Source organism: Ranitomeya imitator, chromosome 2 (assembly GCF_032444005.1).
Source record: "Ranitomeya imitator isolate aRanImi1 chromosome 2, aRanImi1.pri, whole genome shotgun sequence".
Classification (NCBI taxonomy): domain Eukaryota; kingdom Metazoa; phylum Chordata; class Amphibia; order Anura; family Dendrobatidae; genus Ranitomeya; species Ranitomeya imitator.
In genome coordinates this window covers 133,474,383-133,724,783 of record NC_091283.1, presented here as the reverse complement: position 1 = coordinate 133,724,783, position 250,401 = coordinate 133,474,383, and the positions used below count along the sequence as shown (strand labels likewise).

The 250,401-nt window shown below is 45.7% G+C and overlaps 3 protein-coding genes across 4 annotated transcripts; 2 read left to right on the top strand and 1 right to left on the bottom strand.

Annotated features, from left to right (window-relative positions):
* The first annotated feature begins 25,603 nt into the window (after nt 1-25,603).
* On the top strand, nt 25,604-27,015 carry LOC138667240 (gap junction alpha-3 protein-like). Its single transcript, XM_069755504.1, has 2 exons — nt 25,604-25,665; nt 25,760-27,015. The coding sequence occupies exon 2, from the start codon at nt 25,783-25,785 to the stop codon at nt 26,854-26,856; it is 1,074 nt and encodes a 357-aa protein (XP_069611605.1). The 5' UTR covers nt 25,604-25,665; nt 25,760-25,782; the 3' UTR covers nt 26,857-27,015.
* A 4,364-nt stretch (nt 27,016-31,379) lies between these two features.
* On the bottom strand, nt 31,380-133,864 carry ZMYM3 (zinc finger MYM-type containing 3). 2 transcript variants are annotated; one of them, XM_069747277.1, is made up of 25 exons: nt 133,815-133,864; nt 121,610-122,307; nt 103,476-103,519; nt 77,862-77,919; nt 77,108-77,450; nt 76,796-76,967; nt 75,756-75,968; nt 72,113-72,263; nt 71,909-72,024; nt 70,219-70,305; nt 69,087-69,237; nt 68,351-68,523; nt 68,036-68,210; nt 66,796-66,854; nt 64,003-64,162; nt 62,094-62,209; nt 61,815-61,986; nt 45,683-45,829; nt 45,487-45,587; nt 45,220-45,394; nt 44,531-44,682; nt 37,341-37,455; nt 36,945-37,199; nt 34,618-34,735; nt 31,380-32,634 (listed from the first exon to the last, which is right to left on the bottom strand). In XM_069747277.1, the coding sequence occupies exons 2-25, from the start codon at nt 122,184-122,186 to the stop codon at nt 32,436-32,438; spliced, it is 4,029 nt and encodes a 1,342-aa protein (XP_069603378.1). In that variant the 5' UTR covers nt 122,187-122,307; nt 133,815-133,864; the 3' UTR covers nt 31,380-32,435. The 2 variants fall into 2 exon arrangements, with proteins under 2 accessions (XP_069603378.1, XP_069603376.1); XM_069747275.1 differs by having other exon boundaries at nt 133,644-133,860.
* A 56,723-nt stretch (nt 133,865-190,587) lies between these two features.
* NONO (non-POU domain containing octamer binding) lies at nt 190,588-207,281 on the top strand. Its single transcript, XM_069747274.1, has 11 exons — nt 190,588-190,722; nt 192,971-193,130; nt 193,216-193,409; nt 194,918-195,219; nt 196,107-196,202; nt 198,018-198,214; nt 198,453-198,537; nt 198,619-198,721; nt 206,123-206,162; nt 206,267-206,379; nt 206,469-207,281. Exons 2-11 carry the CDS (start codon nt 192,992-192,994, stop codon nt 206,595-206,597), a joined length of 1,398 nt encoding a protein of 465 aa, XP_069603375.1. The 5' UTR covers nt 190,588-190,722; nt 192,971-192,991; the 3' UTR covers nt 206,598-207,281.
* Nucleotides 207,282-250,401: the final 43,120 nt, after the last annotated feature.

The following is a 250,401-nucleotide window of genomic DNA, read 5'->3' as shown; positions in this document are numbered from 1 at the left end:
CATTGCTTTAGTATTAGAATGTTACAAATAGGTTTGTGAAAAGTTCTATAGTTCACATATACTACGAGTGGCTTGTGTGCTGTCCTAGGAATACATGGCCACTATTCATACACCCGGCCACCACGTAGCGCATTTCCCGGCCCGCCCAGCCATAGGTGCAGGCGAAATATCCCTGCCTGCGGTGCGTACATTCAGAAGGGAGTTGTCGCTGATAACCCTACATTTTATATCTAATATATAATTGCCTAGAATACTACTTCCTGCAATTTGTGCCAACTTCCGTGGCTTTGTCCGGAGCTAATGTCCGGAGCTAATGTCCGGAGCTAATGTCCGGAGATAATGTCCGGAGCTAATGTCCGGAGCTAATGTCCGGAGATAAGTGACGTCAACAGTGTCCAGTGTCTGATTGGTTGCCGCCTGCTGTGAGCGACCAATCAGAAACGTGCCGTACTGTGACACACTCCGCCTGCCATTTTGGTGTGATTTTTGAATTTTTACCTCACAGCAAGTTTCTACTGCGTGGAGGCGGGCCCAGTGACGTTGCTCTTCAAGCTCCTGCCGAATTTCGTCAAAAAAATGATAATACCATTTACCAAAACTATATATATTTAGTTGTGAAGTGGTTCAGTGACATTTTCACACCAATTTTGAACTTTTGTTTGGTGTTTTCTCCATATACTGCCTATTATTTTTGTTCTTTCTTACTATTATTTATTAATTGTATTATTCTTACATTTGAATAAATAAAGTATATATGGATTCTAGACTCCCGATTCTTTAGAATCGGGCTGCCATCTAGTGATTTCATAAACAACCATGAAGGGAACAGATTGGAGAAGAAAGTGGATGTCGCCTTATTTTTTCCTTCTAGCTCAGCTTCTGCAGTAAAATCTCTCCAGTAGACGACCTCCATGAGCAGACCACCCCGATATCCTGTGACAGTCTCAGGTCCTCATATATTATGCACACTGGCCATTTTATTTGTGAAGTTCACCCCACAGAAGATTGCAGTAAAAAACGCAATTCCATAATTGTTTTTTTTATTTTTTTATTTACAGTGTTCACTGTACAGTAACATTTATAGAAATATGATTTTCGAATTCAGTATGATTACAGAGATACCAAGCATGCAAAGTTTTTTTTTGTAAAAAGAAAAAAAAAATGTGGAAACATATCTAAAGAATTCACTTGTGTTGCTATTTTCCGAGACCCATAATGTTTTACATTTTTTGGTCGATGGGGATGTGTTAGAGATTATTTTTAACACCCCGGGTAAATCTTAATATTGATACAAATTTGGGGTAGATACAATTTTTTCATCACCTCTTAGGCTAGTTTCACATTTGCGTTTAAAACGCATTCGCAGGTGGTAAAAAAAACGCATGTAAACGCGTACAAACGCTGCGTTTTTTAGACACATGCGTTTTCGTATGCGGTAAAAAAACGCAGCGTTTTTACGCGTTTACATGCGTTTTTACCGCGTTTGCGTTTTTGATACGCATGATGAGAAATTTCACAAGAGAAAAATCAAGATCCAGATACCGCCAATGGGACTACAGAGGGCGTGTGACATGACTCTGTGGACCAAAATATGGAAAAATTGTAGCTCTCAAAATGTGGTAACGCAAAAAATATTTTTTGGAATAAAAAGCGTCTTTAGTGTGTGACAGCTGCCAATCATAAAAATCAACTAGAAAACCCACTATAAATAGAAATGGCTAGGGTTAGGGTTAGGGTTTGGATCCCTAGGGTTAGGGTTAGGGTCTGGATCCCTAGGGTTAGGGTTAGGGTTTGGATCCCTGGGGTTAGGATTAGGGTTTGGATCCCTTTATCACCTTGATGGTTTAGGGTTAGGGTTTGGATCCCTTTATCACCTTGATGGGTTAGGGTTAGGGCTAGGGTTAGGGTTTGGATCCCTTTATCACCTTGATGGGTTAGGGTTAGGGCTAGGGCTAGGGTTAGGGTTTGGATCCCTTTATCACCTTGATGGTGGGGAGTGGCTTATCAGTGTGTAGACTTATTTTTCTCTATTGAAACGCATGCGTTTAAAAACGCAACCAAACGCATGTGCTTAAAAACGCATGCGTTTACATAGACAGCAATACATTTTTTTGCCGCAAAAAAAGCCTCTAGAAATTACATGTTGCATTTCCGCAACAAAACACAAGCATAGAAACGACGCATGCATTGTCAAACGCGGCAAAACGCATACAAAAAAAACGCATGCGTTTTTAATGTTAAATATAGGGAAAAAACGCATGCGTTTATATGCGTTAAAACGCAGCGGCAAAAAACGCAAATGTGAAACCAGCCTTACTGACTTTTTTGTGTTTTGGGGCAGCAGAAAAACTAATTCTGGCATTTAGTTTCTTTCTTTCATTACCGATCAGATTACTTATTTTTTTATTTTGTTTATTTTTAGTGTGGGGGAGGGTGATTGGAATGTTTACATAGTTGTTATTTGTTTTTTTACATTGTTAAAAACATTTTTTCCACTTCTCACTGTATTTCTTAGTCCCCTTAGGGGACTTGCGATCATCTGATATCTTGTGCTATGTACAGCAATATCACTGGGGCATTACTGTATATAGTAACAATAGTGGTCTCCTATGAACTCCAGCCAGAAGATGGAGTTCAAAGGATTACCTTCATGACAGTCAGAGGGCCTCAGCAGATCACCTGCTATCATGTCACCACTTGAGCACCCTATGATTGCGTTTTGTCCATGGGCACGTAGAGTGACTTGGCCTCCTGCCGTCATGTGGTAGATACTGAGCTCAGGGGTGCGGTCGGCAGATGGCATGACACACAACGGGCTGGTAAAGGAGTGAGGAAAGCCCTACCAATAGGAAAATGAGGAATGGTCACCTCCTGCTCAAACCTGAGCCTGACCCTGCACTCCACTAATGCCCTAAGTGGGTCCTTCCCCCACTGCCATAAGGAACCTCGTCCCTCGCTGTCACCTCACACTGCCTTGGCTAGTGCACTGGCTGGGAAGGGCGCTAGCCTCACCACTGCAGATCAGATAGTACAACACAGGGGACAGTGACAAACATGAGACAAACGGGGAAATAACACAACTTCCTCTGCTGCAAAGCACTGCCCAGCAGAATAAAGGCACCAGGATCACAAACTCACAAAACCAGCTGATAAACTAGAACAGCCAGCAAGCTCCTTACTCTAGGCTTGGTCACTGTAAATTGCTTTATCACCGACAGTCAGCTGATGCATCAAGTGACTATTTAAAGGATGGCGGGAGTGGTCTCCACCCATATCAGCTGACCTAACAACTCTGCAGTTACAACAGATTGCCAGCAAGGAAAACTGATATTAACCCCTGCTGGTCCTGAAAGGAAAAACGCTTATTTTAAATCATAGTGGAACCAGAGCTGCCACAAATTCAAAAATGGATCATAACAGGTATAGCTATAATCCATGTGTGGCTGTTAGAGGCAAATGATGGCTGAATATCACAGCCATCATCTTCTGTGAATGCAGTGGTCTCAGTAACTGAGCCTGCATCAAAGGCAGGGAGCTGGCATATGACGTAACAGTATGTAATATGTTGGTAAGGAGTCAAAGGGCTGTTCTCATCTTTTTGGCATCAGAAGCATACTTCTCCTTACTCTCCCGATGATTGACAGTCCGGACCAGCAGCATAACTGCACCACTGATCTAAACTGCCATCTTTCCAGTTCTACAAACAGAGGCATCATTGTCTCTGCTGCAGAACAATAGCACAGTGGCACCCAGCGATTGGTCAGATTCAAAGTAGCATTTGCAAATGCTGCGTTCTCAGCCTAGGGGACCGACACCACTGATAGGTTAAGGCCACCTCTGCAGTCTAACGAGCAGTACACAACAAAATGTTAAAACCCTCAGTGCATGAGAATGGAGAGCATTTTTAATAAGGGGTAAAATTGCAAAGTGTCTTGTTTTTCCAAGAAATTTGCAATTTTACCGATTTTAAGAGGATGACAAACCCCTTAAATGAAAATATACTAATGATACAAATAATATTTGATTGTGGGAAATTTTCTATGTAGACATTTATTACAAGGTCTATATCTCTAACTACAAAACAAAAAATAAAACTGAATTCATCAATTCAGCCAAGGTAAAGCTAAAAGAAGAGGAAGTAACAGAGTTTTGCTTCTCTTCTTGTCACATGGGCATCAGTAACAATGAAATTATATAGTTTCACATAGCGGTAGTACTAGACGCTTGCAGCATCTTGCGTGGTGTGCTCTTATGGAAATCTCTGTCTTGGGCACCATGAGAACCTGCTGAGATTCTGTTTCTCAGGCTTGAGCGGGAAAGAATTGCCGGCATAGTTTGAGAATTCATGGAATTGTGGACACTCTCATGAAGAATGACTTTTGCAGCCCTTGAGGTCTAATAAAAAACCTGCACATGAAGGTTCAGCATATGACCTAAGCATAGAGGATATGTCAGCTTCCCCAAACATGTCGCAGATGGGGAGCTTAGCAGGGGACCCAATGACAGAGCTCTCCCAAGCTATTTGTGGTGGAGTCAGGGGACATGGTGAGATGTGGCTCCAAAAAGGAAGAGGAGAATGAGGTGGAAGGTTGGACACTTGCATTGCTGCCACCAGAGGGCATTACTTACAGTAGAACAACAAAAATGTACATGAACTGCCATGGTCTAGTTTATGCTCAATATTTTCATTGAAAACCTTGAGACTATATGGGCAGGTTTACACGTGTGTATGAAAAATAATTCAGTTTCATCCAGAAAAGTGGGACAATTTTTTTCTCACTTGTCAGCCATATAATTTTTTTTTTTTACAGCAGAAGGTATTAACCCCTTCACGCTGAAGCCTGGTTTCAACTTCCTGACCAGGCCATTTTTTTCAATTCTGACCACTGTCACTTTATGAGGTCATAACTCTGAAACGCTTCAATGGATCCTGGTGATTCTGAGATTGTTTTCTCGTGACACATTCTACTTTATGATAGTGGTAAAATTTCTTCGATTTGGCTTGCGTTTATTTGTGAAAAAAATGGAAATTTGGCGAAAATTTTGAACATTTTACAATTTTTAAACGTTTAGTTTTTATGCCCTTAACCCCTTAGTGACAGAGCCAATTTGGTACTTAATGACCGGGCCAATTTTTGCAATTCTGACCACTGTCACTTTATGAGGTTATAACTCTGGAACGCTTCAATGGATCCCGCTGATTCTGAGATTGTTTTTTCGTGATATATTGTACTTCATGTTAGTGGTAACATTTCTTCGATATTACTTGCGATTATTTATGAAAAAAACGGAAATATGGCGAAAATTTTTAAAATTTTGCAATTTTCAAACTTTGTATTTTTATGCCCTTAAATCAGAGAGATATGTCACGAAAAATAGTTAATAAATAACATTTCCCACATGTCTACTTTACATCAGCACAATTTTGGAAACAATTTTTTTTTTGTTAGGGAGTTATAAGGGTTAAAAGTTGACTAGCAATTTCTCATTTTTACAACACCATTTATTTTTAGGGACCACATCACATTTGAAGTCATTTTGAGGGGTCTATATGATAGAAAATACCCAAGTGTGACACCATTCTAAAAACTACACCCCTCAAGGTTCTCAAAACCACATTCAAGAAGTTTATTAACCCTTTACGTGCTTCACAGGAACTGAAACAATGTGGAAGGAAAAAATGAACATTTAACTTTTTTTTACAAACATCTTAATTCAGAACCATTTTTTTTATTTTCACAAGTGTAAAAACAGAAATGTAACCATAAATTTTGTTATGCAATTTCTCCTGAATACGCCAATACCCCATATGTGGGGGTAAACCACTTTTTGGGCGCACCGCAGAACTTAGAAGTGAAGGAGCGCCGTTTGACTTTTTCAATGTAGAATTGGCTGGAATTGAGATCGGACACCATGTCGCGTTTAGAGAGCCCCTGATGTGCCTAAACAGTGGAAACCCCCCACAAGTGACACTGTTTTGGAAACTAGACCCCTTAAGGAACTTACCTAGATGTGTGGTGAGCACTTTGAACCCCCAAGTGCTTCACAGAAGTTTATAACGTAGAGCCGTGAAAATAAAAAATCGCTTTTGTTTACACAAAAATGATCTTTTCGCCCACAAATTCTTATTTTCACAAGGGTAACAGGAGAAATTAGACCACAAAAGTTGTTGTGCAATTTCTCCAGAATACGTCGATACCCCATATGTGAGGGTAAACCACTGTTTGGGCGCACCGCAGAGCTTGGAAGTGAAGGAGCGCCGTTTTACTTTTTCAATGTAGAATTGGCTGGAATTGAGATTGGACGCCATGTCGCGTTTGGAGAGCCCCTGATGTGCCTAAACAGTAGAAACCCCCCACAAGTGACCCCATTTTGGAAACTAGACCCCTTAAGGAACTTATCTAGATGTGTGGTGAGCACTTTGAACCCCCATGTGCTTCACAGAAGTTTATGATGTAGAGCCGTGAAAAAAAAAATCGCATTTTTTCTACAAAAATGATCTTTTAGCCCACAAATTTTTATTTTCACAAGGGTAACAGGAGAAATTAGACCACAAAAATTGTTGTGCAATTTCTCCTGAGTACGCTGATACCCAATATGTGGGGGTAAACCACTGTTTGGGCGCACCGCAGAGCTTGGAAGAGAAGGAGTGCCGTTTTACTTTTTCAATGTAGAATTGGCTGGAATTGAGATTGGACGCCATGTCGCGTTTGGAGAGCCCCTGATGTGCCTAAACAGTAGAAATCCCCCACAAGTGACCCCATTTTGGAAACTAGACCCCCCATGGAACTTATCTAGATGTGTGGTGAGAACTTTGAATGCCCAAGTGCTTCACAGAAGTTTATAATGCAGAGTCGTGAAAATAAAAAATATTTTTTTTTTCACAAAAAAAATATTGTAGCCCCCAAGTTTTTATTTTCACAAGGGTAACAGGAGAAATTGGACTGCAATAGTTGTTGCACAATTTATCCCGAGTACGCTGATGCACCATATGTGGGGGTAAACCACTGTTTGGGCGCACGGCAGAGTTTGGAAGGGAAGGAGCGCCTTTTTGGAATGCAGACTTTGATACTATGGTCTGTGGGCATTATGTTGCGATTGCAGAGCCCCTGATGTACCTAAACTGTAGTAACCCCCCACAAGTGACCCCATTTTGGAAACTAGACCCCCCAAGGAACTTATCTAGATGTGTGGTGATAACTTTGAATGCCCAAGTGCTTCACAGAAGTTTAGAATGCAGAGTCGTGAAAATAAAAAATATTTTTTTTTTCACAAAAAAGATATTGTAGCCCCCAAGTTTTTATTTTCACAAGGGTAACAGGAGAAACTGGACCACTAAAGTTGTTGTCCAATTTATCCTGAGTATGCTGATGCCCTATATGTGGGGGTAAACCACTGTTTGGGCGCACGGCAGAGCTCGGAAGGGAAGGAGCGCCGTTTTGGAATGCAGACTTAGATAGAATGGTCTGTGGGCGTTATGTTGCGTTTGCAGAGCCCCTGATGTACCTAAACAGTAGTAACCCCCCACAAGTGACCCCGTTTTGGAAACTAGACCCCCCAAGGAACTTATATAGATGTGTGGTGAGAACTTTGAATGCCCAAGTGCTTCACAGAAGTTTATAATGCAGAGTCATAAAGAAAAAATATATATATATTTTTCCACAAAAAGGATTTTGTAGCCCCCAAGTTTTTAATTTCACAAGGGTAACAAGAGAAATTGGACCCCAGAAGTTGTTGTCCAATTTATCCTGAGTATGCTAATGCCAAATATGTGGGGGTAACCCACTGTTTGGGCGCACGGCAGAGCTCAGAAGGGAGGGAGCACCATTTGACTTTTTGAGCGCAAAATTGGCTGTCGTGTTTGGAGACCCCCTGATGTACCTAAACAGTGGAAATCCCCCAATTCTAGCTCCAACCCAACTCCAACACACCCCTAACCTTAATCCCAACCCGATCCATAATCCTAATCACTAACCCTAACGATAATCCCAACCCTTACCCCAAAACAACCCTAATGTCAACCCTAACCATAACCCTAATCAAAACCCTAAATCCAACACACCCCTAATCCTAATCTCAACACTAACCTCAAACCTAACCCTAATCCCAATACACCCCTAATCACAACCCTAACCTTAACCCTAATCCCAAACCTAACCCTAATCCCAAGCGTAACCCTAATGCCAACCCTAACCCTAATACCAACCCTAATCCAAGCCCTAACCCTAAACCCAACTCTAACCCAAACTTTAGCCCCAACCATAACCCTAGCCCTAAGGCTACTTTCACACTTGCGTCATTTGGCATCCGTCGCAATCCGTCATTTTGGACAAGAAACGGATCCTGCAAATGTGCCCGCAGGATGCGTTTTTTGCCCATAGACTTGTATTGCCGACGGATCGTGACGGATGGCCACACGTAGCGTCCGTAGTGCACTGGATCAGTGTTTTGGCGGACCGTCAGCACAAAAAAACGTTCAATGTAACTTTTTTTGTACGTCGCATCCGCCATTTCTGACCGCGCATGCGTGGCCGTAACTCCGCCCCCTCCTCCCCAGGACATAGATTGGGCAGCGGATGCGTTGAAAAACTACATCCGCTGCCCACGTTGTGCACAATTTTCACAACGTGCGTCGGTATGTCGGGCCGATGCATTGCGACGTCCCCGTACCGACGTAAGTGTGAAAGAAGCCTAACCCTAAATTTAGCGCCAGCCCTAACTCTAAATTTAGCCCCAACCCTAACCCTAGCCCTACCCCTAACCCTACCCCTAGCCCTAACCCTAGCCCTAGCCCTAACCCTACCCCTAGCCCTAACCCTAGCCCTAACCCTACCCCTAACCCTAGCCCTAACACTACCCCTAACCCTAGCCCTAACCCTACCCCTAACCCTACCCCTAACCCTAACCCTAGCCCTAACCCTACCCCTAACACTACCCCTAACCCTACCCTTAACCCTACCCCTAACCCTACCCTTAACCCTACCCCTAACCCTAACCCTAACCCTACCCCTAACCCTAATTTTAGCCCCAACTGCTCTTCTCCTGCCGGCCGGCAGATGGAGACAGATGGCGGGCGCACTGCACATGCGCCCGCCATTTTCTTTTGCCCAGAAGATGCCAGCGGCCAGGAGGAGCAGCAGGAGGATCCAGGGACACAGGTGAGTATGATAGGGTCCCCGAATCCCCCTATTTCTCTGTCCTCTGATGTGCGATCACATCAGAGGACAGAGAATTACACTTAGCTTTTTTTTTTTTTGCGGTCGCCGGTAAACAGTTAATTACCGGCGATCACAAAACAGGGGTCGCTAAAACCGACCCCCGATCATGCTCTTTGGGGTCTCGGCTACCCCCGGCAGCCGAGACCCCAAAAATTCTCGCGGGGCCGGCCGGCGGGCGCACTGCGCAAGCGCCCGCCATTTTCAAGATGGCGGCGCCCACCGGGAGCCACGAGGAGCATCGGGGGAGATAGGTGAGTATTGGGGGGCTACCTGGGACCCCTTTTCTCTATCCTCCGATGTGCGATCACATCGGAGGATAGAGAAATTAAAAAGAGATCGCGTTTTTTTTTTTTTGCGATCGCCGGAAAACGGTTAATTACCGGTGATCGCAAATGCGGGGTGGGTTAAAAAACCCCCGAATCATGTTCTCTGGGGTCTCGGCTACCCCCGGCAGCCGAGACCCCGGAGAAAATCCGACTCTGGGGGGCGCTATTTACTTTTTCCACAGCGCCGTTAATTAACGGCGCTGTGATTTAAGTACCCTTAGCGCCCGCCGTTAAAAGGCGTATCGGCGGTCGCTAAGGGGTTAAATTAGAGTCATATCATACAAAATAGTTAATAAATAACATTACCCACATGTCTGCTTTACATTACCACAATTTTGGAAACATAATTTTTTTGTTAGGAAGTTATAACGGTTACAAATTGACCAACGATTTCTCATTTTTACAACAAAATTTGCAAAACCATTTTTTTTAGGGACCACCTCAAACTTGAAGTGACTTTGAGGGGTCTATATGACAGAAAATGCCCAAACGTGACACCATTCTAAAAACTGCACCCCTCAAGGTACTCAAAACCACATTCAAAAAGTTTAATAACCCTTCAGGTGCTTCACAGGAATTTTTGGAATGTTTAAAAAAAATTGAACATTTAACTTTTTTTCACAAAATTTTAACTTCAGATCAAATTTGTTTTATTTTACCAAGGGTAACAGGAGAAATTGGACGACAAAAGTCTTTGTACAATTTGTCCTGAGTACGCCGATACCCCCATATGTTGGGGTAAACCATTGTTTGGGTGCATGGCAGAGCTCGGAAGGGAAGGAGCACCGTTTGACTTTTCAATGCAAAATTGGCTGGAATTGAGATCGGACACCATGTCGCATTTGGAGAGCCCCTGATGTACCTAAACAGTGGAAACCCCCCACAAGTGACACCATTTTGGAAAGTAGACCCCCTAGGGAACTAATCTAGATGTTTGGTGAGCACTTTGAACCCCCAAGTACTTCACAGAAATTTATAATGTAGAGCCGTAAAAAAAACACACCTTTTTTTCAGAAAAAATGATCTTTTCGCCCCAAATTTTTTATTTTCCCAAGGGTAACAGGACAAATTGGACCCCAAACATTGTTGTTCAATTTGTCCTGAGTATGCCGATACCCCATATATCGGGGTAAACCACTGTTTGAGCGCATGGCAGAGCTCGGAAGGGAAGTAGTGCCGTTTGACTTTTCAATGCAAAATTGGCTGGAATTGAGATCAGAACCCATGACGCGTTTGGAGAGCCCCTGATATGCCTAAACAGTGGAAACCCCCACAAGTGACCCCATTTTGGAAAGAAGACCCCATAAGGAAGTTATCTAGATGTGTGGTGAGCACTTTTAACCCCGAATTGTTTCACTAAAGTTTAGAATGTAGAGCCGTGAAAATTAAAAAAATCATTTTTTCTTTCCACAAAATGATCTTTTAGCCCGCAATTTTTTTCCCCAAGAGTAACAGGAGAAATTGGACCGCAAAAGTTGTTGTCCAATTTGTTCTGAACACGCTGATACCCCATATGTGGAGGGGAACCACTGTTTAGGCACACGGCAGAGCTCGGAAGGGAAGGAGCGCCGTTTGGAATGCAGACTTAGATGGATTGGTCTGCAGGCGTCACGTTGCATTTGCAGAGCCCCTGATGTACCTAAACAGTAGAAACCCCCCACGAGTGACCCCATATTGGAAACTAGACCCCCCAAGGAACTTATCTAGATGTGTTGTGAGAACTTTGAACCCTCAAGTGTTTCACTACAGTTTATAACGCAGAGCCGTGAAAATAAAAAATCCTTTTTTTTTCCACAAAAATTATTTTTTAGCCCCCGATTTTGTATTTTCCCAAGGGTAACAGGAGAAATTGGACCCCAAAATTTGTTGTCCAATTTGTCCTGAGTACGCTGATACTCCATATGTGGGAGTACACCCCTGTTTGGGCACACGGGAGAGCTCGGAAGGGAAGGAGCACTGTTTTAGTTTTTCAATGCAGAATTGGCTGGAATTGAGATCGGACGGCATGTCGCGTTTGGAGAGCCCTTGATGTGCCTAAACAGTGGAAACCCCCCAATTCTAACTGAAACCCTAACCCAAACACACCCCTAACCCTAATCCCAACCATAACCCTAACCACACCCCTAACAACCGTTCCCAACCCTAATCCCAACCGTAAATGTAATCCAAACCCTAACTTTAGCCCCAACCCTAACCCCAACCCTAACTTTAGCCCCAACCCTAACCCTAACCCCAACCCCAACCCTAACCCTAGCCCTAACTCTAGCCCTAACCCTAACCCCAAACCTAACTTTAGCCGCAACCATAACCCTAACCCTAATGGGAAAATGGAAATAAATACATTTTTTTTAATTTTATTATTTTTCCCTAAGTAAGGGGATGATGAAGGGGGATTTGATTTACTTTTATAGCATTTTTTTAGCGGATTTTTATGATTGGCAGCCGTCACACACTAAAAGACGCTTTTTATTGCAAAAAATAGTTTTTGCATCACCACATTTTGAGAGCTATAATTTATCCATATTTTGGCCCACAGAGTCATGTGAGGTCTTGTTTTTTGCGGGACGAGTTGATGTTTTTATTGGTACCATTTTCGGGCACATGAAATTTTTTATCGCTTTTTATTCCGATTTTTGGGAGGCAGAATGAAAAAAACAAAGCAATTCCTGAATTTCATTTAGGGGGTGTTTATACCGTTCCACGTGTGGTAAAATTGACAAAGCAGCTTTATTCTTCAGGTCAGTACAATTACAGCGATACCTCATTTATATCATTTTTGTTATGTTTTGGCGCTTTTACACCATAAAGACTATTTTATATAAAAAAATAATTGTTTTTGCATCGTTTTATTCTGAGAGCTATAACTATTATATTTTTGCTGATGTTGCTGTATGGCAGCTTTTTTTTTGCGGGACAAGATGATATTTTCAGCGGTACCATGTTTATTTATATCCGTCTTTTTGATTGTGTGTTATTCCACTTTTTGTTCGCCGGTATGAAAATAAAGTGTTGTTTTTTGCCTCGTTTTTTTATTTTTTATTTTTGCGGTGTTCACTGAAGGGGTTAACTAGTGGGATAGTTTTATAGAGCGGGTCGTTACGGATGCAGCAATACCAAATGTGTGTACTTTTATTGTTTTTTATTATTATTTACATAAATAAATGGATTTATAGGGAAATATTTAGTTTTTCCTTATTTGGGGATTTTTTTTAATTTTTTTTTTTATACATTCTATTTTTTTACTTTCTAACATTGTCTCAGGGTGGGACATCACTATATTAGATCAGATCGCTGATCTGACACTTTGCATAGCACTGTGTCAGATCAGCGATCTGACAGGCAGTGCAGTAGGCTTCCGGCGCCTGCTCTGAGCAGGCACCAGCTAGCCACCTCACTTCAGGACCCGGAAGGAGCCCCGTGGCCATCTTGGATCCGGGGACTCCTTACAGAACACCAGAACTATGTGACCGCATCGCATTGTTCCGGTGGGAGAGCGCAGGGAGCCCCGGTCCCTGTGCGATGCCCCTCTATGTCGCTGTCACTAGTGACAGCGGCATCAGAGGGGTTAAATTCCTATGATTGGCGCTAGCGCCGATTGTGGGCATTGCTGCGGGTGTCAGCTGTCATATACAGCTGACACCCGCACGCAATTGCTGTGGCGCTCAGCGTGAGGCCGCGCGATCGTGCGGCCGTACTAGTACTGCGGTTTGCGGGAACTCAGTTCCTGCAGAGCAGTACTAGTACGGCGCATGTCGGGAAGGGGTTAATCATTTACACGATCATTTACTGTTTCCTATTCTACAGAATTGCAACGTATCTGTAAATATCAGATGTTTTACTGTGGCTTCACATGGCATCAAGTTTCTTTTTAGCACGCATAGACTTGAATGGGCAAGTCTCACTTGATTTACAGAAGAAGCTAGAGCACGTTGCCATTTAAAAAAATTGCTCATCTACACTGCCCCATTGAGTAACATTGGTCTGAATACTGTCCTTTTTTTCAAGGTAAGCACTTGGACCACAAATGCAATTATGTGAACAAACTCTATTGATGAGACAAGAATAGTACTAGGAAAGGGAAAGATATTAAATAGATAGATAGATAGATAGATAGATAGATAGATAGATAGATAGATAGATAGATAGATAGATAGATAGATAGATAGAAGGGTAGATAGTTAGATAGATAGATAGATAGTTGCTTTTTATTTTTATTTTATTACAGGAGACAAGAGATTCAGTGGAATTTGGCGTTAGGTGAGCATAACTGTGTTTGTTATTTTTAAATTAAAATTGAAACCTCAGTGTTTTATTTTATTTCTAATAAAGGACTTTATTCTGGCTGCGTCTTTATTTACCATGCAATTATAGGATTAGTAATAGATAGGTGTCTTACAGACACCGCTCCATTACTAAGCCGTGGGTTTGATGTCACCAGACAATACAAAGGTGACATCAACCGCACAAATATGAACCCCATTTGTCACTGCTACAGAGCAAGTGGGAAGAACTGGGCAAAGCGCCAGAATTGGTGCATCTAATAGATATGCCTTTTCTGGGAGGCTGTGGGCTGCTATTTTTAGGCTGGGGGGTAATATCCATGGCCCCTTACCAGCCTAGAATACTAGCCCCAGCTGTCTGATTTAGCAAGGCTGGTTGTCTAAAATGGGGGATCCCTCTGTTCTTGATAAACAGCTTTGGTAATGCTGACAGCTGAGGGTTGCAGCCCCCAGCTGTCAGTTTTGCCTGGCTGGTTATCAAAAATACAGGAGAATCCATGCCGGATTATTTATTTATTAATTTATAGGCTGCCGGGCCTCTCTGACCGCCTGCGCTGGAGCTGCAGCGTGAAGACCAGAAGAGGACGTCATCTGATGAAGATCGGAGGCGCCCAGGACCCAGACCAACAGCGGGACCGCCCCTGGGTGAGTATAATCTAACGTCTTGTTCTCATCTTTTAGGATACACCGGGGGCTTATCTACAGCATTCCAGAATGCTGTAGATAAGCTCCTGATGCCGGTGGGCTTACCTCACCTGCGATTTTGGGGGTGACAGGTTCCCTTTAAGTAGTTTTCCTTTAATTAGAATCACCTGGAAAACTAATTTTCACGTGTGTTTAAGATTGATTTCAGTGATCCATTGAGCCCTGAGACACAATACCATCCACGAGTTTATTTGAAAAACAAAACAATTAAATCTTTATGACACTTGAATCCAATTTGCATAATAATTTGGAACACAGTGTAATGCCCTTAAATACCATCGCTTGTGCTGGCTCCAACAGTGTTTAATGTGGAAAACAAATAAGGAGGCGAACCAACCTGCTGTCGTGCGTGGAAAGAGGGGTCCCGACGCGCGTTTCGCATCTGTTGCTTCCTCGGGGGGCGCCTCCTTATTTGTTTTCCCTATATCTCCTACCCATCTGTATTACCATACATGTGCAGCCCTGAGTGTATGTACATATTAGTATATGGGACTTCCCAGGATCTTTGTGGCTATGCACAATTACTATTCAGTCATATTGGGTATTTTGTGATATTTGGACTGCATTTAAGCAATGACTGCATTTAGCACTTTATTCCTTTATTCCTGAACCCTCCTTCATTTGATATTATCTTGGAGTTTTTCTATTAGTGTGGTTACCATGTATAGGTACGTTAGTATGGAACAGCCTTTCACTTTTTGAGTATTAAACCACCCCATATATATATGTACTTAGATACGTTACCTATGCGTTAGATTTATGATTCACACCTATAGATAGTTTGGTATTGACTTTTATATATCTATATTTTTGTAATATCCAGCTACAGTATCCATGCGTGGCACTAGTGTCGCCTCTTTTTTCATTGTGTCTTTTTACTCTTATTCTTATTGTTGTATTTTTATTCCCTAGTTTTTTCAATAAAGTGTTATCTTTTAGCTCTAGTGTCCATCTTTTTTTGGTATTCTATTGTTATATTATGGCGGAGCATTTACTCTGGCTGCCCTCTCTGTTGGTTTACTGTATATAAAACCCGTTAACTCTTGCTCGTCACTGCATCCCGTGCGTTCCTGCTAGCATCTTACACCTTATTCACAAGAAATCCGGCAGAAACACTTGTGAATATCTGCATATTATGTCAGAGGTAAATATGTCCTGTAGTAGACTTCCAATTTAAAGGGGTAATCTACAGAAGATACACCTTTGTATTTGCTCTATTATTTGACCTGCTGTTTCTGGAGCCCCCATACACATTAGACTCACAACAATCAGCCAGCTTCAATGAACAAAAAAAAAGGTTTTCTTCATTAAGCGACCCCTTTACGTGTCACAGCTCAGTTGTGTCGTTTAATTTAACATCTGAACTGTACTGTTCCATCAAATCAAGTCAACAGTCTACATAAAAACAGTGTGGAGTTAACAAAATATATATTGGCACTAATTATATTGCCCACATATAGGCATGTACAGGGAGCTTATACCCCCCTCCCCCCAGGGGCATACATAGAAATTATTGGGCCCCATAGCAGAAGTTCTAACTGACCCTCCTCCCCAAACAAAAAACAAATTAATGTGTGTCAGGGTCACAGAAGAGCATATCTCACAACGTTGCCTTTACAATGTAATTGTGTTCCTACTGAAGTCCTAAGTTCCCCTTTCATTGCACCCATAAAGTATGATGCCAACAAAAGTGGCCCACAAACGCAGTATGATACCACCATAGTGAATTCCTCCACACGCACAGTATGATGACCCTACTGCACCCCAACTCAACTCTGCTGGCAAAGTATGGTGCCCTAACAAAGTATGATCACCCAATTGTGACCTCTACATAGCCCTCCATGCAGTATATGGGTTTACATACAGTATTATGGCCCCACACCTCACCACACAGTATAATGACCTTCACTAGCCCTCCAAACAGTATAATAGACCCCACACAAACCTGGCTCCCTAAAAGGCCGTTAAGCGGTTTCTTGTACCTCCTGAGGAACCAGGGGGTAGCCCGCTGTGCACAGCTAACGAGGAGAGGGAAATTGTGCAGAGGGATACGAGGACCCAGAGTGAGGAAACTTAAAGCATGTGCAAGAAGGGGTAGTAAGAAGCATAAATGAAATAAGAATAATGTCCCACCAACCAAACTGAGGACAAACAAGCACACAGCAGAAATACAAATGGTGTTTGCCTAGCAGGGAAAATCCCTTTGCTGAAGAGCTGGAACTCCTTAGCGCTAATCCACTTAGAAGTATAACCAGCAAGGAAGTGTAGTGAAGGGGAATATATATAGTCCTAACCAGAATGTGATAGGACAACTAAAAATGGACAATGGAAAACAACTGAATAGGAGAAAACCCATAAAGGAAAAATAAAGGCAATAGGAACCATCTGCCTAAGGATATGGAAGAAAAGGCCAATAGTTCATTAGACTAGAGGACTGACCATGGAGCAAGGGGTCACAGGATCGAATCCCCAAAGCAAGTCATGACAGTTCTTTATGAAATAGCTACTGCCAGACTTCTGCACTAGTGGTAACATAAACATATCTTTTACAGAAATCAGACATCGGATCCTTATCTCCCCTCAACGTCATCTGGAATGTTGGGGCCTCTATACACATTGAACTTGTCAATTAGAGTGTTCGACCGTTGTTGGTCTAATGTGTATGGAGGCCCAAAGTAATAGCTGAACTTTGTGTTTTTTTTAAATCCAGGAATTAGTGGTTGTTTTCAATGCAAATAGACCCATGGCCTATCAGTTTTTTGTGAAGACATGTCAGGACAGTTATAAATAAATTTCCGTTTTCACCGGAGCCTTTAAAGTGTGACCTAATATATTTTTGCCTTGCAACATTACGCAAGTGACCAAATCTTAGTGACAAACAATGGCAACTGGCTGGTTTAGTCTTTCTGAAGGAGACTGAAGTGAATTCCGTGCAGGATTAAATTTCGTCTATGAGTAATATGAGTAATATTCTATGAGTAATATTACTGGTATTAGAATCAGCATAAAGAAGTACTCAACAAGATGGGATCCAAAAAAAAAAAAAAGAGATCCCATAAATTATCTCAAAAATTCTTTGAAAACTCTTTCTGTCCATTTCTATGGTACATTTCCACTTAGCAGTTCATATAAGTTTTTTTAACTTTATTTTTTCCTGAAGATTTAAAAAAAAAAAAAAATAATAGCATTATACACCTACGCCCAATCATGCACTAAGAATTGGTCAAACAGTAAGCAGCTGATGGAAAGTATATCCCTGTCAATAGTGTAATGGAAATACTATAAAACACAAACACTATACCACCGCACTACAGAAGACCACATATATACTGCTCACGTGGAACCCAAAAATTGTGGGCAAAAATAAATCCAAGTGTCAAAATACTTGTTACCGCACTCCAGGGTCACTGCAATAAAACATTAGCCAATAGTTATACATGTACCACAATCTATCACAATGACCGTAAAAAACAGTGATACATAAAATAAAACAAGGCAAAGAGCAAGAACCAACCAGGCTGAAAAATAATATAATATTGACCATAGAGTGAAAGGTAAAAATATATATCATGAATATATATTTATATACCAGCCTGTTAAGTGAACATGGTTGCTGCCTGCCAATCCAGGGAGTCGCAACTGGAGAGATCCCTGGAGACTGAAGCAAAGCACGGGCACGAGCAGCGTATGACGTCATAGTCTCTGAAGCACGGAAGCCAAGAGGGACTGCTCTTCTCCTTACGCGTGTAAGGGGGTAACTGCGACAGTGTGGAGCCAGAAGACAGCAGTGTCCAATTGCTCCTACTCCGGCGCTGAGAAGAAGCACTTCTTCATTTTAAATGGGTTTATTTCTTCTGGCAGAACAGGGCTTAATCAGCCATATTGGAAATCCCTGTGCTTGGTTAGCCACTCCTTTTCCTTTTATAATCTGGGCTCTGTTACTAATCCTTGTCAGAGATAGCATTTGCTGCATGGCTAACGGTGGGAGAGATGCACATATGAGAAGGAAGAGAGTTGAAGGAGTTATTAGTGAATGTTTTTTGGTTTGTATGCATGGTGATATCAAGTGTTGAGCGATACCTTCCAATATCCAGAAGTATCGGAATCGGATTGGATCGGCCAATACTGATACCCGATACCAATGCAAGTCAATGGGACACAAATATCGGAATGTAAATAAGCCCTTTCTGTCCTTCTACATCCTGTTCCGGAGGGGGGAAGAGTGTGGGCGGGGTCTGAGCAGGCCTGCCAGGGCTCTGTGCAGGCTGCCGGTGGTCTGTACGGGCCAGTTGTGAAAAAACGGATCAGTTTTTTCTGCTGGATCCGTTCTTTTCCGCCGGATCCATTTTTTTTCAAAACTCGCTGGATTGTGCCTGATGGCATAAACCTGATGTGTGAAAGCAGCCAGATATATGGATAGATACATCTATGTATCTATAGATATATCTATCTATAAATATATCTATAGATAGATATATCCATAGATACATAATAGAAAGGCCGATGTTTCTAAGGCTACTTTCACACTTAAGTTTTTAGCAATCTGTCGCAATCCATCGTTTTTGGAAAAAACGGATCCTGCAATTGTGCTCGCAGGATGCGTTTTTTACCCATAGACTTGTATTAGCGACGGATCGCGACGATGTTCACACGTTGCGTCTATCGTGCTACGGATCCGTCGTGTTTTGGCGTACCGTCGGTACGATAAAACGTATTTTTGTCCGTCCCATCCGCCATTTTCTACCGCGCATGCATGGCTAAAACTCCGCCCATCCTCCCCGGACTTCAGAATGGGCAGCGAATGCATTGAAAAACTGCATCCGCTGCCCACGGTCAGGGCACAAATTTCACAATGTGCGTCGGTATGTCGGCCCAACGCATAGTGACGGACCCGTACCGATGCAAGTGTGAAAGAGGCCTTAATGAGCGTTTAATTAAAAAAAAAAAAAAACGGAAAAAAATGAAAAAAAAAAAAAACGGCATGGGCTCCCACGCAATTTTCTGCACCAGAGGTGGAAATCCGACGGCCGGGGGCAAATATTTGTAGCCTGCTATGAATATCAGCCCGCAGCTGTCTGCGTAGCCTTTACTGGCTATTAAAATAGGGGGACCCCAAAAAAATGACGTGGGGTCCCCCTATATTTTATAGCCAGAAAGGCTATGCAGACAGCTGCGGGCTGATATTCATAGCCTAGAGAGGGGCCATGGATATTGGGCTCCCCCCCCCCCCGACTACAAATACCAGTCCGCAGCCGCCCCAGAAATGGCGCATCTGTAGGATGTGCCAATTCCGACACTTAGCCCCTCTCTTCCCACTCCCGTGTAGCGGTGGGATATGGGGTAATAAGGGGTTAATGTCACCTTGCAATTGTAAGGTGACATTAAGCCAGGTTAATAATGGAGAGACGTCAATATCCATTATTAATCCAATAGTAATAAAGGGTTAATAAAACACTCACATTAGGAAAAAAGTATTTTAATATTCATCATTTAACCATACTTACCATACTTCAGCTCCTGCAAAAAAAAACGTAAAATAATAAACCGTATACTACCTGTCGGCTGTAGTCCAATTAATAACGAGTGTCCCATGACGATCTCCCCTATAGAATAGTGACATCGGGTGATGTCACTGCTCTTATAGGACCCTCAGTGACACACTGACAGGAGACAATGGCTCCGGCAGTGCATCACTGAGGTTACTATAGTTCAAAGTCTCACTTTATGGCAATTGCTGCGTGGGAAAATTTCTCACACAGCAATGCCAAAAGTGAGACTAGGGACTATTTTTTACAGCGGCGGAGGAATACAGTGTGGAAGAATACCTCCATCCCGTCATTGTGTTCCTGGAGCCCCTGGAGAGCGGTCGCATCAGCTGATGCTGCCGTTCTCCACGGGAGATCGTCGTGGGACACGCGTTTTAATTGGATTTCTGCGGACAGGGAGTATATTGGTTGTTTGATATTTTAATCTTTTTTTACAGGTGACACTGGCTTCGGGGATCAAAATGACAAGTAATGGTGAGCATGTACTCTATGTTTAATGTACTGTATGTCTGTATGTATAGCCCGCACAGAGCCCCGGCAGTCACGCACAGACCCCCGGCAGTACACACAGAGCCCCCGGCAGCCCGCACAGAGCCCCCGGCAGCCCGCACAGAGCCCCCGGCAGGCACGCACAGAGCCCCCGGCAGGCACGCACAGAGCCCTGGCAGGCACGCAAAGATCCCAGGCAGTCCACACAGAGCCCCGGCAGCACACACAGAACTGCAGCAGCCCGCACAGAGCCTCGGCAGGCACGCACAGACCCCCGGCAGCCCGCACAGAGCCCCTGGCAGGCACGCACAGAACCCCGGCAGGCACGCACAGAAACCCGGCAGCCCGCACAGAGCCCCAGGCAGCCCGCACAGAGCCCCCGGCAGTCATGCAGACCCATGGCAGCCCGCACAGACCCCGGGCAGCTCACACAGAGCTCCCGGCAGGCACGCACAGAGCCCCGAAGTCCCGCACAGAGCCCCTGGCCGGCACGCAAAGATTCCAGGCAGCCCGCACAGAGCCCTGGCAGCTCGTACAGAGCCCTGGCAGCTCGTACAGAGCCGCAGCAGCCCGCACAGAGCCCCGGCAGGCATACACAGAACCCCAGCAGTCCGCACAGAGCCCCCGGCAGCCCGCACAGAGCCCCCGGCAGTCACGCAGACCCATGGCAGCCCGCACAGACCCCCGGCAGCTCGCACAGAGCTCCTGGCAGGCACGCACAGAGCCCCAGCAGCCCGCACAGAGCCCTCGGCAGCCCACACAGAGCCCCTGGCAGGTCGCACAGAGCCCCCGGCAGTCACGCAGACCCATGGCAGCTCGCACAAACCCCCGGAAGCCCGCACAGAGCCCCGGCAGGCCCGCAGACCCCTGGCAGGCACGCACAGACACCCACGGTCACGCACAGACCCCGCCCACACACACACGCAGTCTCAGCCCACGCACCACCCACACTACATTATAGTGCATCATTGCACTATGGGAACTTCCGATTCCGGTATCCAATATTGCAAAAGTATCGGAACTCGGTATCGGAATTCCGATACAGCGAATATCGGCCGATACCCGATATTTGCAGTATCAGAATGCTCAACACTAGTGATATCTTATCCTTCTCTGTTTTTGTTTATTCCCCTACCTTATCCCTCCCCCCCAATGCATTCCTCTGTTACATATGAGTGAATATTTTGTATGCCTGAAGTTTTCAGTTAACCCTTGTTTTTATTGCCTTGTTTGTCAGGTTGGTGTAGTATGGCGCACAGTAGCGCCCCTCTTCCCTGGGTGGGGGAGGAGAACAGATGGTGGACCAACTTAGGAGATAAGGCAAGGGCGGAGGCCCAGCCATCTTCGCCATCGGAAGTATCCCCAGATCAGGGCGAGCTCCCCTAGTGTTAGGGACAGGGAAGGAGCCCCTGGTCTCGGGTCACCCGACAGCTGTGTCGTTACAACGTGTTTTGGAAAGACTCTGTATCCTTCTTCAGAGGTGACCTGTTTCCTTCATCATCAATGAACTCCTGCACCTTGGACCACTTATGTCTAGGATCAGTCTTCCTAAGCAGTCTATATTGGCATGCAGGTCATAGAAAGCGTAATAAAGCAATAGCTTCTCAGGGAGATCTGTGTCCGGCCCATAGATCTTACCAGCTCATTTACATATTTAAAAAAATGTCTATTTCTCTGGAACGTGATATCAGATCGCAAATATCAAGATATCATATTATTCAGGTTCCTATGACCTACATGCAAATATAGACGGCTTAGGAGGGATGATCATACTGATATATTCCCGTTAACCTGTGTATTGCAGACACATGTATCCACCATGTTATGGATGCAAATCTTGTCCCCATCACAAACCTAAAGGCTTGAACAAACAGTATGAAAGATCCCTATGATGCTGTTTAGGTCATAAGACCAGTTGCTGATCTGGGATCTGCTGCCGTAATATAAGACTATATTGCACTCGTGTGAACCAGGGCTTAGCATATCTTTAAGTCGAAGTTTTATGTTTTGTGGTGGTTTACTTGCTGTAAGAAGAAAAGCAATTACTAAAACCCGCATGAGGCTGGGATCCCATTAGCGAATCACATTGGATGCAATATGCTAATGACCTCATCTGCCGCGAGCGAGAGCCGAGTGTCAGTGCTTCGATCCACACTATGAACCATACCATAAGTTTCCTTTCGAGAAAAAATAAGGGAGAGTAAGCTTACTCTGGATGCGTGAAGGTGTTTCCCTTCCAAAATCCAGCTGGACGGACCATGGATTAAAATGTACATTATTCCATCATATAAAATTCATGGTGCAGTAGATCTCCAATGTTCCCATTAATATGGTCCATGAACCATATTACTAATGTTCGCACGTCTTAATATTGGACAACCTTCAATATTGTTCAAAAGGCCCATTATGACCGGGTGACTACGGCGTGCAACAAAAAGGTAATCCCTGCATAAGTGTGCTGCATTGTTGAACAGCCGTGAGACATGCAGTCGTGGGGACTCGAACATATTTTTTGAGCACGCCAAATATACTCAGTTAGCACCTGAGCATGCTCAGATAACACCGTATCCCAGCACGTTCCCTCATCACTGGCAGACACCCATCCATTTAAATGTGCACTACAACTAGGAAGAATCCACAGATGGATTCTCATGATGTGAACTTCAAAATTCTAATAAATACTTGGGGAGCCAATTACAAATAATGATTCATTCATTTCCTACCAGATGCAATACGGGGTTTATGTACCTTTGGTGTTACTGATGTTCTCTCTTGCCAAGTTTCACAAAATAATCCAACAGCCCTTCTGCATAAGAGTGCATGTCAATAAACCTACAGGTAAATAGGGGTGTGTAGTAGTGGATATTTAGGGTAAAAACAATGATAGCATACCGTACATTAGTAATGCAGCATTTGATGCACCGATTCTTTACTACTGTACATATCTAATAAGTCAATCTGCAAGATACAGTATTTAAAAATATAGTAGAACCATTTTACATGTTTTTTCCCTGCTCCATTACTTGTAAAACAGAAACAGCACAAAAAAAAACACCAAAAAACTATCACATTTCATCTTGTACAGGAAACCGCAGTAAAAAGTATGAATAACTATGAAATAATTTCAGTTTTTGCTATTCTTGACTCAAAATTTATTTTAAAAAAATTATTAAAATCTTATATGTATTCCAAAATACCAGTTACACAAAAAACAAGCTCTCGTAAAGTTCTATAAATAAAAAAAAAGAAAGAAAAAAATCTTGTATATGTTTATGCTTGGACTGACAAAGGCCGTACCCCCAAAAATGGTAACGCTAAAAAGTACAGTTGTTCCAGCAAAAAAACTTGCCCTGTAAAGAATAAGTCCTCGTATGGCTCTGCTGATGGAAAATTGCTAAACCTATGGCTCTCAGAATAAGGCAACCTCCAAAAACAAATGTTTTTTTTTTTTCTTCAGAAACTGTACAAAAATAATAAAACAATATGAATTGTTTTGTTTATACTCCTTCCCATAAAGAGGTAATCAATGTTTATTAATAAGACTTATGCACTCCAAATAAGATGCCACTGACAAACACAACTTGTCCCCTTAAAAACAAGGCATAACTATGCAGCCAAAAACATAATTATGGCTCCTGAAAGTGTCAATGGACAGTTAAAAAAATGGTCCAAACTTTATGACAAAAAGGGAATCAAATATCCACAACAAAGAGTTGCAGAAATGTTTTTGGATGCAAAATGTTTAAGAGAATTGAAGTCATACTGTCAGATTGTGCCTGGCCTAAAGCACATTTACATGGGATGATGATATATGAATATTTGTTCCTCATCATTGCCCAGTGTAACCACGTTATTGGGAAAGAAGCCCTCTACAACATGACCCTTTGCAGGGTGGCTACTAGTGTTGAGTGAACGTGCTGGGATAAGGTGTTATCTGAGCATGCTCATGTGCTGACCAAGTGACTTCAGCGTGCTCGAATACTATGTCTGAGTCCCCGCGGCCCCATGTCTCCTGACTGTTTGACAGCTGCAACACATGCAGACAGGAGAAAACCCCATTTAATAATATAACTCGCCTACTCTGTTCTCACCCATCCCTTGTAGATTGTGAGCCCTCGCGGGCAGGGTCCTCTCTCCTCCTGTACCAGCTGTGACTTGTATTGTTCAAGATTATTGTACCTGTTTTTATTATGTATACCCCTCCTCACATGTAAAGCGCCATGGAATAAATGGCGCTATAATAATAAATATTAATAATAATAACTAATGCATAAGTGGACCCAGTGACAAATGGAACTACCGGTACATATTAGATTTGCAAAGGTGAATCCAACACACGTGAATAAAGGCCTCGATATCTCAGACACTTAGATTCATATATACAGATAAATTAATGAATACTGTAACAATCTTTGATTTAATAATATTTAGGGTATGTTCACATGTTGCGTTTTTACCAAGTTTTTTTTCTCCAAGCAACGTTTTACCGTCTCGGCAAAGCAAATAAGAATTGTGAAATCTCATGCACTCGTCTTTTTTTCTTTTAGATTTGAAATCTTCAGCATGTCAATTCATTTTTCACCCAAATGGAAAAAAAAACCATAAAAAAACAAATGGAAAAATGCAGCGTATTTTAGAGCATTTTTTCTGCCAACACTCCAGTATTTGCAGCAGATTTTTGTTCTGCAAATAATGAAGGTGGGCACTTAGCTTTCTAACCATCTTTGAAGATTCGTCCTTTCGGAATATAACAAACATTTGCGGCAAGCAATGGACACAATACAGGAAATCCAGCTGGTAGAGCTAATGAGTGACTGACCACCAACACATGGATCTCAGGCTTCCTTACTTGACAGACACTGTAAGCAAAATAAAGCTGACACTTGTGAGGTGCTCTGGAAGGAGAGGCTTAGAAATTCCACAGCTCGGAGCAAGTATATATAGAAAAAAAAACCTACTCTAAAAATAACAAGTAATACAGGAGGGGTGGGGGTTGTTCAGAGGGTAGCGATGAGACCGGAGGCCAATCTTCTGAAGGTAGACAGACAGGAAGACCCCTAAAACAGGACACACCGGCTGCAGTGCTTCGGTTCTGCTCTAGGTAAGTAACACTGAAGATTCCTTTTTTGTTTTATTTTGGCAGAGGGAACAAAAAAGTAACACGTCACTGATCACTTTTTCCTTTTTTTTACTAGGGTGAGATGTGACCAATGCTCAAATGGGAGACTGGAACTTGTTAGGGAAACTTCTTGAGAAAGCACAAGAACATTCCACCGTCGTGGGCAAAGTCTGGTTGACGGTCCTCTTCATTTTCCGAATCCTCGTCTTAGGATCGGCGGCAGAAAAAGTTTGGGGAGACGAGCAGTCTGGATTCACCTGCGACACCAAACAGCCTGGTTGTCAGAACGTGTGCTATGACAAAACATTCCCCATCTCACACATTCGCTTTTGGGTGCTTCAGATTATTTTTGTATCCACTCCGACTCTCATCTACCTAGGACACATCCTACACCTCGTACGCTTGGAGGAAAAGCAGAAGCAAAAGGAGAAGTTACGTCAAAGCAAGGAAACCGCCGAGAGCGACAAACAGCTCCTCCTCGAACCAACTAAACCTCCAAAACAGCCGCTGAAAGATGAAATGGGCAAAGTGCGTCTGCGAGGGGCGCTGCTGCGCACGTACGTCTTTAATGTGCTCTTCAAAACTTTGTTTGAGGTAGGATTCATTGTGGCACAATATTTTCTGTACGGGTTTCAGCTGCAGCCGCTCTACACGTGTAGCCGGTGGCCATGTCCTAACACCGTGAACTGCTACATTTCACGTCCTACAGAGAAGACCATATTCATTCTCTTCATGTTGGCCGTAGCGTGCTTGTCTCTGCTGCTCAACCTGATTGAGATTTACTATCTGGGGTTCACCAAGTGCAGACAGGGCCTATCGGGCTCAAAGTACGAGGCAGTGCCCAAAGTTCCAACTAAGACTGGAAGCATTGCCCATACACACATTATTCCACATTACCCCCACTACTCTCCGTCAGAGAAAGGCTCCACTTTTAGTCCATCTCTGCCATTTCCCCTCTCCTCCGCTAAGAATACTCCATCCGCCATTGATAGCAGCCATGCTGCAAGGAAACAGAACCGAGAGAACCAGGCTGTTGAACGGAACGGTATCCCGGAGATGAATGTGGCATTAGAGAGCGGGAGCGACCTGGATCAGAATGAGCAGCAGAGACTACAGAGCAGAACCAGCAGGCAGAGTAGCACCAGGTCAAGGCCCGGTGTGCTGGCCGTGTGAAGGGGTCCATATAAGGGGGATGTCAATGAAAATGGCATTGCTCATGTGTCCAGCCTGCGACAGTACTGATGACATGGAGCAGTGAGTAAGTGCGTCTGTGTACCAGTATCTTGAGATTTAAATATTTATAACATTCAATAAATATTTTAGCTGAAGCGACTTCCACTCCGAGGTATCAATCTGGTATAAAGAATAACAGGCTGTGGCATTATATACACACCAAGTCTTGTCTGTGTGAACGAAGCAACTGATGAATGTGTGCAGAATCCCGAAAATCAGAATACTAATAAATGGGGAAAAAATGCAAAAATTCAACAGAACAAAACTAGAGGATCTGCAGAAAGTGAATGCATCCTGCGGCAACCCAACGTTCTGTGCAGCCCACAACTATCTGGTGACACACATGCTTGTCTCTGCTCACATGGATATTCCATGTCAGGGAGGAGCGGTGAGAAGGCAGCAGGCACAGCATAGAATTAATGGCGCACTGTGCAACCAAGTCTGCGATCCCTACAGATCGACAAAATGGGGTCACTTCTATGGCCCTCCTGTAATGATGGTATGAGAGCGGAGAGATGGCAGCGGATGTGCGTGTGTGTGTGGCAGCCTTAATTGTAAATTTGTGCTCATTTCAGCAATTCACAAACTACAATGTGGAGAGCTGCATGCAAGCATTATAGTGATGAGCGAATGTGCTGGGATAAGGGTATGTGTCCACGTTCAGGATTGCATCAGGATTTGGTCAGGATTTTATGTCAGTATTTGTAAGCCAAAACCAGTAGTGGAACAATTAGAGGAAAAGTATAATAGAAACATATGCACCACTTCTGTATTTATCACCCACTCCTGGTTTTGGCTTACAAATACGGACATAAAATCCTGACCAAATCCTGAACGTGGACACATACCCAAGGTGTTATCGGAACTTCCTCAGGTACTTTACCAAGTGTCTTCTGCGTGCTCGAATATGTACGAGTCCCTGCGGCTGCATGTCTCACAGCTGTTTGTTAGACAATTCCTCCATGTGTTGCATTGTCAAACAGGGGATCCCTTGTGTTGCAGCTGTCAAACATACACAACACATGCAAGTGCAGGGATTCGAATATATTATTCCAGCATGCCCAAGACACTCGGTTGGTACCTGAGCAAGTTCCGATAACACCTTATGCCAGCACATTCGCGCATCACTAATAACAATCTATTCTAGACTGTAAACAGGTGGGCATAGGGACTTCCATCATTCCTATGGGTGCTGGTTCCATTTCTAAGACTCCCAACATATTAAATCTTTTGGAATGTACATTTGATATCATAAAATCTCAGAAGGTAAGACCTCTTTAAAGTGGTTGTCAGGTTTTCTGCTTAAAGTCTGCAATAAGTCTACGTATGCAGTTTGCATACATACAGTCACGTGCCGAGTAGACAAGCTTGTCATCACATAATAGGAGTGAACTGCATGAGGTTGAGCAAGTCTAGTCAGAATGTGAGGAAGTATGCAAATCGCCTAATTGCAGTCACGTGACCACCCGCTCGCAGAAGCATCACCAGGCAATCTTGACACCGTGAACCAGAAACACATGGGCTACTTGGTGTGTGGACATGTTCCTACAGACTTGTTCAATTTGCAAGTAGCCCATGTGTTTCTGGTTCTATAATTGTTCTCTTGTTTCTACAAGACTGGGGAGTCCACCACTCCTTATGGGTCATTTGCACTAAAGCTGTTCCATCCAGCATGTCCACATGGATATTCCCTCTCTGAACCCTGCTTATACAGGTACTATACAGATGATCAGGTTTTTAAATACATCAGATAGGGATTACATACATTAGATAGGACTGCTCTATATGGGTATACCTTGACGATTGGTGGAGCAGCTTAGTATACATTTTTTTGCAAAAAAACGTATCAACTAAATACCCTTTTTTCCCATCTTTTGACTAGCACTTGCTTATTACTGTGATTTTTTTTTACAACAGAGTATTTTTGGCCTCACTGTGCTCTCTTGTGTCTGCAATCTTGACACCGTGTGGTGCTTGCAATGTGAGGATTCAAGGTATGTGCACACGTTGTGGATTTTGCTGCGGATTCGCAGCAGTTTTCCATGAGTTTACAGTACCATGTAAACCTATGTAAAGCAAAATCCACAGTGCACATGCTGCGGAAATAAAACACGTGGAAACGTAGCGTTGTTTATTCAGCAGCATGTCAATTCTTTGTGTGGATTCCGCAGCGGTTTACACCTGCTCCATAACAGGAATCCGCAGGTGTAAAACCGCAGGTGGAATCCCCACAAAATCAGCCAAAAAATTGCGGTAATTCCGCAGGTAATCCGCAGTGCGGTTTACCTGCGGATTTACCAAAATCAGTCGGGAAAAATCCACACCACTTTCCGCAACGTGTGTACGTGGCATCAGAAGTTTGCAAACTTTTAGCAGAAGACTGCACAACCTCTCTAAGTTTTATTGCAGCTTCTGGGCTTGGCACAATCTGAATATGTCCCTTGGACCAGAGAAATTTGTGTATTTTAGGATAAAAGTCACAGATTCTGCTTTTAGCATGAAGAAGAAAATAACAAAAAATAAAAAAAAAAACTTCAAAAACCATTAAAAAAACACAGATGCACACATGATATTAATGACATTTGTCTTAATACAATTTATGCGAAAAAGTTCATGACCTTAACTAAAGAAAAAAATGTACATGACCACAGAAAACCAAAGTCATAGGTTTTGTCTTAATTATGCGTATTTAACATTTCCACAGAATAAAATGCTCTGCTGCAGCCCAGCATTATTATTCCGGCATACATATAGCTTCATAGTGGCTGCGCAGAGCTACAATGTGCCAGGCCGTCAGATGCAATAAACGGTGTAGGTAATGGAAGCGCTCCGGGCGTGGATGGGAGAGGCCGTGTGTGTAAAAGGCTGTGTATACGATTATGTTCACAGAAACAAATATCCAGAATAAAGGAGAAGGACGTGGTGAGAACAGATAACAGGATATTCTATTTGGAGAAAGTCAAATTTACATTTTCTATCATAAGTGATTGTATCTCCGCCAAACACCTTCTGTTTTTCCTGCCTTTGCCTCGATCGCACTAATATCACAATAAATGTCTTGCACTAATATATGTCGATAGTTTAGAGAAAATGGATGGTAATGGATGTCCAGGATGGAGATACACATGGAGGGTGCTGCTTCTGCTGAGGAGGCACAGCCATGAACAGGAGGAAGTAATCCGGCACAACCATCCAACGTTAAAATCCAGTTTATTCACAAGCCATTAAAAACAAGGATCCAAGGAAATCGTATAAAAGCTGGTGTGTTTATGGCTTGGTGGGAGTGGTGTTTTATTTTTTCTGATCGTATATAGTGATGAGTGAACGTGCTGGGATAAGGTGTTATCTGAGCATGCTCGTGTGCTAACTGAGCGAGTTCGGCTTGCTTGAAAAATATGTCGAGTCCCCGTGTCTGCATGTCTCGCGGAAATCGAACAGCCGTGAGACACGAAGCCGCAGGGACTCGAACATAGTATTCGAGCACGTCGAAGGCACTTGGTTAGCACCTGAGCATCCTCAGATAACACCTTATCCCAGCACGTTCACTCACCGTAACCCAATTTATTTCTAACAGTGCGTGGTTTGGTCGTTTTGTAGACTGTTTCCTTTTTGCGTGGGTTGGGGAGCAATCATTGGTTCCAGATTTCATCCATTATCTCAATTTCAAGAACTATAACTTGAAATTTACATCCAGTAAACCCAGCAACCAAGTTTCCTTTCTTGATCGTATACTCACTGGTAGTGTAACACTTGGCATTGTTGAAACATCTGTGTACAGAAGAGAGAGTTCTGGCAATACCACCTTATTATCCGGCAGTTGGCGTCCACGGCACACCATCACAGATTTGCAGACAGGGGTTAAAGCAGGCACAACACTAAACGGGCATTCGGTCAGGTCAAAAGCAAATCGAGACTTGATCTGGTGTACAATCGCCACACTGATTCACAATATGGATGCCATCCTGTCACTTTCTTCATACCATACAGCCCCCAGTTCAATCACGGTTTCCTTGGATCTTGGTTTTTAATAAATAAACTGGATTTTGACATAGGATGGTTGTGACGGATTCCTTCCTTCCTCCATGTTGGAGGTTTAATCAGTGCTGGAGGTCTCAGACACATTTAGTAGCCAAAGTAGCGCTGCTGTCGTCCATCAAGTGATATATCAGATTCTCCAGTAATTTAGTTGTACAGCGAAGTGTCCAGGCACAGCTTCTTCTGGACTTTATTTTGGGAGATGCATTTGTGTGATGACAGCAGCTGAATGTACACTGGGGTCTACACAAACCGGTGGGTGGGCAGCAGCAGACATCGGGCAGTTTTAGAACATCTCACCACAAAACTTACGATAGTTGAAAAGATTCCACATTCTGTAGCCAGACATGGATAGGCTTGGTAGAGTAGCTGTGGCCAACACTGGCTAGTTCCGACACTTTTACAGGAAAGGCATATCCACTCACAAAGGAAATTAAAATCTTTATTTTCAATGAAACTTTCCCACAAACAGGGCTGTCCAGGACCTAGCACATGACAATTGAGAACATGGGGCGAGTGCTAAGGGCAAATGCATAAAAACTGTATGTACATATTTGAGAAGCAGCCAAACCATTGAACAAGATAAAAAAAAAAAAAATGTCAGAAGAAAAAAATATTTATCTTTCACACACAAAGAAAAAAAAAGCCCAATTTTCATTTCCAAAAAAAACCCAGTGTCCTTTTAACATAAAATTGCCTTGAAAGGATATTGGTCAACTATGACGACACAAAAGCTTGAAAGAAGGCAATTCAGGCTCTCCCGTTATGAAGACTGCAGACGTTCACACCCTGTCTTTTCTGAAAGTTAATGTGGAGTTACAAGGACACTTGCTGGCCAATGGTAGAATTACAAAGTGAGTGAGAAACCAAGAGACGGCGGAAAGTTTTAAGTGAGGACTATCATTGGGAAGAAGGAGCATCAGCTCCAAAATAGATGCGATGATTTGGAAGAAGTTAGTTAAATATCTTAACCTGAAACAATAATGATCTTATTGTTTCAGTTCTAGGCCTGTCAGTGAGGATGTATGAAGGAACCCCAAATTAGAAAACTCATAGGAAGGAAGAGGATATACGGTGTAAGTAAATGCACCGACAGGTGGGATAATGTGAATCAGCAGCAGGAAACCCTACTATGTATCGGATGGAAAGGAAGTTCTCCATGATGCTGGTCCTATTGGCCCTAATTCAACTGCATCTAAAAAAATCCACAAAAATCAGCAGCTCACTCCCTCCGTCACTGCCTTCCTATGATGTAAAAGATGGGAGGACAGAACACTGACAGATCACTCCAACACAAAGCTTTCGGTAAGGTGAGGTGGGAAAGAGTGTCCAGCACTATTTTGTGCTCGAATATGTGGTAGTAGATGAATTCCAAAACTGAAGTCCATTGTCTTCTCCATTGGTCTTGAAGTTCAGAATGTCATGACTGGTGAGCTCACAATCCATTACAGCTTTGTCATTGTTCTCCCCACCCGTGAGTCCATTTAATCAGTGTCCTCGCCTATACTGCCCCCTCGTAACTGTTCTTCATACACCTCTCTCACTGCTAGAATACGGCTCAGCATACTCTGCAACATGTTTTTGTCCATTGGAATAACAGAGTACCAAAGAGGAGATTCTGCCACACATGATCGCACGGGCTGCAGGTAGAATACGTCCGCATGGTTTCGAAGATTTTCAGGGCTGTACAAATGGGACAAAAAAAAAAAAATAAGAGTGAAAACAAATTCAATTGCCAGTGCAAGAAGCCTTCCTCCTCCTCCCATCAAAATTTGTATCCTCTTAAAGGGAACCTGTCACCCCGAAAATCGCGGGTGAGGTAATCCCACCGGCATCAGGGGCTTATCTGCAGCATTCTGTAATGCTGTAGATAAGACCCCGATGTTACCTGAAAGAGGAGAAAAAGACGTAAGATTATACTTACCCAGGGGCGGTCCCGCTGCTGGTCAGGTCGGATGGGCGTCTCCGGTCCGCTGCGGCGCCTCCCATCTTCTTTCCATGACGTCCTCTTCTGATCTTCAGCCACGGCTCCGGCGCAGGCGTACTTTGCTCTGCCCTGTTGAGGGCAGACAAAGTACTGCAGTGTGCAGGCGCCGGGCCTCTGACCTTTCCAGCGCCTGCGCACTGCAGTACTATCCTCTGCCCTCAAGAGGGCAGAGCAAAGTACGCCTGTGCCGGAGCCGTGGCTGAAGATCAGAAGAGGACGTCATGGAAAGAAGATAGGAGGCGCCGCAGCGGACTGGAGACGCCCATCCGACCGGACCAGCAGCGGGACCGCCCCTGGGTGAGCATAATATAACGTCTTTTTCTCCTTTTTCAGGTAACATCGGGGGCTTATCTACAGCATTACAGAATGCTGCAGATAAGCCCCTGATGCCGGTGGGCTTACCTCACCCACGATTTTCGGGGTGACAGGTGCCCTTTAATATACTGCAGTCAACATATTACACAGCACTGTATATTTACAATTGCTCATTTTGCTTTTGTACCCAGATAATTCCTCTGTATTCCATTAGGTCTATGACATCATGTGATTAAACACTGAACTGAATCCTTCTAAGCTCTATGTAGAAACAGGAGGTCAATTTTCCTTGTGAGTCATAAGTAACTGCAAAAATCCCTGGCTGGGGGGGAGGAGCGGATCAGCTGGGTTAGGAGGTGAAGATGAGGATGATAAATGCAGGGACAAGAGACTTCCTGTTTCTACACAGAGCAGAGAAAAGAGAAGCATTATCTGGGTAGAAAGGCAAAATGAGCTATTTTAAGTACACAGTGCCATATAATATGATGCTGGCAATATATTACAAAGATAAAAACCTTGATGGGAGGAGAAGTGCTTCTTTAAATAAAATGAAGTGCAACAAAAAAAAAACACAACATGAACATACATATACATAATAATAATAATAATAATTTTTATTTATATAGCGCCAACATATTCCGCAGCGCTTTACAAATTATAGAGGGGACTTGTACAGACAATAGACATTACAGCATAACAGAAATACAGTTCAAAACAGATACCAGGAGGAATGAGGGCCCTGCTCGCAAGCTTACAAACTATGAGGAAAAGGGGAGACACGAGAGGTGGATGATAACAAATGCTATAGTTATTCGGACTAGCTATAGTGTAAGGCTCGGGTGTTCATGTAAAGCTGCATGAACCAGTTAACTGCCTAAGTATGTAACAGTACAGACACAGAGGGCTATTAACTGCATAAAGTGAATGAGAACATTTTTTTTTTTTTTAAATAGGCCACACAGGGATCCTACATAGCTTTCCAATATCTCTGAGGCTGGAAATGAGATCTCCCCATCATATCCTAATGATATGCCATAACAATACATGTTGTAACATGAGTGACAGTGGTTTACCGTTTAGGTCCATTACGACTGAGGAAAGTAAGGACCAAGGAAGGGTATAGGACATTTTTTTTGACAACCTGTTCCAGCTGTCTAGGGGGAAAGGCAACAAAATGCAATATATGCAAATGTACGAGCCACAGAACTAGCTAATGCTGGAGAATGGCTTTAAAAGGAGCCAAAGTAGAGTCCGTAGACCGGAGTAGTTGTGGTAGCACAGCCATAAAAGTCCATATAAAAGCTACATTTATCAGGTGCAGATTTGCCAGTGTGCTATAGACCATTTGTGTTCAGAAGTCATACCATTTAGAAAGGTAAAACTCATAAAACTTGACAGGGCACCGGAGAGGGTTCATCTTATTCTCATGCTGCTCCAATAATGGTTGCTGATCATCGTCACGTTTTCGCTTACCTAAACTTTCTTGGGGGCAGAGGAACAAAGAAAAGTCATTCACATGGTGCCACCAGCTCGGAAGAGCAGGGATGAAGGCAAATATAAAGAACATAATTCAATTTGTTCATACAATGCAAATATATAGTCCTGTGCAAAAGTTCTAGGCGGGTGTGAAAAAATGCTGCAGAGTAAGAACGCTTTCAGAAATAGAAGTGCTATTACTTTATTGTTGTCAAGCAAAATTCAAATAGAATGAACAAAACAGAGATGTAGGTGGGATCAATAGTTGGTGTGACCAGCTTTGGTCTTCATAACACCATCAGTTCTTCTAGGTATATTTACACACAGTTTTTGAGGGAACTTAGCAGAAAGGTTGTCCCAAACATCTTGGAGAACTAAACACATATCTTGTATCTCTATCTCTCATGTAATCTCCCAGACAGACTGGACGATAAGATCAGACCTACAGTACAGACCTAAAGTTCGGACACACCTTCTCAGTTATGATTTTTCTGTATTTTCATGACTATGAAAATTGTACATTCACACTGAAGGCATCAAAGCTATGAATTAACACATGTGGAATTATATCGTCGCACGACGTGTGGCAATGCGCCGCAATGTTAGTCTATAAGGAAAAAACGCATCCTGCAGACAACTTTGCAGGATGCGTTTTTTCCCCAAAACGACGCATTGCGTCGTATCCCAAACGACGCTAGTGTGAAAGCAGCCTAAGCTTGCAGGGAACCTCCCCCATGCTTCATGGTTACCAGCAGACACTCATTACTGTGCTAATTCCAGCTCTTCACCAAACAACCTGCCTTCTGGTGCAGCCAAATATTTTACATTTTGACTCCTTAGTTCAGAGCACATGCTGCCAATTTTCTGCTCCCCAGTTCTTACGTTTTAAGTGTATAGCTGAGTTTTTTATGGCCATGTTACCATGTTGAAAGTATGGTCTTGTTTCCGTGAAGACCACTTCTGCCCCAAACTTCTCCAAATAGTAGATGGGTGCAGCTGGGTCCCGGTAGTTACTGAGAGTTCTGAGCTGATGGCACTGATGGACATAGTCTAATTTCAAAAGAGAAGTAACCATGGCTAAGCCTTGCTGTAGAATCTGTGGCATGAAATGGTCTTCCACAACCTCACTTTTGTAGCAGACTTTCTTGGTTCCTCACCCAATTTAAAGCCTCCTACACAGCCATTTCTGTTTCAGTTAGTTAATTCAACCTACATATGAAAATGATCATTATCACTTGCTTGGTATATTTGGTTATAATAATGATAATTTTATTTCTATAGCACAAACATATTCTGCAGCACTTCACAATTAAGCAGGGACATGTACAGACAATAAAGACATTAGAGTAACACAGTTCATCAGTTACAGGAGGAGTGAGGGTCCTGCTCACAAGAAACGGTAATCAATCTTCAAGAAAATGGGGAGGGGGACACACTAGGTATAAAGTGCTCGTCCTTGTACGGTCCAGCCATCATTATAATAAATAGGGGTTATGGTATAACGCTGCGTGATCCGGTCACTAGCCAGGATCTGTCTAGGTACAGTTACCAAGTGCTACTGGGCGCATGGAGGACGTGGAGACCGATGAAGAGGAGGGACCAGATCAGGAGGAACATTTACAAAGAGGGAACAGGGAAGAGTTAGGTTAGTAAGTAGTGATGAGCGAATATACTCGTTACTCGAGATTTCCCCGAGCACGCTCGGGTGTCCTCCGAGTATTTTTTAGTGCTCGGAGATTTAGTTTTCATTGCCGGGAAATCTCGAGTAACGAGTATATTCGCTCATCACTATTAGTAAGGTGATAGGGATAGGTCTGTCTAAAGAGATGTTTTTCAAGCATGACTGACTGTAACCCTACAAACTCTGACTTTGTCCAAACAGTACCAAGAAGTGAGGCAGTGTTGAAGACAAAGGGCAGTCTCATCAAATATTCATTTAATCTAGATTTTTCTTTCATTCCCTCAATTTGCATTTTGTTAATTGCTAAAATAAACTATTAACTCTCCTATTTTTGAAAATATTTTTACTTTGCAGCATTTTTTTCCACACCTGCCTAACACAATTGCACTGTATATGGTATATATAGAAACAAACACACAGACACGCACGCACGACCCCAGACACGCACGCACGACCCCAGACACACAAGCTATTCAAATAAAAAATATATCCACCAGCCTATGTAATTGTGAAGCCCAGGTGAACCCAACATACCTCTGCCCTTCTTCTGTTTTGTAGGAGGATAGTATCGGATGCTCACTACTTTGGCAGGTCCTCTGCTGGTTGTGCACTTGCGGGAATGTCTAACAAGATTGGTAAAGGACAGCTGCATATGCTCCTCTGCGGTACGCAGGCCAAAGAATTTGGTATTAAAAAACATAAGTGTGTTCAGGAGGACGTAGGGGGAGTACACACCCAGTTGTTTACAGTCCCACAGATGTTCTTCTTCCACTCGAGAGAATATCAACCCTGAAATTGGCCACATGTCAGGTATAAGCCTCTGATCTGTATAACCCAGCACAGATTTTATCTGACTCCCCCTCCCCGAAACTACACACAAGCTGTGTGCCAGGTAGAACGATTACTGATGTCTTAAGCCCCATTACTTACTACTGGGTGTCAGCTTGTGATGCCACGAAGTCAAAATCTTATTTAGTTCTTGAACGAAGGTCAGGTAATAAAGGTCAGTGAAAATGTTCACCATCCGGCTATTTTCAAGGAGGTACTGCAGAAAAAAAAAATGTATTTTTTAATATCAAATTATTCCATCACAGTTAGGTTATGCATGTGCCAAAAGATTCATAATTCTTATGGTCTCTTGATGTTCAGTGAGAACAAAAATATACAGAACAGTATACTTCGTTATTGGCCAGATGTCGGTATGTCAGGATTTGTCTGAGTGTGTACACGGCCACCGCATCCTCTGTGTTTAAAATGATGATAATCTCCATCATCGTAAAGAAATATGTGCAATCAGACAGATTATTCTTAACCCCTTAGTGACAGAGCCAATTTGGTACTTAATGACCAGGCCAATTTTTGCAATTCTGACCACTGTCACTTTATGAGGTTATAACTCTGGAACGCTTCAACGGATCCCGCTGATTCAGAGACTGTTTTTTCGTGACATATTGTATTTCATGTTAGTGGTAACATTTCTTCGATATTACTTGCGATTATTTATGAAAAAAACGGAAATATGACGAAAATTTTCAAACTTTGTATTTTTATGCCCTTAAACCAGAGAGATATGTCACGAAAAATAGTTAATAAATAACATTTCCCACATGTCTACTTTACATCAGCACAATTTTGGAAACAAAATTTTTTTTTGTTAGGGAGTTATAAGGGTTAAAAGTTGACCAGCAATTTCTCATTTTTACAACACCATTTTTTTTAGGGACCACATCACATTTGAACTCATTTTGAGGGGTCTATATGATAGAAAATACCCAAGTGTGACACCATTCTAAAAACTACACCCCTCAAGGTTCTCAAAACCACATTCAAGAAGTTTATTAACCCTTTACGTGCTTCACAGGAACTGAAACAATGTGGAAGGAAAAAATGAACATTTAACTTTTTTTTGCAAACATCTTAATTCAGAACCATTTTTTTTATTTTCACAAGTGTAAAAACAGAAATGTAACCATAAATTTTGTTATGCAATTTCTCCTGAATACGCCAATACCCCATATGTGGGGGTAAACCACTGTTTGGGCGCACCGCAGAACTTAGAAGTGAAGGAGCGCCATTTGACTTTTTCAATGCAGAATTGGCTGGAATTGAGATCGGACGCCATGTCACGTTTAGAGAGCCCCTGATGTGCCTAAACAGTGGAAACTCCCCACAAGTGACACCATTTTGGAAACTAGACCCCTTAAGGAACTTATCTAGATGTGTGGTGAGCACTTTGAACCCCCAAGTGCTTCACAGAAGTTTATAACGTAGAGCCGTGAAAATAAAGAATCGCTTTTGTTTACACAAAAATGATCTTTTCGCCCACAAATTTTTATTTTCACAAGGGTAACAGGAGAAATTAGACCACTAAAGTTGTGCAATTTCTCCTGAGTACGTCGATACCCAATATGTGGGGGTAAACCACTGTTTGGGCGCACCGCAGAGCTTGGAAGAGAAAGAGTGCCGTTTTACTTTTTCAATGTAGAATTGGCTGGAATTGAGATCGGACGCCATGTCGCGTTTGGAGAGCCCCTGATGTGCCTAAACAGTAGAAATCCCCCACAAGTGACCCCATTTTGGAAACTAGACCCCCCATGGAACTTATCTAGATGTGTGGTGAGAACCTTGAATGCCCAAGTGCTTCACAGAAGTTTATAATGCAGAGTCGTGAAAATAAAAAATATTTTCTTTTTCCACAAAAAAGATGTTTTAGCCCCCAAGTTTTTATTTTCACAAGGGTAACAAGAAAAATTGGACCCCAAAAGTTGTTGTCCAATTTGTCCTGAGTATGCTGGTACCTCATATGTGGGGGTAAACCACTGTTTGGGCGCACGGCAGAGCTCGGAAGGGAAGGAGCGCCTTTTTGGAATGCAGACTTTGATAGAATGGTCTGTGGGCATTATGTTGCGATTGCAGAGCCCCTGATGTACCTAAACTGTAGTAACCCCCCACAAGTGACCCCATTTTGGAAACTAGACCCCCCAAGGAACTTATCTAGATGTGTGGTGAGAACTTTGAATGCCCAAGTGCTTCACAGAAGTTTAGAATGCAGAGTCGTGAAAATAAAACATAATTTTTTTTTCACAAAAAAGATATTGTAGCCCCCAAGATTTTATTTTCACAAGGGTAACAGGAGAAATTGGACCACTAAAGTTGTTGTCCAATTTATCCTGAGTACGCTGATGCCCCATATGTGGGGGTAAACCACTGTTTGGGCGCACGGCAGAGCTCGGAAGGGAAGGAGCGCCGTTTTGGAATGCAGACTTAGATAGAATGGTCTGTGGGCGTTATGTTGCGTTTGCAGAGCCCCTGATGTACCTAAACAGTAGTAACCCCCCACAAGTGACCCCGTTTTGGAAACTAGACCCCCCAAGGAACTTATATAGATGTGTGGTGAGAACTTTGAATGCCCAAGTGCTTCACAGAAGTTTATAATGCAGAGTCATAAAAAAAAAAATATATATATATATATATATTTTTCCACAAAAAAGATTTTGTAGCCCCCAAGTTTTTATTTTCACAAGGGTAACAAGAGAAATTGGACCCCAGAAGTTGTTGTCCAATTTATCCCGAGTACGCTGATGCCCCATATGTGGGGGTAACCCACTGTTTGGGCGCACGGCAGAGCTCAGAAGGGAGCCTCTTGCTGCTAAGATTCGGCAGTCGGATGGGGTCCCTGGGTTTAGGTATGGCAAAGTAGAGGAAAAAATAGCGTTATATGCGGATGATGTTTTGCTGTTCCTGGAGGATCCAGACAATTCACTAAGAGGGGCCGTTGAAATTGTTGAGAGATTTGGTACTGTGTCGGGACTAACAATTAATTGGGATAAGACGGTTCTTTTTAGAGTGGATGACGTAGGAGAGAATGTGAGTGAGGATGTTGGGGATGAGAGGCTGAAGGTGGTTTCCCAATTTAAATATCTTGGAATATGGATTTCGGTGCCGGTGGCGGAGTTTCTGCAAAGAAATTTGACTCCTGTTATGGGGGTACTCAAGGCAAAGGTAGACGCCTGGAATAAGCTACATCTATCGGTCGTCGGTAGGGTAAACCTTATTAAAATGGTCCTTATGCCCAAAATTCTTTATGTTCTGCATAACGCACCAATTTGGATCCCTCGGGGGAAGTTCAGGCAGATTAATGCCCTCTTTAGAAGTTTGATATGGGGTAGACAATATCCACGTATTAGCTTGGAGACGCTTCAACGACCCAAGGAAGATGGTGGTTTGGCTTTGCCCAACCCGGAAATATACTTCCTTGCGGCCCAGAGCCAGCATTTGAAGGGCTGGGCGCGAGGGGCGTCATCCAGTGCAGTACAACAGCTATTGGAAGAGGTGACGGACCGACGACCGATGGCCAGGTGTTTGGAGGATGGCTCATTGGGCGCGCTGGGGAAAATATACCCAACCCTGTTCCTGATTCGTAAATTATGGAATAGATTAAGGCAGATTCGTGGGGTTACAGGGTTGACTAAATTCACACCGATATGGTCTAACCACAACTTAAAGGATTTTGAGGCCCTGGGAGGATTGATGGAATGGCAGAATAAGGGAATTTGCTTTGTTCACCAGATAATCCAGCAGCAGGAGCTGAAGTCCTTTTCCCAATTGCAGGAAGAATTTGGTTTGCGATCCACAGGGGAATATCAGTATGCGCAGATGAGACATGCCTTTAGAGCTCAGAATAAGAAGGCTGATATCAGGGTTCAAGATGATATAGTGTTGGAGTATGTGTGTGGTGAGGGTACTACAAGGGGAGTTATTTCCACTCTGTATAAGGACCTTATGCACACATTTCTGCTAGATTTCCCTATAAAGGCGAGAGCTAAGTGGGAGAGAGAAGTGGGGCCGATGGAAAATGAAACCTGGGAATCGGTGATGGAGTGGGTTCCGCGACTATCCTTGAGTGAACCATATAGGCTCTCGCAGCTATACATTTTGCATAGGGTATATAAATCTCCGGAAGTGTTATACAAAGCGGGATTGCGTGCCAATTCTGGGTGTCCGAGGTGTGCGAGTGAGAAGGCAGGAATATATCACATGATGTGGACGTGTCCGAGACTGGCTGCCTTTTGGGTGGTGGTTTTGAGCCGAGTTGAAGCAGCGTATAAGTGCAGAGTTGTCAGAGACCCGATAGTATGTGTGCTGGGATATGTGGAAGAAATTGGAGTTGACAATACTTGGAAGATTGCAATTGCTAGGCTACTCTACATGGCCAGGAAAGTAATAGCACGAAATTGGATAAACGCGGAACCACCTGTGAGAAGGGAATTTCTCCAATATGTTCAACATGGTCTAAAATTGGAAAAGGGGGTGTACAGTAAAAGGGGGAAAATAGAACTCTTTAATAAAATATGGTCTCCTTGGCTTGATTTGGATTGAGGAGTATAGGCGTCGTGTTTCCTAAGACCTGGAAGAGGATAAATTACAAGAGGCAGATAATGCCTCGGTGGGGTGGAGATTGAGACTGAGCTGTCTTATGGGGGAGGGGGGTAGTTGGGGTAATGTTGGGGTTTATTAAAGTAAGAAAATGTGTATCTGATATAATGCAATGTAAATGGCATTCTGTTGTTCTCCTTTTTTTTTTTATATATTGTTAATAAAAATCTATTTAAATTAAAAAAAAAAAAGAGCTCAGAAGGGAGGGAGCACCATTTGACTTTTTGAGCGCAAAATTGGCTGTCGTGTTTGGAGACCCCCTGATGTACCTAAACAGTGGAAACCCCCCAATTCTAGCTCCAACCCTAACCCCAACACACCCCTAACCCTAATCCCAACCTGATCCATAATCCTAATCACTAACCCTAACCATAATCACAACCCTTACCCCAAAACAACCCTAATGTCAACCCTAACCATAACCCTAATCAAAACCCGAAATCCAACACACCCCTAATCCTAATCTCAACCCTAACCTCAAACCTAACGCTAATCCCAATACACCCCTAATCACAACCCTAACCTTAACCCTAATCCCAAGCGTAACCCTAATGCCAACCCTAACCCTAATACCAACCCTAATCCAAACCCTAACCCTAATCCCAACTCTAACCCTAACTTTAGCCGCAACCCTAGCCCTAACTTTAGCCCCAACCCTAACCCTAAGGCTACCTTCACACTTGCGTCATTTGGCATTCCGTCGCAATCCGTCGTTTTGGACAAGAAACGGATCCTGCAAATGTGCCCGCAGGATGCGTTTTTTGCCCATAGACTTGTATTGCCGACGGATCGTGACGGATGGCCACACGTCGCGTCAGTCGTGCACTGATTCAGTTGTGTTTTGGCAGACCGTCGGCACAAAAAAAGTTCAATGAAACGTTTTTTTGTACGTCGCATCCGCCATTTCTGACCGCGCATGCGTGGCCGTAACTCCGCCCCCTCCTCCCCAGGACATAGATTGGGCAGCGGATGCGTTGAAAAACTACAGCTGCTGCCCACGTTGTGCACAATTTTCACAACGTGCGTCGGTATGTCGGGCCGACGCATTGCGACGGCCCCGTACCGACGTAAGTGTGAAAGAAGCCTAACCCTAAATTTAGCCCCAACCCTAACCCTAAATTTAGCCCCAACCCTAACCCTAAATTTAGCCCCAACCCTAGCCCTAACCCTACCTCTAACCCTAACCCTACCCCTAATTTTAGCCCCAACTGCTGTTCTCCTGCAGGCCGGCAGATGGAGACAGATGGTGGGCGCACTGCGCATGCGCCCGCCATTTTCTTCTGCTGGCGGCCAGGAGGAGCAGCAGGAGGATCCAGGGACACAGGTGAGTATGATAGGGTCCCCGAATCCCCCTATTTCTCTGTCCTCTGATGTGCGATCACATCAGAGGACAGAGAATTACACTTTACTTTTTTTTTTTGCGGTCGCCGGTAAACAGTTAATTACCGGCGATCGCAAAACAGGGGTCGGTAAAACCGACCCCGATCATGCTCTTTGGGGTCTCGGCTACCCCCGGCAGCCGAGACCCCAAAGATTCTCGCGGGGCCGGCCGGCGGGCGCACTGCGCCCGCCATTTTGAAGATGGCGGCGCCCACCGGGAGCCACGAGGAGCACCGGGGGAGACAGATAAGTATTGGGGGGCTACCTGGGACCTTTTTTTCTCTGTCCTCCGATGTGCGATCACATCGGAGGACAGAGAAATTAAAAAGAGATCGCGGTTTTTTTTGCGATCGCCGGTAAATGGTTAATTACCGGCGATCGCAAATGCGGGGTGGGTAAAAAAAACCCCCGAATCATGTTCTCTGGGGTCTCGGCTACCCCCGGCAGCCGAGACCCCAGAGAAAATCCGACTCTGGGGGGCGCTATTCACTTTTTCCACAGCGCCGTTAATTAACGGCGCTGTGGTTTAAGTACCCTTAGCGGCCGCCGTTAAAAGGCGTATCGGCGGTCGCTAAGGGGTTAAATTTGTCACAATGAAAAATCTCCAGCCGATAAGTTATCAATTGGAAGAGATTGATTCCTATTGTAACACTGCTGTGACTAAACACCCTGGGCCTGATCGCTTTCACACCAGAGTTTGGGCATAAAGACATTTAAAAGTCATAAAATTAAGGCGCAGCTCAAAGTTGTGCCAATATTTTGCGACTTTTTACATTTTCACATCAGTTTTTCCCAGCTTCATCAAAATGGGCAGAACATTTTTATTAGTGATGAGCGAATATACTCGTTACTCGAGATTTCTCGAGCATGCTCGGGGGTCCTACGAGTATTTTTTAGTGCTCGGAGATTTAGTTTTTATTGCCGCAGCTGAAGGTTTTACATCTGTTAGCCAGCATAAGTACATGTGGGGGTTGCCTGGTTGCTACGGAATCCCCACATGTACTTATGCTGGCTAACAGATATAAATCATTCAGTTGCGGCAAGAAAAACTAAATCTCCGAGCACTAAAAAATACTCGGGAGAAATCTTGAATAACGAGTATATTCGCTCATCACTAATTTTTATATGTCCTCTATTAAGTAAGGGTTGTCCAAACTAAGAAACTTTTGACACAAGTGTGGGACCTAATGTACTGTAGACATTTTCAAATATATTTCAATTACTTACTGCAAATGTTGATTGTTGGCCCAGCATAAAAATTATACAATAAAGAATCTAAAAAAAAAAAATAAGCAAAATCTCACCTGTTGGATTCCCAGGCACAAGTAGTAGATGCTGTCTGGCTCATACCGTTCACCATTTGGTCGTGTTATCTCTTTCACAAATTGTGCTAAACCATAGTTAAGTTCTGCTGCTGTACAGGCTAAAATGTCCTCCTTTATGCGCATAGGTTTAGCTACACAAAAGAAATATAAAATACAATACATAAAAACGCCAGGGCTAAGCAAAATCAATCAATACTTGGCTATCACATTTTACTTCCATTCAGCGGTCGCTAATAAATGAATGAAGCTAGTCTGTCGCTCACTGCATTCAGCTAGCCCTTGTGGAACTTGCAGTCACATACCACTCCTGCCATGTAAGAAAAAGCATACAGCAAACGATGGGACGGCAACTGCTGTGTGCATCAATCTCTGATACCATGAAGCTAGGAGCATGTGAATACATCTAGGAAGGTGGGATAGGATGGCGTACACAATACTGCGACTGATTAGGAAGGTGGTGAGTCGAGTGGCTTGGACTTACTGTGATTATAGAAGGAAAAGAAACAGGGAACTTGCTGGTTAAAAGAGGATATGACACTATTGTAACCTTGAGGGATTGGGGATAATGCCTTCTACAGCAATGCAAAAAACAAGGGGAGAATAAACATTTTCTGGGTTTAAGCTAAACAGAATAAATTAATATAATATGAAGATTGTTTTCTACTTACGGCCAAAACGTATTTCCTCTCCTTTGCTGGGCTCACCCCCTTCATACTTTCGTTGCACCCAACTTTTCCAAGCATTTACGCCATAACTAAAACTGAGGTTTGTGCTGCTTCGCTGGCTGAGAATGGAGTCCCGAGAGCTGCTCTCTTTCTCTGATAAGAGCATGCGCTTTGGACCCTAGATAGAGCGATGTGTAAATGAGTAATTATTTTACATATGTAAGTTACCAATTCACAGGACAATCCGTTTTTCTTTGAAATAAAAGGCACCTTTCTTATAACTCGAGAAGCATCTTGTTCTGAAGCGTTGTCAGAGCTCACTAAACCGCAATCCAGCAGGAAATCCACACTCTGATTTATATCTGCAGGATCTGCACAGGAGCCGAACAGAAAGAAAGCAAATAATTTATATAAAAACCTAACAGTGTGCAATAACCTACTAATACCAATAGTAATGAAAAATTACTTTTTGGGAAGTCAGCCTCCAAGTCCTGCCCAGGTTCTTGTAGGACATTCGCCATTTTGACAGCCATTGCCAGTACATCATCTCGTGTGGGCCCAAAGATATCGCAGTCTTCCAAAAGACCCTCAGCGCTCTGGTCACTAGAGAGCTCTGTAGAAGACCATAGCTATGTTAGTAGGTGACAGTTTTCTCTACACGGTACCAATTAAAATTTTGGACACACCTGTTCATGCAATGGTTTACTTTGTTCATATTGGAATGTGCACATGGTAAATTCAGACTGAAAGCAGCAAAACCACAAAAGAGCACATATAGGCAGGAACAAGGTATAAAAAAAACACATGTGAAACAAACCAGAATCAATATTAAGTCTTAGATTCCTCAGAGTTCCCCTATTTTACACTTTATACACCCTTGGCATTCTGTCCAGCAACTTCATCCAGTAGTCACCTGGAATTGCTCTCAAAGAACAGGTATGGACCGGCCTTTGGTAGAGTGTTTGCAACCATCAGATGTGTTCTGCAGAGTCATTGTTGGTACACAGTCAAATACAGTGCTGAGCCCCATTACACAACTGTTTGAAACAAAAATATCGCAAAAAACATTCAACTGAGAAAAGAGAAAACAGGATTTTTGGTTGCTTACCGTAAAATCTGTTTCTTGGAGCCTCCATTGGGGGACACAGGAACCATGGGTGTATGCTGCTGCCACTAGGAGGCTGACACTATGCAAATAAAAAAATTAGCTCCTCCTCTGCAGTGTACACCCCACCGACTGGCATTATACTCTTCAGTTAGTGAGAAAGCAGTAGGAGAAAAGTAACAGGGTTGAAAAACCATAACCACAAACTTGAGAACTGTAAACGTGAGAACAGTCATAGAACATATAACAAAAACATTGGGAGGGAGCTGTGTCCCCCAATGGAGGCTCCAAGAAACAGATTTTACGGTAAGCAACCAAAAATCCTGTTTTCTTTATCGCCTCTCATTGGGGGACACAGGAACCATGGGACGTCCCAAAGCAGTCCCAAGGGCGGGAAAAACAGACTTCCATCAGGTCAGAGGACTCACCACTGCCGGCTGCAAGATCCTTCTGCCTAGGCTGGCGTCCGCCGAAGCGTAGGTATGGACCTTGTAAAATTTGGCGAACATGTGGATGGAAGACCAGGTTGCCGCTTTGCAAAGCTGTAGGGCGGAAGCCCTGTGGTGCACCGCCCAGGAGGCGCCGACTGCCCGGGCGGAGCGAGCCTTGATCCCAGAGGGAGGCACTCTGTTCTTGACCAGGTAAGCCTCCAGAATAGCCGTTCTGATCCAGCGAGCGATAGTCGCCTTAGAAGCCGGCTGGTCTCTGCGCGAGCCATCAGGAATGACGAAAAGAGAATCCGTCTTCCGGAAAGTGGACGTTCTATCCAGATAGATCTTCACTGCCCTGACAAGGTCCAGCTTGTTCAACGATCGCTCCAGAAGATGAGTCGGAGCTGGACAAAAGGAAGGTAGAACGATGTCCTCGTTGAGGTGGAATGTGGAAACCACCTTAGGAAGAAAGGAAGGCGGAGGCCTGAGGACCACCTTGTCCTGGTGGATAATCAAGAAAGGAGGACGGCAAGAGAGAGCCGCCAACACGGAGACGCGGCGGATAGAAGTGATGGCCACAAGAAAGGCCACCTTCCAAGACAGAACTGATAGGGAAACCTCCCTCAGAAGTTCAAAGGGGGGAACCCTCAGAACGTCCAGTACCAGGTTTAAATCCCATGAATCCACAGGGGCCCTGTACGGAGGGACTGCGTGGGCTACTCCTTGAAGGAAGGTCTTAACCTGTGGTCTGGAAGCTAAAGTCTTTTGAAAAAGGATGGAAAGCACAGAAACCTGGCCCTTTAGGGAACTAAGAGCATGGTCCGAATCCAGTCCTGCCTGAAGGAAAACCAAGATGGAAGGCAGGGAAAAGGACATAGGTGAAACGCGGTTGGACTCACACCAACGGAAGTAAGCCTTCCAGGCACAATAGTAGATCCTGGAAGACGAAGGCTTCCGAGCCTGAATCATGGTGAAAATCACCCGGGCCGAAAGGCCGGACGCTCTTAGAACTGCGGTCTCAACAGCCACGCCGATAAACTGAGCGACTGAGAATTCGGGTGGGAGATCGGACCCTGAGACAGCAGATCGGGCCAGACTGGAAGGCGCCAGGGAGCGTCCGCGAGAAGATTGACGAGTTCCGCGAACCAAGCTGTCCAAGGCCAATCCGGGGCGATTAGAATGACCGGCATCCCTTCTGCTTTGATCTTTTTCAGCAGTTTGGGAAGCAAGGGAAGGGGTGGGAACAGGTAGGGCAGCCCGAACTGTGACCAAGGAATGGCCAGAGCGTCGACGTCCACTGCGAGAGGATCGCGAGACCTGGAGACGAACCGCGGAATCTTCCTGTTCGTTCGAGACGCCGTGAGGTCCACGTCCGGAGTCCCCCATCGAAGACAAATCTGATGGAAGACCTCCGGACGTAAGGACCATTCCCCTGCTGCGAGACCCTCGCGGCTGAGGAAGTCGGCGGCCCAATTGTCCACGCCGGGGATATGCACCGCGGATATCACCGGAACCGTTGCCTCTGCCCAAAGGAGAATCCTGGATACCTCGGCCAAGGCGCTCCGAGTTCCCCCCTGATGGTTGACATATGCCACCACCGTGGCATTGTCCATCTGGATTCGGATAGGAAGGCCCCTGCGAATCCTTTCCCAGTGACGAAGGGACAGAAAAATGGCCCGGATCTCGAGGACATTGATCGGTACGGTTGACTCTTGCGCTGACCAGCGGCCCTGTACAGTCAGGTGGCGAAACACTGCACCCCAGCCGAGCAGGCTGGCATCCGTCGTCACCACTTGCCAGTGAACTGGAAGGAAGGACCTGCCCTGGGACATGAGAGACCGTTTGACTCGGGGGGAGAGTCGGATCGGGCGGTCCATGGGGAAGACAGACCTGTTCCACTGAGACAGGATGGCTTGCTGAAGAGGTCGAGAATGAAATTGGGCGAAGGGAATCGCTTCCAATGTTGCTACCATCCTCCCCAAAACCTTCATGGCCGATCGGAGGGAGGGAGGCTGAGGGCCCTGGAGCACGCGTACGTCCTGACGAAGAATGGATCTCTTGACTTCGGGGAGAAAGACCCTGGTCCGACGGGTGTCGAAGAGCATGCCCAGAAAGATGATGCGCTGAGAAGGAATAAGACAGGACTTCTTCCGGTTGACCAACCACCTGAAAACGGGCTAGGGTATCAACGATGGACAGGCTTTCGTGAGCCTGAGAAAAGTACGGAGCCTTGATGAGGATGTCGTCGAGGTATGGAAAAAGACCCAGACCTCTGACCCTCAAGATGGCCATCAGTGCCGCCATGATCTTCGTGAAGACTCTTGGGGCGGTATGCAAGACCGAACGGCAGGGCGACGAACTGAAAGTGTTCCTGGAGCACCGTAAAGCGCAGGAATCGGTGATGTCCTGGAAATATCGGAACATGGAGGTAGACATCCTGAACATCTATGGAACACAGAAATTCGTGAGCCTCCATGGAAGCGATTACCGAACGAAGGGATTCCATCCTGAAGTGCTTTAGACGGACTCTCCTGTTCAGTAATTTGAGATCCAGAATGGGACGCACTCTGCCGTCTTTTTTCGGTACTACAAAAAGGTTTGAGTAGAAATCTGTGAACCGTTCTTTTTCTTGGACGGGAACGATTACCCCGGCTTTGAGGAGAGACGCGATGGCTGCGAAGAAACCCGGAACTAGAGCGGAATCTCTTGGAGGTCGGGATTCGAAGAAACGATCCCGGGGTCGAGAAAGGAACTCTATCTTGTATCCCGAGGATACAACTTCCCTGACCCAAGCGTCCTCTACCGAGGAGATCCAGACGTCCCTGAAGAAGAGACGGCCGCCCAGCCTGGGAGGTGGCCTGGCTACTAGTCGAGTCATGCCGAGGAGGTCCTTCCAGTCCTGGACCTGGAGGATCTACCCTGGGAGTAGCGAGGAAGGAGTGGGCCTCAAGGATACCGTCTTCTCCTCTTGACGGCCTGTGGCCTCTGTTGCTGCTGGGAGAAGGAATTTGATGCCGCGAAGCGCCAAAAGGACCGAAAAGACCAAAATTGACGTCTAGGAGGAGGGCGTCGAGGCTAGGCCTGGGGAAGAAGGGAACTCGTACCCCCTGTAGCGTCCTTAATGAGTTGGTCTAGCTTAGAACCAAAGAGACGAGACCCCTGAAAAGGAAGGCTGGTAAGGGACTTTTTAGAAGACAAATCCGCCTGCCAGGCCTTAAGCCAAACGGTTCGGCGGATGGCAACCGCGTTGCTGGACGCCTGAGCCGCACAAGACGCGGCGTCCAGGGAGGCGGAGACCAGATATTCACCCGCGTGAGAAATCAGGTAGGCAAGTTCCGCCAGCTGTCCGGATTGAACCCCGTCCAGGATGCCCTGACGGAGCTGTTTGGCCCATTTGGAAATGGATTTTGAAACCCAAGTGAAAGCGAAGGCCGGGCAAAGACTAGCTGAGGCCGCCTCAAAGGCTGACTTCGCGAAAGATTCTATGACCCTATCGTTAGAATCTTTCAGCGATGCTCCGCTGGACAGTGGGAGAACCGTGTTGGTGGCCAGTCTGGAAACTGGAGGGTCCACTGAAGGAGAAGCAGTTCAATTAGCGGTGAGCTCCGAAGAGAAGGGATATAACACGCCAAGTCGCTTTCCTCTCTGAAAGCGTCTGGTCGGGTTCTCTCTTTCTCTAGCCGTAATCTCCTCGAATTCTGGGTGAGGAGCGAAAAACTTGGAAGGTGGTTTAGCCCGTCTAAACGAAACCGCCTGATCTGCGGGTTCCGTAGAGGACTCTTTGATGCCACAGGTTTGATTTATCGCTCCAATAAGATTCAGAACCATATCCCTCATGGTAGCGATTTGGTTCGAATCCAGCTCCGAAACATCCTCCGAGGGGACATCAGAGAACGCCTCGCCTGACTTAGGGGAGGAGGATCGGGAGGACGCCGACCGCAGAGGAGGACCGAGTGGCGAGATGGAACAAGAAGAGGACTCAGACCGGCGTTCCTGTCTGGACCTTTTGCGGCTAGCCGTGGATGGCTCGGACGGAATTTCCTGCGTCCCGCTGGCTACTGCGGGGGTCTGCAGGGGTAACCGATCCAGCACGGACACCAGGGTTTGAGACACCCGTGTTAAATCGGCCACCGATTGGGACAGAGAGGAGGCCCAGCCTGGGATGGGGGGGATCACTCTCGGGTGGATCGGCCGGGGGATCCTGGGCAGTGGGAACAAACGGGTTGCTGCAGGACTGACATATGCAAAGTACTTGACTAAGACAGATGAGGAAGAAGCAGGAGGACGAGAGCGGCCCCCTTTAAGAGGTAGACATTTTGAGAAGGTCCCTGAAGAAAATGCCGGCGGGTTAGGGGACAGTGGGGCAGAGGGGATGTCAGTCTGCAGTGCAGCTACTCACGGACCCGGTCCTGGAAGATGTTCCGCTTGCGGTGGGTCTCCGATGAAAGAAGGTGGAACTCCTGCCCTGAGGTGCTGTAGTCCTAGTGCGGTGGCGATGTGAGGGTCGCGCTGCGTGAGCACCTGCTCCTGAGGAGCGGTGAGGGCCCACAGACGTTGTCCCTGGAAGAAGGGGGCGGAGTCACCATAGAAGCGCCGGTGGGCAGGGCACGGAATGTCGGGCGGTCGGAATGTCGGGCGGGAAAAAGCCCGCCCGCAGAAGCGGTAGTAGAGGAGCGCGGGACCGGAAGTAGGCCCCGGCCTAAGCCGGGACCTAAAGTAGAGGCCGGCGCCGCCGGAGAAGGGAACCGCGGCGCCGGAGCAGTGCACCACAGGCACTGAGTAGAGCGGCAGCCTGCCAAGGCCGCCCGGGAAAGCGGAAGTGGCGGGGTCGCGGCGCCAGAAGTAGGCCCCGGCAGAAGCCGGGACCTAAATTAGAGGCTGGCGCCGCCGGAGAATCGTGGCGCCGGATCACCGCCGGAGAATCGCGGCGTCGGAGCGCCGCAGAAAGTAAGTGGCACGGCATCCTGCCAAGGATGCCGTGCAGACACAGGACACATTGTGGCCGCCGAGAAGTGAGACCGCAGGGGGGAGCGGCGCGGCAGCCTGCTAGGCTGAGACTCTATAAGGGAGACATTGTGGCTGTGCGGCCGCCAATGAAGGAGAGCTTAGGAGGAAAATGAGTTACAGCCCTTGTGGCTGTCCCTGGGATCCCTCTAAAATAAACGCCATGAGGGAGGACCGGGGGACATCTGGAGAAAAGATCCCGGGGGAATGGAGGGGAAATACTCACCTAAACATCCCACGCCGTTACTAACCTGAGGGGAATGAGACGTCCACGGAGCTGTGATGGACGTCCTCGTCTCCTCCGACCGACAGGCTCTGGTAGGCGAGTGGGTGGGGGACGGGGCCAGGACCGGACTTCTGAGCACGCTTGTGTGCTAGGATCTTGGTCCTGGAGAGGGATCTATGAGGATACGGGGTGGCAGTACACGCCGTACTCATAGTCCGCTTTGTGGGACTACAGGTGTGACTGCTCACCCTGTATCCCTTCCGAAAAAAACCTGAAAGAAAACGACGCACATTGAGGTAGATAAGGGTCTAATAAAAGACCCGTGTCCACCTCCTACTGACACTAAGCTAAACTGAAGAGTATAATGCCAGTCGGTGGGGTGTACACTGCAGAGGAGGAGCTAACTTTTTTATTTGCATAGTGTCAGCCTCCTAGTGGCAGCAGCATACACCCATGGTTCCTGTGTCCCCCAATGAGAGGCGATAAAGAAATGACAGTCCATCATTAACATATGAAGTTCAGTCAATCCGGAAAATTGCTAACACCAATAAGGCATTCTTAAGTGCAACAATAAAAAACAATCTCCAATGAAACTGGCTCTCATGAGGGCCACCCCAGGAAAGGAAGACCAAGAATGACCTGTGCTGCAGAGGATAAGTTCATCAGGATTACCAACCTCAAAAAAGCAAATGACAGCACTTCAGATAACAGCTGTCATAAAAGATGCACAGGCATTAAGTAGGAGACATCTCAACGTCAACTGTCCAGAGGAGACTACAGCAATTCGACCTTAAGCCCTTCACGACCTTGGGATTTTCCATGTTTGCTTTTTCGTTTTTTTGCTCCCCTTCTTCCCAGAACCATAACTTTTTTTTTCCAACAGTATGGCTATGTGAAGGCTTGTTTTTTTATGGATGAGTTATACTTTTGAACAACACCATTGGTTTTACCATATCGTGTACTGGAAAGCGGGAAAAAAATTCCTTCTCTACTCCCCTCTTATCTCCTCTTCACATAATCGCATACAAGATTTCTCTCGTGCATCCCCCCTACTCTGGAACCTTCTACCACAACATATCAAACTCTCACCTACCATCGAAACATTCAAAAAGAACCTGAAGACCAACCTCTTCCGGCAAGCCTACAAAATCAGTAACCACCGATCTACCAAACCGCTGCATGACCAGCTCTATCCTCACCTACTGTATCCTCACCCATCCCTTGTAGATTGTGAGCCCTTGCGGGCAGGGTCCTCTCTCCTCCTGTACCAGTTGTGACTTGTATTGTTCAAGATTATTGTACCTGTTTTTATTATCAAATATGAAAAACACAGATTTACCGCTCAGTGATATACATATACAATTTAATTCAAATATATATTCATGTATATTCAATACTTGAGGAAATATATCACAGCAGTGCTCTGTGTAAGGACGGTGACTACTACCACCAAGTGAACGAAAGTACCTCCGTCACACCCAATATGGAACACCAGGGATTACCCAAACCAGAGATAATTGCCAATATATATTTTTATTAATTTATAATCAAATGACAGTACATAAAATAATTTATAAAAGATATAAAACCAAATAGATTTGTGCGTACAGCAGAACTACTATATAAAATAGACTTAACACGCTCACCCAATATTGCACGATGTGTCCCAGTTCATAATATGTAAACAATATGTGTATAAAGTGCATAAATATACGTGTGTGAAAACCAAATAACCAACCTCATTTCCTCATACACTAAAATACACTCATAAAATATATAAAGAGGAATCTGCCAATATATAAAGTGTCAAGTGCAAAAAACCCACTGTAATGTGCTAATCTATGCTAATAAACTTCTCCTAATGAGCATTGAACTCAATGATGTGCAAATGAACAAATAGGACTAATTCAAATCATATGCCGGTATATACCTTATTGGGTGGCTGGGTCCTGCTGTAACGCACCCCGACGCGCGTTTCGGACAATTCTCCTTCGTCAGTGCTGTACGCACAAATCTATTTGGTTTTATATCTTTTATAAATTATTTTATGTACTGTCATTTGATTATAAATTAATAAAAATATATATTGGCAATTATCTCTGGTTTGGGTAATCCCTGGTGTTCCATATTGGGTGTGACGGAGGTACTTTCTGTTTTTATTATGTATACCCCTCCTCACATGTAAAGCGCCATGGAATAAATGGCGCTATAACAATAATAATAATAAACTACAGTAAAATTGCAAAAAAAAGTGCAATTCCTAATTTTTTTCCCCTTGTTCATGAAATGCTAAAATTGACCTGCTATTATGATTCTCCGGGTCATTAGGAGTTTGTAGATACAAAACATGTAAAGGTTCTTTGGAATTTTTTTTCCACATAAATAAAAAACGTTGTATATAAAACAAGCGCCATTTTCCAAGACCTGTAGCGTGTCTGTATTTCAGGATCTGGGTGTGGGCTTATTTTACCATTTTGAGGTAGAGACGATCTTTTGATCGACTGTTATTAGATTTTATTGCAATGCTGCAGTGACCTAAAAAAAAAAGTAATGGTGGCGGTTTAATTTTTTTTCTCGTTCGTTACACCATTTACCGATCTAATTATTTTTATAGTTTGATAGGTCGGGCATTTCTGAACTCAGCGATACCAAATGTGTATTTTTATTTTTTTATTGTATTATTTTGAACGAGGCGAAAGGGAGATGACTTTAACAGTTATACAGTATATATATATATATATATATATATATATATATATATATATATATATATATATATATACATATACATACACACACACACATATATACATATATTTTTTAAACTTTTTTTTCTTTACTTTTTACTGGCTTCAGAAGGAGACTAGAAGTCGTGATACTCCAATTGCCTATGCTACACACAGCAGGGCTCCAGAACTGATAATCTGCTAGGAATGCTGGCCACTGAACAGCACTCATAGCAGAACAGCAATGACAACCATAGGGGTCTCCTGCAGACCCCGGGCTGTCACGCCAACTCATCGGCACCCCTTGATCATGTGACATTGGTACCGATGGGCAGGATTAGAGATACACTTCTGGCGCAGCCATGTTGAATGCCACTGTCGGAGATTGGCAGCAGCATTTAACATGTCAACAGATGCCGGTGGATCGTGATTCCACATGCGGCTGTTAGGAGCACACGTCAGCTGATGCAATCTGTAGAAAATAAATAATTTTCCGCAAATATAACACTGGTAGAGAATGATTTTGGTGATGACGATGTAAGTACGGTTTTTTATTAACTTTATGGTGCTGAATAAGAATATGACTTTGGTTTTGTCAGATTGGCTCTAGTTTCTGACATTTAATAGTTAATTACACTGGAATTTTGACTTCTAAGGCTTTGTGCACACGTTCAGGAATTCATGCAGAAAATTCCTGAGAATTCCGGACATTTTCTGCATGAAATCCGCAAGAAAACGGCATGCGTTTTTGCCACGATTTTGACGCGTTTTTTCCGCGGTTTTGACGCGTTTTTTACCGCGGTTTTTTCCGGACACTTCCCAATGCATTTTGGAGTGGGAAATCCGCAGAAAAACCGCAAAAAGATAGAGCATGTCCGGATTTTGTGCGGTATGCGTTTTTTTTGCGGAAAAAAACGCATCATGTGCACAAAACATCCGGAATTCATTCTAAATGATGGGATGCTTATTGTATGCGTTTTTTTTGCGGTTTTACAGCGTTTTTATCGGGAAAAACCGCAAAAAAAAAAAACGCAAAAAAAACGCAACGTGTGAACACAGCCTTATAGTCGCTTTTATAGGATTGTAGGCGCAAACATTGAAATACAAACTAAATATATGGGATATTTCACAGTTAAGACACTGTCAAAGACTCAAAAGACAGACCAAAGGCTATTGCATTTGTTATCACAAACAAGTCGCATTGGGGAATGCATTATGGTTACGGATTAATTATATAAAAAATTTGAACCAATTCAGCAAAAGTAATGGGATTTTTTAATTCAACACACACATACAGTGTCATGTAAAAGTTTGGACACCCCTGGTCAAAATCACTGCAACTATGAACAGTTAAGCAAGTTGAAGATTAAACGTCAAAAGGTCTATAGTTTAAGATTACACATTTCCTTTGTATTTTAATATATATACAATATTACTAATATATATATATATATATATATATATATATATATATATATATATATATATATATAATCTCTATAATTGTCTAAGGGGTACTTCCGTCTGTCTGTCCTTCTGTCACGGTTATTGATGTCATGGCTGACGCGACCAATCAGCGACGGGCACAGTCCGATTAGTCCCTCCCCTACACTCACTGCCCGGCGCCCGCTCCAGAATCCCCTCCACTCACACTGGGGTTAATGGCAGCGGTAACGGCCCGCGGTGTAACGCACTCCGTTACCGCTGCTATTAACCCTGTGTGTCCCCAACTATTTACTATTGATGCTGCCTATGCAGCATCAATAGTAAAAATATGTCATGTTAAAAATAATTTAAAAAAAACAAAAAACCTGCTATACTCACCCTCCACCTCCTTTCTCGCTCCTCGCCACGCTCCCGGGACCGCTCCATTGCAAGCGGCAGCTTCCGGTCCCGTCCCAGGGCTGGTGTGCGACAAGGACCTGCCGTGACGTCACGGTCATGTGACCGCGACGTCATCATAGGTCCTGCTCACACCAGCCCTGGGACGGTACCGGAAGCTGCCGCTTGCAATGGAGCGGTCCTGGGAGCGTGGGGAGGAGCGAGAAAGGCGGCAGGTGGTAAGTATAGCAGGACTTCAACGGGCTATAGGTGAGTATATGTTTATTTATTTTTTTAAGTCTCTATACTAAGTGGCTCTGTGCTGGCCAATATACTACGTGGCTCTGCCATATACTATGTGGCTGGGCAACATACTACGTCGCTGGGCAATATACTACGTGGCTGGGCAATATACTACGTAGACATACAATCGGGCCACCATCTAGTGTGTATATATATATATATATATATATATATATATAATATACATACACACACACACAAACACACACACACACAGTCATCTTTTTACATAAAAAAAAGAAAAATGGGCTGATGGAAAAGTTTGGGCACCCTTGGAGATTTGTGCGCTCAGACCGAGTTTTCAGACCTTAATTAGCTGTCCAAGCTTTATAAAAAAAAAAACAGCCTCCACTAACCTGGTGCCAAAAAACAGTAGCCATGGGTTCATCTAAGCAGCTGCCTAGCACTCTGAAAATGTAAAAGGTGGAGGAGAAGCCTGTATGAAGATGGCAAAGCGTTTTTAAGTTGCCCTTTCCTCAGTTCGAAATGTAATTAAGAAATGTCAGGAACAGTGGAGATCAAGATAAGGTCTAGAAGATTGAGCAAAATCTCAGTGAGAGCTGTCCGTAGGATTACTAGAGGCAAATCAGAATGCCCACTTGACTGCAAGTGACCTTCAGAAAAATTTTGCAGACTCTGGAGTTGTGGAACTTTATTCTACTGTTCAGAGACACCTGCATTAATGAAAGAGTCATCAGAAGAAAACCTCTCCTACATCCTCATCATAAAATTCAGTGTCAGAAGTATGCAAAAGAACATCTAAAGAAGCCTGATACATTTTGGAAACAAGTCCTGTGGACCAATGAGGTTAAAATGGAACTCTTTTGCCACAAGATCAAAATGTATGTGTGGGAAAAAAAGGGCACAGAAATTCAGGAAAAGACCATCTCGCCAACCATTAAACATGGGGGTGGATCAATCATGATTTGGGGTGGTGTTGCAGTCAATTGTACGGGGAACATTTTACGGGTAGAGGGAAGAATCGATTCAATGAAATTTCATCAAATTCTTGATACAACCATAACACCATCTGTAAAAAAAAAAACCTGAAGTGAAAAATAGGATGGCTTCTACAAATGGATAATGATCCTGAACACCCATCAAAATCCACAACAGACGACCTCAAAAAGCGCAAACTGAAGGTTTTACAATGGCCCTCACAGTCTCGTGATCTGAGCATCATTGAAAATCTGTGGCTAGACCTCAAAATAGCAGTGCATGCAAGACGACCAGGAATCTCACAGAACTGGAAAAATGGATTAAAATACTTGTCTGGCAACAACAAAAAATTACAAGCTGTGATACCTGCAAAAGGGGGAGTTGCAAGGTACTAACCATGCAGGGTGCCCAAACGTTTGCATCCACCCATTTTCCTTTTTGTAATTTCTAAAATGTAAAAAACAATATTTTTTTCCCTAAAATATAAAGGAAATATGTCATCTTTAACTTTAGGCCTTTTAGAGATCATTTCATCTTCATCTTAGCTGTTCACAATGACAGTAATTTTGAAGAGCTGTGCCCAAACTTTTCTTGCCACAGTATACATGTATAATTATATATATGATAGGGAAGTGCTGCATTGTATGACATGGCCTCCACAATCGCCCCATCTCAATTCAATAAAGATGCTTTAGGATGAGTTGGACGCAGAGTGAAGGCAAAGCAACCATCAAGTGCTCAGTATCTCTTGGGACTCCTGCGGTTGGAAAGCCTCCAGGTGACACCTGAGGAAGCTGCTTCAGAGAATGCCAAAGAGGTGTAAAGCTGTTAAAGGGACACTGTCACCTGAATTTGGAGGGAACAATCTTCAGCCATGGAGGCGGGGTTTTTGGGTTTATGATTCACCCTTTCCTTACCCGCTGGCTGCATGCTGGCTGCAATATTGGATTGAAGTGAATTCTCTGTCCTCCACAGTACATGCCTGCACAAGGCAAGATTACCTTGCGCAGGCGTGTACTATGGAGGACAGAGAATAAACTTCAATCCAATATTGCAGCCAGCATGCAGCCAGCGGGTAAGGAAAGGGTGAATCAAAAACCCCAAAACCCCGCCTCCATGGCTGAAGATTGTTCCCTCCAAATTCAGGTGACAGTGTCCCTTTAAGAATGAACCGGGAGAATTGTGAGGAATCTATGTGTAAAGCACCGTTCCTTTTTTTTTTTCTTTTTTTTTTACTTCAGCGCTGGAGCCGTGCTACTTACGTAACAACCCTGCATCCAATATTATGTTCACTACCTGCCATCTTCAGCACCGCTCCAATCCTGCGGCGCCATCTAGTGACCGCCGCTTCTAACTGGCCAGAAGCTACATCATGTCACGCACGCACCCAGACTGGTTGGCGCGGGCGCCTGGGGGTGTGGCCCCACTGGACCACAGACCAAACTTCCCTGGAAGGGGCGTAACTAAGTAGCTTCCTAGGTGTTCGCTGGAGCCTCTGATGGTGAGGTCAGACTTGTGCAATAGGAAGCTACCAGGTGCCACTCCAGGGTGATGTCTGGCTGTGGCTGCTGATCCCACTAAGGAACGGAGCGGGCACGGCTGGCACTCTGGCTGACAGGCGGGCACGGCTGGGACACAGGCAGGCAGACGGGTACAACAGAGACACTGGCGGGCAGGCGGACACGGCTGGCTCTCTGGTAGGCAGGCAGGTACGGCTGGAACATAGGAAGAACCGGTAGGGACCGGTCTGCAGGCAGGTATGTGAAACAGGTTGGAACCTGTTCAGACAGGAGGACTAAGTAACAAGTAGAGAAAGACCGCAAGAGCGATTGCAGAGTGAAAGCACAAGAGCTAGAACCCAGAACAGAAACGCAGGAGGCCGAGTACGAGTAGAAGGTGGAACTAAGAGAAGAGAAGGAGAAGGCAGAGCCAAGGGCGGAGCCGCAAGAGGCGGAGCCAAGAGCGGAGACGCTGGAGGCGGAGCCAAGAGCGGAGACGCTGGAGGCGGAGCCAAGAGCGGAGACGCTGGAGGCGGAGCCAAGAGCGGAGACGCTGGAGGCGGAGCCAAGAGCGGAGACGCTGGAGGCGGAGCCAAGAGCGGAGACGCTGGAGGCGGAGCCAAGAGCGGAGACGCTGGAGGCGGAGCCAAGAGCGGAGACGGAGCCAAGTGTAGAAACACAGGAGGCGGAGCCAGATAGAACCGCAAAGAGCAGAGCCAGATAGAACCGCAAAGAGCGGAGCCACAGAGCAAAGCCAGAGAGTGCGAAGCAAGGTCTGAGTGCAGAGCCGCAAGAGTGCGGAGTGTAAGCAGACTGAGAACACAAGGAAAGACAAAGCAGGGAAGGAAGCCACAGACAAGGAGACCGAGAAAAGACAAAGTACAGACAAGGCAATGGAACAAGACACAGGGACAAAGACACAGGGACCAGGATATTCTGCCTCCTGGAGGGCGGACTACAAGATCAAGGCAATAGCACAGAGAAAAGCTCAGAGGGAATAACTCAGAGCAAGGCCAGGCAAACTCAGCAGCTAAACACTAGCTGAGCTAACACACTGCACAGGCCCAGAGCACAGGGTGGAGCTGCACTATATACAGGAGGCCTCTTGGTAATTGGTCAGGAACTGATTAGACAGATGCACCTGATACCTATAAGAACCAGAGAGTTCAGGCGCCGGCCCCCTATACACATAGCCATGAAGCATGCACAGAGCAGAGACACAGAACATGGAGCTGGCATTAAGCAGAAAGCACATCATGGCCTGGAGCAGTGGGTAAGATTGTGTGAGAGATGTGAGGCCATGCTGTGATGCCAGCAGAGTTGTTACACATCACAAGCTCTCAATGAAAGTCTAGAGCAATCTGGCAGTTCACAACCTGCTGGAGACCGACCAAAGCGGGCGGATAACAGCAGGAGACAGCAGCTGGTAAGTATAAGACTAGGAGCAGGGACCTTACACCTTAGCAACACCACTCCAGCACTGAAATAAAACCCTCCACTGGAGTGGTGCTTTAACAGACGCAGGCTTGTTTCCCATGGGTCTCTCTATTAATTTTAATGAGCTGTTCTCTTGCACTTTTGCTGCCTTTAGTCTGAATTTCCACATAACTTGTTCCCAGATAGACTTTAAGGGAATATGTCATCAAGTATTTAGTTTATAATTAATAATAATAATAATAATCTTTATTTTTATATAGCGCTAACATATTCCGCAGCGCTTTACAGTTTGCACACATTATCATCACTGTCCCCGATGGGGCTCACAATCTAGAATCCCTATCAGTATGTCTTTAGGTTTTATCAGCAGGAGATTATCACTAGAGGACTAGTAAACCTGCTACCAGGTAGTCCACCATATTCATGAGCTCTGTATAACCCTGCCCAACCCCAGACTGGCAGTTTTTATTTGTATACTGTACATGGACAAACAGCTACCAATCAGTGGTGTGGGCGGGGTTATACAGAGCTCAGCATTCAGAGAACTGCTAGATCTGCAGCAGATAAAATGATTTTATCAAAACTACAGCAAGTAGCCCAGTATGTGATACATCACTGGATTCGGGGTCTCTACCCCTACATTATTCTGCTCTTAGATGGCATAGCAAAAATCTGGTGACAGATTCCCTATAAAAGGGTTTAACACCAAGTCTGTTAGTCATTCTTTTTTTTTAGGATGGGGATAACTTACTGATTGCTGGGGACACAACGATTGGGCTGCCGCTGATCTAAGAAGTGGGGCTCTGAATGGAGTAGAGGCTGAGTATGCGGAACTTTCTCTATTCAATGAATATGGAACTGGCAGAGGTAGTTTCCTCGGCTCTCTCTGACAGTCACATGCAGAGCCCAAGTCTTTGGATCAGTGAGGGTCCCAGCGGTCAGACTTTCAGCATTCCATACAATAGCCCATAGGGATTGGGAACCCCATACAAACTTGGTATACACCCTTTAAAAGTGCATTTGGATTACTAACTTGAAAGCGTAAGCATTTCTTAATCACATTTCAGAAAAACTTAAGATCCACTTTTCCTCCACATGTGATCTTACCACACAAGTCAGAAGATTTGTCCAGCCCTTCAGCCTCCGCAATCATTTCCGCCATGGCCAGAATATCAGCTTCTAGTGGATTGGAAGGAATTTTCACTTTCAGTTCCTCAATGGTTTCCACAATTTTATCAGTATTTTCCAAAGTGGTAGGTAGCAGCAGGGGTACAGGCACCTAATGTAATAACAGTGGCAGGAAAATTGACAACACTATACAAATGTAAAGGGAGTAATGAGGGAAAGAAAGGAGGGAACAAGGGCAAGCGGAAGAAAACAACTCACCGGAACAGGCATCGAGAACGGAACAGGCACTTTTTGAGAATATAAATTCATAGGTACTGGCACAAATATGGGCACAGGGATAGGTAGAATTATAACCTGTGGCTTCCAATCCTCATCTACAGCAGAAAAAGAATAAACTGATGAACACACATCTAGATTCATGAAGGCGTTACCTTTAATTGAAATAGTGTAGTCTCATGGTAATAGTGAGACTACTGAAAAGTACTCCAGAGGCTCTTAGGTATTGTGGCCGGTAAGGAAATTGAAAGATTTCTCACTATTTAAATTTAATTTCAATATAGATAACAATATAGAACAATTTTAATATAGATAACAATATATAAATAAACGTGATCAACTTATGAAAAAACAAAGAAACAAACAAACAAAAAAAAAAAACACAAACAATTACAAGGGATGTGTGATGGCTAAGAAAACATAAAAATTCAAGAGGTTTCTTAGGTAAAGTATGAAGAATAGGAATAAAATACTTGGGAACACAATAGGTTCTGTAGCTCACTTCATCCAAAGGCGCACTTGGGGCAATACGGATATGAAGCGCTTTTGGTATAAAGTGATGTAAACATTTTACCTTAAAAACCCTTTAAAGAGAATCAGTCAGCAGGATTCAGCCCTATAAATTAAAGGCATGGCCATAATGGCGCTGTGATGCTGATTAATCCGATACCTGGTGTGCAGGGATCAGATCAGTGGCTGCTGGATACTCACCTTGTGAAGTTTTCATAAAGTGACATCTTCTGTGCTTCAGGGCAGGAGGTGGGTGCAGGGCCTTCCCCTGGTTCTCCGCCCCCCCCACCAGACCCCTACCCTTCTTGTACAAATCACCAATTATTCAGTGACCTGCCCTCTTTATAAAACTCCACGCCGCAGCCATTGTGTCGGCGGTAAATGAGCAATGAAAGATTACGTCTCGACCCCAGTACCAGCGGCTAACCCCTGTGCCCGCTGCTAAAGAGAAATGAATATTCACAACTCTCCACACCTATGGGAGTGGAGAGCAGTGAATATTAATTTCTATTTAATAGGGAGCACAGTAAGCACAGCCGCCAGCTTCCTGCAGCAGCCAGGCGATCACTTGTGCCCGCTACTAAAGAGAATATTCACTGCTTTCCACTTGGCCCACCAAATTCCAATTTTTTTATATGCGGCCCTTATACCCAGCCGAGTTTGAGACTCCTGCTCTAAACCATATAAAAGTGTATGACTGAATTTTGGTAAGAATATATTAGAGGTCCACTATAAACATGTATGTGTGCTTTTCCCTCCCTCCATGCACTGGACAGTAATAACCGTCCAGGATAATATGACCAAATGTGTCAGCACTGGAAAGATTTTTCACCCCTAATGTGGAATAGATTATGGAGCCCCTTCTATAAAACTTATTCCATCCATCTGTAGATATGAAGAGTCTGAACATAGCGGACTTTAGCCAAGAATCTGTACTAAATAATGGACACATCTGTGATGTTGTATGGAGCTCAGCTTATGGTAGTGGTCAGTAACTGCTCATCGGTTTATATCTGTATTCTCAGCTATAAACATTAATACTTCTCTTTATTAGTCATATTTCTGGCATTCCAATGCATACAGGACATTTATGCAAATTGCCCAGAATTTATTTAAGATTTGTGGTCAGTTTTCCAGGATGTTTGGAACAACCTCCCTGCTGACTTCATAGACCATGTGCCAGTGTATCTAGAAGAACGGATCCTGTCTTGAAGATTAATGTCGATCACACCTAATATTTATCTGATTTTGCTTTTCCTCACGGACTTACAAACTTATTAACACTTCTATTTTTTAAATTTCTTACTTTGTAGTTTATTTTCCTAAAACCTTTACACAGTGCTGTACATATTGTATACCGTTTATAAAGCGTGACACTTACCTGTCTGACAGTCACAGCTTTTTGTTTCCACTCGACATGAGACCCCACGATTCTGCATTAGTGGTTTACACATAGCAGCCTTGTTTTTACGTGGTACACTGGGACTTGGGGGCGGTGGTGGAGCAGGGGCCGTCTCAGGCGATCTTGGTTTTGGTGATGCCTAAGATGATCAGACAGATTAGACGCTAGATATATTTTCTAGGTGGAGGCTCCTGTTGTACAGGTATAATACTAGAGAAGGGAGAACACATCTACATGAAGTTTTTACTGTCCGGGCAGAAAGACTCGTACAGTTTAACCCCCTTAAAGGGAATCTGTCAGGAGGTTTTTGCTATGTAATCTGAAGACAGCAGGAGATAGAGGCTGAAACACAGAATTCAACATGTATCACTTCTCGGGTTGTGTGCGGTTTACTTACAATGAAGCTTTTATCATGAGGATATTATCACTGCTGGACCAAACATGCCCCTTTCTCTGAAAAGCAGCTCACGGTCAATAGACTATGCACACAGAGAGCATGGTGAAGTCAGGGCTAGCTTTCTGAGCTCTGCTAAATGCTACCTCTAAGAACTCTGTGTCACAGCTGCTGCACTCAGTAATCTAAGTGATACCTTGTTGGATTCAGGGTCTATTTTACTATGTTATGCTGCTCTCAGAGGAGACAGCAAAACATGCTGACGGATTCCCTTTAAAGACCAGGTCTAACTTGGCCTAAATGTGAACAGATCTTTTATATATTTTTTCAAAGTCACATTCCAGGTGGTTTGATTTTTACAGCAAAGTAGCTTGTTTTTGGGGAGATGAGTTCTATCTATCGGTCAGTGGCACCATTTTGGGGTACACAGACCGTAATAACTAACTTTTATTAACTCTGTGCAAAAAAAAAAAAAAAAAACAGAGTAATTCTGTTGATTTTTGACATTTTATACATTATGCTTTACGAAGCATTAAAAGGATATTCCCACCCCCAAGCCCTTATCCCAATATGAAGTAGGTGTAATAGTAATAATATCAGCAAATACCTCCAACTAGAAATGTAGTCTAGTTTTTCTGATTGAATGTCTCTTTCCTCATTGTAGGACCTTAGGTATCAATATACCATATGCTTTATTTCTTGCGCCATATTTGGAGAGCCATAACTTTTTTCATTTTCTAAGTACAGGGCTTTTTTTTTTTGTAGCTGTAGCTTTATTGGATTCAGTATATATTGTGCCTCTGGCATGATCTATTAATGTCTGTGTGACGCCCCAGGGTCCTGGTTGTTACAGTGGCATTGCTTTCCTCACAGGGGGGATTGATGTCACGCTTGGAAGCGATGGAGGATTCCTTTTTGACAGGTAACTAGCACATACAATACCGTTCTGACTCCAGGCCAGAAGGGGGAGCTCTACACCCAACTTCAGCAGAGCTGCTCTCTCTGGTCAGGAGGAGGAGTTAGTTGCTAGGCAGTTCGAAAGATTTAGACAGTTGGTGCCTGACAGGAGACTGGGGGAGTCAGAGGCAGAAGGACGGGTGAGGGGCCGTACAGCCTGAGGTGCTGTAGCTCCTAGATAGCGAGATACAGAAAAAAGAACAGCCTTTAGCTAACGTGTCGGAGAGCGAAGCACAGGAGAGTGACAACAGGGGAGAATAGCAGCGACTTGGCTACCTCCCTGATTGAGTGCAGACACTGGTAGCCGGAAGACCGAGGTTGTGTCATACTCTAGGAGGCACAGCAGAAACCGGTAGGACAACTAGACTACACGTAACCTGTCCGTCCTAATACCCAGTAGACACAGTGACACATAGAGCCCAGGTCATGATAGAGACCCTGTAAAAAGGCTCAAGTCACCTGTCATACTGGTTTGTGTCCCACTTCAATAAGAGACACAGATAACTGAGAGGATCTTGCTAAGAAGCCATAGGCAGTAAAGGACTATAATACCACCGTGCTAAAAGGAAGGCTTTTAACTACACCTGGTAAAGGGGACTCTGAACTCGCTTCCAAGCTGACCGGACCCTGCGTGCACCTGTGATCTGGTACCTTGACTGTGACAACTGTGTCCTTCATTCTTTACTGCACCACTCACCAGCTTCCATCTGTTCACCGGGAGCCCTGGGAACCTGCTTCACCTGTGGGAAGTTATACCATCTAGCTGCCATAACATTACCCCAGAGGACCCCTGTAAGCAGCGTTGGTCATCCCTGACCGAATACCACAGGTGGCGTCACAAACTTTATTTAAAAAAAACCCCTTTAAAGACCGTCCCTTTAACATGGGCGCCCAGGGCCACGGACCGGGTCGTCGCCGCCGTGACACATCCCTTTAAGTACCGGACCCGGTACGGAGTACCCCACGGCCTTGGCGGGCGTTACATTTTATTTATAGCAAACCAGATGGAGCCGCATTTATGGAGCTAACAGACTGCAGCGATCACTTACACTTCTTGGTTCCCCTCGGGTAACGGACACAGCAATGAAGAGTAAGAGGGAAGACAATGGGAGCCCCAAAATCACAATCCCGGGCTAAAAATGGACTGCCCTTTTCAAGCCCAAAAGGGAAAGTGACACAGCCTTAATTACCTGGAAAGGCAGCACTGTGGCACTATAGGGTTAACAAAATTGTGCATTTGTTACTACTGTCAGTTTCCCCCTCATGTGTGGCCTTTTAGAGTCTGCTTCTAGCAGGGCCCAAAAGACTTCTTTAGATGGATGAATACATTTAGGTGGACACTAGTGACTGCCAGCTGTCGCCAGCATGTTCTGCACTATATCTCCATTTCATACAGTTTGGCTTTCTCCCTTTTCACTCACTGTGTTGGTGTCTGTTTTTGGCTGCGCGCTTGCTGGGGGTTTGGATCCTGCATTCTGACCTGGTGAGATAAAAGATCAAGTTCATACAAAATAGACAAAACTTTGCTTTTATGCAGTCAGAGGCATTAGCGGTTGCATTTAAAGAAAAATGATACATCAGATAATATAAAAGTATTGATTGGGAGGGAGATAGAGATACTAATTGCAAAGCAATCAGTTCTCTGGGGAAAAAAGGTGTTTTTTTTCCCTTTAAATTTTTTAAACTTCGGCTATACAGAGCACATAAATGCACCAGCTACACGAAGTAGAAACTACGGGCACGGTAACAACAATGCCACCTGCCAAGTACACAGACATGAATGCAAAGTATCGTCTATTATTTTTTCCTTAGCTGAAATTCTTAGTGTCAGCCTCTTGGGGGCAGCAGCAGCGCACACCCACGGTCTCCTGTGTCCCCCCAATGAAGAGAATTAAAAAGTATGATCCCCTGCTCTGTTCACCACATATAGGTTTTAATGCATTGTTTTTCATTTTTAAAATGGTGATAAAATACTATTCAACGGGTGGTCTAATGGACAAACTGGACACACACATCTATTCTCTATTAATAGGAATGCATGCTACGAAAAGGGATCTCTCTAATAAGTGTCATGTATATCAGCATGATGTAGGGGGCAGAGAACCTGATTCTAGTGATGTGTCCCTTACTGGGCTACTTGCTGTAGTTTTGATCACTATTATCTGCTGCAGATCTGCTTTCTCTGAGCTCTGTATAAGCACGCCCAAACAATTGATTGGTTGTTTTCTGTGTACACTGCGCATAGGCAGAAATCTGCCAATCAGTGGTGGGGGCGTGGTTATACAGAGCTCAAGAATACGGAGGACTACACGGCAGTAGGTTTACTAGCCCTCTCGTGATAATCACCTGCTGATAAAAGTTATTTTATCAAAACTACAGCAAGCTGCCCAGTAAGTGACACATCTCTGGAATCAGAGTCTGTCTCTACATAATGCTGCTCTCAGGTTGGGCGGCAAAAACCTGGTGACTAATTTAAAGGGACTCGATTATTTTTAACACTTTGATTGGCAAGCTGCCATGTTGAAGGCACTTGTTCTTCCCACTTTGTGTGTTGACAAGAGCACACGTTGTCATAGTGGTGAGGAATAAGCCCGCAGTGTGGTTCGGCCCTGACGATGGCCTGGCGGTCACATGCCACGGGGCTCGTCGCTGGTCACACACCTCTCTTGCTGTGCAGCAGGCTTTCCGGCCCTTTCTGGGTGTCCAGGTTAGGCTGGTTTTGTTGGTTATAGAAACGTAACAGACATTGCTGATTGCAGAAATGCTTTATTTCTCCGCGCCAGTGAATAGTTTCCACCAGTTTTCCCTGCCGTTTGCAGGCGTGACAGCGAGCTGCCTGTAGGAAGACAACAAAGCGTCACACGTTGTCATCACTTCTATGCTAAGGCTCAATAATCTCTTACTTCCCAGGATAGAGAGCTCACGGGCCATAAGAAGCCCGGTGGCCACGCCGCATGGAGGACGCAGGCCACGTACCTTGAAGTACCACAGGAGATACTTGCTCTTGCATTCTTCACTGCAAAAATCCCATGTGCTGCCATCCAGCTCCTCAGTGACGGCCCGCTGACAGGTCTGAGAGCAGTAAGTGCACGTTATACAGCACAGGCCTAAGTTCTTGGTGAAGTCCTGCTTGTATAGGAGCACACAGCCTGCAGGGAAGAGAAGTGGGTGAATAACACCAGGAGGCACGCCATCATTCACCCCCACGTCTGCGGCCCACCGTCCACACTGCGGGTACTGAGCCCGGTGGGGTCCTTTGTGCTCAACACCAGGAATCAAGGTTACTTGGAGCTGCTACTATAAATGTTCAGGGCCCCAAAAAAACTGCGACGAGCAAGAAGTCCAACCTTGTTGAAGATTACAACTTGCTTGTTGCAGTCACAGTGCCCTCGGGGTCACTTGCACTGCACGGCAATGTAGCAATGGTACCAAGTGAACCGGTGCTGCACTAGTCTTATAATATTATTAGAGGGAAGCAACAATGTTTTATTTACTTTACACTCAAACTTCCATAAAAGAGGCCATTTACAGCAGAAAAGTGTTTGCCTTGCTTGTTAATAGCCCCAGGATGAGATTCCTCAGCAAACCGTGGACATGATGACAGTAAAACTGGAGCATTCGGTCAAGAAGGAAACTACCTAGGCCCTTCCAGCCATTATACATGAAATGTAGAAATAGAGACAAGCTTCTGGGCATCTATACAGACACTTACCCTCACTACAGAAATTCTTCTCCACACCGGAAAATCTGATCTTTTCATGTAGAATTTTTTCCTGCTTGCAGTATTCGCACTGGGACACCACCCCATGAAGGCGCTTGTAGTCCTCGCAGCAATCTTTACAGCAGAACTGATACACGTGGTCCTGTAAAAAGGACAGGTGTACTTATCAGAACTAGACTGTTGTGCCCGGGCACATGCGGTCACAACCAAGAGCCGCGGGCACATGCAGTCACAACCAAGAGCTGCGCGCACATGCGGTCACAGCCAAGAGCTGCGGGCACATGCGGTCACAACCAAGAGCCGCGCGCACATGCGGTCACAACCAAGAGCCGCGGGCACATGCAGTCACAACCAAGAGCCGCGGGCACATGCGGTCACAACCAAGAGCCACGGGCACATGCGGTCACAACCAAGAGCCGCGGGCACAACCAAGAGCCGTGGGCACATGCGGTCACAACCCAGAGCCGCGGGCACAACCCAGAGCCGCTGGCACAACCTAGAGCCGTAGGCACATGCGGTCACAACCTAGAGCCGGAGGCACATGCGGTCACAACCAAGAGCTGCGCGCACATGCAGTCACAACCAAGAGCTGCGGGCACATGCGGTCACAACCAAGAGCCGCGGGCACATGCAGTCACAACCAAGAGCCGCGAGCACATGCAGTCACAACCAAGAGCCGCGGGCACATGCAGTCACAACCAAGAGCTGCGCGCACATGCAGTCACAACCAAGAGCTGCGGGCACATGCGGTCACAACCAAGAGCCGCGGGCACATGCAGTCACAACCAAGAGCCGCGGGCACATGCAGTCACAACCAAGAGCTGCGGGCACATGCGGTCACAACCAAGAGCTGCGGGCACATGCGGTCACACCCAAGAGCTGCGCGCACATGCGGTCACAACCAAGAGCTGCGCACACATGCGGTCACAACCAAGAGCTGCGCGCACATGCGGTCACACCCAAGAGCTGCGCGCACATGCGGTCACACCCAAGAGCTGCGCGCACATGCGGTCACAACCAAGAGCTGCGCGCACATGCGGTCACACCCAAGAGCTGTGGGCACATGCAGTCACAACCAAGAGCCGCGGGCACATGCAGTCACAACCAAGAGCCACGTTCTTACCTGCCAGTCCAAGATCTCCGGTTTGCCGGTAAACAGGTTGTGACAATAATGACAATTGAGATGGATCCCACCCTCTGGACTGGTGCGCTAAAAGACACGCAATATGATAGTGAGCAACACATCACCATGCTTTTATCCTTTCACAAATGGATTCTATAAAATATATGTAACAAACTACTGACAAAAAGAAGAAATTCTTCCCAAGTCTAGCCATAAAATCTGTCACGCACTCAGTCCTATATGGCAAACAGATAATAATCATAAAAATAATACAATTTTTTCCATTATTGACTCCAGTAGACAGAATGATGCAAATGATATTCAGCTTTTCACTTGCACACTCATTTAAGCTTCTGAATGTTCTGGTTCGGAAAATAATTTCCAAATATTGATATGTGCCTGGAGAAGTATACATGACAGATAAAATATTAAGCAATAGTGATGAGCGAATGTGCTCGCATAAGGTTATCAGAGCATGCTCGTGTGTTAACCCATTGATTTCGGCATGCTCTGATATGAGCTAAGGTCTTATTCTAGCATGCTTGGGTACATGCTGCCGGGGGGACTATATTTTTCGAGCGCGCCGAAGACACTCAGTTAGCCCCAGAGCATGCTCAGATAACGCCTTAGCTCATCACTATTAAACAAAAAAGGTTGCATTACTGCCATCTTGTGGCAAAGTGTTGTCACAGCTGCTGATGTGTTCTGTCTCAATACTTTCTGGTACTGGAGGCCTCCAAATATCCTTATAAATGGGAGGTATTAAAGCTTGTTTTTCTATAATTCATATGCAAGACCAAGACCTCCCACGGTCCTACTGAAAATAAACGGGTTTCTCTAAGCAAATTATTTGGATGACCAATTCCATGGATGTCACATCAATATTAGAACTGGGGCTGGTGGGGAGGGAAGACCCCAGTCAACACCACAGATCAGTCGTTATTAGCTCCGATGTTGGTGAGATTATAATCAAAAAATCATCTTTAACTTAAAAAAATAAATAAAGTCAAGCTTTGAATTTTAGGCAAAATCATAGAGTTCAGGGACTATATATGCCCACTGCAGGTGGTGCCAGGTGTTGTACCCCCCACTAACCCGACATTTATCACCTATTTTAAAGAGGCCCTATAGACATTAAAGAGCTGGTGTCCAGACAATCAGCCATCATTCGGTGGACAGCTTTCTCCCGGCCCCTCCATATACAGAACGCTGAGCGCTCCTGTGTTCTGAGAGGCGCGCTTGCCATATCGTTATGGGGACAGATCATCTTGCCACGTATAAAAGGTTTCAGTCCAAAATTGAACATGCGGGATCCTTAGTTTCCCCGACTAATGAGCTGGAAGGCCAGCATACACATTCGACTGTCGGCTGAGCCCGAGGATATCGACAGGTACAGCCGGGCATTAGTCTACTGTGTACGAGCCATCAATATCATACGCCCTTCAGCTTACAGAACCATAGATTACTTTGGTACAGCATGGTCAGATTAGAACAACACTTGGAAAAAGGGAGAACTTGGGTTACGAGCAGAATGCGGAACGCTAAATTACTGCAATACCTTCCCCTGAATCAGGCCGAAGAAAATTTTCTATGTTACCATTATTAAATATTTTACATTTCCTAAAGAAAATATATCTATTGCATTAAATATCCCCCATCGCATCACATGCCTATGACAAGAATGGAGTACCTGAAAGGTGGTCCAGCAACTGGGGCTGCAGAACTGGTACAGGACACGTTCTGTCTTATTGTAGTAGGCTGGTTCTGACAGACTGCGCCGACACAGGCTGCAAGGTCGAGCAGGGCCTAATCCAACCACGAGAAAAAAAAATACAGAAAAGTAAGACACGGCTCTGATAAGTGTACCTGTGTATGTATTGTACGCCCACCTCACCTGTTATTCCAGCCTGCTTGACTTTATGAGAGGTGATGCAGCAGATGGAACAGAACAGACCCACGCGGCCAGTCTTGTCAACGTTGGAAAGCATCTCAAAGTTTTTACAGAGTGTTTTGCAATACATACATGGATAAACCTTTGTGTTTTTCTGTGAAAAGATAAGAGAAATTAGGGCTTTGTTACACATTCAGAATACAGCAACTAATGGCAAGTGAGCAGAAGGAAATAAGTCTGTGTGTAAGTCTATGAGGCGCTCTGTCATTGCAGTCCTAGGTCACAGGAGCATATTAGTCGGATCAGTCTGCCCTGTGTATCACATAAGTGTATCATAGAAGTGTGATGCTCAGAATTCATTCCAGTGTATCATAGAAGTGTGATGCTCAGAATTCATTCCAGTGTATCATAGAAGTGTGATGCTCAGAATTCATTCCAGTGTATCATAGAAGTGTGATGCTCAGAATTCATTCCAGTGTATCATAGAAGTGTGATGCTCAGAATTCATTCCAGTGTATCATAGAAGTGTGATGCTCAGAATTCATTCCAGTGTATCATAGAAGTGTGATGCTCAGAATTCATTCCAGTGTATCATAGATGTGTGATGCTCAGAATTAATTCCAGAATTGAACCAGAAGGGAACTGATACAGTCACTGTAAACAATGTTTGTTTTCACTCTCACCCCTATAATCCTTCACTTTCTATTAACCCCCAAATCCCTACACCTAGTAAGGAACTGGTCATCTCCTCTTCAATCCTCCCCATTCATCTCACCACCTCCTCCTCTGTCACTAAACACAGACAGTCTCCTCATGCCCTCTCCTGCTCCCACCTGGTAACACTTTCTCTGCTCCTCCTCACTGCCAGTGATATTGCTCCAAATCCTGGCCCTCCTCACCACATCCCCACAGTCAGTTCTACCTCCCATCCACGCTCTATCACAACTTTCCATAACCTCTCTAACCTTATACCCATTCGCCCAGCCCCCGCTTCCCAGTCCCACTAACAGGAGCTCTATGGAACGCTCACTCTGCAACAAACTTTCCTACATCCATGATCTTTTTTATTACTCCCAAACTTTCCTTCCTCGCCATCACCGAAACCTGGCTCACCCCCCTCTGACAAAGCCTCTCCTGCTGCACTCTCGTATGGTGGATTCCATCTTTCCCACAGCCCCCGCCCCAGCAGGAAGCATGGTGGAGGAGTTGGTTTTCTCCTATCAGATAACTGCTCCTTCACTCACATCCCACTGCCACCCTCCCTTCCTTTGAGGTACACTCTGTGCGCATCTATTCCCCCTCCAACTGGCTGTCATTTACCGCCTCCCCGGGCCAGCCACCACCTTCTTTGACCACTTCACCACATGGCTACTTCATTTCCTTTCCTCTCGGCTGCCACTAAACTTTTAGCTCTCACTTCCTTCTTCGGCCTCACTCAATGGTCTTCTGCAGCCACTCACAAAAATGGCCACACATTGGACCCCATCTTCACCCGCCTCTGCTCCCTTTCTAACCTCTCTAACTCACCTCTCCCTCTTTCTGACCACAACCTGCTTACATTCTCTTCCCTCTGCACTCTTTGTCCACAATCCCCACCCCACAAACTCACACACCCTCGCAGAAATCTTAAACACCTCGGTGTACACTCACTGTCTGAATCCCTCCTCCCTCTTACAGACATAAGTTCCCTACACAATGCGGATTACGCTTTATATAACACCACAACAGCTGTAGCTCTGGAATCGGTTGCCCCTCTCACACATACCAAAGCTCGCAAAATCAACAGACAGCCCTGGCACACCAGCCTAACCAAAGAACGGAGACGGGCTCCCAGGGTTGCTGAACAGAGATGGAAAAGATCCCACTCCAACGAGCACTTCATCGCATTCAGTCCCTCTACTTTCAAGGCCACACTCGCAGCAGCAAAGCAAAACTACTTATCTCTCATATCCTCCCTGTCTCAGAACCCTAAACAGTTATTCAACACTTTCAATTCTTTCCTCTGTCCCCCAGCACCTCCTCCCTTTCCACTCATCTCGGCCAAAGGAAAAAAGAAAAAAAAAAATCGTTATATACTCACCGTCCGTCGGCCCCTCGGATCCACAACAGGCCTTTCCCGCTCGTGATGCTCAGGTAACCGGTCCATGCTGCGATCTCGCGAGATGATGACGTAGCAGTCTCGCGAGACCGCTACGTCATCATCTTGCGAGACCGCAATGCACTCTTCAGACCGGAGCGCGCGAGGAGGTAATCACTTCGATCCGGGGCCAACGGAGGGCGAGTATAGAACAATTTTGCGCACTTGGTTATACGAACTTTCAGGTTACCCGGAAGTTGTTTTTTCACTGGGGTCCCGCGGCATGTATAAAAGCATACACGAACGGCCACCCTATACCGCACCACGGACCTTGATCACTCGAACATTTTCCTTCACATAAGGTATGGTACTGGTCACCTGATATTTCTTCTCCTTTCCTGCACGGACTTTGTACTGCGGCTGGGGAACGTGGTGTTCATTGGTCCTGCCTCTATACTTCTTTATATATAGTATGGTTTCCTGCCACTCTGCCATTTGGGATACTGGGCATATGTCTATACTCGCTAAATGCGTTTTTTTCTTAACAGGGTCACCTTGTATGTTTTTTCAATTTTTTCTTGCACAGATTGTACTTTAGTTTCATCCTTCTTGACTATTATTGGAGATCAATATACTACTATTGGAGATTATCATATTATTATGGCACATAATATACCTATTGGCACATAAAGAACACATGAATTTTGACATATATATTTGGTATTCAGGATCAGGATAAGATATATCTCCGCTTTCTAGGATAGAAATGTATATATGCATAAAGATGTGTATATATACGGACCGAATACATTCTGTTGGAAGTTAGAGCTAATGTGTCTACTTAATTTTGTTGTTTTAATTTTGGTTATGATATGTGAATTGAGAACTTATGTCATTGCAGATACAGGTATATCTTGATAAAGGCTCATAGTAAGCCGAAACGTTGAATTTGATACCTGATTCATTCATCCTGTTTTGGTTACCGTATGCAGAATTTATTTTTGAAAAATATGAAATATAGAAAATTTGGACGAATATAATAAACTTTATTATTCATTTGGAACTTTTCAGTGTGCCGGAGTTATTTTTGATATTTATATGGTTTTTCTCCAGGGCACCTTTTTCAAACAGTAAGCACCCCTTCTATAACTTTTGGACTTACGGGTTAACAGCAGTGATAAGAGCTAACACAGCCAACATCTGTCTTATGTGGAGCGACCACCCTACCACGTAATAGCAAGTCCTAGGGAGGGAAGGGGTTAAAAAACACATTACACCTAACATGTCCGTTTTAGTAAATCACTGCATTCCTCATGATCTAACAATTCTAGGATTGTGCCATTCCGGTTATTCTTAAGACACGAATGAATAAACTGCCTGTTCTGTCCTGGCATTCTACCATCATCATTTTTATTTTTAGGTTGCATGATCCCGTAAAGCAACCTCAGCCCAGAAGTGGATGAGGCAACAATTTACTTTTGCAGCCAACTAGGGATGTACCTAGAAGGGGATTTCACGTGCAGGAGAATGGGCGGCAAGTAAAAATAAAAGTTACGTGTCGTCACTCACCTTCTTGAAGTTGTTTAAACAGGCGGCATTACAGAAGCGCTTCTGCTGACCTTCATGGAACAGATACTCCAGTGGTAAACCTTTGTTGTATATGTAGATGCCACAGTTGTCGCAGCAGTTTGTTTTCAGACCTTTGGTGGCTCGAAATTTGGTAAAACAGGAATCACTGCATAGTCTGTGGACGACACTTCCATTACTGACTTCATGCTGAATCTGAAATAAAAATAAAAGTGATAAGATATTATAATATATATGTGCACTCTATAAGACTGTGTGCAGAATCTGTAATGTATTTCATAAGATGCTTCTTCCTGCTGTCTCTGCCTCCTGCTTGTTAAAGCTGACAGGGAATAACCCCTCAATCATACCAGAAGGCAGGGGAGACCGGCTGAAGAGCCATCGCATACGACACACCGAGACTCTGCAGAGGGGACCTCAGCCCTCTGCCAAGGAGCTGGCACTCAATATGATCGAGTCTACACCTATACTAAGGAATCACGAGAAACAAATCGGGCCTGATACATCAAAGCTTTTACTCCAGTACTTTGGCGCAACTGGCGGCTATGCTAATATTATACAACTTTGGCATTCTACAGCTATTTTTGCCTAGCTCTGACAAAGTGAGTGTAGCTGAGACAAAACAGGGACCTAGCGATCGCCGTCTGTCAAATTCATGACCAGTGGTGGCATTCGCCAAGTCACAAATCTTGCTCCAGAAAGGGCTGGAGTCGGGTTTATGGCAATGTGCACACTACTCGTTCGCCAATCCAGATTCATGAAGAGCTGTACGTGCTTGACTTGAGCCTATTTCCTAAACAAGACCAGAATGGACATCGCCATCAAATATCTAATCAACATATGCAAATATATGACCTATTAGAAAATATAAATTTAATTAAACTGACCGAGACCGTACATATTACAGAAAAAAAGTTTATGAATGAAGATATCAAAGTTGCATCCTAAAATATTTTTTTACATCTCTTGTGCAAGACAATGTGTGTTGTGCACTTCTGCAGGTAGCGCTGTGTGATCCTCACCTCGCCACTCTTGTGACAGATGCTGCACTTTATGATATCAGGAACGTCCGACGAGCTCTGGGAGCTGGACCGTGGCTGTGCTTCATACAGGGAAAGACACGCATTGGAGCAAAACTCTTGGAATCCAGAGCCCGTCTGAGCAACCACAGAATCTTTGGAGTTACGAATGTCCCTAAAATGTACACAGCACATGAGCAGGGCTGCATCCAGCACAGTAAGAAAAAACAGTGAAGGGACAAATGAACACAACCACAAGCTAGTTCTCTGCCTCGCCAACACACGAACATCAACCGTATTATCATCACAACTTACTTCTTGCAGAAAGTGCAGATCTTCTTGCACAGTGGTTTCTTAGAGAAGGTGGTAAGACAAGTTGAAGAACAGAAGAGCTGGGGCAGTCCTTTGCGTTGATACGCAGTCTGACCCTTCTGTAAGGGAGTTCGGCATTGAGCACAGGACATTTTTGTCAGTGTTGGCTTGGGAGGACGCGGTGGTGGTGGAGGAGGTGGTGGTGGTGGTGGTGGTGTTGGTTGTGGTGGAGGAGCTTGGTTGCGGATTGACAGGCGAGTAGGAGGGCGTTTAGTTCTAAATGGTACAAAGTCCTCATCATTTGGGTCATCCACCATAGCATCCGAGTCTTCATCAGAAATCTGCACTGAAAAATACACATTCATGTCAACAACCTAAAACAAAGTAAGCAAACCAGTAGTAAACATCTGCAATTTGTTCTTTTGGGATGACACAATCTAGAACCTAGCTGTTAAAACACTGTCGCAACGGAAAAGTGACCGCACTGCCAGTTTAACATAGCTTAATCTCCTGCCAAGTGTTCCCTGCACAGTGAAAGGGGCCATGCTGCCATCCCCTGCACAGCCGGGGGGCCAGGTACCACTCTTCATTCTGTAGATCGGTGGGGCCTGACTTCTCAGACACCTCATCAAAGTGATGGCATATCCTATCATTTTATAAATTGAAATGCCCTATAATCGGTAAAACATAGTTTTCTGTGCTACTTTGCACATTAACATTTACAACTACTTTTGTATACCTTTCGGTGCACACTTACTGCTTTCAGAGGAAGGCATGGTGTCAGTGCGCCGTGCTCGATCACTGCGTTTCTGCTCCTTGGAGAAATGGAAGGTAAACAGGACTTTAATAATTGTTCACTAAACGAAGCACAGCTAACTTTCATGCAAACAAATTAATGACTCACGTCCAAAGTTAGTAACAGTAGGATAAATATTATAATATATATATATATATATATATATATATATATATATATATATATATATATATATATATACATACACACACACACGCCTCTGATGTAATTTTAGATTAGCTGGGTCTGAACATTTTGGTTTATATAGAACTTAAAACCAATATAGACCCGATACTTCTCATAGCTGAGAGTTTGCTACAATAGCCAAGTGTCCAGGGCTGCAGTCCTTACCTCCGTAACACCATGACCAATATATTCAACATGCTGATTGGATAGGTACTGGTACAATCAGCAGCAAGGGCCCGGCTAATATACGTAGCCAAACTTATGGTGGAACTGGTGGGCTCACTGATGGTACCAATCCTAGCAACCCCTAAGATGGCAGTCAATAACCATGACATCAAGTGTAAGGGGGTCTCCCCATGTCAGCCCATCTACATATAGCATTTGTCACCGCAGTCATCAGCCTAATAATGGCCCCAGTAGCCACCATCTTGGTTCTCCTATTAGATCCAGCCAGAGACTTGGTATAATACAATGCCTGTCAACAGGTCTTAATGGTCTTGTTTATTACTTAAGTTCTCCAGTAATTATAAAATACCCACTCTCACCTCCCGGACCGGCGCTGTTCCTCTGATGTCGACGCTGTGTCTTCCGTTTGTAACGTGACTCACCTTAGCGCTGTAGCCACTGATTGCGTTTGTCACGTGACACTGGTTAGGTCACCTTAGCGCTGTAGCCGCTGATTGCGTTTGTCACGTGACACTGGTTAGGTCACCTTAGCGCTGTAGCCGCTGATTGCGTTTGTCACGTGACACTGGTTAGGTCACCTTAGCGCTGTAGCCCTGTTTGCCTGCAGCCATCAGACAGCACTGTTCTAATAAGTGGCTGCCAGGAGATCGTGTCACTATCGCTGGAATGCCGCCGTTCCAGGAGGGGAGTATGTGTGCTTGTTATTTTATATGGTGCCCTTTAGGATTTAAGAAGGGATTGTCCACATGGCACCACATTTTATTATATACCGTACCCTATGGATTTACTGGAAGAAGTCCCTGTGCACGTGCCAAATGTACTATTCAAACATGGCAGCGAACATAACCCTTCAGGCTATCTTTGATGACCCTATACGAAGAAGCGGTTACCAGGCAGACCCCAGTAAGTAAAAGCATCTCTGAGAACAGCCATCACCTTATTTCATAGTCTTTTTTCAGTCATTGCACTGGCTGTTAGAGGAGACCTGGTTTATGAATCCAACCGTGCCCACCTAAACATAATCTTAGCACATCCAAGTCAGAAGGATCCAAGTCAGAAGGTCCTCACTTCATCAGTCACAGTTGATAAATGTGAGGGAGCGAGTGGAGCGCTGCCTGTATGTGGGCAGTATAGCCCTAGATGAAGCGATATACTATAAAATATCAGGACATAAGTGCCGTGCCTGTGTGGGATGCGTAATCCACCGCTAGTCCATGCAAACACATGTGATCAGACCCCGCCCACATTTACTGCAGTGGTAAAGCGAGCTAGCAGTACACAAGATTTGCATGGCATATTTCAGCAGCTGCCTCCCCCTAGTGTTTAAAAGTGGGAAATATCAAAAAGTAATTATCCTTTATATTTTATACCATTAAAAATTGTAAAAATTAAAAGTTTTTTTTCAATTGCTGAAAAAAAAAAAAATAGATGACATAGTCCCTTTAACAGAGCATATATGGTATTTAAACAAGCTTGTTCTTTGTCCTTTTACAATGGGCATAATCACAGAAGGTAATGCATGGCTGGTCACAGGAACAGGACAGCAAACCAAATTTACATAGTTGTCTAAATTATAACATATTACGTTATTTAGTAGCACACATTTTATCTAAAACATGTTGGTAACACTGATACAGGGATTGTCTGAAACCAAATGTGAATTTTATACCAAATGACTAATCTGATCTAGCCACTTTTCTTATGAACTTCAATTAACCCCTTCATGACCCCAGCTTTTTTCGGTTTTGTGTTTTCGCTTTTCGCTCCCCTCCTTCCCAGAGCCATAACTTTTTTATTTTTCCATCAATATGGCCATATGAGGGCTTATTTTTTGCAGGACGAGTTGTACTTTGAACGACACCATTGGTTTTACCATGTCGTGTGCTAGAAAACGGGAAATAAATTCAAGTGCGGTGAAATTGCAAAAAAACTGCAATCCAACACTTTTTTTGCTTGGCTTTTTTGCTAGATTCACTAAATGCTAAAACTGACCTGCCATTGTGATTCCCCAAACCATCACGAGTTCATAGACACCAAACATGTCTAGGTTCTTTTTTATCTAAGTGGTAAAAAAAAAATTCCAAACTTTGCTAAAAAATAAAATAAATTGCGCAATTTTCCGCATACCCGCAGCGTCTCTATTTTTCATGATGTCGGGTTGGGTGAGGGCTTATTTTTGGCGTGCCGAGCTAAAGTTTTTAATGATACCATTTTGGTGCAGATACGTTCTTTTGATTGCCCGTTACTGCATTTTAATGCAATGTTGCGGTGACCAAAAAAAATTAATTTTGGCGTTTTTACTTTTTTCTCACTATGCCGTTTAGCAATCAGGTTAATGCTTTCTTTTATTGGTAGATTGGGCGATTCTGAACATGGCGATACCAAATATGTGTAGGTTTGATTTTAATTTTTATTATTTTATTTTGAATGGGGCAAAAGGGGGGTGATTTAAAGTTTTATATATTTTTTATATTTTTAACCCCTTTACCGCCAAGGATGGTTTGCACGTTAATGACCGGGCCAAATTTTACAATTCTGACCACTGTCCCTTTATGAGATTATAACTCTGGAACGCTGCAACGGATCCCGGTGATTCTGACATTGTTTTCTTGTGACATATTGTACTTCATGATAGTGGTAAAATTTCTTTGATATTACCTGCGTTTATTTGTGAAAAAAACAGAAATTTGGCGAAAATTATGAAAATTTCGCAATTTTCCAACTTTGCATTTTTATGCAATTAAATCACAGAGATATGTCACACAAAATACTTAATAAGTAACATTTCCCACATGTCTACTTTACATCAGCACAATTTTGGAACCAAATTTTTTTTTTGTTAGGGAGTTATAAGGGTTAAAAGTTGATCAGCAATTTCTCATTTTTCCAACACCATTTTTTTTTTTAGGGACCACATCTCATTTGAAGTCATTTTGAGGGTCTATATGATAGAAAATACCCAAGTGTGACACCATTCTAAAAACTGCACCCCTCAAGGTGCTCAAAACCATATTCAAGAAGTTTATTAACCCTTCTGGTGCTTCACAGGAATTTTTGGAATGTTTAAATAAAAATGAACATTTAACTTTTTTTCACAAAAAAATTACTTAAGCTCCAATTTGTTTTATTTTACCAAGGGTAACAGGAGAAAATGGACCCCAAAAGTTGTTGTACAATTTGTCCTGAGTACACCGATACCCCATATGTGGGGGTAAACCACTGTTTGGGCGCATGACAGAGCTCGGAAGCGAAGGAGCGCCATTTGACTTTTCAATGCAAAATTGACTGGAATCGAGATGGGACACCATGTTGCGTTTGGAGAGCCCCTGATGTGCCTAAACATTGAAACCCCCCACAAGTGACACCATTTTGGAAAGTAGACCCCCTAAGGCAGGGGTCCCCAACTCCAGTCCTCAAGGCCCACCAACAGGTCATGTTTTCAGGATTTCCTTTGCATTGCACAGGTGATGCAATTATTACCTGGGCAAGACTAAGGAAATCCTGAAAACAAGACATGTTGGTGGGCCTTGAGGACTGGAGTTGGGGACCCCTGCCCTAAGGAACTTTTCTAGATGTGTTTTGAGCGCTTTGACCAACCAAGGGCTTCACAGAAGTTTATAATGCAGAGCCGTAAAAATAAAACAAAAATTTTTTCCCACAAAAATTATTTTTTTAGCCCCCAGTTTTGTATTTTCCTGAGGGTAACAGGAGAAATTGGACCCCAAAATTTGTTGCCCAATTTGTCCTGAGTGCGATGATACACCATATGTGGGGGGAACCACTGTTTGGGCGCATGGGAGGGCTCGGAAGGGAAGGAGCGCCATTTGGAATGCAGACTTAGATGGAATGGCCTGCAGGTGTCACATTGCGTTTGCAGAACCCCTAATGTACCTAAACAGTAGAAACCCCCACAAGTGTAACATAGTAACATAGTAACATAGTTAGTAAGGCCGAAAAAAGACATTTGTCCATCCAGTTCAGCCTATATTCCATCATAATAAATCCCCAGATCTACGTCCTTCTACAGAACCTAATTGTATGATACAATATTGTTCTGCTCCAGGAAGACATCCAGGCCTCTCTTGAACCCCTCGACTGAGTTCGCCATCACCACCTCCTCAGGCAAGCAATTCCAGATTCTCACTGCCCTAACAGTAAAGAATCCTCTTCTATGTTGGTGGAAAAACCTTCTCTCCTCCAGACGCAAAGAATGCCCCCTTGTGCCCGTCACCTTCCTTGGTATAAACAGATCCTCAGCGAGATATTTGTATTGTCCCCTTATATACTTATACATGGTTATTAGATCGCCCCTCAGTCGTCTTTTTTCTAGACTAAATAATCCTAATTTCGCTAATCTATCTGGGTATTGTAGTTCTCCCATCCCCTTTATTAATTTTGTTGCCCTCCTTTGTACTCTCTCTAGTTCCATTATATCCTTCCTGAGCACCGGTGCCCAAAACTGGACACAGTACTCCATGTGCGGTCTAACTAGGGATTTGTACAGAGGCAGTATAATGCTCTCATCATGTGTATCCAGACCTCTTTTAATGCACCCCATGATCCTGTTTGCCTTGGCAGCTGCTGCCTGGCACTGGCTGCTCCAGGTAAGTTTATCATTAACTAGGATCCCCAAGTCCTTCTCCCTGTCAGATTTACCCAGTGGTTTCCCGTTCAGTGTGTAATGGTGATATTGATTCCCTCTTCCCATGTGTATAACCTTACATTTATCATTGTTAAACCTCATCTGCCACCTTTCAGCCCAAGTTTCCAACTTATCCAGAGCCATCTGTAGCAGAATACTATCTTCTCTTGTATTAACTGCTTTACATAGTTTTGTATCATCTGCAAATATCGATATTTTACTGTGTAAACCTTCTACCAGATCATTAATGAATATGTTGAAGAGAACAGGTCCCAATACTGACCCCTGCGGTACCCCACTGGTCACAGCGACCCAGTTAGAGACTATACCATTTATAACCACCCTCTGCTTTCTATCACTAAGCCAGTTACTAACCCATTTACACACATTTTCCCCCAGACCAAGCATTCTCATTTTGTGTACCAACCTCTTGTGCGGCACGGTATCAAACGCTTTGGAAAAATCGAGATATACCACGTCCAATGACTCACCGTGGTCCAGTCTATAGCTTACCTCTTCATAAAAACTGATTAGATTGGTTTGACAGGAGCGATTTCTCATAAACCCATGCTGATATGGAGTTAAACAGTTATTCTCATTGAGATAATCCAGAATAACATCCCTCAGAAACCCTTCAAATATTTTACCAACAATAGAGGTTAGACTTACTGGCCTATAATTTCCAGGTTCACTTTTAGAGCCCTTTTTGAATATTGGCACCACATTTGCTATGCGCCAGTCCTGCGGAACAGACCCTGTCGCTATAGAGTCACTAAAAATAAGAAATAATGGTTTATCTATTACATTACTTAGTTCTCTTAGTACTCGTGGGTGTATGCCATCCGGACCCGGAGATTTATCTATTTTAATCTTATTTAGCCGGTTTCGCACCTCTTCTTGGGTTAGATTGGTGACCCTTAATATAGGGTTTTCATTGTTTCTTGGGATTTCACCTAGCATTTCATTTTCCACCGTGAATACCGTGGAGAAGAAGGTGTTTAATATGTTAGCTTTTTCCTCGTCATCTACAACCATTCTTTCCTCACTATTTTTTAAGGGGCCTACATTTTCAGTTTTTATTCTTTTACTATTGATATACGGTAGTTGAAGAACAGTTTGGGATTAGTTTTACTCTCCTTAGCAATGTGCTTCTCTGTTTCCTTTTTGGCAGCTTTAATTAGTTTTTTAGATAAAGTATTTTTCTCCCTATAGTTTTTTAGAGCTTCAATGGTGCCATCCTGCTTTAGTAGTGCAAATGCTTTCTTTTTACTGTTAATTGCCTGTCTTACTTCTTTGTTTAGCCACATTGGGTTTTTCCTATTTCTAGTCCTTTTATTCCCACAAGGTATAAACCGCTTACACTGCCTATTTAGGATGTTCTTAAACATTTCCCATTTATTATCTGTATTCTCATTTCTGAGGATATTGTCCCAGTCTACCAGATTAAGGGCATCTCTAAGCTGGTCAAACTTTGCCTTCCTAAAGTTCAATGTTTTTGTGACTCCCTGACAAGTCCCCCTAGTGAAAGACAGGTGAAACTGTACAATATTGTGGTCGCTATTTCCTAGATGCCCAACCACCTGCAGATTTGTTATTCTGTCAGGTCTATTAGATAGTATTAGGTCTAAAAGTGCTGCTCCTCTGGTTGGATTCTGCACCAATTGTGAAAGATAATTTTTCTTGGTTATTAGCAGAAACCTGTTGCCTTTATGGGTTTCACAGGTTTCTGTTTCCCAGTTAATATCCGGGTAGTTAAAGTCCCCCATAACCAGGACCTCATTATGGGTTGCAGCTTCATCTATCTGCTTTAGAAGTAGACTTTCCATGCTTTCTGTTATATTTGGGGGTTTGTAACAGACCCCAATGACACCATTTTGGAAAGTAGACCCCCTAAGGAACTTATCTAGATGTGTGGTGAACGCTTTGACCCACCAAGAGCTTCACAGAAGTTTATAATGTAGAACCGTAAAAATAAAAAATCATATTTTTTCACAAAAATTATCTTTTCGCCCCCAATTTTTTTAGTGTTTCACTACAGTTTGTAACGCAGAGCCGTAAAAATTAAAAAAATAAACTTTCCCCCAAAAATTATTTTTTAGCCCCCAGTTTTGTATTTTCCCGAGGGTAAGAGGAGAAATTCGACACCAAAATTTGTTGTCCTATTTGTCCTGAGTACGCCGATACCCCATATGTTGGGGTAAACCCCTGTTTGGGCACACGGGAGAGCTCGGAAGGGAAGAAGCACTGTTTTACTTTTTCAACGTACAATTGGCTGGAATTGAGATCGGACGCCATGTCGCATTTGGAGAGCCCCTGATGTGCCTAAACAATGGAAACCCCCCAATTATAACTGAAACCCTAATCCCAACAGTAACCCTAACCACACCTCTAACCCTGACGCACCCCTAACCCTAATCCCAACCCTATTCCCAACTGTAAATGTAATCTAAACCCTAACCGTAACTTTAGCCCCAACCCTAACTTTAGCCTTAACCCTAGCCCCAACCCTAACCCTAATGGGAAAATGGAAATAAATACATTTTAATTTTTCCCTAACTAAGGCGGTGATAAAGGGGGAATTGATTTACTTTTATAGCGGGGTTTTTAGGGGATTTTTATGATTGGCAGCCGTCACACACTGAAAAACGCTTTTTATTGCAAAAAATATTTTTTGCGTTACCACATTTTGAGAGCTATAATTTTTCCATATTTTGGTCCACAGAGTCATGTGAGGTCTTGTTTTTTGCGGGACGAGTTGACGTTTTTATTGGTAACATTTTCAGGCACGTGACATTTTTTGATCGCTTTTTATTCCGATTTTTGTGAGGCAGAATGACCAAAGACCAGCTATTCATGAATTTCTTTTAGGGGGGGCGTTTATACCGTTCCGCGTTTGGTAAAATGGATAAAGCAGTTTTATTCTTCGGGTCAGTACGATTACAGCGACACCTCATTTATATCATTTTTTTATGTTTTGGCGCTTTTATACGATAAAAACTATTTTATAGAAAAAATAATTATTTTTGCATCGCTTTATTCTCAGGACTATAACTTTTTTATTTTTTTGCTGATGATGCTGTATTGCGGCTCGTTTTTTGCGGGACAAGATGACGTTTTCAGCGGTACCATGGTTATTTATATCTGTCTTTTTGATCGCGTGTTATTCCACTTTTTTTCAGCGGTATGATAATAAAGCGTTGTTTTTTGCTTCTTTTTTTTTTCTCTTACGGCGTTTACTGAAGGGGTTAACTAATGGGCCAGTTTTATAGGTGGGGTCGTTACGGACGCGGCGATACTAAATATGTGTACTTTTATTGTTTTTTTTTTAATATAATATATATTTTTTTTCATTATTTAGTTTTTTTTTTTTTACACATTTGGAAAATTTTTTTTTTTACTTTGTCCCAGGGGGGGACATCACAGATTGGTGATCTGACAGTTTGCACATCACTCTGTCAGATCACCGATCTGTCTCAGAGCACTGCAGGCTTCACAGTGCCTGCTCTGAGCAGGCTCTGTGAAGCCACCTCCCTCCCTGCAGGACCCGGATGCCGCGGCCATCTTGGATCCGGGCCTGGAGCAGGGAGGGAGGTAGGGAGACCCTCGCAGAAATGCGTTGCTGCGGGGGGCTCAGGGAAGCCCGCAGGGAGCCTCATCCCTGCGCGATGCTTCCCTGTACCGCCGGCACACCGCGATCATGTTTGATCGCGGTGTGCCGGGGGTTAATGTGCACATAGTGCCGGATGTCAGCTGCGATAGGCAACTGACACCTGGCCGCGATCGGCCGCGCTCCCCCCGTGAGCGCAGCCGATCGTGTATGACATACTATCCCGTCGGTGGTCATAGGGGCCCACCCCACCTCAACGGGATAGTACGTCTAATGTCAGAAAGGGGTTAAAAACATTTTTTTGGGCATGCTTCAATAGCCTACATGGGAGGCTGGTAGCTGCCATAACTCGATCTCGTCTGCTACATAGAAGTGATGCTCAGATCGCCTCTATGTAGTGGAATTACAGCCTTTCTATGAATGCCGACCACAGGGTGGCGCTCACAGCAATCTGGCACTGACAACCATAGAGGTCTCAAAGAGACCTCTGGTTGTCATTCAGACGAACCAATGACCCCCGATCACATGATGGGGTCAGTGGTGCGCGTATTTCCGGCCCGATGGCCGGAAGCACAATTTAGATGCCGCTTTCAGAATTTGACAACGGCATTTAACTAGTTAATAGGCGTGGGTGGATCGCGATTCCACCCGCGCCTATTGCGGGCACATGTCAGCTGTTCAAAACAGCGGGGGATACTGCCATTGGCGTAATAGTACATCCGATGGCAGTAAGGGGTTAAAGTTCCCTCTTTACTGCAACTTCCTTTCTTTTTTATACTTCTGAAAACAGACATCACTGATTACATCCATTTTAGGCTGGTCTCCCTTTTCAATGGGCACTGACCCTGAACTCTTTTGCCGACTATGTCATTGTGTATTCAAAGAAATGTAGCGCAGTGAGCTTGTACTGAGCATGTGCTGGGATTGACAGCCGGCACATGCTCAGTACAGCCAGGGTCTAGCTCTTCCCTCAAAACTGATGTCACTGATAACCGCTGCCAGACCACTGATGATGTTCCCACTTCACAATTCCCAGTGCATGGTGCAAAAAATCAAACTAAACATCACAAGAAAAAAAAAAAAAAAACAAAAAAAAAAAAAACAGGAAGCGAGGGGAATTTAGGGAATTTTTAAATGAAGTTCATTAGAAAGTGGTTGGAGTATTGCACTAACTAGACATTTAGGCCATGTTCACACAGTGCGTTTTTTACCGCGGAACCGCGGCGGTTTTGCCGCTGCGGTTCCGTAGCTGTTTTCCATGCAGGGTACAGTACACTGTACCCTATGGAAAACAGGACACACTGTGCACATGGTCCGGAAATTGTAAAAAAAAAGACGCGCTGAATAGCTCCCGGAAAAAAGAAGGAGCATGTCAATTCTTTTTCCGGAGCCGCAGCGGTTCTGCACCCATAGACCTCCATTGTGAGGTCCAAACCGCAGTAAAACCCGCAGATCAAAAATATATCTGCGGGTTTTACTGCGGTTTGATGTGCAGAACCGCTGCAGCAGGAAGTGCGGGGAGCGGGCGGAAGTGCGTGGGCGGAGTGTGGCTGCCCCCCCCGTGTTCCGATCCCGCCCCCCCGTGCTCCGATGCCCCCCCCCAGTGCTCCGATGCCCCCCCCCAGTGCTCTGATGCCCCCCCCGTGCCCTAATCTCCCCCCCTTATACTCACCCGGCGTCCCGGTGTCCGTCCGGCCGTCTTCTCCCTGGGCGCCGCCATCTTGCAAAATGGCGGGCGCATGCGCAGTGCGCCCGCCGAATCTGCCGGCCGGCAGATTCGTTCCAAAGTGCATTTTGATCACTGAGATATAACCTATCTCAGTGATCAAAATAAAAAAATAGTAAATGACACCCCCCCCCCTTTGTCACCCCCATAGGTAGGGACAATAAAAAAAATAAAGAATTTTTTTTTTTTTTTTTTCACTAAGGTTAGAATAGGGGTAGGGGTAGGGTTAGGGTTAGGGGTAGGGTTAGGGTTAGGGTTAGGGGTAGGGTTAGGGGTAGGGTTAGGGTTAGGGGTAGGGTTAGGGTATTTTCAGCCATTTTAACCCTAAAAAAATTCCTAGAAAACACACAGACTCTGGCTAGAAAACTGCATCAAAAAAACGCATCAAAAAACGCATCAAAAACGGACCAAAAAAGGACCAAAAAAAGGACCTGCGTTTTCTGCCAAGAGCTGCAGTTTTTTAAAAAACAGTCAGGAAAAAAAAAGGATGGAAATCCTGAACGTGTGAACATACCCTTAGTATTAAATTCACCTTTGTTTTCAGACAAAACACTACATTGGTGACAAAGTTTGTGAACCCTTCAGAATTTGCCACAATTCTGCATACAAATGACCTAAAACTACATCAGATTTTCACACAAGTCTAAAAAGTAGATAAAGAGAACCAAGTAAGTAAAAAAAAAATATTACTGTAATTTTTTTTCTTTTTGTGGAAAAGTATCCAACTGTGAGTGGCAAAAGTATTTGAACCCAGTAAAACCTACGCTAGCAGATAATTTGATGGTGAAATTAGAATCTGGTGCTTTCAATCAATCAGGTGACAAGCATACGGTTGTTGGAACAATATTTGGTGGACAGATGGAACCAAAATAATTTATTTTTTTTTAGAATGAAAACCACTGCATTACAGCATAAGGACCTCATACCAGCTGTGAAATACTGTGGAGGTATCAAAGTTTGGGCCAGTTTTCCTGCATGGAACAATTAATTCTGGGTTAACGTCACTCTCCGCAAGGAGACTCGTGATTCTAAAAAAGAATGGTTAAAGAAGAATAAAGTTACAGTTCTGGAATGTCCAAGTCAATGACCTGACCTGAATCCTATAGAAATATAGTTGTGGAAGGACCTGAAGTGAGCAGTTCATAGGAGAATACCAGCAACATAACAGAAGTGAAACTGCCTTTTAGGGAATAATGAGCTAAAATACTGTATCATCAAGCCGATGTACAGGACTAGTCAACAGTTACTGGAAACATTTAGATGCCACCAATGCAGGACAAGGACACACCAGACACTGAGAGCAAAGGTTCACACACTTACAGACAAGGGTTATTAAAAAAAAAAAAAAAAAAAATCAATAAAAATGACAAAGACTAACATTTTCTGACTGGTTTGATTTAGTTCTCAGTCTACCTTTAGGACTTTTGTGAAAATATGATGTACAGTGCACAGCATACACATCAAAAACTACATCTACCATTTTGTATATCTTTCATAATCTTTAAGGACAGCACCAAGTCTTCTAAGCCTGGAATGAACACATTGGCGACATATTGTTGTAACAACTATCTTTATCCACTCTTCAAGAGCGACCCGTTAGAGCCTGGATGCTGGATGGATAGCGACGACAACTTATCTCTTAAGAATTAATCACTTCGGCTGCATTCTGATCAGGAGACACTTGGCCAGTGAATCACTTTCACCCTGTTCTTCTTGTGAGGCAGAGTCCCCTGTTACAACTAGGGGGCGCGGTTTGTGCTCTCCAGAATATGTACAAAGGCATAGTGAGGCCATGAGGCCGTACTGCAGACACAAGTGTAGCTGTAATTAGAATGGTGAAGCAGTGACTGATTAACCCCTTCCCGACCTGTGACACAGCGTATGCGTCATGAAAGTCGGTGCCAATCCGACCTGTGACGCATATGCTGTGTCACAGAATGATCGCGTCCCTGCAGATCCGGTGAAAGGGCTAACTCCCATTTCACCCGATCTGCAGGGACAGGGGGAGTGGTAGTTTAGCCCAGGGGGGGGTGGCTTCACCCCCCCGTGGCTACGATCGCTCTGATTGGCTGTTGAAAGTGAAACTGCCAATCAGCGATTTGTAATATTTCACCTATTATAACTGGTGAAATATTACAATCCAGCCATGGCCGATGCTGCAATATCATCGGCCATGGCTGGAAACATTGATGTGCCCCCACCCCACCCATCGCCCCCCCACTCCTCCGATCTGTCCGGTACACTGCTCCGCTCCCCTCCGTCCTCCTGTCCGCTCCTCCCCGTGCTCCAATCACCCCCCCGTGCTCCAACCACCCCCCCTGCACTCCGATCCACCCCCCCTGCAGTCCGATCCACCCCCCCTGCAGTCCGAACCCCCCCCCCCGATGCTCCAATGCACCCCCCCGTGCTCCGATTTACCCCCCCATGCTCCGATCCACCCCCCCGTGCTCACCCCCCACCCCATCATACTTACCGAGCCTCCCGTGGTCCGTCCGTCTTCTTTCCTGGGCGCCGCCATCTTCCAAAATGGCGGGCGCATGCGCAGTGCGCCCGCCGAATCTGCCGACTGGCAGATTCGTTTCAAGTGCATTTTGATCACTGCGATAAAACCTATCGCAGTGATCAAAATAAAAAAAATACTGAATGACCCCCCCTTGTCACCCCCATAGGTAGGAACAATAATAAAATAAAGATTTTTTTTTTCTTCCACTAAGGTTGGGGTAAGAACTAGGGGTAGGGTTAGGGTCAGGGGTAGGGTTAGGGTTAGGGGTAGGGTTTCGGTATGTGCACACGTATTCTGTTCCTCTGTGGATTTTTCCGCTGCGGATTTGATAAATCCTCAGTGCTAAACCACTGCGGATTTATGGCAGATTTACCGCGTTTTTTCTGCGCATTTCACTGTAGTTTTACAACTGCGATTTTCTATTGGAGCAGTTGTAAAACCGCTGTGGAATCCGCAGAAAGAAGCGACATGCTGCGGAATGTAAACCGCTGCGTTTCCGTGCAGTTTTTCTGCAGCATGTGTACAGCGATTTTTGTTTTCCATAGGTTTACATTGAACTGTAAACTCATGGGAAACTGCTGCGGATCCGCAGCGTTTTCCGCAGCGTGTGCACATACCTTTAGAATTAGGCTATGTGCACACGGTGCGGATTTGGCTGCGGATCCGCAGCAGTGTTCCATCTGGTTTACAGTACCAAGTATACCTATGGAAAACCAAATCCGCTGTGCCCATGGTGCGGAAAATACCACGCGGAAACGCTGCGTTGTATTTTCCGCAGCATGTCAATTCTTTGTGCGGATTCCGCGGCGTTTTACACCTGTTCCTCAATAGGAATCCGCAGGTGAAATCCGCACAAAAAACACTGGAAATCCGCGGAAAATCCACAGGTAAAACGCAGTGCCTTTTACCTGCGGATTTTTCAAAAATGATGCTGAAAAATCTCACACGAATCCGCAACGTGGGCACATAGCCTTAGGGTTAGTGTTGGAATTAGGGTTGTGGTTAGGGTTAGGGGTGTGTTGGGGTTAGGGTTGTGGTTAGGGGTGTGTTGCGGTTAGGGTTGTGATTAGGGTTATGGCTACAGTTGGGATTAGGGTTAGGGGTGTGGGAGGGTTAGTGTTGGAGTTAGAATTGAGGGGTTTCCACTGTTTAGGCACATCAGGGGTCTCCAAACGCAACATGGCGCCACCATTGATTCCAGCCAATCTTGTATTCAAAAAGTCAAATGGTGCTCCCTCACTTCCGAGCCCCGACGTGTGCCCAAACAGTGGTTTACCCCCACATATGGGGTACCAGCATACTCAGGACAAACTGCGCAACAATTACTGGGGTCCAATTTCTCCTGTTACCCTTGTGAAAATAAAAAAATGCTTGCTAAAACATCATTTTTGAGGAAAGAAAAATGATTTGCGTTGTAAACGTCTGTGAAGCACTTGGGGGTTCAAAGTGCTCACCACACATCTAGATAAGTTCCTTTCGGGGTCTAGTTTCCAAAATGGGGTCACTTGTGGGGGGTTTCTACTGTTCAGCCACATCAGGGGCTCTGCAAACGCAACGTGACGCCCGCAGAGCATTCCATCAAAGTCTGCATTTCAAAACGTCACTACTTCACTTCCGAGCCCCGGCATGTGCCCAAACAGTAGTTTACCCCCACATATGGGGTATCACCGTACTCAGGAGAAACTGGACAACAACTTTTGGGGTCAAATTTCTCCTGTTACCCTTGGGAAAATAAAAAATTGCAGGCTAAAAGATCATTTTTGAGAAAAAATTTTAATTTATTTTCATGGCTCTGCGTTATAAACTTCTGTGAAGCACTTGGGGGTTCAAAGTCCTCACCACACATCTAGATTAGTTCCTTTGGGGGTCTAGTTTCCAAAATGGGGTCATTTGTGGGGGATCTCCAATGTTTAGGCACACAAGGGCTCTCCAAACGTGACATGGTGTCCACTAATGATTGGAGCTAATTTTCCATTTAAAAAGCCAAATGGCGTGCCTTCCCTTCCGAGCCCTGCCGCGTGCCCAAACAGTGGTTTACCCCCACATATGGGGTATCAGCGTACTCAGGACAAACTGGACAACAACATTTGGGGTCCAATTTCTCCTAATACCCTTGGCAAAATAGGAAATTCCAGGCTAAAAAATCATTTTTGAGGAAAGAAAAGTTATTTTTTATTTTCATGGCTCTGCGTTATAAACTTCTGTGAACCAGCTGGGGGTTTAAAGTGCTCAATATGCATCTAGATAAGTTCCTTGGGGGGGGTCTAGTTTCCAAAATGGGGTCACTTGTGGGGGAGCTCCAATGTTTAGGCACACAGGGGCTCTCCAAACGCGACATGGTGTCCGCTAACGATGGAGATAATTTTTCATTCAAAAAGTCAAATGGCGCTCCTTCCCTTCCGAGCCTTACCATGTGCCCAAACAGTGGTTTACCCCCACATGTGAGGTATCGGTGTACTCAGGAGAATTTGCCCAACAAATTTTAGGATCCATTTTATCCTGTTGCCGATGTGAAAATAAAAAAAATTAGGCTAAAAGAATTTTTTGTGAAAAAAAAGTACTTTTTCATTTTTACGGATCAATTTGTGAAGCACCTGGGGGTTCAAAGTGGTCACTATGCATCTAGATAAGTTCCTTGGGGCGTCTAGTTTCCAAAATGGGGTCACTTGTGGGGGAGCTCCAAGTTTTAGGCACACGGGGGCTCTCCAAACGTGACATGGTGTCCGCTAAAGAGTGGAGCCAATTTTTCATTCAAAAAGTCAAATGGCGCACCTTCCCTTCCAAGCCCTGCCGTGCGCCCAAACAGTGGTTTACCCCTACATATGAGGTATCAGCGTACTCAGGACAAATTGGACAACAACTTTCCTGGTTCAGTTTCTCCTTTTACCATTGTGAAATCAAAAAAATTGTTGCTAAAATATAATTTTTGTGACTAAAAAGTTAAATGTTCATTTTTTCCTTCCATGTTGCTTCTGCTGCTGTGAAGCACCTGAAGGGTTAATAAACTTCTTGAATGTGGTTTTGTGCACCTTGAGGGGTGCAGTTTTTAGAATGGTGTCACTTTTGGGTATTTTCAGCCATATAGACCCCGTAAACTGACTTCAAATGTGAGGTGGTCCCTAAAAAAAATGGTTTTCTAAATTTCGTTGTAAAAATGAGAAATCGCTGGTCAAATTTTAACCCTTATAACTTCCTAGCAAAAAAAAATTTTGTTTCCAAAATTGTGCTGATGTAAAGTATACATGTGGGAAATGTTATTTATTAACTATTTTGTGTCACATAACTCTCTGGTTTAACAGAATAAAAATTCAAATTGTGAAAATTGCGAAATTTTCAAAATTTTCGCCAAATTTCCATTTTTATCACAAATAAACGCATAATTTATTGACCTAAATTTACCGCTAACATGAAGCCCAATATGTCACGAAAAAACAATCTCAGAACCGCTAGGATCCGTTGAAGCGTTCCTGAGTTATTACCTCATAAAGGGACACTGGTCAGAATTGCAAAAAACGGCATGGTCTTTAAGGTCAAAATAGGCTGGGTCATGAAGGGGTTAAAAGCCCTGTAGTAGTGGGGGAGGGGTGTCAGTGTTGTTCTTGGAAGCAGACAGAGCAGTTGTCTGCAGAGCACTTCCTGTGTGAAGCAACACAGGGGCAAGAGGAACCAAACATACACACCCATAGGGGTGGAGCCGCATATTCATCACTGTAATAAGCGGCACCACGTGACCGCTCATACAGGAAGAGCTGCGACGCTGAGAGGATGGAAGCATCGAGGGAGCTGGGTAAGTATTTTAATGCCGGCGGGCGGGCGCACAGGGGTGGGAGGGGGGAGACTACCGGGAACTTTATTTTAACAACAAAATTTTTTTTAAAAAAATGATTTTTCATTCCTGCTCTCCAGCGAACGCTGCTGGAGAGAAGAAATTAATTCTGGATTCAGCACCCAAAGCAGGGGACAGCGCTTAACTCTAGCGCTGTCTCCTGCACGGTGCGTGTGGTACCCAGTAAGCACACGGACGGCACACGGCTTCCACACGTGCGCCACGTGAGCACACAGACATGGATAACTCCGGTACCGATTTTTCCGGTACCGGAATTATCTGGATGTGTGGGACAGGCCTTAGTAGAATTATGGAGTTACCAAATTTATAAAGTTCTATTTATGTCTTGTTACTTTTGTACAATAAACACGGTCTGAAAAATAAACTTTTGCTTTTAAGCTGCTGTATTCTGTGCATTCTGCTCAGATTCAACCAGTTTTTCAAATGTTGCAAAGTTTTTGTGCAGTTTTTTTTTTTAAAAAAAGAGCGCAGCACTTAGTAGGGAGAGGGTATGGGAATCCAGATAGAAGAAACTGCCGGTCTGGCACATGAGATCAATGAATAACAATACCTTCTTGCGAAGTTCTTAGGCCTCTTTCACACTTCTGTTTTTTACAATCAGTCACAATCTGTCAAAATGTTGAAAAGATGGATCCTGTGCTGATTGTAAAAAAACGGGTGCACTGGAGCAGTTTTTTTGATAGTTCCAGTGCATCCTAGAAGGCTACATGCACACGTTGTGTATGCGTCTTCGCCGTGGTTTTTCGCTGCGAAAACGCATACACAACCCATGATAAAAATAATAATAAAAAAAAAAATTGTGATATTCTTACCTTTCGGCGTCCCGCGCAGCCCCTGCAGCCTTCCCGATGCTCCGTTCCCAGTGATGCATAGCGAGACAATGACCTGTGACTGCTACGTCATCGGGTCATTTCGCTATGCATCACTGGGAACCGGAGCTCCCGGCAGCATCGCGAGCATCGGGGGGGAGGGGGGGGGGAGGCTGCGGGGGCCGCCGGAAGGTAAGAATATCACAAATTTTTTTTTTAATCATTTGTAACATTATATCTTTTTACTATTGATGCTGCATAGGCAGCATAATAGTAAAAAGAGAGCGAGAGAAAATTTCTCTGGCGGGAAATTCTTTCATGCATGCTCAGTTTGAAAAGACGGCATCCGTCACTGGATTCCTGCTTTTCACAGTCAGCGACGGATCCTGCGCCCATAGGCTTCCATTATAGCCAACGACGGACAGCGCGGGACCCGTCGCTGAGCGATTTTCCGACGTACAGAAAAAACGTTCCTCTGTGCATTGTCTCCGCCTGACAGACAGCAATTTTCTGATGGATCTAGTGCACGACGGATGAAACGTGTGACCATCCGTCACAATCCGTCGCTAATACAAGTCTATGAGAAAAAAACGGGTCCAGCAGCACCATTTGCTGGATCCGTTTTTTTTTCACAAAACGACGCATTGTGACGGAAAAAGAAAGACGGAAGTGTGAAAGAGGCCTTAAGGGTATGTGCACACGATGCAGATTTAGTGCAGAACTGCAGCAGATTTTTCTGCAGCAGAAACGCTGAAGAACTGCACTGTGATTTACAGTACAATGTAAATCAATGTGAAAAAAAAAAGCTGTGCACATGGTGCAGAAAAATCTGCGCAGAAACGCTGCAGATTTCAAAGAAGTGCATGTCACTTCTTTTGTGCAGTTCTGGAGAGTTTCTGCACCCCTCCATTATAGAAATCCACAGTGGTAAAATAGGGATTTTTGTGTACTCACCGTAAAATCCTTTTCTCTGAGCCATTCATTGGGGGACACAGACCGTGGGTGTATGCTGCTGCCAATAGGAGGCTGACACTAAGTGATATAAAAAAAGTTAGCTCCTCCCCTGCAGTATACACCCTCCTGCTGGCTCTCAGCTAACCAGTTTGGTGCAAAAGCAGGAGATCAATAACAATATATGAGCGTATAGCATGTCATATTCTAAAAAACAAGCATAAGCTAATAACAGGGTGGGAGCTGTGTCCCCCAATGAATGGCTCGGAGAAAAGTATTTTACGGTGAGTACACAAAAATCCCTATTTCTCCTTCGCCTCATTGGGGGACACAGACCGTGGGACGTCCCAAAGCAGTCCCTGGGTGGGGACAACAATAGATCAGGCCCTGTGTAACCGCTACTTACAAGTGCGCCACCGCGGCCTGCAGAGTCCGCCTGCCCAGACTCACATCTGTGGAAGTGTGGGAATTATAGTGCTTCAAGAATGCATGTGGACTGGACGAATCCGCAAGCTTGCAGGCGTGCCTTGCTGACGCCTGGTGCCTAGAACCCTTGATAGACAGGGAGATAGGCTGACATCTAGCACGGAAGGACTCCTGGATGGTGAAAAGAATTCACCATGTTATCATGGTCGATGAAACGGCTAAACCCTTCCTGAAAATGTCAGGAAGCCTTCCTCTACCGTCAGGAAGCCCAAATAAAACGTCCAACCTTCAGAAGGACGCTGTCCTCAAGACGTACCTACTCAGAGCACTCACTTCGTCCAGAATATGGGGGATCTTATTCCATTTTGTGGACTGGAGCCAAAAGAGATGAGGGAAGAACTATGCCCTCATAACAGTGGTAATACAGTACCACCTTGGTAACAAGGGATGGAGATGGCCTGAGGACAACCTTGCCTCGAAGGTAATAAGGGAAAAAAGTCTGAAAGAGCAGAGAAGCTACTGTAGCTCCGAAGACTCGTCAGAGTGAGAATATCGCAGAGGAGAACGGGACGACTTTCCCTGATAGTAAAGTCTGCCCGGATGAAAAAGGAGCCTACTGTAAGGCTCCTAGGAATAATAAGGTCCCAATGATCTAACGGTATGCGATAGGGAAGAACTACGTGTGAAAACTCCATGTGAGAAAGTCCCTACTTGCAGTTGTGCTGCGATAAGGCGAGAAGATACTAGCTCCGCAAACAAAAAACGGACGTGGTCAGTGTGGATCTCGGAGGATCACTGGGGCCCCTTTCTGCTTCCGAAAGGCTTTCGGAAGCAGTGGAAGGGGAGTTATGGAAACTGGTACCACGGCAGAACCAGAGCATGGAGAGCGATGGCTCTTGGATCTCGAAGCCGAACCACGAACTCGAGTACATTGGCCTTCAGTCTGGATGTCATCCCACCAACAACTGGAGAGCTCCAGTAAGGACAGATCTGATGGAAGACTTCGGGGTGAAGTTCCCACTGACTTGAGGCGGAACCCTGACGGCTGAATTTGTTTGCCGTTCAGAGTTGCGGAGGGCTCCTCGGACTGATCAAGCGCCTTTAAGACCAGGGAATACTGGTCATACGCCTTTAAGAACAGAGAATACTGGTCATGCGCCTTTAAGACCAGGAAATACTGGCCATGCGCCTTTAAGATCGGGGAATACTGGCCATGCGCCTTTAAGACCGGGGAATACTGGTCATGCGCCTTTAAGACCAGAGAATACTGGTCATGCGCCTTTAAGACCAGAGAATACTGGTCATGCACCTTTAAGACCAGAGAATACTGGTCATGCACCTTTAAGACCAGAGAATACTGGTCATGCACCTTTAAGACCAGAGAATACTGGTCATGCACCTTTAAGACCAGAGAATACTGGTCATGATGCACCTTTAAGACCAGAGAATACTGGTCATGCACCTTTAAGACCAGAGAATACTGGTCATGCACCTTTAAGACCAGAGAATACTGGTCGTGCACCTTTAAGACCAGAGAATACTGGTCGTGCACCTTTAAGACCAGAGAATACTGGTCGTGCACCTTTAAGACCAGAGAATACTGGTCATGCGCCTTTAACACCAGGGAATACTGGTCATGCGCCTTTAAGACCAGGGAATACTGGTCATGCACCTTTAAGACCAGGGAATACTGGTCATGCACCTTTAAGACCAGGGAATACTGGTCATGCGCCTTTAAGACTGGGAATACTGGCCATATGCCTTTAAGACCAGGGAATACTGGTCATGCGCCTTTAAGACTGGGAATACTGGCCATATGCCTTTAAGACCAGGGAATACTGGTCATGAGCCTTTAAGACCAGGTACTTCCATACCCGGGTACTGATGTAGAGTCGATGTGCCCCTTTAATGCAAAAATACTGTCACCCCAGTGTGAGCTGGCCGGGTGGACCAAGATGGCCACCGGGAGCTGCAGAGTTGATAAAATCTCGCAGAGAGCGAGAAGCGCCAATTTGGGGGGCGGAGCCACAGACACGATGTTGAATAGGCCCAAGCCGGGGCCTAAATTTCTGTAGCCAGCGGGCGACACCAGCGGGGCGTTCCAGGCAAGACTTCCAGGATGCGGCCTACAAATCGGCCGAAGCCGGGGACTAAATTTTTGCAGCCATCCAGAGCGTTACCTCAGAGAGGTGGGCCACAGGGAAGTGGCTGAGGCTGCCTGTCAGCATGTGGATATCCCACTGAAGATGGATCCACTCACCATTGGTGCGCGTCCCGGGATGGAGCCGCCGCGGATGTGGGTTTCAGCGCTGTTCTGTGCAGCGTGGACGGTGCAGGGATAAGCCTCAATCCATCATCCCTTTGTTAGGGAGGTGGAGAGGAACCGTCCGCCTCCTTGTGCCATCCGCTTTCACAGTGGTGGGACAGTGGGGGCTGCTCGGACGCCATAGAGAGGGGCCTCTGTACAGCCACGGAGTTCAGTCCGGGTGGACAGGGCCAGTTGTCCGGCATTAGGCCCGGCTCCAGGAGAGGATACATGGAGGCGACACTCCATGTGGTTGTCTGCTGCTGGTGTGGGGAGATCGGGACCATGAAAGGAACCATCACCCCTGAAGTGAGCTCAGGCATGGCTTCCCATGTCGCAGGAAAGGGTACGGGGAGGTATACTCGCCGTGCTCGCCTGTTGATGGTTCGGGGGAGATCGGAACCTTGAAAGGAACCGTCGACCCCTTCACTCCGTCAATTAAAAAATAAAAATTTACAGAAAAGTAAACAATAAAATAAAAACGTTGGGGTCTGAAACAGATCCATGTGCCTCCTACAGACACTAAGCAAGAACTGGTTAGCTGAGAGCCAGCAGGAGGGTGTATACTGCAGGGGAGGAGCCGAGAGCCAGCAGGAGGGTGTATACTGCAGGGGAGGAGATGAGAGCCAGCAGGAGGGTGTATACTGCAGGGGAGGAGATGAGAGCCAGCAGGAGGGTGTATACTGCAGGGAAGGAGCTGAGAGCCAGCAGGAGGGTGTATACTGCAGGGGAGGAGCCGAGAGCCAGCAGGAGGGTGTATACTGCAGGGGAGGAGCTGAGAGCCAGCAGGAGGGTGTATACTGCAGGGGAGGAGCTGAGAGCCAGCAGGGGGGTGTATACTGCAGGGGAGGAGCTGAGAGCCAGCAGGAGGATATATACTGCAGGGGAGGAGCTGAGAGCCAGCAGGAGGGTGTATACGGCAGGGGAGGAGCCGAGAGCCAGCAGGAGGGTGTATACTGCAGGGTAGGAGCTGAGAGCCAGCAGGAGGATATATACTGCAGGGGAGGAGATGAGAGCCAGCAGGAGGGTGTATACTGCAGGGGAGGAGATGAGAGCCAGCAGGAGGGTGTATACTGCAGGGGAGGAGCTGAGAGCCAGCAGGAGGGTGTATACTGCAGGGGAGGGGCTGAGAGCCAGCAGGAGGATATATACTGCAGGGGAGGAGATGAGAGCCAGCAGGAGGGTGTATACTGCAGGGGAGGAGATGAGAGCCAGCAGGAGGGTGTATACTGCAGGGGAGGAGCGAACTTTCTTTGTATCACTTAGTGTCGCCTCCTATTGGCAGCAGCATACACCACGGTCTGTGTCCCCCAATGAAGCGAAGGAGAAATCTGCACAAAAAACGCACCTGCGGATTCTGCCAGGAGATGCAGATTTAGTGCAGAAAATTCTGCACCACATTTCCTATGTGTGCACATAGCCTAAGAGTCGGTACTAGCCAGAGAACTCCAACTACACTGGACTCAGGATCAGGAGATCCGAACTTACCAAAGACCGCCAACCAGGCAATTGCCAAGCAAGCCACACTGACTGTAGCACACGGCAGAATCTACTACATCACTGTCACAGAAATGGGCAGCACGGTGGCTCAGTGGTTAGCACTGCACCCTTGCAGCGCTGGGGTCCTGGGTTCAAATCCCATCAAGGACAATATCTGCAAGGAGTTTGTATGTTCTCCCCGTGTTTGCGTGGGTTTCCTCCGGGTACTCCGATTTCCTCCCACATTCCAAAGACATACTGATAGGGAATTTTGATTGTGAGCCCCATCGGGGACAGTGATGATAATGTGTGCAAACTGTAAAGCGCTGCGGAATATGTTAAAAATAAAGAAAAGAAATGGGGTGCAGTAGCAATAGAGGGGTAATAGTGGCAGTTACTGTATTTTCAGTGGATTGGTATACATACTACAGCTTTACAGTGACTGTACAGACTATGATCAGTATACATGAGCACATAAGGACCCCTCACATAACAATAAGAGAGATCACATGAATGTATAGTTCGAAAAACATGAAAATTTTATTGAAACACATACAATATAAAAATCCTCAACCAAATAAATAGGTCATAAAGTTAAAAATACCTCCGATCTATAGAAACAGCAAGTCTCATGAAATGATATAGACAAATACCTAAAACATTGCTTATAAATGGCCCACCTAAATGGTAATTGGCCTAAGTAATAGCATGATGATTGTGGTAAGTACAAAACCTACGTTTGGGAAGAATTGCTAAAAATATGTATATGTGAAAAAGCACACTGCTGCTACCAAAGTTACACAAAAAAGGAGTGTATGAACACTAATATATAATATCTATAAAAGTACTAAGATAGTATAATAACTGTGCAAGATGGCGCTGCAAATGTGCCAATAAGTCGCCATTGGAGCTGCATATTTGTACAAAACATACTAACTATATGCATAGGGGAGGAGAAAAGTAACTATATAATAATCGAGCAATATCGCTGGATGGTGACAATAGCATAGGCAAACCCTATAAATGTGCTGCGATGCAAAAAATGCTACCGCCGCTGCAAAAGAGCGGAGTATATATATCAGGTAAAACCTATGCTGAATAACCCCGATATCTACTAATACAAATTGTGTAGTGTCAAACCCATATTATGACTACAAACACTCCCCTTAAGTGCCCCAACGGCCACCAAAAATAAATCCCGAGCAGGAGATGGAATTATAATTACCACATGAATCAGAGCACAGGACAAGCTGACTGCCCGACGCGCGTTTCGATAGAATATCTTCTTCCGGGGGCGTGTGATCAGTATACAATCTACAGCTTTACAGTGACTGTACAGACTATGATCAGTATACAATCTACAGCTTTACAGTGACTGTACAGACTGATCAGTATACAATCTACAGCTTTACAGTGACTGTACAGACTATGATCAGTATACAATCTACAGCTTTACAGTGACTGTACAGACTATGATCAGTATACGATCTACAGCTTTACAGTGACTGTACACACTATGATCAGTATACAATCTACAGCTTTACAGTGACTGTACAGACTATGATCAGTATACAATCTACAGCTTTACAGTGACTGTACAGACTGATCAGTATACAATCTACAGCTTTACAGTGACTGTACAGACTATGATCAGTATACAATCTACAGCTTTACAGTGACTGTACAGACTATGATCAGTATACGATCTACAGCTTTACAGTGACTGTACACACTATGATCAGTATACAATCTACAGCTTTACAGTGACTGTACAGACTATGATCAGTATACAATTTACAGTGACTGCACAGACTGGTCAGTATACAATCTACAGCTTTACAATGACTGTACAGACTGGTCAGTATACAATCTACAACTTTACAGTGACTGTACACACTATGATCAGTATACAATCTACAGCTTTACAGTGACTGTACAGACTGATCAGTATACAATCTACAGCTTTACAGTGACTGTACAGACTACGATCAGTATACAATCTACAGCTTTACAGTGACTGTACAGACTATGATCAGTATACAATCTACAGCTTTACAGTGACTGTACAGACTATGATCAGTATACAATCTACAGCTTTACAGTGACTGTACAGACTATGATCAGTATACAATCTACAGCTTTACAGTGACTGTACAGACTATGATCAGTGTACAATCTACAGCTTTACAGTGACTGTACAGACTATGATCAGTATACAATCTACAGCTTTACAGTGACTGTACAGACTATGATCAGTATACAATCTACAGCTTTACAGTGACTGTACAGACTATGATCAGTATACAATCTACAGCTTTACAGTGACTGTACAGACTATGATCAGTATACGATCTACAGCTTTACAGTGAATGTACACACTATGATCAGTATACAATCTACAGCTTTACAGTGACTGTACAGACTATGATCAGTGTGCAATCTACAGCTTTACAGTGACTGTACAGGCTATGATCAGTGTACAATCTACAGCTTTACAGTGACTGTACAGACTATGATCAGTGTACAATCTACAGCTTTACAGTGACTGTACAGACTATGATCAGTATACAATCTACAGCTTTACAGTGACTGTACAGACTATGATCAGTATACGATCTACAGCTTTACAGTGAATGTACACACTATGATCAGTATACAATCTACAGCTTTACAGTGACTGTACAGACTATGATCAGTGTACAATCTACAGCTTTACAGTGACTGTACAGACTATGATCAGTGTACAATCTACAGCTTTACAGTGACTGTACAGACTATGATCAGTATACAATCTACAGCTTTACAGAGACTGTACAGACTATTATTATTACACAAGCTACAGCTTTACAATGACCGTACAGATTATTAATCTGGACTTGTAACAATACAAGGAATGGAGTGTCCTTACCACTACTGGGGTGGCCTCCTTCCCCTTCTCTTCTTTACCATCACCTGAAAAGCAGGTCAAATATGAAAAATATAACTCATTATAATACAACAGTAAGATTTTAATAAGTAGTGCTGCCATATTGAAAAACAAACTATATGGAGGTGAACAGACTTTCCACTTGGAAGTAAAAATTTATTTCTCCTACGCCTCATTGGGGGACATAGGACCATGGGTTGTATGCTGCCTGCCACTAGGAGGACACTAAGTTAACACAGAAAGATTAACTCCTCCTCTGCAGTATACACCCCTTCACCACTTGGAAGTAAAAATTTATTTCAGCACAATCCGCTAAACAGAGAAGAAAGGCAGAAGCATGTCAGTGAGGAGGGTGAAGAACTACAAGGATCACATTGTAGACAAGTGAGAAATATCTGATTGATGGGGTCCCAGTGGTGAAGCCCCAAACATCACTACAACAGGGGCCTAAAGCTGCATTTACACTGAAAGATGATTAATAAAAACACTTTGTTTCACAATTATTTTGTTGTGTTTATAGGCTGCCAATCACCAGATGAATGAGCAAAAAGGAGATTATTGTGTACTCACAGTAAAATCTTTTTCTCCGAGCCAATCATTGGGGAATACAGGACCATGGGGTGTTATGCTGCTGCCACTAGGAGGACACTAAGTTAAAGGGAACCGGTCACCTGAATTTGGCGGGACCGGTTTTCGGTCATATGGGCAGAGTCTTCAGGTGTTTGATTCACCCTTTCCTTACCCGCTTGGCTGCATGCTGGCCGCAATATTGGATTGAAGTTCATTCTCTGTCCTCCGTAGTACACGCCTGCGCAATTATTATTGAATATGGTAATGTTTTGTAAAGGTGCAGGCTGCACCAAGTCGCAGCTCTGCAGACTTGTGCTGCCGATGCCTGGTGCCGAATGGCCCAAGACGCACCTACCGACCGAGTGGAGTGAGCCTTAATCCCTGTTGGGACGGGGTGACCTCTGACTCGGTACGACTCCTGGATAGCAGAACGAATCCATCTTGCTATCGTAGCCTTGGAAGTGGCCAGACCCTTCCTTGGCCCTTCCGGGAACACAAACAGAGCCTCGGACCTGCGGAAAGATGCCGTCCTCGAGACTTATCTCCGAAGAGCTCTCACCAAATCCAGTGTGTGAAGGGCCTTCTCGGTGCGGTGGACAGGTGCTGGGCAAAGAGAAGGCAAGACAATTTCCCCGTTAAGGTGAACGGATGAGACAACCTTCGGTAGAAAAGCCGGGGAAGTTCTCAGAACCACCTTATCTTGATGAAAAATGAAGAAGGGAACCTGACAGGACAGAGCTGCAAGTTCAGAAACTCGTCGGATGGACGTGACCGCAACCAGGAAGGCGACCTTCCAGGACAGAAGAGACAGGGGAACGTCCTGCAGGGGTTCAAAAGGAGCCTCCTGCAAGACACCAAGGACCAAATTAAGGTCCCATGGTTCCAACGGCATCTTATAAGGCGGGACCACATGGGAAACCCCCTGAATGAACGTCTTCACCTGTAATCTGTTGGCAATCTTTCGTTGGAACAGGACTGACAGGGCCGAAATCTGCCCTTTGAGGGAACTAAGGGCGAGCCCTAAATCCAAACCCAACTGAAGGAATTCGAGGACGGAAGGGATCGAGAAAACGAGAGGAGAGCGTCCCCGATCTTTGCACCATGAGAAAAAGGTCTTCCAAATGCAATGATAAATACGCATAGATGTAGGCTTCCTAGCGCTGATCATGGTAGAGATGACCCTTTGAGAGAAACCTGCCTGAGTTAGTACCCAGGACTCAACGGCCATGCCGTCAAACACAGGGCCTCGGAGTTCTGGTGGTAAATGGGGCCCTGGGACAACAGGTCCACGCGATTTGGTAGACGTCAGGGGACATCAGCGACTAGTTGAACTAGTTCGGCGTACCAGGCCCTGTGTGGCCAATTTGGCGCAATCAGGATTACTGGTACCCCCTCTGCTCTGATCTTTTTGATGACTCTCGGTAGCAAGGGAAGCGGAGGAAAAATGTACGGAAGCCGGAATTGGTGCCACAGAAGTACTAGTGCATCTGCCCCGATGGCTGGTGGATCGTGGGAACGAGCTATGAAGTTGGGGACCTTGGAATTTAGCCGTGAGGCCATCGGATCCACGTCCGGGACTCCCCAGCGACAGCAGATCTGGTGGAAGATCTCTGGATGGAGAGACCACTCCCCAGAGTCGAGACCTTGACGGCTTAGGAAGTCTGCTTCCCAATTTTCCACTCCGGGGATATGAACTGCTGAGATCAATGATCGGTTTTCCTCGGCCCAGCGGAGAATGTGGCCTAACTCGTTCATGGCTGCTTTGCTGCATGTTCCCCCCTGCCGGTTGATGTATGCCACTGCTGTGGCATTGTCTGACTGAATCCTGATGGGATGGCCCGACAGGAAGGGGTGAAATTGAAGAAGGGCCATCCTTTTCAGTGATCAGTGGGGCCGCAGCAATCAGACATTTATCATCTATTGTGTGAATAGGTGATAAATGTCAATTATGAGGAAACCTGTTTAAGGCTATGTGCACACGTTGCGGAATAGGCTTAGGAATTTCTGGTGCGGATTCTGCCTCTCCTGCCAGAAAACGCACCTGCGGACTTGTTGCATTTTTTGTGCGGTTCTGCAGCACTTTTTGTGCGTTTTGCTGCAGTTTTCATGCGGATTTGCTGCGTTTTTACCCCTGCGGTTTTCTATAATGGAATGGGTACAAAAAACGCTGCAGATTCACAAAAAAGAAGCGACATGCTACTTCTTTTAAACCACAGCGTTTCCGCAGCAGATTTTCCGCAACGTCTACACAGCATTTTTTTCTTCATTGATTTACATTGTACTGTAAATCAATTGCAGATCTGCAGCGTTTCTGCACTGCAAAAAACGCTGCGGATTCGCAGAGAATCCGCAACGTGTGCACATACCCACAGCGTTTTTTGTAGTGCATATTTTTTTTATATTTTTAAACACTTTTTTTTGGCATGTTTCAATAGCCTCCATAGGAAGCACAGATCACCTCTATGTAGCAGAAATGCAGCATTGCTATGAGCGCCAGGAGACCTCAGGGTGTTATGGCAATGCACCGATGACCCCCGATCATGTGACGGAGTTAGCGGTGCGAGCGCTTCTGGCCACGCGGCCAGTGGCGCTTGTTAAATGCCGCTGTCAGAGTTTGACAGTTCCATTTAACTAGTTAATGGGAGTGGGCGGATCGCGATTCCGCTCGCGCCCATTGGAGCCACATGTCACGGCTTTGAGGTGGGCTCACCGCCAGAGCCCACCCCAAAGCGGGGGATACTGCCAGCTGACACACTATCCCGTCAGCTGGCAGAAAGGGGTTAAGTATAAACGAACACTTCTTTTTCTCAATTGTATGCACTCTGATAAATTCACATAAAAAGCCCCATCAAAAAACCACACTGAAAATGGCATGTGATAATGCAGACCAAAATACTCTAAACTTAAGGTTTCTCTCCTTCCTGTGCATAATAAATGAATAAAATCCATTGTGAGAGGACATTACAGGCCACGGCCAGGCTGACTGCAAGGTGCTTCCAAGAATGACCGGAAGCCCATGAAGTTGATTATCCACAATAATCACTACTCCCACATTTCTACACTTTTTTTTTTTATACTCCTACCATCTGACATGATACATGTAGTTGCTCGGATGAAAATCCAAATGAAGATGATGCAAATGTGCCAAAAGAAATAAATACAATTCCAATATTATGGCATTGCCCAATCTAAACTCACTTGTAAGGGGAGAGAAATAGCAAGAAGAAAGGTCAAAGTATATATAATGTATATCCTGATACTAGGGAGTATAATCTAACGTCTTTTTCTCATCTTTCAGGATACATCGGGGGCTTATCTATAGCATTACAGAATGCTGTAGATAAGCCCCTGATGCCGGTGGATGCAGCTCATCTTCGATTTTGGGGGCGACAGGTTCCCTTTAAATGGTTTTCTCAGTCAATGGTTTTGCGGAAACCATTGATGGATGAGGAGACTTTCAGGAGTATTGGATGAAGGACTATGTTATATGAGCATGCTTGTGTGTTAACACTGTCTTCAGCGTGCTCTGATAATATTGTTCAAGTCTGTAAAGGAAATATATAATCAATAAGTAGAGTAGAGTTACATTTAGTTGACAAAAAAGTAAAACTGGATATACCGGTATTGTAAGCACAAAGGGGCTTTTGCTGCAGGTAGGGGTCAATCCTGGCCCCTTACCTCCTGGATTCTGAGCTTAGAGGGGGGTTAGCAAATGGCCTGTAATAGAAGGAATATTTCCCATTATCTGTATAAGAAGACACAGGTATTGGAAAGCCCACAACATGGGCTCACATCCATTCACAGACAGAATCATTTCAATAGACCGGTCCAGATCATTTTGGAAATACAAGTCTATGGTCCGGACTATAAAAAGCTGGGTTACACAAAGAGATGGGTTCACATGTGCGGGCAGCCTTAGGGTTGATGCGATCCATAATTCATTTCTCCTCCTCTCAGGAAAATAGACGATAACTGTAGACGGAAATGTTAGGGATATACAACAGAAACACCTTTTTAATGTTATAACTGTTTTGCATATTTGCTTAAAATATTACTTCTATTACAGCATTAGTAATTGGTAAGCAATTATTGCTTGTACTAAAGAAATGGAACCTTGTGAGGAGTGCATCAGTTCTACAAGGTTCAACTCATGGCTTGCATAGACATTCTTGCAAACAGTTTCCTCTTCCAGTTTTTCTTTTCATTTATTTGGCAAAAGACTGTTTACCGATATGGCAGCATTACGCAATAAACAGAGTAAGGAGGCTCTGATTAACCTCTGTGAGCAGAGAGGCATACAGACCGCAGACAAATCCAAAGATCTGCTCATTGGTGCCCTGATGGAGCAGGACTCGGAGCAGAGTACTGTGGCACCTGGAAAAAGTGAAAGCCCAATTCAAGAGAAGCCAAGTAATGGACATTGTCCCAGAAACAGCTTCTGGGGGTACTAACAATGCCAGTTCTGAGGCAAGCATGGATGTTTCTGTGCAAAAGGCCTTACAACAGTTGGGAGAATGATGCCAGTATGTGCCTGCAGCTTATTCTACAATACTAACAGGCTGCTGCTGCAGAACGACAGGCTGAGCCGAGAGAGAGGCTGCTGCTGCAGAACGACAGGCCGAACCGAGAGATGTTGATACTGCAGAACGACAGGCCGAGCTAAGATAGAGGCTACTCCTGCAGAACGACAGGCCGAGCTGAGAGAGAGGCTGCTGCTGCAGAACGTCAGGCCGAGTAGAGAGAAAGGCTGCTGCTGCATTACATCAGGCCGAGCCGAGAGAGAGGCTGCTGCTGCAGAACGACAGGCCGAGCCAAGAGCGAGGCTGCTGCTGTAGAACGACAGTCCGAGTCGAGAGAGAGGTTGCTGCTGCAGAACGTCAGGCCGAGCCGAGAGAGAGGCTGTGGCTGCAGAACGTCAGGCTGAACAGAGAGAGGCTGTGGCTGCAGAATTTCAGGCCGAGCCGAGAGAGAGGCTGTGGCTGCAGAACGTCAGGCCGAGCCGAGAGAGAGGCTGCTGCTGCAGAATGACAGGCCGAGCCGAGAAAGAGGCTGCTGCTGAACGACAGGCGGAGCCGAGAGAGAGGTTGCTGCTTCAAAACGATAGGCCGAGCTGAGAGAGAGGCTGCTGCAGAATGACATGCCGAGCCGAGAGAGAGCCTTGCTGCTGAACGACAGGGGCCCGAGCCGAGAGGCGCTGCTGCTGCTGCAGAACAGGCCGAGCCGAGAGAGAGGCTGCTCCTGCAGAACGACAGGCCCGAGCCGAGAGAGGCTGCTGCTACAGAATGACAGGCCGAGCCAAGAGAGGCTGCTGCTACAGAACGACAGGCCGAGCCAAGAGAGAGGCTGTGGCTGCAGAACGTCAGGCTGAACAGAGAGAGGCTGTGGCTGCAGAATTTCAGGCCGAGCCGAGAGAGAGGCTGTGGCTGCAGAACGTCAGGCCGAGCCGAGAGAGAGGCTGCTGCTGCAGAATGACAGGCCGAGCCGAGAAAGAGGCTGCTGCTGAACGACCGGCCCGAGCCGAGAGAAAGGCTGCTGCTGCAGAATGACATGCCCGAGCCGAGAGAGAGGCTGCTGCTGCAGAACGACAGGCTCGAGCCAAGAGAGAGGCTGCTGCTGCAGAACGACAGGCCGAGCCAAGAGAGAGGCTGCTGCTGCAGAACGACAGTCCGAGTCGAGAGAGAGGTTGCTGCTACAGAATGACAGGCCGAGCTGAGGGAGAGGTTGCTACTGCAAAACGACAGGCCGAGCCGAGAGAGAGGCTGTTGCTTCAAAACGATAGGCCGAGCTGAGAGAGAGGCTGCTGCTGCTGCAGAATGACATGCCGAGCCGAGAGAGAGCCTTGCTGCTGAACGACAGGGGCCCGAGCCGAGAGGCGCTGCTGCTGCTGCTGCAGGACAACAGGCCGAGCCGAGAGAGAGGCTGCTCCTGCAGAACGACAGGCCCGAGCCGAGAGAGGCTGCTGCTACAGAACGACAGGCCGAGCCGAGAAAGAGGCTGCTGCTGCAGAATGACAGGCCGAGCCGAGAAAGAGGCTGCTGCTGAACGACCGAGCCGAGAGAAAGGCTGCTGCTGCAGAATGACATGCCCGAGCCGAGAGAGAGGCTGCTGCTGCAGAACGACAGGCTCGAGCCAAGAGAGAGGCTGCTGCTGCAGAAAGACAGGCCGAGCTGTGAGAGAGGCTGCTGTTACTGCAGAATGACAGGCCGAACCTAGAGAGAGAGGCAGCTGCTGCAGAACAACAGGCCGAGCCGAGAAAGAGGCTGCTGCAGAACGACAGGCCGAGCTGAAGAGAGGTTGCTACTGCAAAACGACAGGCCGAGCCGAGAGAGAGGCTGCTGCTGCAGAACGACAGGCCGAGCCGAGAGAGAGGTTGCTGCTACAGAACGACAGGCCAAGCTGAGAGAGGCTGCTGCTGCAGAATGACAGGCCGAGCCGAGAGAGAGGCTGCTATTGCTGCAGAATGATATGCCGAGCAGAGAGAGAGGCGCTGCTGCTGCAGAACGACAGGCGGAGCCGAGAGGTTGCTGCTTCAAAACGACAGGCCGAGCTGAGAGAGGCTGCTGCTGCAGAACGACAGGCCGAGCCGAGAGAGAGGTTGCTGCTACAGAACGACAGGCCGAGCTGAGAGAGGCTGCTGCTGCAGAATGACAGGCCGAGCCGAGAGAGAGGCTGCTATTGCTGCAGAATGATATGCCGAGCAGAGAGAGAGGCGCTGCTGCCGCAGAACGACAGGCCGAGCCGAGAGAGAGGCTGCTGCTGAACGACAGTGGCCCGAGCCGAGAGAGAGGCTGCTCCTGCAGAACGACAGGCCCGAGCCGAGAGAGGCTGCTGCTACAGAACGACAGGCTGAGCTGAAAGAGGCTGCTGCTGCAGAAAGTCAGGCCGAGCCGAGAGAGAAGCTGCTACTGCAGAACATCAGGCCGAGCCGAGAGAGAGGCTGTGGCTGCAGAACGTCAGGCTGAACAGAGAGAGGCTGTGGCTGCAGAACGTCAGGCCGAGCCGAGAGAGAGGCTGTGGCTGCAGAATTTCTAGCGAGAGAGAGGCTGCTGCTGCAGAACAACAGGCTCGAGCCGAGAGAAAGGCTGCTGTTGCTGCAGAATGACAGGCCGAGCTGAGAAAGAGGCTGCTGCAGAATGACAGGCCGAGCCGAGAGAGAGTCTGCTGCAGCACGTCAAGCCCAGAGAGATCTCCAGCTTATGATGTCCCAAATACCAAGGGGTATCAGTTCTCAGCTACCTCATTCCCAGGATATAAATCCAAGAAGATTTGTACTTGGAAAACTTCCCCTTGATGGAGAAAGATGGAGACTTAGATACTTTTCTGCCCTGTGATCAGTGGGCATAGTATGTAACTCCAGGGCTGAAAGGCAAAGCCTTGGAAGTTTTTGCTGACCTTTCACTGGCTCTAGATGGGGACTACGACTCTATAAAAGAGGCCTTGGCCAGGACATACAACCTCATCCCCGAAGTGTATCAGAGAACTTTCCGGAATCTACAGCGGGGATCAATAATAATAATTTTATTTTTATAGCACCAACATATTCTGCAGCACTTTACATTAGAATGTAAGCCCGCAAGGGCAGGGTCCTCACCCCTCTGTATCAGTCCGTCATTGTTAGTTTGTTTACTGTATGTGATATTTGTAACTTGTATGTAACCCCTTCTCATGTACAGCACCATGGAATCAATGGTGCTATATAAATAAATAATAATAATATCTGCAATTTGTATGTGACCCCTTCTCATGTACAGCACCATGGAATCAATGGTGCTATATAAATAATTTTAGAGGGGACTTGTACATACAATAGACATTACAGCATAACAATAAACACATAGATCAAAACAGATAAGGAATGAGGGCCCTGCTCGCAAGCTTACAATCTATGAGGAAAAGGGGAGACACGAGGGGTGGGTGGTAATTGCTTTCGTTGTTCGGACCAGCCAAAGTGTAAGAATCGGGTGTTCATGTAAAGCTGCATGAACTGGTTATCAGCATAAGTATGTAACAGTACAGACACAGAGGGCTATTAAATGCATAAAGCATGTGAGAACATGATGCAAGGAACTTGGTTACGGTACAAATTTTTGAATGGGCAACACAGGGATAGTTAGGTTAATGCATTGAGACGGTAGGCCAGTCTGAACAAATGCGTTATTAGGGCACGCTTAAAACTGTGGGAATTGGGAATTAATCATATTAACCTGGGTAGTGCATTCCAAAGAATTGGCGCAGCACGTGAAAAGTCTTGGAGACGGGAGTGGGAGGTTGTGATTATTGAGGATTCGAACCTCAGGTCATTAGCAGAACGGAGGGCACGGGTGTTGAGGAGAGCCATAAGATCAAATACTTAATTAACCCCAAGCATAAGAGGTTGAGAGGGGCGACCCATAACGTGTATTGTTTGATCTTACATAAGTTTTTTTAGATGAAAGTTAGACACTAAAGATGGCTGCCATTTCCTGTATCAGAGAGCCATGTGGCTGCCTGGCTGGTATCAAAGATGACGCCCACCCTGATGACCTCATGGATCCATCCACAGTGACGCCCACCTTGATGACCTCATGGACCAACCCACCCTGATGACCTCATGGATCCTCCCATGGACTTGCTCATTGCCCAACCTACTAACCAATGGAATGCATCCGATCACTCCCATTTTAGAGCTAACCGAGCCCCCCTTACAGGGGATATGTAACCATGTGTTCTGACTGAATAAAGTCCCTTTTCCCTTGCAGTTGGGCTATAGATTGATCATGGAGAGTTTACATATGACTGTGTGTTGTTATATGTTTATTTTTTTGGTGCGCACCTGATCAATATCCATTAGGCCAGGAGTAGGCAACTTAAGTGAAGTGAACATTTTATTATTAAATTGTTCAACCTAACACGGGTAGGGTGGTAGGCTGAGACCAGGGAGGAGAAGTAGGGTGGTGCTGAGCCATGGAGTGCTTTGTGGATGACGGTAATAAGTTTGTGCTGAGTTCTGGAGTGGATGGGTAACCAGTGTAATGACTGGCACAGGGTAGATGCATCGGTGTAACGGTTGGCGAGGAATATGATCCTGGCTACAGCATTCAAGACAGATTAGAGAGGGGATAGTTTGGTAAGAGAGAGACCGATTAGTAGAGAATTACAATAGTCCAGACGAGAATGAATAAGAGAAACAGTACGTTTTTGCAGAGTCGAAAGTAAGAAAAGGTTGAATTCTAGAAATGTTTTTGAGGTGCAGATAACAAGAGAGAGCCAGTAATTGGATGTGGGGGGTGAATGAAAGCTCGGAATCAAGTATGACCCAAAGACAGCGGGCATGTTGCTGGGGAGTAATGGTGGAACCACACACGGAAATGGCAATGTTGGGCATAGATACATTAGTAGAGGGAGGAAACACATGGAGTTCAGTTTTTGACAGGTTCAGTTTCAGATAGAGGGAGGACATGATGTTGCAGAGAGCGGTAAGACTCACTGGTGTTATCTAAAAAGGCAGGCGTGATATCAGGAGTAAAGGTGTATAATTGAGATGGTACTGGAAACCAAATCTACTAATTGTTTGACCAATAGGGGCAGTATACAAAGAGAACATGAGGGGGCCTAGAAATGATCCTTGAGGAACCCCAATAGTAAGGGGAAGGTGAGAGGAGGAGGAACCAGCAAAACATACAGTGAAGGAGCGATCAGAGAGAGGAGAATCAGTAGAGAACTATGCCCTTGAGGCCAATGGAGTGGAGCATAGTGAGAAGGAGCTGATGATCCACAGTGTTGAATACTGTAGAGAGATCCAGGAGAATTAGCATGGAGTAGTGACCATTAGATTTAGCCATGAGGAGATCATTAGAGACTTTAGTGAGGGCAGTTTCAGTAGAATGTAAAGAGCGGAAACCGGACTGTAGAGGGTCGAGAAGAGAGTTATCTGAGAGATAGCGGGTAAGACGGGAGTGGACCAGGCATTCCAGTTTAGAGATGAAGGGAAGATTAGAGACAGGTCTATAGTTAGTGGCACAGTTTTGGTTGAGGGATGGTTTTTTAAGTAATGGATGTATGATGGCATGCTTAAATGAGGAGGGAAAGATATCGGGAGAGATAAGAGTGCGGTTGAATATTTGACAATGAGGTTGAATATTTGAGCGGTGACAGCAGGGGAGAGGGGCTAGAGGAGATGTGACAGAATGGGGTCACTGGTGCAAGTGGTTGGGCGAGAAGATGCAAGGAGCCTGATTACTTCTTCTTCTGTGACTGGTTCAAAGTCAGCAAAGTGAGCAAGATGTAGTAGGGCAGGGAGGACAGTGCATGGTATGAGGAGTTTGGGAGAAAATTTCCTGTCGGATATGGTCAATTTTTTCTTTGAAGTAATTGGCCAGATCGTCAGCGCAGAGGTCCGTGGTTGGGGCCTGCACTCTTGGGTTGCGTAGGGAATGAAAAGTTTCAAAGAGACGTTTAGGGTTATTGGATAGAGGTGATAAGGGTGTTGAAATAGGATTGTTTGGAGAAGTGAAGGGCAGTGTTGTATGTTTTAAGCATAAACTTATAATGGATGAAACTAACAGCTATGCGGACATAGTGGCCACCTTGAGGACCACGTTCCGTCAATGGATCCGAGGACTTTCTGTTACCAGCTTTGAGGAACTAGAGGATCTAATGATCAAGGATTAGCGATGAGCGAATATACTCGTTACTCGAGATTTCTCGAGCATGCTCTGGGGTCCTCCGAGTATTTTTTAGTGCTCGGAGATTTAGTTTTTCTTGCCGCAGCTGAATGATTTACATCGGTTAGCCAGCATAAGTACATGTGAGGATTGCCTGGTTGCTAGGGAATCCCCACATGTACTTATGCTGGCTAACAGATGTAAATCACTCAGCTGCGGCAATAAAAACTAAATCTCCGAGCACTAAAAAATACTCGGAGGACCCCAGAGCATGCTCGAAAATCTCGAGTAATGACTATATTTGCTCATCACTATCAAGAATCAATTCCACATATGTCCCATGGATGTACAACAATTTGTGTGTCATCGAGAGCCAAAGACTGCTGATCAGGCTGCAAAGATTGCTAACTCTTATGCTCCTAACAGGATGCCACAAGCCTGGAAGCCATCGGGATTCAGCTGGAAGGGAGGTAAGCCAGTTGGGGGGGGACCCCTCTCCACCTGCCAACTGGTCCCCAGGGTATTCTAAATCCACTACCTCCGGGGCCCCTGGAATCAGACATTCTTTTATTGATACACTTCGCTGCTGTACGTGTAACAAAGTGGGACATGCTAGTGTTACTTTGCTCTGATCAGAAGATAAGCTCCAGTATGACCAAGCCACCGAGGCCCCCACCTTCCATCTTATTTGTGACTGGCTCTGATATGAGGAATAATGAGATCTGTCACTGTGAGCAATAAAGTTACCGTTGGCCTCAGACACACTGCAACAGAAGTAACCCTAGTGTGTTCAGAACTGGTGACCCCGCTGACATAATTCCAGGAAAGACTGTCTGTAACCGGAGTTGGTGGTGGTGGTGGTGGTGGGGGGGGATTGGGGAGTCAGCCCTACCAAGCTCAAGGCCTGTGTGCATCTGGACTGAGGAGCAGAGAAAGGACTGAGGAAAGTGGGCATATCAGACACCATCCCAACCAATGTGCTGCTAGGCATGGACCTGGGCAGGATGGTATGCCACTATGTCCCTGCCTTGAAAATGAATATTATGGAGAAGGTGGAAGCAACTGAACCACATGAGAGCCTGTGAGATCCAGGAAAATGTACCGATGTGCATGACTGTACTTATGTGGCGGCTGTGATCCGCAGTGAGGCTGCTGCTAAAACTCAACCCCAAGGATTAAAGGATGAGTCTCAGAAAAAACAGCCAGAACAGAAGGACCCTCATATAGCCCAGGAACCTTGCTACATGGCAGACCTAATGAGGTCCCCAATAGCAGACTCCCCATCTCACAGGGTCTAGCATCCCCACTAGGCCGGAGCCTACAGACTGATAGAGCTTTCAAAAGGCCCTGATAACAGATGCCAGTCTGGAGAAACTGAGATGTCTTCCAGAGCAACCTCCTCATGGGTCTGACAAGGAGGTTTTACTGGAACTAGGGGAAGCCCGTAAAGAGACATTCCTCCATGGCACAACAGAGCAGGGGGACTGTGAGGAGCATCTGTTTGTCAGCTATCCATTCAGGGGACAGTTATGGAGGATTGCTGACAAGATTCCACTTGCTAGACCCTTTAGAGTACAAAAGACTACACCACTACCGATGATTGATGAGCCTTTCCAACGAATGGCTGTGGACATCCTAGGGCCACTTGCAATACCTCGCAGCCCTAGCATATGCTCTATTGTTCCAGTTGTTAACTATGATACGCTCTATGCAGAAGCTGTGGCGTGGTCCTCCATACAATCAGATAAAAAGGCCAACCCACTAGGGACTGTTTTGTCATGTGGAGTTCCCCAGGGAAATGTTAACTCATCAGGGGACCCAAGTCATGTCTAATTTGATGCAAAATCTCCGCAAGAAAATGAAATGAGCCCTATTGTAGCCAGTCCCTACCATCTGACCAATGGACTAGGTGAGCGCTTAGTTGAAACTATAAAACAAATGCTCAAGATGCTGGAAGAGACTGAAGGGACAGACTGGGAATGTTACCTCCATCTCTTGTCTGTATACAGAGAGGTACCCCAGGCCTCAACAGGATTCTTCTCCTTTGAAATAGTTAATGAGAGAAAGGTCAGGAGGCCTCGTCACTTAATTATAGGAGTTTGTGCTAAACTACAATGCTCTGGCTAAGCCGTTAACTGACCTGAAGCTCCCCCAAATTATTTCCTGAACTTCGAATCCTTTGGTGCCCTAAAATCAGCATTGGCTAGTTCACCCGTTCTTCGGGCCCCAGATTTCACTTGCTGGTTTGTGGTGCAGACTGATGCCAGCACTTATTGGCTAGGTGCGGTGCTCGGCCAGGTGAACCAGCGAGGTGAATAACACCCAATTCTCTACATTAGCAGGAATCTCCTGCCCAGAGAGGTTGCTTATGCCACAATTGAAAAGAGTGTTTAGCAATAGTGTGGGTTCCTGCAGAAACTGCAGCCCTATGTCTATGGGTGCAACTTCACAGATCGTAACACACCAAGATGGCTCAACATAGTGGGGGATAATGGGAAATTGCTCAGATGGAGCCTGATTTTGCAGTAGTATGATTTTACAAGTCAACATAAGAAAGGAATGGATCATGGCAATGCTGATGGTTTATCCGCCACAGGGGTCAGAGACTGGATATGTGCTAGGGAGCGGACAAGTAAATCAAACTCCCATGCACGTTCAAAAGGGGGGGAGGTGTGAAGGAAATATATAATCAATAAGGGAAATTATTATTATTTATTTATATAGCACCATTGATTCCATGGTGCTGTACATGAGAAGGGGTTACATACAAGTTACAGATATCACTTACAGTAAACAATCTAACAATGACAGACTAATACAGAGGGGCGAGGACCCTGCCCTTGCGGGCTTACATTCTACAGGTCAGGATAGCAGTAGAGTTACACTAAGGGTACCGTCACACGGTGGCATTTTGATTGCTACGACGGCATGATCCGTGACGCTCCAGCATCGTAACAATATCGCTCCAGCGTCGTAGACTGCTGTCACACTTTGCAATGTACGACGCTGGAGCAATAATTTCATGACATATGTGCAATGTAGAAGCCGTTGGTTACTATGCGCACATCGTATACAATATCGTGCACACCTTTGTTACACCATGCGATCATGCCGCCACAGCGGGACACTAGACGACGAAAGAAAGTTTCAAACGATCTGCTACGACGTACGATTCTCAGCGGGGTCCCTGATCGCAGGAGCGTGTCAGACACTGCGAGATCATAACTATATCGCTGGAACGTCACGAATCGTGCCGTCGTAGCGATCAAAATGCCACTGTGTGACGGTAACCTTAGTTGACAAAAGGGTAAAACTGGATATACCGGTATTGTAAGCACAAAGGGGCTTTTGCTGCAGGTAGGGGTCAATCCTGGCCCCTTACCTCCTGGATTCTGAGCTTAGAGGGGGGTTAGCAAATGGCCTGTGTTAGAAGGAATATTTCCCATTATCTGTATAAGAAGACACAGGTATTGGAAAGCCCACAACATGGGCTCACGTCCATTCACAGACAGAATCATTTCAATAGACCGGTCCAGATCATCCTGGAAATACGAGTCTATGGTCCGGACTATAAAAAGCTGGGTTACACAAAGAGAAGGGTTCACATGTGAGGAAAGCCTAAGGGCTGATGTGATCCATAATTCATTTCTCCTCCCTCAGGAAAACAGACGATAACTGTAGACGGAAACGTTAAGGCATTTCTGTTGCTTAGCAGTTTTTATTTTATAACCGTTTCGCATAATTTGTGTGTGGTTTTATTTGTACCTTTTTTATATATATTTATTGTAAGCAATGTATATTTTTATATTAAAGCTTAAAATCTTTAACAAGTTTGATCTTGTATGCTCCAAAAGTATCCAATATGCCTGTGTGACCTTCTCATTGTCTGACAGTAACAAATTTTGGGGTCTCGTCACCCCGTGTGTTTGAGGAGTGGTGGCAGTGTAAGAAACCGGGGTGTGCTGAGTGTGTCGTGGTATGATTTATGCTCACTTTATAGACTAGAACAGAGGTTGAGTGCTGAATCGAGTGAGAGGAGAAAAATTAACCCGTGGCGCACTTTACTTGCATGCGTTGTGGCTGTCATGCAGCCGCGTGGACTCGGAACATATTTTTTGAGCACGTCAAAGACACTCGGTTGACACACCAGCATGCTCGGATAATACCTTATCGCGCATCACTAATTATGGTGACACTGCTCTCTATACGCCATATCATGACACAGGTAGATCACAGTATGTAGATCACAGGGTCCCTGCTCTATGAGATGGAGCAGGTGGTCAGGCTGGAAGCACTGCTCCTGGAGTGGTGGCTCAAGCATTAGACAGCCATTCTGATACAGGGGGAGAAGAGTGACCACTGAAAAGGAGAACCATCACCAGGTGTGAACTACGATCAACTGCCAAGAGTGAGCGTTAAAGGGATTTTTCATTCCTATATAAATGACTCGCTTCTTTAGGGTCTGATCAGCAGTACGTTGGAAAGGTCACTAAACATTGTAACAGAGAAGTTGGGGTCCGCTCTGTACACCATTTTCAGCCTGCAGAGGATGAAGCTGGCGACAGCAGATCAGTGGGGGTGGCCATCAATCTGATAATTATTGGCTACCCTTAACGATATGTCACCAATATCATAGTTGTAGAAGACCTCTTTAATGATTCTGATCATTGCCAGCTGCCACGTTCCTTTACACTGGAACTGGACCCTGGCGATTTATACTTTTCCTGGCTCTCATTCACTTATATCTTCACTTGTGCAATTACTGATTTATTTTTTGTTACTTTGAGCTATAGTGTGCATTTTTTGTCTCTAGACTCTTCTATGACTTATTTAATTTATGTCACTCTATATTTTTATACATACCCGTATATACTCGAGTATAAGCCGACCCAAGTATAAGCCGACCCCCCTAATTTTGCCACAAAAAACTGGGAAAACTTATTGACTCGAGTATAAGCCTAGGGTGGAAATGCAGCATTTACCGGTGAATTTCAAAAATAAAAATAGATCATTATTTCCCCATAGCTGTGCCATATAGTGCTCTGCACCGTTCATTATTGCCCCATAGCCGTGCCATATAGTTCTCTGCACCGTTCATTATTTCCCCATAGCTGTGCCATATAGTGCTCTGCACCGTTCATTATTTCCCCATAGCTGTGCCATATAGTGCTCTGCACCGTTCATTATTGCCCCATAGCTGCCATATAGTGCTCTGCACTGTTCATATTTCCCCATAGCTGTGCCATATAGTGCTCTGCACCGTTCATTATTGCCCCATAGCTGTGCCATATAGTGCTCTGCACCGTTCATATTTCCCCATAGCTGCCATATAGTGCTCTGCACCGTTCATATTTCCCCATAGCTCTGCCATATAGTGCTCTGCACCGTTCATTATTGCCCTATAGCTGTGCCCCATATAGTGCTCTGCACCGTTCATATTTCCCTATAGCTGTGCCCCATATAGTGCTCTGCACCGTTCATATTTCCCCATAGCTGCCATATAGTGCTCTGCACAGTTCATATTGCCCCATAGCTCTGCCATATAGTGCTCTGCACCGTTCATAGTTCCCCATAGCTCTGCCATATAGTGCTCTGCACCGTTCATTATTGCCCTATAGCTGTGCCTCATATAGTGCTCTGCACCGTTCATATTTCCCCACAGAAAGCTCTGCCATTGCCGCTGCTGCTGCAGTAAAAAAAAAAAAAGCCATACTCACCTTTCTTGCTTGCAGCTCCCGGCGTCCAGTCCCGGCATCTCTCCGCTTTGACTGATCAGGCAGAGGGCGCCGCGCACACTATATGCGTCATCGCGCCCTCTGACCTGAACAGTCAGAGCGCAGAGACGCCGGGAAGATGGAGCGGCGCCGGGAAGATGGAGCGGCGCCCGGCGGCTGGAACGGGGACAGGTAAATATGCGATACTTACCTGGTCCCGGCGTCCGGCTCCTTCCCCCGGACAGCTGTCTTCGGTGCCGCAGCTTCTTCATCTATCAGCGGTCACCGGCACCGCTGATTAGAGAAATGAATAGGCGGCTCCACCCCTATGGGAGGTGGAGCCGCCTATTCATTTCTCTAATGAGCGGTCCCACGTGACCGCTGACAGGAAGAGCTGCAGCACCCGAAGACAGTGTGACAGGCAGGGGGAGCGCCAGGATCGCTGGAAGCAGGTAAGTATGCCTCAGCGCCCTCACCCGCCGACCCTGCCACCCACCTTGACTCGAGTATAAGCCGAGAGGGGCACTTTCAGCCCAAAAATTTGGGCTGAAAATCTCGACTTATACTCGAGTATATACGGTATATTGTAAATCTCATGAGGAGTTACTAGAAACAAACCCCAGCATTGTCCAGTCTATTCATTTATATCCATCTTTGTACCCTAATTGTTAGCACCTTGTACTTCATTCATTTGACTATTATTGCTCACTGTTTCATGCCTTTGCCTATTCGAACACAAATCTATTTTATAGAGGTGTCATAATCATTGTATTATTTTTTTTTTATTTGGGATATAATCTAACTACGTAGCCAGTGTTTGCTTGATTCCATTTCCTGTATGGTCTGCTTACATCTCAAACTTTCTTTTTTTAAAACATTTAATCATGTGATCTAATAAAAATTATCTATTCAATATTTAATCTACACTTGGAGGATTCTTTTCTTTTCTACATAGGATTTTTAATAACAAACAAGGGCTAATCATTCATATGAATGTATCAGACATATATCTTCCTAGTACAGATGGTTTCTGGTAAGTGGTAATATAAATGTCCTCATCAGTATTGTAGAAGGGGCTCTTGGCTATGCCATATGGCAGATGTACCAAGTCCCAGTGCCTGATCTCTAAGAACCAGAACACAAATGTAAAGACAATCTAACCGACACATGATAAGCGTGGTCTACCCACCAGATGAGGGTCTGGAATTGGCCTCTCCATCAGCGCTCTTCTCAGACGACTGGTTGGGTTGAGCCGCCTCTTTCTCCTGGGGACTGGATTCTTTATCAGTGCTTACATTATGGTCTACATTCTGGGGTACAGAGGTGCGAGGTTTTAATGTAGGTCGCAGTCTCATCCTTCTTGGAAGTGTTTGGCTGGGCTGTGGTGGGTCTGCCTGTGTTTCAGGAGCTTCTCCTGCTGCTTTCGCTTCGGGGGCACAATTTGTGTTCTCCTCAGTTTCGGTGATCGTTTGGCTTGGATCTCCATTTTCTTCAATGCGCTTTGTCTTGTGAGCTTTAGAATGTTCCACATCAGGTTTTTTGGTCATCCTTGCTGCAACAAACACTACATCATCCTTACTTTCGTTATCTGGATCTGAAGGCGATGTTTTAGGTTCAGGGTCTACCTCAGCGTTGTCCCCTTTTACAATCTCCTTAGCGCCTGCCTTGGCCTTTTTGCTGGTCTTGCTGGCCGGTTCTTCATTGGCATTCTCTGCAGCATCTTCCTCTTTTTGGCTGTCGGGTCCTTTATTGTCATCACTCTCCATATTTGTAGACTAAAGATTCCTGGCAATGAGATCTAATATCAGCTGGTCCAAGTGCAGCTTCGGCCTAAAGGTCTCCACTTGCAGTTGTCAGTGTCAGGGAACCTGCTAGAGAGGCCCCGGTCTGGGGAGAGAGAAAACAAGTATACGGTCAGAGAGCTACCCCACCAAACATACACTGAGCAGTACCACGATGACAAACGTGTAAGATCCTTAAATAAACTATTAAACAATCCCAAAAGTCACGTAGACTATGGTGATAAAGATATGATATGGAGCAACTCTAAAACGATTAGGCATTGTACCTGAGCAATGTCCCTTTCATTATCATTAACCTGTCTTTTAGAAGCACGAGTGTTCCACATACAATGGGGCTGCCTGGCACTGCCACATTACGTATTATGTGCCAGTCCTATTCATTAGAATAGCACACGAGCAGGCAGTGTAAACGCTACATCATTAGCACACGAGCTTCCCAATGTGGAGGATCACACCACCGGACTATCCCTCTCCTACACACTTTGCAAGGTGTTAGGGTGCGGCATGCCGAGCATGGATTCACACGCTGCAGACTTTACACGGGACAGTTCTGTTCATCTTCTATGGCAATCACAGGCTGTATGCAAGTGTCATTCAGAGACTTTATAGTCACAGCAACAACATCTGCAATCCTCTCTCCATCTAATACTGGGCTAGTTCTTCTAAAAAAGGAACTTCTCAGGCCTTTGTTTGTGCACCAAACCAGGGCTGTGGAGTCAGAGTCGTGGAGTCGGAGGTAGTTTTGGTTGGAGTCTGAGTCGGTAGAAATGTACTTACTCAGACTCCAGCTTTAAAAAAAAAATGTATTAATATTTCATAATTGAACTTTCATATGAATTTTATAAATGCTACCCAAATACATGTTCTATCAAACTATGAACAACAGTGATAAGCAGTTCTGCTGGAGATAGAAACATTTCTTACTTCTTGTGTGTCAATGTTCTCCACTGCCCTTATCTAATCTTATACTTAGTTAAGGTACCGTCACACTAGACGATATCGCTAGCGATCCGTGACGTTGCAGCGTCCTCGCTAGCGATATCGTCCAGTGTGACAGGCAGCAACGATCAGGCCCCTGCTGTGCTGTCGCTGGTCGGGGAAGAAAGTCCAGAACTTTATTTCGTCGCTGGACTCCCCGCAGACATCGCTGAATCGGCGTGTGTGACACCGATTCAGCGATGTCTTCGCTGGTAACCAGGGTAAACATCGGGTAACTAAGCGCAGGGCCGCGCTTAGTAACCCGATGTTTACCCTGGTTACCATCCTAAAAGTAAAAAAAACAAACACTACATACTTACCTACAGCTGTCTGTCCTCCAGCGCTGTGCTCTGCTCTCCTCCTGTACTGGCTGTGAGCGTCGGTCAGCCGGAAAGCAGAGCGGTGACGTCACCGCTCTGCTTTCCGGCTCACAGACAGTACAGGAGGAGAGCAGAGCACAGCGCTGGAGGACAGACGGCTGTAGGTAAGTATGTAGTGTTTGTTTTTTTTACTTTTAGGATGGTAACCAGGGTAAACATCGGGTTACTAAGCGCGGCCCTGCGCTTAGTTACCCGATGTTTACCCTGGTTACCGGCATCGTTGGTCGCTGGAGAGCGGTCTGTGTGACAGCTCTCCAGCGACCAAACAGCGACGCTGCAGCGATCCGGATCGTTGTCGGTATCGCTGCAGCGTCGCTAAGTGTGACGGTACCTTTAACCTCATGCTGCCCCAACCCCCCTACTTACAATGTATGAAACTGAAAGTGAAAATGTGTTGCAAATTCTTAGTAGTAAAGCTCCTCCTCTAGACTAGATGTTTGGTGTGCGTCTTCCAAGCATCTCACAGCTGCTACTCAGAAGAGGAAGACTGTAAGAAGTACGGTATTATCCTTTCAACAACATTGTTTATTGCATATTTACTTACAAGCGTTTAGAAAAGTTTATAAAAGTTATTTGCTATATTCTAATTGTATTCTAATAAATATAGTTTTTGCTCTAAGTGGTCTGATTACTTATATGATGGTGAGAAACTGAATAAGCACGATGTTAAAGGGAACCTGTCACCCCGTTTTTTCAGTAGGAGATAAAAATACCGTTAAATAGGGCCTGAGCTGTGCATTACAATAGGGTATTTTTTGTCCCCCGATTCCCCACCTATGCTGCCGAAATACCTTACAAAAGTGGCCTTTTTCGCCTGTCAATCAGGCTGGTCAGGTCGGATGGGCGTGGTCACAGCGCTGTTTCTTCCCCCACATCTTGCTTATGTTCCCGTTGGTGGCGTAGTGCTTCTCGCATGCGCAAGTGCCGAATGAACTGCGCAGCTGTACAAAAAGAGCGCGCTCGCCACTATTCAGCGGTTTCTCGGTGGGCGCGGCCATCTTCCTGAGGCCACGCGTGCGCAGATGGAGTCTCCTGCTTCCTGGGGCTTCAGGAAAATGGCCGCGGGGTGCCGCGCATGCGCAGATGGACATCGCGGCGGCCATTTTCCTGAAGCAGAGATTCGAACTCGGCTTCAGGAAAATGGCCGCCGCGATGTCCATCTGCGCACGCGCGGCACCCCACGGCCATTTTCCTGAAGCCCCGGGAAGCAGGAGACTCCATCTGCGCACGCGCGGCCTCAGGAAGATGGCCGCGCCCACCGAGAAACCGCTGAATAGCGGCAAGCGCGCTCTTTTTGTACAGCTGCGCAGTTCATTCGGCACTTGCGCATGCGAGAAGCACTACGCCACCAACGGGAACATAAGCAAGATGTGGGGGAGAAACAGCGCTGTGACCACGCCCATCCGACCTGACCAGCCTGATTGACAGGCGAAAAAGGCCACTTTTGTAAGGTATTTTGGCAGCATAGGTAGGGAATCGGGGTCAAAAAAATACCCTATTGTAATGCACAGCTCAGGCCCTATTTAACGGTATTTTTATCTCCTACTGAAAAAACGGGGTGACAGATTCCCTTTAATATTTCACACCAGTAAATTTATTGTTACGAATTGGCCATTTATGAAGGAGTCGGAACCTGATAAAATCCAGGAGTCGGAGTCGCAACTGTGGCTTACCGACTCCACAGCCCTGCACCAAACCCTACCATTGCGGAGACTTCTGACATCTCCAAACATGTTCTTAGGCTAAGTTCACATTAGCGTTGCGTCGGGAGCAGCCACGGCGACGCATGCGTCATGCGCCCCTATATTTAACATGGGGGGCTCATGGACATGCGTTGCTCTTGCGTTTTGTGACCCATGCGTCCCTATGGCGCAACTGTCAGGGCGCAGAGGATGCTGCATGATGCAGTTTCTTCTGCGCCAAAAACCATGAAAAAATGAACGGATGCGTCACAAAATGCTGCGTTGTGCATGCGTTCACATTTGCGTTGTGCGTTGCATCGCCGACGCTGCACCGCACAACGCTAATGTGAACGTAGCCTTAGCAGCACAATCAGAAGTCATTTTGCATAAAATGGATCTTAAGAGGGTTGTCCGGTAAAAACAAGTTATTACCTAACCATTGGCTGGGCGATAACTTGTAGTTGCGTGTGAATCCTCACACTGGGACCAGCACCGATCGGCAGAATTGGGAACTTTTATCCCTGTTAAAATGGAGTGGCAGTGCGCATCTTATACCGCTGCGCGAATCATTCCTTATGGGGTGCCGAACGCTGCACTCCGCTCATCGGTGCATGAAAGGAGGGTAGCCGGGCATCTGACCTGCAGCACCATCTTGTAACAGGGATATAAATTCTTTGATCTGCAGATCGGTCCATATGCCACTAGTGGGACCTCCACCGCTCAGCAAGTTGTCACCTATCCAGTCGTTATGTAATGAATATTCAGACAAATTGTAGTTAGTATACATTAACCCCTGTTGTGGTATTGGCTGGCACGGTGCATAGTGGGTATGCCATTTAGCTCTGTAAAGGCTCGGAAACTTGAAGGACCATTTAGCTAGTTGCCAGATATTAAAGCAGATCCGGAATAGCAGCGTTTTTGACACAGCTCACCTGCACTGCGTCCAAAACGCTACCATACAAGCACAGTGGATGGGATGTATAGAAATCTGGACGTGGTCAGCTTTGTACATAAGGTTTAAGCCACATTTATGAATTGAGACTTTTTAAAAAGCTTCACTCTCACTTCCCCTGGAAAAAAAGTCACAAACTCACTCCATTAGGGGACATCTTAAAAGCTGAACCTTTATAGATCTACTGATGTGATATAGCTAACGCAGCTACCAATGGAAGAAATACAGGGAGACATTTTCAGAAATGTGACGCTTCATGGCTGCACTGCACATGCCCAGGGAGGCAGCGGTGGCGTAGGACACCCTGAGATTTGCCGAATCGGCGGGTAACAGCTGGCTGAGTCCTACATCACCCCTGGGGAAAACAACGCTCCCCCCCCCCCCCGTAACTAGTCACCCACTAATTAGTATATAGTAACCACAGTTATAAAATAGTTTTTTGCCAAATGCAGTAATCTAATCAAGACAATGAAACAAGCCTGTTAGGAAGGTATAAAAATACTAATACATATGTGGTGGAGGTTTGGGGGCTGAAGTAGCGGTCAGGTTCCCTAGAAGTGCTCTGGGAGTGTCAAAGCACTTCCCAGGCCTTTCCCCCCTGGCTCTATGATCTATCCAGCCACAGCTTCTTCTGTGGAGTCAAGCAGAGGAAGGTAGGGCCATGTGGGGAATTAAAGTTTGGGAAGTGCTCTGATCACATCTAAAGCACTTAAGCCTCATTTCAATATGAATGTATACATCAATTTTTCAGGGAACAACAAGTAGCATATATAAAGGCATGGCGGATATTTATCTTACAGAGAGCAACACGTAAGTATAAACCCCTCATAAGATCACAGCTCCCAATATAAAGCCTTTAATAATTTTTCCTCTCCATATGCTAATTGGCATCAAGCACCCCTACACCGTGCCCGCCATCTCTCCAGCCTTGACTCGCGTGGCTGACATCTTCCAGGTGGCCTGTTGTGACTGCGTTCCCTACTGTACAGAGAAGATAGCCGGACAGACAGCTGATGACTTAGATGTCAGCGACATCAATCACGGTTGGAAAGACGGAGAATGCAGGGACAGAGAAGCACAGTCTTTAGGTGCCCATCGGACCACTCGGAGCCAATTATCAAATGGAGAGGAAACATTACAAAGGGCATTTTCTTGGGTATGTGGGAAGCAGTGATGTTATGGAGGGATTGCAGGAGAAGTATTCAAGACAGCACAAGGGTGGTGGAAAAACTTTATATAGGGAAAACGTGGGGACAGGTTCCCTCTAAGGTTAATTGGTCTTAAATACCCCACACAAGAGAATAATACATGGCTTTGTGGGTCTTGAAAATATAATGTAATTGATACCTTAAAGGATTTAAAGTGCTGCTCCATTGCTGAGAAATCCCATTCTGTAATGATATGCTAAGGAGACTGGAAGTGCATTGGGGGCACGTCAACGTAATGCACGTGCATCAGTTTTCATTATTACTTCAGGCCTAGCCCACGCTCCTCTCCATGACTGACAGCTCCACGCTCTGCTAGCCAAAAGGCTAAACTAAGAGAGGGCAGAGCAGTCAAAGGCAATAACTAAGGATACTGAGTAGGCCAGACGTGGCATTTACATGGCAGCCAAGTAACACTGTGATTTCTTAGATTTCCTAAAATAAACAATGATTTACCACCACGCGGCCATAAAATCTGTGATGAGCCATGATGTGCATGCCACAGCCGGTCTTATCCCGATGGCGCTGCCATTCATTGACGCTGCTCCATCAGCATTTACCGTACTTATAGTGGGATTTCTCAGCGCTGGTATCTTGCACCTTTAATTTTCAAAACCTACAAGATCATGTAGAATGCTGAAAAAGACGGTTGATAAGTTCCCCTTAACAACTATTTTTAAAAAAGGAGGGTATTCCTGATAATATATACACTGCACATAGGTTAATACTTTCCAATTATAAAATTGTCCTATCACTAGAAGGAACTGTGCCCATATCGCCATAGGGTGCTACAGGCTCTGCAAATAAGACTCCATAAACTCATTATGTCAAATGTTTCCCCAAATTAAACAATATTCAGACATTGTATTGGCTGATTGCATGTACACTCATCTGACAAATTACACAGGGACATTAGTAGATCCCAATCCCTCTGATCAAAAATCCTATTCTAGACCCACACCCCAAAGACCCTTCATATTAACCCACCCCAAACAGAGAACCTCCCGCTGATCATAGAGCTGCTCCCATCCTGATCAGTCCCTTTATAGAGCTGGCCATCGTACTCTTATACTGACTGTAGAGCCCACCCTGCCACCATCATGCTGAAAATAGAGGCCCGCTGCCATCACATCTTATCAGAGTCTCCCCACAGCAGTCATGCTGATCGTAGAGCCCCCCACCATCATACTGATTCTAGAGCACTGCCACCATCATTCTGATCGCAGAGCACCCCCTCAGGAAATCATGGTGATAATAGCCCCCGCAACCGTATCGGATCCTAGAGCCTCCCCTCTACCATCACGGTGATCCAAGATCCTCTCCTCTACCATCATGGTGATCGTAGAGGTCCTAGATCCTCCACTCTACCATCATTGTGATCGTGGAGCTCCTAGATCCTCCGCTCTACCATCATGGGGATCCAAGAGCCTCCCACGCCATCATGCAGATCATAGAGCCCCCCCCCCCACTCCCACTGCAATCAGGCTGATCGCAAATAATAATCATCTTTATTTTTATATAGCGCTAACATATTCCGCAGCGCTTTACAGTTTGCACACATTATCATCACTGTCCCCGATGGGGCTCACAATCTAAATCCCCTATCAGTATGTCTTTGGAATGTGGGAGGAAACCGGAGTGCCCGGAGGAAATCCACGCAAACACGGAGAGAACATACAAACTCTTTGCAGATGTTGTCCTGGGTGGGATTAGAACCCAGGACCCCAGCGCTGCAAGGCTGCTGTGCTAACCACTGTGCCACCGTGCAGCCTCCCCACAATCATGCGGACCATACAGTCCACACTCGACACCATGGTGATCGTAGAACATCCCCCTCAAAATCATGCTGATCATAGAGCACCCCCCTCAAAACGATCGAAGAGCCTCCCCCAACATTGTTCTGACTGCAAAGACCCCACACCTCAACATCACAATGATCAGAGAGCCCAACCTGCTAATCGTAGGGCCCTCCTCAAAATCATGATGATTGTTGAGACCCCTCTTGCCATCCGGCTGATTGTAGAGACCCACCACACTGATCAAAGATTCCCCAGTGCAGATAGTAAAGCCTTCGTACCATGATCATAGACCTTTCATAGAGCAGCCCCCCTAGTGATCATAGAGCCATTTAAACCATGCTGATCATAAGCTCTTCAGAGTCCCCCATACTAAAACAAAGTCCCCATCCTTAACACAGACCCTTCATAGAGCCCCAACATAAAGATCATTGACCCTTGATAAAGACCCCCGCATCATGATCATTTACCCTTCACAGAGCCCCCAATACAGACAATTGAAGCCCCCACACAGATCATTGACCTTTCATAGAGCCCCCCAAACAGATCATTGATTCATTATAAAGCCCCCCACATCCTTATCATTGACTCTACAATGACCCCCCCCCAATCCTGACAGTTTACACTTCATATGGCCTCTTCATCCTGATCATCGACCCTTCATAGAGCCCCATCCTGATCACAGACCGTTCTTATCCCCCTCCTGACCCTGGAGCCCCCATCCTGATCATTGACCCTTCAGAGCCCCTCCCCATCCTGATCACTGACCCTTCATACAGCCCCCCATTCTGATCAGACTCTTCTTATCCCCTCACATCATAATCAGCCTCATCCTGATAATAGACCTTTCATAGAGACCCCCACCCTGATCATAGACCCTTCTTATACCCCCACATCCTGATAACCCTCCATCCCGATCATAGACCTTTCAGAGACCCCCCCCATCCTGATCAGACCTTTTTCATACCCATTCCGATCATAGACCTTTCATTGAGCCCCCCATCCCGATCATAGACCTTTCATTGAGGCCCCCATCCTGATCATTGACCCTTCAATGAGCCCCCATCCTGATCATTGACCCTTCAATGAGCCCCCATCCTGATCATTGACCCTTCATTGAGCCCCTCCATCCTGATTGACTCTCTTTATCCCCATCCCGATTAAAGACATTTCAGAGCCCCCATCCTGATCATTGACCCTTCATTGAGCCCCCCATCCTGATCATAGACCCACATCCTGATCATAGACCCTTTTTATCCCCATCCCGATCTTTGAACTTTCATAGAGCCCTCATCCTGATGATTGACCCTTCAATGAGCACCCCATCCTGATTATCCATCTTTCATAGAGCCCCCAAATCCTAATAGACCCTTTTTATCCCCATCCCAATTATAGACCTTTGACAGAAACCCCCCCCCCCATCCTGATCATAAACCTCTCATAAAGCCTCCATCCTGATCAGACTCTTTATTCCCCATCCCAACTATAGACCTTTCATAGAGCCCCCATCCTGATCAGACCCTTTTATTCCCCATCCCTATCATTGACCCTTCATAGAGCCCCCCATCCTGATCAGACCCTTTTATTCCCCATCCCTATCATTGACCCTTCACAGAACCCCTCCATCCTGATCATAAACCTTTCAGAGCCTCCATCCTGATCACTGACCCTTCATAGAGCCCCCCATCCTGATCACTGACCCTTCATAGAGCCCCCCATCCTGATTATTGACCCTTCATAGTGCCCCCCATCCTGATTGACCCTTCAGAGCCCGCCATCCTGATTATTGACCCTTCATAGAGCCCGCCATCCTGATCAGACCTTTTTTATACCCATCCCGATCATAGACCTTTCATTGAGATCCCTCATCCCGATCAGAGCTTTCATTGAGCCCCCCATCCTGAACACTGACCCATCATTGAGCCCCCACCCTGATCATTGACCCTTCATTGAGCCCCCCATTCTAATCATTGACCCTTCATTGAGCCCCCATCCTGATCATTGACCATCCTGATCATTGACCCTTCAGAGTCCCCCATCCTGATCAGACCCTTTTATTCCCCATCCCTATCATTGACCCTTCATATAGCCCCCCATCCTGATCATTGACCCTTCACAGAACCCCTCCATCCTGATCATAAACCTTTCATAGAGCCCCCATCCTGATCACTGACCCTTCATAGAACCCCCCATCCTGATTATTGACCCTTCATAGAGCCCTCCATCCTGATTATTGACCCTTCATTGAGCCCCCCATCCTGATTATTGATCATTCATTGAGCCCTCCATTGTAATCATTGAGCCCCCATCCTGATCATTGACCCTTCATTGAGCCCCCATCCTGATCATTGACCGTTCATTGAGCCCCCCATCCTGACTGACTTATTATCCCTATCCCGTTTGTAGACATTTCAGAGCCCCATCCTGATCATTGACCCTTCATAAAGCCCCATCCTGATCACAGACCCTTCATTGAGCCCCCCATCCTGACTGACCCTTTTTATCCCCCATCCCATTTATAGACATTTTCATAGAGCCTCCATCTTGATCACTGACCCTTCATAGAGCCCCCATCCTGATGACTGACCCTTCATTGAGCCCCCACATCCTGATGATTGATCCTTTATGGACGCACATCCTGATCATAGACCCTTTTTGTCCCCATCCCGATCATTGTCCTTTCATAGAGCCCTCATCCTGATGATTGACCCTTCATTGAGCACCCCATCCTGATTATTCATCCTTCATAGAGCCCCCACATCCTAATAGACCCTTTTTATCCCCCATCTTGATTATAGACATTTCACAGAACCCCCGATCCTGATCATAAATCTTTCATCGAGCCCCAATCCTGATCAGACTTTTTATTCCCCATCTCAACTATTGACCCTTCATAGAGCCCCCCATCCTGATCATTGACCCTTCATAGAGCCCCCCATTCTGATTATTGACCCTTCAGAGACCCCCCCATCCTGATCATAGACCATTCTTAGCCCCCCTCCCCCATGCTGATCCTGGAACCTTCATCCTGCTCATAGACCTTTCATAGAGCCCCCCCCCATCCTGATCAGACCCTTTTTTATCCCCATCCAGATCACAGACCTTTCATTGAGCCCCTCATCCTAATCACTGACCCTACATAGAGCCCCCCATCCTGATCACTGACCCTTCCTAGAGCCCCCATCGTGATCATTGACCCTTCATAGGGCCCCCCATCGTGATCACTGACCCTTCATAGAGCCCTCCATCTTGATCACTGACCCTTCATAGAGCCCTCCATCTTGATCATTGACCCATCATAGGGCCCCCATCGTGATCACTGACCCTTCATAGGGCCCCCATCGTGATCATTGACCCTTCATAGGGCCCCCATCGTGATCACTGACCCTTCATAGGGCCCCCATCGTGATCATTGACCCTTCATAGGGCCCCCCATCGTGATCACTGACCCTTCATAGAGCCCTCCATCTTGATCACTGACCCTTCATAGGGCCCCCATCGTGATCATTGACCCTTCATAGGGCCCCCATCGTGATCATTGACCCTTCATAGAGCCCTCCATCTTGATCACTGACCCTTCATAGAGCCTCCATCTTGATCACTGACCCTTCATAGGGCCCCCATCGTGATCATTGACCCTTCATAGAGCCCTCCATCTTGATCACTGACCCTTCATAGAGCCCTACATCTTGATCATTGACCCTTCATAGGGCCCCCATCGTGATCACTGACCCTTCATAGGGCCCCCCATCGTGATCATTGACCGTTCTTATCCCCCCTCCCCCATAATGATCCTGGAGCCCTCATCCTGATCATTGACCCTTCTTATCCCCACCCTGATCACTGACCAATCATAAACCATTCTTATCTCCTCCCCCATCCTAATCATTAACCCTTGATAAAGTCCCCCTCCCCCATCCTGCTGATAGCCCCTTTAATCCCCCTCCCCCATACTGACCCTGGAGCCCCCATGCTGCCGTCTCTGCGGCCTGAACTACTTCGGACCCCCCCCAGAACAATGTTCCCCCTGCACACCGCCATCTCCCCCTCCAGTGCCCCCCCTATTCTGCTATCCACTCACCACCGTGCCCCGCGGGTCCCCATCCTGAGCCCATGGGCCCTGCCCTCCCCAGAGAGGAGCCCGCTCACAGGCAGCCACGGTCTGTGCACCCCAACACATGTCACCTGGTGTCTCCCAGGCCCCCGGACCCCACCCCGCACTGCACACACGACCACCCTCGCCCTGGCCGCTCTCCCGCCTCACATGTTGGAGCCGAGTGTCGGCAGATCACACGCCCCACCTCCCGCCGGGTGTTGTGCACACTCCCGGGGCCCCGCCAGCTGGTGCCCTCTGCTCCAGACCAGGCCACGGCGTGCAGCCCGCTCTCCTCACCCCACTGCTCTATTTGCCGCCGTCTCGCACCATACCTTCCAGGGCTCCGGTCCCCTCCCCTTCGCGGGTGTTTTCCCAACCCCCTTCTCGGACAAAGTACAGTACTGAGAGCCGGCTGCAGCCGTAGTCTCTCTGCAGCTGCAGTCTCTGGCGCAGCCACACTCTCGGGAGGTCTCTATCTCGCCTTTTCTCGCTGTCTCACGCACTCTGTCGCTCTCTCTCAGGCGCGCCCCCGCTGCGGTCCCTTTAAGCGCGTTCTCAAACCTGTAGCAGGACAAGCGCGCTTCCGCGAAAGAGGGCGTGGCCATGGTATAGAGGCGGGGCTATGCCTACAGTTACCAGCCGCTAGCTCGACACTGAGAGTGGAGGAAGGACGAGTACTTGTGCGCAGGCGCAGTGAGTGGCCTTTCCCTTTTGAGTCGGAGTGCTGGGGCCTTTTCGCGGGAAGTGACCCCCAGGGCTGTGAGTGCCCGAGGGTGAACGCTGCGGCGCCTCACAACAAACAAATATACAAAATTCTCAGGCCGGGGTCACAGGTTCAGTATGTGGTCAGTATTTTACCTCAATAGTTGTAAGCCAAAACCGGGAGTGGAGCAATCAGAGGAAAAGTATAAGGGGATGTGCACACGATGCGGATTTGCTCGCAGAAACGCTGCAGATCCGCACTGTGATGTACATCAATGGGAAAAAAAAGCTGTGCACATGGTGCAGAATTGCTGCGGATTTCAAACAAGTGCATGTCACTTCTAATGTGCGGATCTGCAGCGTTTCTGCACACCCCCATAATAGAAATCCGCAGTGGCAAAAACCGCAGAAAATCTGTACAAAATCCGCAGAAAAACCGCGGCTGCGGATTCTGCCAGGAGATGCGGAATTTGTGCAGAAAATTCTGCACCTCTTTTCCTACGTTTGCACATAACCTTACAGAAACGTCACCACTTCTGTATTTATCACCCACTCCTGGTTTTGGCTACAAATACTGATGTAAAATACTGACCAAATACTGCTAGTGTGACCCCGGCCTCGGTGTGTGCGCATCCGCAATACGTGTCCTGGCATGTCCAGAGCCATTTCCTAGACTCATTGCATGCAGAGCCTAGTGCTGGGCGGTATGTGGAGCCAAGTGCTGGGCTGTATGCGGAGCCTAGGCGGACTGTATGCAGAGCCCCACGCTGGGCTGTATGCAGAACCTAGCGCCGCCCTGTATGCGGAGCCAAGTGCCGCCCTGTATGCGGAGCCTAGCGCCGCCCTGTATGCGGAGCCTAGCGCCGCCCTGTATGCGGAGCCTAGCGCCAGGCTGTATGCGGAGCCTAGGCTGGGCTGTATGCGGAGCCTAGGCTGGGCAGTATGCAGAGCCCCACGCTGGGCTGTATGCGGAGCCTAGTGATGGGCTGTATGCGGAGCCTAGTGCCGGGCTGTATGCGGAGCCTAGTGATGGGCTGTATGCGGAGCTTAGTCCTGATGTAACAGGCCAGATTAACCCCCCACCCAGAATATACCCGGGGTTAAAGTGGCCTAGGCCAGATTATGCCCCGGGTATATTCTGGTCTAGCCCAAACTATATCCCGGGGTACATATTGGACTAGTCCAGTTTATACCCCTCCAGGTCAGAATATACCCCAGCTACTGTAGATCAGATTTTTCAGGCTTTTGAGAACCATTGAGTGACATTCTTAATAACGGGGCCCCAGGCAGCACATAGGGGCCCCAGGAAGTGCACTGGGCCCCGGCAGCGCACAGGGGCCACAGGCAGCGCATGAGGTCCCAGGCAGCACACGGGGCAGAGACAGCGAAAGGGGCCCCAAGCAGCACACAGGGGTCCCTGGCAGCACATGGAGTGGCAGAGACAGTGCACAAGGGAGGGGGAAGAGACAGTGAATGGGGACCCAGGCAGCGCACAGGGGGGCAGAGACAGTGCACATGTGAGGGTGAAGTGACAGTGTGCCAGAGAGGAAGAGACAGCGCGCAGGGCCCCTGTGCGCTGTCTGGGATCCCATTTGCGCTGTTTGGGACCCCCTGTGTGATGTCTGTGGCCCCGTTCTTGAGTATATTAAAGATTAAAGCATAGTAAAGATCAGATTTTTCACGATTATGAGCACCATTGAGTGATATACTCAAGAATTATATAATTTTTCAACATTTTAGTGTTTAAAACTCTAAACACACAGACTTTTTTTTACTTCAACCTGAAAACCTTGACTGTTCATAAAAAAACTGTCCAGTATATACTGTAATAAAAGTTATAACATTCTGAAACTTCAACGTATAAGGCCATGTTCACACAGTGCGTTTTTTACTGCGGAACCGCAGCGGTTTTGCCGCTGCGGTTCCGCAGCTGTTTTCCATGCAGGGTACATAACAATGTAACCCTATGGAAAACAGTCACTGCTGTGCACATGATCCGTAATTTCGTTTAAAAAGCCGCGCAGAATAGCTGCGGCAAAAAAGAAGGAGCATGTCACTTCTTTTTCCTGAACCGCAGCGGTTCTGCACCCATAGACCTCCATTGTGAGGTCAAAATCGCAGTAAAACCCGCAGATCAAAAATATATCTGCGGGTTTTACTGCGATTTGATGTGCAGAACCGCTGCAGCAGGAAGTGCGGGGGAGCGGGCGGAAGTGCGTGGGCGGAGTGTGGCTGCCCCCCCGTGCTCCGATCCCGCCCCCCCCGTGCTCCGATGCCTCCCCCCCGTGCTCCGATGCCCCCCCCCCCCGTGCCCTAATCTCCCCCCCTTATACTTACCCGGCGTCCCGGTGTCCGTCCGGCCGTCTTCTCCCTGGGCGCCGCCATCTTGCAAAATGGCGGGCGCATGCGCAGTGCGCCCGCCGAATCTGCCGGCCGGCAGATTCGCTCCAAAGTGCATTTTGATCACTGAGATATAACCTATCTCAGTGATCAAAATAAAAAAATAGTAAATGACACCCCCCCCCCACTTTGTCACCCCCATTGGTAGGGACAATAAAAAATTAAGAATTTTTTTTTTTTTTTTTTCACTAAGGTTAGAATAGGGGTAGGGTTAGGGGTAGGGTTAGGGTATTTTCAGCCATTTTAGCCCTAAAAAGCTTCCTAGGAAACACACAGTCTCTGCATAGAAAACTGCATAAAAAAAGGATAAAAAAAAGCATCAAAAAACGCATCAAAAAAGGACCAAAAAAAGGACCTGCGTTTTCTGCCAAGAGCTGCAGTTTTTTAAAAAAAACTGTCCTGAAAAAAAAAGGATGGAAATCCTGAACGTGTGAACATACCCTAAAGGTACTTTTACATGGGGCGATTATTGGTTCCAAAGAGGCTTTCGGCTGATAATCGTACAAATGGCTGGTGACAGGACACTACAATACAAGCGTTCAAAGGTAATCACTGATAGCAACATTAAAATGATCATGATTGTTTTCAAGATAAAGAGCATGTTCTGTTGTTGACTGCAGATTGAAGCTTGCGGGATAGGTCAACCAATCCATGGTGTCACCAACTTTGGTGTGGATGACGATGTCACCAACTCAACAGATTTGCTGTGGCCATGATTTTAGCATCAGTTGCCCAGACTCCATCACGAGAGATGCCAGAGGTGTTCACATAGTCATTCACATCTTGATTACAGTAGCCCTGTAGTGTTTTGGACAAGTCAGTTTTCATGTGGTGGATGACTTTAGCTCTGAGAAGGGAGTAGTTGTTCTCTGTTCCTGTCAGGAAATAGCAGTTCCCATCACCTTTGGTTTTATATGTACACCGTGGTTGTCCAAGATCTCTTGTGCCTCCAAAGTACACAACCCTATTAAACGTAAGGTCAAGAGTGGTGGTAAGATACTTTCTTCCTGAACTCGGTAGTGGGTTGAAAGTCTTGGTTTGCTGGTGTTTCTGTGTGGCAGAGTCACTGGGACAGTCATCAGGGAACTGGGGTGGTAAGAGAAGTCTCTTCATCCTGGTAAATCTTAAGGTTTCTGGCATGGTAGGTGTTGCCAGTCTTATTGTTCTTAAGTTTTACTAGTCCCTTGGTTAAGGATTCAACAACTAAGTAGGGTCCAACCCAGCGTGGTGCCATCTTTGAACCCATGCGATGAATACGACATTGATTCTTGATATAAACAATGGCGCCAGCAGTGATTTCTTTGTTGCTCTTGTGTCGGTGATCAAAGGCACACTTTTGGTGTTCCTGAGCAGAATGGATGTTGGTACTTACAGTTGAGAGGATCCTGTTATGAATGGTTGTGAGTGTATTTAGCACATCAGGGTTGGCATAATCTGAAAGAGACATGACATCCACAGTGTCATTTGCTGATGGATTGAGGTCAATAGGAAGCTTAGCCTTTCGTCCATACATGACCTCAAATGGAGTGCACTTGGTTGAGGCATGCACAGATGTGTGATAGGCAAACAAAACACCAGGGATGAACTGGTCCCAGTTGGTTCCTTGGTCATTGACAAGCTGGCAAAGAGATTCTTTGAGTGTTCGATTGTCACGTTCCCGCTGGCCATTTGTTTGTGGGTGGTAGGCAGATGAAATGCGGTGATCTGTTTGAAAATGATCCATCAGGTTGTCGATGATCGAGTTCACAAACTCTCTTCCCTGGTCGCTAATCAGAGTGTCCATTCAGCCTAAGCGGCAAATAATGGTGTACAAAAATTTTGCTACTGACATGGCACTCTTGTCTGGAACAGCTGTTGCTTCAGTCCACTTCGAGAAATGATCAGTGACAGCAAATATATATTTGTTGCCGTTTGAGGTTTCCTGAAGAGGACCGATCATATCAATCCCAACTAAGCTCCATACTTTTCCAGGCACTGGTAAACTGTTGAGTGGTGGAGCTTCTTTGCTGATTTTGGGACATGTGACAAAACATTTTTGACAGGCTTTGACATGTTGGTAAACATCATTCTTGATTCCCTTCCAGTAATAACGGTCAGAAATTTTGGCAAATGTTTTATTTCTGCCAAAATAGCCACCAGAAGTTGGGTTGTCGTGACAGGCCTTCAGGATATTTGGCAGTCGGCTTTTAGTGAGAACCTCCTTTTTTCCATAGTAAATTATCCCTTTCTCTGCTCGATATGGCTTAGATGTTTGTCTAAACTGGGACTTGGCATTTGAACGTTTCTCTGGAGGTAGATCGTAGATCCACGGGGGTACTTTTGTTCTGTTGCAGTGTCGAATCTCAGAAGCTGATCAAATAGTTGGTCTTCCATTGTTGTCAAAATTGGAAAACTTTTTTTTTTTGTTGGAGGTGTTCCAAGTTCACTTTATATACCTTAAGGTACCGTTACACTTAACGATTTACCAACGATCACGACCAGTGATACGACCTGGCCGTGATCGTTGGAAAGTCCTTGTGTGGTCGCTGGGGAGCTGTCACACAGACAGCTCTCCAGCGACCAACGATGCCGAAGTCCCCGGGTAACCAGGGTAAACATCGGGTTACTAAGCGCAGGGCCGCACTTAGTAACCCGATGTTTACCCTGGTTACCATTGTAAAAGTAAAAAAAAAAACACTACATACTTACATTCCTGTCGCGTCCCCCAGCGTCACCTTCCCTGCACTGTGTAAGCGCCGGCCGGAAAGCAGAGCGGTGACGTCACCGCTGTGCTCTGCTTTACGGCCGGCCGGCGCTGACACTGGGGGACGCAGGGAAGCTGACGCTGAAGGACGTGACCGGAATGTAAGTATGAAAAAAGAGGAGAAACGGGAGCATATAGTGAATATATATAAAACGAACAATCTTTATTAATACAAAAAGATTCAAAGTTTTTGGACATCAATAAACGTTACATTGTAAACCATGACATGACATGAAAAAGGGGGAGAAAAACACCCCACATCTCGCCACCCCAACGTGAAGTGATTGGATGGTCGTAATGCAGCAATAAATGGTGAGCACTATGCAGAAACAGGTAGGTATATAAACGAAACAAATGGGGTCACAATAGTAACAAGGTCTCACCGAAAAGTGAGAACCAAATGCACACTGGCAACAGGGGAAGCCCCTGCAGCGGCGGTAATGCCTAACTCATGAGTGACTAACCATACACAAAGCCTAGCAACATGCATGTAGTAACATCCATAGTGATCCATGTCACACCAATAGGACCTGGACAGTGTACAACGTACCATATGGTAAAAGTAGTATGGTGTGAGAGGGAATCACCGCTGCACTAGTGCCTGGTGCAGAGTATAAAGCCAGTGTGCATAGATGGCCAAAGAGACCCCTGTACCAGCAGTACAGACTGCATTGTATGCTCACCAATGCCCGTGGGGAGAGAGATGGAGGGGTCCCGCCGGTGAGAACGCCACGACGCCGTAAACACGCCGCTTCCTCAAGGGGAGTGTCAATGTAGGGGAATGTAAGTATGTAGTGTTTTTTTTTTATTTTATTTTACAATGGTAACCAGGGTAAACATCGGGTTACTAAGCGCGGCCCTGCGCTTAGTAACCCGATATTTACCCTGGTTACCAGTGAAGACATCGCTGAATCGGCGTCACACACGCCGATTCAGCGATGTCAGCGGGTGATCCAGCGACGAAATAAAGTCCTGATCATTCCCCAGCGACCAACGATCTCCCAGCAGGGGCCTGATCGTTGGTCGCTGTCACGCATAACGATTTCGTTAACGATATCGTTATGTGTGACGGTACCTTTAGGCCGGCGTCACACTGGCGTATTGCATCCGATGCGAGATCATCGGATGCGATATGCTAATGACACTCGGCTCCTGCTCGCAGCAGAACAGGAGCCGAGTGTCATGCGTCTGTGCTCCGATTCTCTCGCACAGGGAGGATCGGAGCACAGCTGCGGAGGAGGCGGAGAAATGAATTTCTCCATCTCCTCCATTGCTGAGGTCCGCTTATAACGCACATCACTCGGATGATAGCCGAGTGGTGTGCGCTGTCTCATTCGCACCCATAGGCTTATATGGGTGCGAGTGAGCCGAGAGTTTTCCTCGGTCCGAGACAATCGCAGCATGCTGCGATTGTCTCGGACCGAGGAAAACGGCCGACAAAAAGTCGGCTGCTGGGAGCTGCCCCATAGCTTAACATTGGTCCGAGTGCAATGCGATTTTTTTTTTTTATCGCATTGCAATCGGCCGTTTAAAACGCCAGTGTGACGCCGGCCTTATCAGGATAGAATAGTAACTCACACTGGAGAACTTAAGGTGCATATCATAGAGAGCAGGGAGAAACATACCGTATATACTCGAGTATAAGCCGAGATTTTCAGCCCAAAATTTTGGGCTGAAAGTGCCCCTCTCGGCTTATACTCGAGTCACGGTGGGCGGCAGGGTCAGCGGGTGAGGGGGAGAGGGCGCTGAGGCATACTCACCTAGTCCCGGCGGTCCTGACGCTCCCTCTGCCCGTCCCACGGTCTTCGGTGCTGCAGCTCTTCCCCTGTTCAGCGGTCACGTGGGACCGCTGATAGAGGAAGAGGCTGCGGCACCGAAGACCGTGTGACAAGCAGAGGGAGCGGGACGCCGGGAGCAGGTAAGTATGTAATATTCACCTGTCCGCGTTCCACACGCCGGGCGCCGCTCTGTCTTCGCGTCCTCTTGCTCTGACTGTTCAGGTCAGAGGGCGCGATGACGCATATAGTGTGCGCGGCGCCCTCTGCCTGAACAGTCAGTGCAGAGAGACGCCGAGACGAGACGCTGGGAGCTGCAAGCAAGAGAGGTGAGTATGGCATTTTTTTTTTTATTGCAGCAGCAATGGCACAGCTTTCTATGGAGCATCTATGGGGCAAAAATGAACGGCGCAGAGCACTATATGGCAGAGCTATGGGGCAATAACGAACGGTGCAGAGCACTATATGGCAGAGCTATGGGGCAATAACGAACGGCGCAGAGCACTATATGGCACAGCTATGGGGCAATAATGAACGGCGCAGAGCACTGTATGGCAGCTATGGGGTAATAATGAACAGTGCAGAGCACTATATGGCAGAGCTATGGGGCAATAATGAACGGTGCAGAGCACTATATGGCACAGCTATGGGGCAATAACGAACGGCGCAGAGCACTGTATGGCAGCTATGGGGTAATAATGAACGGTGCAGAGCACTATATGGCAGAGCTATGGGGCAATAATGAACGGTGCAGAGCACTATATGGCAGAGCTATGGGGCAATAACGAATGGCGCAGAGCACTATATGGCACAGCTATGGGGCAATTATGAACGACGCAGAGCACTGTATGGCAGCTATGGGGTAATAATGAACGGTGCAGAGCACTATATGGCAGAGCTATGGGGCAATAATGAACGGTGCAGAGCACTATATGGCACAGCTATGGGGCAACAATGAACGGTGCAGAGCACTATATGGCACAGCTATGGGGCAACAATGAACGGTGCAGAGCACTATATGGCACAGCTATGGGGCAACAATGAACGGTGCAGAGCACTATATGGCACAGCTATGGGGCAATAATGAACGGCGCAGAGCACTATATGGCACAGCTATGGGGCAACAATGAATGGTGCAGAGCACTATATGGCACAGCTATGGGGCAACAATGAACGGTGCAGAGCACTATATGGCACAGCTATGGGGCAATAATGAACGGTGCAGAGCACTATATGGCACAGCTATGGGGCAATAATGAACGGCGCAGAGCACTATATGGCACAGCTATGGGGCAATAATGAACGGCGCAGAGCACTATATGGCACAGCTATGGGGCAATAATGAACGGCACAGAGCACTATATGGCACAGCTATGGGGCAACAATGAACGGTGCAGAGCACTATATGGCACAGCTATGGGGCAATAATGAACGGCGCAGAGCACTATATGGCACAGCTATGGGGCAACAATGAACGGCGCAGAGCACTATATGGTGCAGCTATGGGGCAATAATGAACGGTGCAGAGCACTATATGGCACAGCTATGGGGCAATAATGAACGGTGCAGAGCACTATATGGCACAGCTATGGGGCAATAATGAATGGCGCAGAGCACTATATGGCACAGCTATGGGGTAATAATGAACGGCGCAGAGCACTATATGGCACAGCTATGGGGCAATAATGAACGGCGCAGAGCACTATATGGCACAGCTATGGGGCAACAATGAACGGTGCAGAGCACTATATGGCACAGCTATGGGGCAATAATGAACGGTGCAGAGCACTATATGGCACAGCTTTCTATGGTACATCTATGAGGAAATAATGAACGGTGCAGAGCACTATATGGCACAGCTATGGGGCCATAATGAACAGTATGGAGCATCTATTTTTATTTTTGAAATTCACCGGTAGCTGCTGCATTTTCCACCCTAGGCTTATACTCGAGTCAATAAGTTTTCCCAGTTTTTTGTGGCAAAATTAGGGGGGTCGGCTTATACTCGGGTCGGCTTATACTCGAGTATATACGGTACATAACAAGTTACCACACATAACATTAACTATGCACTGATGCGACTGCACCATCTACTGTCAGTTCAATGTAATGCCTCCAACACATGCTATAAGTCTAGTCTACCCGTTCCCTTGCACTAGATTTGCTGCTGATTTTCAACAAGGAAAAAAATCAGCAGTCAATCTGCAACAAAATCCGCATCCCAACGATGTGGATTTTTTTGTGCAGAAGCACAGCAGATTTCTCCGTGTCACGTGGAAGAGGGAAATCTGCTACAGACTGCATGAAAATCTGACAAAAGCCGCATGAAATGGTATATGGTTTGTGTATGTGCATCTATATATACTGTAGCACTACAGCAGCAAAAACACACTAATATTCTGCTCTAGAGGAGTATAGACCATGGGTATATTATACCTAGGCCAGATTATTCTCCTCTGGGCCAGAAGATACCCCTGCTGCTGTAGATCAGATTTTTCATGCTTATGAGAGATTGAGTGATGTACTCAAGAACGGGGCCCCAGACATCGCACAGGGGGTCCCAGATAGCGCACAGGGGGTCCCAGACAGCACACAGGGGACATGTGCTCTGTCTATTCCCCCCCTTGTGCGCTATCTCTTACCCCCTTGCTCAGTGTCTCTGCCCCCCTGTGCGCTATCCGGGACCCCCTGTGTGCTGCCTGCGGCCCTGCGGTCTGCCTGGGGCCCCTGTGGGCTGCCTGGGGTCCTGTGCGCTGCCTGGGGCCCCGTACGCTGTTTGGGGCCCCGTGCACTTCCTGTGGCCCCTGTGCTCTTCCTGGGGCCCCTCTGTGCTGCCTGGGGCCACCCTGTGCTGCCTGGGGACCCTCTGTTGGCTGGGGCCCCATCTGTGCTGCCTGTTGCCCTGTGCGCTCCCTGGGGCCCCGTTGCACTGCCTGGGGCCCCGTGTGCTGCCTGAGGCCCCTGTGTGCTGCCTGGAGCCCTGTGGGCTGCCAGGGGCCCCGTGTGCTACCTGGCGCCACTGTGTGCTGTCTGGGGCCCTGTGGGCTGCCTGGGGCACTGTGCACTGCCTGGGGCCCTTGTGCTCTTCCTGGGGCCCCTCTGCTGCCTGGGGCTCCTCTGTGCTGCCTGTTGCCCTGTGCGCTCCCTGGGGCCCCGTTGCGCTGCCTGGGTCCTTGTGTGCTGCCTGAGGCCCCTGTGCGCTGCCTGGAGCCCTGTGGGCTGCCAGGGGCCCCGTGTGCTGCCTGAGGACCCTGTGCGCTGCCTGGGATCCCTGTGGGCTGCCTGGGGCACCGTGCACTGCCTGGGGCCCCTGTGCGCTGCCTGGGGCCCTGTGCGCTGCCTGAGGCCCCTGTGGGCTGCCTGGGACCCTGTGCACTGCCTGGGGCCCTATGCGCTCCCTGGGGCCCCTGTGTTCAGCCTGGGGCCCTGTGCGTTGCCTGGGGCGCCTGTGCGCTGCCTTGGGCCCTATGCGCTGCCTGAGGCTCCGTTATTGATTATATCACTCAATGGTTCTCAAAAGGCTGAAAAATCTAATCTACAGCAGCTGGGATATATTCTGACCTGAAGGGTATAATCTGGACTAGTCCAATTTATACCCCGGGGTATAGTTTGGACTAGGCCGGAATATACCCGGGGTATGTTCTGGCCCAGAGGGGTATAAACTGGACTAGTCCAATTTATACCCCTGGGTATAATTTGGGCTACGTCAGAATATACCCAGGGTTTACACAAAAATTATCTTTTCGCCCACAAATTCTTATTTTCACAAGGGTAACAGGAGAAATTAGACCACCAACATTGTTGTGCAATTTCTCCTGAGTACGTCGATGCCCCATATGTGGGGGTAAACTACTGTTTGGGCGCACCGCAGAGCTTGGAAGAGAAGGAGTGCCGTTTTACTTTTTCAATGTAGATGTCACGCCATTAACGGCGATAAAGGGGCAGGATGGCGTACTGGGACCTGCACCTGTCCCTGCCACTATAATGGGGCCCTGACTTTCCCTTATCTCAAGGGTACCTATAATGGTTAGGAGGCCTGAGCCGCCAGCGTATCCCTGTCTCCTGTGCAGGCCCTATCAGTGGCCCCCTCTCCCCCCCAGGGAGGAGGACTGCACCAGTGTATAAATACGACGAACAGGGTATGCAGACAAGGTAACTAAAATCTCAAACTCACCAAATGCTTACACAACCACAGAGGAAACACAGAGAAGGGAAGAGAAGGAAAAAACTAGGAAGGAAAACAGGTTTAGCATGCAACCAATCTCTGTAAATAAACCTCCAAGCTCCTAATACCACGCTCCTTCACACTTCAAGCCAGGCAGCAGAACTGATCACTGACAACAGTTGTAGTCAAAGCTGAGTCTATATAGGAGCGAAGATTACAAAATCAAATCAGCTGAGAGACCAAGCTCTCAGTAACAAGGTTTAACTCCTGCCCTGCTGGCACAAGACAGCCAGGTCAGAATTCAGGAGAAGAGCTTCTGTTCAGAGTGCTGCGGTTCTCTGGGACCTCTCTGTCTCAGTAGCCCCGTGACAGTACCCCCCTTCAACGAGGGACCTCCGAAACCTCAGGACCAGGTTTCTCAGGATGAGCTGTATGAAATGCCCGGACTAACCTAACCGCATGGACATCGGCTGCAGGTACCCACATCCTTTCCTCAGGACCGTACCCTTTCCAATGTATTAGATACTGTAGAGACCGGCGAACAAATCGAGAATCCATGACCCTGGCTATCTCGAACTCGAGATTTCCATCAACAAGGACCGGAGAGGGAGGTAAAGGTGATGGATTAGGTGATGCCACAAACCTATTGAGTAAGGAGCGATGAAAAACATTATGGATCCTAAACGACTGAGGTAAAGCCAGCCGAAATGCAACAGGATTGACAACGGCCACAATCCTATAAGGGCCAATAAACCTAGGGCCCAATTTCCACAAGGGAACTCTCAGTTTAATATTCTTTGAGGACAACCAAACCCAATCACCCACACATAGGTCCGGACCTTTCATACATCTCCGATCAGCCGCATTCTTATATCTGGAACTCATCCTCTTTAACTTATCAAGAACCCCTTGCCATGCGGATGTGATGGACGAAGAAAACCTCTCCTCTTCAGGCACCCCCGAGGAATCCTTCCTATTAAATGAACTGAATTGAGGAAGAAAACCATATGCCCCGAAAAACGGGGACTTACCTGTGGACTCATGAGTACGGTTGTTTATTGCAAACTCTGCCAACGGTAAGTACTTAACCCAGTCCTCCTGATTTTCTGAAATGAATCACCTGAGATAAGTTTCAAGATTTTGATTTACACGTTCTGTCTGACCATTGGATTGAGGATGAAAAGCTGAAGAAAATGACAAATGAATCCCCAGCCGGCTGCAAAAAGCCCTCCAAAACTTAGAAATAAACTGCACCCCACAGTCTGACACAATATCTGAAGGAACACCATGTAATCTCACAACCTCCTTGATAAAGATCTGTGCCAGAGTCTTGGCATTAGGTAACGCGGGGAGGGCAATAAAATGTGACATCTTGCTAAATCTGTCAACTACGACTAAAATAACTGTATTACCCTCAGAAATCGGTAAGTCGGTGATGAAGTCTATTGACAAATGGGTCCAAGGTCTATTGGGAATCTCCAGAGGTTGGACAGACCCAGACGGGCGAGTACGAGGGGTCTTGGAACGCGCACACACACACAGCAGGCAGCGACATATTCCTGTACATCATGATTTACCCCAGACAACCAAAAACGCAGAGTGAGAAGGTCAGTGATACTGTCACGCCGTTAACGGCGATAAAGGGGCAGGACGGTGTACTGGGACCCGCACCTGTCCCTGCCACTATAATAGGGCCCTGACTTTCCCTTAACTCAGGGGTACCTATAATGGTTAGGAGGCCTGAGCCGCCAGCGTATCCCTGTCTCCTGTGCAGGCCCTATCAGTGGCCCCCTCACCCCCCCAAGGGAGGTGGACTGCACCAGTGTATAAATACGACAAACGGTATGCAAACAAGGTAACTAATATCTCAAACTCACCAAATGCTCACACAACCACAGAGGAAACACAGAGAAGGAAAAAACTAGGAGGGAAAACCGGTTTAACATGCAACCAAAACAGCAGACACCAATCTCTGTAAATAAACCTCCAAGCTCCTAATACCACGCTCCTTCACACTTCAAGCCAGGCAGCAGAACTGATCACTGACAATAGTTGTAGTCAAAGCTGAGTATATAGGAGCGGAGATTACAAAAACCAAATCAGCTGAGAGACCAAGCTCTCAGTAACAAGGTTTAACTCCTGCCCTGCTGGCACAAGAAAGCCAGGTCAGAATTCAGGAGAAGAGCTTCTGTTCATCGTGTGTGAACGAGGCCCAGAGCGCTGCGGTTCTCTGGGACCTCTCTGTCACGATAGCCCCGTGACAGTAGAATTGGCTGGAATTGACATTGGATGCCATGTCACGTTTAGAGAGCCCCTGATGTGCCTAAACAGTGGAAACCCCCCACAAGTGACACCATTTTGGAAACTAGACCCCTTAAGGAACTTATCTAGATGTGTGGTGAGCACTTTGAACCCTTAAGTGCTTCACAGAAGTTTATAACGTAGAGCTGTGAAAATAAAAATTCGCATTTTTTCTACAAAAATGATATTTTTGCCCCCAAATTTTTATTTTCACAAGGGTAACAGGAGAAATTGGACCCCAAAAATTGTTGTCCAATTCATCCCAAGTACCCTGATGCCCTATTTGTGGGGGTAAACCACTGTTTGAGCGCACGGCAGAGCTCAGAAGGGAGGGAGCACCATTTGACTTTTTGAGCGCAAAATTGGCTGTCGTGTTTGGAGACCCCCTGATGTACCTAAACAGTGGAAACCCCCCAATTCAAATTCCAACCCTAACCCCAACACACCCCTAACCCTAATCCCAAGCCAATCCATAATCCTAATCACAACCCTAATGATAATCACAACCCTAACCCCAAAACAACCCTAATCTCAACCATAACCCTAATCAAAACCCTAAATCCAACACACCCCTAATCCTAATCTCAACCTTAACCTTAACCCTAATCCCAACCCTAACCTTAACCCTAATCACAAACCTAACCCTAATCCCAAACATAACCCTAAATTTTGTGCCAGCCCTATCCCTAACTTTAGCCCTAACCCTAAATTTAGCCCCAACCCTAACCCTAAATTTAGCCCCAACCCTAACCCTAGCCCTAACTTTAACTCTAGCCACACTTGTGTCGTGTGGCATCCGTCGCAATCCATCATTTTGGACAAAAAACGGATCCTGGAAATGTGCCCGCAGGATGCCTTTTTTGCCCATAGACTTGTATTGCCGACGGATGGCCACCCGTCGCGCACTGGATCCGTTGTGTTTTGGCGGACCGTCGTCACAAAAAAACGTTCAATGTAACCTTTTTTTTTGTACGTCGCGTCCACCATTTCTGACCGCGCATGCGTGGCCGTAACTCTGCCCCCTCCTTCCCAGGACATACACTGGGCAGCGGATGCGTTGAAAAACTGCAACCACTGCCTACGTTGTGCACAATTTTCACAACGTGTGTCGGTACGTCGGGCCGACGCATTGCGACGGCCCCGTATGGACGCAAGTGTGAAAGAAGCCTAGCCCTAACCCTAAATTTAGCCCCAACCCTAACCCTAATTTTAGCCCCAACTCCTCTAGCTGCCGGCCGGCAGATCATGGCGGGCACACTGCGCATGCGCCCGCCATTTTCTTTCCCGATGAAGAAGCCGGCGGGCAGGAGGGGACACAGGAGGATCCAGGGACACCGGTAAGTATAACAGGGTCCCCGAATCCCCCTATTTCTCTGTCCTCTGCTGTGCGATCACATCAGAGGACAGAGAATGACAGATTGCTTTTTTTTTTTTTGCGACCGCCGGTAAACAGTTAATTACCGGCGATCACAAAATGGGGGTCAGTAAAAACCGACCCCGATCAAGTTCTTTGGGGTCTTGGCTACCCCTGGCAGCCGAGACCCCAAAGATCTTCCAGGTGCAGGCCAGCGGGCGCCATTTTTTTGCCGGAAAAAGATGGCGGCGCCCATCGGGAGCCACGAGGAGCACCGGGGGAGACAGGTGAGTATCGGGGGGCTATCGGGGACCACATTTCTCTGTCCTCTGATGTGCGATCACATCGGGGGACAGAGAAATTAAATGGGAAATTGCGTTTTTTTGCGACCGCCGGTAAACGGTTAATTACCAGTGATCGCAACCCAGGGGTCGATAAAAAAACCCTGAATCATGTTCTCTGGGGTCTCGGCTACCCCCGGCAACCGAGACCCCAGAGAAAATCTGACTCTGGGGGGCGCTATTCACTTTTTCCACAGCGCCGTTAATTACGCTGTGGTTTAAGTACCTTTAACTGCCACCGTTAAAAGGCATATCGGCGGTCGTTAAGGGGTTAATTTGTCTTAAATAAATTTAAAAAAAACACAAAAAGAATTGTCCTAAAGCCAAATTGGATATAATTCCACACCAAACATAAAAAAAGGGGGTGGACAAAAGTATTGGCACTGTTCGAAAAATCATGTGATGCTTCTCTAATTTGTGTAATTGACAGCACCTGTAACTTACCTGTGGCACCTAACATATGTTGGCAATAACTAAATCACACTTGCAGCCAGTTGACATAGATTAAAGTTGACTCAACCTCTGTCCTATGTCCTTGTGTGTATCACATTGAGCATGGAGAAAAGAAAGAAGACCAAAGAACTGTCTGAGGACATGAGAAACCAAATTGTGAGGAAGCATGAGCAACCTCAAGGCTACAAGTCCATCTCCAATGACCTGAATGTTCCTGTGTCTACCGTGTGCAGTGTCATCAAGAAGTGTAAAGCCCATGGCACTGTGGCTAACCTCCCTAGATGTGGACGGAAAAGAAAAATTGACAAGAGATTTCAACGCAGCATTGTGCGGATGTTGGATAAAGAACCTCGACTAACATTCAAACAAGTTCAAGCTGCCCTGCAGTCCGAGGGTACAACAGTGTCAACCCGTACTATCTGTCGGCGTCTGAATGAAAAGGAACTGTATGGTAGGAGACCCAGGAAGACCCCACTTCTTACCCCGAGATATAAAAATGCCAGGCTGGAGTTTGCCAAAACTTACCTGAAAAAGCCTAAAACGTTTTGGAAGAATGTTCTCTGGTCAGATGAGACAAAAGTAGAGCTTCTTGGGCAAAGGCATCAACATAGAGTTTACAGGAGAAAAAAAGGGGCATTCAAAGAAAAGAACACGGTCCCTACAGTCAAACATGGCGGAGGTTCCCTGATGTTTTGGAGTTGCTTTGCTGCCTCTGGCACTGGACTGCTTGACCGTGTGCATGGCATAATGAAGTCTGAAGACTACCAACAAATTTTGCAGCATAATGTAGGGCCCAGTGTGAGAAAGCTGGGTCTCCCTCAGAGGTCATGGGTCTTCCAGCAGGACAATGACCCAAAACACACTTCAAAAAGCACTAGAAAATGGTTTGAGAGAAAGTACTGGAGACTTCTAAGGTGGCCAGCAATGAGTCCAGACCTGAATCCCATAGAACACCTGTGGAGAGATCTAAAAATGGCAGTTTGGAGAAGGCACCCTTCAAATATCAGGGACCTGGAGCAGTTTGCCAAAGAAGAATGGTCTAAAATTCCAGCAGAGCATTGTAAGAAACTCATTGATGGTTACCAGAAGCGGTTGGTCACAGTTATTTTGGCTAAAGGTTGTGCAACCAAGTATTAGGCTGAGGGTGCCAATACTTTTGTCTGGCCCATTTTTGGAGTTTTGCGTGAAATGATCAATGTTTTGCTTTTTGCTTCTTTATCTTTTGTGTTTTTTTCATTTAAGACAAACTAAATGAAGATAATAATACCAAAGAATTTGTGATTGCAATCATTTTCAGGAAGAAACTGAGTATTATCTGACAGAATTGCAGGGGTGTCAATACTTTTGGCCACAACTGTAGCTGACCCCTGCTGGAACAGATGTGTTTGGTGCCAGCACTGATCACGGCTGCTTAGGCTACTTTCACACTAGTCCGTCGGTACGGGCCGTCGCAAACCGTCGGCCCGACATACCGACGGACAGTGTGATTGATTAGCACAACGTGGGCAGCGGATGCAGTTTTACAACGAATCCGCTGCCCATTGTGCGTTCCGGGGAGGAGGGGGCGGAGTTTCGGCCGCGCATGCGAAAATGGCGTACCTGACGCACAAAAAAAGTTACATTGAACATTTTTTGTGCGTCGCGGCCACCAAAAACATGACGCATCCGTCGCACGACGGATGCGACGTGTGGCAATACGTCGTAATGCTTCGCTAATGCAAGTCTATGGAGAAAAAACGCATCCTGCCGGCAACTTTGCAAGATGCGTTTTTTCTCCAAAACGACGCATTGCGACGTCCGTCACACGACGCTAGTGTGAAAGTAGCCTTAGTTGAGAGAAGGGGCTTCGTCTTTATCCTTATTGTCACCCCCATGATTGCACTGGTGTGACACAGATGGCTGCCATGATGACCGTAAGCCAAGTAATGGCCAGGGGGGTCACCCAGCTATAGTGGTCTGTAAGGTTCAAGTGCTAAACCAGGGGCGGACATATCAGTAGTGTAACGTGTGCAGCCACAAAGGCTATTTATATACAACTATACTGAAAAAATCTGATTTTCATCCAGAGAAAATGGACGGTATTCATCTCAGTTGTCGCCCATATAACACAGCACACAGACCGAAAATACGCTCGTGTGCACTGGTCACGCTGACAGGTCTGATGCCCTGCACTGTATAATGCCGGGTATTACACCAGACATCAAACAAGTCAAAGTGGAAGTCCCAGTATGTGTCTAAGGGTACCGTCACACAGTGGCATTTTGATCGCTACGACGGCACGATTTGTGACGTTCCAGCGATATATCCGTGACGTTCCAGCGATCTCGCTGTGTCTGACACGCTCCTGCGATCAGGGACCCCGCTGAGAATCGTACGTCTTAGCAGATCGTTTGAAACTTTCTTTCGTCGTCTAGTGTCCCGCTGTGGCGGCATGATCGCATGGTGTAACAAAGGTGTGCACGATATTGTATACGATGTGTGCATAGTAACCAACGGCTTCTACATCGCACATACGTCATGAAATTATCGCTCCAGCGTCGTGCATTGCAAAGTGTGACAGCAGTCTACGACGCTGGAGCGATATTGTTACGATGCTGGAGCGTCACGGATCGTGCCGTCGTAGCGATCAAAATGCCACTGTGTGACGGTACCCTAAGTAAGGAAGTAAAAAACAGTCCAATGACCTTTGTAAAAATATGAAAAGAGAAAATTGTTAGAAAAAATGTTTTGCAAACAAAAACCGTACAGTACACACCAATGGTATTGCCACCTCCAGAATCCAGAGGCTGGCTATAAGTCTATCCAATTAACCCGAGATGGGAAAATTAACCATTCTGAGCTAAATCTACTTATTATTGTCACAAATGTTTTTTTTTTTTTTAACTTTCACACAGTTAGGGTAAGTTCACACAGGGCGTTTTTGCTGCTTTTTTTTCTGCAGTGAAACCTTGTCTTGGCAGGAAAGAAACTGCATCAAAAACACAGGTTTAGGTGCGTTTTTGCTGCTTTTTTCAACACCCATTCAAGTGAATGGGTGAAAAACGCTGAAAGAAGTGACATGCTCTATGTCAAAAAAACGCAGCAAAGCACAAAATACTGATCAAACAAAAAAACAATGTGTGTGCATGAGATTTCTGAAATCTCATAGGCTTTGCTGGTACTGTAAAAAGCAGCTGAAAATTAGCATAAAAAAAACAGCAAAAATGGCCTGTGTGAACTTACCCTTATAATGGTAAAGAAATGGGTGAAGATCTGACAGGTAAAAATGGTGTTTACACCCCTAGAGAAATTCCAGAAAATGTGTTGTTTCCAAAATGGGGATTTTCTCCTGTTCTGGCATCTCGGGGCGCTCGCTACAAGTGGTGCCCACAACTAACACTGACAAAACTGTAGTTTACAACCACATATTGAGTATTGCCACTTATTGGAGAAATTGTTTTATACATTTTAGCCTCCATTTTATCTTATTACCTCTTGTGAAAATGAAAAATTTGAGGTTAAAACAACATTTTTTGGTGAATTAAACGTGGAGGTTTTTTTTTCCGAGACCCAGCAGTATAAAATTTAGTGATGCACCCATGGGTTCAAAATGCTCACCATACCCCTACACAGAGGTGTAGCTAGGGTTTCGGTTCAGGGAGAGGGGCGAAGCTTCTGAGTGGGCCCCTAACCAGGTAACCTTGATTACAACTCGGTGACGCGCCCTAATAGTGGAGGAGAATCTCGGCAGATGACCGCGCTGTTACTGAAGATAATCTCTATATAAAGACCAACATGGATGTTACCGCCATATGGTCAGTGGTAGATACCAGCCGTACAGAGCATATAAGAGATCACTGCGCAGTTACAGATAATGACTTACCGCTGACATTCTTTCTGATGGAATTGTTCACTTTTCCCGTCTTTTCCATCTGGCCCAGACCGACATGACAACTTCTTTCTCCCAGGACTCGTCTGCAGATAAAACAACAAAGACACATTTCACTTCTCATATTTTCAGCACGTCACCATCTATTTGCAACCTGCACAACCTCCTCATCCTACTGGTACCCTAATACTGAGCTGCTGCTGCCTTATGTGTCCCTTTTACTGCACCTGATACCCCAATACTGAGCCGCTGCTGCCGTATGGGACCCTATTACTGCACCTGCTGTGTGGTTCTCTGTGCCTTCTAAATTCTATAGCAACCCTCTAGAATAAAGTAATGCCCTAGAAAACAGTGCCCATATTTTGTCCCGAGTCTCCCCCCTGTACAGCTCCCCTATACACTTCATGATGCTCTCTTATACATAACATTATGCCTTCTCACTGTAATGTACCCCCACACAGTATACTGACCCTTAGTAGCCCCCAAACTGCTTGATGGCCCCAACACTGTGTGATGGCCCCTTCACTGTAATCCCCACATTGTATGATGGCCCCTAGATAACCTCCATATAGTATAATGTGTCAGATAGTCCTCAATATAGTATACTGCATTCCCCATGGGCCTGTATAGTATAATGCACCCCCATAGGCCTGTATAGTATAATGCACTCCCTATTATAGGCCTGTATAGTATAATGCACTCCCTATAGGCCTGTATAGTATAATGTCAAACAAACAAGGCAGCACACTGTAGCGCCAAAACATGCAAACATAAAATATGAAAGTTAGACTGCATTACTGCACTAGAAATATGAAAAAATGAGAGCGTTTAGCGCATAAATTGGCCAATTTACGTGTACCTTGGCTGGCAGCCACTTTACGGCATCTCTCGTATACCAGGTCCTACGCTTTCCCTGCTGAGAACAAACGTCTTCATCTGAATGGGTACCTGTGAAACCTCTTCTTAGACTAAATTTCTCTCTCTCTGTGGAGGGGTAATAGACCTGCTGCGATTAAAACACCTGTCTGTGGCTAAGAAGGCGGAGTGCTCGGTCAGAAGGCTAGTAAATACAAATTTCAAAAAACTGATCGTCACATCCAAACATAGATCAAGTGTGAACAGGTGCTGAACCTAGAGTCACCAACTCGTACACAGTCAAGCAAACAAGGCAGCACACTGTAGCGCCAAAACATGCAAACATAAAATATGAAAGTTAGACTGCATTACTGCACTAGAAATGTGAAAAAATGAGAGCATTTAGCGCATAAATTGCGTCTGTGGCTAAGATTTTATGTTTGCATGTTTTGGCGCTACAGTGTGCTGCCTTGTTTGTTTGACTGTGTACGAGTTGGTGACTCTAGGTTCAGCACCTGTTCACACTTGATCTATGTTTGGATGTGACAGTCAGTTGTTTGAAATTTGTATAGTATAATGTACTACCTACAGGCCTGTATAGTATAATGCATTCCCCATAGGCCTGCACAGTATAATGCATTCCCCATAGGCCTGCATAGTATAATGCACTCCCCATAGGCCTGTATACTATAATGCACTCCTCATAGGCTTGCATAGTATAATGCACTCCCCATAGGCATGTATAGTATAATGCTTTCCCCATAGGCCTGTATAGTATAATGCCCTCCCCATAGGCCAGTATAGTATAATGCACTCCCTATAGGCCTTTATAGTATAATGCACTCCCCATAGGCTTGCATAGTATAATGCACTCCCCATAGGCCTATATAGTATAATGCCCTCCCCATAGGCCTGTATAGTATAATGCACCCCAATAGGCAGCCAGTACACTATAATGCACCCCCATTAGGCTGCCAGTACAGTATGGTGCACCCCCATAGGCAGCCAGTACAATATAATGCACCTCCATAGGCAACCTGCATAGCATAATGCACCCCCATAGGCAGCCAGTACAATATAATGCACCCCCATTAGGCAGCCTGCGTAGTATAATGCACCCCCATAGGCAGCCAGTACAATATAATGCACCCCCATTAGGCAGCCTGCGTAGTATAATGCACCCCCATAGGCAGCCAGTACAGTATAATACACCCCCATTAGGCAGTCTGCATAGTATAATGCACACCCCATTAGGCAGCCAGTACAGTATAATGCACGCAATAAAAAAAAATCCAATACTCCCCTTTCTTCCCCTTGTTCTCCGGCGCTTGGAGCGCTTGTTCATCTCCAGACATGTGGGCGCCGAGTACTGACACCCCTGTCAGTGTCGTATATAAAGAAGAAAGAACAGCATCCATACCAGGTGATGATAATCCAAAAAAGTTCTTTATTCCGCCATGATAAAAGTACAACGTTTCGGCCTGGTTGGCCTTTGTCAAGTATACACACTGTCCAAAGTAGCCATCTTAAATAGTGTGAAACCCACATGAGCTCCAATCACCATCAAGGGGCGGCCTTTATTAAATATACATTTAATGTGCTTAAATCTCAAATACTATACATATATCTACTAAATAGCAGCTAAACAGCACCATCACTACCCATATCGTATAAAAATATATACAGGAAAAGAATATAATTCAAAATCGCATATATAAACAAACATCACATAGGTGTACGGTCCAATGATTGCATTTGTTGTCCGGTTGCCATATCGACACCTCCACCAATTGCATAATATCCATGGGCCAATCCCCCTTCTCCTCCAATCCCTGTGGGTTAGGAGAAAAGGCGCACAAAATAAACCCCCCAATCAGAGCAGAAAGTACAAGGATGCATGCGAGCGTCATAGGACGCCGGCGCACGCGCACGGCACACCGGAGGGCCGATCACCTGACCGCCCCACAGCGATTACCAAATGCGCAAGCGCCGGACATCCCCGACGTCATAGAGCGGAGGAGCGCACGCGCAAGGCGCACCAAGAGGACGACCAACAGGCCGCCCCCCAGCACAACCAAGCGCGCACGCGCCAGACGCCCCAGAGTCAGCGTCTACATCAGAGCGCCATACCCGGCAACGAATCGCATGGCCGGACCAGGCGCCACAGCCCATTGCTACGGCAACCAGCCCGCCCACACGCCGCACCAGGCCAGCGCTCTAAGATAGACGCAAGCATAGCCAACTCCATGGCAACCATCCCTCACAAGCAACCGCAATGAAGCAGGCAGGGAGCGCAGGGAGAGAGAAATGCAAAACATATCAACATATAAACCATACGCTATAAATAGCAGATAAGGCACCTCCATCCACTCTCTGACTGCCAAATCACGACCCTATGCGCAAAAGAGAGAAAAAACAAAAAACAAAAACAGATTACAATAAAAACAAAATACAAAAACAGCACAATATTAAAACACACACGGAATAGAGTGCGCACACTATGTCAAAAGGGAGAATCCTATACATCTGAACATAACTATCAGACTACCTATGGCACATCAATATTGTAACATAATTATGTAGAGCAAATCTGTAGATTATAGTCCAGATTAAGCCCCTTGGGCTGCAGTGTTCCCAGAACTGAAATCCACCTTAGTTCCTTTTGCTTCAGTATAAGATTCCTATCACCCCCTCTCCTCAGTGTCGGGACCCCATCGATTACTCTAAAACGCAACTGATTAACAGAATGTCTACACTCACTAAAATGTTTAGGTATTGGCAGGTCAGTTAAATTCGTACGTATCGTGCTCTTATGTTTGCTTATTCGTTGTCTCACTTCCATTGTCGTCTCACCGACATACATAAGTCCACATGGACAGACTATCAAATACACGACAAACTTAGATGAGCACGTATACCGTTCTTTAATTGTAAATTTTTTACCAGTATGCGGGTGACAAAAACTGTCACCCTTAAGCATATTCCCGCAGCACGCACAATTGAGACAAGGGAAGTTGCCCATCCGAGGGGGCACAAAGTCCTCTGGATGGCAACTCTCCCAGCCCCAATATCTGATTTGACCAATAAATCTTTAAGATTACGTCCTCGTCTATAAGAGAGAATGGGGCGTGAGCAAAAATCTGGAATCTGAGGTAAACCCCTATGCAAAATCCCCCAATGCTTATTAAGGATATTAGCAATGCCATTGCTGGCAGGGCAATAAGTGGACACAAATGGTACCCGTTTCTGTTTGTCCCCCTTCTGGAGTTGTAAATCCTCCTCAGTCAATCTCGCCGCCCTATCTCTATAACCCATAACTTTCACTTGTGGGTACCCCCTTCGAATAAATTTGTCACACATCTCGTCCAACCTCTTATCACAAATCTGTGTATCAGTGACTATTCTTCGTACCCGAAGAAGTTGACTCCACGGTAGTGAATCCATCATACGTCTGGGATGGTAACTATCATAGGATAGAAGACTGTTCCTATCAGTTGTTTTAATAAACAGGTCAGTACAAAGTTTGTCATTCTGTTTATAGACCATAGTATCCAAAAACTGTACCCTCTCCATCGAACAGGTCATCGTAAATTTCAATTCCGGGTGTATATGATTCAGTTCTGTCAGAAAACCAAGGAGGTCCTCATGGGTACCCTCCCAAACACAAAAAATATCGATGTAGCGCCACCAGGCTCGGACGTGCCGCCAGAAGCTGGATCTGTACACGTGTTGGCCCTCGAGTATCGCCATGTAGATGTTAGCATACGTAGGGGCCACATTGGACCCCATGGCGGTACCCCTCAACTGCTGGTAGTAATCATCCCCAAAGAGGAAAAAATTCGTCCTGAGGATGAACTCCAGCAGTGTGAGGACCAACCGTGCACAATCCGGCGACACGTCCGAGCCCGACAGCGCCACACCGACTGCATCCAGACCCCTCTCATGTTCAATGGAGGTGTACAAAGACACAACATCAAATGACACCAAAAAAGTTGAGGCACATACCGAGACAGTATTAAGTTTCACCAAAAAATCATTCGTATCACGAATGTAGGAACCGGCAGAGGTCTGGCTCTGATGTAGACGCTGACTCTGGGGCGTCTGGCGCGTGCGCGCTTGGTTGTGCTGGGGGGCGGCCTGTTGGTCGTCCTCTTGGTGCGCCTTGCGCGTGCGCTCCTCCGCTCTATGACGTCGGGGATGTCCGGCGCTTGCGCATTTGGTAATCGCTGTGGGGCGGTCAGGTGATCGGCCCTGCGGTGTGCCGTGCGCGTGCGCCGGCGTCCTATGACGCTCGCATGCATCCTTGTACTTTCTGCTCTGATTGGGGGGTTTATTTTGTGCGCCTTTTCTCCTAACCCACAGGGATTGGAGGAGAAGGGGGATTGGCCCATGGATATTATGCGATTGGTGGAGGTGTCGATATGGCAACCGGACAACAAATGCAATCATTGGACCGTACACCTATGTGATGTTTGTTTATATATGCGATTTTGAATTATATTCTTTTCCTGTATATATTTTTATACGATATGGGTAGTGATGGTGCTGTTTAGCTGCTATTTAGTAGATATATGTATAGTATTTGAGATTTAACCCCTTCATGACCCAGCCTATTTTGACCTTAATGACCTGGCCGTTTTTTGCAATTCTGACCAGTGTCCCTTTATGAGGTAATAACTCAGGAACGCTTCAACGGATCCTAGCGGTTCTGAGATTGTTTTTTCGTGACATATTGGGCTTCATGTTAGTGGTAAATTTAGGTCAATAAATTCTGCGTTTATTTGTGATAAAAACGGAAATTTGGCGAAAATTTTGAAAATTTCGCAATTTTCACATTTTGAATTTTTATTCTGTTAAACCAGAGAGTTATGTGACACAAAATAGTTAATAAATAACATTTCCCACATGTCTACTTTACACCAGCACAATTTTGGAAACAAAATTTTTTTTTGCTAGGAAGTTATAAGAGTTAAAATTTGACCAGCGATTTCTCATTTTTACAACGAAATTTACAAAACCATTTTTTTTAGGGACCACCTCACATTTGAAGTCAGTTTGAGGGGTCTATATGGCTGAAAATACCCAAAAGTGACACCATTCTAAAAAATGCACCCCTCAAGGTACTCAAAACCACATTCAAGAAGTTTATTAACCCTTCAGGTGCTTCACAGCAGCAGAAGCAACATGGAAGGAAAAAATGAACATTTAACTTTTTAGTCACAAAAATTATCTTTTAGCAACATTTTTTTTATTTTCCCAATGGTACAAGGAGAAACTGAACCACGAAAGTTGTTGTCCAATTTGTCCTGAGTACGCTGATACCTCATATGTGGGGGTAAACCACTGTTTGGGCGCACGGCAGGGCTTGGAAGGGAAGGAGCGCCATTTGACTTTTTGAATGAAAAATTGGCTCCACTCTTTAGCGGACACCATGTCACGTTTGGAGAGCCCCCGTGTGCCTAAAAATTGGAGCTCCCCCACACGTGACCCCATTTTGGAAACTAGACGCCCCAAGGAACTTATCTAGATGCATAGTGAGAACTTTGAACCCCCGGGGGCTTCACAAATTGATCCGTAAAAATGAAAAAGTACTTTTTTTTCACAAAAAAATTCTTTTAGCCTCAATTTTTTTCATTTTCACATGGGTAACAGGATAAAATGGATCCTAAAATTTGTTGGGCAATTTCTCATGAGTACGCCGATACCTCACATGTGGGGGTAAACCACTGTTTGGGCACATGGTAAGGTTCGGAAGGGAAGGAGCGCCATTTGACTTTTTGAATGAAAAATTATCTCCATCGTTAGCGGACACCATGTCGTGTTTGGAGAGCCCCCGTGTGCCTAAACATTGGAGCTCCCCCACAAATGACCCCATTTTGGAAACTAGACCCCCCAAGGAACTTATCTAGATGCATATTGAGCACTTTAAACCCTCAGGTGCTTCACAAATTGATCTGTAAAAATGAAAAAGTACTTTTTTTTTCACAAAAAAATTCTTTTCGCCTCAGTTTTTCATTTTCACATGGGCAATAGGATAAAATGAATCCTAAAATTTGTTGGGCAATTTCTCCCGAGTACGCCGATACCTCATATGTGGGGGTAAACCACTGTTTGGGCACACGGCAGGGCTCGGAAGGGAAGGCGCGCCATTTGACTTTTTGAATGGAAAATTAGCTCCAATTGTTAGCGGACACCATGTCGCGTTTAGAGAGCCCCTGTGTGCCTATGCATTGGAGCTCCCCCACAAGTGACCCCATTTTGGAAACTAGACCCCCCAAGGAACTTATCTAGATGCATATTGAGCACTTTAAACCCCCAGGTGCTTCACAGAAGTTTATAATGCAGAGCCATGAAAATAAAAAATAATTTTTCTTTCCTCAAAAATGATTTTTAGCCTGGAATTTCCTATTTTGCCAAGGGTAATAGGAGAAATTGGACCGCAAATGTTGTTGTCCAGTTTGTCCTGAGTACGCTGATACCCCATATGTGGGGGTAAACCACTGTTTGGGCGCACGGCAGGGCCCAGAAGGGAAGGCACGCAAATTGGCTTTTTAAATGGAAAATTAGCTCCAATCATTAGCGGACACCATGTCACGTTTGGAGAGCCCCTGTGTGCCTAAACATTGGAGATCCCCCACATATGACCCCATTTTGGAAACTAGACCCCTAAAGGAACTAATCTAGATGTGTGGTGAGGACTTTGAACTTCCAAGTGCTTCACAGAAGTTTATAACGCAGAGCCATGAAAATAAAATAAAAATTTTATTTTCTCTAAAATGATTTTTTAGCCTGCAATTTATTATTTTCCCAAGGGTAAAAGGAGAAATTTGACCCCAAAAGTTGTTGTACAGTTTCTCCTGAGTACGCTGATACCCCATATGTGGGGGTAAACCACAGTTTGGGCACATGTCGGGGCTCGGAAGTCAAGTAGTGACATTTTGAAATGCAGACTTTGATGGAATGCTCTGCGGGCGTTACGTTGCGTTTGCAGAGCCCCTGATGTGGCTAAACAGTAGAAACCCCCCACAAGTGACCCCATTTTAGAAACTAGACCCCGAAAGGAACTTATCTAGATGTGACGTGAGCACTTTGAACCCCCAAGTGCTTCACAGAAGTTTATAACACAGAGCAGTGAAAATAATAAATACGTTTTCTTTCCTCAAAAATAATTTTTTAGCCCAGAATTTTTTATTTTCCCAAGGGTTACAGGAGAAATTGGACCCCAAAAGTTGTTGTCCAGTTTCTCCTGAGTACGCTGATACCCCATATGTGGGGGTAAACCACTGTTTGGGCACACGTCGGGGCTCAGAAGGGAAGTAGTGACTTTTGAAATGCAGACTTTGATGGAATGGTCTGCGGGCGTCACGTTGCGTTTGCAGAGCCCCTGGTGTGCCTAAACAGTAGAAACCCCCCACAAGTGACCCCATTTTGGAAACTAGACCCCCCAAGGAACTTATCTAGATATGTGGTGAGCACTTTGAACCCCCAAGTGCTTCACAGACGTTTACAACGCAGAGCCGTGAAAATAAAAAATCATTTTTCTTTCCTCAAAAATGATGTTTTAGCAAGCAATTTTTTATTTTCTCAAGGGTAACAGGAGAAATTGGACCCCAGTAATTGTTGCCCAGTTTGTCCTGAGTACGCTGATACCCCATATGTGGGGGTAAACCACTGTTTGGGCACATGTCGGGGCTCGGAAGTCAAGTAGTGACGTTTTGAAATGCAGACTTTGATGGAATGGTCTGCGGGCGTCACGTTGCGTTTGCAGAGCCCCTGGTGTGCCTAAACAGTAGAAACCCCCCACAAGTGACCCCATTTTGGAAACTAGACCCCCCAAGGAACTTATCTAGATATGTGGTGAGCACTTTGAACCCCCAAGTGCTTCACAGACGTTTACAACGCAGAGCCGTGAAAATAAAAAATCATTTTAATTTCCTCAAAAATGATGTTTTAGCAAGCAATTTTTTATTTTCTCAAGGGTAACAGGAGAAATTGGACCCCAGTAATTGTTGCCCAGTTTGTCCTGAGTACACTGATACCCCATATGTGGGGGTAAACCACTGTTTGGGCACACGTCGGGGCTCGGAAGGGAAGGAGCACCATTTGACTTTTTGAATGAAAGATTGGCTGGAATCAATGGTGGCGCCATGTTGCGTTTGGAGACCCCTGATGTGCCTAAACAGTGGAAACCCCTCAATTCTAACGCCAACACACCCCTAACCCTTATCCCAACTGTAGCCGTAACCCTAACCACAACCCTAACCGCAACACACCCCTAACCACAACCCTAACCCCAACACACCCCTAACCCTAACCACAACCCTAATTCCAACCCAACCCTAACCCTAAGGCTATGTACCCACGTTGCGGATTCGTGTGAGATTTTTCCGCACCATTTTTGAAAAATCCGCGGGTAAAAGGCACTGCGTTTTACCTGCGGATTTACTGCGGATTTCACCTGCGGATTCCTATTGAGGAATAGGTGTAAAACGCTGCGGAATCCGCACAAAGAATTGACATGCTGCGGAAAATACAACGCAGCGTTTCCGTGCGGTATTTTCCGCACCATGGGCACAGCGGATTTGGTTTTCCATAGGTTTACATGGTACTGTAAACCTGATGGAACACTGCTGCGGATCCGCAGCGGCCAATCCGCTGCGGATCCGCAGCCAAATCCGCACCGTGTGCACATAGCCTAATTCTAAAGGTATGTGCACACGCTGCGGAAAACGCTGCGGATCCGGAGCAGTTTCCCATGAGTTTACAGTTCAATGTAAACCTATGGGAAACAAAAATCGCTGTACACATGCTGCGGAAAAACTGCACGGAAACGCAGCGGTTTACATTCCGCAGCATGTCACTTCTTTCTGCGGATTCCACAGCGGTTTTACAACTGCTCCAATAGAAAATCGCAGTTGTAAAACCGCAGTGAAATGCGCAGAAAAACCGCGGTAAATCTGCCATAAATCCGCAGCGGTTTAGCACTGCGGATTTATCAAATCCGCTGCGGAAAAATCCGCAGAGGACCAGAATACGTGTGCACATACCGAAACCCTAACCCTAACCCTAACCCTACCCCTAACCCTACCCCTAACCCTAACCCTACCCCTAACCCTAGCCCTAGCCCTAGCCCTAACCCTACCCCTAACCCTACCCCTACCCCTAACCCTACCCCTAACCCTACCCCTAACCCTAACCCTAGTTCTAACTCCAACCTTAGTGAAAAAAAAAAAAAATTCTTTATTTTATTATTGTCCCTATCTATGGGGGACAAATGGGGGGGGTCATTTACTGTTTTTTTATTTTGACCACTGTGATAGATTATATCACAGTGATCAAAATTCACATTGGAACGAATCTGCCGGCCGGCAGATTCGGCGGGCGCACTGCGCATGCGCCCGCCATTTTGGAACATGGCGGCGCTCGGGGAAGAAGACGGACGGGACCCCGCCAGGATCGGTAAGTATAAGGGGGGGAGATCAGGGCACAGGGGGGGGAGATCAGGGCACGGGGGGGCGTCGGAGCACGGGGGGGGAGGGATCGGAGCATGGGGGAGAGTGATCGGTGTGCGGGCGGGTGGATCGGTGTGCAGGGGGGGTGGATCGGTGTGCAGGGGGGGTGGTTCGGAGCACGGGGGGGGATCGGAGTGCGGGGGGGTTTGATTGGAGCACGGGGGGGTGTGATTGGAGCACGGGGGGAGCGGGCAGGAGGACGGGGGAGCGGAGCACAGGACGGAGGGGAGCGGACCACAGATCGGGGGGCTGGGGGGCGATCGGTGGGGTGGGGTGGGGGCACATTAGTATTTCCAGCCATGGCCGATGATATTGCAGCATCGGCCATGGCTGGATTGTAATATTTCACCATTTTTTTAGGTGAAATATTACAAATCGCTCTGATTGGCAGTTTCACTTTCAACAGCCAATCAGAGCGATCGTAGCCACGAGGGGGTGAAGCCACCCCCCCTGGGCTAAACTACCACTCCCCCTGTCCCTGCAGATCGGGTGAAATGGGAGTTAACCCTTTCACCCGATCTGCAGGGACGCGATCTTTCTGTGACACAGCATATGCGTCACAGGTCGGATTGGCACTGACTTTCATGACGCATACGCTGTGTCACAGGTCGGGAAGGGGTTAAGCACATTAAATGTATATTTAATAAATGGTGATTGGAGCTCATGTGGGTTTCACACTATTTAAGATGGCTACTTTGGACAGTGTGTATACTTGACAAAGGCCAACCAGGCCGAAACGTTGTACTTTTATCATGGCGGAATAAAGAACTTTTTTGGATTATCATCACCTGGTATGGATGCTGCTCTTTCTTCTTTATATACGTTTTTGTCCGATTGGATCCTTGGATTTTGGAGCGTGCATCCTTCGTCTGAGTGCTGATGGTTGACCTCGTTGTACACCCCTGTCAGTGTCGGTGTTGGTGACGTCAGACGCTGACAGGGGGATGATAGGAGAGTGAGCGTAGAGCTCCTCTCATCAATGCGGTTAGCTGTATCGGCATGTAGCCGATACAGCTGACCCTGCGATGACAGGCGGGGGGCCCACTGCTGGCACAGGGCCCCCCACCACCTTCTCAGGTGCGGCCAGGCAGCAGCAGGGAGATTGTGTCTCCCTGCTCTGCCGCAGAATGTAACTATTGGCGCGCTGTGCACGCCAATACAGATACAGTAGCGTAGCTCCGGGTGGGCCCCCTTAGGGCCCGGGGCCACACCTTCCCCTCTGTTCCCCCCAGTAGCTACGCTACTGCCCCTACATGAATTTCTTTAGGAATGTTGTTCCCAAAATGTGGTCACTCTGAGTGATATTTTGGCACCTTGAGGGCTCTATTGAGGCACCCCCAAAGTATTCCAGACAAAATGGCTTTCCAAAAGTCAAATAGGGCTTCTTCCCTTATGAGCCCTGCTGTGTGTCCAAACATTAGTTTTTAACCACATATGGGTTATTGCTATGCTAAAAAAAATGCTTTACAAATGTCAGCACCCATTATTCCTATTACTCTTCTGAAAAAGAAAAATTTGGGGCTAAATCATAATTTTAGTGGGGAAAAAAACGAAATTTTTCATATTCACATCCTTAAGTTATAAACTTTGGTAAAGCACCTATGGGCCCAAAGAGGTAACTACAACTTTAGATAAATTCCTTGAGGGCTGTATGTTTCCAAACTAGGGTCGATTGTGATGTGTTTTGCTGTGTCAGCAACTTTGAGGCTCTCTAACTGCATCATGGCGTCTGCCATTAATTCTAGCCAAACTTGCACCCTCAAAGTCAATTGGCGCTCCTTCCCTTGGGAGCCCTGTTGTGTGCTTAAACAGTAGGTTCTGATCACATATGGGGTATTGGTGTACTCAGAAGAAATTGCTTTACAAATCGCGAGGTCTATTTTCTCCTACTACCCCCACTGAAAATGAAAAAATTGTGATTGAAAGTGCCAGACTCACCAGGTGAGGTGTGTCTTCTAAGCCTTAGGTCCAAGTGAGCTTGCGGACCTCAGGCGTTGATGCAGCAAGCAGGAGGTACATAGTCCAAGTCCTTGCTGCCCAACTGGAGCCTCAGGAGCAGTCAGACAGATGAAGTGGATCCCAGCAGGGATGAGTTCAAGCACAATCAAAAAGCACAGAAGGCACGAGAAATTTATCTTAAATGAAGGAAAAAGTTAATCTCATGGTGATACCTCCCTCTTCACCTAGCATCTGGATTTCTCCCCATTTTGCCTTCAGTTTGGGACAATTTGTGCGATAATGATCCCCTTCACCATAATACATAGAGAGTCCGCCAGTAAGGCAACATGAACTTTCCACTGGAGATAATCTGTTCCAACTGATTTCCATGGGTTCCAGTTCATCCATTCAGGGAGGAGATTCTGAAGATGTTTCAGCATGTGAGACATGGAATTCAAGTGCTTTTTCTTTACACCATTCTTTTAGACTCAAGTCCACTTGGGTAGCAAAATAAATCAAGTCATCAAGGGAAGATGGCAAATCTCTACCAGCAAGCTCATCTTTGATCTTACTGGAAAAGCCGACATAGAAAATAGCAAGGAGAGTGTCATGGTTCCACGTAAATTTTGCAGATAGGGTAAGGAACTGGATGACATAATGTCCCACACAGTCCCTTGTCTGAGTCACCGTATGGAATCAGTGGTTGAGTGGACACAACCCACTTCATCAAACACTTTACAGAAGGCAGACAGGAAAGATGGTAAGGAATGCAACATAGGGTCATTCCGCACCCACAATGATGCAGCCCATGCTAAAGCTTCCCCAGACAGTAAAGAAAAAATTTAGGCCACTGTGGCCAGGTCAGAAAAAAATTGCTGGGGACATAACACAAAATGTACAGTGCATTGGGTCACAAATCTCAGGCCGGCCTTAATATCTCCATCAAATTGGGCAGGAGTGGACAAGAAATTCCCCAAAGAGAATATCCCTGGTAAGTATTAGGCTATAGCAGGTATTAAAGGGAACCTGTCACCCCGTTTTTTGAGATTGAGCTATAAATACTGTTAAATAGGGCCTGCGCTGTGCGTTACTATAGTGTATGTAGTGTACCCCGATTCCCCATGTATGCTGAGAAATACATTACCAAAGTCGCCGTTTTCGCCTGTCAATCAGGCTGGTCTGGTCAGGTGGGCGTGTTCACAGCGCTCTTTTCTTCCCCAGCTTTCCTTTGGTGGCGTAGTGGTGTGCGCATGTCCAGAGTTCCGACTTCCCTGCGCCCACGTGAAGACACAGCGCGCGATCTGCGCTGTAATCCCTTGCATCGGTGGGGGCGGCCATCTTCCTGGGGCCGCGCATGCGCAGATGGAGTGCTCTGCTGCACGGGGCTTCAGGAAAATGGCCGCGGGCAGCCGCGCGTGCGCATTAGAGATCGCGGCGGCCATTTTCCCAAAGCCGAGATGTATTGTTTGTTCTTTTTGTTTTTTTACTACCTGATGAAGGCTGCACTGTAAAAATAGCAGCCGAAACGCGTTGTACTGTTTTTTAAAAAAATTTACAAATATATTTTATTTTGAGAAAATAAATGAATTTTTTAACATTTTTCACTTGAAGTGGATGAATTTAAAAAAATCCGTAGGTGCTTAGCGCCACATTTACTTGGAGTTTTTTTTTTTTTTTTTTTTCTCTTTGAAATTGCCACCTATGTGGATCTGAAGCAGGATCAACACATAGTTCTCCAAAGTGAGCTGCACACCTTATTGGATTATACAACATACGAAGAAGAGTTGCCTAAAGAATTGATTCCTTGAGAATCTCAACGTGCATTTCTTACCGATAGAAGGTGAGCATAACTACAAATAAAAGAAATGTTTTTAACTTGTTGGTAAAAACGTATTACGCTCAGAGGAAGCGCCGCACTTGTCTCTTTTTTTTTTTTTCCCCTCTTTCCCTAAACCAGGGTATTTCTAAGGACAGGCAACAAGCAGAAGAGACTTGTTTGGGCTAAGGACACAAGGAATGGACATTAGACCAGTGAAAATCTGTGCTTTGGCCTGATGAGTCCAAATTTGAGATCTTTGGTTCCAACCACTGTGTCTTTGTGCGATGCAGAAAAGGTGAATGGATGGACTCTACATGCCTGGTTCCCACCGTGAAGCATGGAGGAGGAGGTGTGATGGTGTGGGGGTGCTTTGCTGGTGACACTATTGGGGATTTATTCAAAACTGAAGGCATACTGAACCAGCATGGCTACCACAGCATCTTGCAGCGGCATGCTATTCCATCCGGTTTGCGTTTAGTTGGACCATCATTTATTTTTCAACAGGACAATGACCCCAAACACACCTCCAGGCTGTGTAAGGGCTATTTGACCAAGAAGGAGAGTGATGGGGTGCTGGTGAGATGGTTTGGGGTGAGCTGGACCACAGAGTGAAGGCAAAAGGGCCAGAAGTGCTAAGCATCTCTGGGAACTCCTTCAAGATTGAGGGAAGACCATTCCTGGTGACTACCTCCTGAAGCTCATCAAAAGAATGCCAAGAGTGTGCACAGCAGTCATCAAAGCAAAAGGTGGCTACTTTGAAGAACCTAGAATATAAGACATAATTTCAGTTGTTTCACACTTTTTTGCTAAGTATATAATTCCACATGTGTTAATTCATAGTTTTGATGCATTCAGTGTGAATTTACAATTTTCATAGTCATGAAAATACAGAAAAATCTTGAAATGAAAAGGTGTGTCCAAACTTTTGGTCTGTACTGTATATAACAGCAAAAAAAATGGAAAGGATACAAAATAAATCCTAGGCCTGTTGGCCGGTAACTAAACTGGCAAAACCCTGACTCACCAGAGCTGGGCCTAAACAAACAATTGCTTTACCCTTAAGGTACCGTCACACTTAGCGACGCTGCAGCGATACCGACAACGATCCGGATCGCTGCAGCGTCGCTGTTTGGTCGCTGGAGAGCTGTCACACAGACCGCTCTCCAGCGACCAACGATCCCGAGGTCCCCGGTAACCAGGGTAAACATCGGGTAACTAAGCGCAGGGCCGCGCTTAGTAACCCGATGTTTACCCTGGTTACCATCGTAAAAAACAAACAGTACATACTTACATTCAGCTGTCTGTCCCTTGCCGTCTGTTTGCTGCACTGACTGCTGGCCGCAAAGTGAAAGCAGAGCACAGCTACAGCGGTGAGTCACCGCTGTGTGACTCACCGCTGTGCTGTGCTTTCACTTTCACTTTGCGGCCAGCAGTCAGTGCAGGAAATAGACGGCAAGGGACAGACAGCTGAATGTAAGTATGTACTGTTTGTTTTTTTACGATGGTAACCAGGGTAAACATCGGGTTACTAAGCGCGGCCCTGCGCTTAGTTACCCGATGTTTACCCTGGTTACCAGTGAAGACATCGCTGAATCGGTGTCACACACACCGATTCAGCGATGTCTGCGGGGAGTCCAGCGACGAAATAAAGTTCTGGACTTTCTTCCCCGACCAGCGACAGCACAGCAGGGGCCTGATCGCTGCTGCCTGTCACACTGGACGATATCGCTAGCGAGGATGCTGCAACGTCACGGATCGCTAGCGATATCGTCTAGTGTGACAGTACCTTTAGCAGTTTTCCTGGGAGAAGAGAGAACTCTCAGCTTGTGGGCTTTCTTGCCTCTTATATCACACCTGAGCTTTGCAGGTCATTAAACGGGCTCATCTCAAACACCTGGGGTGACTTAATGGAGCAGGGAAATACACAGTTCTTCTCTACCAAACTTCCAGGCTGGTTTATTTACACCAATGTTTCACGAACTCCATTCCTCACGGCCCCCAACAGATCATGTTTTCAGGATTTCCTTAGTATTGCACAGTTTCTGGTGTATTGATGTTTGAAATCTTGATGAGAGCCGTGAGGACTGGAGTTTGGGAAACACTGATTTACATGGTATACGACAGGAACTTATGGGAAATGTACACACCATCAACCAAATTTTCTACTGGTACTGTTATATACGCACATACTCTACCTCCGTGTTTCGATCTCAGGGTCGGAACACTCTTAGCTCCTAAACAATAGACCTTTGACGGGGCATATGTGTTGACCAGCTGATGTCCGGGTCTATGCTCAACTGAAAAGCTAAAGTGTTGTAATGACATGAACCGTCTGGTCACTTATCTGTCTTTCACCCAGTGCTAACACATCCATTTCAGTGGGGCGTGGTCCATAACCAATTTCAGTGTTCTCTCTATGAAGTAACACCTGAGTGCTTCTAATGTTCTAATTTATTTGCCAAATGCTCCTTCTTCATAATGGTATAATTTTTCTCCTGGTCATTCAATTTTTTACACAGGTAGACCAAAGGGCACTTTTCTCCACCTGTCACTTGTGACAATACAGACCCTTCACCCACATCTCTTTTCCAAAATCTTGAATTATTAACACCTGTTGAGCGCACAGAGCTCGCTATAAGTTCTGGAAGCTGGCTCATCTTCAGGGATCTATTTGACCTTAACTGAATCCTTACCTTTTGTAAGGTCAGTTAAAAGAGCAGCAATACTGTCCAAATTCCGTATAAAGCATCTGTAATAGTGAGTCAATCCTACTTGCTTCTTGTTTAATGGCCAGGTCCAGATGGCCTTAATATTATTTATTTGGGCCTTGAAAACAACCCGCCCAATTGTATACCCCAGATATTTTGCTTCCTCTTGTCCAGTGGCTCATGTTTGAGAGTTTGCAGGCAAACCTGCTTCTCTAATAGAGTTGAAGACAGCTTGAACTCGGTGAAGGTGGCTCTCCCAATCTTGACTTTAGATGAACACTTCATCCGGATAGGCTGCTGCGTATTTCCGAGGTGGCCTCAGAATTTTTTTAATTAGCCTTAGTTAATGTATTTGGGGCTCCATGTGGACCAAATGGAAGAATCACATATTGAAAATATCTTTTGAGGGTGCTTAAAGTTGTTTTTTTTCCTTTAGCCTGATTTGTTAATGTCACCTGCCAGTAGCTTTTCATAAGATCTACTGTTGTGAAGTACCTGGCATCACCCATTCTATTAATCGTCTTATCCACTCGAAGCACTGGATAAGTATGAAACCCTTCTCTGCAATATACACTGCCAACCAAGTCGGCTCGCCCTTTAAGGGCATGACAGTGATCTCATGCGCTGCCCATTCCGACACACCGAAGTCATATGCCAGCTTCTGCCCTCATTGCAGAGTAGGATATCGCACATTGTGGGAGTGAGGAAAGATAAGAATAATCGTTTGTTTCTTTAAAAAATGTTCTAGAGAACAGCACACAGGGCCCAGGATGGGGTCAGTCTACTAATTCTGAGTGTCAATCTCCAGTAGACATATATACATTAAAATGATGCACGGCAGAGCACACGTTCACTCCGTCAGCACCATTATAGTCTATGGCCCCGTCGGCGCATACACCCAAATCATGTTTTGCAGGAGGCATCTGACAACGTAAGCCCCGACGGGACCAAGGAACATGTGACAAATGCAATGTGAAAGCACCCTAACTGTCCTGTAACTCAGACTGCATCATCTATAGCAGTTTCTTCCCAATAATCCTGCTATTCAGTCTGTATCATCTGTAGCAGTGTATTCCTAATTATCCTGCAGCACAGTTTGTATCACCTACAGCAGAAAATTGCTTGTTGTATTATACTTGAAAGTTACTTTTCCTATATATCATAGCATGGAAGTGGATAGACCATAATGCAGAGTATGTATTATATATATAAAAGTTCTTGAAGATTATGATTTTGACATCATGTTTGTATATATCCTTAGGTTTCAGACTTGAAATAAGAAGCCAAAAATGTTTGGATGGTCTGACTTGAAACTGACACGATGCCCTCAACATCTAACGCATCCTGCTAGATCCTTCAGCAAAATGTTGTTGTTGATCCTGACTCTGGCCTTTTGTTTTCTAAAGGCCTCACAAAGAGAAGATTTAAGTCCTTGCATAATGAAAGTTGAAATTAAAGACATTTCAATCTAAGTAGGCCAAAGATAGTTCAAGAATTTAGGATAAATTAAAAAATAATGAGTGATGGAGATCCTATCAACTCTAAATCATATGCTAGAAGTTACATTTTGGTATAGGTTAGATAACTAAACTTGTTTTGCGTCTGGTCATGGAATATTACAGATAAATAAATGTTAACTATCATACAAAGAGGCTACTCCTTACATTTTTCCAAGTTCTACCAGACATGTTATTTTGTTGTGCCAAATCCTTCTGTATCCTTCAAGAATTCCTGATCAAACAGATCTGTGCCATAGAAAATACGGTAAGTCTTTTTAGGGCTAAAACCAGGAATCCCTTGGAAGAAACCGATATTCAGAATGGAAACAATACATTTCACTATCTTGCAGCCTAGAGATTTTATGGTCAATCAATCTAGACCCATTAAATGACTATTTGACCAATACCATTATAGTAGAAGACAGTACATTTTGCAGGCTTGCTGCGATTCAAGATAATTTATTTCTTTTAATTCTGAGGTCTCCGGATTATCACCAACTTCAAGGGTGTTCACAAAAGTAGCCATTGTTGTCATAACAGATTTCAGAGAACATGTGTCATTCCATACCTAGATTATTGGCTGTTTATAGTATCCCTCTCAATAGGCCTTCAGTCTCTTCTGTGAACAACTCTCCATCTTCTCCAGAACCTCTGGGTTCTTTTCAACTTCATTTATATCTAGCTACCAAAAAGGTGTTCTTGGTTTTGGATGGACTCTAGATACCAAACCTTGTTTTTTTTCCTGAAGAAAAGAAATCTACCTTCAAGAAAAAAAATTCAGTCATCTTATATATTCTCCCGTTGGAGCATTTAACTGCATACATAAGTGCAATCCTTTGAGCAAAGACATATTTTCCGGTTCTGCTTTAATAAATCCTTTCAGAGACTGTGTTCTTGCAAGTTTTCACAAGAAATAGAAAAAACACCTTCTTACTTACAGGACTTAATGTGGTGGATTTAGCACACCAACCTTTCCATAGGTAATGTTTTCAGCTGATGAAGCAATTTGTTATAATGACTGATAGTTCGGTGCAATGTTTGGGAAACCATTCTTTAACCATCTGGTCAGAGGTCTTTTCTAAGATAGAAAATATTCAATAAACTCAGGAAGAAAAGGAGCATAAGACACCCATTATTTAAAGAATCAAATAAGGAGAAGGTGTGATCCGGTCATAATATGCAGTTTTGTATTTTTCAGCAATAAGTAAGTGAGCAGGAAAAGTCTAACCTTGTTATAACAACTTATTAACACAATCGAGAAGCACTGAAGTATAGTATATCTGAGAGCGAAAAAATTCTGCTCTCCCAGAACACCAAAACGGTGTCTTACCACTGGGACCACTCCAAGCAAATATGAACGCAAAAAAATAGAGTGAAAAAGTCCACAAAGACATAATTAAAGTAAAAATAACAATCTAATTTTTATTAACGATACAAAATCACAACAAGACATAGACATAAAAAATCAAATCAAATTTTGCATAGGTACTGTATGCACCATGCAAACACAGGAGGAGCAATAAGAAAGAGACATGACGGAAAAAATGGAGAAGGGAAGGGGGAAGGAAAACGCTACCTATATATCCTCAAATAGCCATAGGGTGTTAATACTCATATGCAATAGCGGGTCCCACAGGTATCCCATATGTACGCATAGCAAGGCGTCATTGGTAGTATATAGCAGTCTTACCCATCTTAGGTGTCTTGTTATAACAACGTATAACAATTCTGAATTGGGCAGAGTGAAATCTGCCAAACTGAAGAGCCAAGCATTTAAGAGGTTTTGTAATTATTCAGGCTGAATCCAGCAGAGTGGACTCTGAAATGTGTCATATTGATAGGGGTTGTAGTGAACACAAGGTGTGTCCAGGAGATTTCGGAAATCTCATAGAATTTGCTGGTACTGTAATACACAGCTGAAAATTTCCATAAAAAAGCAGCAAAAACGCCACGTGTGAACATAGCCTTAGTAAGTAAACGTTTGAGAGATTACTTCATGTTTTTGGATCATTAATAGTGATGAGCGAATATACTCGTTACTCGAGAGTCCTCCGAGTATTTGTTAGTGCTCGGAGATTTCGTTTTCTTCGCCGCAGCTGGATGATTTACAGCTACTAGCCTGCTTGATTACATGTGGGGATTCCCGAGCAACTAGGCAACCCCCACATGTACTTAGCCTGGCTAATAGCTGTAAATCATTCAGATGAGGCGATGAAAACTAAATCTCCGAGCACTAACAAATACTCAGAGGAAACCGAGCGTGCTCTGGAAATCTCGAGTAACGAGTATATTCACTCATCACTAATCATTAATTTTGAGCAAATCCATGGTGAACATCGTCCCAAGTCCTCCACCAATCACTCAAAAGACCTTAGAAAAGCGCAGCTCATGAGACAGAAAAGCATACAGCAAAACGGATGCAGTAGAAAGTCATAGTCCTGTCTCCTGAGCTGTGCACTTCTAAGAGGTCTTTTGAGCATGAGGGTCTCAGCACACATTGCTGCACGAACCCGCTCAGAATTCATGGACCTAAAACATATATGTCCCAAAAGCTAAAAGGGTGGTCCAAAGGCAAAGTAATTTTCTTTCTAAATTCCTATCTATTTAGTGCCATTATCTAAACTTTTTTCAAATGTACTTAGATTAAAATTGGGAAATTTTAATACAAGTATACTAGTTGGCTCGTGTGACATTTTTGCACATCGGTTGTCGGGGGTGCAGGCAATTTCAGGAAAATCAAGCTGGTCAAATGTAAATGTATTTAAAGGGACTCTGTCACCTGAATTTGGAGGGAACAATTTTCAGCCATAGAGGTGGGGTTTTCGGGTGATTGCCTTGTGCAGGCATGTACTACGGAGGACAGAGAATGAACTTCAATCAAATATTGCAGCCAGCATGCAGCCAGCGGGTAAGGAAAGGGTAAATCAAACACCGGAAAACCCCGCCCCTATGGCTGAAGATTGTTCCCTCCAAATTCAGGTGACAGAGTCCCTTTAAGAAGATGATGAACACAGAGAGGTATGTGTCTCACTGACATATATATATATATATATATATATATATATATATATATACAGAACAGACCAAAAGTTTGGACACACCTCATTTAAAGATTTTTCTGTATTTTCATGACTATTAAAATTGTACATTCACGACTGAAGGCATCAAACTATGAATTAACACATGTGGAATTATATACTTAACAAAGTGTGAAACAACTGAAATTATGTCTTATATTCTAGGTTCTTCAAAGTAGCCACCTTTTGTTTTTATGACTGCTTTGCACCCTCTTGGCATTGTCTTGATGAGCTTCAAGAGGTAGTCACCATGAATGGTCTCCCAACAATCTTGAAGGAGTTCCCAGAGATGTTTAGCACTTGTTGGCCTTTTTGCATTCACTGTGCGGTCCAGCTTACCCCAAACCATCTCGATTGGGTGCAGGTCTGTTGACTGTGGAGGACAGGTCATCTGGCGTAGCACCCCATCACTCTCCTTCTTGGTCAAATAGCCCTTACACAGCCTGGAGGTGTGTTTGGGGTCATTGTCCTGTTGAAAAATGAATGATGGTCCAACTAAACGCAAACCAAATGGAATAGCATGCCACTGCAAGATGCTGTGGTAGCCATGCTGGTTCAGTATTCCTTCAATTTTGAATAAATCCCCAACAGTGTCACCAGCAAAGCACCCCCACACCATCACACCTCCTCCATGCTTCACGGTGGGAATCAGGCATGTAGAGTCCATCCGTTCACCTTTTCCACGTCGCACAAAGACACAGTGGTTGGAACCGAAGATCTCAAATTTGGACTCATCAGGCCAAAGCACAGATTTCCACTGGTCTAATTTCCATTCCTTGTGTTCTTTAGCCCAAACAAGTCTTTTCTGCTTGTTGCCTGTCCTTATTAGTGGTTTCTTAGCAGCTATTTTACCATGAAGGCCTGCTGCACAAAGTCTCCTCTTAACAGTTGTTGTAGAGATGTGCTACTGCTAGAACTCTGTGTGGCATTGACCTGGTCTCTAATCTAAGCTGCTGTTAATCTGCGATTTCTGAGGCTGATGACTCGGATAAATTTATCCTCAGAAGCAGAGGTGACTCTTAGTCTTCCTTTCCTAGGGCATGTGATGCTGTAAGAATCTGGCTGCACTCGGATGTCCCCTGAGTGCAGTCCTATTTGAGCGTGTCGATTCAAACAGGGAAAAGGGAGAGTGGACCCACTGGACCGTGACGACGAACCCCTCTCGGACGAGCTGACCAGGTGGACCTCCCCCTATACAGGGAGAGTTAGGGGCAGGTCCGTGAGGGACTATCGCCACGGAAACTGGAGGATCGACTGAGATAGATGGGTACACTGTAGGCAAAAAAGGACAGAGGGAACAGAAAGGAACTACTGAGACGAGGGAGAAGATGGGAACGCTACGGAGATACGGAGGCTGGCAGGACAATATGGAGACACTGAGGCTGACGGGAGCAAGGAAAGGATATAGGAGCCGGGCAGGTACCGCAGAGGAAAAGGAACTGAAGGAACACGGCAGGAACACAGGAAACAGGAAGGCACTGCAGAGAGAGGAGGAGACCCAAGATCAGAGAGCTAGGAACGCACAGAGACCACAGGCGACCAGAAGAACTTGTAAACACAAATGAACATCAGGCACAGAGGAGCAGCAGGAAGCAGTTTACATAGCAGCGTGGGAGCTACTTCCAGGTTACAGTCCTCTAGTATGACAGAGGACAGGAAAGAGCACCAACAGAGGAATCAGATGTGCGCACGCGCAGAGCTGAATGCGACGCGTGCGCGCTCCCGGCGAGCTGCAGTGGGGAGAGGCGGCGGCAGCAGCAGCATGACAGTACTCCCGTCTTTACGCCCCTCCTTTTTAAGACTAGAAAGAAACCGGGACAAAATACGAGGAGCTCGAATGTTCTCTCGAGGCTCCCAGGATCTCTCCTCAGGACCAAAACTGTTATGACCTGGTGGTCAGGACAATAATGGACCTGGTGGTTAAGAGCACACGGAATGACCTGATAGTTACTGATAATAAAGGACGAGCTCTGGGACGTGGGAACTCTGCTAACCGCAATCCCTAAACCTATCAAACACACTAGAAATAGCCGTGGATTGCGTCTAACGCTCCCTATGCAACTTGGCACAGCCTAAGAAACTAGCTAGCCCTGAAGATAGAAAAATAAAGCCTACCTTGCCTCAGAGAAATTCCCCAAAGGAAAAGGCAGCCCCCCACATATAATGACTGTGAGTAAAGATGAAAATACAAACACAGAGATTAAATAGATTTAGCAAAGTGAGGCCCGACTTACTGAACAGACCGAGGATAGGAAAGGTTACTTTGCGGTCAGCACAAAAACCTACAAAAAGACCACGCAGAGGGCGCAAAAAGACCCTCCGCACCGACTCACGGTGCGGAGGCGCTCCCTCTGCGTCCCAGAGCTTCCAGCAAGCAAGACAACAAATTAAATAGCAAGCTGGACAGAAAATAGCAAACCAAAGAAATACAAGCTGGAACTAAGCTTCTGATGGGAAGACAGGTCACAAGAACGATCCAGGAGTGAACTAGACCAATACTGGAACATTGACAGGTGGCATGGAGCAAAGATCTAAGTGGAGTTAAATAGAGCAGCAGCTAACGAATTAACCTCGTCACCTGTGAAACTCAGAAACACCCACCAGAGGAAGTCCATGGACAGAACCAGCCGAAGTACCATTCATGACCACAGGAGGGAGCTCAGAATTCACAACAATACCCCCCCTTGAGGAGGGGTCACCGAACCCTCACCAGAGCCCCCAGGCCGACCAGGATGAGCCAAATGAAAGGCACGAACCAGATCGGCAGCATGAACATCAGAGGCAAAAACCCAGGAATTATCTTCCTGACCATAACCCTTCCACTTGACCAGGTACTGGAGTTTCCATCTCGAAACACGAGAATCCAAAATCTTCTCCACCACATACTCCAACTCCCCCTCAACTAACACCGGGGCAGGAGGATTAACGGATGGAACCACAGGCACCACGTATCTCCGCAATAACGACCTATGGAACACATTATGGATGGCAAAAGAAGCAGGAAGGGCCAAACGAAATGACACAGGATTGATAACCTCAGAAATCTTATACGGACCAATGAAACGAGGCTTAAACTTAGGAGAGGAAACCTTCATAGGAACATAACGAGACGACAACCAAACCAAATCCCCAACACGAAGTCGGGGACCCACACAGCGCCGGCGGTTAGCGAAACGTTGAGCCTTCTCCTGGGACAATGTCAAATTGTCCACCACATGAGTCCAAATCTGCTGCAACCTATCCACCACAGTATCTACACCAGGACAGTCTGAAGACTCAACCTGCCCTGAAGAGAAACGAGGATGGAAACCAGAATTGCAGAAAAACGGCGAAACCAAAGTAGCCGAGCTGGCCCGATTATTAAGGGCGAACTCAGCCAACGGCAAAAAGGACACCCAATCATCCTGATCAGCAGAAACAAAGCATCTCAGATATGTTTCCAAAGTTTGATTAGTTCGTTCGGTTTGGCCATTTGTCTGAGGATGGAAAGCCGAGGAAAAAGACAAATCAATGCCCATCCTAGCACAAAAGGATCGCCAAAACCTTGAAACAAACTGGGAACCTCTGTCAGAAACGATGTTCTCCGGGATACCATGTAAACGAACCACATGCTGGAAAAATAATGGCACCAAATCAGAGGAGGAAGGCAATTTAGACAAAGGTACCAAATGGACCATCTTAGAAAAGCGATCACAAACCACCCAAATGACCGACATCTTTTGAGAGACGGGGAGAAACGAAATAAAATCCATAGAAATATGCGTCCAGGGCCTCTTCGGGACCGGCAAGGGCAAAAGCAACCCACTGGCACGAGAACAGCAGGGCTTAGCCCGAGCACAAGTCCCACAGGACTGCACAAAAGAACGCACATCCCGCGACAAAGACGGCCACCAGAAGGATCTAGCCACCAAATCTCTGGTACCAAAGATTCCAGGATGCCCAGCCAACACTGAACAATGAATCTCAGAGATAACTCTACTAGTCCATCTATCAGGGACAAACAGTTTCTCCGCTGGGCAACGGTCAGGTCTATCAGCCTGAAATTTTTGCAGCACCCGCCGCAAATCAGGGGAGATGGAAGACAAAATTACCCCCTCTTTGAGAATACCCGCCGGCTCAGGAACACCCGGAGAGTCAGGCACAAAACTCCTTGACAGGGCATCAGCCTTCACATTCTTAGAGCCCGGAAGGTACGAAACCACAAAATCAAAACGGGAGAAAAATAATGACCATCGAGCCTGTCTCGGATTCAACCGTTTGGCAGACTCAAGATAAGTCAAATTCTTGTGATCTGTCAAGACCACCACGCGATGCTTGGCTCCTTCCAGCCAATGACGCCACTCCTCGAATGCCCACTTCATGGCCAACAATTCACGATTACCAACATCATAGTTACGCTCAGCAGGCGAAAACTTTCTAGAAAAGAAAGCACATGGCTTCATCACCGAGCCATCAGAACTTCTTTGCGACAAAACAGCCCCTGCTCCAATCTCAGAAGCATCAACCTCAACCTGAAACGGAAGCAAAACATCTGGCTGGCACAACACAGGGGCAGAAGAAAAACGACGCTTCAACTCCTGAAAAGCCTCTACAGCCGCAGAAGACCAATTGACCACATCAGCACCCTTCTTGGTCAAATCAGTCAACGGTTTAGCAACAGTAGAAAAATTAGCGATGAAGCGCCGATAAAAATTAGCAAAGCCCAGGAACTTTTGCAGGCTCTTCACAGATGTCGGCTGAGTCCAATCGTAAATGGCCTGGACTTTAACAGGGTCCATCTCGATAGTAGAAGGGGGAAAAATGAACCCCAAAAATGAAACCTTCTGAACTCCAAAGAGACACTTTGACCCCTTCACAAACAAGGAATTCGCACGAAGGACCTGGAACATCATTCTGACCTGCTTCACATGAGACTCCCAATCATCTGAAAAGACCAAAATATCATCCAAATACACAATCAGGAATTTATCCAGGTACTCTCGGAAGATGTCATGCATAAAGGACTGAAATACTGATGGAGCATTGGAAAGCCCGAATGGCATAACCAGGTACTCAAAATGGCCCTCGGGCATATTAAATGCTGTTTTCCATTCATCGCCTTGTTTAATACGCACAAGATTATACGCCCCTCGAAGATCTATCTTGGTGAACCAACTAGCCCCTTTAATACGAGCAAACAAATCAGACAGCAACGGCAAAGGATACTGAAATTTGACTGTAATTTTATGAAGAAGGCGGTAATCAATACAAGGTCTCAAAGAACCATCCTTCTTGGCCACAAAAAAAAAACCCTGCACCTAACAGTGATGACGACGGGCGAATATGGCCTTTCAACAAGGATTCCTTTATATAACTCCGCATAGCGGCGTGTTCTGGCACAGATAAATTGAATAATCGGCCCTTAGGAAACTTACTACCAGGAATCAAATTAATTGCACAATCGCAATCCCTATGAGGAGGTAGGGCACTGGCTTTGGGCTCATCAAATATATCCCGATAATCCGACAAAAACTCTGGAACTTCAGAAGGAGTGGAAGACGAAATAGACAAAAATGGAACATCACCATGTACCCCCTGGCAACCCCAGCTGGACACAGACATAGATTTCCAGTCCAATACTGGATTATGAACCTGTAGCCATGGCAACCCCAAAACGACCACATCATGCAGATTATTCAACACCAGAAAGCGGATATCCTCCTGATGTGCAGGAGCCATGCACATGGTCAATTGGGTCCAATACTGAGGCTTATTCTTGGCCAAAGGCGTAGCATCAATTCCTCTCAATGGAATAGGATACTGCAAGGGCTCCAAGAAAAAACCACAGCGCCTAGCATACTCCAAGTCCATCAAATTCAGGGCAGCGCCTGAATCCACAAATGCCATAACAGAATAGGATGACAAAGAGCAAATCAGAGTAACAGACAATAGAAATTTAGACTGTACCGTACCAATGGTGGCAGACCTAGCGAACCGCTTAGTGCGCTTAGGACAATCGGAGATAGCATGAGTGGAATCACCACAGTAAAAACATAGCCCATTCCGACATCTGTGTTCTTGCCGTTCAGCTCTGGTCAAAGTCCTATCACATTGCATAGGCTCAGGCCCATGCTCAGATATTACCGCCAAATGGTGCACAGCTTTACGCTCACGCAAGCGTCGATCGATCTGAATGGCCAAGGACATAGACTCATTCAGACCAGCAGGCATGGGAAACCCCACCATGACATCCTTAAGGGCTTCAGAGAGACCCTTTCTGAAGATTGCTGCCAGGGCACATTCATTCCACTGAGTGAGCACATACCACTTTCTAAACTTCTGACAATATAGCTCCGCTTCATCCTGACCCTGACACAGAGCCAGCAAGATTTTCTCTGCCTGATCCACTGAATTAGGTTCGTCATAAAGCAATCCAAGCGCCAGGAAAAACGCATCAACATCACGCAATGCCGGATCTCCTGGCGCAAGGGAAAATGCCCAGTCTTGAGGGTCACCACGTAACAAAGAAATAATGATCTTTACCTGTTGAACAGGGTCACCTGAGGAGCGTTTCAAGGCAAGAAACAATTTACAATTATTTTTGAAATTCAAGAACTTAGATCTATCACCAAAAAACAAATCAGGAATTGGAATTCTAGGCTCTGACATCGGATTCTGAACCACAAAATCTTGAATGTTTTGTATCCTTGTAGTGAGATTATCCATCCAGGAGGACAGACCTTGAATGTCCATGTTTACACCAGTGTCCTGAACCACCCAGAGGTAAAGGGGAAAATAGAGACAGAACACACTGCAAAGAAAAAAAATGGTCTCAGAACTTCTCTTATCCCTCTATTGAGATGCATTAGTACTTTGGGCCACCTGTACTGTTATGACCTGGTGGTCAGGACAATAATGGACCTGGTGGTTAAGAGCACACGGAATTACCTGATAGTTACTGATAATAAAGGACGAGCTCTGGGACGTGGGAACTCTGCTGACCGCAATCCCTAAACCTATCAAACACACTAGAAATAGCCGTGGATTGCGCCTAACGCTCCCTATGCAACTCGGCACAGCCTAAGAAACTAGCTAGCCCTGAAGATAGAAAAATAAAGCCTACCTTGCCTCAGAGAAATTCCCCAAAGGAAAAGGCAGCCCCCCACATATAATGACTGTGAGTAAAGATGAAAATACAAACACAGAGATGAAATAGATTTAGCAAAGTGAGGCCCGACTTACCGAACAGACCGAGGATAGGAAAGGTTACTTTGCGGTCAGCACAAAAACCTACAAAAAGACCACGCAGAGGGTGCAAAAAGACCCTCCGCACTGACTCACGGTGCGGAGGCGCTCCCTCTGCGTCCCAGAGCTTCCAGCAAGCAAGACAACAAATTAAATAGCAAGCTGGACAGAAAAATAGCAAACCAAAGAAATACAAGCTGGAACTTAGCTTCTGATGGGAAGACAGGTCACAAGAACGATCCAGGAGTGAACTAGACCAATACTGGAACATTGACAGGTGGCATGGAGCAAAGATCTAAGTGGAGTTAAATAGAGCAGCAGCTAACGAATTAACCTCGTCACCTGTGAAACTCAGAAACACCCACCAGAGGAAGTCCATGGACAGAACCAGCCGAAGTACCATTCATGACCACAGGAGGGAGCCCGACAACAGAATTCACAACACAAAACCCTTCCAGTCAACCAAAAACAAAGTTCTCCCTCTAAGTTTTTTCATGGCTAAAATGTCCCTAACTTCAAAGACATCATCCTCGGAAACATGCGGAGGAGAACAAAGGTTAGAAGAATGAAACTGATTAAAAACTACAGGTTTAAGGAGAGACACATGAAAAGAATTAGAAATACGCAGAGAGGCAGGCAACTTAAGTTTGTAAGAAACGTCATTAATACGAGACAAAACTTCGAATCGACCGATATAGCGAGGAACCAGCTTACGTGAAGGGATTTTGAGACGGATACATTTAGAAGAAACCCAAACCTTGTCCCCATGATGGAATATAGGAGAATCGAGACGTCTTTTGTCCGCATGTCTGTTCATCCTAACTTGAGCCAACTCAAGGGCGGACTTGGTCTCCTGCCAGACCCTGGAGAACTCTCTAGACAGAAGATCAGCCGCTGGTACAGTAGAGACAGGAGGAACCGGAAGAGGAAGACCAGGATGTTGACCGTAGATGATAAAAAATGGAGATTTGTTAGTGGCTTCGCTGGGATGGTTATTGTAAGAAAACTCAGCCCATGGCAGTAAGTCAGACCAATCATTCTGATGAGAATTGGAAAAATGACGGAGATAAGTTACCAAGGTCTGATTAGTACGTTCCACCTGGCCATTGGACTGCGGATGGTAGGCCGAAGAAAAGTCAAGCGAAATGTTCATAGATTTGCAGAGGGATCTCCAGAAGTGGGCGGTGAATTGAACACCTCGGTCAGAAACAATATGTAAAGGAAGAACATGAAGACGAAAAATATGGTGAACATATGGCATATCTGCGGATATATTGAACTGCCACTGCCATATATTGCATCTCCCGAGGTCTTTCCACAGTCCGGTCACTTGTATACATCTGCTTCAGTCACTGACCTTCAGTCCTGTATCGCCAGTAACGTGACACTATTCTAATGTAAGCTGTCAGTGTGATTTTACTGTACACTGTACTGAATTGCCGGCTTTTCTCTCTAACACCGCTGCGTATTTCTCGCAAGTCACACTGCTGGTCTTTCTAGGAAAGTTCCCACAATCTAGGAACAACCAGCAGAGGGCGCCTCACCGCAAATGTAGGTAAATATAGGTCATTGACCTACTTTACTTTACCTTCATTCCCTGGGGATTTGCAGCAAGGAGCAGCGCTGCATTAGCAGAGCTCCTTGCTGCAAAATATTTTAACCCCTTCAGATGGATTTACATCGTTGGACGTTACAGATCTGCGGAAGGTATGGATATTGGTTTTTTTTTTGGTTACAGATCGAGGGTCTTCAGTGATTGGATTGAGCGTAGAATAAATTATTACAACAACCTATGTTTTTATTTCATTAAAATAATTTTTAATAATGTGTTTGTGCATTTTTTAACCCTTTACTACTATTGGATTAATAATGGATAGGTGTCATAATTGACGCCTCTCCATTATTAATTTGGCTTAATGTCACCTTACAATAGCAAGGTGGCATTAACCCTTCATTACCCCATATCCCACCGCTACACGGGAATGGGAAGAGAGTGGCCAAGTGCCAGAATAGGCGCATCTTCCAGATGTGCCTTTTCTGGGGTGGCTGGGGGCAGATGTTTTTAGCCAGGGGGGGGGGGGGCAATAACCGTGGACCCTCTCCAGGCTATTAATATCTGCCCTCAGTCACTGGTTTACTACTCTGGGGGAGAAAATTGCGCGGGAGCCCACGCCAATTTTTTCCGCCATTTAACCCTTTAGTTTAATAGCTAGAACGGCCAAATTTTGCATATACACACTACTAACATTAGTAGTGTGGAATATGCAATAAAATGGGGATATGAGATGGTTTACTGTATGTAAACCAGGTCTCATATCATGTCGGGTTTTAGGAAGGAGATAGCAAAAGCCGGTAATTGAATTACCGGCTTTAAAGCTATCTAGCGCTGTATGAAGTAATAATATATATACATATATGTGTCTACTGACATATATTTATATATATATAGACAGTATATATGTTTTTTTGGGTTTTTTTTACACATGGATCCCTTGTATAGCCGTATGTTGGTTTTGCAAGCCTGCGAGAAAAACACGAAGTACGGATGCCATACGGATTACATACGGAGGATGCCATGCGCAAAAAACGCTGAAACACCCTGCCTACGGAGGAGCTACGGACCACTATTTTGGGGACTTTTCAGCGTATTACAGCCGTAATATACGGACCGTATTTTTCAACGCTGAGTGTGAGGCCGGCCTTACTCTCATCAGCCTACACCTGCTGCCGCTGATAACCATGAGTGCAGGCGGCGGCTGATGGGAGTATTCATCAACCGCCTGTGCTATAAATAAATACAACGGCATGGGTTCGCCTGTATTTTTAATAACCAGACAGGAAAATAAATGGCAGCTAGGCTAGTTATCAAGAAGAAAGGGTCCGCACTCCGTATTTTTAAATATTTTAATAAATAATTTAAAAGAACGGTGTGGGGTCCCCCCTCATTTTTGACAACCAGCCTTGCGTAAGCAGACTGCTGGGGGATGGTATTCTCAGGCTGGTAAGGGGCCATGGATATTGACCCCCCCCAGCCTAAAAATAGCAGCCTGCAGAAAAGGCACATCTATCAGATGTGATCTATGGTGAACTGATCACTGACTTTTTCCCATGGTGCTGAGGTCACCGCAGGTCATCCTGGCTGGGAACGCAGCCTCAGTGACCAGCAGTACCCTCGATGACATAACAGCCGGTCACTGATGCTGCATTGCAGCAGCTCATTCATCAGTGGTTCTCAGCCTGGATGGTCGCATCTTGGCACCATCCAGGTTGAAAACTATATATGCCCTGACATGGATTACGGTGTGGGATAGAACGACGGACAGGTGAGGGATATTGTTGTTTTTTTTTATTTTTGCTTTATTACAGGAGATGAGGGATTCAATGGAATGGGTGTCAGGTGAATATAACTGTGTTTTGTTATTTTTAAATAAAAATGGAAAAGTGTGTATTGTTTTTATTTCAAATAAAAGGCTTTATTCTGGTTGTGTCTTTATTTACAATATTTACTCTCCATTATTAATCTGTGGGCTCGATGTCCCCTGACAATACAAAGGTGACCCCACAAATATGAACCACACTTGTCACCGCTATAGGGCAAGTGGGAAGAGCCGGGCAAAGCGCCAGCATCGGCACATCTGATATGCCTTTTCGGGGCAGCTGCGGGCTGCTATTTTTAGGCTGGGGGGGGCAATATTAACAGCCCCTTACCAGCCTGAGAATACAAGCTCCCAGTTGTCAGTTTTAGCGAGGCTGGTTGTCAAAAATGGAGGAAACCTACTCCATTTTTTTTAAGTTATTTAATTTAAAAAATGCATGGGGTCCCCTCTATTCTTGAAAACCAGCCTTGCTAAAGCAGACAGCTGGGGGTTGAATCCCACAGCTTTGAGTTTTGCCTGGCTGGTTATCAAAAATACAGGGGAAGCCATGCTGTTTTTTAAATTTATTTATAGCACAGGCAGCGGCTGATGAATACCCCCATCAGCTACTCCTGCTCTCTCTGTTATTAGCAGCAGTAGATGTAAGCTAATGGGAGTAATAATCCCATCAGCCACTGCCTGCTGTCACTGTTATCACTTAAATATAACTCTCATCATCTACCCTGCATACGCTGATCACTGGCAGAACAGTGGAGAATAATGAGCCCTGTCTTCAGAACCCGGCGCCAAGGAACAGCACTAACAGTAACACTGCCTCTCAGGCACCGATACGTGTCACACTGATAACACATGGATGTCTTCAGTGTGCACGTGTGCGGGACGATTGTAGCCTGTGCTGCTGTTAAAAACGGACATGTCAGCGAATTTTGCCCGCAGACACACGGTTCATTGACATGTGCACAGACCCATTCTATTGAAATGATCTACATGTGTAAGTATCTTCGGTATGTGTGAAAACTATCACCACACGTACTGGAGACATGGACTTGTGAAAGAGGCCTTAGTTGTAGGAGGGGTTGATTTTTTTGCAAGATAAATGGACTTTTTTTTTTAATTTCATCAAGTTTACCATAAATCGAAAAACTGTGAAAAATGCAATTGTGGGGCAGAATGGTGGAAAAAACAGTAGTTAAAGCCAACTCCTGATACAAGCATCTGACACATGTAAAGTGTGTTCACACTTCACTTTTTTCTGGTTTTATGCTCAGAAGACCCTTGAGGAAACACTCCTTTTCCCTGCAGCTTAGTATGCATGAAGCTTCCTTTGCTGACATTCTTTTAGTCGCTTCCCATTTATTCTAGTATTTTTTTCTTTACATTATTATTTATATAGCACCATTAAGTCCATGGGCTGTACATGAGAAGAGATTATATACAAAGTTATAGATATCGGTTACAGTAAACAAATTTACGATGACAGACTGGTACAGAGGTGAGAAGACCCTGTCCTTGCGGGCTTACATTCTACTGGATGATGGGGAAGAGACAGAACGTCAGGGGTGCAGCAGCTCTGGTGGTGGTGAGGCAGCAGCTCTGGTGGTGGTGAGGTGGCAGCTCGGGTGGTGGTGAGTCGGCAGAATGGTTATTACAGGCTGTAAGCTTTCATGATGAGATGGGTTTTCAGGTTCTGTCTGAAGGATCCGAGGGTGGTGGATAAACGGACATGTTGAGGCGTGGAATTCCAGAGGATGGGGGATATTCGAGAGAAATCTTAGAGGCGGTTGTGTGAAGAACAAATAAGTGTGGAGAAGAGTAGGAGGTCTTGGGAGGATCGAAGATTACGTGAGGGAAGATATTGGGAGATTAGTTCAGAGATATAGGGAGGGGACAGGTTGTGGATGGCTTTGTAGATCAGTGTTAGTAGTTCGAACTGGATTCGTTGGGGAATTGGGAGCCAGTGGTGGGATTTGCAGAGGGGAGAAACGGGAGTATCGAGGAGAGAGGTGGATTAGTCGGAAAGCAGAGTTGAGGACAGACTGGAGCGGTGCAAGAGAGTTAGCGGGGAGGCCACAGAGGAGGGTGTTGCAGTAATCAAGGCGGGGATGATGAGGGCATGCACAAGAGTTTTAGTAGATTGAAGGCTGAGGAAGGGACGGATTCTGGAAATATTTTTTAGTTGGAGGTGACACGTGTGGTTCAAAGGACAGGGCAGAGTCGAGAGTTACTCCGAGGCAGCGGATTTCAGGTGCGGTAGAGCGCGTGATGCAGTTTACCATAATAGATAGGTCGGGTAGGGAAGATACGCGAGATGGAGGAAAGATGAGGAGTTTGGTTTTGTCTACATTGAGTTTTAGGAAGCGAGAGGTGAAGAATGAGGATATGGCTGATAGACATTCCTGGATTCTGGAGAGCAGAGAGGTGACATCTGGGCCACAGAGGTACATCTGAGTGTCGTCTGTATACAGGTGGTAGTGGAAGCCATGGGACTTTAGGAGTTGTCTTAGGCCAAGGGTATAGATGGAAAAGAGTAGGGGTCCCAGGACAGAGCCTTGAGGGACTCCAACAGAGAGAGGGCGGGATGAGGAGGTAGTGTGGGAGTGGGAAACGCTAAATGTGCGGTCGGAAAGGTATGAGGAGATCCAGGATAGGGTGAGGTCTTTGATGTCAAGGGAAGAAAGAATCTGTAGCAGTAGGCAGTGGTCGACTGTGTCGAAGACAGAGGACAGGTAGAGAAGGAGGAGGATGGAGAACTGTCTGTTAGCTTTGGCTGTAAGTCATTAGTAAGTTTGGTTAGGGCAGTTTTGGTGGAGTGGTGGAGGTGAAAGCAAGATTGGAGGTTGTCAAGGAGTTAGATGAAAGATAGGAGGAAATTTGAGCATGAACATGCTGCTTAAAGGGTCACTGTCACCTGAATTTGGAGGGAACAATCTTCAGCCATGGAGGCGGGGTTTTTGGGTGTTTGATTCACCCTTTCCTTACCCGCTGTCTGCATGCTGGCTGCAATATTGGATTGAAGTTCATTCTATGTCCTCCGTAGTACACGCCTGCACAAGGTAATCTTGGCTGAAGATTGTTCCCTCCAAATTCAGGTGACAGTGTCCCTTTAAGGAGTTTGGAAGCAATCGGGAGCAGTGATATGGGGCGACAGCTGGGCATAGCAGTTGGGTCAAAGTTAGTTTTTTTGAGGATGGGTGTGATGGTGGCATGTTTGAAGGCAGAGGGGAAGGTACCAGAAGATAGAGATAGGTTGAAGAGATGGGTTAGGGCTGGAATGAGCATGTTAGTGAGGTTAGGGAGCAGGTGGGAATGGATGGGGTCAAGTGCACAGGTGGTGAGGTGATTTGGAAAGGAGGTGAGTAAGCTCTCCTTCAGTGATGTTGGAAAGTTATTAGGGAAGGGCAGAAGTCTGGTATATGTAGTGGTTGGGGTGGTGGAACAGTAAAGGTTTGCCTTGCTTGGTCAGTCTTATTTTTGAAGTAGGTGGCAAAGTCATCGGCAGAGATTAGGGTGTTGGAGGTGGCAGTGGTGGGGCGGAGGAGAGAGTGTAATGTGCTGAAGTTGTTTTGGGTTGTAGGCTAATGAAGATACAAGGATTGTGAAATAGGTCTGTTTAGCAAAGGTGAGGGCTAAGTTGAAGGCAAGTGTAGCTTGTTTGAAAGCGGTGAAGTCACCTGGCAGGCTTCCAACGCCGCTCTGCGACCCTGGATGCTTGTTGAATTTTTTTGGTGATATTGTTGTGCCAGGGTTGCCTATTGATTTGTCGCACTTTGCCATGCATGAGAGGGGCGACTGAGTCTATAGCTGATGTGAGGGTGGCGTTATAGAAAGCGGTGGCGCTGTCCGGTCGTGGAGTGAAGATATGGAGGACAGAGGTAGAGGAGAGTCTGAGAGTTGGTGAATGTGTAGGTGTGCAAGGTTTCTGCGAGGATGTGGTACTGGCTGGACATGGAGGGCGGGTGAGGAGGACAAGGATGAGAAGGTGAGTAGATGGTGGTCAGATACGGGGAAGGGAGAGGTTGTGAGATTAGATGAGGAACAAAGGCGGGTGAAGATGAGGTCTAGTGTATGTCCGTCTGTGTGGGTGGCTGTGGAGGACCACGAAGTAAATCCAAAGGATGAGGTAAGGGCCAGGAGCTTGGAGGCTGCTGGTTGGCGGGTGTCAGTAGGATATTAAAGTCGCCCATGATGATGGTGGGGATGTCAGCAGAAAGTGAAGAAGGCAGGTGGAGAATTGGTCAATGAAGGCAGTGGCTGAGCCAGGTGGTCGGTATATGACAGCCATTTGGAGATTAGAGGGAGAGAAGATATGCAGAGTGAACCTTGAAGAGGGTGGGGGGTGGATAGGGTTGAAGGAGCAGATTTTTAGAAAGGAAACCCACTCCTCCACCATGTCTGTTGCCAGAGCGAGGAGTGTGGGTAGAGGCCACCGTAACTCAGTGCAGCAGGGGAGGCCGTGTCAGGGGGCGTCAGCCAGGTCTCAGTGAGGGCCAGGAAAGAAAGGCTGCGGGAAGAGATTGTGGACCATGTGGAGATTGTTGCAGATCCATAAGAAACCGCTAGCACTTGGAAAAGCAGAAAAATCAAACAACCCCTCCAGGCGGCCTTCGAGCCCCGGCATTGACTTTGAGAGCGTCCTGTCCGTTCACTTCTTTTAAGTTTGGCATCTTTGGAGACTGTTTTGAGAGCAAAAACCGGCAGAAAAAGACGCAGAGTGGGTACACCCTTATATTTCACCAGGATTTTCCCATTTTACACCAAAGCTTTAGTTAACCCCCCCAGCGAACCGTTGTGAGCCGCCGCCGCCGGCCTGCCGTGCGTTACAGACTCAGAGCGCCAGTGCAGAACCCCGCGGCGGTGCTAGTCACGTGACGACGAGACGGAAAATGGCCGCCCTGCCCCCACTGAACTCCAGCCAATCCTTTGTTTTCTTTCCTTCCTAGCCTCGCCAATTGCGCCTGCGCAGAAACCGCTCTATTCTTCCTTCCGCTCTCACACAAACTTGTCGAACAATACAGCGCTCCTGCTGTTCACACCCACCGTCGTCACTAGGTTAAAGCGGCGAAAACTGGCCAATTACATGGTGGGTTAGGTTTGTTTTTATGAGTGGCAGTCGTAAGCACGAATCGCGAAGCGGAAGCCGAAAGCTCGTAGACCAATAGGCGAAAGCAACGCTCTGGCGTCTGCCCAGTTAGGTTGTGGCCTGTTTCCGTCTGGTAAGCAGGAGGTTCCTATCGTGCGCGGGAGGTCGTGGGGCTGAAGCTGAACATCGGGCGCTGCGCAGTGATCCTCAGACTGACGAGGTAACGCTTCCCGGGGAGCCCGGCTCCGCACGGGGGGACATGGCGGCGGCCCGTAGCGCTTCGTTTCCTGCCCGCCGGCCCTGTTAGAACGGTGCTGGATTGTAGGCCCGGGCCTTGTGTGCAGTGGGTGAGGACTATGAATGGGTATGGGCGGGAGGAGTGAGAGCCGCCGTCACCCAGCTGTGCCCTGCGGTCACCCAGCTGTGCCCTGCGGTCACCCAGCTGTGCCCTGCGGACAGTGTCTGCTCCGGACTGAGCCCAGAACATGGAGCACACGTGGCCTGAAGGCGCCATCACTCCAGTATCGCCTCTCCTGCACAGGCCGGCGCTGCTAGAGCCAGCCTCCCTCTATCGTGCCCCAGGAGGGGAGGCTCAGGCACTGATCTGCCCCGTCTCTGGCCATGTAGTATTAGTCGGCCATTGGTGTGAATGGCGGCCATGTAGGTCTCTCCCCCTCCCCTGTGGGCGTCCTGCCCCCCATTGGTGTGAATGGCGGCCATGTAGGTCTCTCCCCCTCCCCTGTGGGCGTCCTGCCCCCCATTGGTATGAATGGCGGCCATGTAGGTCTCTTCCCCCTCCCCTGTGGGCGTCCTGCCCCCCATTGGTGTGAATGGCGGCCATGTAGGTCTCTCCCCCTCCCCTGTGGGCGTCCTGCCCCCCATTGGTATGAATGGCGGCCATGTAGGTCTCTCCCCCTCCCCTGTGGGCGTCCTGCCCCCCATTGGTGTGAATGGCGGCCATGTAGGTCTCTGCCCCTCCCCTGTGGGCGTCCTGCCCCCCATTGGTATGAATGGCGGCCATGTAGGTCTCTGCCCCTCCCCTGTGGGCGTCCTGCCCCCATTGGTGTGAATAGTGGCCATGTAGGTCTCTGCCCCCTGATCTGCCCTTCCCCCTCCCCTGTGGGCGTCCCTGCCCCCATTAGTTGCCCATTGGTGTGAATGGTAGCCATGTAGGTCTCTGCCCCTCCCCGTGGGCGTCCCTGCCCCCATTAGTTGCCCATTGGTGTGAATGGTGGCCATGTAGGTCTCCGCCCCCCTGATCTGCCCCTCATTACATGCCCATTGGTGTGAATGGTAGCCATGTAGGTCTCTGCCCCTCCCCGTGGGCGTCCCTGCCCCCAATTAGTTGCCCATTGGTGTGAACGGTGGCCATGTACCTCTCACGGGGGAAGCTTTTCCTTACAAGTGACCCTTTTTCGACTTTTGCCCTTCAAAAAGTAGCCATTATATCCCATAGGGCTGCGTCCGCTGGGCGTATACAGCGGAAACATTCCCAAAGCGTATCCATAGACCTCAGTGGGTCCGATCTGCATCACATAAAACGTAAAGGCCTAGTTTACTTCACCTTTTTACCATCACGAATGTCTGATATACATATTTTTTCTTAAGGGGGTTGTCCAGGCTTTGGACAAGTCTGTGGTCTCTGACTGCTGAACCGTGACAGGCAGAGCTGTGCACACTGCCATGATTCCCTGATCCTCCTGGTCCGGTGACCACGTGTTTGTGATTTGTATGGCTGCGGTAACCTGCCTGCCACTAGTCTCATCTGGCTTCTTCATAGAATTGGATTGAGAGAAGCCTGATGAGTTTAGTGACCGCAGTTATCCAGATCACATATATGGGGCCACGTGATCACCCGCCACACCAGGAATACCAGGGAATAGATCTCTGCGGATCCTAGAAGATTGTCCATCTCTGGGGAGTTCAACCTCAAATGTGTGTAGTTTGATCTAAAAATCAATTTTACAATTCAGTAGACTTACAAATCTTGTAGCATTGCTTTTCTAGGCTTTTTGTTTCCTTGCACATTCAACTTTAAGGTGGTCTGTAATTGAGGAGCTGAAAAAAACACAGTAAGAGTTACAAGCTCTCCCATTGGACTGTCAGAATTCGCTGACTGACAGATTCCTAGTTACCCCACTATGCAGCCGGCAATAGACAATGCAAAATGGAGGCTGTAGGCAAATGGTATAATGTTTTTAATGGAGCCCAATGACTAAAATAATTTTTAGCCAGAAATACTTGTATTTACATAAAAATGCCTCCAAAGGTGGACAACCCCTTTTAATGATGGAAGAGGTTCATTCCTTGTTCATTCCTAGCATGCATAGAGGTGACTGTCCTGACTGCAGGGTGTTTGCCATATATGAGCCAGTCTAATATTTTCTATTTATTGTTAAATGTTAGTGCGCTAATATTGGCACCGCCCGTCCAGCCGGAGATGGTAACATCTTGGAGGTCTTTTCCAGGTTGATTTCTTCTCAGTTACAATGCAGGGAAACAGAGGCTTTAAAATGGACTATCAGAACCACGGTCATAGGAAGCCACAGCATAACCAGCCCCATTATATGCAGCAGGACGAAGAAGAGCCTTCCCCCACCAATGGACAACAGCAGCCCGCAAAGCCAAGTAAGTGTCTGCCACCCGGAGTGGTCCAGGATCTGGAGACTCCTGCAGCCCCCCACTAAGCTTGTTTCATTTGCTGTCTGTCTAGATGAAGGTATCACCATAGATTTGCAGAGTTTCCGGAAACCAGGAGAAAAGACTTATACTCAGCGCAGCCGCCTCTTTGTGGGTAACTTGCCCAACGATGTTACAGAGGAGGAGATGCGGAAAATGTTTGAGCGATATGGAAAAGCTGGCGAAATCTTCATCCACAAAGACAAGGGCTTTGGATTCATCCGGCTGGTGAGTGATGCTCTGTGGTTGTGTATTACGGTGTGTGCCCTATATGCAGAATTGTGCGATGCGATCACTATGGATTGCCTCAGTGCAGCAAGCTCCGCAGATTGGGGGCGCTATTGTAGCTCAGACTCAGCCCAAAGGCAGTTGCTAGTAATGCTGTTTTAGGGGCGAGAAAGCTGAAACAAAGCGGCAGCCACATGTTCTAATCGTGGCAACTCTGTGCATTTATTTTGGATGCATAGTGGAAGCTACAATTCCTGGCCATGTAATCAACCCTTTTTTTCCCCCTCCACACGGCCATCTATTTTATGGTCCCCTGATGTCACCCTTAAGGTGTGTTCACACATGTATTTGTGGGTTCGAATGCATATGGCAAGTCTAAATCTTCATCAGCTCCACAAACACTTTCATGTCCAATGCATGCGAAAATGTGTTTGTAACACGCAAGTAATATCCATGAAATTTTGCCTGGAAAATCTGTGGTTCGTGACAATGGGACTCCTCCTAAAGGAGATCAGCTTCACCCTTGCACGCCTGCCATGGATCCTTTTGTAACATGTACATTGGCTTTGCCTGCCATTCATAAATGGTGTCTTGTGTACATAACCTTAGGGTACCATCACACAGTGGCATTTTGATCGCTACGACGGCACGATCCATGACGTTCCAGCGATATATCCGTGACGTTCCAGCGATCTCGCTGTGTCTGACACGCTCCTGCTATCAGGAACCCCGCTGAGAATCGTACGTCGTAGCAGATCGTTTGAAACTTTCTTTCGTCGTCTAGTGTCCCGCTGTGGCGGCATGATCGCATGGTGTGACAAAGGTGTGCACGATATTGTATACCATGTGCGCATAGTAACCAACGGCTTCTACATCGCACATACGTCATGAAATTATCGCTCCAGCGTCGTACATTGCAAAGTGTGACAGCAGTCTACGACGCTGGAGCGATATTTTTACGATGCTGGAGCGTCACGGATCGTGCCGTCGTAGCGATCAAAATGCCACTGTGTGACGGTACCCTTAGGACATATGGAAGATGTTACTGTCGTCGCATGTTTCTTGTTTTGCTCAGCTGCCATACTAAGAGTATGTGCACACGTAGGTGGGATGTCTGCGCATTTTTCCGCACCGGTTTTTAAAAAATCTGCGGTTTACCTGCAGATTTACCACGGTTTTTGTGCGGATTTACACCTGCGGATTCCTATTATGGAGCAGGTAAAATCCGCACAAAGAATTGACATGCTACGGAATAAACAACACAGCGTTTACGCGCGTTTTTTTCCGCAGCATGTGCACTGCGGATTTTGTTTTCCATACGTTTACATGGTACTGTAAACTCATGGAAAACAGCTGCAGATCCGCAACGTCAAAACCGCTGCGGATCCACTGGGTGTGCACATACCCTAATAGTAGATCGTACTCTATTTAATTTTTCTCCTTGTTCTGGCAGCACATAAGGTACTAGGACAATCATTGTTGTGCTCATCTTATGTTTACTTCTGTAGGAAACGCGAACTCTGGCAGAGATTGCTAAGGCCGAGCTTGATAATCTTCCTCTCCGTGGAAAACAATTGCGTGTTCGCTTTGCCTGCCACAGCGCTGCATTGTCTATACGAAACCTTCCTCCCTTTGTGTCAAATGAACTTTTGGAAGAAGCCTTCTGCATGTTTGGTCAAGTGGAGAGAGCTATAGTCATTGTGGATGATCGTGGAAGACCATCCGGTAAAGGAATCGTTGAGTTTGCATCTAAACCGGCAGCCAGAAAGGCGCTTGATCGCTGCGCTGGTGGGTCTTATCTTCTTACTGCGTAAGTAGTCAAAGCAAGAGCTTCTATGGACTCCTAGCCAGACCGATAATTCAGCTGATAAGTTATGTAATAACACAAGACCGATTGATAGTCCTGTTCTTCATAAATGTTTATTAGATGTGACAGTTCCTCTCTGCACAATGATTATAAAGAGGTTGTCTGGTTACACACTTCAGCTAACCTCAGGATAGGTAATAACTTGTAGACCTGTAGGTATACCACCAGTCTGAGCACTTTGTTACTAAACGAGGTCGAATGGCCGATTGCCTCTCCATTCTTTGTGGGGCTTCTGAGAAAGCCCAAGCACACAGCTCAGTAGCCCTATAGGGAATAAATGGAGCAACCAGTTGAGCATGTGCACTTGCTGCTCCATTCTGATGGGGATGAAAGTGCACGTTCTTTAATCAGTGTGGGTCCCAGCGGTAGGATCTCCACCAATCAACAAGTTATCACTTAGCCTGTGGATAGGTGGTATTTTGCTTTTCCTTTCTTTTTTTTTTTTTATCTATTGTAGCACATAGCTTCTTTTTCTTTCTTGTTACAATCTGTCCATAAATTTGATCTCCAGCACTATACTTGCTCCATATAAACTAATGCATATATGAGAAGGAAACCATAGGATAAAATGTTTAATCTGATCCCACTGGCAGTGATAGAACTGGAATTCCAAGTATTGCAAAAAGTCTGCCTCTTGTATAACCCTGGTGTTATGGCATCTGCCCTCCTGGGTGTATGTTAGAGGATATAGATTGCCATCAAACACATAGGAAGCATTTTAGGAACTGAGGTGGCCGTTTCATACATTTAATCGGCAATTAACCATCTCTCGCTCCTTCCATCACTTCATGTTGATGCTGAATCCATTGTTTTGTCATTTTGCTGTGCAGCTTTCCCCGTCCTATAACTGTGGAGCCTATGGACCAGTTTGATGATGAAGAAGGATTACCTGAGAAACTTGTTTCAAAGAATCAAGGCTACCACAAGTATGTATCATTTGTGTACCGACCTGTGTCTTTCATTTATTCTGCGAAGCAGACTAAAAAGAAAAAAAAATCTATTTCTTTAGGCTATGGCAACAGTGATGTCACATGACAAAAATATATGTGCAGCTTGTCTGCAACTTGCTGTCTCGTGACTATTGTATATCTGATTTTACAATAAAGACCAAAGTCGCAGAGCAGTCACATGCAACTTGCGTCAAGTCTATGGCAAGTGTCTGTTGTGATCAGAAGATCCAGCACATTTGGAAACATTTGCGACTGTCACAGGTTGTAACACCATGCCATAGGAAATCGTTAAATCCAGTGTTGCAATGTGTCACTGTGACACCTTTCACAGTATATCCCTATCCTTAAAGGGGTTCTCTGAGAAATGTAATAAAATAAATACACATTTAAATATTAAAAAATTTTCTAATTACCTTTTTTTTTTTAATTTAGCAAAAAGTTTATTTAGTGCACTCTCAACATTTCAAAGATGGTAACTGCCATATATCACTGTGCTGCCAGTCCGAGATTTCAGAAGACACGCAGTAGGACGGTCCGTGTGAAGGCTGAGACACTAAAGGTACCATCACACTGAACGATATCGCTAGCGATCCGTGACGTTGCAGCGTCCTGGCTAGCGATATCGTTCAGTTTGACACGCAGCAGCGATCAGGATCCTGCTGTGATGTCGTTGGTCGCTGCAGAAAGTCCAGCACTTTATTTCGTCGCTGGACTCCCTGCAGACATCGCTGAATCGGCGTGTGTGACGCCGATTCAGCGATGTCTTCACTGGTAACCAGGGTAAACATCGGGTTACTAAGCGCAGGGCCGCGCTTAGTAACCCGATGTTTACCCTGGTTACCAGCGTAAAAGTAAAAAAAAAAAAAAAAACACTACATACTTACATTCCGCTGTCTGTCCCCGGCGCTGGGCTTCTCTGCACTGGCTGTGAGCACCGGCCAGCCGGAAAGCACCGTGGTGACGTCACCGCTCTGCTTTCCGGCCGCTGTGCTCAGTCAGTGCAGGAAAGCACAGCGCCGGGGACAGACAGCAGAAGGTAAGTATGTAGTGTTTGTTTTTTTTACTTTTACGATGGTAACCAGGGTAAACATCGGGTTACTAAGCGTGGCCCTGCGCTTATTAACCCGATGTTTACCCTGGTTACCGGCATCGTTGGTCGCTGGAAAGCTGTCTGTGTGACAGCTCTCCAGCGACCAAACAGCGACGCTGCAGCGACCGACATCGTTGTCGGTATCGCTGCAGCGTCGCTGAGTGTGAAGGTACCTTAAGACTGTCAGGCTGAGTCTTATAAAGAAAGGGGTTTATCTTCTCCTTTACTCCGGCGTCCTGTCAGGTAGACTCGACATGCCTGAGCGGACTCTGCTCTGACGTCACATATGTCTCGTGCTTCATGCAGACTGTCCTGTGTGTGCTCTGAAATCTAGGACCGGCTACACAGTAATAGTTCCAAGCTTTGAAATCCTAACAGAGCTCACTAGATAAAGCAGAACTTTTTGCTAAGTAAAGGTATTTAGAAAAAGATTTAACATTTAAATGTTTTTATTTTATTACATTTCTCGAGGAACCCTGTTTGAGGAGACTGCCTCTTTGTAAGGTGGAGAAAAACCAGGAGATGACAAGCAGAAAATCTGTGACATAGTATGTGCAGTCATAGTAGCATGCTCATACAATGTTCCTATTCCTAAACCTGCATGCTCCCAAATGGTAGATTGATATGGATTCAGGGGCTCCCAAGAAGGGGTGTCCAGCATGTAATTTGTTTTTCCTGATTGGTCTGTGTTGCTATCCTAGGGAGAGAGAGCAACCTCCTCGCTTTGCTCAGCCTGGGAGTTTTGAGTATGAATATGCAATGCGCTGGAAAGCCCTTATTGAAATGGAAAAACAGCAGCAGGATCAAGTAGACCGAAACATTAAAGATGCTCAAGAGAAGATGGAACTGGAGATGGAGGCAGCAAGGCATGAGCACCAGGTTATGCTTATGCGGCAAGGTAATGGGGGTCTTCAACGCTATAACATAAGTGACTTATTCTTGAAATAAGATAGGAAGAAGGACCCCATCAGGTTTAAAAAAAAAAAAATATATATTCCTGATGGTCAGTGACTGTATGTTTAAAAATATATATATATATTTTATTTATTTTAGGGTTTTTTTTTGTTATATATCTTGTAGCATAAAAGAATTTCTATATATATTATATAATATAATTTATCACATGATTATGACAGATTTAATGAGGCGCCAGGAGGAATTGCGCAGGATGGAAGACCTCCACAACCAAGATGTACAGAAACGAAAGCAGTTGGAGCTGAGGTAAAGTTTCCAGGAGCACGACATACTTTTTATAGCGTGCTAATGCTTGTTGTATTATTCATGCATAAACTTTTCTTACAGACATGAAGAGGAACGCAGGAGACGTGAAGAGGAGGCACGTCGTCAGCAGGAGGAAATGCTCCTCCGTCAACAAGAGGGCTTTAAAAATGCCTATCCTGATACAGTAAGTCAAGTGATAATGGTCTATAATAGAATGTTTGGGGCCCGATTCATCAAAGCTTTCACACCTGAATTCTAGCTTTAAAACTTTGAAAAGTTAAAAAAATGTACCTTTAGGCATCTTCACACAATTTCTCAGCTCTACCATAATGGGACGGATGAGAGCGTGGCAACCGCTGCCCTTCAAATTCATGTGCTACGCCACGAATCTGGAGTAGGATTTGTTGTAAGACTCTTGTCCGACATGCCTGATTCCAGCACGTTCCCTCATCAAGACCAACATGAACAACGCCAGTCTTGATGAATTGAGCCCTGTGTGTCTATTATATCGGAAGAATTCGAAACCGTGTTCAAAAGGTTAAAGGATTTGTAACAAGTATGGAAGGTACACTACCGTTCCAAAGTTTAGGGTCACTTAGAAATGTCCTTATTTTTGAAAGAAAAGCACAGTTTTTTCCAATGAAGCTAACATTAAATGATTCAGAAATACACTCTATACATTGTTAATGTGATAAATGACTATTCTAGCTGCAAACGTCTGGTTTGTAATGCAATATCTTCATGGGTGTATAGAGGCCCATTTCCAACAACCATGGTACTTGTGGTACTTTGTGTTTGGTAACTGTGTAAGAAGGCTAATGGATGGTTAGAATACCCTTGAAAACCCTTGCGCAAGGGTAAAACAGTTTGGCTGATTAGAGAACCTATAAACCTGACCTTCCTTTGAGTTAGTTGAGAATATGGGGCATTACATTTGTTGGTTCCATTAAACTCTCAAAATGGCCAGAAAAAAGAACTTTCATGTGAAACTCGACAGTCTATTCTTGTTCTTAGAAATGAAGGCTATTCCATGCGAGAAATTGCCAAGAAACTGAAGATTTCCTACAACGGTGTGTACTACTCCTTTCAGAGGAGATCACAAACAGGCTCTAACCAGAGTAGAAAGAGAAGTGTGAGGCCCCGCTGCACAACTGAGCAACAAGACAAGTACATTAGAGTTTAGTTTAAAAAATCGACGCCTCATGTCCTCAACTGGCAGTTTAAGTAAATAGTACATGCAAAACACCAGTGTCAACATCTACAGTGAAGAGGTGACTCCAGGATGCTGGCCTTCAGGGCAGAGTGGCAAAGAAAAAGCCATTACTCTGTTGCCTCATTGGGGAACACAGGACCATGGGTGTTATGCTGCTGTCCACTAGGAGGTGACACTATGCATAATCTGAAAAAGATTAACCGTGGCTCCTCCTCTGCAGTATACACCCCTGGACGGCGTCCAGTTTTTGCTTAGTGTCGCATAGGAGGCACACCTAAGATTTTTTTACTCCGTTTTTTCTGACGGATTACAGATGAAGAAAAGTGGGTCTCCTGTGAGACTCCCGGCATGGCTCGTTCCTTGGCCCCCTATTACGGGGTGCCCGGTTTAAGTCAAGATGGCTATTGCCCATGTCGCTCCTTCCCCAGTCCCTCGGGTGCTGGTTTGAAGTGGAGAACTCCCCTCCTTCCCCAACTCCTTTTGGTTTCTGGGTTGAGGTTGAGGCGAGGATAAAGGCCTCTGAAGGTGGCAACAGCACCCTCCCTAATCCCCCTCTGGGGGCATTAGGTTGAGACGCCTCAGGTAGGGCCTGTACAGGCAGCACTCTGCAGCTCCCAGCAGCATGGGCCAGCACACTGCGCCTGCATCCATGGACCCCAGCACATCTGCGGGCTCCTGTCGGGGCCGGGGGGAGTGCAGGCAGGCATGGCACAATACAGACACAGGGCTCCTTGCGCCCTGTATCTGCGGCAGCACCAGCTCTATACTCCCTCAGCGGGACCCCTCACAGGTTCAGATCCGACCCCCTCCTGGACTTTCACGCCGGCCTGGAGCCTTTCTGGGCATCAGGCATCTAATTTAGGCCGCAGCTTCGGCCTAGCTGAAGCTGCCGCCCCCCATATGACAAATATGACACTCTACAGTGTCACGGAGGGGGCGGATCGAGACAGAAAGGGCGTGCTTTTACACAGCTTTGTCACCTTTTTCCGCAGCTCTCCGCCCCCTTCTCCCTCTGCCTCTTCTCCCCGGCTGCCATTTCTACTGCAGCAAAGATTAACCCTGCATCTCCCGGTCAGCAAGGCCAGCCAGTCTCCGGGGGGCACAGGAATGTGGTTCTTTGGCGCTGGACCTAGGAGCAAACTGGTGGGGTAAGATCACAGCTGGGTTGTTTTACTCAGCTGTGAATCAATATTCCCTATAAGGCTCCCCTATAGGTTCCTCTGCATAGCTACCCCTGTAAGGTGCTAGCCAGCCCTTTTGCACTCTGTGCACTATGCCGGGCTCACGGTACAAGAGAACCAGGCAGGACTGCTATTATGCATTCTGCACAGCCTGCAGGACCGCACTGCCAGGAGTGCACTCAGACTACTGTCAGAGCCCCAAGAGGCCCCTGCCAATGCTTCAGTGTCTAATGCCACGCCGGAATGGGTCACTCAGATGTCGCAATCTATGACGCAGTCTATAGATAATCTAACCTCCACATTGCTTCAGGCTCTGCAGCGTCATGCCTTGGCTATGACCGCTACCCAGCAAAGGCAGAGTTTGACTCGGGGACAGGACGACCCTGGCACATCCACGTCTAGTTCAGGACGCAAGCGGACGCATAGGTCAAGTCCATCTGCGTCATCCCATAGCACACGGTCATCCCCTTCTAGGGAGAGACACCGTACTTCTAGGTCATCTAGACCGTCCCCTTCCAGGGACAGACAATGCAGATCTCCGCAATCCCCGACCAGAGAAGGCCTCCGCCCCAGCTCACCCAGCAGGGGACGCCTCAGTGATACACTGGATTCGGAAGGCATCTGTGACTCCGACTCAGACAAGGAAACGGAGGGGTCCCTGATCCCAATCCCTCCTAGCAATACAGCGCTAGTTGAGGACTTAATCTCTTCCATCCATCGGGTGCTGGACATTTCTGATCCACCACCAGAGGCCCCAGAACACAAGATTTCCTTTGAAGGACCTCTGAAGCCACCTAAGGTTTTCTCTAACCACCCAGAGTTTAAGGCGATCCTTAAGGATATGTGCACACGTCAGGATTTTCTAGCAGAAATTTCCTGACAAAAACTGGACATTTCTGCCAGAAATCCGCATGTGTTTTTTTTTTTTTTACGCGTTTTTGGTGCGTTTTTTTGTGAGTTTTTTCCCAAATGCATAGAATAGCGGGAAAAACGCAGAAAATCCGCAAAATTAATGAACATGCTGCTTTTTTTTTTTTTTTACTGCAATGCGTTTTTTTTTTTTTTTTGCGGGAAAAAAACGCATCATGTGCACAAAAATTGCAGAATGCATTCTAAATGATAGGTTGCATATGTCTGCAGTTTGTAATGCGTTTTTATCGCGAAAAAACCTGAACGTGTGCACATACCCTAAAAAGCAGCTCTCACAGCCTGAGAAATTCGCTAATCGCAAATATCTGGAGGCGAGGTACCCCTTCCCACAGAAGGATACCAAGGAATGGACAGACCCACCCGAAGTGGACCCCCCAGTCTCTAAACTAGCGGCACAGACCCTCCTTTCACTGCCAGATAGCTCAACCGTCAGGGATGCAGCAGACCGGCAGGTAGAACGCATGGCTCGTTCAATTTTCGAGGCTGCAGGGGCATCCCTGGCTCCTGCGTTCGCTTCAGTTTGGGCTGCCAAGGCCATTCTGGCCTGGGCAAAAAATTTACAAGCTGGCCTCCAAGCATCCGCTCCTGAGCTGTCGGACCAAGCGGTTCAAATAGCAGTTGTAGCAGATTACATGCTTCATGCAGCTCTGGATTCAGCAAGGGGTGTAGCGGGGATAGCATCAAACGCCATCACAATTCGGCGTATCCTCTGGCTGCGGGAACGGAAAGCGGACGCAGCCTCAAAGTAGTCCCTCACGCACCTCCCCTACCTCAGTGGGCGACTTTTTGGTGAACAGTTGGACACGATGATATCCAACGCCACTGAGGGTAAGAGTACCTCTCTTCCCCAACTGAAACCTAAACGCACTTACAAGAAGCGTAACCAAACTCTATTCCGATCCTTTCGGAATTCTTCGGGCTGGTCCGTCTCGCGTCCAGCACAAAATCGTAACTGTTCCCCACGCAGGGACAACTCACTGTCGACGCAAAGGTCGGACAAGACCTGGCAGCCAAAAGCAGCCCAGTCTAAGCCCAGAGGAGGAAAATCTCAGACTTTCTCCTCATCATGACTCACGGACTCCGGAAGACACCACACCCGTAGGCGTTGACTTTTGCTCTTTCATAAAGTCTGGCTGCCTATTACAGAAGACAGGTTGGTCAGGGAACTAGTGTCTTCCGGATACAAGATAGCGTTCACCTCCAACCCACCAGACCGATTCTTCCTTTCTGTCCACCCAAAACCACCGGCCAAGGCTCGTGCTTTCCTACAAGCGGTCTCCTCGCTTTTTCAAGCAGGAATCATAGTACCGGTCCCCACGGCCGAGCGCTTCCGAGGGTTCTACTCCAATCTATTCGTAGTCCCCAAGAAAGGAGGCAGCATGCGGCCCATATTGGACCTAAAACAACTCAACAAATATGTGCGGGTCCGTCACTTCTGCATGGAGTCTCTTCGGTCCATCATTGGGTGAAAAGGCCCTTCACACCCTGGACGTGGTACGGGCCCTTAGGAGGTACATTTCTAGAACTGCTCCTTTCCGCTAATCGGACTCCATCTTTGTTCTCCCGGAGGGTCACAGAAAGGGTTTAGCCGCGTCTAAGGCCATGATAGCCATATGGATCCGTTCAGCCATTCAAGAATCCTATCGGGTCAAGGGCAGTCCTATACCGGCAGGGATTAGAGCACACTCTACTCGGTCGATGGGTGCTTCCTGGGCCATCCGGCACCAGGCAACGGAGCAGGTTTGCAAGGCCGCAACATGGTCTAATCTGCATACTTTCACAAGGCACTACAATGTCCACATTCAATCTTCTGCGGATGCGGCCCTTGGCAGATGTATTCTGCAGGTGGCCGTCACGCATTTATAGTCAGATGGTACACGGAGTTACTTGGTTGTATTGTTTCCCACCCAGAGACTGCTTTGGGACGTCCCATGGTCCTGTGTCCCCCAATGTGGCGAAGGAGAAATAGGGATTTTTGTGTACTCACTGTAAAATCCTTTTCTCCGAGCCACTCATGAAGGTTGAGCTTGCGTACTTACTCCACATTCATTCTCTAAGAATGCTAGAGATGGGAAATCGCCAATATCACCGAGAATGAAAGGTGAAAAACAGAAATATCTTTTGCTTTGATGGCTAAGAACCACTTAATAGTTTGGTTTGAAATGTGTAGGCTGATTAGTAGACATGAGCGCATATAGTCTGATCCCTCATTCGGCTCGCTAATAGCGCTTACTGAACAGCTGCAGCGGAAACCCGGATACCTGGAGCGCTCCCGATAATCTACATGCATGGAGAGCCTGGGTGTTGTGATTGTCACACAGCTGTGACACATGCAGCTGCGGCGCCGGACACCAGATTATCAGGAGTGATCCAGGTTCCCGCTGCAGCTATTTGGTAAGCGCTATTAGCGAGTCGAATAAGAAGGGATCTGGTGATATTCGCTCATGTCTACTCAATAGGTCCTTTTTCTACTTGGATCTATGTTTTTTTTTTTTTTTCTTATTTTTTCCCCAATGTGGAGCTTACTCTTTGCCACATGGTTTTTTTTTTTGCCTTCCTCTGGATCAACATGTTAGGTTAGGCTATGGGTTGAACTAGATGGACTTGGTCTTCCTTCAACCTTTAGAACTATGTTACTATACTGCATTTTAATGTTCTAAAATTAATGATTTAATTTTTTCTTTATCTGTAAAGCTTAGTGCTGTGCAGTAAATATAGTGGACGGGGCGTGCACATGCTCGACCTCTGCTTCTTTCAGACCGAGCTCTACAGCACTGTTCTTGAGATCGGTGGGTGACCCGGCGATCAGGAAGTTAATCCCCCCTATCCAGTGAATAACTTCCACACTTGATACAAGCCTTTTAAAGAAGAAGTCTCCACAATCTGTTTCCCTGATCCGTCCAATATATGCAATGGAGTGTATTAAAATACTTACTGTTTGCCATCTTCCCTGCTTTCCAGCGTCGCTCCCTTGTGACCACCCTCCGACTTTTGTCGGCTTACACAGTGTGGAGCAGCAGCTGCTCTCTCTGTAAATCTGAGGCTCAGAATAAGGCTCCGCACACTTCTGGTCCACACATCAACTGGCCAGACTGATTTGTGGTCACTTGGTTCAGAATAGAAGCTGCATTAGAAACCAAATAAAGCGATCAGAGTATTCTAATGCCTGTGCTACAGTACGTACATAATAGTGACCTCTTTAACCTCTTACTTCCATTTCACTTTCTGTTACGCCAATGGCAGTATCTCCCGCTTTGATGTGGGCTCCGGCACTGAGCCCTCCTCAAAGCCAGGACATGTCAGCCGTTTTGAACAGCTGACATGTGCTGGCAATAGGCGCGGGTGGAATCGCTATTGACTAGTTAAATGCCGCTGTCAAAGTTTGACAGCGGCATTTAACAAGCGCTTGCAACGACCCCCGTCACATTCAGGGGTCATCGGTGCATCAGCATGACAACAAGAGGTCTCCTTGAGACCACAATGGTTGTTGATGCCAGATTGCTGTGAGCGCCACCCTGTGGTCGGCGCTCATAGTAAGTCTGCAGTTCAGCTACATAGAGGCGATCTGAGCATCGCCTCTGTGTAGCAGAGCCGATCCATTTATGGCAGCTCCTAGTCTCCCATGGAAGCTATTGAAGCATGTAAAAATAAATAAATAAGTTTTTAAATATGAAAAAAAAAATGAAAGCTCAAATCACCACCTTTCGCCCCATTCAAAATAAAACAATAAAAAATTCAAACCTACACATATTTGGTATCGCCGCGTTCAGAATGGCCCAATCTATCAATAAGAAAAAAGATTAACCTGATCACTAAATGATGTAGCGATTAAAAAAAAAAGTAAAAACGCCAGAATTAAAAAGCAATAACAGGCAATCAAAAGATCATGTCTGCACCAAAATGGGATCAATAAAAATGACAGCTAGGCACGCAAAAAATAAGCCCTCACCCAACCTGTGATCATGAAAAATGGAGACGCTACGGGTATCTGAATATTGCACATGAAGAGGAGTGAAAAATGAAAGCGCAAAACCAAAAATGCTCCGGGAGTTAAGGGGTTAATACATGGTCTGCAAAATGTGATATATTCCAGGTTATGAAGGCACCAACATTGTATAGATTGACATTTGTAGACTTGACATAAGCAGTATTCTTCCCAATGCAGTTTGCACAATGTCACATTGTAGGTCAATGCAGCAAACGGGGCAAAAGTTAGTATCGGATCCTGCAGTGTGTAACGTGTTGCTTTTTCTTTATTTAGAGGGATGCTGACATGAGGTTGCAACAATTGGCCATGTCTGGTAAGTGCCTATGTTAGACACTTCTGGTTCGGAGTTCAGTATTGTAAATGGTGAATTGATCATCTTAAGAAAACATTGATAAAGCTGATCACTGTCTTGTCTAGGGTCCATGGGAATGAACAACCGAGCTTCACTGGGTAACAGCAGCGTTCCTGCCGGAGCAGCTCCAACAACAGGGCCTAGTTCCTTGATGCCAGAAGCTGCTGGAATTGGCATGGTGTGTTAATTTTTCAAACTTCATTTTTTTTTCTCTCTCTAAGTCCATGTCACCAATAGCTTTTATATCCTTGGTCTCTTCTTTCGTAGGCTGCACAGACTGCTGACCGCTTTGGCCAGGCTGCCAACATTGAAGCCCTTGGTGCAACTAATCAACAAGCTTTCCAACGTGGCACGCCAGGAGCTGATTTTAGTGCTAATAAGCGACGTAGATATTAAAATCGTAATTTTTTTTCCCCTTTTTTTTTTTTTTAATGTCAGAAGCTGTATGAGTTGTCCAAAATTAGTGTGACTGGATTTGTATTGGTAGTGTTCATGTTGTAAGGCATTCTCCGGCGCAGGCCTGTGACTTGAGGCACATTTTGCTGAGGTATTAAGGGTTGAGAGGGAATATTGCTAACAAAAAATCCTTGTAACATGAACTTTCCTAGAAATACACTGCTGACCATCTTTTCTTGCAGAAAAGGGGTGAGCACTTTTGGGCAATTCTAAGCAGTAAAGTGCCACTGTGCCTCCCATTCCGGCCTCTCCAGTCCATTACACACTATGAATTGCTGTCCCTGCAAACAACAACACAGGTTCCCTGAGCTTCAGTGACCAAGCTCATTCTTTTATGATTTTTTTTTCTCCTGTTCTGGACCATACTGTATGTAGTGTTTTTGTATCTTTTTTTTTTTTTTTTTTTTTAATTTCCCCCTCATGTTTATGCCCATTGGGTTACATGTTCTAGTTAATGTATCACTAACGTCCCATTGCTTCTTTCATATGTTCTGCTGTCTTTCCTAATGGCATCATGTCACCTTCCTCAATGTGTATTCCTCGGCATTTCCTGAAAGAGTTAATTGGTTACTCGGCAATGTGAAAATTGTTCATAAAAAAAACTTAATAAAGACTTTTAATTTCTTTTGTTTTTTGGGTGTGGGGAGGGGATTTGTATAGCAACATTAGGTTTATAAATTCATTTAATTTAACCTACACAAATGCAGTGTTTTTTAAATATTGACATTTGAGACTTCCTTGTAAAATTGTTCTGAGATCGTGTTGTGAATTGAGCACAACCTCCTGTAGGCTGGATTTACACATTGTCGTGTCCCGACAACAGAGCGCAATGCAGGGACTTGTCGTCAATCTCCTGATCGTGGACTTAGTCTTGTATGCCAATGAAGCTGTTGAGTTCAGGTCTGGAGATCTGCGGCTGGTCTGTAAATCACAGACCATGACACATGGATTTGTGAATGCAGCCTTACCAGGGTGTCAAGGGTGCCACAGTATCATAGCTTTAACTTTTTCAGAAACTTGTGCCACGCTGGGCCTTCTGTGAGTGCAGACTAGCCTTTGCTCCTTACATGCATGAAAGAGCTTTCTGCATCCAAAATGCCGGTGCCATTGCTCTGGTTGTCCTACCTTGGACTACCTTTTGTTTGGTACACTGCACATCAGGAATACCCCCCAAGGCCTGCCAGAGTAGAGGCCCTGATCCTCATAATTTGCCCTTGCCAAAGTTGCTTTGTCACAAGTGTAGAAGGCAAGTGGCTTCAGGAAGAAAAGTATGCTGGCCTGACGGGCAGTGTCTGTATGTTTATTAAGACATGCAAGTTGAGACTAGGCTGTGATCGCTATTGGCAGGTAAGCACTATCATTCAGAAGAGGGAGAAATCCCCAAAATAGAAGTTAAAGGGGTTGTCCACTACTAGCACAACCCCTTGTCAAGGTGAGTGTTTGCCCCCGTAAAAAAAAAATACGGTAACCTCTGGTTCCAGCACTCATGTTCCTGGGGCTCAAGTGAGATTAAGTCATGTGATTCCCTGCATCCAGTCAGTGCCGACTTTACTGGCCTCGCCTTTGGATGAATCGTAGTAAGACCGAAAAAAGAAATTTGTCAATACAGTTCAGCCTATATTCCGTCAGACTAAATCCCCAGATCTACATCCTTCTAAAGAACCTAAGAACTGTAAGATACAATATTGTTACCCTCCAGGAAGACATCCAGGCCTCTCCTGAACCCCTCGACTGAGTTCACCATCACCACCTCCTTGGGCAAGGAATTCCAGATTCTCACTGCCCTAACTGTAAAGAATCCTCTTCTGTGTTGGTGGAAAAACCTCTCCTCCAGACACAGAGAATGCTCCCTTGTGACAGTCCCCTTCCTTGGTATAAACAGATCCTCGGAGAGATATTTGTATTGTCCCCTTATATACTTATACATGGGTATTAGATCACCCCTCATGTATCTTTTTTTCTAGACTAAATAATCCTAATTTTGCTTTTCTCTCTGGGTATTGTAGTTCCCCCATTCCCTTATTTTTGTTGCCCTCCTTTGTACTTTGTACTCTAGTTCTATTATATCCTTCCTGAGCACCAGTGCCCAAAACTGTACACAGTATTCCATGTGCGGTCTAACCAGGGATTTGTACAGAGGCAGTATAATGCTCTCATCATGTGTATCCAGACCTCTTTTAATGCACCCCATGATCCTGTTTAACTTGGCAGCCGCTGCCTGCCACTGGCTGCTCCAGGTAAGTTTATCATTAACTAGGATCCCCAAGTCCTTCTCCATGTCAGATTTACCCAGTGGTTTCTCGTTCAGTGTCTAATGGTGATATTGATTCCTTCCCATGTGTATAACCTTACACTTCCTTGTTAAACCGCATCTGCCAGAATCGAACAGAAAGTAAACACTGGCTGCTCTCACATCCTCTTGATGTTCGATTTGTCCAAAGGCGAGGACCGTGAAGCCAGTGCTGATTGGTCCCAGGGCTTGCGTGACATAATGTCATGTGAGCCCCGGGAATGTGAATGCCGGCAACAGAGGCGAGTATAGGTGTTTTTCATTTTGATGGTGGACAAACATTCAGTTTGCCAAGAGGTTGTCCTAGTAGTGGACAACTCTATTAAAGGGGTGTAATGGTGCACTCAGCCATTGCCTAGGCCAAGTCTCCTATACGTTTGAAATCAAAGTAATTTTCTCAGGCACTGTGCCCCTAATTTACAGTGCTAGTTATTTCCATATAGAGGATTTTTAAGTCCCCTATATTACTGTACAGCATATACTGTATATTGGAGGTAAGACTCCCTTTAACTAGAAATTACTGTCACTTGTAAGTAATGCTTTTCAAATTCAATTATTGGATTATTGAGCCTGATCTTAACGATTTCCCTCTATCTTCCCCTCCACAATCTTTGCAAAGGATGACGGAGGCCCTGGGTCACTATTTCTTGGCAAGAGAAAAGTATGAACATGTTCTTCATAGCTTTAAGCCCTTCGCGATTTTGGGTTTTTGCATTTCCATGTTTTGCTCCCCTTCTTCCCAGAGCCATAACTTTTATTTTTCCGTCAATATGGGATTGTGTTTTGCAGGACAAGTTGTACTTTTGAACAGCACCATTTGTTTTCTCATATAGTGTACTGGAAAATGGGAAAATTTAAAGTGAAGTGAAATTGCAGAAATGTGCAAATTCCACAATTTGTTTTTTGTTTTGCTATTTTATCATGTTCTATAAATGCTAAAACTGACCGGCCATTATGATTCTCTAGGTCATTATGAGTTTTCAGGTACTAAACATGTATAGGCTCTTTTTTTTAAGTGCTGGAAAAAAAAATCCACAGCTTCTTAAAAAAAAAGCCATTTTCCGATACTCGTAGCGTCTCCATTTTTCCTGATCTGGGGTTGGGTGAGGGTTTATTTTTTGCGTGCCGAGCTGATGTTTCCATTAATACCATTTTGGGGTAGAGATGATCTTTTGATCGCCTGTTATTGCATTTTAATTCAATGTCGCAGTGACCAAAAAAATCGTAATTCTAACTTTCTCCTACGCCTCATTGGGGGACACAGGACCATGGGTATTATGCTGCTGCCACTAGGAGGACACTAAGTAAACAAAAGATTAACTCCTCTGCAGTATACACCCCTTCACTGGCTACAATTTCACCAGTTCTTGCTTAGTGTCTGTAGGAGGCACTTGGGTCTGTTTTCAGACCCCAACTTGTTTAAAATTTTTATTTTAATTCTGATTTAATTTTACCCAACGGAGTGAAGGGGGCGACGGGTCCTTTTTCTATAGGGCCCGCTCTCCCCCGAACCAACAACAGGCGAGTATACCTCCCCGTCCCTCTCCTGCGACGTCTGGGGCAAATTATTGCTGGGGCAACAGTTCCATCCTTGGTCCCGATTTCCCCCCACTACCCCCATCCCTGCCGCGAGCACATAGAGCCCTGCTCTCATGTATCTCTCCGGGGCACGACAGAGGAAGATCCACAAAGCCGCAAGACAAATCCCTTTTTGGGGATGAGGACGCATCTGGGGCCTCTCCATCCCCCATCCAGGGTGCATGGATTGAGTGCGTACCCTCACAGGACAGGAGGTCCTGTGACGCTGTGAGTACAGAATCTCCCTGCACCCCCACTCTGTGGCAGCGATGCGGTCCGGGTCCCTGGGAAGAGGCGCCGTCAGCCAGCGGTGGTAAGCAGCGCTCCGTCGCGGCAGGCCAGAAATTTAGTCCCCGGCTTTTCAGCCGGAGTAGGCCGCAGTGGTATGCAGCGCTCCTTGCGGCCGCCACCGCACATCGCCGGGCAGGCCAAAAATTTAGTCCCCGGTTTTTCAGCCGGAGTTGGCCGCAGTGGGCAGATCCCTCCCATGGCTGTAATCCCGCCCCCTATTTCGGCGCTTCTCGTCTAGGACGAGAGGCGCCCTGCAGATCTAGGGGGCCATATTGCTCTACCCTGCAAGGAGCCCACGCTTCCACAGCTCTCCAGAACCGCCACGGCTAATTCCTCCCCGGGGACACAGGCACAGGATCGGCTAATTCCCCTTCCTTGCGTATATTGCCCGCTCTGTCTCCAAAGACACTGTCTCAATCCAAGGAGACTAAAAAGGGAAACAAGAAGCACACAGTATTTTTCACTGTATGTGCCACTTGCAATGCGGCCCTTCCCCGAGCTCACACTAGCCCTTTGTGTGCGGATTGTGTCCCGGCCCCTGCGCAGCCGCCTCCCCCTGATGCCTCCGCCGCCGACCCTGTGGAGCCTAGTCCCCCTAAGTGGGCAGCTTCTCTGTCACGATCTATGGATTTTCTAGTCAGGGCGGTTGATTCCCTCCGGGCCCCACTTCAGGTCAGTTCGCGGTGGATACGGGCGATGGTACGGATCCGTCCACCAGCAGGGGGCGGACGCTATCTCCTCGGGGTTCCAGAAAACGGGCCCATGTTTCTTCCCCTGACCACGGGCCAGCTGTTTTTCCGCGTCGGCGACCTCTGCGTCCCGGTCCCCTTCCCCAGACAAGCCGAACGACTCTGAATATGAGTCCGACGATTCTTACGTTCAGGATTTCTCCCCCTCCCAAGAGACACTCGATTCTCTCATTGAGGCGGTTAACCAGACCCTGAAGGTGACCGAGGAATCCGTGTCTACGCCCAAACACGTGGTGTCGTTCAAAAAGACTAAACGTGTCCAAAAGTTTTGTCACTTATCCTGAGTTCAAAGAAATTGTACAAAAACATAGAGATTGCCCCGATAAACGTTTCATGGGTCAAAAACCCATAGAGGCCAAATATCCTTTTTCTCAGGACCTAATCAAGGACTGGCTGCAGTCCCCTTCTGTTGACCCTGCTGTGTCACATCTCGCTTCCAAGACCATCCTGTCCCTGTCAGACGGCTCCTCTGTTAAGAACCCCTCTGACTGCCAGATTGATTATCTGGCTCGCTCCGTCTTCGAGGCCACAGGAGCTTCCCTCTATCCCTCCTTCGCTGCCTCTTGGGTGGCTAAGGCTATGTCCGCTTGGGCCGAGACGCTTTCCTCGACCATGCAAGCTAGAGACCTTCCTCCTGAGGTAGTCAACCTGGCTAACCAGATAGCCCAGGCTGTGGACTTTGTAGTCAATGCCTCAATAGACGCAGCTAATTGCGCAGCACAAGCAGCCGCAAATGCAATCTCCATCAGAAGAGCCCTGTGGCTCAGGGATTGGCGAGCAGATTCGGCCTCCAAGCGCTCCTTGACATCTCTGCCCTACCAGGCGGGTCGTTTCTTTGGTGAAAAACTAGACCAAATCATCTCAGACGCCACCGCGGGTAAAAGTAAATTTCTTCCCTAGCAAAAGCCTACCCGGCCGTTTCGTTATCAACAACAATCCTGATTTCGGCCTTTTCGTAACAATACCAACTGGTCTTCCACTCCCTCTACCTCCTCATCAGGACAAGGCACGCGTGGCGGCTGAGGCTCCCAGGTCTCTTACAGACCTAACCGTAATTGGAAACCCAGACCGAGACCTCCCGGGTCTAAGGGATCCACATCCCATAGATCCTCCACGCAATGACTCTTTGCGGCTTCCGGGGGGCTCCAACAGGGTAGGAGGGCGTTTACTTTTGTTCCGCCAAGCCTGGCTCTCAGTCGTTTCCGACGAGTGGGTCAGGGAACTGGTATCCACCGGATACAAAATAGAATTTTCTTCCCACCCCTCCCTCCCGACGCGCTTCTTCCAGTCTTGCCCTCCAAAATCAAGGACAACAGCTCTTCTTCAGGCCATACGGGCACTTCAAGGGGACGGAGTCATCATTCCAGTTCCCCCAGACCAAAGTTTCAAAGGGTTCTATTCGAACCTATTCGTGGTCCCAAAGAAGGGCGGATCGCTCCGTCCGATCCTGGACCTAAAACTGTTAAACAAATTTGTAAAAGTCCGTCACTTCAGGATAGAATCCCTCCGATCGGTGGTCGCGTCTATGGAAAAAGGAGAATTCCTCGCGTCCATAGACATCAAGGATGCTTACCTCCACATCCCAATCTTTCCTCCGGATCAAAAGTTCCTACGCTTCGCGTGTCGCGGAGAGCACTTCCAATTTGTGGCCTTGCCTTTCGGCCTCGCCATCGCCCCCAGGGTCTTCACGAAGGTCATGGCGGCTGCCATGGCCATTCTTCATTCCAGGGGAGTGGTGGAACTTCCGTACCTGGACGACCTACTAATAAAAGGTCCTTACCCAGCCTGTGAAGAGTCCGTCGCTCTCACGGTGGATACTCTTTCTCGCGTGGGTTGGAAGATAAACTTCGAGAAATCCTCTCCAATTCCGGCCCAGCGGATTACCTTCCTTGGAATGACTCTGGACACTTCTCGCGGCCTGGTCATCCTCCCTCAAGACAAGGCCTTGGCCTTGCAGCAGGGAGCCCAAAGTCTTTCCCGTCCAGTCTCCCACTCCATCCGGTTCAGCTGGCGCGTTCTCGGGCGGATGGTAGCTGCCATGGAAGCGGTTCCATTCGTGCAATTTCACCTCTGTCCTCTTCAGCATGCGCTTCTGTCGGCGTGGGACGGCAATCCGTCCTCCCTCGACTGCCGCTTCATCCTGTCCCCACGGGTCAGAAAGACCCTCAGGTGGTGGACGTTGAAGTCCTCCCTAACCCAGGGAAGATCCTTTCTCCCTGTGCAGTGGTTGGTGGTGACCACCGATGCCAGCCTCAGGCTGGGGGGCGGTTTTCAACCACCACACAGCTCAGGGGCGGTGGTCCTCTCGAGAGTCGCCTTCCCATCAATCTCCTGGAGATACGAGCTATCAGATTAGCATTGTTCCAGTTTCATCACCTTCTGGTGGGTCACTCAGTCAGAATCCAGTCCGACAACGCCACGGCTGTGGCGTACATCAATCGTCAGGGGGGAACCCGATCGGAGTAGACGCCCTGGTCTTGCCTTGGCACCAGTTCCGTCTCCCGTACATTTTTCCTCTTCCCCTGCTGCCCAGGGTCAACAAGAAGATCAGGGCAGAGGGGGTACCAGTGATCCTTGTCGCGCCGGACTGGCTGCGCCGGGCATGGTACGCGGAACTGGTTAAGCTGGTCGCCGACGCCCCCTGGCGTCTTCCAGATCTCGTGGATCTTCTCTCACAGAGCCCCATTTACCACCAGAACTCAAGGGCCCTGTCTTTGACGGCCTGGCCGTTGAATCCTGGATTCTAGGCCAAGCGGGTTTCTCTCCTGAGGTGTCGTCCACCATGATCAGGGCTAGGAAACCTGTTTCCATACGTTGTTACCACCGTACCTGGCGAATTTTCTTCTCATGGTGCGATGCACAGGGGCGATCCCCTTTGGTTTTTTCCATCCGTGCCATACTGGAATTTCTTTAGTCTGGACTAGAGTCGGGACTTGCCCTTAGCTCTCTAAAGGGTCAAGTTTCGGCATTGTCAGTCCTTTTCCAGCGAAAGATTGCCAATAGATTGCCGGTGAAGACTTTTTTCCAGGGAGTCTCCCACGTGGCGCCTCCCTACAAAATGCCCTTGGATCCGTGGGATCTTAATTTAGTGCTCGGAGCTCTCCAGGAGACTCCCTTTGAACCGCTCCAGGACGTGTCCCTGACCTTCCTCTCCTGGAAAGTAGTGTTCCTAGTGGCTATTACGTCCATCAGGCGGGTTTCGGAGTTGGCTGCACTCTCCTGCCGCCCTCCGTTTCTAATTTTTCATTCAGACAAGGCGGTATTGCGGACTTCTCCCGCTTTTCTGCCCAAGGTCGTCTCTTCTTTCCACCTCAATGAGGAGATTGTTCTGCCTTCGTTCTGTCCGGCTCCGGTCCACCGCATTGAGAAGGCTCTGCACTCTCTTGATGTGGTAAGAGCTCTTCGTCGGTACGTCTCGCGGACGGCTCCCTTCCGCACGTCGGATGCCCTGTTTGTTCTTCCAGAGGGGCCAAGGAAGGGTTCTCCCACTTCCAAAGCTACTATTGCTAAATGGATTCGGTCGGCCATTGAAGAATCCTATCGTGTCAAAGGTGTTCCTATCCCAGCTGGGATCAAGGCCCATTCTACCTGGTCGGTGGGCTATTCGGCACCAGGCGTCAGCACAGCAGGTCTGCAAGGCTGCGACATGGTCCAGTTTGCACACTTTTACCAAACATTACCACATTCATTCTCTTCTGCAGACACCGCCCTTGGCAGGCGTATTCTGCAAGTGGCAGTTCCTTAGCCGTAAGCAAGTGGTAAATGGGGTATTAGCATATTGCTCCCCACCCAGGGACTGCTTTTCTACGTCCCATGGTCCTGTGTCCCCCAATGAGGCGTAGGAGAAAAGGAGATTTTTGTGTACTCACCGTAAAATCTTTTTCTCCGAGCCAATCATTGGGGGACACAGCACCCACCCTGTTAGCCTGTTTGGCTTGTTGTTACTTCTTGGTTTTTTCACATAGTTTGTCATTTGTTCATGCTCCTACTGCTTTACTACCGAACTGGTGAAATTGTAGCCAGTGAAGGGGTGTATACTGCAGAGGAGGAGTTAATCTTTTGTTTACTTAGTGTCCTCCTAGTGGCAGCAGCATAACACCCATGGTCCTGTGTCCCCCAATGATTGGCTCGGAGAAAAAGATTTTACGGTGAGTACACAAAAATCTCATTTTCTGATTTTTTTTTTTTCCTCGTTACGCCGTTTACCAGTCGGATTAATTCTTTATATATAGATCCGGCAATTCTTAACGCAGCGATACAAATTTTTTTTTTTTTTTTTTTTTATTTTGAATGGGGCTCGATTTAATGTTTATATTCTATTTTTTTTTTTTTTATATTTTTAAACTTTTTTTTCCACTTGCTTAAATAGTCTCCTTGTGCTACACTATGTTGCTAAAATGATCACTTGCTATAAGCGCTGACTTCTTAGCGTCGCTCATAGCTATCCGGCAATGACAACCAAAGGGGATTGGTCTGCTGCAGACCATGGGTTGTCAAGCAAACCCATCGATGATCCACGGTCATGCGACAGGGCGGGATTAGTGATGTGCTTCCGGCACGAGCATGCTAAATCCTGCTAATAGCCGCGGATGGATCGCAATTCCACCTGCGGCTGTTAGGGGCACTTGTCACCTGTTCAAATCAGCTGACATGTGCTGGAAAAGTTGTGGGCTCATCGCCGGAGCCCGCAGCAAACGGGGAGCCCACCTTTGACGTAACAATACGTCTCGGGTGGAAAAGGGGTTAAATAATGGAAAGTGCAGCATGAGCCCCCTTTGGAGATTTTCAATGCTGCCATTTACTTTGTGAATAACATGCTCTTATGTTGCACTGATGATATGCTTTACCCATTCATCGCATTTTGGCCTCTGCACTAGCTACAAACGGATCAGTCTTTAAAGGGACTCTGTCACCTGAATTTGGAGGGAACAATTTTCAGCCATAGGGGCGGGGTTTTCGGGTGTTTGATTCACCCTTTCCTTACCCGCTGGCTGCAATATTGGATTGAAGTTCATTCTCTTGTCCTCCGTAGTACCTGCCTGCACAAGGCAATCTAATCAAATTCAGGTGACAGAGTCCCTTTAATATTCCTCTAGGTAATTAGCAAGAAAAGGTTGAGTGTGAGTTGATACATTTGCTGATTTCTAACCCTTTTTAAAAGTATGTGCACTGATTATTTGCAGTAGATTGTTTTGCACCATTAACCCATTTGTTAGCAGGAACAATGCTGCGTACAATATGTGCATGCTTGCATCCCTCCACCCATTTGTGTGAAAATTGCTGAAATAATTGACATGCGGCAGATCGTTAAATTTCACAAGGCCGAAAACATCCAGCATATAAATGAGACTTCAGAAATCTCATTCATTTTGAAGGTACCGTAAACTCCAGCAGTTTCTATCCTTCAAATATCCGCACCAATAAAATGCAACGTATGAACAAGTCCTCTGGCTAAATGCCATGTATATCCATGATGAGCACTTTTCATACGTTCTTTGTGTTCTAGTGATGGCTCCTCACTGCCTCTGTACCCCGTGCGATCAAGTATAGGAGCCTGCTTGAGAAAATCAAATTATGAATCAAAAAGCAAAAAAAACAAGGAATTGCACAAATAGAATACAAAGATTGGAAAAACAAACTCCACGAAACAAGCAGCACATTTGGTATTGACTCGTAACATAAAACTTAAAAATATATATATATCAGAATCGCTGCTCTTGTCGCTCTGTAATCACTTTATCGTCTTTATTGTGATGAAAGACTTGTTTCATAAATTCCCAATAAAACTCCAGCAAGTGTTTTTATTGTGTAAAAGTAACAAAATATATTTATAAAATACGAATCATTCATTATTTTATCTTTTCACAGAATAACTTGTGAATTTCACTACATGGTGAAAACTGGAAGCAATCAAAATATAACACCCAGATTGTTTTTTGTTCATCCCTCCTACCAAAAACTGCTATTAAAGAGGTTATCTTACAGTTGCTAACTACCTGCCTGTCCTGCTTAAGGTACCGTCACACTAGACGATATCGCTAGCGATCCGTGACGTTGCAGCGTCCTGGCTAGCGATATCGTCCAGTGTGACAGGCAGCAGCGATCAGGCCCCTGCTGTGATGTCGCTGGTCGGGGAAGAAAGTCCAGAACTTTGTTTCGTCGCTGGATCTCCCGCTGACATCGCTGAATCGGCGTGTGTGACGCCGATTCAGCGATGTCTTCACTGGTAACCAGGGTAAACATCGGGTTACTAAGCGCAGGGCCGCGCTTAGTAACCCGATGTTTACCCTGGTTACCATCGTTAAAGTAAAAAAAACAACCACTACATACTTACCTACCGCTGTCTGTCCCCAGCGCTCAGCTTCTCTGCACTCCTCCTGTACTGGCTGTGAGCACAGCGGCCGGAAAGCAGAGCGGTGACGTCACCGCTCTGCTTTCCGGCTGACCGGCGTTCACAGCCAGAGCAGAGAAGCAGAGCGCCGGGGACAGACAGCGGTAGGTAAGTATGTAGTGGTTGTTTTTTTTACTTTAACGATGGTAACCAGGGTAAACATCGGGTTACTAAGCGCGGCCCTGCGCTTAGTAACCCGATGTTTACCCTGGTTACCGGCATAGTTGGTCGCTGGAGAGCTGTCTGTGTGACAGCTCTCCAGCGACCAAACAGCGACGCAGCGATCGGCATCGTTGTCGGTATCGCTGCAGCGTCGCTTAGTGTGACGGTACCTTTACTGCTGATCTTTTCCAGCACAAAGTGGTCACGAATAGTAATGAACTCGTTGCCCGGGTTTTCCTGAGCACGCTTGGGTGATCTCTGAGTATTTGTTAGTGCTCGGAGATTACGTTTTCATTGCCTCTGCTGAATGATTTACAGCTATTAGCCAGCTTAATTACATGTGGGGATACCCTAGCAACCAGGCAACCCTCACATGTACTCAGCCTGGCTAGTAGCCGTAAATCATTCAGCTGAGGCGATGAAAACTTAATCTCCGAGCACTAACAAATACTCAGAGATCACCCAAGCGTGCTCCGGAAAACCCGAGCAACGAGTATATTCGCTCATCACTAGTCATGAACTGCTCCTGCCGGCGATCCTGAGGCTTCCAATGACATCAGGTTGAAAGAGGAACAGCTTCTCTTCCACTCTACTCGATGGGCGTCTCTTTCAATGTCATGCTGATTGACTGGCTGCCTAACTGTGGGGAACCGGCTGTCAATCAGCATGATGGCAGCAGTCATCCCTGTCAACAGCATCTCGGAAGAGCTGTACACTTGACATGAAGCAGCAGAATTGCCAGCAAGAGTGGGCTGTGAGCAGGCATTTGGCACAACAGGCATGTAATTTGCAAACTACCTACATGTCAGTTTTTAAAATAGAGATAACTCCTTTAAGTGACTGAAAAATAGTATGTACTATGCCCTAAGGTCTCATTCAGACAAAAGTTTTTGTTGCATTCAAAAACACTGATTTTTCGTTAGTATTTTGTCAGTGTTTCAGTCTGTATTCTCGGTGACTTTCTTGTATGAAAACATTTATTTGCAAATTTTTTCCTACCTGTTGCAATGTTAATAGCAGACAGCACAGGGTTGCCACCTGTGAGCAATCGGTGATTTCCACGGACCTAGAAACTTGGATGGGTAATTTTGATCTGTGACTTGTATCAAAAACAGATATGGCAGGGATTATTCTTTTCAGATGCGCAGTCTGTAAAAAAAAAAAAATACAAAAACCTGGACACGTGAATAGCTCTGTAGGTTAAAATGGGTATCTGTTCTGTCTGCAAAAAAATACAGAACACATGAAATACGATGTCTGAATGAGACCTATCAGCACTTTTTTTTAATACAGAAAAATGTATGATATAGCACTACTGAAAATACGATGACAATTTTAGTTTATTGTAAAAAAGTAAAACATAAAATTGCATAAATTTGATATAGCTGTAATCTTACTGAGCCACTTAACAAAGTTTCCTGTTTGTGCAGCATGTTAATGATTAAAATAACAAAAAAGGCAGAATCAGTTTTTTCTATTTTTCCCCAAAAAGAGTCAAAGTGAACTCTAAAATGGTGCCACTAACCAATACAACTCGTCACACAAGATGCAAGCCGTGGTGTGACACGGTGACATTGTAACACCACAAAAGAAAAGTTGTGGAATTATGGGAATCACTGGATGGATTGACATGTTAGTGAGAAAGAAAAAAGAAAACAAAAATTTGCAAAAGAATCTCAATTTATTCAGTATGGAGTATGAGCAACACATGCAGAAATCCTCACACCTATCCTCACTGATTGTGTGAGGAATGTTCTGCCACGCTGAATGCACATGGGCAAATCATCAAGATCCTCTGCTGACAGCTCCCTGTGTAGGTTCTGACCAAAGACGTCCCAGATCTGCACAATGGGGAAACAAGTCTGGAGACGCTGCAGGCCATGTTAACACCTTTAGGCCATGCAAGCTGCTCACGGTAGGGTGAGAAACGTGGCCTGAGGTTGTCATGTTGAAAAATGGCTCCTGGGATGCTTTGGAGAAAGGCCGTACTACAGGTTCCACCACCAAATCAAAGAATCCTAAGCTGTTACTGTACCTGGAATGAGGACTAGAGGGGTCCGGCTACCATACATTATGCCACCTCACACCAAAAGTCCAGGAGTGACATTTTTTATGTTGGCCTCTGTGGCATTGCCCACCCAGCAAGAACATTTTATTTGCATCAAAACATTTCATGCCCTTGGCTAAAGTGGCAAAAGCATATGTGAACTCTGCAAATATATAAAAAATAAAATATGCAAAGAATGTTGACATAAAAATTTGACCACTAATGCCATACTTAGTGGGGTGCACAGCCATCTGCAAGGCATTCGTACACACGGACATAGATATATGGCATATCCAGGTGTATCACAAAATGCTACTGAATCACTACAAAAAACTGATACAGAAAGATGACCGCACATAACAATAGACAGAGAACAAGCCCCTGGGAATAAGATGCCAAGTAGCACAAAGATCTAAGATCACAGTACAGTTACATAATATACATGATCACGACGAGATCTGGATTGCAGGCTGCTACGCGTATTCATATGAATGTATTTAGAAAGTTTTTTTTTGTTTTTTTTAAATGAATAGGTAGGTTCCACAGCTTAGAGGAGGAATCTGTAGTCAGATATCAGTAATGAATAGGGAAAAACTGACCTGTGGAGAAGACTTTCACCGAGGGCTCATGCACACCACCAATTTTCTCGTGAGTGCTGTCTGTGGTTTTCACAGCACTTGTACCTATGATATTCTTTGGGGCAGTTCAAATGACCAATTTCTTCCTCAAACTGAGTAGTTCGTGGAAAAAAAAATTGGGAAAAATGTTCGATTTTCATCCGAGTGTTGGATCTAAATCAGAAATGCAAGTCTGTGAGTCCGCATAAAAACCTACTGCACTTGGATGACATCTGAGTGTGGTCCAATTTTCACGTACTGACAGAATAGAAAAGGTAGAGAAACTTTTTTTTTTCTCGCCATGTCCAAGGAAAAATGATGCCACTCAAAGTCTGATCAGAAATATCAGAGCGGTTTTTTCGGAGGTGGAGAAAATAGTCATGTGACCCTACTCCAACCGAAAACAGACAAACTTGTCTGGTCTATTTGATGTCAAGTTCTACAAGGATAATAAATCTAGTGAAAGGGGTCTGTGGTGAAATCTGCCCATGGAAAAGCCACTATAGAGGCACTCGGACTCAGCGACTTTTGACACTGCTCTAACCCACATGGGGTCTCCAGATATCAGGCGTCCTCCACAGAATCTGTTCCAGACTTGTCAGAGTCTGGCCTCATTCAGATGTCTGTTTTCACAGATTGCACTTGTACCTATGATAGTCTATGGCAGGGGATGGGAACCTCAGGCTCCAGGGCCATTTACGGCCCTCTATGACCTTTTATCAGGCCCCCGAGCATATTCTCAGGGACCGCATTCTAGGGCAGGGAGGTGTATTTTGATTACAACCATCTCATTAATTTCTTCTTGCTCTGTTGGCACACACACGCAGTGTTCACTACTGAACACTGAAGGGCATGCAATGGAAGATTACGTCCTGAAACCACTGCCAGAGTCAGGATGTACTTTGTGGGCAGAGTTTGTACGGCCCCCGAAGGATGGTATAAATATCCAAATGTCCCTTGGCAGAAAAAAAGATTCCCCACCGCTGGTCTATGGGGTCTTTCACATGTCTGTGGTTTTTCGTGGACTTAGCAGACTGCGGAAAATTGCGGAGACATGTCCGATTTTTATCCTAGGGTTGGCTCAAAATCAGCAATGCAAGTCCATGGGTCCATGAAAAAATAGGACCACATTGATGACATCCAAGTGCGGTCTGATTTTCACAGACTGACAGAATGCCGATTTGACATGAGAAAAAAAGTTGCAGCATGCTGAGAATGGCTCTGGAATTTGGATCACGCTCGCCCATTCGAATCCATGAGTACATGTGAAACATCGGACTGCACTCAGAATTAAGTTCTCCATCCTCTCCGCACCTGTGATACGATTCTCCCATGTGAGAGAATTGGTGCACACTAAGAGGAGAGTCAATAGCATAATCTACAATAGCATAGTCGATCCAATTCACAGAAAAAAGAACACCCCTCGTGTGACCCCGGCCTTATCACAATCGGTCCGTTTTTCTTGTATGGTCACATGTACACATTTAGTATTTGGTCAGTATTTTACATCAGTATCTGTAAGCCAAAACCAGGAGTGGGTGATAAATGTTTCTATAAGGCCGGCGTCACACTGGCGTTTAAAACAGCCGAGTGCAATGCGATAAAAAATCGCATTGCACTCGGACCAATGTTACCATATGGGGCCGCTCCCAGCAGCCGACTTATTGTCGGCCGTTTTCCTCGGTCCGAGACAATCGCAGCATGCTGCGATTGTCTCGGACCGAGGAAAACTCGCGGCTCCCTCGCACCCATATAAGCCTATGGGTGCGAGTGAGACAGCGCACACCACTCGGATAACATCCGAGTGATGTGCGCTATAAGCGGACCCCAGCAATGGAGGAGATGGAGAAATTCATTTCTCCGCCTCCTCCGCAGCTGTGCTCCGATCCTCCCTGTGCGAGAGAATCGGAGCACAGACGCATGACACTCGGCCCCTGCTCTGCTGTAAGCAGGAGCCGAGGGTCATTAGCATATCGCATCCGATGCTCTCGCATCGGATGCAATACGCTAGTATGACGCCGGCCTTATACTTTTCCTCTGATTCTCCCACTCCTGGTTTTGGCTTACAGATACTGGGGTAAAAAACTCACCAAATACTCAATGTGTGCATGTGGCCTAAGGGAGAAAAACTGACGTCTGAATGAGGCGCTATTATTTATTATAGCGCCATTTATTCCATGGCGCTTTACATGTGAGGAGGGGTATACATAATAAAAACAAGTACAATAATCTTAATCAATACAAGTCATGACTGGTACAGTGAGACAGAGGACCCTGCCCGCGAGGGCTCACAATCTACAAAGGATGGGTGAGGATACAGTAGGTGAGGGTAGAGCTGGTTGTGCAGCGGTTTGGTCTATCGGTGGTTACTGCAGGTTATAGGCTTGTCGGAAGAGGTGAGTCTTCTGGTTCTTTTTGAAGGTTTCCACAGTAGGTGAGAGTCTGATGTGTTGGGGTAGAGAGTTCCAGAGTATGGGGGAAGCATCGGAGAAATCTTGTATGCGATAGTAGGAAGAGGAGGTAAGGGGGGAGTATCGGCGGTTACGTGCAGGAAAGTACCAGGAGACGAGGTCACAGATGTATGGAGGAGACAGGTTGTGGATGGCTTTGTATGCCATGGTTAGGGTTTTGAACTGGAGTCCTTGGGTAATGGGGAGCTAGTGCAGGGATTGACAGAGACGAGAGGCCTGGAAATAGTGGGGGGACAGGTGGATTAGGCGGGCAGCAGAGTTTAGAATAGATTGGAGGGGTGCGAGAGTGTTAGAGGGGAGGTATTATTGAATTCTCCCAATTGACTAACACTCTGGGCACAGAGTGAAAACATGACATCTAATACAATCAAAAACAGTAGAGGAAGAAAAATTAAAAAATATATAGTATTCTAAAGACCTCCTAGAAGTCTAATGGGAGACACAAAACAGTTGCATAATATATATAATGGAACTTTACTCCACTTAAATATATGTATATATGCATACTGTATATTCATCGACTGAGCCTGGAAAGTACACAAAAAATCCACAAGACGGCAGCGGAGTGATGCTACAGTGAGCACTACAAGCGGAAAGCCTGGAGGCCACCTTATAGGACACTCATTGAGACAGAGCAGAGTTTAAATACCCTTATAGCCCTATGTACACTGCTCAAAAACAAAGGGAACACTAAAATACCACATCCTAGATATCTCTGAATGAAATAGTCCAGTTGCAAATTTGTATTCATTGCATAGTGGAATGTGTTCAGAACAATAAAACATAACAATGATTAATGTAAATCAAAATGAATATCCCATGGAGGTCTGGATTTGGAATGATACTCAAAATCAAAGTGGAAAATCAAATTACAGGCTGATCCAACTTCAGTGGAAATGCCTCATGACAAGGAAAAGATGCTCAGTATAGTGTGTGGCCTCCACGTGCCTGTATGACCTCCCTACTGTACAACGCCTGGGCATGCTCCTGATGAGGCGGCGGATGGTCTCCTGAGGGATCTCCTCCCAAACCTGTACTAAAGCATCCGCCAACTCCTGGACAGTCTGTGGTGCAACGTGACGTTGGTGGATTGAGTGAGACATGATGTCCCAGATGTGCTCAATCGGATTCAGGTCTGGGTACGTGCAGGCCAGTCCATAGCTTCAATGCTGTCATATTGCAGGAACTGCTGACACACTCCAACCACATGAGGTCTAACATTGTCCTGCATTAGGAGGAACCCAGGGCCAACCGCAGCAGCATATGGTCTCACAAGGGGTCTAAGGATCTCATCTCGGTACCTAATGGCAGTCAGGCTACCTCTGGTGAGCACATGAAGGACTGTGCAGCCCTCCAAAGAAATGCCACCCCACATCATTACTGACCCACTGCCAAACCGGTCATGCTGAAGGATGTTGCAGGCAGCAGATCGCTCTCCACGGCATCTCCAGACTCTCACGTCTGTCACATGTGGTCAGTGTGAACCTGCTTTCATCTGTGAAGAAGAGTACTGGGCACCAGTGGCGAATTTACCAATCCTGGTGTTTTGTGGCAAATGCCAAGCGTCCTGCATGGTGTTGGGCTGTGAGCACAACCCCCATCTGTGGACGTCGGGCACTCAGACCATCCTCATGGAGTCAGCTTCTAACCGTTTGTGCAGACACATGCACATTTGTGGCCTGCTGGAGGTCATTTTGCAGGGCTCTGGCAGTGCTCCTCCTGTTCTTCCTTGCACAAAGGCTGAGGTAGCGGTCCTGCTGCTGGGTTGTTGCCCTCCTACATCCCCCTCCACGTCACATGGTGTACTGGCCTGTCTCCTCCATCCTCTGGACATTACGCTGACACACACAGCAAACCTTCTTGCCACAGCTCACATTGATGTGCCATCCTGGATGAGCTGCACTACCTGAGCCACTTGTGTGGGTTGTAGAGTCCGTCTCATGCTACCACGAGTGTGAAAGCACAACCAACATTCAAAAGTGACCAAAACATCAGCTAGAAAGCATTGGTACTGAGATGTGGTCTGTGGTCCCCACCTGCAGAACCACTCCTTTATTGAGTGTGTCTTGATAATTGCCAATAATTTCCATCTGTTGTCTATTCCATTTGCACAACAGCATGTGAAATTGATTGTCAAACAGTGTTGCTTCCTAAGTGGACAGTTTGATTTCACAGAAGTTTGATTTACTTGGAGTTATATTCTGTTGTTTAAGTGTTCCCTTTATTTTTTTGAGCAGTGTAAATCACATCTTTAGGCCTCATTCCGACATTCATGATTCACGCACGTGTTCTATCTGTGTTTTTGAACTCTGCAACATGACAATATTTTTCACGTGTACGTTTTGTGTGTGGATTTTCCCCATAGAATTACATTAGATGCAGAAGATCTGTAGTTAAAGAAAGGCATGTAGTCTGCACATGACCATTTTTGTCAAAGCCAAATACCAGGAAATATAAAAAATAAAGCAGCTGTATGTAAAACGTGACATAGGAAAAATAGACATAAAACACAGTGTCAAAAACTCGATAATGCATTCAAGAAAAACACGCTAAAAAATGCATTGAAAACATAGTAAAATAGTAATATAACATAGTTACAAAGCCAAAAAAGCATTTGTCCATACAGTTCAGCCGATATTCCGTCAGAATAAATCCCCAGATCTACGTCCTTCTAAGGAACCTAATTGTAACACCCCAGTTGTCACAGTGGCATTGCTTTCCTCATGGGGAGAGTGATGTCACGCTTGGAAGCAGGGAAGGATCCAATTAGCAGGTAATCAGCACATACAACACCATTCTGACTTCAGGCCAGAAGGGGGAGCTCTACAGCCGACTTCAGGGGAGCTGCTCTCTCTGGTCAGGAGGAGGAGTTAGTTGCTAGGCAGTTGCTAGGCAGTTAGGATGATTTAGACAGTTGGTGCCAGACAGAGACTGGAGCAGTCTGAGGCAGAAGGACGGGGTGAGGGACCGTACAGCCTGAGGTGCTGTAGCTCCTAGATCCAGAAGAAAGAACAGCTTTAGCTAATGTGCCAGAGAGTGAAGCACAGGAGAGTGACAACAAGGGAGAATAGCTGAGTAGCTGAGACTGGGCTACCTCCCTGACAGAGCGCAGATACCGGTAACCGGAAGACTGAGATTGTGTCATACTCTAGGAGGCACAGCAGAAAGTGGTAGGACAGCTAGACTACATCTTAGGGTATGTTTCCACGTTCAGGAAATGCTGCGTTTTTGATGCTGCATTGAGCCGCAGCGTCAAAAACGCAGTGTCCAGATGTTGCAGCATGGTGGAGGGGATTTCATGAAATCCCATCTCCACTATGCATTAAAAGACGCATGCAGCATGTCCTTACATTGCAGAAACAACGCAAGGACAGCGCAGGTGACCTGCCAGTGACCTCAGGTGCAGATTTGGTCAGAATTTTACCTGCATAAAATCCTGACCAAATCCTGATGCAATCCTGAACGTGGACACATACCCTAACTTGTCCGCCCTAATACCCAGGAGACACAGTGACACATAGAGCCCGGGTCATGATAGAGACCCTGTAAAAAGGCTCGAGTCACCTGTCATACGGGTTTGGGTCCTACCTATGGGGGGACAGAGAGAACTGAGAGGACCTTGCCAGAAGCCTTAGGCTGTAAGGGACTACAATACCACCGCGCTAAAAGGAAGGCTTTTAACTCCACCTGTTAAAGGGGACTCTGAACTCGCTTCCAAGCCGGCCGGAGCCTGCCTGTACCTGTGATCTGGTGCCCTGGACTGTGGCTGCCTGCTACCATCAGTAAACCAAGTAAAAAGACTTCGTTCTTTACCGCACCACTCACCGTCCTCCATCTGTTCACCGAGAGCCCTGGGGACCTGCTTCACCTGTGGGAAGTTATACCATCTGGCTGCCATAACATCACCCCAGAGGACCTGTTTAAGCAGCGTTGGCCATCCCTGACCGAATACCACAGGTGGCGGTATGAACTTTCTTCAAAGTTCTTCAAAAACCCCTTTAAAAACCTTTCCTTTAACATGGGCGCCAAGAGCCATGGACCAGGTTGCCGCCGCCATGACACGTCCCTTTAAGTACCGAACCCGGTACCGCACGGCCCTGGCGGGCGTTCCATAATAACTGCAGAATACAATATTGTTAGGCTCCAGGAAGACATCCAGGCCTCTCTTGAACCCCTCGACTGAGTTCGCCATCACCACCTCCTCAGGCAAGGAATTCCAGATTCTCACCGCCCTAACGGTAAGGGTCTGTGCACACGTTGCGGATTTTGCTTTGGATTCGCAGCGGATTTGGCCCTGCGGATTCGGAGCAGTCTTCCATGCGTTGTACAATACCATGTAAACCTATGGAAAACCAAATCCACAGTGCCCATGCTGCGGAAAATACCACGCAGAAACACTGCGGTTTATTTTCCGCAGCATGTCAATTCTTTGTGCGGATTCTGCAGCGTTTTACACCTGTTCCATAATAGGAATCTGCAGGTGTAAAAACAGGTGAAATCCGCACAAAAACCGCTGTAAACCCACGATAAATCTCCAGGTAATTTTTAAGATTCTGAGCGGAAAAATCCGCACACGAATCCGCAACTTTTTTTTACATGAGCTATTTATGGCTGAATTGTTTTTGTCTCTTAACGCTGAGTAAAGAAAAAGCACAGTGGACACAAGATTTCTATAAATCCTACTTTTGCTGGAACTGTAAGGCTGTGTGCCCACGTTCCGGATTTTAGCATTTTTTTAGCGTGTTTATGGCAGTTTTCCGCTGCAAAAACGCTTAAAAAACGCTTAAATTAAGCATCCCATTATTTTAATGCATTCCGCAGTTTTTGTGCCCATGCTGCGTTTTTTTTTCCGGAAAAAAACGCAGCATGTTCATTAATTTTGCGTAAAATCTGCGGATTTGCTGCTATATTATTGTATTGGGGTGCTCTGAAAAAAAACGCGAGAAAAAAAGCGAGTGGATTTCCTGCAAAAGGTGTCCGGTTTTGATCAGGAAAATTCTGCGAACAATCCTGAACGTGGGCACATAGGCTTTGAAGTTGCATTTTTGAAGAAGGAAAATACACAGTGCCAAAAACTCATCGTGTGCACATAGTCTGAGGGTATGTGCACATGCTGCGGATTATGCTGCAGATTTTTCTGGGATGATTTTGGCAAATTCGCAGGTAAACCGCACTGCCGATTTCCTGCGGAATTACAGCGGATTTACCGCAATTTTTTGCGGATTCCACCTGCGGTTTGTGAAGAGCAGAACAAAAATGATTACCTCAATGAACAAAAATTAAAAAAAAGAATTTGTGATAAATATTGACCTGTCCATTCAAGGACATTTTAGCTATAGTATGAAATCCTGTTTTTCTTGTCTGTGGAATTGCCTTTGTACTGTTTGTTGTGAAACTGCCGCCCACGAAACTGTTTTCTTTTCTTTTCTTTCTTTCCTGTTTTGTCTCTTTGTTTAAACATGCAAAACTTGTATAACCACTAAACCTACTGAAACAACTATATAAAGAAGGGGTAGCACCTTGAAGGCAGGCGTGCTTCAGAGACTTCCCAGTGATACACTATACAAGACGTGTCTTGTGTATTATTTCTGGTGATTCCCCACTTCCAAAGGCTGCTCCGACTGAGTGTGATCCCGACATTTCCTGGCGCCTGAACAGGGACCCGAGGTCTGTGTATTCCTTCAAGAACACCGGCAGAATACGAACGAAAAGAGAATCTGGGATAATGGACGGCAGATGAACAAAAACCTGGCCAGGTAAGAGACACTGTTAGATCTCTTATATCTGCCCTGCACTGTCCGTAAGATTTTCTGTGTCGTGTTCTTTAGCGGGTAGTTCTAGTAGAGGAGGATACCTATAGCTCGGGTTCTTGAACTATTTAGGAATTGATCACCTCACGGAGTGCGGCATTGAATGAGAGTGAATGTGAATAGAAGGTGTGTGGAAGTTGGGAATAGCCCTATAAGCCGCCCAGGGGGTTGAAACAGAAGAAGTGACTGTCCCACTGGGCAACGTGGTTGCGTCCTTTTGGGGAGACCTCCGCGCCTATGTTCAATCTCTGATCCTGTCTTTGACAAAAACCTGGTGACGGATAAGTGTATGATAGTATGAGCCCAGGACAGATAAATTAGCCTGGGACAAGAATACGTTGTATGTGATAGTATAAGCCCAGGACAGATAAATTAGCCTGGGACAAGATACGTTGTATGTTCTTTTTCTTTTTCTGTCTGGTTGCATTTGTGTTGTTTGCTACAGGTGTAGGAATCAGGATTTTCTTACATCAACACAGTTTAAACATCCTAGCTCCTTAGGAAGAAGGTAACGAGGTATTCTCATACCCAAACGCCACCTAGGGCAAGAAAAAGACATCCTAGCTCCTTAGGAAGAAGGTAACGAGGTATTCTCATACCCAAACGCCACCTAGGGCAAGAAAGCTCAGGATAAGAAAATGGGGAATAAGCAAACAAAGTCGGAACCAGAAGAATTAGATATCTATACTATCATAAAGGAGAGAAGTGGTGAAGATGCCACTAAGGGGCTGAAAAAGATTTTTAGTAAGTTTGGAGTTACTAGGGCAGAAGCTTTTAGTAGAAAACTATGGGAAGGAATTCAGGAAAGGAAAAAAGGCATAATCAGAGACAAGAAATGGATAGATCAGATCCAAGCATTGATTGATGTCTCTAGGGTAGCAGAAAATGAGGGATGGACATATAATCAACAGAGTAAAAAGTGGTGTATTAGACCCACAGGCTGTGGAGAAAAACAAAATGTGGAATCTAAAAATACCCCACCCCCATACCTTAACCCACATGCCCCATCTTTTCTCCAAACACCACCTCAAAGTTTAGCCGGACCAGGAGGATGGGTATGTCCGCACTGTGGACAACAAAATCCAGACTGGAGAAATGATTGCCTAGCCTGTGGTACACCTAGACATGGCGCTGTACTTGCCCCTGTTAGGGTAGTACCAAGACCCTTTAGGGAACCTGGTGCTGACGGAGTAATGGGAACTAGATATCACCAAACTCGACAATATTTCCCTTGGTCCCCCGCTGAAGGCAAGTCTCTCTTGCATAACGCACCAGATCCCACCCAGTGTCCAGTTAGATTTGCACAATATATACAGCAAATTATGCAGACTCACGCTGGAGTTTGGGCAGATGGAGAAGAATTATGTAGAATGAAAATGACTCCTGGACTCTTCCAGGAGCTATTAGCAAATCTACAGGTACATAGGCCCCAAGCAGGAGATGGTGCCTTACAAACGATAGAATCAGGTACACAATTTGTAGATCACTTAATGGTTTTCATGAGGGAGAGACAGAGGCAGAGAGGAACAACGGGAGTGGTGGCTCAGAAATCTGGACAATCAGTAGACGAATATTATCTAAGTGTAGAAAATAATTTCAGAGATGAAGGCATGGATCTAACCGCTCCAGGAATGATGAGGTTAGTTACAAAAACCTTTATAGATGGATTGTCTCCAAAAGTGAAGGAAAAGCTTAAGGCCGCAACCCCTGATTGGAGAACCTTGGAAGACCCACACCTGGCTAGACAGAAAGCTGTAGGGATAGAAATGGACTTAAGAGAAAATTCTAAGCCAGTAAGAATTGCACAGGCTAATACTGGCTCTGCTAATCAAAAGTTTACTTGTCATTACTGTAAGAAGCCAGGACATTTCCAAAGGGAATGTAGGAAGAGAAAAACAGATATAGATTCAGGAACCTTTGTACCCAAAAATAGGATAAATAACCCAGTGCCTGATCAAACAGACAGCTCAGAATGACTGAAAGTTATGCAGGTCTCTCTTCCTTCTAGAAGACCAATAATACAAGTTGAAGTTGAGGGTAAAAATGTACCTTTTCTGATAGATACGGGAGCAACATCCTCCATTTTAAATCAGGACTTTTTACCATATCCTGACAATATATCCTCAAAGGTTACATATGCAGAAGGGTATGATGGTAAAATTCAGGCGTTGCCCTTTACAAAACCTTTAAATGTGAGCTTTGGCCCTAAAACTTTTGTATCCAAATTTTTATTTGCTAAAGGTGCACCTACCTGCTTGTTGGGTACTGATGTCTTAAGTAAAATGCATGCAAACATCCATTTTAGAGAAGATGGCACAGTTATGCTGACCATCCCTGAAGATGCAGAAACTCTGGAACCATATGTTAGAATACAGGCAATGGAGGATTTTCCCGAAATTTACACTCAACAAGCAAAAATTGACTTGTCTCGGGTTCCTGACAGCCTATGGGCAAAAGGAGACACTGATGTAGGATTTTTATCAGTAGCTCCTATACTGTTAGAAACTGCCCCGGGAACCATATTACCTCAGCTTAGGCAATACCCCATCAGCGCCCAGCAAGAACAGGCGATTTCTCAACAAATTCAGGATTATGTGTTACAAGGTGTTTTGGTAGAAATTAGGTCACCCGCCAATACACCCTTATATCCTGTTAAAAAGAAAGTGTCCTCCAAAGAAACTATGGTGAAATATCGCATGGTGCACGACTTACGGGAAATCAATAAGGTTTTGGCACCGGTCACCCCTGTGGTACCGAATCCTCATACCTTACTGTCTCAAATTCCCAGCACTGCTGCATATTTTACGGTAATTGACTTATCAAACGCATTTTTTTCTGTGCCACTACATAAGAACTGTTGGCATTTGTTTGCCTTTACATTCAAGGGTAAACAATTAGCATGGACAAGATTGCCACAAGGTATGGTACACTCACCAACTTTGTACTCTGAAGCAATGCAGACCGTGCTAAAAAAATTTCATCCCAGAACCAGGAGTAGTCATTCTACAGTATGTAGATGACTTACTTATTTGTTGTCCTGATGAGCAGACGGCAGTTACCTCAACTGTTAATTTCTTAATTTTCCTAGCGCAAGAAGGCTGTAAAGTAAATAGACAGAAACTCCAGGCTTGTCAACAAACAGTCGTGTTTTTAGGTCACTGCATATCACAGGGCATCAGACACCTCACACCTCAACGTACGGAAGCCATACGTAACATGCTTGAACCCAGGAATCACAAACAGCTGAGTGCTTTCCTAGGTATTGTTTCACACTGTAGACAGTGGATCATACATGCAAGTCAACTCATGCAGCCTTTATATGACTGTATTGCCAACACACCATATTCACTCAGTGAAGAGGCTAAACAGTCATTTTCCTCTTTGAAAACAGCACTGGTATTAGCTCCGGCTTTGGGACTCCCAGACTACACTAAACCTTTTCAATTGATGGCAGCTGAGATATCCTCACATGCTACAGGGGTGCTCACACAAAAACATGGAAACAGAGACCTGTGGCATACATATCAGCTCATCTGGACCCTGTAGCTAGAGCCGCACCTTCTTGTGTAAGAGTAGTAGCCGCAATTTCACTCTTATTAGATAAAGCTTCTGAGATTGTTCTTGATCACCCACTTCTAGTTCAGACCACTCATGATGTACATGGCATTCTTAACCAGGTCCAACCTAAACATATTTCAATGGCCAGACACCTCCGTCTCCAATGTTCCCTACTACTGCCGCCCAACATTTCCTTTGCCAGGATTCAGACTCTTAATCTCGCGTCTTTGCTCCCTTTAGAGTCTGAGGGGGGTACCATACCTGAGGAAACTGCAACTGCACTCTCCAACTCCTTTGACCCATCAAAGTCAATGCATGATTGTGTACAATTAATGGAACAAGAGACTCAGGGCTTATGTAATGTACGTGACAAGCCACTCTGTAATGCTACATTTGAACTTTTCATAGATGGCAGTAGATATGCAGATATGAATGGACAATTTCATACAGGTTATGCGGTAGTAACTCAGCATGAAGTGCTGAAAGCAGAACCTCTCCCTGCTAATCAGTCTGCACAAGAAGCAGAACTTACGGCATTAGTTGAAGCTCTAAAAATAGCCAAAGATCAGACAGCAAACATATACACTGATTCTAGATATGCACATGGCATTATTTTCGATTTTGGCGTAATATGGAGAGCCAGAGGTTATATGACTGCTTCAGGCCAACCTGTTAAACATGCCTCCCTCATTAGACAGATTCTGGAGGCAGCACAAGAAACTAAAGAAATAGCGGTGATAAAGGTAGCTGCACATGTGAGACTCGACACCGAGGAAGCCAGGGGTAACGATAAAGCCGATAAGGCAGCAAAACAGGCAGCACGTAAACCCTTACATCATGCCCACACACTAGATAGCTCTGAAGATGATGAGGAAAGATTGAAGGAAGCTCAGAAACAGGTAGACGACGAAGAACGAGGGCAGTGGCAGAAAAAAGGGGCAGAAGATCAGCAAGGATCATGGAAAAAAGGAACTTTGTTGTGTTTACCCAGAGCCTGGTACCCCGCAGTGGCAAGTGACCTCCACCTACCCACGCATGTGTCGGCAAATGGTATGACGCTCAAGGTAAAAGAAAGGTGGTTGGCTCCAGGCTTTGGTAATTTTGCTCGGAACATGTGTGCTGCATGCGCTATATGCCTGGCACACAATCCAGGTCAGGCCATTAAAACCCCAACCAAGCATCATGTAAGACCACTGTATCCCTTTCAAAGACTCCAGATCGACTACATCCAACTTCCTAGGTACAATGGATACGAATATGTGCTTGTGTGTGTGGACATGTTCTCAGGGTGGCCAGAGGCTTATCCAGTTCGTAAAGCCTCAGCAAAAACTACTGCCATTAAAATAGCACATGAACTGATACCCCGTTACGGCATGCCTGAGGTTATCGAGTCAGATAGGGGTACCCATTTTACTGGGGAAATATTTCAGAATGTTATGAAAATGTTGGGAGTAGAAAACCAGTTTCACACTCCATATCATCCACAGAGTTCAGGTAAAGTGGAAAGATTAAATGGGACAATAAAATTAAAAATCCAGAAGGCCATGGCAGAAACAGGAAAGCCTTGGACCGAGTGTCTACCACTTGCCCTGTATTCCATCCGAAACACCCCAAGGGGGAAGGCTAAGCTGTCACCACATGAGATTCTTTTTGGTAGAGCAGCAAATTTGGGTTGTTATTTTCCACAACAACTGATGTTGAATACTGAGACTTTAACTGCTTATGTACAAGAATTACAAAAACGTTTAACTAAAGTGCATTCGCAAGTTTTTGCTTCCCTTCCAGATCCAGAAAATCTCGAAGGAGGCCACAAGTTGGAACCTGGTGATCAAGTCTACGTGAAAAGACACACCAGAAAGACTCTGGAACCGAGATTTGACGGACCTTTCCAAGTCCTGTTAACAACTCCAACAGCAGTCAAGCTTGAAGGAAAGGCATCATGGATACATGCAAGCCATTGCAAAAAAGCAGTATAAGACTCATGATATTGATGTTAATAATGTTAACCTCAACGGAGGCATGGGAAAGACTGAATTCTCTAGCCCCTTTGAACAATAGATTCGTACAACATCATAGAAAATTAGTGCATGACTTGTTAAATAATACGCAACCCCTGGCAGATTGTTGGATCTGTACCCATTCACCAGTATCAGCCACAAGTATACCTTTTCTAGCAGTTCCCGTGTCAGCTGAAGAAATATTCGCTTGGCCTAATTGTTCAGACAACCTGGCCAACAACCAACCTGGCAATACTAGACTATGGAATACTACAATCGCCATACCAATTGTGGGATGGGTAGAATTTCCTTGGTGGCAGGGCAATCTTACAGGAAAAATAGACAACTTACAATATTTAGCATTCAAGGGAGGAAAATGGGTACCTAGGAATAAGACTGGATTAACTGATTTAGGACAGGTCCCCACTGAAAATCTACAGCTCAGTTTCAGTACAACCACCCCTTCCTCTGATGCTTTCAAACCTACAGTATTGGAAAGATACATACATAATAGAAAATGGGAACATTCTGAGTTGTTCCCCCAAGGTGATGCAAACAGTTGTACAAGTAAGCCGGGGAACCTGGTTTGTAATGAATCCAATGAGTATGTCAACGGAATGCATGTATGTGGGAATCCCGCAGCCGGGTACTGTAGCCCCTTGGGACAAAAACCCTCTTGGTGTATGCTTCAGAATGTATCTAGATTTGTGGACTTGGCTCACAGATTGGTATTGCAGCACTCAGCTCTATGGGATCTGCCTGAAGGTACATTTTGGATATGCGGAGAAGGAGCATATAAATGGCTTCCCGTAGGTATAAAGGGTACTTGTACATTAGGACGCCTAACCCCGGCTACTTTCATAATTTCAAATAAACAAGTGAATATGCAAGCCGTGCCCAAGCACACACTGTATAAAAGAGCTGCAGATAACTCACCACGTCCCTCAGGGAGGCCACATATAGTACAAATGGGAATTCCCAACAAAATTGCTAGTACCATTTTTATTTATCCTATGTTAACACAAATGTGGGATAAATTAGTTAGAGCCACGGATTATCCAGATGATCAGATTTGGGATATATTGGACATATTAAATACTAGTATAGCTGTACAGAATCAGCTTATAATAGTCACTAACCAACATACCCTGGTATTGGATTACCTAACTGCCTCACAAGGGGGTATGTGTCAAATCATCGGACCCACCTGCTGTCATTATATAGACCCGAATAGTACTATGAGTATGAGATTTAAATTAAAAGACGTACAACGACTCAGGGATCAGTATGACAAAGACAATGACCAAAATAAGGATAGCTGGTGGTCAGATACCTTTTCTTTTCTTAACCCGGCCAATTGGTTCAGAGGGATCGGTGGGTGGGTTACCGGGATTATGCAAAGCCTAATACATACAGTTATGGTTATTGTAATTATATATGTATTATTCAAGGTTGTACTCAAGGGTATCTCGGTATGCACAAATAAATTTTGTGTAATGGATGCGAGAATATAAAGTTTTTTTTTGTAATATCACAAAAAGAATGACTAAAATGATCGACAAGGTTTTGAATGGAATATGTCAAAGGGGGGATTGTGAAGAGCAGAACAAAAATGATTACCTCAATGAACAAAAATAAAAAAAAAGAATTTGTGATAAATATTGACCTGTCCATTCAAGGACATTTTAGCTATAGTATGAAATCCTGTTTTTCTTGTCTGTGGAATTGCCTTTGTACTGTTTGTTGTGAAACTGCCGCCCACGAAACTGTTTTCTTTTCTTTTCTTTCTTTCCTGATTTGTCTCTTTGTTTAAACATGCAAAACTTGTATAACCACTAAACCTACTGAAACAACTATATAAAGAAGGGGTAGCACCTTGAAGGCAGGCGTGCTTCAGAGACTTCCCAGTGATACACTATACAAGACGTGTCTTGTGTATTATTTCTGGTGATTCCCCACTTCCAAAGGCTGCTCCGACTGAGTGTGATCCCGACAGGTTTTACACCTGCGGATTCCTATTATGGAGCAGGTGTAAACCGCTGCAGAATCCGCACAAAGAATTGACATGCTGCGGAATAAACAACTCTACGTTTCCGTGCGTTTTTTTTTTACGCAGCATGTGCACTGCGGATTTTGTTTTCCATAGGTTTACATAGTACTATACAACGCATGGAAAACTGCTCCGAATCCGCAGCAAAATCCGCAACGTGTGCACATACCTTAAGGCGATGATTCATCAAAGCTTTTATGCCATAACACTGTGGAAAAGCCAGTTAGCATCAGCTCTGACAAAGCTGGTGAAGTTGTGGAGGAATCAGGACAAGGGGTGCCTACGCACGCTCATCAGGTTCCCTACATTTCTGGCGAGGCGCACAAAGGTGCATGCCAGAGAGGAGTTGCACCAAATTCATAGGAAAAAAAAGCACGTAGCCTAAATTAACTAATTAGTGATGAGCGAGTGTACTCATTGCTCGGGTTTTCCTCAGCATGCTCGGGTGGTCTCTGAGTATTTGTTAGTGTTCGGAGATTTAGTTTTCATCGCCTCAGCTGAATGATTTACAGCTAATAGCCAGGCTGAGTACATGTGGGGGTTCCCTAGCAACCAGGCAACCCCCACATGTACTCAGGCTGTATAGCAGCTGTAAATCATTCAGCTGAGGCGATGAAAACTAAATCTCCGAACACTAACAAATACTTGGAGATCACCCGAGCAACGAGTATACTCGCTCATCACTATTAATTAGTACAGAATTGCTGCACAAATTCGGCATAATCCAAAATACACCAAATACTCACTCTGGGAATTTAGGCCAAGACATAAAGCTGGTGTTTGTGAATAAAATTTGTGGCGTAGCGAACGTTCGTCATGAATTTGATAAGCGGCGGTCACCAAGCTGCCGAAATGGGACGTGAAGACACCAGAACTCCCAAAGTTTACATGCAGCTGCACCAAAATTTTGCTATTTTTTTTAAAGCTTTTATGCCAGACATCTGCTGTGAAAATTTTATTAATCTAGCCCTTTGTGTGCATGTAAATACTGCGTCAATTTAGTCACCATAGAGCTGTAGGGAGTTGTGATGAGTGAACGTGCTGGGATAAGGTGTTATCTGAGCATGCTCGGGTGCTAACAGAGCGTTTTTGGCGTGCCGGAAAAATATGTTTGAGTCCCCGCAGCTCCATGTCTCGCTGCTGTTCAACAGCCACAACACATGCAGGAATTGTCTGTTTGTTAGGCTACCCTTAGATGTGTTGCACTGTTGAACAGCCGCAGGGACTCAAGCATAATATTCGAGAACGCCGAAGACATTCGGTTAGCACAGGAGCATGCTCAGATAACACCTTATCCCAGCATGTTCGATCATCACAAGCAGGGAATAATCCTCACATTCATGCTGTGTGCACACGTTCAGGATTTATAAAAACGCAATAAAAACGCAATAAAACCGCTAAAAAAACGCTTACATTAAGCATCCTATTATGAGAATGCAATACGCAATTTTTGTGCACATGTTGCATTTTTTTCCGCAAATGAAAAAAGCAGCATGTTCATTAAGTTTGCAGATTTTTCACGTTTTTGCCGCTATATTATTGAATTGAGGAAGCTCAGGGGGAAAAAAGCAAAAAATCCGATAAAAACGCATGCTGATTTCCTGCAGAAAAAGTCCGGTTTTGTTCAGGAAATTTCTGCAAAGAATCCTGACGTGTGGATATAGACTCAGAAGCAGGAGGTGCCTTGCACAGAGAGGGTGTGACCGACAAGGAGATTAATGAGTTAAGCTGATTCCCATAAGGTTGGGAGATTTTTTGTGCTCCTATTTCTTTTTAAGGAGAAAGATATGAATGCTGCAGTACTGGTGGTATAGGGGAATGGTTTGGTGGCTGCAGCCACAGGAGCACAATGTCCGCTCGTGGTCAATTAGGAACTTCTAGACACTTTGGTTTCTAGAGAGCAAAGGCAAGTACAGAGCCGGCATGTAACACAAGTAACCGCGGCCATTGTATCACCTAAATATACATGTGTATGTAGGAGGATGGCTCTGTGCTGCCCACGGCTGCTTCAGACATGGCCATGTGTACATCAACATAGTTTCATATATATATATATATATATATATATATATATATATACCGCACACAGAAAAAATGCCTGTGCGGCGTGGTAACGTTTCAGATATACAATGCTTTTTCAAGATGGTATATTCGAAACGTTGCCACGCCGTACAGGCATTAGAAGCCCACTTCTTCTATTTTTTTTTTTTTGTGTGCGGTTTTCCTTTTTTTCTTCTATGATTGAAGCCATTGGAATATTGGTTGGGAGAGCTTTGCACTACAACTGTGGTAATATGATGCTGTTCTGATTGATATATATATCTTTTTTTATTTATTAATTTTTTTTTCTTGTATAGAATTTTCTTAAAATCAGGACTGTTCATCAAACGGCATGTAATGTCAGATCCTGAGTTTGATGGTTCCATTATAGTCTGGATCTACCTACGCAAAGCTTCTAGATTAGGCCACGTTCAGTATTTGGTCAGTATTTTGCATCAGTACGTGTAAGCCAAAACCAGGAGTGGGTGATAAATGCAGAAGTGGTGACGTGTTTCTATTATACTTTTCCTCTGATTGTTCCGCTCCTGGCTTTGGCTGCAAATACTGATGTAAAATACTGAACATGGAAATAAAGCCTTAGCACAATTTTGGAAACGTAATTTTTTTTTTTTTTTGTTAGGAAGTTATAAGGGTTAAAAGTTGACCAGCGATTTCTCATTTTTACAACATTTGCAAAACCATTTTTTTTTTTTTAGGGACCACCTCACACTTGAAGTGACTTTGAGGGGCCTATATAACAGAAAATGCCCATTCTAAAAACTGCACCCCTCAAGGTACTCAATACCGCATTCAAAAAGTGTATTAACCCTTCAGGTGCTTCAAAAGAATTTTTGGAATGTTTAAAAAAAATTGAACATTTAACTTTTTTTTTTTTTCACAAAAGTTTTACTTCAAATCCAATTTGTTTTATTTTACCAAGGGTAACAGGAGAAATTGGACCACAAAAGCCGTTGTACAATTTGTCCTGAGTACGCCGATACCCCATATGTGGGGGTAAACCACTGTTTGGGCGCATAGCAGAGCTCGGAAGGGAAGGAGTGCCGTTTGACTTTTCAATGCAAAATTTGCTGGAATTGAAATCAGACACCATGTCGCCTTTGGAGAGCCCCTGATGTGCCTAAACAGTGGAAACCCCCCACAAGTGACACCATTTTGGAAAGTAGACCCCCTAAGGAACTAATCTAGATGTGTGGTGAGCGCTTTGAACCTCCAAATGCTTCACAGAAGTTTATAATGTAGAGCCGTAAAGATAAAAAAAATCATATTTTTTTCACAATGATCTTTTCGCCCAAGTTTTTTATTTTCCCAAGGGTAACAGGAGAAATTGGACCCCGAATGTTATTTGCAATTTGTCTTGAGTACGCTGATATGCCATATGTGGGGGTAAACCACTGTTTGGGTGCACAGCAGAGCGCGGAAAGGAAGGAGCGCCGTTTGGAATGCAGACTTAGATGGATTGGTCTGCAGGCGTCACATTGCATTTGCAGAGCCCCTGATGTACATAAACAGTAGAACCCCCCCCCCACAAGTGACCCCATGTTGGAAACTAGACCCCCAAGGAATTTGTTTAGATGTGTTGTGAGAACTATGAACCCCCAAGTGTATCACTACAGTTTATAACGCAGAGCCGTGAAAATAAAAAATAATTTTTTTCCCACAAAAATTATTTTTAGCCCCCCAAATTTATATTTTCCCAAGGGTAACCAGAGAAATTGGACCACAAAAGTTGTTCAATTTGTCCTGAGTATGCTGGTACCCCATATGTTGGGTTAAACCCCTGTTTTGGCACATGGCAGAGCTCGGAAGGGAAGGAGCACTGTTTTACTTTTTCAATACAGAATTGACAGGAATTGAGATGGGATGCCATGTCGCATTTGGAGAGCCCTTGATGTGCCTAAACAGTGGAAACCCCCAATTCTAACTCCAACCCTAACCCCAACCGTAAACATAACCCTAACTTTAGCCCCAACCCTAACCCTAATGGGAAAATGGAAACAAAATTTTTTTTTTTTATTTTATTATTTTTCCCTAACTAAGAGGGTGATAAAGGGGGGTTTGATTTACTATTTATAGCGGGTTTTTGTTTGGCAGCTGTCACACGTGAAGAGACGCTTTTTATTGCAAAAAATAGTTTTTGCATCACCACATTTTGAGAGCTATAATTTTTCCATATTTTGGTCCACAGAGTCATGTGAGGTCTTGTTTTTTGCAGGATGAGTTGACTTTTTTTATTGGTGCCATTTTCGGGCACGTGACATTTTTTGATCGCTTTTTATTCTGTTTTTTTGGGAGGCAGAATGAACAAAAACCAGCTATTCATGAATTTATTTTAGGGGGGCGTTTATACCGTTCCACATGTGGTAAAATTGATAAAGTAGTTTTATTCTTCGGGTCAGTACGATTACAGCGATACCTCATTTATATCTTGTTTTATGTTTTGGTGCTTTTACACAATAATTTTACATAAAAATAATTGTTTTTGCATCGCTTTATTCTGAGAGCTATAACTTTTTATTTTTCTGCTGATGATATTTTATGGCGGCTTTTTTTTGCAGGACAAGATGACATTTTCAGCGGTACCATGGTTATTTACATCCGTCTTTTTGATCACATTTTATTGCACTTTTTGTTCGGCAGTATGATGATAAAGCATTGTTTTTTGCCTTGTTTTTTATTTGTTGCGGTGTTCACTGAAGGGGTTAACTAGTGGGACAGTTTTATAGAGCGGGTCGTTATGGACGCAGAGATACCAAATGTGTACTTTTATAATTTTTTTATTTACATAAATGGATTTATTGGAAAATATTTTTTTTTTCTTTGTGGATTTTTTTTTTTTTTTTTAATACATTCTATTTTTTGGGGGGTTTACTTTCTAACATTGTCCCAGGGTGGGACATCACTATATTTCATCAGATCGCTGATCTGACACTTTGCATAGCACTGTCAGATCAGCGATCTGACAGGCAGTGCAGGAGGCTTTCTGGTGCCTGCTCTGAGCAGGTGCCGGCAGGCCACCTCAGTGAAGGACCCGGAAGGAGCCCCGCGGCCATTTTGGATCCGGGGACTCCTTCCAGAACAACGCAATCGCATCACATTGTTCTGGTGGGAGAGCGCAGGGAGCCCCCGTCCTTGCGCGGTGCCCCTCTGTCGCTGTCAATACGGACAGCGGCATCAGAGGGGTTAAATGCCCACGATTTCTTTTGCAGTGTTTTTCACCCATGGAAAAGCACAGCAAAAAACACTGGTATTAGGTTTTGGTGCAAAACCTAAGGAACTTGCATCATGGTGTTTTTTTGTTTTTTTTTTATAACCTTTGTCAGCAGGCACAAGAGACAATAAAAACTCAGCAAAAACGTGTTTTTTTTTTTTTTTTTTTTTTTTTTAAACCGCTTCTTACTGCCAAGAAAGCAGGTTTTGCCTGCAGGGGAAAAAAAAACACAATGTGTGAACATAGCCTTTAATGGCATTTACCTGTTTCTCTCTGAGATTTGTGCACAGCTTCAGGCTACAAAACCACAAGACTTTCCAGTAGAAACTACTTTTTTTTTTTTTCTTTTTTTTCTTTTTTTCTCCTGAAGCCGTTTTGATGACTCTTTGATGACTCTCTTTCCATGAGACATGTGCCTGGTTTGGAGAGGTCTCATTCAGGATCTGCTTCAAAGAAGTGACATAAGCTTTATATTTTCAACCAAATGTTTTTGGAAGCCTCTTCAGAAAAAAAAAATTAAACGCTCATAAAATGCAAAGTGTGTCTCCTATATAAATTCACTGGGTGAGTAAAAAATAAAACCCATGGATTCCTGCATGGTATCAGTTTGTAGAAAATCCATTGCAATAATAACAAATGAAACCGTATTTGATTGTAAATCAGGCCAAATGTATATGGAGGTATTCTGGCCTAGTAGCATTGCCATGCAGCTTCCATGGACATGGCTCTTAACATCTTTTGGCTATGTTCCCATGATGACCTTTTGATGTTGCATATTTTTTGCACCTGTCAAGATAATTAGATTAAGGTACTTTAGTCTTTTTTTTATGATATTTTTTCTCTAGCATGTCATGTTTTAAATAAAGCTGCTTTGTTTGTGATATTTGCTGTTTTTTGGCTTTGACAAACAAAAAATGGCAGGCGCATGGTCAGTGCACCCGCCAAGATCTCCCAGCCGACACATGGCAACAGCAGGGATTTTTCTTATTGGTTCCTGTCTCTTGATCTCTTGTGACGGACCCTACCACAGTGATCAAAAACCCAATAATTAGTAAATCATCCCCCTAGTCACATTATTATTTTTTTTCCCTTTTTGGTTAGGCTTCGGATAGGGCTAAGGGTTAGGGTTGGGCTTTCAAAAGTTAATTTTTTTTTTTCTTTTATGACATCTTCAATAGGATGACTTAATGTTAACAAATTCTGTATGGTACCCTTTGGGGTTAAAATCCTCACTAGACCCCTGGATAAAATCCTTAAGGGGTGCAGTTTCCAAAATGGGATCTTTTGCTGTGTGTTTCTGCTGTTTAGGCACCTTACAGGTCCTGCAAATGTGGCATGGTGCCCACAAACTATTTCAGTCAAATTTGTGTTCCAAAGTTCAGATGGTGGTCCTTCCCTTCCAAGCCCTGTCGTTTCTCCAAACAGAAGTTTTTAACTACATGTGGGGTATCGCTACGCTCAAAAGAAAGTGGGTAAGGCTACTTTCACACTAGCGTCGGAATCTCCCCGTCGCAATGCGTCGGGCCCAGATTCCGACGCTAAGGTTTGATGCGCCGCACAACGGGTGCAGTGGATGCATTTCTCCGGCGCATCCACTGCCCCATTGTGAGGTGCGGGGAGGTGGGGGCGGAGTTCCGGCCGCGCATGCGCGGTCAGAAAAAGCGGTCTATCGGCAGCAAAAACGATACATTTAACGTTTTTTGCTCCCGGCGGTCCGCCGCAACACGGCGCAACCGTCGCACGACGGTTGCGACGTGTGGCAATGCGTCGCTAATGTTAATCTATGGGGCAAAAACGCATCCTGCAAACAACTTTGCAGGATGCGTTTTTTGCCATAAACGACGCATTGCGACGTATTGCAAAAAACGCTAGTGTGAAAGTAGCCTAACAAACTTTGAAGTCCACTTTTTTGGTGTTCATGAGATACAAATGTAGATGGACCTGACTTGACATTACAATTGATTGCTGTACTAAGCTTGGTGATGAATTCATGTAGTGATGGTGGTTCTGGTGACGTATACATCTACTGATGTTGTATTTATTTACTGACTGGTTCTCATGATATTCATGGACTGATTGAGGTTCTGGCGATGCATTAATGAAGTGATGGTGGATCTGGGAAGTATTCATGTAGTGATGGTGGTTATAATGACCCATTTACTAATTATAGTTCTGGTGGTGTATTTATGTACTAAACATGGCTCTGGTGTTTTATGTACTGATGATTATTTTAGTATTAATTTACTTATGATGGTTCTGGTGATGAATACAGCACCGGAAGCATCATCATTGTATTTATTTTACTCATTTATATAGCGCCATTAATTCCACAGTGCTTAAAGGGACACTGTCACCTGAATTTGGAGGGAACAATCTTCAGCCATGGAGGCGGGGTTTTGGGGTTTTTGATTCACCCTTTCCTTACCCGCTGGCTGCATGCTGGCTGCAATATTGGATTGAAGTTCATTCTCTGTCCTCCTTAGTACACGCCTGCGCAAGGCAAGATTGCGGAGGACAGAGAATGAACTTCAATCCAATACTGCAGCCAGCATGCAGCCAGCGGGTAAGGAAAGGGTGAATCAAAAACCCCAAAACCCCGCCTCCATGGCTGAAGATTGTTCCCTCCAAATTCAGGTGACAGTGTCCCTTTAACAGACATTGACACTGTCCCCATTGGGGCTCACAATCTAGATTCCCTATCAGTATGTCTTTGGAGTGTGGGAGGAAACCCACACAAACATGGCGAAAACGTACAAACTCTCTGCAGATGTTGTCCTTGGTGGGATTTGAATCCAGGACCCCAGTGCTGCAAGGCTGCATTGCTAACCACTGAGCCACTGTGCTCCTACACCAGCTTCATGCATTACGAGAGTCATTAGTAGCATATGAATACAGCACCAGAACCACCATCAGTACATGATCCACAGCCCCAGAAGCACCATCAGTACAGGAATACATCACGAGAACCATCAGAAGTTTTGTTGCAAACAAGATTTGTCGCATGATGGATGTAAAAACGATCACAAGTATCTCTTTATTTATAATGGGTTTTGTTTAGTTTCAATTGGTGTATCCATCAGATTCTGGACACCTTAATTGAAGCCAATTGGCCACCATTATATTCATGTATTAGTTTCCATGACAGTCCTTGACATTTAAATATAGGATGTCGGGGTGAATATCACCATCTGTCTATGGTGTTGCATAAATGTTATGTAAATTATGATTCTATGTCTAACTTTGAAAACCCAAACCCACTTCCTGTCGCGCCTCACCCCTAAAGTATATCACTTTTCTATTACTTTTGATGGTATTATTTATGGAAGTGGTGGTCGGAGCTTACCTGACCCATTGGAGGGGAAGAGTGGTCACTTTAGTCTTCCTCCCATTCCTTTACTTGGGGGAGCGCCATTGGCTTCAACTACTGTGTCCTGGCTATGGGCAACAGCTTTCTTTCTGTTTCTTTTCTTCAGCGGTAAAAGCCTATGCGGTGTATAGACTTCGGGAATAAGCTTTGTTTTTTGTTTATCTTATTTTTTTTATTTTTTTTATTTTTTTAGACATCTGCAACATGTCAATCTGCCTTGTGGTAAACACTCCTTTTACTAGCAGATTTTTCCACATAGATTTGAATGAGATGAAGAAAATCAACATACACTTTCTTATTGCATCTCTCCATGGGAAACGCGTATAATCCGCACATAACTATCACTATTGAGCTTTTAGTGAGTTTTTGTTGTTGAAGATTTTTTTGCACCATTTCAGCAGCTGTTCGTTTTCTTGCATTTTTTATTTATTTATTTTTTACATATGTTTTTATCACGTTTTTGACTTTTTTTTTTGTTGTCCTTTTAGGAGTATCATGCTTTAAAAAAACAAACAAAAAATGCCCTGTTTTCGATACATCGTGGTATTTGGCAAAATATCATTGATACAGTCATGTGCGGATTCCGTGCATTGTTTTAGGCGTTTCCGATGCATTGAGTTTTTTACTTGCTGCGTCTAATGCATGTCTATGGTGAAAAAAAATATGTACATAAAACTCGGAGCACCCGCAAAAGAAACTGACATGTTGTGGGTCAGTTTACGATGAGTAAAAAAGAAGCCCAGAGAATTAATTACTATAAATCAAAGGGCGCTACGTTTTTGACTCAGCGAAAATACTCTGCTTCAAAAACTCCTCAAAACTCATCACACAGCTTTAATATGACATTTTATTATTTTTTCTAGGTCGATATGTCTCCTGATCGAAGCCATCCGTCACATTTAATACAGGTTTTGATTAATTCGACATCAGGAGCAATGGGTGAGTGATAAGGGGAAGAGTGAATACAAATGACTGTACATACATTTTAGCATGCAGAAAACAGTATTAGACAGTTTAATGAATTAATAATTAAGAATCACTTGATTTAAAAAAATAAATAAGATAAAAAATAAAAAAAATAAAGTTCAGTTAGGGCATTCTCACACGTCTAGATAATTCCGGTACCGGAATTATCCGTGTCCGTGTGCTGGTGCGTTTCTGTGGCACATCAGTGTGGCACACGAGCGGCACACGTGTGCCGCCCGTGTGCCCACTGGGTACCACACGCACCATGCTGGGTACCACACGCACCAGCATCTGGTGCTGAAGCCGCGATTCATATCTTCCCTGCAGCAGCGTTTGCTGTAGAGAAGATATGAATAATCGTGTTTAAAATAAAAGCCCATGTGCGCCCCCCCCCCCCCCCCCCCGCTGTTTTTAAAATATTCACCCAGCTCCCTCTCTGGCTGGCGCTGCTTCCTGTCCTGGCCGCACCTTCTACTGTATGAGGGGTCACGTGGGGCCGCTCATTTACAATAATGAATATGCGGCTCCACCCCTATGGGAGGTGGAGCCGCATATTCATGATTGTAATGGGCGGCCCCACGTGACCGCTCATACAGTAGAAGGTGCGGTCAGGACAGGAAGCAGCGCCAGCGAGGGAGCCGGGTGAGTATTTTAACAGTGGGTGGGAGGGGGGTGGGCACATGGATATTTATTTTAAACACGATTATTCATATCTTCTCTACAGAAAACGCTGCTGCAGGGAAGATATGAATCGCGGCTACAGCACCAGTGGGGGGGGGGGGGGACAGCGCTTACTGTAGCGCTGTCTCCTGCACGGCACATGGACTGCACACGGACGACGTCCGTGTGCGGTACATGTTTTACACGGACCCATTGACTTTAATGGGTCTGTGTAATCCGTGCGCTCCCACGAACACTGACATGTCTCCGTGTTTGGCACACGGAGACACGGTCTGCAAAAAATCAATGACATCTGCACAGATGCATTGATTTGAATGTGTCTACGTGTGTCAGTGGCTCCGGTACGTGAGGAAACTGTCACCTCACGTACTGGAGCCACTGACGTGTGAAACCGGCCTTAAATACACTGGAAAATCCCCCTAAACTCTTCACAATTTCTTCACAATCCTGCCTTGAATGAGAACCTTCCCCTCAGGCGTTGCCAATCATAGCTCTGCTACGGACCTTGCGGTCTCAGATGCTGCTGAGCTGTAATTTGCAGTGTCTGGGAGGAAAGTGACAGTCACATGATTGGAAAGGATATCTACAATAATAATAATAGCATAAATGCAAAACATTGCAGACTACAAAAAATCAAAAGGGAGATGCTGACAAACGTAAAGGACATACAGTAAACAAGATGAGACAAACCTAAAATAACTTTTGAAAGAACATCCAAGAAAAAGAACCGTTAAATAATTTTTATTATAAAAAGATCATTCTGTTTGTAATGACTCTATATAATATGAGATTGACTTTTTGTATTGAAGAATTGAAATAAATTAACTTTTTGATTATCTAATTTAGTGAGAATACACAAAAACAGAGGCATGGTATAATAAATGGACACTTCAATAAGCAAAGAAACTGAGCTCAGATAAAGAATCCTTACTGAATTAGATTAGTGGTATGAAAGTTTTAGGCTACGTGCACACGTTGCGGATTCCATTGCAGAATTTTCCGCAGCGGATTTGCAATTCCGCAGTGAAAAACCGCTGCGGTTTTTACTGCGGATTTATCGCGGTTTCTTTTGCGGATTTCTCTGCGGATTTACACCTACTCCAATAGAAATCTGCAGGAGTAGGTGTAAATCCGCAGCGGAATCCGCACAAAGAATTGACATGCTGCGGAAAATAAACCGCAGCGTTTCCGCGCTGCTTTTTCCGCAGCATGGGCACAGCGTTTTTGAATTCCCATAAGTTTACATTGTACTGTAAACTCATGGGAAACTGCTGCGGATCCGCAGCAAAATCCGCAACGTGTGCACATAGCCTCACAGTCACAATAGCTAAGTAAAATCAGAGGCCTGGTGCCCTCACTGTTTCTGCAGCAGATTCCTTAGGTTTTGTAGTAAGTCAGAAATCCTCCTGTGTGGAGGGAATCAAAGACTTTAATAAGTTTATATTCCCAAAATCTTTGATTTTTTTTTTTTTTTTTAGTGATTTTAAAGTTGCCTTATACAGAGCATCCAGACTGGACAGCAGGAGATCACAGTTGCTTCTTTCTGTGAGGCAAAACCTTTCACAGCCTGATGAAATACCTGTTTTGCCTCATGTCAGGAACATGAGGTATTTGATTGTCTACTATCACGCACACTGAGCTCTGCTACATCCAAGAGCTGAGTACAGACACACACTGCAGATTCGACCCCCTCTTCTTTTCTTCCCCCACTACATTCGCTGATACAAAAAAACAAAGCCTTATGGCAGACACACGCTGCGGGCACTCTGCCCTCCCTTCTCTCTGCCTGCCAGCAGTGAAATTCTAAGCCACTCGTTTCCCCCTCCCTCAGGAATATCTTTGTTTGCAGCTGTAAACCAAAAGTAAAGAGTAGCAAAGCATGGCAATCCCTTTGTGTAGCTACAGTAGTCCTTTAAGACCAAATATATCAAAATAGGATATTGACAGAAATAAGCTGTTCATATTTCCGGAAACCGCAGGGACAGGGTTCCTAACTGGTGGGTTTTGGGAGCTCAGCACTTAGCAGAGGTTGAGAAACCTGTTGTGAATAGTGTTGAGCATTCCGATACCGCAAGTATCGGGTATCGGCCGATATTTGCGGTATCGGAATTCCGATACTGAATTCCGATACTTCCCGCGTATCGGATACCGGAATCGGAAGTTCCCAGAATTCAAATTGAACGCAGCAGCCAATGAGGAATGAATGAAAGTGTGGGCACATCCTGTTTAGCATGGTGGGCATGTAAGTACTGGCAAGGCTTGGATTGGCTGCTGAAATGATGTCACTCTGCACTATAAAAAAGCGCTGCCGCCATTTTGCGCTCACTCTGCTGTGATTTCAGTTAGGGACAGGACGCTGTGTTCTAACTGAGGGCCAGTTGAGCTAGCTAATTGCTTTATTTTCCTTTCCAAAGGCTAATTTAGCAAAACGCTGTGTGTTCTTCACTGTTCACCTTGCTCTTGCCTTGCAGCGCTGTTTTAACAGCGTTCTGCAAGGTCTCTGTGTGTGTGTGTGTGCAGCTCACTCTGTAGTCTGTGTGCAGCCATATACCCGGTTGTATTCAGCTCAGGGGGGGTTCACACTGCCTCACACAGTTGTTCTTTTTTGCTCTTAGTGCAGCCTGCTGCACATTTTTTCTCAAATTTCCTATTAGTGTTTTTCCACCAGTCTCCAGCTCTATTGTGGAAAAACACTACATAGGATAACCTAGAGGGGGGTTTTTGGGCCTTGCAGCGCCGTTTACGGCTGTCTGCACGGTCTCCGTGTGAGCCCAGCTCGCCCTGTAGTCTGTGTGCAGCCATAGCCGGTTGGATTCAGCTCAGGGTTCGTTACTGGCTCATACCTTGAGAAAAATTTTCCTTTTTTTCAAATAGTGCAGCCTGTTTAAAATTTGAAAAAAAAAATTCCTATTAGTGTCTTTCCACTCGTATCCAGCTAAATAGTGGAAAAACACTATATAGGATAACCTAGAGGAGGGTTTTTTGGCCTTGCAGCGCCGTTTACGGCTGTCTGCACGGTCTCCGTGTGAGCCCAGCTCGCCCTGTAGTCTGTGTGCAGCCATAGCCGGTTGGATTCAGCTCAGGGTTCGTTACTGGCTCATACCTTGAGAAAAATTTTCCTTTTTTTCAAATAGTGCAGCCTGTTTAAAATTTGAAAAAAAAAATTCCTATTAGTGTCTTTCCACTCGTATCCAGCTAAATAGTGGAAAAACACTATATAGGATAACCTAGAGGAGGGTTTTTTGGCCTTGCAGCGCCGTTTACGGCTGTCTGCACGGTCTCCGTGTGAGCCCAGCTCGCCCTGTAGTCTGTGTGCAGCCATAGCCGGTTGGATTCAGCTCAGGGTTCGTTACTGGCTCATACCTTGAGAAAAATTTTCCTTTTTTTCAAATAGTGCAGCCTGTTTAAAATTTGAAAAAAAAAATTCCTATTAGTGTCTTTCCACTTGTA

Bases quoted from the DNA above. Each gene is read 5' to 3' on its own strand.
- LOC138667240 (XM_069755504.1), top strand. From the start codon at position 25,783: ATGGGAGACTGGAACTTGTTAGGGAAACTTCTTGAGAAAGCACAAGAA.
- ZMYM3 (XM_069747277.1), bottom strand. From the start codon at position 122,186: ATGGAGAGTGATGACAATAAAGGACCCGACAGCCAAAAAGAGGAAGAT. The intron at 76,968-77,107 runs GTAAGTTGTGAT...TGTACATTTTAG, and splicing joins ATCTGCACTTTCTGCAAGAA to GGACATTCGTAACTCCAAAG. The intron at 44,683-45,219 runs GTAAGTAGAAAA...TCTTTTGTGTAG, and splicing joins AGAGGAAATACGTTTTGGCC to CTAAACCTATGCGCATAAAG.
- NONO (XM_069747274.1), top strand. From the start codon at position 192,992: ATGCAGGGAAACAGAGGCTTTAAAATGGACTATCAGAACCACGGTCAT. The intron at 195,220-196,106 runs GTAAGTAGTCAA...TTTGCTGTGCAG, and splicing joins GGGTCTTATCTTCTTACTGC to CTTTCCCCGTCCTATAACTG. The intron at 198,538-198,618 runs GTAAAGTTTCCA...CTTTTCTTACAG, and splicing joins CGAAAGCAGTTGGAGCTGAG to ACATGAAGAGGAACGCAGGA.